The sequence below is a fragment of the Lipophrys pholis genome, assembly GCF_963383615.2.
Source record: "Lipophrys pholis genome assembly, chromosome: 7".
NCBI classification, from domain to species: Eukaryota; Metazoa; Chordata; class Actinopteri; order Blenniiformes; family Blenniidae; genus Lipophrys; species Lipophrys pholis.
The window spans coordinates 11,611,186-11,899,543 of NC_137638.1; the positions used below are offsets into that span (position 1 = coordinate 11,611,186).

The 288,358-nt window shown below is 40.5% G+C and overlaps 10 protein-coding genes across 21 annotated transcripts; 3 read left to right on the top strand and 7 right to left on the bottom strand.

Moving 5' to 3' along the window:
* Positions 1–627: 627 nt before the first annotated feature.
* Positions 628–4,120, top strand: LOC308111827 (uncharacterized protein). The gene is made up of 2 exons (XM_080466876.1): positions 628–732; positions 1,376–4,120. The coding sequence occupies exon 2, from the start codon at positions 1,383–1,385 to the stop codon at positions 3,054–3,056; it is 1,674 nt and encodes a 557-aa protein (XP_080323002.1). The 5' UTR covers positions 628–732; positions 1,376–1,382; the 3' UTR covers positions 3,057–4,120.
* Positions 4,121–7,318: 3,198 nt separating this feature from the next.
* Positions 7,319–10,492, top strand: prnpb (prion protein b). The gene is made up of 2 exons (XM_080467881.1): positions 7,319–7,411; positions 8,681–10,492. Exon 2 carries the CDS (start codon positions 8,688–8,690, stop codon positions 9,849–9,851), a length of 1,164 nt encoding a protein of 387 aa, XP_080324007.1. The 5' UTR covers positions 7,319–7,411; positions 8,681–8,687; the 3' UTR covers positions 9,852–10,492.
* An 849-nt stretch (positions 10,493–11,341) lies between these two features.
* sprn2 (shadow of prion protein 2) lies at positions 11,342–14,834 on the bottom strand. Its single transcript, XM_080467188.1, has 2 exons — positions 14,678–14,834; positions 11,342–12,568 (listed from the first exon to the last, which is right to left on the bottom strand). Exon 2 carries the CDS (start codon positions 12,555–12,557, stop codon positions 12,027–12,029), a length of 531 nt encoding a protein of 176 aa, XP_080323314.1. The 5' UTR covers positions 12,558–12,568; positions 14,678–14,834; the 3' UTR covers positions 11,342–12,026.
* A 241-nt stretch (positions 14,835–15,075) lies between these two features.
* On the bottom strand, positions 15,076–28,052 carry rassf2b (Ras association domain family member 2b). Of its 3 annotated transcripts, none has more exons than XM_080467826.1 (11): positions 27,804–28,052; positions 23,688–23,734; positions 21,841–21,914; positions 20,836–20,911; positions 20,524–20,675; positions 19,674–19,789; positions 19,026–19,174; positions 18,751–18,904; positions 17,295–17,416; positions 17,092–17,189; positions 15,076–17,007 (listed from the first exon to the last, which is right to left on the bottom strand). In XM_080467826.1, exons 3-11 carry the CDS (start codon positions 21,891–21,893, stop codon positions 16,938–16,940), a joined length of 990 nt encoding a protein of 329 aa, XP_080323952.1. In that variant the 5' UTR covers positions 21,894–21,914; positions 23,688–23,734; positions 27,804–28,052; the 3' UTR covers positions 15,076–16,937. The 3 variants fall into 3 exon arrangements, with proteins under 3 accessions (XP_080323952.1, XP_080323953.1, XP_080323951.1); XM_080467827.1 differs by having other exon boundaries at positions 27,595–28,027; XM_080467825.1 differs by lacking the exon at positions 27,804–28,052 and having other exon boundaries at positions 23,688–23,899.
* Positions 28,053–34,755: 6,703 nt separating this feature from the next.
* On the bottom strand, positions 34,756–71,394 carry slc23a2 (solute carrier family 23 member 2). Of its 4 annotated transcripts, XM_080467734.1 has the most exons (16): positions 71,092–71,394; positions 58,935–58,983; positions 56,213–56,430; positions 53,486–53,584; positions 52,213–52,329; positions 50,943–51,100; positions 44,225–44,313; positions 43,908–43,975; positions 42,710–42,891; positions 41,836–41,956; positions 40,409–40,565; positions 39,652–39,799; positions 39,438–39,543; positions 38,749–39,016; positions 38,016–38,111; positions 34,756–37,453 (listed from the first exon to the last, which is right to left on the bottom strand). In XM_080467734.1, exons 2-16 carry the CDS (start codon positions 58,981–58,983, stop codon positions 37,176–37,178), a joined length of 2,154 nt encoding a protein of 717 aa, XP_080323860.1. In that variant the 5' UTR covers positions 71,092–71,394; the 3' UTR covers positions 34,756–37,175. The 4 variants fall into 4 exon arrangements, with proteins under 4 accessions (XP_080323860.1, XP_080323863.1, XP_080323861.1 ...); XM_080467737.1 differs by lacking the exon at positions 58,935–58,983 and having other exon boundaries at positions 56,213–56,427; positions 71,096–71,351; XM_080467735.1 differs by lacking the exon at positions 58,935–58,983 and having other exon boundaries at positions 56,213–56,427; positions 71,092–71,351.
* Positions 71,395–71,691: 297 nt separating this feature from the next.
* kcnip3b (Kv channel interacting protein 3b, calsenilin) lies at positions 71,692–139,250 on the bottom strand. 6 transcript variants are annotated; one of them, XM_080468445.1, is made up of 9 exons: positions 139,000–139,250; positions 131,390–131,482; positions 104,830–105,004; positions 78,384–78,508; positions 78,199–78,268; positions 76,403–76,581; positions 73,997–74,101; positions 73,823–73,885; positions 72,298–73,331 (listed from the first exon to the last, which is right to left on the bottom strand). In XM_080468445.1, exons 2-9 carry the CDS (start codon positions 131,459–131,461, stop codon positions 73,284–73,286), a joined length of 837 nt encoding a protein of 278 aa, XP_080324571.1. In that variant the 5' UTR covers positions 131,462–131,482; positions 139,000–139,250; the 3' UTR covers positions 72,298–73,283. The 6 variants fall into 6 exon arrangements, with proteins under 6 accessions (XP_080324572.1, XP_080324571.1, XP_080324570.1 ...); XM_080468444.1 differs by lacking the exon at positions 139,000–139,250 and adding an exon at positions 137,418–137,534; XM_080468446.1 differs by lacking the exons at positions 131,390–131,482; positions 139,000–139,250 and adding an exon at positions 119,738–119,857 and having other exon boundaries at positions 71,692–73,331.
* A 693-nt stretch (positions 139,251–139,943) lies between these two features.
* pcna (proliferating cell nuclear antigen) lies at positions 139,944–142,607 on the bottom strand. The gene is made up of 6 exons (XM_080468381.1): positions 142,199–142,607; positions 141,275–141,372; positions 141,120–141,187; positions 140,833–141,027; positions 140,513–140,636; positions 139,944–140,429 (listed from the first exon to the last, which is right to left on the bottom strand). Exons 1-6 carry the CDS (start codon positions 142,417–142,419, stop codon positions 140,353–140,355), a joined length of 783 nt encoding a protein of 260 aa, XP_080324507.1. The 5' UTR covers positions 142,420–142,607; the 3' UTR covers positions 139,944–140,352.
* A 981-nt stretch (positions 142,608–143,588) lies between these two features.
* LOC308112163 (putative aminopeptidase W07G4.4) lies at positions 143,589–150,740 on the bottom strand. Its single transcript, XM_080467446.1, has 16 exons — positions 150,549–150,740; positions 149,775–149,816; positions 149,581–149,671; positions 149,192–149,340; positions 149,007–149,115; positions 147,748–147,875; positions 147,556–147,655; positions 147,359–147,434; positions 147,163–147,248; positions 146,355–146,459; positions 146,040–146,115; positions 145,818–145,936; positions 145,650–145,733; positions 145,507–145,564; positions 144,217–144,398; positions 143,589–144,124 (listed from the first exon to the last, which is right to left on the bottom strand). The coding sequence occupies exons 1-16, from the start codon at positions 150,557–150,559 to the stop codon at positions 143,987–143,989; spliced, it is 1,554 nt and encodes a 517-aa protein (XP_080323572.1). The 5' UTR covers positions 150,560–150,740; the 3' UTR covers positions 143,589–143,986.
* A 158-nt stretch (positions 150,741–150,898) lies between these two features.
* On the top strand, positions 150,899–158,446 carry fahd2a (fumarylacetoacetate hydrolase domain containing 2A). 2 transcript variants are annotated; one of them, XM_080467859.1, is made up of 8 exons: positions 150,899–151,101; positions 152,893–153,158; positions 153,413–153,629; positions 154,450–154,509; positions 154,595–154,757; positions 155,798–155,906; positions 156,999–157,086; positions 157,298–158,446. In XM_080467859.1, the coding sequence occupies exons 2-8, from the start codon at positions 152,893–152,895 to the stop codon at positions 157,358–157,360; spliced, it is 966 nt and encodes a 321-aa protein (XP_080323985.1). In that variant the 5' UTR covers positions 150,899–151,101; the 3' UTR covers positions 157,361–158,446. The 2 variants fall into 2 exon arrangements, with proteins under 2 accessions (XP_080323985.1, XP_080323986.1); XM_080467860.1 differs by having other exon boundaries at positions 151,058–151,216.
* A 1,260-nt stretch (positions 158,447–159,706) lies between these two features.
* gpat2 (glycerol-3-phosphate acyltransferase 2, mitochondrial) lies at positions 159,707–203,165 on the bottom strand (the record flags this gene model as incomplete). Its single annotated transcript, XM_080466544.1, has 22 exons — positions 159,707–159,823; positions 161,541–161,596; positions 161,948–162,016; positions 163,859–163,979; positions 175,697–175,819; positions 177,173–177,250; positions 177,774–177,958; positions 183,124–183,227; positions 183,336–183,496; positions 184,160–184,230; positions 184,351–184,481; positions 186,625–186,707; positions 187,345–187,443; positions 188,748–188,927; positions 191,630–191,729; positions 193,290–193,423; positions 195,251–195,350; positions 197,232–197,360; positions 197,805–197,915; positions 198,004–198,074; positions 200,364–200,468; positions 203,094–203,165. 22 exons carry the CDS (start codon positions 203,163–203,165, stop codon positions 159,707–159,709), a joined length of 2,400 nt encoding a protein of 799 aa, XP_080322670.1.
* Between the last annotated feature and the right edge of the window lie 85,193 nt (positions 203,166–288,358).

Sequence of the window (288,358 nt, forward strand, 5' to 3'; positions counted from 1 at the left end):
CAAACTACAGACATTTAAATGATTTTTTTTTTTCCACTGAACACGCATAATTTGTTTGTGGCCAGCAGATGGCGCCACCAGTCACATAACATTGTACTGAAAATTCAATGAACAAAATGTCACTGAGAGGCCCGAGGACCCGGCCTAAACTCATACAGGTTTACTGTTATATTTGCTCAATAATTAGAAGGGTCAGTCCTACAAACTTCCAATCAAAAACACTTTGAATGGTACTGTGTCATTTTGACAATCAGATATTTTTGAAATAATTCAAAGTTATTTCTATGAGATGTGTCAAAGTGGAAACACCTTTATGCTTAATAAGGAGCCATTTACAGAAATATATACTTCCAGTTTTTATGTGAAAATACCTGAATTGAAAACAGTGACAGACATGACTGTAAAAAGTGACGTGGCAGTTGCTATTATTGTCTTTTCGACAAGTTAAATGTTAATTCTGGCTCTGTGGGAATTGGATATCATTGCCTTCTCAATCATAATCACGTGGGCTGATAAAAATAACCTTTGTATATATCAGAATAGATGTTCCAGCCTGTGGCTGCTTTTTTTAAACTAGTGTTTATGTTGGGAGTGGGGTGGGTGGTGTTGGGAAAGGTGCTGGAATTTGACCCTCAAATGGGGGTAGGAGGAGATAAGAACGATAAGAGGAGCAGAGTTATTTTTTTTAAATTACTAGCCAAGCAAACAGCAGTGTTGTGGACGCAGCACAAGGTCAGTATGGGTCACCTGTGTGTTCTGTTTTGGAACCTTTAAATGAAAGTTTAGAGCTTTGAAAGTGATATTCAGCAACCAGCAGTGTCGAGGTAACATTGGACTGTCGGCACAGAGTCTATTTTAAGGTTGCCAGCTTTACTGGACCGAGCTGAGTGAGGCTGTGTGGAACGAAACCACATGAAGGCTGTAATGTATGCGAGCGTGTCTCGATGCAATCTATTACTTCAGTTTTATTCTCAGACAATTATCCCCAGATCCTCAATTTTTACGATATGCACTAAACAGTGTATATTGGCACAAAATGTTATAAGAGAGGAGGATTTTTAATGCACATGGAGAAACATCAATTCCAGGAGACCAATTCAGTTATACTGGAAAACAAATAATTACAGTGAAGAATTGTCAAAACAGCATTGAGGTTTTTATAGTTATTGTTATATGGACTCTGACAAGTAGCCATTGTCCACATGACCATAGTATGACCATTTTATCATGACTGATAGAACTACATCTACTTTTAGCTACTAGAGACTTATGCTGTAATTCATGACACTGTCAGAGTGACAACCTTCTAAATGGCAAAATGATAATATACGTTCACTGACTGAGTGCTTCTTTTCTCCCTGGCCCCCACCTACAGCATCAGGATGAGGGTGACTACGATAGCTATCCTGTGTCTGTTCCTTGTTGTGGTTGGTATCAACTTTTCGCAGGCTGGCATAAAGGGGAAGGTTGGTGGACTGACAAAACTTTTAAAGAAGCCATTCAAAAACAAGCCTAAAGAAACAAGCATTAAAAATTCTAAACAACCCATACAATCCAACCCAGTAGGTCATCCTCAACAACCAGGAAGTTACCCCAACCAAGGAGGGTACCCTCAACAACCAGGTCGTTACCCCAACCAAGGAGGGTACCCTCAACAACCAGGACGTTACCCTCAACAACCAGGAGGTTACCCCAACCAAGGAGGATACCCTCAACAACCAGGAGGTTACCCCAACCAAGGAGGATACCCTCAACAACCAGGAGGTTACCCCAACCAAGGAGGATACCCTCAACAACCAGGAGGTTACCCTCAACAACCAGGAAGTTACCCCAACCAAAGAGGATACCCTCAACAACCAGGAGGTCACCCCAACCAAGGAGGCTACCCTCAACAACCAGGAGGTCACCCTAACCAAGGAGGCTACCCTCAACAACCAGGAGGTTACCCTTACCCTGGCAGCTATCCTCAGCATCCAGGGTATCCTGGTAGGACCTATCCGGTTGGTGGATACCCAGCACAGGGCTCCCCATATGGAGAACGTTATGGGGGTCACCCAGGTGGTTACATAAACTACAACCCAAACAACAAAATCCTGAGTCCTCACTATGGTGGCAGCTTTGGTTATGGGGGCTATGGTGGTGGCGGTGGCTCTCCCTTTTCTCACTCTGTAAATGCAATGGGATACGCACCCTCTGATAAGTCCAGAGGTTTTGGGCGCACTGCAGTAATGGCAGCTGCTGGTGGGGCGATGGCAGGAATGGCCCTGGGATATGGGTTAGGAAGATTCCCTCGTCCTAATTTTCACTTTCAAAGCCCAGAAGAAGAGTATTATTACAATTACTACATGTTCAAGAAATATGGTACCCGGTCAACTGATGGTAATGATTACAGTAGAGATTACAGATTCAGTCAAAATGTTGAGACCTTTGATAAATACATGACAGCTTGCATGAAGAGAACAGACCTTCTGCCAGTAGAGAAGAAAAAGCAGCAAAATAAACCTGTTAGGACCACGACCATGCCAACAAAAGTCCCTCCTGTAAAAACGACTGCTGGCACAGTTACTGCGATCAGCAGCAATTCTACAAGTTCTTTACCTCCACCTTCACCGGTCCATGACAATAAAACAGGAGAGACTGTAGAGACTGGCTTCCTCGCTGTAAATAACACAACTACTGTTGCAACAGTCTCTGGACCTGGCAGCCGTTCAGCAAACAGCAACACCACTGCAGAGAAGGACCCTCCTTCAGTTCCACACCTTCAGGATAAGTCACCCTCACAGCTGTTTAACAATGCAGCGGCTGATGATGATGACGATACAGTCAGCATAGTAGAGATTGGCTACCCAGCACTGATCAAGCAGATGAAGATAAAAAGATGCACAGAGCTTTACGTCGTCTACGCTGAAAAGCAACTGAAGAAAAAGACAACGCCAACGCCAACACCCCGCAGTGGAGTGCGGGGACTACGGATCGGTTTGGGAGGACATTTATCTGTGGTCACCAGCATTGTACTAATTATACTGAGCATTAACATGCAGAACGTGCTGCACTGAGGCCTTCATCAGCAACAAGACTGATGAGGGAATAAAACACTGAGGAGCATAACAAAGATGGTTGTTGATTCAAAGTCCCTACAAAAAAATATTTTCAGAAAATGTGTATGGAAATACATCATATTCTGGTGCTATCATAAAATCTGTTAAGGTGGATAAACACATTTGATAGTGGTATGTAAATGCAGTTATTGGCCATGAAAATTGGTGTGAAAGCCCCGTTTACACAACAACGAATTTGAATGTATCCGCAAAACTATTCCCTCCTGCAGAGACTGCCAGAGGCGAAATAGCCTGTTCCTGCTCATCCAATTGTAAACAAACATGGCGGCCGCGAAGTGGTACGACTCGCGGTCTGCATTCTAGTTCTATCTTCCATATCGGTAGTTTTATAGTTGAGACTCACCCCTGATGGCATCCAATGCGTCATCAGTCCACGCGGATGTCGGGTGCGCTCCATTTTCTTCACTTTTATAGTGTTTTGTTCTCTGTACACACGTCTGTGTAGTTTCATTACAAAATCAAGCAACAGCGCCCTCCTGTGGCCCGGCATACTAACTACATCCGTGTCTCCGTGTCCGCTGCTGCAGTGTAAACACACTCCTTTTTTTTTTTTAACGAATTAGTTGTTGTCATTTGAAACGTTGTCGTGCAAACAAGGCCAAGGAGAAACTGAATATTGTAGTTAATACAAATAGTACAGCCAATAGTTACATATTGTGCACTACTGAACATATGCATTAGATTATAGTTCAACTGGTAAATGTATAACAAAACACATCCTTGGTGTAATTGAGTAATAGTAGCTTTTTATTGTTTGTTTTTTTGGACAATATGAATTGAGTGTGGCAGCGTCTTAGAGGTTAGCAGTTTGACGTCACAGCAAACAGAACTGGGTTTGATTGTGAGCCAAGGTTTTTCTTTTTTGCATGTTCTGCCTGTGTCTGCATGAACTGTCTCCACTACATTGGTAACTACATTACTGTGTGTGTGTGTCCTTTGACAATGCACTTGTGCTGCTCTTTTGGTGTACTATGATGTATAAATTGATTTCCTTGTCTCCATCCTTATTCCACTGAAATTATTTTTCTTCCTCTTTCCTATCCAGAGGAGATGTGCTGCGATTTATACTTTGGGACATCTGAGTTTTTATTTATATTTCTGTGATAATACAGCAACAAACCTATGATGTACTGATATTAATCTGTACTTATTTCCTGATTCTGACCACACTGACTGCTTCATGTGCATTAACCTACAATGGATTAGTATACATGAATGCATGTTTTTGTTTATAACAGCACGCAGTTTGCAATTGACAGCTTAATGTACCTCTTTAATAGTCAGTCTGCCTATATAGTTCAATGCATTTAGGAATATAGTCCACCAGTCATTTTTTCTGCCGACTTGATTTTGAGTTTAATATAATAGCCAACTGTGACATTTGTTATTAATTCCTATCCGGATACAAGTAACATGTTAAAATGTTTTTTTTCTTGTTCTCTTTGTAACACCTGTATAACAAATTATTGGATATTTTTGAATAGTGATATATTATCTTAATATTGCCCAAAATTGTACACTTAAAAATAAAGATTATATCCAGAACCCTTATAAAAACAATCAAACATACAGTCAATAAACTTGCGTGCGATATTCCTCATAATTGCTTTTAATAATAATAATAAAAATTAAAAAAACACCTAAGGTGGCTATTTTTTCTTTATTCTTCTGTACCTGCTTGTGGTTTCTTTTACGTACACCCGCTTTCTCTCCAAATATATACAGGCTTGGTTAACTTCAAAGACATATTTAGATGAAGTTCTGCTTCTTGGTGTGAGTGTGTGATGATGAGGTTTGGTCTATCAGCCCCGGCAGACTGTCCACACAGTCCTCCGCCTATGTTGGCTCTGAAAACTCCAGTCTGGATGAAGTGGGTGGAGAAGATGGATGGATGAATTTCAAGCACATGAAAACAGTTCATTGGTCGTCTCTTTCCACAGAAATATGATACCGCTCGAAAGTGGCTGAAAGCCTTTGTATTGACGGGAAATGACTAAGATCATTTTCTCCGCAGACCTCATGGATGGCTCCTGTGTTTTTCTAATAGATTTACTGTGGAAAGCCCTCAGAATGATTTGGATGACATTTTAAAATGCATATTGTTCATAGAAGTCCATAGTCTAAACAATTGATTCTCAAAGAAATTACTTGTTTATTTTTTCTCACTTCATGACTCTTGTCATTTTGTAGCAGTAAAAGGTACTGTCATGCCACATTCAACGTAACACATGGAGATGACTTGAAATTAAATAAAAATCATGCCATATTATTTCGTAATCAGACAAATGTAAACCTAAACTACAATATTCACAACCTCCAAGATATGTATGATAGACGTGGCCTGCTATCATTTCAAAAACTTAAAGAGAAATATTCTCTTCTTGGGTTCTTCTCGGTTTCTCTACCCCCAACTGAGATCAGCAGTTGGTGCTCATGGAGTCCCCTGGGACTCATCCCTACCCTCTCATCCATTAAGGACATGGCTTGAACCTAGATCATCCTATACTGGCTCACTTTCTAAAATGTACAATCACCTGGCCACAGAAAATGCCCAAACACTGGGGGTGATTGACTCCTGGAAGCGTGACTTCGAGGGACAGGATATTGAACTCGACTGGGATAAGATTTGGTCTAACATATTTATTTCATCCAAAAACCCAGCACATCAACTTTTACTCTATAAGTCTTTGTATAAATTTTATGCCACACCATACAGGCGTTTTAAAACATTATAGACAGCCCAAACTGCACTAAATGTAACCAGAATACTGTAGGTACTTACCTTCCTGTGTTTTGGGAATGCCCTCCAGGGGAAGATTTTGGTCTTTCCAATTCTCAAAGAGCCTGCTGGCTTATTATCTAATGATGAGTCGTCCCTCAGAGATAACACCAGGTTAGCACCTAGAAAATCATATTTGCAGGTTTAAATGAAGACAATTATCCATTCAAAGAATGGACAAAATCAGTTCAGGGATATCAGCCTCATAGAACAATCAAGACTCGGGCATCCTCTGTCGAGGCTTGGGATGCCCTCAGTAGTTCTCTCTCAGACCCACATGTTCTTACAAACCAACAACCCGGATTAAAGAACTTGATATTCCAACAATCCTCACTCAAGAGTCTACCCACCGCTTGTATATTAGTTGGTGTAGATTTGGGTTTGTCAAACTCTCATTTTTATTTTGTGTTACTCTGATTCTGTGTACATATGTTTGGTGCTTTTATCACTCACTGTAGTTTTATTTCTATTCTTTGTCTAAAATAACTCAGCAAGGCAGTGGTGGAACGTATATAGTTCTTTGTTTTGTTTTATTTGTTGTTACTGACTGAAATCCTTACTGACTGTATTTATTCTGTAAATTTCTCTCATGTAACAAAAACAATAAAAAAATGTATCACAAAAAAACAAACACACCAAATACAGACTTATGTCTTGATTTTACCTTGAGGATATTCCATTTTTTTTTACTGTAAAAGAATGAAATTGATGTTACTTGATGTGGGGTTACAATGCTAAAAGGGTCTTCTTGTTTTCAATCAAACACCTCAGTAAAGTAAGGTAAAAAACAAACAAGTATACTAACTGAACAATTAGAAATGTATTTCCCCTTTTCAGTCTATATATTAGAGACATGCCAAGGTTCAATTGAGGTGCCAGGATCTGCCTCTTTTGAAGGAAATGTTATATTTGTATGCTTTCAAGAAACAATGAATAAATATTATCATTGGAATATGGCTTTATCCTGAATATACTGTGTGTTTGTACTGATTATAAAGTATGATAATAGTGAGGGAAGGGAGACTCAGAGCAGGTTTAAAATAAATGACCCAGCAGAACAAAATGTCCAATAACTATCAGTGACTCAAATTCAATCTGATTTATACGATAATACCTTTATAACCTGCATCATGAGTCACATTGCAGAGCAACATTGCATTTAGATTTTCTAACCCAGCTGGAGGATTTTATTGTGCCTTTTCTTTAGTTTAAATTTTGTTTCATGTCTGGATGGAGGAGAGCCAGTGGCGTCAGAAGGACAGTGTGATTTTTCATGTGAATGCTGGCAGTGATCCCGGTTGGTGAGGTAAGAGGTAAGAGATCATTGATCAACAGGCTCGAGATGCTGGGAAGTGACTGAGTGAAAGGAAGCCTCGCCCTCCTCCTCTGGCTGCGTGATGTTCACGCCCCACCAACACCCAGGACACGAGCCTTTTTCTGAAAGATACAAACCCAGGGAGGAGATGTGCTCTGAGGACACTCCATCCGGAAGAAGAGACTGCAACTAGTCAAGGTGAGGCTGTGTGTGTGTTTAAACGATCTGCGCTTTGGTTAATTAGGGAATAACAGGCACGGCTGTTTGTTCTTCTTCTTCAGTTTCCAATGACACTGCAGTTCTGATCTGATTAAAGTGGCTGCAGCCACAGAGAGGCATGCTCTGTGTGCAGGAAGATTCTGCGCGTGTTTACCACTGGGCATCTGTAGATTTACCCCGTTTCACATCGGCATCACTCGAGAACGTTACTGGATGATGCATTTGGGAGTTGTGACATTGAACGCGCAGCTCTCGCGCCTCCACCCTCCGCCACGCCCTTTCAGCCACTTAGACGCTTGTTCTGTTTCTGCAGGAGGGAAACGGGCAGATTTTAAGATTTAAAGAGCACGATTTCCTCTTCCAGTAACCCCAAGTACAATTAGTAGAAGTTAAATAACATTGATTACTAGAAGAAACGTGTTGATCTTGTCTTTGGCATTATGTAAATCATCAGAGGTGGAAAAAAAAGTACTGAACATTAGTACCAGGATACAAACACTGTTACAGTCAATATTATACGCAAGTATAAGTACAAAGTGATTCTCTGAAATTCTACTCAAAGCAATAATTACTTTTTAGCACATTTACTTGGACTGACAATCAGTTAAAAGCTCCCAATTCATAGCTGAAGCACCTTATGAATGAATGAATGAATGAATGAATGAATGAATCTTTGTATCTTGCTCTGTGGACCAGTTTTTACACAGAATGCCCCACCAGCTGCAACTGGGAATTAAACCTGAGTCCCTCGCAACACTTTACTGAGGGGCGTCACCTAATTGCAGCATGTACATTTTTTATATATAAATATATTATTTTTTAAATACTTTGCCTCTGCACTTACTGAGAGTGGGGACTGTGGTACGACTCCAATGCTGTTGCTTGTTTTTAGCAATAGTTTTTGATAAACAAGCAGTGAGTCATAAAGAAGGGAAACGACTGTCCGAGTCTCTTATCGGAGTGAGTTTCCATACACCATCTAAGAGGCTCCATCAATATAGTAACAAAACCACATTAATACATATAAATGCATTTTATAATCACTTACTAAAAATATTGGCATATGTGTTACTCCATGGGTCGTATTGTGTTAAAATATACATGGACATCAGCAAAGGAGATTTTTAAAAGTACACTTTATTGAACTTAGTATAATGAATCAGTCTGATCTGCTTACATATCGTAACAGTTTTTCTCTGCTTTCTCACTCTGGCATGTTTCCTTTCCTCTTCCCCGCCGTCCCTTCAGGTTGAAGATGAAGCTGAACTCAATATCGGTGCTCTGCTTGCTCCTGCTTGTATTTCATATCCCCTTTTCACTGACAAAGGGAGGATCAAAATCAGGATCAAAAGGAGGGTGGGTTGGGTCTTCCTCTAAAACATCCTCCTCGACTAAACATGGAAAAGCCAATACCAATCACAAAAACAGTCACAGCAAACCTCAGAGTACAGCTCCCAAACAGTCAAGCAACAACCAACAAGGAACCAGAGTCATTTACCCGCATACGGCGGTGGTAATTCCTGGAAGATACAGCACTCCGGGGGGCTACCCGGGGGGATACATCAACCAGAACCCAAACAACAAAGTCCTGAGTCCGCACTATGGCGGTAGTTTTGGTTATGGGGGCCATCAGACTTGGGGGGGCTCTCCGTTCTCTAGCAGAATTTCAGAAATAGGTCTGTACCCCAGCTCTAGATCCAGAGGGTTTGGTCATCGTGCAGCGCAGGCTGCAGCTCAAGTGACTATAGCCAGGATGGCCCTGGGCTATGGCTTAGGAAGGTTCCCCCGCCCCCACTTCCACTTTCAGGACTCTCAGCAGGAGTGTCACTACAATCAGTACATGTACAGAAAATATGGCCCTCGGTCAAGTAACGTCAACGACGACAGCAGAGACTACGTTTACAGTCCGTCCTCTCAGGCCCAGACCTACGAAAGTTATATGAAGTCGTGCATGACGAGATCTGACCTTCTCCCCGCAAAGAGTAAAAAGCCACAAAACCAACCAGCTAAAACAAATGTGACTGAGGCCGTGTCCTCGGTTTCAGAGTTGGAGACAGTCACAAACACCAAGATGGGAGACAGCCTTAACAGCACAGCCACAGTAAACACTGAGACCTTCAAAGCCTCCAGTCTCCCTCCTCTGAATCAGTCCCAAGACGAGCCGGTCGGACCAGCTTCCCTGGTGGCCAGCAGCGCGGAGGACGATGACACAGTAAGCATCGTGGAGATCGGTTACCCAGCACTGATCGAGCAGGTGAAGGCAAGGATATGCTTGGAGCGGTATCTGGATTCCTCTGAGCAGTACTTGAAGACGCAGCATGGACGCGCTCAAGCGCTGAAGACTGAATTTCAGGGACTTTCAGCTGCGGTGATCGGAACCTTCCTGATGCTCCACAACAGCAACATGCTCCCAAATTAGATCATGAACTAGCTGCGATAATGAATGGGAGACGAAGAAGCAGAGGGACACTGTTTACAGTATGAAAAAAAAGAGAGTGAGTAGAAATGACGGTAGTCCTGTTCTCCTTGATCGACTGAGAAATGAACATGAACTGGAGTTTGCATGTCGCCCCTGAGCCTGAGTGAGTTTTCTCCGGGTAGTCCAGTTTCCTCTCACATTCCAGAAATCTTCACATGAGATTGATTGTTTACTGTTAATCGACTTGTAGCTGTGAATGTGTGTGTGTGTGTGTGGTTGTTTGTCTTTGTTTGCCGTGTGATGGACGAGCTTTCAGCGCCTGTCAGCGCCCCGAAACTGGGTAAAAGACAATACAAGATGGATCAATGGATGAAATTAGCTTTAATACTGAAACGCGTTGCTGGTGTGTGAATCCCCATTAAGCCATTTATATCCAGTCGTCAGCTTATGAGACGCTGAACTTTTGATTGTAATATCCGTCTCATGTATCATGTGTGCTTTTGATGTAATGATTTGTTCGGTTGATTTTTTTCACTTTTGTATCGGAACCTACTGGAAACAACATATTTATATCTGTATGTGTTTTTGACATGTCTGAAATGAATGAATTAAATAAATAACAAGTATGATTAATACCAAGGACATTTGCGTTTTATACTCTTGTCGGTATGAATGCGAGTGTCTCTCTCACCTGTTCAGGGTCTCCTGCCATTTGCTCGTCGTCAGCAGGAATCAGCTGCAACACTAAGTTGGGTAAAGTGGTGTTAAAAGTCGATCGATAAGAAAATATTTAAAACTCTCTAATGAAGTCTCGGTGAGAGCAACCACCTTTTAATTTCTTTATTAAAGTGTCACCGAGTTGCTCCTAATTCACAGTGTTGAACGTTGTTTGCCAAACACGTTTTCTCAGCAAATGATGTCGTACCAGAGTATCAAGTGTTGGTCGTTTCGTGCTTTGGGTCACGCGTGAGAGCAGATATCTTCACCAAACAAATGAACTGTGGCTGCATCCAACCTGGTGGGGAGTTAAAAATAAAACATTTTAATGGTTGATAATGGCAGCACTCCGGTGTTGTGGCGTAATCGAGAATTCTCCCGGTTCGAGTCTGGGATGAGCTTTAGGGGCCTTCTTGTGTGGAGTTTGCGTGTTTAATCTGTTATTTCCTCCCGCAGTCTTAAAACCAACTCCACCACCCGCACGGCCATAAATTAAAGATGTACAGAAGACTAATGGAGGGTTGGTAATGGCTTGGCTGTATAAATGACCTCCGGTGCCACCTCTCATTGTAGGAGACATTTATTGTGACGTTAAATATCAAAGGATGGCTGAACTTGAATGTTTGGTGATTTATGTCGTAACTTGAACGTTTTATAGACAAGTCCTGATTTCTCCTGACTTTGTGATCACATGACGGCAGTTTAAGATTCTCCAGGTTGCTCCTCTGATCCCTGTGAATGAAAGTATTAACTGAATAACATGATACATTTTTAATTTTCCATTAGTTTAATGCACACAAAAAAACAAAGAAATGACACAAATGCTTTTTTTTTTTTTTTTAAAGGTTTACTCATAATGAAAATCCAAACATAGAAGCCTGTTAATTATATATAACAAAAACCTACAAAAATATGTGAAGCATATATTTAAATTCAACAAGGCTGTTTGCATACAAAACTTGCATGAAGTCTAAATGATTACATGACAAAGAATTGCACTGAGAAATGGCTGAGTTGTGTTGTGTTTTCAGCTGCTCTTTAACTCCGACTGTTGAGGTAGACTTAACTACACGTCTAATTCAGTCTATTCAGATAGTTTTGGTCAAATGTTTCCAGAAAAACACTCACAGTTATTAACACCAGTAAAATCATGACCACTATTATTAAAAGTATAAAAAAATACAACAGGGTCTTCATAATATTACACTGAGACTCCAGGATACAGTCCAGATATCAGATTATCTCGCTAATCTTGAAAATTGTTTGGTGTGTTTTCTTCTTGTCCCGACTGAAGTACGGTGCCACATGGCTGTCCTCTTCCTGTCTTCATGGAGGGTCAAATAAGGGCCAAACGAAAAAAAAAATAAACTCTTTAAACTTATTTAGTCTTTAATTATAGTCCTCTTCTCAGTGAGGTCTTTGGCTATTTCTGGCCGGGGTTTATCTTTAGAAAGGTCTCTACAGGAGTGCCATCCAGTGGCCGAGGAGCAGAGACACCAGCGAGCCGATGACGACGATGATGCTGTTGTAGATGGGGCCACTGGAGGCCCCTGTGTAGTACTCCATGTCTCCGGAGCCCTCGGACTCGTAGCCAGGCCTGGGGCCATAGCCGCCGCCGCCACCGTACCGTGGGTAGCCATATCCTCCTCCATATCCTCCATATCCCCCATATCCTCCCCCGTAGCCGTATCCTCCACCATACCCAGGTCGGCTCAGGGCAGAACCGATCATAGCGCCTCCTATGGCTCCCGCAGCAGCTGCCCCGGCTACTTTACCTGCACTGGGGCCTCTGTTCTGGACCACCACAGGAGCCGGCCTGTAGGACTGACCACCCCAGCCACGGCCGGGGCTTCCTCCTCCTCGACCAAAGCCGCCGCCTCCTCGACCAAAGCCGCCACCTCCACGGCGGGCCTCAGTGCTGGGGAGCAGCGTGGCAAGAAGCAGCACACTGAGGGCTACTGCCAGGGGAAGCTTCTGCAGCTGCAACATGATTCTTTACTCTGTGGAAACACGGTTAAGGAAATAAGTTAGGACGAGTGGAAGTGGTTTACTGATTCATATTGACGTTAAAAGTACTAAAAAAAAACAGCAAATTGTTGTTATTGACAGTTGTGTGTGTGTGTATTTGTTACAAATACTTGGATTACTGTAATTAAGTTCCTCTCGGTTATGCCATCTATTCACACTTCGATACAAGCGACAGCAAATAATCTGCTTTGCCACATTAAAAACCATAAATCGCTCCTGAGTTCGCCTAACATTTGAAATAACGTCCAACCTTTAATTTGCTCCTTTGTAGCCACTAAGTTTAGTCTTTTAACAGACACATTTGTTTCTTAAACAAATTGCAACATTTTGCCACTGAAGGTGACTCTTTGAGTACTTATTGAGAAGAGTAGTTTTTTTTTTTTTTTTTTTTACTTTCTCCTGTGATTGAGTGTGGTGTGTGGTGCACATTTCTCGTACTCGTTTCACCTCTCGTAAAAAGTGCTGTTTTCTCTTAATGCCTGCGCTTGTAAGTATGAATGCCCTCGATCTGTACTTATGTAAGCATATTTGTTTTTGTCCCATCCCCGTTTATGACTGACGAGATGTTCTCGGTGCAGCTTTAGTTCGGGGGTATTTTTACGTTGTTGACAAATTAAGCGCAGCACAGATCATGGCTCTAAATCCAGCTTTGAGAAACACATCTTACACAAGCACCGAAGCACAATTTAACAGTGGCGCTGACCTGCCATCAGATAGTTTTCATAATCCCTAAAGATTTTTAATTGGGATCTGGCAGATACAGTTCGGGGTGGATCTGTGGACAAGGCCCGCTATGAGAAGAATTAAAGCAACTTTTTCTACCTCCAGCGGCAGCCAGGAGGAAATCCACACCACAAAGAGAAGAATGTGAAAGGAAACCACTTGCATGAAATAATAAAAAGGACTATAACTCTTAACTGGATACTGCAGGGATATATGGGATATACGAGTGCTCGACCGATGGATGGATATTAATACGTTATTAACAAAAATCTCACGTCCAACCAACAGAAATATTCATTTTTGTAATTAAGCACAAACTGAAGGTATTGTACCAGTGCTCAGTGTACCATTAACCCTGTTATTCGTGTACACATTCCAGGTACTTATTATTCATGTATATCGTCTGATAGCTTCAAAATCAAATTGCATCCGCCGAACAGAATGATACAGAGCTACTGCAGGAAGATTTTAAGCATCCGTCTGGGAAAAATCTAAGTACTACTCTCAAAAACAGACTGTTGATAAGCAGTGTTATGTAGCTTCGAATATATTCAAAATGAAACAAATCACATAGATTAAAAACGATAAATCCAATTTGATTTGGAAGAAATGTGCAGGTTATATAACCATGAAAACTTAACGTGACCTCAGTTTACAAAATAAAATCCTACGAGCTTGAAGTTCAAAAGTTTCTTCAAATTATGTAATGAAGATTATTATTGTACCAAAAACAAAAGTGTGATCGACTCATTATTTATTGGCACACTAATAAAACAGCGGGTCCCCTCTTCTTGCAATAAAAGACTTCTTCTTGTTTAAAATAACTTTTTATTTCATATGGCCATTATAACACATTTGCCATTTATTTTTAAGACGTGAATTAAAAACTTTAACTCTAGTGAACAGTCCAGTAAACACCGTGTCTTCCAGCAAGAGCTGAATGAGCTGTAAGCCACATGACTTAACTCACTGTGTCGTCAACAAAAGGTGCTCACTCTAATCTGTCTTCACCTACAAGATGACTGGAGCTATTATTACTCCAGGTCACTTGGCTAGAGAATAATCCAGAGACTCTCAGATTATGGTTACGACACCACAGGCACGCAAGAAAAAAAAAAAAAAAACATTTATTGATTTGTAGAAATAATTGTGCTTTCTTTAAAAAATAATAAAACAAACCCCTGTCTATTTGATTAAATGTTGCCCAACAAAATAAAGACAATTTTGAAAAAAAAAAAAAAAAAACTACTGAAGAAAATGCCAAAACAAATCATTATGCATATTGTAAGAAGTAATCAATTATTAAAAGGTGACTGTTCAAACAAGATATTTGGTTGTATAGAGAAAGAAACGCTCACCTGTTCAGTCGCCTTTCGGAAGGAAACGTGGTGGTTCAGGTGTCGGTTGGTCGGTGTGTGTGCAGCTCCGGCTCCTCTGATGCTCTGTGGGAAACTCTTGTTATCCTCCAGACAATCTCCGTCAGGTGGAGTGGATCACCGAGCCGCCTCCGGCGGCGATTGGCCAAGCCTGCTGTAAGCTGCCGTCCCGCCGACATCACACACAAATACGTGGGAACGTGGCTCTACAGAAGTGTTTCTAAATTGGTCTGAAATCATTCAACTGTCCACACACTGAATTAACCAGAACACTTAACGAGCTTTCCCAAAGCTGACTCACGGTTCCTCTCTTGAACTTTCTACCACAAGTAAGTCTTCAACACGCTCGCACGAAACAGACCACAGATAAACATTCAGATCTCTTTCCCAGACAAAAGTTTTATTAAATAACAATCATTGTATGAAACCTTCCAAAATTACAATTTCCACGTAGTGGCATGAGTTGGTAACACGTCATAGTTTCCTCATAACTTTATGAAAGACACACAATACAAAAGCGGGCAAGGTTTAAGAGCTACTAAAAATAGAGCGTGCACGCTCCGAGAGTCACGTACACGCGCGCACACACACACACACACACACACACACACATACACACACACACACTCCTTGTAGCTGCAGTCCATCGTGTGTTGTTAAGACTTCCAATGACGGTCAGATTAAACCCGACGGCGGTAAGTACGCAGACCGACGTATGCAAAGTGCTGTACAGGCGGAGGAAACCTGCCCGCTTTGAAAGGCTCATTCACACGTTCAAGACGTCCCCCGTTGAAAAGAATAATTCACAGTCTTCATGTCTGTGTTGTGCTTCTTATGTCATTTTTGCTTTATCCAAAGGGGGGAAAAAAAAAAAAACCAAAACACATTCAGAAACATTTTTTTTTGTTTTTACACCCAGCCTAATGTCCAACATTCACATGTCTTCTTTTTTTTTTGTCTTTTTCAGCATTAAAACCGTAACAGTGAGAAATTTGACGTTATTCTTCCGGTAAACCCGTTGGGAAAGCGAAGAATGCTTTTCTTCTTGATTACATCTCATGTCCACATCACTAATCGGCTTTTGTTTTATCCTCCATCACGTCACATCACCTTATGAAGTCCACTTTTAACGTCCGGACGGAGCTAACCGAGGACAAAGGCAGGGGACACCGTGGCGATTTCACCAGTCCGTCACAGAAAATGGACGATCGCGTGCGTGCATGTTTTTGAATCGTCAAGAGAAAACTCATGGAAACTGACCCAACCGACGCTCACAGATGAACACACTTATCGTTTCATTTTAACCTCTCGGAACGTGAGAAAGGATTCTACAGCAGCCAGCTGTCAAATATTGGCTCATGAAACAATTTGTGTTGCAAAAACCCAGTCAAATATTCAGTTTTTCCAGATCAAAACAACTCGGTGTGTTAAATAGCGAGCTTTATCAAGGCTGCCCGGTGCCTACCGTCACGTTTCCACAGATCCAGACGTGCTCTCTCTGTTTCCAGTCCGACTGGCAGTCTGCTGAAGCTACACGGCGACAATAAACACGCGACAAACGGGAAATGGAACATTTCTAAGAAATCTCAGCCTACATCTTTAACTGCATTCGAACATTCAGTCCGTTTTCCTGCAGCAAAAAAAAAAAAAACCCGGCCACACAACAATCCGATTAATTACATGAACAGACGTCCCTGCAGTCGCCTGCTACGCTGAAAAGGTAAAGACTCATGCTGCAGATTCTGATATTTAGAAGAGTGGACGAGTTGTTGCTGTGTGTGGTCTGATGTGGTTCGTTTGTGGCACTTCTCTTAAACCTATTTGATCAAAGTTTGTCTTGTGCTTGGATAATCACCGTTTCCACAGGCACTTCATTACAACATGACATTTGTGCTTGAAATTGATTTTTAAACAACATCCGGGGGAAGAACTGAGGAAATGGCTTATTTTCTTTCTTTCAGGTTCAAACTGAAAAACCTTGAAAAAGGTTGAAATGTCTCCGGAGCAGAGGAATGTCCACAGAAGAAAAAAAGAAAAAAGAATTGACTGGATCCAGGTGAGACCCTTCTGTAGGTGCGGTGACTTGTTTGTGAAAAGGATGGCAGAAGATCTCCGCGGAGGAGGACAGTCTCAGAAACACAAACCGTCTGCTGGTGTCGGCTGGTCGGGGGTCTCCTGCTGCGAGGACGTGGCGCTCTGGGAATGTTTGCTGTGATGGGAGCGAAGCCTCGCCGGGGGCAGATCACATACACGTCGCCCCCTCCGGGACGCAGCCGAGCTGCCTCTCAATTATACAGCGCAGGTAAGTATACCTGGAAGAAAGTCAAGCGTCATTTCATTAAAAAAAAAAGCTGCAACAGTCATCAAATTTTGTTTTGAACAAGTAATTTATATACCTTCTTTTCAGTTTCTGCACTTCTCTGTCCTCCTCCTCCTTCAGCTTGGTGATGAAACTCTGGAGGACGGGCATCTCAAACTTAATGTACTGCGCCACCTGGTGGAACAAATGACGATTCTCATGACAAAAGTGAACGGATTGTCAAAGACAAAGGAGATGCGACTCATTTTCTCCGTATTTCGGGACAAACAGTTTATTTACGTCGTATGTGACTTCTTCTCCCAGATCTTCTTCCATGAGGAAAACTTTGCAGACCTGCTCACACGGACCCTGCATCACTCTGAGCACCAGAGGATAGTCGGTCCGCTTCAGTTTCACACGCTCTGAAACACCAACACGTGCACACAGCTGTTAGAGGAAACACCTCCCTGCAATAAGCTGCCCTTGACTATGTTTTGGGGTGTGGAGAGTCAGCTTTCTTGCAGCTTCTGTTGGTGTTTGCACCAGCTGCTGTATATCAGCTCTCTCATGTTTCAACACAGATACTTAGAATGAAGTGAACTTCATTGAGTCGAACGCCCACATTTATTGGCTGAATCTAAAACAACGTCACCTTCATCGTCTGAATCGCTTCGTGGAAAATGTCACCGTCGAGACACAACCCATCTTTTGACTACGCTTCACTCCTGGATGTGACGGATAACTCCATCAGTGCTGGGTTGAAGTCATACTTTAGCATGTTTCAGTCAAACAACCCGCGCCACTTTCAGAGTTTAAGGAAAGAAACAAACTTCACCAAAAATACTACTGACACATCAAACTGTAAGTGCTTGTATCCAACGTCTGAGTGCCGATACTCTCAGATTCCACAATCAGATCTGCACGCCAGACAGTGAACGTACCACCAGTTGAGTGTAATTTTAATGCTGTTCCAGCTACGAAACATCAGGAAAAACGACTAATTTAAGCACAATAGCGTAACTGTGTAGGTTTACTGCAGTTTAACAGTTGATTACTCACTAAAATTCAGTGGAATTCATCTCTGGATGGTAGTTGATTGATAGTTTGTAAAATGTTTGTTACTGATTAAAGCCAACTAATTCAACTGTGAATGTAAAAATAAAATTCATTCTTGTACTAAAGAGATAAGGGAAGAGAAGACCTTTGCATAATTTATTACGGTTGCTAGTGTCTACCAAGAAGAATGAAAGCATGATCTGGTCTTATGGTTTTTCAGAAGTTGGACCGCTTTGGGGACAAAGGTCACCTTCCCGTCAGCCTCCCTCTTCGCCTTACAAACCGTTGTGACGCCATTTAAATACAGGGCAAAGGATGTGTGGCGGGTCCTGCTTTCTGCTCTACATGAAGTTAGAAAACACTCCTGTGACTCTCATTGCATGATCTGTGTCCTGCATGGAGACGGAATGAAACCAGCAGGTGAGTGGAACGTTACCAGGATGTTCACACTGATGCCAAAAGGTCATAACTTTCTGAAGACATGTTGGCGCTGATGTGTACTCCTGGACTATCTCGACTGCTTCCCCTTGAGCGGGTGTTGTGACTTCCTCTGCGAGCCGTCTCTGCCTGCTGGAGGAGGTCACCCTGATCTCCTTTGTTTTGGCTAAACTCAGTGAAGTGGAGTTAGAACACTTCTTCCTCCTGTCCACGCCCCTCCTCTTTCTGCAGCGGGCATCAGAACCGAATGACGCAAACTCACCTCCACTGGCATGGACGACGTAGAGCGCAAAGTCGTCCGGGCTGTTTTCAATCTTAAACTTGTTGAGGAGGACTCGCAGCACTTGCGGCGTGGTCATGCAGCTGTTGATCCGAACGTTGGTGACTGAACCATAGGCAGGGGTGAACACTGCCGTCTGACAAACACACAAAAAAAAACATTCAAACTTCAATGTAAACGTCAACAATTTTGAGGTATCCCTCAGTGGTTCTGTGATGCGGTGATGTGCTCAGAAAAACACTGAGGCCAGGTTTGACCTTGTGATTGTAGAAGTGGCCGTTGATGGAGAATCGATGACGTCTGATTTTCCTCTGGTCACTGGGAGACCGCCGCTGACCCCGCCGCAGGACCCCGGCGTCGCTCTTCGTCCTGAGAAGCTGAGCTGTGCTCTCGCTCTCGTTGTCGTCTGTCCAATCAACAAATAGTACACAAACTCAAAACTGTGACATTTATCCTGTTACAGTCTTTTATTATTGTTTGAGTGATGTTTTTTTTTTTTTTAAATGAGCATTTATTGATATAGTATAGCACTTTGAAATTTTAAATGTAAAGTCAACTCCAACTAAAATGTATTATTATCTATTGTTAATATGCTTTACAATTTTGAAATTACTGTGGTGGTATTAATCATAAAATATCATAAAATATGGTGGTATTATCATTCAGAAAACTGCTCAAAAAGCTCAGTTTCTTTGATTAATTTCTTTTTTAAGACGCCATAAAACCATAAAAGAAGACAGCATTAGAAAGTAACCATCTTGCACAACTTTAAACTAAAATGGTTTACGAACAATCTTTTTTTTTGTAACATTGAAGTTTTTATTTAACTACAGGTGACGAGTGAGACAAACAGGTAAGACGATGTTGAATGTGCAGCATATTCCCACAGCTGCAGTGTCTCTCACCTTCCGTCTCTTCTTCGGCCACGCCGTTGTCCTCTGGTTGGCTCGGCGGTGGCGTCACTTCCACTGTGGGCGGGCTCTGCTGTGTCGTCTGTTGACCGTCTGTGCTGTTGGGGGATCTTTAAAATGAGAAAATAAGAGACAGTAAAAGATAAGAAGGAGTTCAGTACTTTTATTTCTTTGAACGCAGGTCACATCTGCTTTGGTTCGATTCAACTGGAGACAGCTGTTCCTCTATCTGTGCTTCAAGCATGTCCTCAGCGTTTCCCTTCATATTTCAACGGATTGCATTTCTCTAACGATTCCCCACAATAAATGTTGAGGATGGTATTTATGAAACTCAGATTATTAAAATCTGTTAGTCAGAAGACTTTTGTTGTTGCTGAATGCTGCCATGAAGTGTTTTAGAATAGAATAGAGTGTTTGTTCGACCTGATGTCTGAGGAACAAGAAGACTCGTATCTGATGTGAGGGATCACAGCTGAAAACTTCAATTCTATTTTATGGACTTGGACTGATCTGCATTAGTCTAATGGTGGCCTGTTGAGCCGTCCGGAGTGTAACTTGGCTCTGGTCCAGCCTCTGCAACCACTCGTTGAAGAGGAGGTAAGAAAGATGTGGAAGAGCTCACAAAGCAAAATCCAAAACTCAGTAATATTCACTTTTGTGTTTTATTGGAGTAGAACTGTATTTTCATGGAGTCAAATCTGCAACAACATCGAGAAACCTCACTGACAATAAATCCCTTTGAAAGTATCAAAGACCCTCAAATTTCCCATCAGATAATCTGGAGTTAATCTATAACTGCCCTCTCTGACCTCACTCAGGGGTAACTCGATCTGTGCCGACCTACCCCTGACTGTCCAGATTGCAACCGGAGTGCCAAGACGTGGAGGAAGGAGGCGGTCGGATTCGCTCGTGGTCGTCCTGCATCTGAAGCCTGATTGGTCGCCGCAGGCCCCAAAAGATATTCAACAGACCCTCGACAATCAGCTCCCCCTCTTCCTGTTGGGAGGCAGCAGCTACGGTCAATGCACGTATATAAATACACACAATCAACCATTGCTCCTTTGGACAAGCGCCTAAGATGGACCGACTGAGAGGAGACGAGACGTTTAGGCTCAACATGGAGAATCAACACACAGAGGGACAGGCGTATACTCACCTCTCTGTGTCGCAGCTGTAGGTTCTGGCCCTCATAATAGAGGTTGTACGTTTTAAGATGCGACAGGACCGTTGTCCTAAAGACAGACAAGAAGCAATGTTAAAGAGTGTGTGCCTCACTGCTGACTGCTGACACCACATGGAAGATGTGACCTGTTTTACTGGTTTATGCTTTCATTCACACAAATTCATTTCAGCACATTTTGATACATTTAAAATGTTTGTGCCAAAAGTATTTCTCTTTTATAGTCTGGATTTGTTGTGTTCTCATCAAAGTGTTATATTTCTCCTACTGAACTGAACTCTGTGACTCCTCATCTCCGTGGGACAATTCTTTTACTAGTGTGACAAAACATTGGATTTTTTGTTAGACATTGTCTATTATCAAATATTGAAGTAGTTATCAATACATTTAAGTTGCACTACAGGCTTAAACATCAATATTTTCTCATGTGCTGTACATGTATAGTATATTCCAACATAGCATTCGACAGAATCATATCCCCACATGTATTTAAACACTATTCCATGAAATAAACTAGGCACAAAAGTGAGGAAATTTGAGTTTAGTAAGTGTTTTTTCTTTGTTGCGACAATGCTTTTTGGTAGTAAATGGCAAAACATTGGAAAGCCTACATATTGAACTTTGCTGCTCATCCCACAAATGCATGCTCCTTAACAATGTGGAACCTTTTAAAAGGGAAATGAATGGAGAAACAGAAGATTTACTGCAAGAAGCATTGTTACGTCGAAGAAATAATCCACAGAAACTTTGTGCTTAGTTTAGAGAGTATAGAACCATAATGTGTGTTGTTCCAAAACAACAACACAACATCGTGTCGGTATTTGGTTTCATAGTGCAGCGGTAGCCTTTAACGGGCTCTGCTCCTTTTAGTAAACCCAGTGTGTTGCTCTAACTTCTTTATTTCATAATCTCTTCTTCACGTTGACATACTAAAATAAAAAATAAAAATCTAAATATGTGAGAAAAGCCGTGAAGCCTTACTTGCTGATGAACCTGTTCAGTCCAACCTGAACGCCGTCCTGTATTTCATCCATTCTCAGTGGGCATGAGACGAGCTGCGACACAAACAAGCAGCACAGAGAGTTAGTGTTAGCCCGTCTGATTCAGTCTCATGACTCCTCATGACAGAGGCGAACAGACTGGAGGAGGACCGCCTGAAGACGACGGTGACTGCAGGAAGAGGAGGAGGAGAAACTCCACTACATAAACAACCCCAACAGCAGATTATATCTACTTTGCTGTCAACCACTAGTGAACTTGTGAAAAGGTAAAACAGCTGCATGGCTGCACTCTTTACTTCAACACCCACAGATCTTTTTTTTTTGGGGGGGAATATTTCCTCGGCTCCTTTTATTCTGTCTTTTTTAACATGTACACGGCCAGTTGCAGCCGTTCCAGATGGCGCTCTGCCATCAGCCTGTAGACTTTTTACTTCCTGTTCTCTGAATGAGAGGGTGTGAGGAGTGAGGTTGGCAGGAGGGAAGCCCCCCACCACACCCCCCCCCCCCCCCAGCCAGGAAAGAGGCAGACAGGTGCAGGACACATGGGCCACCCGCTGCTCCACATTATTTCAGCTGCTTAAACATTTATCACTGAGCAGGCCGCTGACAGAACGCCGTCAATGCCTTCATTTGTCTCATCACACGGCGTGCTGCCGCTTCGTCCCAAACGTTGATCTCAAAACGTCTGAAGAAGCAGCTGCGGTCAGCGGGGAGAACACAGTGAAATATCACAAATCATCTCCGCAGTCACGTGGTTAAGATTTATGTTTTGCGATCAATGCCTCTGCAGTTATCTGATTAATTGACATGAAATTAAATTTATTCTCCTCAGTGTGTTTTCTTAAACTCTCTTGATCTTGTGACTTTTCGCTGAATTGCTGAATCAGTTCAAAGCTGAACACATCGCATCCACGTCACAGGAGTCGACGTTCAGTAATAAACTGCAGCCGAAACTCAACGGTCTTACTCAAAATCTCGTTTTGTTTCATCAAGTCACACAATGCGTCTTAAATAACAACAGAGCATTTTCACCTGTCAAATTTGAATTTTTATCAGTTACATGAAAATAAAAAAACTTCATATGTTTATCTTGTATTTATCTAGATTTTGTTGCATGCTCAAAAACAGACTGAGATGTTCAGAGATCAACATGACGAATATTAAATCCTGCTAAACATCAAATTATTATCATTGCAGGTGGCCGATATAAAGCAGCTCAAAGCATCTTTCAGCATCCATACATCCTCACAAAGAAGAAAAGAATCTGTTCTGCCTTTTATGTATCTATATATTTTAGGTACAGCTACAGGCAACAACTATATGAGATTTATTTCCATGTCATATTAGTATTAGAAGAGTTTTGAGCCTTGATGATGCCATACAGAGAATATTGACGTGAGGATAAAGGAACGATTAGATAGTCTGTATTAGAGTCAAATCACAGGTGTGACATGAGCCTACTTTTTAGCTTCCTTTCCTGTACACACATCAGTTTCACGTAAGCTTCAGTGATATCACTTTAAATTTGACTTGACATCAGTTCTAATGACAACCAGGAGGTACCGACAGCAAGTAAGAAATAAATACTTGCATCAAAGCTCTTTGAAACAGTAAAGGAATGTTTCACTTTTCTAAAAAAGGGTCATGTACAGTTCATATTGCACAATTTTTAGTAAGGAAATACTGCTGATTAGTTTAATCTTCCCATAAAATCCTTTTTTACACATTATGCTCTTATATCACAAAATATCACGGTGCAGACGAAACAAAATTAGCTTCAAAGAACATTAAAAAAAAAAAAAAAAAAGTGTCATGAGACTTTCTTACCGTCGTGATGGCGGTGTGATGTCGTGTCAACACAAAGACGGAGCTGCCTGTGTGAAGGAGCAGCGACAGGTTAACATGTACAGTCAGGTAATAATAATCTAGTTACTCAGGGGTCCTTTCTAACGGCCCACGAGGGTCTCTTCCGCCGTGTGTGACAGCGAGGAGGCGAGGAAGAGTGGGGGTGTTTAAAGGAAGTGCTCCCCTTCCGCTATATCACTTCCTCCTTGACTCAGTCAGGCACAGAGGAAGCTGACACCGGCCCTCACACAGCCCAAAACTTCCTCAATTCAAGTGGCACAGACAAACTATCACGCCTTTCAAAAGTGAGTCGAAAACACAAACACGGCCACACGAGCGCGCGTTGGAAAAGTGATAAGACCTGCCTCACTTCATTATCAAACCGTGGGAGCAGAACACAAACAAACAGTGTAAACAAAAGATACAAGCTGCTTTACACACGGTGCTGACGGATAACACCAGGCTGTCAATCTCTGAAAGAAATGTGTTGGGTTATTGTGGACAGATTAAATATTAAACACCAATCAGCCCAGCCCCATGCCAAGGCCTATCAATATTTCATCAAGTCTATTAGCCCTGTCAAGCAGTCGAACGCTCATCATTGACCTACCAATGGAAAACATTAGTCTTTAATACGGTGGTGAAAGGCAGCTGTGCTCGGAGACTCATTAAGAGGGATGCCAGCGGCCTGAGAAGGACGCCTGACCGCCAAGTCAAAACAAGGCTCCAGTAATCTGTCAAGTCACAAAATCAACGTGAACTTCAAGTCAAAGCAATTGTCCTTCGGTAGCCAGAATTGCCCCTTCCCCCCTTTTCTACCTCAGGCTCTGGAGATTAAGAAAAAAAATCTAATCAAACAATTAACCTTTAAATTTGCTGCCAATGACATGAAAAGCATGTCTTTCAGTTTAATGTTTATTTTCCTCAGCTCAAGATCTCGTGGGACTTTCAGTGCAATACCTGACATCATTGTATTGAATTAAGAAAAATAATGAGCATGATTTGTTTTTTTCCTTGTTGTGAGGAACACGATATATTCATGTCAGGCTGGATACCTGGAATCACTACAGGATGGTATTACTTTGACCTCCAGCACCACTGTGAGGAACCTGGGAGTTATTTTTGACCAGGACTTATCCTTCAACCCCCACATGCCTTTTTTTTCACCTGCATAACATTTCAAAGATTAGGAATATGTTGACTCAGATGGACACTACTGAATTGATCCACACATTTGTTATTTCCAGAGTAGACTATTGTAACTCCATCTTATCAGGCTGTCAAAATAAGTGCTTAGGAAATCTTCGATTGATTCAAAATGCTGCGGCGAGAGTCCTGACAGGAACCAGCAGGAGAGATCACGTCACTCCAATATTACCTTCTCTTCAGTGGCTTCATGTCAAATCTACAATAACGCTCCTAACAACCATATCTTAAAGTACTGCCGGTGCCATATCACTTCAGAAGAAAACTTGGTTCTCAGAGTGCTGCTTTCTGGAGGTTCCTAGGTTTTGTAAAAGTAGAATGGAAGGAAGAGCCTTCAGCTTTCAGGCTCTTCTCATGTGGAACCGGCTCCCAGGTCCAGTTAGGTAGGCTGACACAGCCTCTAGTAGGTAAGGCTTAAGATTTTTTTCTATATAATAAAGCTTACAATGAGAGCTGGTTCGGGCCATTCTGGACCATTTTCTCGTGAAGCTGCTTTGGGTTAAGACTGCTGGAGGGCCCACAATGAGTTTCTTTCTCACTCACCACACTTCACCATTATGTGTCACTGACGTTTGTCTTTCGCCTGTCAGTCGGTGTTCTCTCTTCCTCGCGCTCTACTGAGTGGATCTCTGTCTGATGACTTGAATGGAGAATCTCTACTTCCTGACCCGAGCCAGGGTTTGAATCGCTCCCCACAATCTATGTGTTCTTTTTGTGAATCTGTGAATCATTCATATCGTTCAACATGTAATCTTCTACCTTGATTAAAGGTTGATAAACTGTTCACTCTGCATCAATGAGCAACTGAATAATTCACACGTCACGTCTTTCATAACCAGAACAGTCTCTGTGGATATTATTTGTATGACACTGCAGCCAAAAGCCTCATAAACACAGACCTACTGACCCACCGCTGACCCCGTCCTGTTTCAGATCACACAGCTGCTCTCTGACGGGACCTCGGTCCAAATGGAGAAGTCATTGACTGCCTGAATCCCCCAGGCCTCGTTACAACATCAGCCAATGCTCAGTCTCCCTCCATCTCATATCGTTGTGCCTCTTCTGCCTTCATTTGGTTCGGACCACATCACAGTGTTTGTCAGGGGCTTTCATATTGTTTCTGATTGACAAACTCTTCTCTCTCTGCCGTTTGTTTTTTCCCCCCTACTCTGCTTTCTCCTCACATCTTCTTCACACCACCCCCCTCCCATGAAAGACTACTCGCTTGACAGCAAGCTATTAAAACCGCAACTTCCTGCTTTCACCAGCTCTCTCTCTCTCTCTCTCTCTCTCTCTCTCTCTCTCTCTCTCTCTCTCTCTCTCTCTCTGTCTCTTTCATGGATACACACACATGCGTTGTTTTCCGTCTTCTTGGCCCGCTGAGTCTGAACCTCTTTTTTCAACATCTTTGGCCGACGCCATCAAAGAACCGCCCCAAACCTCCACCTCCTCCTCCAAACCCACCAACACTCCGGCCCCTGCCTCCACATTACCACCGCTCTGCCTCGCTATTGTCACTATTGTCATAGCAACACAGAAAACATCTGAGCTCCAGCAACTAGCCTGAAACACAGAGCCAAAAATAGTGTAGGAGTGTATTTTCTCTCTGCTGCTTCTTGTGAGGCCCGGTGTGGTTGTCAAAGACGTTGCAAGTCTGACTGCAAGTATGGCTTCCAGACTGTCTGGTGCAATCTAAGCTTTAATCGTCCTTTAGCCGACTGTTTGAACTAAAACCGGACTTTTATTTGCAATAATGAAAAAAACAGAATCATTGGCCTGGAGGTTAGAGAAGCAGACTTGGGATTGGATGTTGGCAGGTTGAAATCCAACTGCGGACAGGTCATCATTGTGAGTCCCCGAGCAGGACCTTTGACCCCCGCCGCTCCCCGGGCGCCGCACCGTGGCAGTACGCTGCTCCTGTATGGTTAAGGTTAGCTATGAATAGGATGGCTTGCCTGCAGAGATGCAATTTTCCAAAGGCAATCAATAAAATATGCTTTCTTTCTTTCTCCTTTGACAAATAGGAGTTAGTTTTGCATTCAAATGCGGTGTTCAGGTTCTTCTGCAGCTTCATGATGTCAGGATGTGAGTGTCTCACTTTGTCTGCCCTGTGATGGACCGGCAGCCTGTCCAGGGTGTCAGCCTGCTTTCACCCCTCGTCAGCTGGGATTGCCCCTTGTCAACTGGGATTGCCCCCCCCCCCCCAGACCCTGATTTAGATTAAATGCTACAGAAGATGGGGTAGATTCACTGTGCAACCTGAAAATCAACTGCAGCTGAACAGTTTTCAAAGTTAGTCTGGAGATGGAGCTGGAGGTGTAAATGATTTCAGGCCTGCTAATATTCCACTACAAGTAAACCCAGCCTTTGAACCTGAGTTATTAGCCAGAAATCATGCACCTTTTTTGGCAGCGGCTCTGTCTGGTGTGCCTTATGAGTGCTGAGAGGAATTTTAACTATTGTCTGTTATGTAACCTGCTTTACTAATACACGGCTCTGTGCTCTCCCTGGTAGAGACCACATGTAGAGAAACATTTTCTGCTCCAGCTGAGGTTTCAGGGCATCTTATTAGCTGTGCTGTCTGAGTATCATCAGTCGCAGGTCCATGCAAACACCACAAACACCTTGTAGACGAGTGTTTAGTCTGCGTGTCGCATTTGCTTTTTTAAAAAAAACTACTCACCGTGCCAGTTTAGTGTTTAAACAGTCCAAACATTCAGTCTATGAACGATTCCGTTTTTAAACTACACCCGCCGCGTATCGCCACATCTTCCCACAGACATCATCACGATCTGCTTCACTCAGCGACAGCGACCCTCCGTCTGGACGCAGCCCGCTCCCGGAGACCCTCGCTCCGCTCGGCTCGGCTCGGCTCGGCTCGGCTCGGCTCACCTTCCGCGGTTCTCCTCGGTCGTAGCTCCCCCGGCTGCTCTCCTCTTCTCCCCGGCGGCTCTCAGTCGGTTCACGGCGGTCTCCTCCGGTCCGCTCGCTCCTTCCAGACGGTGGAAACAATCCGCGTGCAGCCGTGCATCAGGAGCAGGAGGAGGAGGAGGAGGAGGAGAGTCAGCGCGAGGGGTCCATCTGTTATGACGAGGCTCGCAGCACAGCAGCGTCTCGCGGGGCCCCAGCCGGGAGCCAATCAGAGAGCGAGCCTTTGTTCGCGCCGCGTGCTGAGCTGAATGAAAACACGACAACAATAGGACAGACGTGCACGCGCACGACACCACTCATTGTACTTTATTTCTCACGGATTCACTGAAAGATTAAAAAATTAATAAAATAAATGTGAATAAAGGTGAAGGAAGTTCAAAGCCACGTGACAAAGTCCATCCCCATCTTTAACTTCACAGCACGTTCATTACTTAGATCTGTGAATGAAACAAAAAGAAAGAAACAAAGAGCTTTATTGAGCCCCTGAAAACTCTATTCTGTGCATCAGCCCGTGTTATGAACCTTTCCGCCAGGCTTATCTACTGAACAGCATGAACTGATGAAGCCACTCGGATGAGGAGTGACACGTCTTCCAAGACACATAGCCAAGTCTCGATTCTGACTTTATTCAATTTTCCCTGAGGTCCCTCCTTCCTGGGCCACAGTCGGTGTACAGTGGTTAGCTCTGGCATCACAGCGAGAATGTTGTGGGTACGGACCAGGCCTTTCTGTGTGGAGATTGCTTGTTCTCCCCATGCGTTCCTGGGTTTCCTCTGGGTCGTCCGATTTCCTCACAGTCATACATTTAAGGTTAATTGGAGACTTTAGATTGCCCCTCGGTGTGAATGTGAGCGTGTGTTTGCCCTGTGATGTACCAGCGACCCGTCCAGCATGTAGCCTGCCCTGGTCCATAGTCAGCTGGGATTGGCTCCAGCACCCTACGACCCTGAACAGGATGAAGAAGATGGATATGTATGGAAGATGCCTTGTACCTATGAATGAAAACATGTAATTTAACTACACATACTAGTAGCAGTGGACTGTCACTGGGGTCAAGCAGTCTTGCCCGGGGAGGAGAACCACAGTAGTAACCTTTCAGCAGTGAGATACAAACCTGCAAACTTCTAAACACAAGCTTGCATGTCTAACCTTCATGTCAGCACTGCACACCAGTTGTGGAAATATTTATTACAAAAATATTGTACAATTATATATGCAATTAATTGCTAATGCAGAAGTCACACCATAAATTGATTTTATGTTTCTTAATATGCTCAACATATGCTACAAAAATATATTAAAGTTCAAAAAGAATTAAAAGAAAAAATATAATTTTAACAAAAAGATCAAATCTCGATTGTACGCCCAATATTGATAAATGTTTAACTATTTACAGTGAAACGACAACAAGAAACTTAGAGAACCACAAAATAAAATATAATGTATAAAATAGAAAGGAACAAACAGTCTCAGGTAATCACATGCAACCATTTTTTTTTCTGATTCCATATTAAACGGCTTCTGTTTCGCTGGGGTCATACCCTTTGGCACAAAACATTTCATAGAGTGATTTTTCTTTAATTACTAATCTTGGTTATGGTGTGAATTTGTTCATAGGTATGGTCCTGATGGCCACCAAGCCCGAGGACGTGATTGGTTGATCGGTTCCGCTGGTTCTCCTGAAGTCAACAGAGTGGACTCAATCTGCATGAGCCAAGTGAGGAAGAAGACTCCCAACATCATTCAGGACCCCACCTTGTCAGCTTCTCTGTTTTGAGCCATCAAGACAGAAGAAGAGCTTCTTCCCCCAGAGTCCAGACTGTCCTGGACCAGAACCCCCACTAACCCGGTCACTTATCCACCCCTAAACCAGTCCAACACAGCTGGACTCAAAGACGACTACGATTCTATGTGCAATGTATGATTGGTCTTCTACAAAACATTCTATTAATATTACAAATTTCTATAATTCATTTATTGTTCTATACTGCTTCTGGAGCTTTCCGTGAACAGATTTGTGTGGCACATTAAAAAATACGCACTCTGCTCCATCACTTCACACCCAAGAACTGGATAGAAGATGAATGGAAGGATGGATGACAGATTTGGGTCATTTCTGTTTGTTGGATGGGACTAGAAGTAGGCTGCCGAACAGACCTGTCTCTTGTTTAAAAATGTATTTCACCTGGCAGGATACCTCTCCTGTATTTTTGTGGAAATTTGTATTTTTCAGGTTTCAAATGAGAATTTAATCTATTGATTCAACGGACTTCTGAATTTTAGCTCACTCTGTAGAAACAAGGTTTTGCCCAGAGAGACACTCGTTTTGTTTGCTCACAATTTTGTTTCTTCCCCTTAGCAGACGAAGCTCCGATTCTTCTTTTTGTCATTTGCATGAAATGTAATGGCAGACAATGGCTTATGGGAGTGTATTTGGGTCCAGCAGTGGGCTACGATGCAGAGTCATGACTGTGCTTGTACCTCACACAAACGTTACATGGTGACATTCACAAGGTGGAAGCCATTTCTCCACAATATTTTGACTTTATTTGCCAATTTTGTTTTTACTACTGATTGACTCTGCCTCTTTAAAATACCCATTATATTCAGTCATTGATTTGGTGCAGCAAATGTTTTGCTTATCATTCCTTTTTCTATTAAAAAAGCTTTCTGTCAGCATTTTGCTATTCCATTTTTTTGGATATAAATCACTGAACTTTCACCAGATTGAACAATTAGTCACTTAAAGGCGACTTGATTAAAGAGCTAATTTGGTTATTATTTAATCGATTCGCCTCTCCAGGGTGTGACCTTTATTTTAAAATTCTATTTTATTTTATAATTGACAATGGAACATTTTGGCATTGGTTTGACAATCGGATTAAAACTGCCCATGTTATGATGAAAATACTTTGACCTTTCCTTGACCTAGGCCTTGACCTTTGAACCAATCATTTTCAAAATTTAATTGAACCATCCTTAAATAAAGAAAAATCATGCCTGAAAATTTCCTGCAAATTGGGTCAATAGTTTTTTGTGAAAATTTGGTAACATACATACAAACCATTAAATATAGAATCATAACTAACGTTAGCGAAGGTTAAAAAAAAAAAAAAAAAAAATGCCATTTACAACTTTTTGTGTGAATTAGAATGGTATGTACAATTTTTACTATTTATTTATTTTCTAAATACATAAATGTCATTCCACTGTGATAATCCCATGTTCAGAAACAGTGCAGCATCTTCACACACTGGCGGTCTTAGTCTTAAAACGTGTAGTGATTTAACTCCCGAGTTCGCTGTGGTAGATGGTTGCCCAATAACAATCCTCTGTTCTGTGCATAAAATCGAATCTATGTCATACACTGACCACTTGTCTAATGCATGTACTAAATATATGTCTAAATATATACTTGTCTTCAACACAATCACTTGCTTGAGCTCCTGCAACCCTCATTTTAAAAAAGTAGTCAAGAAAATAAGTGTATGGATAGTTTGCATTTCATTTATGTCAATAAAAACACTAAGTAAATCAAGTATGAACAGATATACATCTAAAAACCTTAATTTAGTGGACTTTCTAGTAATCAACCAGATTACCAATGTATTTTATATTTTTTGAGTTGCCGTCAGAAACAAAGAAATCACCGTCCAGTCTGGTGAAACGAAAGAAGACAAAAGACTTGATTCATTCTGTAACATCTTATTAAATAGTTTTAGGAACAAAGAATAAAACAATTTGTTGCTACAATTAGTTTACACAATTTATCTTCCAGAATGTTTAGCAAACTTTCCTTCATTAAATATACATTTTTTTTTTTTAAAGTTTGTTTTTACACTTATTTAAAGTCTCTCGGATTGTTCTTTGATTTATACTGTTGATGTGTTAACTTGGACAGAAAGCAACGTTAGAGTAAAAAAATACAATATGAAAAGGTTCTAACAAACAAACAAACAAACAAACATAAATGACTCCACCAAAGCACAGATTTAAAATAGGATCAAAATGTATTTACTTTTTAAATAACGAGTACAACAAAAGGGTGCGCTTTCCAGCATGATTTAAGATTAAAAGGTATGATTAGATTTTTCTTTTTTACAAATATCTGCTTGCAAAAACATAAAAACAATGTATATATATATATATATGTATATATATATATATATATAAAAAAAAAAACATCCAAAAAAGATAAAACAATACACAGAAGTATATTCTTCAGGTGACACCCCCTTCAAAATAACTGAAAGGGATTTGATGTCTTTGTGTTTCACACCTTATGGCCACCTTTCTGAGAGCCATATGCTGGTTAGACTGATCCGAGGGATTCAAGGCAGAAAGAGCATGATTTGATTGTAACAGAACCAATTTTGCAATGACTTTTGGAGAAACCTGTATCTCTGTGTAAAGAAGTGTGTTAACAGCTGGGAGGTAAGAATTAAAATGAAGACGGGAGCAGCCTGTAGGCACCGAGACATCAAATGTTCTTCTTGAAGGTAAATGATCAGGCAGGTTGGCCGAGCTGCATAAACACCTGCAGACTCTTAACAAGGTGGCCAGTCGGCGTCTCCTCCTGCATCCACAAACATCAACCGTAAAAAATTCCCCGGGGGAGAAAACCAGGAACGCGTTCATGAGAGGACACCAGCATTTAGTCAGTGCAGGACTGAGGGTTCCAGCAGAGGGCGAGTGTGTGGAGAGAGACTGGATGGGATGGGAAAACAAACACCAGCATATGACGGGAAAACAAAGTGACGAGTTGTGCATATGAATGTCAGGTCTGCCTGCTATTTACCAACAACTTCACTTGAAGAAGGTGACTAACAGCCCTCTGTTCATCCAGGAGAGAAGACGTGAGGGTCTCCTGCTCCTGGAGCAAGTGGACAGCAAGGTTAAAAAACAAAAAGGAAAAAAAGAATCAGCTGGTGAACCATCGGCTCTCGGTGACTTCTCTAAACAAATGCCGCTTTTTATTTACAGCCGACAGTCCTGAGCATGGCCAACTTCCAGGTGGGGATGGTGAAGTTCTGGAATTCCAGTTTCTGCACTCATTCCTCATAGTTGTTTTTTTTTTTTCCTGGCTTCAGCAATGTTTATAATTTACTGTGCTGGAAATTGTAATATTTAGTAAAAACCAATGTTGAAATCCAACATCTTCACCTGCTGGCTAAATCCTGTGACCTTCAGGCACATAACAGCTGCATTGCAAACATTAGATATCACTTCCCTCCATATTGCATATCGATAGATCCAAGTGAAAATGTTGCAGCACATTATTTCCATTGAGGCCACAGAGTTAAAGCTCTGGGCAAACGGATGGTTGAGCAGTTGGGTTGCACGTTGCATGTGGGCTGAAACTGGTACATCAGTTGGTCCAATCTGGCTCGCAGAATGACCTTGCATGATGTTAATAAAAACAAAACAAAACAGGGAGCTGTACTCGAAATAACAACAGTAAAACGACCAACTTGAGCGGCAGGTGGCAGAGATGCATGCAGCTATGCAGCAGTGAACACGAGATACTTTATTGCTCACAACACAATCAGCGGGAAAGACCCGCTACGAAGATGTGCTGAAGGCCGCAGAAACTTTGCAGCCTAAGAAGTGACAGAGTTTAGTCAACACTCGAGATGTTGGAAACACACTGACAAGTTGAGAGCCACAAGATCTTTTGAAGAATTTAAAATGTTTGTGCCAGTTTTCGTCTTATTTCTATGTTATCATGCAGACATTGTGCTGCATGATAACATAGATCAATTTGGACTGTACGAGTTTCACACCCTCTAAATACTCAATTTCAATTTATTTGAATAGGACAGTGTATATTGATGAACAGACACCCAACGCTGTAAATATGCCAGATTCAGCCGAGAGCTCATTTCCATCTGCGAAAAACAATGGAAGATAAATTGCTCTTGCAGAAGAGTCTCCAGATTAACTGTGGTTTATCTGCACAATACTCCCTCTGCTGGCTTTACTCACGCTAATAAAAATGCTGCCATGGCCGACGAGCTCAGCTATCAAACTGCGGTATTTATCAAACATCCAAAACGTTTGTGATGTGCAGAATGTTAAAATCCTCTGTCAAGGCAGCAACAACAGAAACTCGAGTACAGCTGTGATGCAGCGTCGCTCACTGTTGGAGGAGCGCTGCAGATGGAGCACAAGTAGAGAAGCAGAGCTGAGAGCCAGTTTGTGAAAATATTGGGAGTTGAACCTTGGTTTTGTCCTGAGACAACAATTCATCATTCAAGACATACAATCAGACACCGACGCGCAAGCATTTAGTCATATTAGTTAGTTAAATAATTAGTATTATTAAGGTTCCAATTTAGTGAGCGGTCACTCACCTGGACCCGGATCTTATTGGCACCGTTACATGTGCAAACCGCACTGCTAGTAAAAAAGGCCCAGACTCAGAAATTTGACAAAACTTTTGTTATAAACAACAAATAGAAATGGAATGAAGTAGAAACAGCTTCTGTTCAACATGAAAAAGTAACTTGATATAAAGCTGCGGTCATCAGGCGAGTTTTTGAAAGCGCCGTCTCTCGCTGGGGCCGAGACTGCAAATCGCCACCACGCCGGTATTTACAGGGCATGACTGAGTAAACGAATGAATACACCTTCAACATTGTGCAAGAAACATTAGTCTGTTTATAGAAGTCTTTAAATAAGTTCCTACTCATAAATAAATAAATATCTCTAACAACAATGACAAATGGTGGGGGATTTTTTTTTTTCTTTTCTTTTTTAAAGTATCTCAGTAGCACAACAAATAGAAAATGCCGGTAAAGACAAGTTTTGGTTCACGGTATCAGAAATAAAACAAGAAGCTTGTTACAATTTTGGTTTCTTGAAAATCTCGTTGGTCTAAATATTGATTGGTTGTGCTAATTTTTGTCTCTACTAATTTCTTTTTTTTTTTTTTATATATATATATTTGCAAACTGGTCTTGAATCCGCTGATTATTTCGGTGAAAGCAGCGGAGGCACGCGGTGTGATTTGCTCTTCAGGGTCCAATAAGGCTGCCGACGCTTTAAAACTGCGTCCCTCCACCAGTCGTGCTGCCACATCCTGAACTACAACGCACATGAACAGTAACAGATATCAGCAGTTGACGAATGGCGGCGGGACGAGGGGGAGAGGCGACTGATGATGGGGGAGAAGGAAGAGGAATGTTAAGGGAAGTCAACACCATAGAAAAGTGTTACTTGATGCCTATAAAAGACATCAGCAGTGATGCTGACTGCTGATAATAAAACAATACGAAAACAAAAAAAAAAAAACAATATGGAGAACAAGACAGAGAAACCACCAGACGCCCTCTTACTATAGTCAGATAGTCGAACTGAAACAACCTTCACTATTCAGGATGAGTTTGCTGAACTCTCAGATGAAGGGGGGGGGGGGGGGGGGTTGGAGAGCAGCAGGTGAGGTCCTGTTAAAACACATATTACTGCAAAAAACTGAGCGTAAGTGACTATTAAAACCTGTGAAGGTCTGAGGTGTATGCGGTCCAGACATAAATAATATTTACTTCTGCTGTGGGTGACCTGGTTAAATTAGTATTTATGTACAAAGTGTCCATGACAAGGTTACATGTTTGTGTAACTGTGCACTGCTTTTGCAAATGTTTTATAATGTTAATGCCAAAATGTGCAAGTCGACAACTGCAAATAAAAAAAAATTATAAAAAAAAACGGGCATTTCTTATTTCAGGCCCTGTTTACACAACAATGTTTCACTTGACAACACCTAATCCGCAAAAAAAAAGCGGGGGCGTTTACACTGCAGCAGCAGACACACAGGCAACGATGTAGTTAGAATGCCAGGCCACTGGAAGGCGCTGTTGCTTGATTTTGTTACGGAACTACACAGACGTGTGCAGAGAACACTACACTATAAATGTGAGGAAAATGGAGAGAACCCGACATCCGCATGGACTGATGATGCATCGGATGCTATCAGGGGTGAGTCTCAACTATTAAACTACTGATCTGGACGATAAAACTGGAATATGGACCGCGAGTCGTACCACTACGCGGCCGCCATGTTTGTTTACAACTGAATGAGCAGGAGGAAGGGGGAGAGATATGCATGCGCAGTAGCAGGTTCTGTAGCCTCCGGGTCAGTCTCTGCAGGAGGGATTTGCCCCGTGAAAGAATCTTTCCACCTTGGGAGCCGGATTAAAAACTTTGCAGATACAGTGCATCCGCAAACTGGTGTCGTGTAAACGGACCCCCCAAAAGTGAAGAAAGTTTTGCGAATACACTCTAATTCGTTGTCGTGTAAACGGGGCCTCAGTTGCACTTTGAAAGAGAAATGAAACATGGGTGCATTTAGGAAAGTTTTTGTTTCGTTAGTAACTATTGCATAACACTGACAGTATTTACATGTAAACTGGTGGATTAGCAGTGTGTTTTGAATTGTTTTTGTTGCCCAGTCACATGGGAGATCTTGCTAAAATTAGCACTTGACTAGATTAAAACGGGAGGGCTGCGAAGTGCTTTGAGGTGGAGATGAGCAGATGTGATGAGGGTCTCTGAGGAGCGTTTGCTGAGGAAATTAGGGGAGCGAGCTGTGAAGCGACATTCTACTTTTAAAATCAAGAGGCAGATAGTGCAAAAACAAATCTCACAATCACTTTGCATGGCTAAGGGCACCTGACAAACTAGTCCCATCATTCTGCATGGCCCCCGTCATGCATTTGTAGCGCTGAAGCTAGTCCTGGTGAGGCTGCTGGCGTGTGTGTGTGTGTGCGTGTGTGTGTTTGATGTGGTTGCATAACAACTTGGGAGGCCAATGATTCATAACATGATCCTCAATTGACATAATCCAACTTACTGTGCTTTTAGTGGAATATGCACTTTGTTTTTTCTTTTTTTATATTAAATGACTCGGGGCAGTAGAAGGCAGCAGTGCTTTTGAGTCAGTGAACCATCAAACCAACAGCTTTGGTTTTCTGATGTCCATCTGTCTCCTTCGGGATTGAGGTGCAAGTCAATTGATGCAGGAACCCGTTTTATCTCTTGCTGCACACTGTACACACATGCACGCACACCAACTGACCTCCGCATGGTGACATCTTTTAGAGCATGCTGTGGCTTGCTACGGCATGCTGAGAATAGTGGGAAGTGGGAAAATACTGACACAAGGTAAAGAAAACACATACTGACAGAAAGGTGGATGGGGTGGGGCTTGGTGCATCACATTTTCCTCCACACCGTCCTGCGCTGCTTCTGTCCTCCACTCCCATCATACATCCCCGGTGTACCATCCCTTGCTCCCCAAAATCAGAAAGATTCACAGCCTCTCTGGGACCTTGGCTATACCCCACTCTCCCCGTTTGTTGTGCCCGCCTCCCCTCCCCCACCTCCGCCCTTTCCGGGATCCCCATGTCCCCTTCTGCATCTGCTGTCTTCCAATAGCCTCCCCCATGGGTAGCCTTTGAATGTGGGGCTGATGGGTAGGTACTTGAAGACCTGGTGTCTGCGGATAAAGTCCATTCCAAATGGCAGATCGTAAGATCTCATCGCTTCCAGCTCTGCAGCGTTGAGACCAGAACCGCGCTTCAGCTTCCTGATGCCCCGTTCCTCCGGGGAACCTTGGGATAAGAACAAGAATATTAAATCACTTGTTCTTTAGAGTTTACAATCAACAGTTCAAGATCAAGAAACATGTTCTTGACCAGGGGCCGGCAATCTTGATCCTTGTGAAGGCCACACAACTGGCAAACAGTGACGGCAGAATCGCGACAAAGCACTTCACCTAAAGTTGGAATCATTTGTCTCTAAATTAAGTTTAATATATTAACAGGGATGCATTGAATGACTTAAACCTTAAATTGCATTTAGTGATAACGTCAATGAAATTACTTTTCTTCTTCCAACACCTCTAAAATCTACAGCCTCCAATAGCTGGAGAGGTACAGCTGCTCATCTCTGATCTGTTTAACCTCACAACATTTAGGGAAACCATCAGAGCACCATCAGACATTAAGAAGTTCATCAATACTTCCATAAACTCTTCTTCCCTCGGCTCTTTTCCAATCAAGTGTACTTGCGCCAGTCACAGCCACATCATCTTACTCCTTGAAAATACTCCCAACTGTTCATTAACAGTACTTCGACACTGTTATTACTGAGAAAGAGAATTAAATATCTTACCAGGGATAGTATTGTCCAAAATGAAGGCCACCGATCCACCGACAAACATGGCAGTGGTGAGGAGCACGTTTAGTACTTGGTCAACTTCAACAATGCCTGAATAAGACAGAGAGACGGATTCACTCAATAATTACATTACATAGTCCTCAGGTTCAAAGGGAAAATGGTCCAGCCTGAACTCATGAATCTGTAACTGAAATAATCACAGCCTGGTTTGTGAGCTGGGGTAATTCCAACAATGACACCATCAAACTATGACATGTCAAGTGGGTTCATTCACAACAGTCTTTCTTATAGCTATCATTCTTAAACAATATACTTAAGAGTATGAACTCTAACATCTATGTTTAACAGCTTTGAGGTGGGAGAGAACTGGAAGTGGAGGCGGCGGCAGATGAGGCATCAAACTGATGTGTGGGCGTACTCGATCTTCAAACACAACAGTAGAAAACAATTTATGCCTAAACACCGTTAGAAAAAGACTTGTGGCTTCTGAAAAACCTCAACATTCCTCACCAAATCAAAAACATCTGTGCTCTCAAAGTTTAAAGTTTCTTGATAGTATATAATTAGAAATGCTCATAAAAAAGTTTAAGTTCTGTTGATCAACACGTGTAGTTGTCAATGTCAAATGACAATATGCTGCGTACATATAGACTAAACCTTTCTGATGACAACACTTCAAAATAACACTAACACCATTTTTGTATTTAAGTCTCTGTAGAGCATTTACCGGTAACCAGCGGGTTTTGTTTGAGGTAGCTTGGCAGCATCAGGCCGAAGAAGATGGAAAAGCCCAGGACGAAGAGGTTCCTGGAGGAGTTCAGGTCGACAAACTGCAGGTTGGACAGTCCCACTGCTGTGATCATACCAAACAGGGTGCAGAACAGAGCTCCCAGGACAGGGTCCGGCAGTGAGGCGAACAGGGCGCTGAATTTACCCACCAGCCCCAGCAGCAGCATCATGGCTGCACCGTACTGGATTACACGTCTGCTGCCCACCTGGACGAACAATCAAAGAGAAGAAGGAGTTCAGGGACACACCCGTTTTGAGACATTTTCACAGTGATTATGGAGGAGTGCTTTTTTAAAGTGGTGTGGCCTCCCTTTGAGGGCCGGATGACAGCGTTTCAGTGGGTGATTTTAGAGAGGAAATACAGACAAAAACAAACAGGGGAATATAAAAAAATCTGCTTTGAGTTTAGAGACGGGAGGACTGAACTAAACCTACCACACTTTGCTATCGTGACTGTAGACATTTTTAAGCCACTTTTTGATCAAAGTAATGGGAAAAATAAATACAGATTTAAATGCTTGAATTAAAACTAAATTGAAAGCAACACAAAGTTATCATAAGCTAAAACATCAGGTGAAATAGAGAAAAGAATGAGAGCAGCTGTGTGTATGTGTGAATGTGTACTACCTTTGTGATTCCAAGGACGCCTATATTTGGACTTGAGGAGGTGGAGCCATTTCCTGTCCCAAAAAGACCATCCAGCACACAGGAAAGACCTTCCATGAAGATCCCGCTGCAGACAGATTACAACAACCATATTAATATATCTAACAGACATTGAAATGTGCAGGTTAACCTTCATGAACAGCAACAAACAAGTCAGGGGATGAGTAAGAGTTACCGGTTGATGGCGTGGATGGGAGGAGGGGGGGCACATGAGAGGCGAGCGCAGGCGTAGTAGTCCCCAATCGACTCGATGATGCTGGACGCCACAGCGCTCATCATGCCGATCACACCGGCAGCTGTTACAGTAGGAAGGCCCCACTGGACTGCGGTAATAAAAACAGAGTGGACTTCACTTATATTGCGCCTTTCATGTGCGTGAGCAGCCCCAAAGCACTTTACATTGTTCATCACATTCACACACACACATTCACACACCAAATATTGTGTCTCAAAGGAGGGAAACAGTGACATTTAAACCAGTTAAGTTTACACTCCCCACACATCGCAGTTTACACTTCACTCAAATCTGTATGCTTTTTACAAACACACCGTCATTCCCAGGCTTCTCAATCTTTTTAAAAAGATTAAAAATGTTCGGTTTCTTTAACTCAACCCTCAGTTATCCAGTTAGATCTACTACACTTGCAAGTCTGAGGCCTGTGCAATTTAGAAAATAAATATAAAAGAAACTGTTAAACAATCAAATGAGCAGATCAAAGCAAAATTGTGAAGTTAAGATGAAAAGTGGTCACAATTGTGATGGGTCATATTCTGGGTGTTAAATGATTGTTTTCAGTATATTCTATTCAAAATGCCACATACACTTAAGATTATAATTTCTCTGAGTCACAATATGATGGTATAATGTGGAAAACCTGAGACAACTCCAACCGCTCAAGTCCATCTGACTGTTCCTCGTCAAACACACTTACAGGGATATGGGATTTTGAACCACGGAGCGGCTATCAGGATTCCTTGACGAGCATCTGTGCGGGCGTAGAAACCGTACTTTTCTTTCTCCGGCGGGAAAACATCCGTCACGGTAAAAATGAAACACAACAGCCAAGACACCAGGATGGCCATTATGATCTAAGTGCAGGAGGAAACAAAACAGTTATTAGACATTATCAGACTGAACTCACAGTAAGACTATCCCTGGTTTGATTCCAGGCTCAAGTTTAAGTTTAATTCAAGGATCAGGTGAATTGACGTCACTGAATTGTAGGGATGGATGAGGCCTCCCACAGGTTTTTTTCTGCCTTTTATTCAATCCTAAAGTGCCTGAAGGTGGGTGGATTTTTGAGTCCTGCATGGGAAAACCTCAGGTAAACCCTCTTTTTCCGTCTCATGTTTCAGTTGAATAACGCTGGTGAGGGCGGGGTAGGTTGAGGTTACGTGTAAAGCTGCAGATTGCGAGCCACATTTGATTATTCAAAACAAAGGAGGTCAGCCTGAAACGCCTCTTTTAAATAAATCTTGTATAACTATTGAAAGTTACTCAACATCTTTTTCACTACAAGGAAAACATTTAACACTTTTGGCCTTCCAGAGAAAGTAAATGATGTCTTGAACCGAGTTAAAAGTGGTGCCAGTTTCCAAGGTTACAACATCAAAAGCTTGTTAACATTTTAAGGTGCTCCAGGAGGCCCGTTTGTTAGACCGCAGTAAGTCAGACTGATTGGTTGTGTGAGTTAAGCTTTTCACCAGCAGAGGGTAGAAAAAGACTGATTTACACACTTCCCACTGTGAAACAAATGAGGTCAGCAGAATAACCTAAACCTTTATGGGATCACAACCCTTCTCTTCTAATGAAGCTTTCCTTCAAACAATTTCTCACCTGAAAGCAGAATGCGTTGTTAAAAATGTGGAACATGTTGATATACTTCTTTTTCTTGAAGAAATTTAATTCTTCAGGTCTTATAAAAAGATATTACTTTTTTCATATTGAACTCATAGTTCTTTGTACTTGAAGGAAAACATTCAGCGGTGTCCTTATTGATAATTCCTTATGCACCTGCCCAATGGAGATGAAACTGATGTGTATATGACACCTAAACTGATGTGGATCTTTATGTCACTAATAATACAGCAAACAAAACTCATATACACATGTTGCATACATAAGTTTCTTTCACATGCTACTTGTGCTGCTACAGCTGTTGAAACATGCCAATTCCAATGTGTGGGATCAAAAAAAACTTAACATACCGTGTCTTGTTCATTTTATGCTATGACAGATTGGACTTAATATTGTTCCACTGGATTTAATGCAATAAACCCACTCAATTCCATCTTATTCTATAAAAGTGTTCACTGGAAAAGGCAATAAACTGAGGTATGTATGCAGTTGTTTACTTACAGGAAACATTTTGAAGACCTGCAGCCGATAAGACGTCCAGCCTTTCTTGGCCTTATAAATCGGCAGAGGAAAGTGAACGTTTCTGGCATACTGAGAGAAGAGCAGCACCAAAAAGATAGTCCTGCAGACAGAAACAAGCCCTCTTTAGTTTGGTGGATCACAGAGAGATAATGGTGTTTTATTACATCAACTGTATATTCTCCTGCGACTGAGCTAATCCTGTACAAACACGTCCCATTTAGTTCCGTCTGTGTCTGGACCCCAGAGACTCAAGAGCCAATCAATTATCTTAAGTGCGTGAGAAATCCGTGGCAATTACTGGCACATATCCTCTGGCCACGTGAAGCAAGGGGAGAGGCCCTTTGGCGATTGCGTAAACAGCCATGACACAGCAGTAGCTGATGTCACTGCAGCTCAATATAACATCTATGATGCACATCTTCCACCATGAATCAGACATCTGTGGTTTAACGGCTCCAGTGATCCACAAGATGAAGAGGCGCTTCACTTTGCTTACAATGTTACTGTAAAGCCTGAAAGTAACCAAAACATAAAATGGTAATTTTTATTATGTTTTATTCTGAAAAATCGAGACTGTTGATTCAAACAGTGTCGGTGGTTTCCAATGGTTACAGTTGTTATGGCAGACAAAACTGCATCAAACCACAAACTTGCTTCTGCTGCATTACAGCTCTCTGCAGGTTCAGGATATGTTCAGTTCTTTACATTTAGCGATGCTAAAAATAACACTACTATCTGTTGTATAACAGCATGCTGAATAATAATCATGTGAATGTATATAACAAGGAACTTCAAGGTGTGTCACTCTGAAGAAACATGATTTGCATCTCTTTGTATAAGAGTGTGTACCTACAGCATAGCAATGCCCCAGTGTTTTCCCGCTCTTTCGCCTGCAGCCTGGAAACCAGACAACCCAATGAGGGCCACCGTGGGGGTGATGGTCAGAGGTCCAATGTACTTCAGCATCATCCCGGGCAGACCCAGCGCTCCGATGCACACCTCAACCAGGGAGGACACAATGATCGCACCTTGGATCTGACCCAGAAAATGAAAAGCAAAAAGGTCAACAAGATAATAGCAGTTTTTATAAATCAATAGTAGCAGACAAGTTGTGTTTACTTTGACTCAACATCATAAAGTCTAATGTAAATAAAAACAAGATGAAGTTGGTTGTTATTGAAAACCAATTTTTAAGAACACTTCAACTTTAGATAACCAAGTCAGTGGTCCCTGCACCGTTTCAATGGAGTGAACTTCAGAGGAAAGGTTTAATGAAAAGGGACACGGGGGCCTATTATGACTCAGGAAAAATGATTTGAGCCTACAAATGACACTGACATAAACATTTATGAAAGAGATGATTATCCCTCAGTTGCTTCTCAGATCATGAGAGAAAGAAATATTTTGCTTCATCTATGCACATAACCATCACACTGCGGATGAGCTTTGTACAAATTAATCTGCATCACCACTGAAGACACTGTACATGAACAGCCTCTTCTTTTCCCTTAAGATAAATAATCTGTTAAATCAGATGCGTGACTCCAGTAAAATAAGCCGTCTGCACCATGGGTTGATGGGACGGGATAACAGAATCACCAGCCTTCTCAGAGATAATCGTGTTTCCATGCGCTTTATTGGTCTGTGCATCTCTTTCCATCACCTTAGATCACCTGCGTGCTTCTCCGTTCAACAATCAGATTCAGTCTGATTAAGTTTTGTCTCTCTCGTGTGTCACATAAAAAAACACATTACTCCACTGGCTCCTCGCCAGTGGAAAAGGTTAATGCAAATTAAAGGCACTTGCCACACAAAACAAACCCTGCAGACATGCAGGAACAGATCTGCTTCTGTGAACGGAGTGCAACCACTGGCCACGCCCCCCTATTCTACATGCTTGTGTAAAGGCATTACATGAGGTGTTATTTAAGCTAGCTTGAATAACTCGTAAACTTTCTGGTCTGCTTTTCTCAGAAAAATGTTTTGCAATCCTCTCACATGTCTATACTCCCTCTTCTGCGACTTTTCCCGTTTGTGTTTCCCCGCCTCACCTCTCGTATCCTGGGGTGCCAGATGTGCTCAGTGTGGAGGAGCTCTGTACTGTTCACGATTGGGATCGCTGGTTGCAGGAAAAAGACGAGATGGCGGATCAGAAAATAAATAACACAAAATCAACTGTGGATATTAATTTTGAGCATGCAGATAAAACTAGATAATCCCATTTGGGGCCGTTTAAGTCACCATTGTCATTACGAGCGCTGAAACTTGAAGCATTCGTATATTTGGAGCAAAAGTCAACAATGACATGCTGTTTGCAGTACTTGGGGAAAGTTTTTCAGAGAAGGGTGAAAAGCAGAAAAAACCTTACCGGTGCTGTTACATTTCCATTTGTCCAGGGATAAGATGGCTCTGGCCGGTGCGAGGAAGGCAAAAGCGCTGGCCTGGAACAAAGGTAACCTAAAGACAAGAAAACATGATTTTTAGAAACAATTTTCAGAATTAGAAAATTTGACATGAACAAACTAAATCTTTAAAAAATGTCATTCAGAATTACATATTATTCACTGTGTCAGATGTTAGGTAATCAGACGGTCATGAGATCAGTTTTGGCCAAGCTGTGACGACAGTTCAACGAGGAAAAAAAGGCAACCAGGGAGACTGTATGGGCATTAAAGACCAAGAACAGAATAATACCAGTTGTGAACAATCTAATAAAACCCACAACTTTTAAGAAAAAGGAAGTGATCACTGTGACAAAAAGGAGTAGAAGAACATCTGTTAGTTTCAATCAAAGAGTTTCAGTATGTGAACAAATTTCCTAATCAACTCTGTCGAGGTGAAACATGTGATCACATGAAGATCTTGGTTCAAAATGATTGTTTAAAGGAGCACTGACATGGCATGTGCAGTGCAACTCGTCCCGTTCCAGCCCAACAGCTCCATATACATGCAGGAGTTCACCTTAAACTGAATTACCCATTTGTGTTAGTCCAACTTTCAAAATATCAATCATGTTTACAGCCACTTTGGAATAATGCAAGAATTAATTTTTGGTGTATTAGAAATGTATACAATTATTACAACTACTGTACAAAATATGTGTATAATCTCCATCATCTGCTTGTTTCCCCCAAAAAATGTATATCAAACTTTTATTTCAGCATAATGTTATCAAAGAAAAGGCGTCAATTTGACCTTATGTACTAAACTTGCATGTTCTTGGAGAACACAAAGTCACCGTGCAAACAAGAAAAACGGCTCAAGCAGCTTGAATGGATAATAAAGTCTAACGACAGCAGCTGCACACACACAAGATCGACCATGCACATGTGAATGCTCACATTACTTGGAACAACTTGACTCATCAAATCACTCACATCTCACTCCACATCTCTTCACTGCTGTATGCCAATGCATCAAGTACAGCGTCTCTACACAAAGTAAATGTGAAGTACTGTCAGGAGTAAATGGTTCAGGTCATTTATAATATGTAATGTACATTAAATCCTTGCTTGTTGAGAGGAACAAGTGACATAAATATTGTTTTGGGGCTTAATGATGACAATCTTTTTTTCTTCTACCTCATTCACTTCATAATGAAATACAAACTATTCTAAGATTTCCATTATACTAGACTGGATTAGTCAGATTGCTCTTCCTTAGCAAATATCCAGTGACTATGCCACTATTCTGTTACGTATTAAATTGTTGATCCTTTGGTTGGTTTCTGAGGTTTTCAAACTTTTTGGCTCAAATGCTACATTATAGATATTTTATTGGTCTTAGAGGACTTTAACAGTATTAACTGCACAAAAGAGATTAAACAAAATTGGCAGATAGACATCAATACATCAGAGAAGCAGCCAAGAGGCCGACGGTAACTCTGGAGGAGCTGCAGAGATCCACATCTCAGGTGAGAGAATCTATCCACAGGGCAGTTATCAGTTTGCACTCCTCAAATAGGACCATAGTTTTCCAGAAGCCATATTAAACAAACATCTGACCAGAGCACCGTCCACTACATGTTTGCTGAGATCAAAATTTTACTTTATGGACTAAATGCAAAACAATATGTTTGGTGGAAAATTTGATTGAATTTGATTTTTCAGTAGAAATGGAGTATTAGTGATGTTTTATTGTGAATTATTCAGTTAATCCTATGATGGTACAGGATAGGCACAAATAAGCCTAGAGGCTTCAGCCTATTCCTTTTTCGGTTGCTGTCTGTTTATTTTGTAAAAACATGATTTTGTTTTTATTTTTTATTTTTAACGAAAATAAAGCATTCATTCATTCATTCATTCATTCATAACTAGCACATCATCTTGAACACACAATTCCCACTGTGAAACATGGTGGTAGCAGCATCATGCTGTGGGGATGCTTTTATTCAGGAGGGATAGACAGGCTGGTCAGAGTTGATGGGAAGATGGATGGAACCAAATACATGGCAATCTTGAAGGAAAACCTGTTAGTCTGCACAAGACTTTAGATTTGGTAAAGGGTTCACCTTCCAGCAGGATGACGACCCAAAACATACAGGCAGAGGTACAATAGAAAGGTTTAAATTAAAGCGTATTCCTGTGTTAGAATGGCAAAATGGAGGTCCAGACGTCCAATTTATCCAATCCATTTGAAAATCAAAGGCAGAAATTGAAAATTGCTGTTCACAGAGGCTCTCCATTCAATGTGACTGAGCTTGACCTATTTTGCAAAGAAGAATGGGCAAAAAATAAATAAAAATCAGTCAGATGTGCAAACCTAGTAGAGACAGACCCCAAAGGATTTGTGGCTGTGATTGAAGGCAAAGGTGGCTCTACAAAGTATTGACTCTGGGTAAGAATACTTTTGCACACCACATGTTTCAGTGCTTTATTTGTAAATTAAAAAAATTAAATAAAATTATAAAGAAAAACTGGAAAACCATGTACCACTTTCCTTCCACTTCAGTTATGTAGCACGTTGTGATGGTCCATCACATACAATCCCAATCATTTCCCTTTGAGGTTGTAATGGGACAAAATGTGAACGAGTTCAAGGGGTAGTAATACATGGAAAGGTTAGTTGTTCTCATCTGATATTTGTGTCTCATTCTTCCTCGAAGAAATCAATTACAATACTAAAATCAAAAACGTTAAAATCAGAAAAAGCCCAGTGTGTGTGAAGTACCCTGAGGGATACCAGAAAAGATCTGGCCTTGGGGTCTAGTAGTGTGTATTGACATGAGGGTTAGGGCAGGTTAAGCTCACTTTAAAAGCATCCTCTCACACAAGCAGTAAGAAATATGAAAGCTGACAGAATTGGGGTTTGATGTCGGTTTTCAACATTAATCTGATTTCATGAAAAGGCTAAATTTACCAAGAAGGCAACACAGCAAACAAAAGATGCCTTCAGTTCACTGAGGTTTCCATTTACACAGCTTGAGATCACACAATAACATGTGACAGTTGCAGTGATCTAAGCAAAACAAACAATACAATACTAACATAACAGAACCAGAGCATTCACGCCCCAAAATGTCAAGAATGTAACTGAGAATAGATCACATTAATAATGGAAGAGGGTCATATTCCATGCTACTGACAGACAGATGTTGCGTATCAGTTCTCAGGCATAAATATGATCAAATGCCAAACTGCATATGAATAGATAGCTCTTTGTCATTCAAAAATACACACAACAGGTGCACACGTGAACAAAATTTCATTGCAAATGGCTAAGATAGCAACACTTATACAGTAATAAAGTGATATACATGCACATGCATCCTCTGAGCATCCCAGTCCATGTGACGTCTGGTATATTACATACAGTTCAGGTTCAAAGTACCAACTTGTATGTTTGATGAGTTTCATATTCCACCCAGTGCTTTGTGTGCAGACTGTAGTTGCTACTGATGGCCACTCTCAACTCGTTTTTTCTTTGCTTTTCTCCTCTCCCAATGTTGACTCTATTATGTGCCATTTCGGTCGATATAGTTTACGGAGAGATGAGGGATAAGAATTGTCTTGTCAGTCTTGTCTCATAGGAAAATAACTTGTTTGACTAAAGTGCCTCTCTCCGAGAACCCGAGGGCAGATTCTTCCGTGTCTTTGTTTCCGAGTATGAGGAAATATAATCCTATAATCTTGCCGTGAAAACAATAGCCCAGTCCTGCCCCCTATTTCTTATCTTAAAAATAAAGTTCCTGGTGGTTACAAATACGTGCCACAGCAAGCGTCAGATATAATCGAACAATCGGGTTATAGCCCAACGTTTGGGTCTCGTCCCAGTTTGACGTGCCTGGCCTATAGGAAGGTACCAAGAAAACAACCTCAGCTGGCTCCCTTCATTGTAGAGGAGCAGTGAGTCAATTTAGAATTTCTCTTGAATGGCTGAACTGAAGGAATGAAGCCTTCCATCCGGCAGAAAAAAAAAATCCTTTCAGTATTTTTGCCATGTGGCTGAATATCTGCACAGACCGGCCATGTTAAGCCTGAAAAGGTCCTACGTCTACACCAACCACCCATGAAGTCCAAAACAGGGAAGAGGTGCAATAAGCATGTGTAGCATATGTTTTCCAATACTCTAGGTTTCTTGGTCGTACATTTCTATAATACCGATTTCAATATAGATTTTAAATGCAGACTGATGTCATCAACAGTATCCGAGACCAAGCTTGAAATTGTAAATGCTCTTGATAGAAATTCAAAGTTACACTTCTAAAGATGTGGCAAAGTAGCTTTTAAATGACAGTGGCTACAAAACGGGAAGAGTAGAATCAAGCATTTTGGAGCTTGGGATACAGTCACATTTGGCCCTAAAACTCAGGAAATGCTGGAAACATTTCAAGAAAATGTGAATGTCCTGGAATATCATTTTATCCATGAGCAAAACAATCCTGCTTCATTAATCTGTAGATGGAAAAAGAAAATCTACATTATAATCTGTTTAACTCAAACGTCACCACCTGAGCATAAGATTGAGTATCCTTGGTGAGCCATCAGAGGGCAATCTCCTTACTAACAACTTAGTATGTTACATGACCCACCAGGGACCAGTAAAATGGGCTTGTTTAGGAGCAGAGGACAAGATGTTGATGTGAATGTTGAAATCCTCGTTAAAAAGTTAAATGTTTGTGCTGGCATGTGTGTGGTCACCATGAAATTAAGTAGATCCAAAATGTAAGTCACTTTTTGAGGAATTGGCAGACTTTCATGCGAGTAATAATGTTTACAGGAAATTGCCAAATGTGCCATTTTCTTTATGCGATTAAGAACGGTGATAAAAGGTGATCAAGCAAAGATGATGACTATTGTAAAGTATGACACATGAGGAGTGTAATCTGATAGCACTGGACAGCTGATCAGATACCATCATTCTCAACATGCATGATTTCCTTTATCTAATCTCTAAAATGACTTTTCTTTTAAACAGGAGCCTACTTTCCCCCCCCCACTACATGCAATTCAAGAATATGAATATAAAACAAGTTTCTCTGGTCTTTGTTCTAAAAGTTTGAATCAGACAAAAAAGAAAAGGCAGATAAGTCGATGTCTGCGCACTATTTTCACTGAGACGATGGTCCAAGCCCCTGAGGTGGTGTCACACAGACTAAGGACTGCACGTCTGCCTGAATGAGGGCATTTGGCCGAGCTGTGGTTCCCTGGTACTGATAACAGGACAATGAAACTGACCTGCCAAGATGGAAAGATTAAGTTTATTAAAAACAGAAAAGGTCCCATCTCTGAAATGCTGTACTTTAATGAAAGAAAAATATAATATTGCGCCAACTCATCCTGGCTTTCATCGAAATGGAATAATATCCATGGCAACAGAAAATATTGTGGATTTCTATTGATGAATTTCATGACTGTTTTGACCCTTGGAGCTGAATCAAGTGGTTGCATAAGTACACAATATTCTGTACCAGAAACCTTCATTTGCAAGTACAAACAAAAATCACAGTGAAGTGACCTGCAGATGAACTATACGCATACACAAGACGAGAGGAAATTAAAAAAAGAATAAAGAGGCGCCTTAGATAAGTCCATTAATAATACATTAGAATGCATTTTTCAATTGACACTTTGCTCCTGAACATCAAATTCAAATGAATTTATCTTCAAACTCTGTCCATCCATTCTTTAAAAACACAAGTGCTCCATGTCAAACACTTGGTTGTTGTGCCGGAGGATTGAGAAACATTCCTACAGGATGTAGCAAAGTTGTGGGAAACTGGGTCAGATGAGGTATTGCCGACATGAGCACATTGGCATGGCCGACAGCAGGGCTTCCCCTCCCGATCAACAGGCTGCTGACAAAGATGTGCCTGTGTGTTTTAATCGATTATAACCTCAGTGTTATTCACACTCTGTACCCAGGAGTGATGCAAGAGTTGAACCGAACGCAGCTCCCTTCACCAGACCATAGTTAAATCCCATTTCTGTTTGGATTGCAAAATCGCTTCAACCTTCAGTTCGGGAACTATGCGCTTTTCCTGAGTAGGTTATTTTTGTGTGTGCTTCCACACAAGGAAACAACCCCAGTCACATGAGCAAAACAAGGAACTTAAAATGTTCTTCACTCATCACATTATCAAAGGAAAAGTGGCAACAAGGCAACTGCTGCAGAATAAACCCCTTTCATACAAATGTGTGCATACTAAGTGGATCATTGTGAAGTTGTGAGGCTTCGATTGTAACACACACACACACACACACACACACACACACACACACAGACAGACAGACAGACAGACAGACAGACAGACAGACAGACAGACAGACAGACAGACAGACAGACAGACAGACAGACAGACAGACAGACAGACAGACAGACAGACACACACACACACACACACACACTTCAGAATGACATAGAGAGGAGATGCAGAGAAAGAGGAACTTCAAGGAGATGATGGCTCTTGTCTTAAAGTGGTACTTATGGAGGAGAAAAGTAAAGTGTAGGAAAATGGGGACTTGGAAATTCAGTAAAGACATAATGAAAAGTACATTTTACATAAACACAAAGGCTATAAAGGACTTTATTATTTGGATGCAGGCATGGATTTAATACTTCTTATGGGGCATTCCATGTGTATGTACCTGCAGCCCAGCGTGGTCTGCAGCAGGGTGGTGATGCCCACACAGAAGAAGATGGTCCCTATGAGTTGGCTTGTGGCCCACTGGTCAAAGCCAACACACATAGCATCGGCGAGGAGGAACGGCACGGCGATAGTTCCACTGAAGCATGTCAAGTAGTGCTGGAAAGAGAGGTGTCACAGAGTGAGTATTTACATGTACCTACGAGTTCAGTGTTTGCCATAACTTCATGATGATTTGGAGCAGAAGTGTCAACAGAAACAAACAGACAAATAAACGTGGCTGATTTTATAACCTCCTTGGCAGAGGCAAATATAATACGAATTGGGAACTGCATGAAAAGTGAACATTTTGTCTTAGGTTTTTAATCCAGAACAAAGTCAATATTTTGTCAGAAATGTATCTTGTGAGTTTGGCAGAAACATCATCCAGTCATTGGAAAAGTAAGTAAAACTGAAAGAACTGAGTCACTATGTTCTTACATTTCTTATTATTTTGTACTTTGTGAGCAGTAAAGAAAACTCTTCAGTTTGGCATTGCTGGTTAAAAATAAATTTCCCAAAAGAAAGGAAACAAAAGCATTATTTTTAGGAAGACGTTACCATAGCAGTTCAACCACAGATAATTGTATTTTTTGTTTTGCTAAAGAAACCTCATTTTGCAAAAAGAAAAGACATCTCATGACACGCGAGTATAGCCAGACAGACATAATTATCAGGGTGTGTGGAAAATACTCACCCACTCTAACCTTGCTGGCCTTTGCAACCTTCTGTGTGATTGAAACTCCTAAATCTACTGAAAGCTGGCTCGCTTGTGACCAACCCTTTATGAAAACAAGACGTCTTAAAAGCTAGTTTAAGAGCTCCACTGGAGCGATGTAGGTAAAAAGCCCCAAGATCTTTTGGGAATTTCAACTGTTAAAACCATTGTTCACTGAATTTAGAGATTTATTTCATTTACCTCAGCAAATGAAGCTCTTCTGACAAATGGTCAAAAAGCCAAAAGCCCTGTGTTGGTGTTGAACACAAACACACTGAGTCACAGGCTGAAGACATTAACCTACTGAACCACCAGCATGACGACAACTGTGAGCAAACCTCTATTTCTGTGCCTGAGAGTCAATATCTTAATGAATCCCCGGCACATGTGCATGAAAAATACTGCACGGAGACGACGCTCGTACCAAAATTCAGCGTGAGAGGCACGCACGCACTGATTCTACAGGGAATGTATGGGCATGCTTTTCCATTTCATTTGCAAAGTGTATATTTACCTGTAAGCCCAAAAACACACACAGGTACCAGGGCGGAGTGTCCTCAATTGTATAGATCATATCCATTCTCCTTGCATCTACACTGTCTGTGCTGTCGAGGGTCTCGGACATCGAGCTCTGCACACAGGGAACATAGAAAACATATTCATCCACAAATTCTATAGTGTTTACTTTGTACAGAAATAAGTCAAATTCTCATGAAACTAGAAGAGCAGGAATTTCTGAATGAAAAACCCCCAAAACAGTCTGATTAAAAAAAAAAAGTAGTAACTGAAGAATCACATTTGTTTGGAAAAAGCAGAACACAACAGTTAGTTCTCTATGCAAAAGAAAAAAAAGCACTGTCACAAGTGACAACAAGAGAGGAAGACAGAAATAATTAACTCTTACGAGACAGTTTCACAATTCCAATTGTTTTGCTCAATTTTTCAATGTTTAGAGCAAGCTGCTGCAGCGATGATTTTGCACTTCACTAGTTTTAACCACAAGGTAACAGACTTTTCAATCCTCTTCACATAAGCAATAGTATTCTCTATGTAAATTAAATAAACTGTCAGCTCATTTTCCCCCCGAAAAGGAACCGTAAACAAAACAAGTCTCATAGGTTTTAGATTTACTACTCAACCTAAAATATCTGACCCTTGCTTTAGTTTTAGACTTTTCAATGCCAGTCAAAGCTTTCTGAGATGCACCTGTACTATCAGTCATGATCAATTGATACGACGTTCTTAAGAATGAGTTTATCATTTTTCCGTTATGGGAAGGATTTTAACCTTTGAATGTTGTCTCATCAAGATCAAATGCCTGACATCTTTTAGATTGTATTGTATTCGATTTTTGGCATTCCATTGGTAGTTTATCTGGTTCCTGAAGAATTTATGCAGTAGATCTCGTCGGACAATTTGACTCTCACTGACACCAGCCTCAGTTCAAAAAGCTTTTAAATTCCATGAAACAGAGTGACATCTACTTCCCCAGTTGGAAATGCAAACCTACGGTAGCTTTCATGTTTGGCTGCTCTGTGAATAACAACCAGGTCGTTTGTTGTTGTACAACAATTACTACAATTGTGTCACGACTTTAAAGATATGGGGTAAAGTTGTTGATTAAAGAGACTACTCTGATGCTGTGTTTCAGAAATGACAGTGCTGAAACTTGAATCATGAACTTTACGCTGCAAGTTTACGCTTTATGAGCCATGTGACTGTGTCAGAAAGTTGTCAGCAAAACACATTCGGTTTGTGTTTCAGTTCTACAATGACCCTCTAGTTACCTTTTCGGCTGCTTGGTTTTCCTTGGAGTAAACGGCCATCAACTCTGTGTTCTCAGTGTCCTGGTCTCCATTTGCACCGCCAACACCATTCACCACCACCTAAACACACACGTACATAAATTAAGATAGTTATGTCAACGCTGGCCTTTTCACAAATGCAACACAAGTCCGAAATTGCAGCAGCTAGTAAACTATGGAAGTTCCTGGAAATCAGTGTAGGATGTTCAAAGCTTTGACATATAGATGGCTGGCTGATAAGGGCACTTTAAATTGATGAGGTGAAGGAGTGTGCATACCTGTTGTCCACGTGTAGTGATATATTTCACAACAGTAATAAAAGAAATGCAAAGCTTACAAGCATTCCTTTCTGAGAGCATGTGTTGTCATGTTACTAAGAGTCCTAGTATGCTCTCTGCATACTCATAAATACAGTACTGACACTTAATTCACTGTATTTTTTATCATGATGACTGAAAAACAAAACAAAGTGTAGATGTTGCTTGTGTGATTGATTCCCAGCCTGAAGTACAACGTGCAGAATGATGGAATGAAATGGGTATTGGCATGGAGCACGTCATGTGTCTGTCAGGACTTGGATGTCAGACCAGCAAAGTCCTCTGAGGATAAACTTTGAGAATTTCTACATGCATATACACACTACTCAGTCAATAATGTAAACTGATCTGGTGAAATAGTGAATACCATAGTGGGAAAAAGAAACAAACTGAAGGGAGATTGCCTCAATTTGTGCATGACTGAATGACTGCACAATCACTCAAAGAAAGCTTTGTCTTATTTTTTTTTTGTTGACAATTGGAAGAAAACTTCCACAGGAAACCTTGTCACAGCCGTGTGGAACATGTCCGAACTTTAAATTTCCATCTTCTATACCCGCTTCATCCAGTTCAGAGTGACTGATCTCAGCTGACAAAGAGCAAATAGTAGTGTAAACCCAAGTTGTCGTTTCACCACAGAGGAAACACAGAGTTGCTGACAATCTCACATCTGTGAGCAACTAAGAGTCACACGTTAACCTCATACATACGTGCAAAGTCAACTTACAAAGTCAGTCAACTGCAGAATCGAATCGGTGCTGTGAGGTAACAGTCCTCACCGTTACACAACTCTGGAGCTTAGTTTCTTTCAGTGGTTAAAACATGTTGGGAGCACTTCCTTAAATCTACATCAACTGTTTATTGTCCATGTAGGCGGACAGAAACCAAAGAAACCTCATTATAAGATCCATCTTTCTTATATGAAAAACGAGCAAGCAATTATCATTTAATCTATTCATAAAACACATATGCACCAAAGTGCTGCATAAAATAATAAATAAGATATAAAAGTGTAAAGTGCACAATTCACAGGTTATAAAATAGATAAAAGATACAGACAATACAGAAAAAAGATGGGTAATATATAAGGCATCAAAAGATAAGTAAAACTGCATAGGGTACAAAGACAATGGGTCACATGTTGTTGAAGGCCAAAGAGAAAAGGTGGGTAAAATACATTTCTTGGCAGCTAAGCCTAAATCAAACCACTAAAACCAAAACAACAACCTGAAAGACAGAGCTGAAGGCAGAGCAGACATGACAGAACACATTTAAGAATTGTTTATCATAAATGTTGGCTGAGATTAAAAGGAAGACTTCAATAACAAAATGTAATATGTTCATGCATGTTTGGAAGATGATTATCAAACGTTTATGTGAAAAGCATTTAATCCTGCATGTGAGTCATGCTGAGCTTGCTTTAGCTGCTTTGTATACACTTCGTGCAATTTTAAACTTTTTCTAGTTACGAAAGCAGCTCTGAATTGAAGTGTACACTTAGAGGTCAAGGTCTTCCATTTCACTCTTTTTCATTGAAGTGGCTTGTATGTACAACGTCACATAATATATAAATAATCAAATTACAGCCATAACAAACATTCATTTATTTCACAGTCAGAAAACGTTGTCATTTAAATCTGTTATTTGAAGTTTTCAAAAGTCTTTAAGGCCATTCAGTGTAGTTAGCACAGTGTTTGTCGTGCAGGAAGTAGATCTGAGATAAATTCTTATCCACTGTGCCGAGTTTGAATGTCTATCCCGTGCAGATTTTTTCCGGAGTCCTCCCACAATCCAAAGACACGCACTTCAGAATCAAAGGCGAATTTAAAATATTTTGTAGATGCGAATGCATGCGTTTGTCTTTCCGTGTTAGGACTGTGATGAACTGGTAACAGGTGCCCGACGTGTCCTGCTTTTTGCCCACTGTGAGCTGTTACAGACTGCAGCCCCCATGAAAAGGGTAAAAGGTGACCCTTTTAAAAAATCTTGTAATTTATACAGTTAATTTAGGAAAAACACTGTTGTTTATGTGGCACGTGTTGTGTGATTTATCAGTGGGCCTTGGACAAATTACAGCTCTTATCAAATTACCTATTGACCTACATAATGCAGCGGCCTAATGCCAGAAGGACAAACAAAGGAACTGTATAGACGGCGCTACAGCAGCAGCTCGCACCGAGTGACCATGAAAGTCAATGTGTGGCTTTCCGCTGAAATGCAATGTTAAAACATGACAGAGAGTCAAAGAAGGGAGGAGAGAAGAGCCGTTTCAACATAAGGCAGAGTACAAATATTGTCTTCAATATTTGTCCGTCACATCAACTTGTCTTATGCTTGTCTGTCTTTGTCTCACAAGCAGCATTTATGACAAAAGATGAACAAAGCTGCGTACCGGAATGGGGTAGAAGTCGGCACCGTGTTTGCTCTCCTCTTCATATTTCCCTCCTTCACTGCCACTGTCCATGGACTTGGAGGTGGTATTCTTTCCCACGCCCATCCTTGTGTCGTTGTCGTCCTCGTCTGCCCCTGTCCCCCCTTTATCTCTCTCTGGCGTAAACACTGTAGACGAATCCTTCAATCCAATCGCATTGTCCAGGACTGCCTCACCTGCTTGGGAAAAACAGACAGATACACAAAGATTAATGATTTACTCCGAGGGCCATGATTTTACTATGATGTTCTGACATCACAATGCCTGAGAAGCTGCCACCTGGAGTTAATGTTTTGTTTTTGTCAAAAATAACCACACAAGTAACTAGAAAATGTATAAAGTAAAAAAAAAAAAAAAAAAAAGATCCATCTGTGGGCTATGTCCACATAACTGCAAAGTCTTACATTATAATGTATGTTTTTTGTGAGGTTTGCCGATTCAGGACTAATTGGTTGCTTTGTAAATAATCAAAGCAACTTTTAGACAAGGCGATTTAAGTATTCGAAAGCTAAAACAATTCATCAATATTCTTTCTAACTGTCCAGCTGTGTCAGCCAGTGTTTAATGTACCACTTTTAGTGATACAATAAATCAATACACTTTTCCAAGTTGCACCAAGATAACAGACAAAAACGCCCCTGTAATCATTGCCAGTAATAATAGTCATTTTTAGCACGTTCCAACATTTTACAGACCGAAGCATTAAGAGAATGATCAAAAGGAGTAATACGCAAATAAGTCACTGATGGAAAAAGAATGATTGGGCTATAATCAAGTTATCTAAAAAGTAGAAATGTTGGGATGAACAATTTATACACTTCAGGTATTAATCCATGTTGCCATCAATTTACTGTCTGACAGACACATTCACAGACGATAGGGGAAAGACATGAGATTATTTTTGATAGAGAAGAGGAACAGAATAATCAGAGCGGAGAGATGGTGAAACAGGTGCAGATGCAGGAGGCAGAAAGAGCAGGATGCCAATTTGTTCCATTGTGCACAGTGCATGTATGATAATGTCTAATCCCACACAAAAGGAGTGTCTCTGTTATTGGTTTCACTAACCTTTAGGTTGGATCACAGCCACATACCTAATGCACTGAAAGAGATAAGCTGTTGAACTGTGATCTTTCTGACAATGAAACCAAAATGAGATGATTGATGACTGATTGGACAGGCTTGTAACACTGATGTATGTTTTGACTGTGTATGTTTGGTTAGCGTTGCCCAAAATGTCGTAGCTGAACAAGTGAGACAACTATCAAAACATCCCTCATAAAAGACAAAGTCTGGAAAGACAACAAGATACCAATGGTATAAAGACAACAAAGGAGCAGCTGCAAGACAACCTGTATTTTTTATTTATTTTTAAATCATATTCTTAACTGAACTCACAGCACAATGGTGGTTTAACAGCATGTTACTGCTGATGCTGAATGTTTTGTTACATTAGTAAGTATATGACTTTTAGACCAATAAATAGAACAGTCGCAAAAAACAACCTGTATTATCAGGCCGACTGTATAGTGTGTTACGATACTGATCTAAGACCCCCCCCCTCCTTTATTTTCTAAGAACTTTGTAAATGATGATGTAAAAATAAGTTTAGTAAATTAGTAATAATAAAACATAAGACATTTACAGACTTGTATTAAGATTTACTAAATATTTTATATCAAAAACATCTTATTAGAAGAAGAAGAGTTTGTTTTCTATTGCTCATCGATCTCAACAGATGTGAAACTAAGCTCATACATCTTAGAAATCTTAATGTTTAAAACTAAAAATGACTATTTGGTATGAGACAAATGTATGTGGCATCGGGGGGCAAAATGTGATTCAAGCTCTGTGAGCCCAGTGCCCCACGAGGCTTTATTGTAAAGTTGTTCTGTTGGTCAAAGCTCATTTAATACCTTCAAAATACACGTTACTTCACATTGGCACTTTCTGATAAACACTATTGTTGTCATGCACAACTGTCTTAGAAACTAGATGAAAAATCTATTTGCTTCAAATGTGCCTATTTCATATTGAGGAAGTTTTCACAGTTGATGCATAGTGATTTCTGTTTGAATATAAATATTAAAAAAAATATTTGCAGCTGTAATCTACTGTTTATCAAATGTTTGCAACAGAGAATGAAGAGATTAATTTATTTGCCTCAAGTTCCTTAAATGCGTGAATGAACCCTGCCAAAGCAGAGTGTATCTTGCCATTTACCATTCTGATCACAAATAAATGTCCAGATTCAATTACACAGGAAAAAAAATGCAATTACAAAGACGAATGGGGTCATTGTGGCTTTCTGATAGCCTTGGGCTTTAAAACATTGATATCTGGTTTAGATCTGGATGAATAACTTTGCTGCGTCATGTCATCCTCATTCTCCTTATTCATTTCCTGGTGGCTCTATTCTGTTCAGTGAGAAGAAAACTGCAGCCGCGTCCTACGAAGAAGTTTCACAGTTGGGTTTTCTACTGCTACATGCCTGTCAATGTCTTGTGAAATGTCAGCAGATGCCTTCCTGCCGTCAACCATTATGTCCTCTGTAGATCAAATAAATTTATCTGTCATTTTTCTGAATTTTAATAGATTCAGCCCCGACACCCCTCATAAAGATTATCTCCCACCCAGCCAGGACCCCTGCTTGCAGTGTAAGATGTTGGGATAGGTGTAATACCTAGTTGACACATCCCATCACTCCTGTCAAGCTGGGCGGCTGGGAGCATCTGTGTGGAAGGAGCAAGAAAGAAGGGGGAAAAGAGAAGGTGATAGATAGAGGGAGAGAGAGAGAGAGCGAGAGAGAGAGAGAGACCAAGAGAAAGACAGAGACGGGGAGGTGACACAGAGGAGAAGCACAGAGGGGTCAAGGATAAAAAGGAGGAGCAGGAGGAGGAGGAGGGAGGTGAGACATAAGTTAATTTGACAGGAAGCATTAAATCACAAGCACAAGTTATCAGTGAGACTGATGTGCCGATTATGATTTAGATCATCAGGTAAAAAATGTATTCAAGAAGGCAGGTTGAGTGAAGTGTAGCAGAAAAACATCCATCTGGCTCAAAGCTAGAATGACAGTGATTGGCGGAACAGTCTTTGGAGGAGAGGGTGGGGGTGGATTAGTTTAAGTTGAAGGTAATCGAGCCAAACAAGTTCTCAAGCCATTTTCATCAGCCTTCACCTGCCCTGTTAAGTTTAATTCAAGGCTGTACATCAACTGGCAAAAAAATAATCCAATAATCATAAATGTAGCTCTGCTGTCAACCTCCCTGGGTCTCACCTTTGTAGTTCTGACGACCATCTTATTAAAGAAGATAGTGACTCATCAAGTTAAGCTCTAATATGCGTACCATGGATTAAAGGAAATTCCACTTGGGGGAAAATAACTTGTCAGATGATCGGGCATTATTTTAAACAGGGAGTGGAACTACCTGAAGCTCATTAACTTTGATGAGTGACTTTAACCACTTCAAAGTTGACAGATGATTTGCATCCCTGAAAGGATGAGTAATTTTTTTAGATTTGAAGGTAATCCATGCCTCATTATCCACACCTTTATCCACGTCAGCCTTTATCTGTTGTTTAGTGCTGCACCGAGCAGCTGCACGGCATGAAAAGTTAAATAAATACTGGACTCTGAGCTGAATGAGACCTCGTCTGACTTTGTTCTCATGAACCTCACAGATATTAAGTGAAAAGCCAGACAAACAAATACAATTCATGTCAAATTTAACCACTGTGATAAAATAAAAAAATTACATGGTTAGTCAGTCTTTTATCCATCTAGTGGTTCTCAGACCACTGAATAGCCCACACAGGACATGAAAACAGACCAGATATTTGACCTCAGTGCTGCCCAGCCTGTGGCTTTCTGTGCTCTGTGAGCCAGCTGTGAGATGCAGAGTATGACAGGACGTATCCCAGAAGCCTCTGGGGGACGCCAGGTCTGATTAGGCATGTGCTAACACCAGGAGAGCTGTGTTACTGTAGCATGAAATCCTCAAATGCCCAGCTCCACTGTCGGCCAAGAGACAAAAGCACTCTGCTCGACCCATCCCCGTGTGTTCTGTCTGCTGGTGTTGACTGGGAATGCATCCATTCGCACACACAAGAAGACAGACAACCAGGAGAAAACAGAGACACATGGGGAAGTGGAGCGAGAGAGCGGACGTGAAATCGAGTTTACGTGATTACGTAAGAGTGGAGAAATCTGCTGTTTCATGGGTTGTACACATTATGTAAAACATACATAGATCGAACTAAAAGCAGGGAAAGAGTGGGGGTTTGCCTGGAACATGGAGCATCAGAGAAAAGAGAAAAAATAAGCGAACAAAGTGAAGGAGACGAGGAGGAACAAAGAAACTGCAGTGGTAATTTTAACTCCCACAATACACAGGCTGGTGGACATTTCCCGCCTGGATCTATAACCATGGTAACCTGATCTGTGGATCCTGTGCAGGCTTGTGCCGAGCTGTGTGGGATCTTGCCGGAGAACAACTTTCACACCAGATGTTTGAGTTGGTGGTTTCGCCGCAAGTTATGAATTCACCTGTGAATGAACGTACATGTGTTCGCACCGAGTCTAGACTCCAACATGCCTTCGGCAAGATTAGACTTCTATACACGAGGGCTCGGGGATCCCTTCGTTAATGCATAATGGTTAATAAATTAGTTTTATATACCTGAAAATGCAACTGAGCAGATCTGCTGGCAAACAGACTGTTAAAGTGAAAAAAATACTTGGATAGTGAAGATGCAACTAGAACGTTTTAGATTACTGTGGCAATGACACCTGATTTATTGTTGAATATACAGTTAATGAATTATAAACAAGTGCCTCATGCTGTAGATACAGTGACACAAAACTCATTAGTCAGTTTACAACAATACAAATTAATAAAGTAAAAAGCTGTATAAACAATAATGGAGAAGGTAGACAGGAAATGATTGTTAATTTTAAATAAAATAATCATTTAGGAATATTTTCAGATTAATTATGGCTTGCTTTTATTTGGATAGGCACTATTCTGATACAGGAACAATATGTAACTACAAATCATTTATGACATGGCCTGTCATAGTAACTGAAAAATACACAAAGAAAACAATGAGTAAACGCAATCTTCCCATATTCATGTGTAGGCATGTTTAACAAACCCTTTAGTAATATAGACTAATAAAGAATATAACGTAAGAAGCTCCCGGGTGGCGCAGCTTTGTGTACTGACGCTATAAGAGAAAGCATCATTACCTTTTCATGAAAATAAGGGACAGTAAATAACGCTCTTTGCAATTGTGTCTCTGATTAATAAACACATCCATCCTTGTTGGCGTGTTATACAGCAACAGGCACTATGACCTTAAGCATACACAGTAGCTTTCAGTTTGTAATTTTCTGTGTACAGTGGATATGTTAAAAACACAGTATTTCAAGTTCTTAGTTTTAAGATAAATGAATCAACCAGTTGCACTGGGAAAAGGGAATGTTATGTTGAAGCAAAGAACTGAAGGGACCAAACGATTTGTTTATGCAATTAATAAAAAGCACTACAAAAAACATTTTGCTGTCCTACTGTCTACTATTCTCTTCAATTTACCATTGTTAATTTAGAGGAAACTATAGTGACACCAGTTACCAAATACAGTTACTTTCCTAGTAAAGGGTTAAGAAAAAATTTAAACATCGAAGTTCCCTGCCAAAGCAATGTCACAATCCAATTGCTATGTAACCCAATCACAGACTTGACAGCCCAGTGAAATCCATGAGACAGTGGGGCCAGTGGACGATACCTTACATGACAGGGTACACGTGAGGAGTTCCGATTTCACCACGAGGGGTGAATGTTAGGCAGTAAAGTGGCCACAAGGTCGTGTTTACAGTGCTCAACTTCCTGTTAGTGCAGTGGAGTTGAGTGGTGATCAAACAGCACGACTCAAATGGCACATCCACGGAGACGGCAGCTGTTTCAGTGCAGGACAAAAGGGAAGACGCAGCAACCCAGTCCAGGCAGCGGACAACTAAAAGACCACTGGCTTTTATCTCAGACACCACAACTTTTTGCAGATTTTACTGGTTATCATATGGTGCTGCAGCAAAAACAACCGAAACAGTTTGCCACTGTCGAGGACAGATAAAAGTGCAGAGAGACAAATATCTTGTGTCATGAGGACATCTCGGTGTCTTGGAACCAAAGATAAAGTTTTCAAAGAACAGGAAAATAAACTCACAGAATTGTTTGACCAAAAGTTCACCGCCCAAAAGGTGGTGAACTTTTGTATACTAACTTACTAATACTGTCAGCCAGTGCCACTCCTGTACTGGTTTGAAGGCACTCGGAGATGAAGAGGAAATTATTCAAACCTTTAAACACAGATATTTGTTGTACCACATCAAGCAAATGCATACATTGAGCAGAGGCGCTTCTCCATTTGTTGTGTATCATCAGAACCTTTGTGACAATTGTGACCTGGACTGTCATGCAGAAGTCGACGCTACAACGACATCAGAAACACAATGTTTAAAAGACTAAAATAACGCAAGAAATGGAGCAAGAGTTTGACTGTTTTTGGAGCATGTCACTGTTTTTGGATTAAATGATAATCTTAATCAATATTTCTGTTAAGTTGATAGAAGAACTAGTTGCCACAAAGATCCCTGGTAACTATTAGCAGCGTCTCCATCCATGGATCCACGGGGGTGGCAGTCTGAGCACTGTCACCCAGATCCCATTGCACCGATTCAGAACCTTTCCTGCAGGTGGTGAGCCAGCAGGAAAGCAGCGTCTCTATTTACTCTTAATTTTACACCAATACTACAGTAAATACGAGTCATAAATCTTAATAAAGTTATCAAGGTGTACTAATTTTGGCATAACCTCAAAATATAACCATAGCAGCCCTCGGGTGATTTCTTATGCAACTAAATGCATGTTCATATATATATATATATATATATATATATATATATATATATATATATATGGTAAATAAATATTGGAGGTGTAATATGTCAAAATTAAGTGTGGGAGGGACTATTGCATCACTTGTGTGCTTTTTAACCACAGCAAACGAAGGGGTTGCAATAGGAAGACGTTTTGAACAGACCGTCAGTCAACCCACTAAAGGCCAGAACATACTCTCTGCGTCCGCAGAGTCCACTTTGGACCGTGTGACATCAAAATCGTCATCCAATTTTGTGACAGCGCGGACTGTGCGCTCCCGACTGCGCATGCACCAGCGTCTACTGGGCACTTGTCTGAGGAGATCCGCTGGTATCCCCATCCGTACAATTGCAATTTAAAAGAACATAAAAATAGCCAGACGGCTCAGAACTCCTGAAGTGAAATATAAACAACTTTAGGAAAAGAGGAGAATGCTGGCCACCAGAAGTGGACATTTTTTCGAGATCATTACATTATGTTATGGAACGTGTATCCATGGGAACTCAGAAATGCGCATCCATGCTCCACGTACAAATTTGAGCGGTCACAGTAAGTATGTTCCAGCCTTAAGTGAAAACAGTGCTTTAAAGATGACATTTCTTTCAGGTTGAACTGCATTTTACCGAGCACATGGAAACCATTTATGTAAAGTTTACAAAATTTTATTAGAAAATAAAGGACACATTAATGTGAAAACTACAGTCGCAACATCTACACTGACAGTTGTAATGACCTGCTGTGGTGACCCAAGTGAAGCAGCCGAATAGACTAAATAAATAAATAAATAAATAAAAATGCACACACACTGCTGCCCCAGTATTATAAGTTGATAATGCCACTATGAGCTCACAGGTTGTAGGGAGAATAGAGAGCTAAGCAACTTAGCGAAGCCACGCGTAGGGCCATTTTCCGCTCAGAATGGAAACAGTCGCTTTTATTAAAGCAAAAAACATGAAGGAAAACTTTGCAGTTACACAACAGTACAGACTGCACTCACATATGGCTCTTCAAGTCCAGAGTGGCTCCATGTAGCACAAAACAATGAGTAAATACATTTTTTATCTGATTTTCATTGTTTTTGTCTCAGACTGAGGTGACATATGTGACTTCTAAATAAAATCATAGTTTAGAAGTTTGTCAACAAAGAACTGCATCACATCCCAACATGTCACCAACTAAAATAACTTGAACAGCTGTAATGCATAAAAGAGATAATAATGCCTAAGTAGCTAAAATCTTTACATCGCTAACTGGCTAAAACTGTTGAATACAATTCCATTAATGCAACATAAAATACAGTTTTGGTAAATATAGCAAAGTTTATACAATGTGTGACTCGAGGCAAATACCTTTGGTTGGAAAGTCAGTTAAAATAGATCTTTTAGTTATAAAGGTCATAAATCTCAATGGAGACGCTGCTTTCCCGTGGGCTCACCACCCGCAGGAAAGGTTCTTAACCAGTGCAATGTGATCTGGGTGACAGTGCTCAGACCGCCACCCACGCGACCCGGAAACGGATAAGCGGGAGAAAATGGATGGATGGATGGATGGAAAAGCAAATAGACAAGAATTACTAAGTCACATTTAGATGAGGCAAACAGAGATGTGCAGTCTTCCCCTGCCTTCTCATCCTGTTGTTAAAGCAACACATACACCTACACAGCATGCCGTCAGCGCCACATGAATGGGTGTAGTTTCACACATTCGCTCCCAAAGTGGGTTTGTACTGTAACTGTACACTTTTCTTATAGGTCGCCGCACCTCCCACAGCCTCAGGCATTCTTTCTCATCAAGCCCAACAGCACTATAAACTAAAAGGTATCCATTGTTGCTTGAAGTTGATGAAATCCCTTAAGCCCGGCAGAGCCAGACTCCTGTGGCTGCACACAATGGGGGAACCAGTGGTGGAGACAGATTACCTCCCTCACACCGTGGTGCACTTTGATAATTATCAGCTGAAAAGGCCTAACCTGACACGTTCAAGCGCACATCAATTGTTTTTACAGCAAACAAAGTTACTCAGTTACATTATGACTGCATTATTTCAGAGAAAGTGTTTTTAATGGATTTCATTACAAAACCAACAGCAAGTTAGAGGTTTACACAATTACAATGTGCAAAACTAGGTTATAGTGAAGATACAGGTATGATGACACAGTATCTGAAGCTCCAGTTCAATGATCTTTCTACAGAATAATCTGGAAACTCCTTTTTGTTTTCAAGTGAAATCTGAGAAATAATCACCAAATGTCTTGGATTTGTTTTCACCTGAGGTTCGGTGGCTGCCGACTTAATGGATGATAACCATAGTTTCTTATAATCAAAGCAATCACTCAGCTATTTCTTGCTGCTTATTGAGGTTGGGTTTGAGCCACCAAAACTATTCATGCTAATAATATCAAATATTACTTGTTTGACCATAAAAAACGGGGTTTTCTGTAACTCAGTGCAATAATTAGAACTTATCATAACAAGTTTAATTTTCCAAATCAGTTCAATTACCCACATTTATTTATTTTTTCTGTGACAGATTCTAATGAATACTGATTTTATCATAGTTTCATGTGTTAAAATCAGTAGACACAAACGTGTTTTGTGTTCATGTGGTGTGACTGAGGACAGACCAAACAGGTAAGGCTCACAGACTAACGGAAGAAGCTTTAGATTGGAGGAGGACACAGACTGTCACCAAATGTGGGTTCTCACAGGCAGATCAGATAGTACTGTTAGCAGAGTGCACGAACTATACTTCTCAAATTGCAGCAAGGTCACACTACTACACAAGCCAGTACACTGAAGGTGAGCAGCAAGGGAAGTATAAAGCTAAAGCCAGCTGTAATATAAGAGCAGAGTTTACGGTGATCTACATGTGTGGACAGTCAGGTAACACCAGTCACCGAAACAAATAAACATACATGATTTAATTGTAATGCGGCTGCCCGCCACGAGTCAGAACTACAGCTCCATCAGACGACAGTCCCTATCCACAGAAGAGGTTTAAAACTGCACGTTGAAGCCTCACTTGCAGGCCAACTTTTGACAAGTTGATTCATTTTGGTTCAAATAGTCGACAGACACAGTGAGCACCCCTAGTTAACCCATGAAAGAAGTAGTAATTTTTCTATAAATAATTGTTATCAAAAGATACTTTTGAGTTATGACTGTTGTCGACTTCCTAATTGAACTTATGTTTGGTTATAGAAGATTTTTTTTCGCTCCGTCTTTTCTTTCTTCTTGCGACATTTATGTTCTTATTGCGCCCTTAAGGTGACTTTTCACACTGCAGAATGACTGCATTGAAATAAAACGGCATAAATTGAGTTCTCAATAGATGCAAACGTTAACTGATCTAAATTCAACTTTGCAGAATTTATTTCCCAGGTTACACAAGTTTAGATGAACGCTGTAAGCTGGACAGACTGGTCCAACCTTTCAGGCCTCAACAGATGAATGGGAAACTGTAATTCAAGTCTAATCCCCTTCAGCTTGTTGCTACCAGTTCATTCATCAGAAGCCATGCTGCCGATTACATTTTTATGAAACTTACAAATGACGTGGGTCGTTCATTTGTCCCAGTATTTTCAGAACTGCACTAATTGCCCTGAGGAAATGTCACGAGACAAACCCATTTCTAAAGCGAGGCACCAAATCTGGGCCACGGGTGAATCTTTGCTTCATCCTGACATTTACTCCACTACACTCATGATGCTCTTTGCTCAATTATTTTGACCACAAATTTTCCTCTACTGCTTCTTAGGAATATTTATCTACTGATTTTAAAGAATCCTGAACTAGAATTTATTTTTTTAATGCAAGAATGCAAAGTGTAGACACTTAGCCAATTGTAAAGAAAAATGCACAAAAACAATCTTTATTTTAAAAAAAGAAAAGTATTTAACAAAAGATTTTTTTTCTTTCTTGAAACCATAAGTAGTTCATATCTAAGATAATGATGAAGTGTTGCCTCAAAAATATATATAATTGGTGGATTTCTATGGATACAGAAAGGAGGGTGAGTATTAGTCATCATCATAGTACACAGGACTGATATTGCTGTGGTTAATAAATCATTAAAAAAACAACTACAATTTGTTTAGCAGCCATCATGCTAAACAAATGAAAAAGATCAGTATCATATTATGCAGTGTTAAACAATGGATTGTTATAAAAAAGTCAAAATAACATTATAAGCTAAAAATTGTGCAGCAAACTATAACCAGATGCAACAAAGAGTAAAATGTGACAATTCATTACTATATATCACAGTATATGAGTATAAGTTTTTGTTTTTAACATCAGAGCACTAAAATGTGATAGTAATATTCCATGAGGTCTCTGTGCAGATTTATGAATGAGTCTGATTGTCATAAAAAAGAAATCTAAATTAATGAATGAGTGAGTGAACAAGTACAACCAGCACAACCTCTGGAGCTGTGCCTTAATTGAAGAATTGTACTGCTTTTAGTATCGTTTGGCTCAAATAGATTTTCCATGGATCAATTTGGACCTGTGAAGACTTCCACAAAGGAAACCTGAGGATGTGCGTCAGGTCTGAGGTTATACAATGGCCTTTTAAGTCACACTCCCCAAAGTGAACAACAACACGCAGTTGAGGTCTTTACCATATTGTTGGAGTAATGATCATAAATACGCATATGCACTAGTTTGAAAATGCTCTGTTAGGATGAGGGAGGGGGGGGGGGGGGGGGGGGGGGGGAGCTACCATCTCCACAAAAGTACAATTGCTTTCAGTCAATAAATCAATAAATTTGGTTCTAGTGGTCTTTTCTGGCCACACACATGCCACTCAGACTCAGCGGGGAAAAGAAATCTTTAAAATGCTACTGAATGCTCATTTTGTTCTTTAACTCATTACACAAGACCAGATGTGATTCACCCAAACAAAGGTTTGCCTCTTTTTTTTTTTTTTAACCAATGCAGCTGCACATGGACAATCATTCACAGATCTGACAGACAAGCACACATAAAGATATATCTATATGAGGAAAGGCTGCTTAAAGAAAAAAGTAAGTTTTACACCAGACATATCCTTGAGAAAGAAACATCACTCGCCCACTGAGGAAGCTATAGAGGGGATATGATTGTGAAACAAATTACTTTGTCCTTATTGTGCAACAATACTATGTAATATTAGGCATTTTAATCCCAATTTAACTAAATTCCTTTTATCATACAGACACAAAAAAGAACTTTAAAGAGGGGCACAATATGTATATCCTTGCAATACAAACTGAGCAACAAATTTAAAACAATGTTATTTCTGGGTGTAACGCTACATGTCAACAATCTGCCACACACACACACCTTAACAGAATACAGTGGGAAGGCATAGCATGACCCAGCACTACAGTGTAATCCCAGTCACATGCTGCCTACAGCAAACAGGGCCAGGAATCCATTTCAGCGACCCAGTTCACCTCCGTCTGTGTGTGTGTGTGTGTGTGTGTGTGTGTGTTTTCTTGGCCAAGCTTGGTATCCTGTGAGGTGATCCTCTGCTCTGTATCTATCAGACAGGCTGACTCAGAAGCTTTAATCACAGTAAAGCAATAAGAGGAAATGATACAAGCAATGGTTGCAGTTTCATTTACGAGATAGATAAAACACCATCAATCATGTGATTTGTGCATCAAAGCGGGAGCACTATAATAGGGACGCAATGATCCACATTTTTTCACTTTCGATCCGATCCCGATACCTGAATTTGGATGTCTGCCGATACCGATACTATTCTGATACCAGAGCTCCGTTTGCTCTAATGTTGTTATTATCATTATTGTTGATATGAGGCTGTAATGAACTCCTCTCTACAGTAAAGTATTAAATGTAGGAATGTTTGCATGTCTGCTTCCAAAAGGCACCCCATGGATTGGAAATCTCAACAGGTTGGATTGGAAAGCTCCGATCCAGGGTTTACGTTGGTATCGGAACCCTATACTGATACTGGATCAGATTGGCCCCATCCCTACACTGTAACACACATGAAGAAGTGGTAATAAAGAACACTTGATCTATAAATTAATTGCGAAAGGCACTGCACTCTAGCTAAAGAATAAATCAAAGAATCGAAACATTAGTTGCACTCACAGTCTTGATGCAACATTTACTTTAGCTATTTAAATTGTGTGATCTTTGATAAAACAGACCAATACAAACAAGCAAAATGACCCAGTCAATCAAAGCTAACAAAACAAAACCTTGTCATTATGGCTGGACAAAAAAAATCGTCATCCATCGAAGGTTGAAATGGCACTGAAAATCCAAAAGGAGGCAGAAATTCACATGTCAATGTGGCAAAACAAGCAGCAGAAGATGGACAGTCTTCTTTACCGAGTAGCGGCTGAACAGCTTGTACAATGCTGTGATTTAAGCTCTTCTCCCCATATGGACCTGCAACTTCATGCTGAAAAGCACATTATGAAATCTGTTAATAGCCACGGGTTACATCTGAAGTAGTGACGCGTCTGCAAAAAGAAGAAAGCCGAGCAGCTGGGTCCACCAAGAGGCAGCGGATTAACTGAGGTGATGCTGAAAGAGGTACAATACAGAACCATACAGAGTAGAATTCAGCTCGAGTCCTCATCTATAGCTTTATTTATTAGTTTATTGCATTTCTCCATTTACAGTTTAACAACTGCTAACACCCAAATTCTTCATGTGTTTAACTAAACTCGGCTTGTGAGCTTTATTCTGTGCTCTAGGGCATGAATGACTGAACAATGTGTTGAAGCCTTATTAAAATAACTGGTGAATAGTGACTGGCACAAATCCTACCATTGCTGTGCCAAATCAGCATGGCAATATGATTAGTCAACATCAAGAATTTAGTCTGAATGTCTCATCAGACAGGTGCAAAACAAAACAAAAACTTGACAATGAAAAGGCTCAGGTGACACTGAGACACAGTAAAGAAGCTTAACAAGATATTTCATTGAATAAAGAAAGACAACACTACAGAAAAAATAATAGGGCAAATAGAACACAAAACAATGCTTCCAATAATTAATCACCGCAACTCAAATATAAACTTTGTAACTATGATTTGGGAATTTAACTACACATTAGCTTGAATGAGCTCTTCTTTTGTAAGTGTGGGGTTTATATTTAGTTACGGAACAAACGAATTCAGGCTTTAACGATGAGCGGCCATTATCATCTAGCATTGTCCTTACCTTTAACATGTGATCGTTTCAGGCGTGCGTGTGTGTGTGTTAGCGTGTGTGTGTGTGTTCTCACTGTGACAGATGCCCATGTGAACACACACGGCGCGCACACACGCACCTGCACAGCCACGTTTCCAGGACACCGCCATCACAAGAACCAATGAATCTCAACGACCAAATAACATGAAGTGTCCCGGCTACAGTGCTCGTTTCTAACCCTGGCTTTACCTTTTACGGGTCTTATTAATTTTTATGTTGATAAAAGACCTTTTGGTAATGCATGCTTATCCCCAGTCTGCAGTGTTTTTGCGTTTTAGAGTCACAATAAAGCAGTCATTATCTACAAGCGCGGAGGCATCTTGGATTTCCAGACCAAACAAATAGTTAATGCGGGAAAAGCATTGGTTTTTTTTTATCGCGACCATTTGTGGGTTTTTCTAGGGAAGAGGTAAACAGTAGAGGGATCAAGGCTGAGCTGACTCAATGGGCCTTGGTGCTCACGGCCACACCGGAGCATCAGCAGACACTCGCTCACGCCGGCACGCAAGTCCTTTAAGCTGCCCGCGAGACCTTCGCATCTCAGCGCGCGAGCCGTTGGACCGTCAGTGTCCGCATCCACAGAGCACCCGGGCCGGGACACGCGTGTTCACGGGTCCCGTTAACTACCGTTCACGCACCGAGGTGGTCGCGGTGTTAAAATGGCACGTTTTGGGCTCACCTGCCTGATGAAAGAGGAAACGGAGCCCACTTCCCTTCTCTCGGCTAGCGTTACGTCCACTGTCTCGTGCCCGTGGTTTGCTGTCTGAGGGGTGCGAGGCGGGAGCAGAAAAACGAGGACGGCTCGGACACACGGCGGCGGAGAAGGGAACGTCTTGAAACCCGGGCCCTCCGAGGCGAACTCTTTCTAGCCGAGCGAACGCGTTTTGTGGCTACTGCCAGACGCGATGCCCATGGAGGGATTTCGACTTTCATAAAGCCACGGGGGTTGACGTCCGTCACCACGCATGCGCACATTACCAGTGACGTCAGGTGCCTACCTCTCGCCCCGCCTGGGAGAGGCGGCTCGGCCAATCAGAGGCGGGCTGGTGCTCGCGTCACAGCCTCCCTCCCTGCGAAGATGTCAGGACAGGACCGCCGACCGTCCCTGTATTCATAACCTCACTTGCATAAGCGCTCTGTTTTTTTCCTCTGCTGTGCAGATGCCCATCCAGCACGCTCACTGTATCCCAAACAAATTAAAACAAAGTCTTTCATTGCGCCTTTTTCCATGTAGTTAAGCTTTGTTATTCACCACAGTGCCACCTGATGTTTGTTTCTTCATACTGCTTTTATTGGCCTCAAAACGACACATGTAATTCTTTCATAACCCAGATGGCAAAAGGTTTGGTAAGTGGGGATGAATCTGCAAGCAGTAATGAAAAGTATATTTACTCAGGCACTTTATCCACCTCTTTGTCCTCCCCAACATGTCGAGATGTTTTGGAATCATTGGCGTTTTCTCAAAAACAAATACATGTATTTTTTTTAAACCATATAATTCAAATAAATTAAGTTGACAATTAACAAGATATGAAAAACGGTAATTAAGGCTGTTAATGAGTTAACACTTTTTAAACAATTAATTGCACAAATCTTGTGAATTAATTATGATTGATCACACTTTTCCTTCACATTTACAATTGTCATTTTGAATTTTCAAAGCATGAATGTACAGTGAGTGGAAACCTAATTTATTGCTGTTCAGTCAGCATTTTACGATATGTGAATCATGCTAGTCAATACTGCTGTAATGATACATTTGCAATATATAGTGCAGCCCTACTGAGTGTTGTCATGTTTTCTTTTCAGCCAATTTTTGCTGCTTAACAGTTCATGCTTTGTGGTGAAATATTGTGATGGGACACATTATAAAGAGACAAATAGTAGCTGTTGACAGAAGTTTTAATAAACTGACATCACATATGTCCTACTGTACATAATACTGTAGCACTTTGAGTCAGCATGCTTGCAGATACTGGAGAAACAAGACAAAGCTGTAATTCAGCAGTATGACTCCTTTAGCATTTCTTTTGTTTATTCCCAGTACTGTACAGACTCATATTTCAAACCTGACCAGCTAAACAAAGCAGTCCAAAATACAAAAAAAGAGAAATATCTTAATAGTCCATTCAGTTTCTGTGAGTAACGCTTACTAAACATGATGATGATCTGAGTAACACAGTTTTATTAAACAAATATTCAGTTCTGGTCCTATTCCATCACTCAGTGCAACACATGAGACCATCACAATGCAGAATATAACTATTAATTATACATATATACATACCCTCTGATTTCCATCAGTGGTGTATCAAGTGCAGGTATCTACAGTGCCTTTTTCTCAGGCGCATATAATACATAGTCATAAAATTGTAGTGCAAGCAAATTTTACATCACATATTTCATGATAAACATGCTCTCTTTTTTTGTGTGTCAATGTGATATTTTAATACTTCATCTGGTGGTCTAAAACTCTCGAGGAGACTGACGGTTTGTGTGTATGTGGGTGTGAATATTTCTCGTGTTAAAGCTTGTATTCATGTAGGTTCAGGTCGATGGGTTATCTACATTCCTTGTTTGAAGGTTAAAGCACAAGGTGTTCTTGTGTTTCATCACTGCAGACACATTTACCCAGGAAGCTCAAAATTTTCTGAGTGCAGCAATCCATTTCATCCAGGAGCAGTTGCAAGATACAGCTAACAGGAGCATGGTGAGGGGGGAAAACGTATTCTCCTGTATCCACACAGTAGCTACATTATGTACCAGGATGTCTTTAGTTTAGAGTTTGAGGAAGGGGCGAGGTGCATTAGTGTGCTGTGTTTACATGGGAGTTGTGCTAATGCAGGAAAACAACTGAGAGTTCTTGCTTCCTTATATCACATTTTCAAACAGCTGCATGGAGTTCATGATGTTCTCGTCCTGGAAGAAAGGTAAAGGCAAGTATTAGGTCTGTAGCAGGTTTTTTCAAATACTCTTTCAAACATATTAAACATTTTTGACAGGTGGCCACAGAAACCTTACATTTTTTTTTAAACAAATTCAGGTGTAAAGAAATGAAATTAATATCTAATTTTCTCTCCACATGTGATGTCTATGTTGAAAAGGTTGAGGATAAAATGACAATTAAAGGCAAAGTTGAATGAAAAATGAAAGAAATATGTTTTTAATGAAAGGAAGTAGTGGTCTGAACGTAATCCAAGGGATGTGTGACGGTCCCCAGAAGCATGAGTGATGCTTTACTGTAACTGTGAAGGTGCATCATGTTTGTCAGTGAATGATTAGCCAGTGAAATCATTCACGCCGGCACAGAGACAAGGACCTCAACCTGCGTTATAGTGCATGTGATAGTGGGTGACTGAGTTCATTTTTGATTGTTCAGAACATTGTGTCTGGGTGAAGAAGTGAGTCACCTTCTGACAGGTCTCAATGAACTCTTCAATTGTAACGACACCATCTCGGTTTCTGTCCATTTTCTGGGCCAAGCAGAGAGAGGAAATATGACAGAGATGAAGTACACATCAGTCGGTGCACTTTCAGGCAGCATATACTTTACATATTTACTGTTTGAGTTGTTTTTTTAGAACCTGGAAGAACTTGTCGACGTGCTCAGAGGGGGCGTCGTCCCGGACACAGGGGTAGGTGTACCTCCCCATCATGTCATAGATTGACTTCATAATTGCCAGCATTTCCTAAATATGAGAAGAATAAAAAAGGAAGGAATAACTCATTCATAATCACATGACATGTGACTAAAAGTCATTTAACAAACACAGATCTGCCCTCAAACCAGCAAAGCGACTACGATGGTATGGAACTGCAGGACTGATAAATCAACTTTTGTCCAGACCATTTTTGACGATTAACTTAATTTTTTAACAACTCCAGTGCTCTTACTTGATCGAAATTGTTAATGAAGCTTAAACCTGAACAGTTAGGAAAGAAAAAGTCCGGTTTTGTCTCTCTTAAAACAGAATTTCAGTGTGAACAACTATTTGGCAAATATTGTTGCACAGAATTATTAGGCAACTGATATAAAACAAAAAAGTTTTCCCGTCTCACTTGTTTATATTCATCTGTTGAAGTGAAAATAATGAACAAACAACTGAAGATTTACAAATAAACAGGGACCAATAGAGCCACCGTTCTTTTCAATAACCATCACAAGCATTCCATCTATTAAGTCTGTTTGTTTCCGTTCACAGTCAACCACAGGCTCCCAGGCACTGTTCAGAGAGGTGGACTGTTTTCCTTCATGGTAAATCTCCTGTTTAAAAAGAGCCCACATGTTCTCAATGGGCTTTAAGTCAGATGTAGAAAGGGGCCACGTCACTTTCCTGTCATCTTTAAGGCCTTTTCTGTAAAGCCTTGCAGTGGAGGACTCTGATGCATGTGATGGATCATTGTCCAGCATAAAAATCATGGGCTTCTTGAAAGATGTAGGCTGTTTTTCTATATCGCGGCTTGAAGAAAGTGTCCTCTAAGAACTGATTTTAGATTTTAAGCGAGTCTTCAACCTGGAAATGTCCAACTAGCTCACCTGCCCATACTAGAACCCCATCTCCGCCTTGCTGGACCTTTGTGCCCATTACTGATCCAGCCAAGGACTCATCCATCTGGTTCGTCAAGATCAGGCTCATTTTATAAGTTCATAATAGCCTTGAAAAATCTGCCTTCAAATATCTCTTGGCCCAGTTTTGTTTTATGTTTGTTTTGTTTTTGTTTTATGTGTCTTCTTCAGTGGTTGAGGGATTTCAGCCTTCTTCACCTTGGCTATGTCTATGATTGTCACTGGATTGGAACATACACCCACATTAACCTCGGATGTCAGTTCTTACAGCCATTCATTTATTTAATTGTCTGGAACGGATTTGACTCAAAAGCCAAAAAATCCTAAAAGAGAAATGAAACAAAACTGCCGAAAACAAGCAGATTTCCGTGTGACCCAACATCAAAATGTTGACTCCACTTGATGTAAGTTGGGCAGCATAGCAGTGTATTGGTAAGCAATCGAGCCGTGGTAATGTTCATCCACTGGGGGTCTTTCTGTGTAAAGTATGCATGTTTTTCCCTGAGCTCTTTTCTCCTTTCCTCCCATAGTCCAAAAATGTTTGCGGTTAAATGTTGACTAAATAGGAGTGTGTGACTCTCCGTGTTTGTCCTATAATTGATTTATGACCCGGCCAGAGTTTACCTTGAACAATTTTGACTTAGAAATACTTATTTACAATATATAAAGTTTATAAAAAAAATATTGAAATAGATTCAATATTTCCTTTTGACTCAAAACAATTGAAAAGTGAGCCCAAAATCTGAATGGATGAAATTATTATTATTTGTGCAATTTATGACATACAAAATACAATTACATTCCAAATCTTGAGTGAAAGTGAAGGAATTTGTCAAGCATCTGGGTTAAATATGTGAAATAGATTCAGGAGTGCATAATGCTGCTATGGTGCAATGTAGCGCACCACTTGCCAACACAATTTCACAGTTGACACATCTAGTAATCCCCCTGTTTTGTTCTCAGGGTCAACATCATGTAATGCAAAACATCCAAACAGCATTCCTATGAGCTTGTGATTCGTAGCTGACTTCAAACCTGAGTGGCTGGATGCGCTATTACCGTTTTTGTGTTCAGACACTCCATTGTTATTGTGAATAAAAGTGCAAAGCCTGCACATAGTGTGTGTGTGTCGCCCTGTAATGACAGTCAGTGGGAAGAATGTGTTATAAAAACCAAATGCTACTGTAGTGTCAGTACATATAACTCTTGGGTAACCGATTACAGAGCTACCATGTTTTTAATCAGTAGTTGCAGTCATGCAACTACAACATGACTCATGACTCATGAGTCATGTTGGCCTCTTTAACATGCAAGTCAGTGTCAGTCTACACTCTCTTTACTGAATATAAAAAGAAGTGACATCTCTTTGTTTTCTTGTCACTTATTTGGAACGAAAGCTGCAGATCCCATAAAGAGCATGTACCTCTTTGGTGATGTAGCCGTCCTTATTTATGTCGTAGAGGTTGAAAGCCCAGTTGAGCTTCTCTGTGACTGAGCCTCTGAGCAACACTGACAGGCCAATGACAAAGTCCTCAAAGCGGATTGAACCATTTCTGTCGATGTCGAATGCATTGAATAGGAAGTGAGCGTAGGTCGTTGCATCTGCGGACAAGGGGACAGACAAATTCACAGCAGTGTTTTTATCAAAGCACCAATAAAAAAACAAATGAGGAAACATCTTTTTACCAGCTGTTACATTACCAGAAGTGACAAGTAAAGTATTTGTACTATGTGACTGTAATTATGTAGATCTTTAAGCAGTCTGTATTGCACCAGATGATTATTATTTCTTTTTTTATATTTTTTACTTTAACTCCCTACATTTGATGACATTTGTGCTCATCTCTTATCATATCTACACTTTGTATTCCTTACATCCCTTAAACAGGCTTTTGACGTGAGTAAACTATCCAACCCACGAGTTGGATAAAACAGGATAGAAGATGGATTATGGATATGAGTACATTTCAGAACTTGTACTTTTTAACTTTGCTTTCCTTTAGTCAGTACCTTTACTGTTACCAAAGTCTTTCATTATACAAGTAGCTAAGTCTGCTTGTAATTAGATAAAGCATGTGAGTATTTTTGCCATCTCTGTAAAACAAAGCAAGATTTCTCATACACAACCAATATTAAGCATCGCAATTGTAACACATTTCTTCCCAACTAAAACAATTTCTGTCAACTGAATTCCGTCAATGGTCAACCTATTTTATGCCTGATGTTTTGTAGAATGATTATAATCTAGTTTTTTTCTTAACCAGGTAAAATAATTTAAATGAGGAATACTAAGGAAATACTGTTGCAATGATGTCACTAATATCACAGTTGTCATAATAACACATGTGCTTTTGTTAAATTTAGCTGATTATAAACCAGTTTCAACAACACTTTTGATGAAGCATGACTATGTTTGTTTTAAGTAAATTCGGTTTGTATTTCATTTACATTTCATGTCATTTCAAAATATTACTTTATATTCAAAGCCCTCCATAGCCTCGCTCATCCATACTTCACTGACCTCCTCCATATCTCCACACCCAGCTGCCCTGTCAGATCTGCCTCCTCTCTCAGCCTCACTGTACCTGTACTCTTTCATGAGGGGACTCTTTTACAAGCATGCCGTTGCAACTTGTACCACATGGTTGCCTAGTTTTGATGCGGTGTCCAACAAGGATTCGAACCTGGGTCCCCCTACACTGAAGGTCAAGCTTTAACCCAATGATCCACCAGGGGCTACTCCAACGACTTTACTATTAACATACAAACAAATTAATTTACTTTTATGTTCCGCATTTACGTCACAAGTTTGATTTTGATGTCACATTTGTTAACTTGCTGAAAGTCCTATTATCTTCTTCTCCTGTCTTAAGACACAGGCTTTCTTCCTCATAAGAGGTGTGTATGTTGCTGCACCCTTTTTAAAGGGATTGCAAAATCACTGCAACTTGCATCATAAACTTTGCTAGTTTTTAAACCGAATGCCTTTTCCTGCCACAGCCTGTTTCGAACATGTTATCGTGTTCTTGTGACCAATAAAAATGACTATGAATTTCACTTTCTCACTACAGTAGCCACAATCAAGTGCTCTAATCCTATATATCTATTAACACTGTTCGAAGTTTAGACAAGGTGCATACTCCTCCTCCTCCATGGATATTCATTTCTGTAGTGTCCCTGACAAGAAAAGAAAGAAGTGAGATTGTTTTAATGTCTAACCTCCTTGGGGAAAGAACTGAGAATAGATGGTCTTGAATGTCTCCTCATCAACCAGTCCACTGGGACACTCCTGTTCAAGAAAGAAGGGAAAGAAAATAAAATGTACTGGAACATCACAGGTCTGGACGAAACACATCAATGGTGGCTTGAAGGGGCTCCTCAGCAGTGGCTGGAGCCAGACGTACGTTCTTAAAGCCTCGATACAGAGACTGAAGCTCCTTCCTGGTGAACTTGGTCTGAGCCTGCAGCTGGTCCAGCCCCTCCGGCTGGTGACGCACAGTCGACAGCTCCAAGTCACTGTCACTGCTGTCTGTGGGAGAAAGAGACAGAGAGACAAAGGGATGGATAGACAAACAGGAAGGGGGGGAGAAAGAAGGAAAGGAAGAGAAGTGATATCAAGAAGGAGAAATGGAGAGAAAGGGAGGGAGGAATGGGAGGACTTTGAGTGAAAGGGTGCAGGTCAACATTTGGGGAGAAGGGTGGGTTCGCACGTTTGACAGGAGGCATTTGACAAAGGGCAGGTAGGGAAAACGTGCGATTTCAAGAGAGGCTTCGAAAAAAAACCATGGAGGAGCAAAATGCAGGCAAAAGGGGGAATCTTTTTTTTTTTTTTAAAGAAGAGGACGGTACTTTCTTTATGGCGGAAATGTCACCAAATTTCAATTGATTTGAAGTGTCCGCTTTCAAAAATGTCATTACTGAAACATCTAATTTTGAGAAAATCAAAGACACTTTGTCCTCAAATCACAATTGACAAGTGTTGCAGCATGATTGGTCACAAGTTCACGCACACTAAGAGAAAGTACTGCACTACTGGGGGGGAAAAAAAGAAAACCTTTGAAAAAAGGAGGGAACTTTTCTCCACGTGAGCTGAATTTCTGCCGTCACATACTCACCATCTTTAGACAGAGACAACAGAGAAGGAGGGATGTTGACATTGAGATGGAAGAGAGTAAATGGAGAACAGTGAGAGAGTGACAGTAAGAAGAAGGAAAAAAAACAAAAAGAAAACAAGTCAAGTCAGATCAGACGCCGAGAGGCTTATTAGGACGGGTGCTGGGGACTCAGAGGAGAGGACTCACAACATTATTCTGAAAAAACATCCAGTAGAACAACACAACTCAAAACACCAAGAGGGGTTCGAAAGGTGTGATATAATAAGAGTTGTATGCAAATTCAGGCTGTTGTTTAAGGATTCATTTGGTGCCACAAAGGAGGAGACAGAGCTTCTATTCAATCATTGTATGATAAACAGGAAACAAAACTCCAACTTGAAAGTAATATAAACAGATTCCATTTTTAAGATATGTCGGTGTATTTATCCACTGAAAAAAGAGGAATAAATGTGACACTAAATGTGATAAATGCTGATGCTGAGATGCCACTGTTCTTGAGTTGTACCGGTTAAGCCACTTTTGATTGTGTTGAATTGCTTAATAGCTACAATAAACCAGTTTTGAAGAGAACAATGTAACCAAGGAGACAACCTCATAATAATGTTGGCAGTGGAAAAAGAAGAAGTCATATACAGCCTCCTCACTCAGGGAAATAATTAACTTAGTTAACAAACATAAGATACAAAAAATACACAAGCTAATTAATTTAAAGGTTTACTTACACTTGGTAATTTAAAAAAGAGCAACCCCCACCAATAACGCTTGAAGGTATGCCATAAAAGATAATTGTTTATCCTTTGAAATATATTCAGAATCAAAATTAGTTCAGTAGAATTTTGTCATCTTCTGATTATGAAGCAGAACACAGTCAAACAAAGAGGTATCAAGTTTATTTGTCAGAATATATTGCCTATTTTGCTGAGATTATTGCTTTCACTGAGTGTTTTTGTCTTAATTGGCCTGCATGTTAAGTGACTGTAGATGGCATTGTAGTAATTAGTGTGATATGAATGAAATTTGAATTGAATTGAATTGAATTAATTATAAAAGGCACTTGGCACTATCAGACAGAACTGTGTAAAAAAAATTAAAAAATCCCACGAGACTTCCATTCTGACGATTGATTGCACAGGAACATAGCTTTATATTAAAATCTACATAATTTTGATCCTCAGGCATGAGGACATAGCATAAGGCTATAAACACATTTTTGATTCAATGAACTGATTCAACTTCATCTAAAAACAAACCAGTGAAAAATATCCATACTAAAAACACCAGCCTGTATTTTATATTGTGTTGCTGCCACCGCCCAAGCGCTGTCAATCCTGACATGTGTATTCACGCACGGCTGAAAATAGCGAAAAACACAAGGACTTTTAGCTGCTATTCTAGCAACACTCACTAAACTTTACGATGCACAGCTGCTTTGATTCAGAAAAAAAGAACCAAGGACTAAACTTTCACTTCCAGATAACTCAATCTTGGTTAATGTCTTAAGCACTTCACAGCCACTTCTACTCCGCTTATAATGATCCGTCAGAGTCCAAATTAGGTCAAACATTTACAAGCATCTACGAGTGGTTGAAAGAAGAAAGAAAAGTTCCTCCAGCCTCCACGCTCCATGTCTCTCTTCATCCACAGAGCCCCTCTCGTGGGTTGCCTCACCGGTCTCAGTGATGTCGATCAGGCCCAGCAGGTGCATCAGCTTGAGAAACATGATCACCAGGCAGACGATGCCCACCGTCTGGAGTCCCTCCGTCTCCCATCTCACACTCATCTTCCCCTCTTCCTCTATCTTGATCCCTTTTCTTGTTCTATCTACATTCACATCACTGGACTTTCCACACACATTACATCCAATCCATCTCTCCCTTTCATGCGCTGTTCTCTTCCCGTCTCCGAAACAGTGTCACTCACTCATCGCTCTGTCACTTTTTTTTTCCTCTGCCAAATCTCTTACTCTATTTAGCTCCCCCCTTCTCCCTTTTTAATTGACTGCTTTTCTTTTCTGCCGTGCTCTGTCAAACACTAACGGATCTTTCAGCATGTTGTTTTTTTTTTCTCAGATAAGAGCAGAGTGTGATGATCCAGCTCCTTCATCAAGGTGAAGTAGTTCATATTAAAGCTGTGAAAATACCTCCACAGAGAGTGAGAGATGGAGTGAGACAGAAATCCTCCCAAATCTAGACCACCACATTAATCCACGGGAAATCCAATCAGATAGAGAGGATGCTCAAATACTCAGGAACCACAGGTTTAGGCTTTCGGGCACAAAGCTGCTGATAGTTTGGGTTCCTCCAATGAACAATATTCCTGTAGCTGCTGGCAAAACCCTCAAAAAAGGAAAACAAATGCCGAATGACAAATCATTAAAGCATATCCTAAACCCAACACAGTATAAATGACTGACATGCTACAATTTCCTCTTCTAAATCCTCTCACCATCCACGTTATTTCTTGCAATTAACCTGTGAACTCCTGAGGAGCGAGAAAAAGTGACGTTTTTTCCACATTTTGACACAAAAGAATAATTAGACTGAAGCAAACACGTGGAAGCAGTTTGGGAGAGCTCTGATTACCGCCAAGTAAGTAGAGTTTTTAAATCTTCTTTGCTTAATGCAAAGTATGAGAAGCAGTTTGCCTTTAAGGAACGAGACACCCACAGGTGTCCTGAATCTAATTTTTCCACTCAGCTCGGTGATCCACTTTCTAATTGTACCCCGGTCTCTCTTGGGGTCCTCAGTACAGATTTAATCTTGCATTAACTTTGTGCAGTGCTGTCACACACTTGTGTAATAAAGAGAAAGCGTGAGCACAGGCTCCCTCAGGCCCTGTCACACTTGTTCAAAACTCACTTTAGTGTCTGATGCCCTCTGCTGTTCACTAAAGTGACAACAGCAAGAGGAGCTGGAGCCTTAAGCACGGACACTAATATGCTGTTACATTATGGGGCCATATATTATCAGCCACTTATTCCATGACAAAGTTTTATTATATTTAATTTATTACACTATGAATCATGATTACAATATAAATTCCAACACTCCACTGTGGACAGTCATTGTTTTTATTATGATTCGTATGTAGACAATTGGCGAAGCTTAATGTGTTGGGTTTGTGTAACATTTTTAATATAGAGTTGTTATTAATCACCAAATTGCTGGCTAACCCTTTCAAATTTGTTTGTATATATCAAATAAACAATAGATTGAGGCATAAACACCTGGTTCATAAAGACAAATCACGCTGTCAGCACTGCTTTGATTTAGTTGAAGGTCAAAGATAATTACTGTACAGCTGCACCAAACAATCAGCGTAACCTCGGTTAACATTCAACAGTTACACTAAAGCCATTCATTAGTGGACAGAACACCCTTGAACAACTTTGATTTCTTTCTTATAATATTTATTTTGTGCAGCCAGTAAACCACAAAGTGATTGTTGTTTATCAAGACACGTTTTTCTTCAATCTTCAAACTTTTCGTCAATCCTGTATATCTGCAACACTATAGATTAAATACTTTTGACATTTATTTTACATTTCTATTATCTACTAGTTTTATGATAACAACATACACTTAGTTATTGTTTGTATTATTAAAGACATTTGTGAGGTGGACTAAGTGTCTCAGTGCTGTTAAACTGTATCTCTTATCTTTATCGATGAATCGACTTGTTCAATCAGACTCTCCTGTCGGAACGGTTGTATAATAGTGAATGATTAGTTGATGTACAGTCTACAAACACGATTTGGATTTCTTCCTTGAAGCGGCTAATAAAAAGTGTTTACCGATTTTTTTAATGGTTTATGCAGTGTAAGGTAGCTCTTTCAGTGGTGATTAAGAACAGCAATTACTTGAGTAAACAGCACAGTGGATAATTATCTCAGTTCACATAGTTTCTACCTGTCAAAACCTAACCAACCTGATAGAGAAATGCACCAGGCAAGTAAAGCAGCATTAGGTGAGGCCACCGCAAATGACTATGAAAGTAAATGTTACCTAAATCTAATTTAATCATTAATAGTGACTACTGTAGTGTGCTCGCAGCATGTTGAGACTTGGAAAGGAAAAAACAATCACATTCGTTAATGCTTCAGAGTTTTGAGGAAATTCTGGTTCTATTGCTTCATAGTGAAAATAATCACCTGTTTGAGAGGTTTTATGGGCTTTTTTGTGTTGAGTTTGCATGTTCTCTCTGTACTTATCTTTTGCCCCAGGGATCCAGTTTCCTCTCACAGTCCAAATATGTGTATAAATTTAACTGTTGAACAGGTGAAGTGGTGTTGTTTGCTCTGTGATGGTCTTTTGACCTGTCCAGGTTGTAACCCTCTCTTTACCCACAGTCGGCTGAGACTGGCTCCAGCAAAATGTGGACCTGGCCTGGATAGAGCGGTATAGACAAAGAATGAATGGATGAACTGTAAGAGAAAAGGGATGATGTTGAGAGGGTAGAATCCGAGCCCTAACAAATATCAAGATCAAATAAATATCAATTTCATTGTTATAATCTTGTGACACATGCTGGAAACAATGAGTGTTTTTGTGTTATGCGTCTTCATAACTATTTGAATTGTGAAGTTGTAAGGAGGACTGATGGTATAATTTAGAGTATAAATGCCAAGTGAGAAGATCCAAAACTGTCAAAAATGGAAATGAGCCAATGAGTGTCAGATGAACAAATTCCTGCCCCATCTTTATTTACACTGTACTGCCGAACAAGAGTCCAATGTGGAGTACAAATTACCACATACGGCTATCACACGGCCTCAAAAATAGGGCTGATATATCTGTAAAGACAAGGCTGCTTCTGACATTGATATCGTCCCAAAATAGTCCCGAGCTGGACTGAGCCCAGAATCGACATTGTCGAGCAGCAGAGTGAAGCAACCATCAAAGGCCAGCAGGTTTGTTTGGATCCGATCATTTATCTGGACTTTAGGCACGCACGCACGCACGCACGCACGCACGCACGCACACACACACACACTGTTTAACAAGTTTAACTCATAAACAAATAAATTCTCATATGTGACTCATCAATCTGATTCAGGTTTTGGGCTTTCTTTTCCAAATCATCTTTGTGTGCACATCTTAAACTCATGTTCTGGACGATTGTTGATAAACTGTCTCTCTGTGTATGTGTACATTTAACAAATCTCCAACACATCAAAAACTTTAGGAGAAGGATTTGAAATCAATTAATTTTAGATGATGTAATATTACTGCCATTCTTACTGTTTCAAATCAGAGTGTCGTAGTAGATTATGGTACATTTAATCCAAACCATTTATGATTTTCGATCATGCTCAGAGGAAAAACTAAAATAAACACAGAATACGAGGGGAGAAATCAGCAAGGAAAACACCAGATTGTTTCCATAACCTGATTTGTGAGCAGAATAATCCATGATAACGTTTGAAAAAGCTGCAACTCATCAACCACTTTTCAGTCAGTTTTACAGCATTTGGAAATAACATTAATAAACTAGCATAGTGAGAAAACTAACAGTGCTGAAAGAGAAAAAAGCACTGAAGTTAACAGTATTATTCTTAAAAAGTGTGTTACTGGGAAATATTAAATATCCAGGTTACTGGTTATTGACAAGTTTTTTTAAGGAGAATTTAAATGTAAATAATATTTTTTTTACTGTTGCCTGTGTGGGATTTATCTGGTTTCCTGCAACACTCTAAAAAAAAAGTAGGCTATTTTAGGCTAATTGGTCAATGGAAAATTGCCCATAGGTGAGAATGTGACTGACAACAGGTTGAATCAATCCGCATGGAGGAATGAATGGGCATCATTTCAGGAAATACATTGGGACTGACTAGAAGTAACTCATCTTCCAACAGTGTTTAGATCACATAAAAAAAATTACCAGATGAATACCCACAATACTCCACCCATATAATGAGGGAGTGTGTTTGTAAAACAGCCCAATGATCTTGGTAGTCTCTACAATCCAACATCCTTGACTGACAGTAAACACATCATGAAAAACAAAAACACAGATTGAGTCAGACTCCCTGCAGATTTGGATGCCATTTTTATCAAAGGTCAGAAAGCAAAGAGCACAACATGTGCACCTGTGGATTCTATAAAGTATGATGGCCTTTAGATATGAATACTCCCACTGAACACAGAAATAATATTACACCAGACAGTAAAATGAGATTAGTAGAAGACGATCTGGCCTCAGGTGAGATAATGACTCTGCGGTAAGCGAATGAGTCTCACTGGGAGGTGATGAAGGCAGCAAGGAATGAGGACGGAGACACATGATGGGAATTTTGGAGGCTACTGAGGAATGGCCAGTGTCCTTCAGGGTCCTGGAGGAGTACTCTGGGCTCCATTTTTAGGCGGCCTCAGAGAAAGCCTGTTCGATACTGCATGTATAATTGATGTGAAGTAATGCTAAACCGGGGTGTAGGCCCTGTCACAGAGGCAAGGCGGGGAGGTGGGTGGGGTGAGGTGGGGGTAGGGGGGTGCTAGTGGTGGAATTGAAGATTGGAGAGATTGAGGGGAGTGATAAATTATGAAAGGACATTACTGGTGTTTTTGTTGAATTTATTACTTATGAAGCCGAGCCATATGAGAAGCACTAATGTGCCGACTGGAGCCTTCCGGCTGTAATTGTCTTGGCACACTGACGGCAGGGCACTCTGACTGGCTGGCCTTCAGCCCAAAACCCTCATCAAAGGGAACTGCATCATTCAAACAGCAGTATCTGATGTCTCTTTTACAGTCCCAAATGTACACAGTCTATTGGGCCAACCACGCTTTATGGCATAACCCTTAGCAGGCAAAACAAAACTCCCCCTTAACCCTCCTCCTCCTCCTCCTCCTCTGATGATGATGATGATGATGATGATGATGATGATGGCATTACACAGATTTGCTGATAGTCCCAAACTAATAGTGTATTTATAGATGTTAAACAAACATTAATGGCGCTACACTTAGAGGGCATATACATTAAAGGGGGCAAGTGTTGCTTTTAACAGGGAATGGATAGGAATACACAGCAGAGAGAACAATGTGAAGGCCTCCTGAGCTTTGGAAAATCTTTTTTTTAAAGTGATGGAGTCATGTACGTAGTCTCAAGGACAATGTACAATATTTTCTGTAAACATGGTAACTAAGGTGTGATGGCCTTTGGACTTTAATAAACCATTAACATGTTACAAACAGAAGAGACATTTAATCTCACTTTTGTGTTTAACTCTGGCATGTTGATAGCTATCATTGTAACAGTAAATATACACAAAAGGATCATCATCTGAAACAAGTTTCGACTTTATATTTAAATGTTTCTTAGGTGAGTTAAAGTATTACCAGCAAAATGTTCATCAGTACCTAAAGATTGTCTCCATTAAAAGTGGAAAAATAAACTGCTATTGTTCATTTTCTTATTATTGGGTTGTTGTTGGTACATGTTCTTTCTACTCTGGTACTATTAAGCCTAATAATTTAACTGACAAACAATTGGTTTAGACTATCACACATTTATATAACTTTTTATTAAACCAATCATGTCATTATAATAGTTATTATTATTATTATAAAAACAATTTTAAACACACACACACTAGAGATCCACTAAAACTGTGCACACAAAATAAAGTCAGATATGATAATTAAACACAAAATGTAAAAAATATCAACATTTTATATCGAAAAACTATCGAAAATATTTCAGAAACTGAAAATCACTACATTTCTTCATTCAGCTGTATTTACTTCATTCATTTTGTAGTCAAGGGAGTTGAGTGTAGCCCCAAAACAAAATATATTCCTGTCTGTGACTCCTTATCTATTATGTGTTTGTTCGTATGCAGACAGTGGTTTTTATTTTTCTTACTTATTTCTTAAAATAGATCTTCACTTTTATCACTGAAATCCAAAACATCCTCAACATTAAATTGGGATTTACTAGATTTTTACTCCAGAAATTTCACAATTCTTCATGTTTTCTACGTTTCCCTGCTTCAACACAGCTGATTCAATGAATGGCTTATTATCAGTCTTTCTGCAGAGCGTCATGGTGGCTCATTTACTTAATTCAAGTTTGTTGAAGCAGGAAGACATTGAAAACACGCAAGGCTGTGGCCCTCCATGCAGTACCGGGAGTACCCACCTCAAATGTAGTAGAAACTTTTCTATGAACATAAAACTTTTGAATTGTATTCCCTAATCAGTATCTACAGTCATGGCCAAAAGCTTTGAAAATTATATAATTTATGTCTGTTTTATTGAGAGTTCAGGCACACTTTCAAAATAAATCTGAAAGAACATATGATGTAAACAAACGTAAGCATTTATACAACACTTACAATCCATCCAGTGGAGACTACTGTCTTATGATTTAACATCATAATAAAGTCTGCTGTCATAAAATAGAAAATCATACACTTTATTCTGCCTTGAACAATTGTGAATGTCTTTTTAACTGCATACAATTAAATCATAGTGTTGAAGATACATATTGTTTATATGGTGCTTAAAGTGCTACCTTGTTAATAGGCAAGTTGAAATCAACGTAGCTTTGTTTAGTAAGAGCAGCAGCAGTATGCAGGGCCTCAAGTGGGCCCTTACCTTCAAACGATGACATGGGCTCCAGGATGCCAAACTGTTTGAGGACTGCCATGAAAAGGATGATGACCACGCCGATGGCAAACAACTCCATGCCCTGGATACCCATGACTGCAGGATGGGGGGGGCCGGCTCAGAGCCAAGCCGGCACACAAAGGCCTGGCCCCCAGGGGGAGAGACGAAGGAAAGCCTGGGCCGGCCGGACTTGTGCCGGGCAAAGCGAGTCGACAACAGTGGCTTTCAACAGATTTGTGGCGAGAAGGAAGCAATCTGGCTGGTGGCTGCCTGCATGAGTTTGTTTCCAGGCCCAGGACACAGCATGAAAATCAGGCCGGCGAGCTGGATGGAGGCTGCTCTAATGTCAACACTGATGCTGAAGTGGAAAATATGTGGAAGCCGACATATATGGAAAACCTCCCTCTCTGGATCCATGAGGGAGAATGGGGGCTGTGTCACGAGTCATCTATCACGGAGCATTAAAGGAGATGTTTAGAGTCACTTTGCAGACTTTCTTCTTGTCCACAACTCTCAGCAGCAACGACACACCTTTGTGCTCTGCCTCTTTAATCCACTCAGCAACGATCAGTCCTCACGTCATAGCTGACACCAATAAATCACATCTTGGTTTCAGGTGAAAATGTCATTTGGGAAAACGTGGCATATCTTCAGTGTCCATTTTCATGACTTTGCTCCCATTAGCTGAGAGAAAGTCTGAGTGAATGCAACTAACCTATTGAACAAAATATGCGAGCGGTCAACACTAAATACCCAAGTCTTCTCATCTTCCACACCACAAAGTGGCAAAACAGCATTAGCAGTCATAAATAAATTAGCCCATTGTTTGCTGCAACCATACGAGCAATTTCTTAAACCTCAACTTGCAAACAGAAACAAAGAGAAAATGCTCAATCTGCAGGCTGAGGAAAATCGGACTTTCTGGTCTCAGCTGCATCTGGCAAAATCAGTCAAGGGAGAGAAAAAGAAAAAAGCTGAACAAAAATGTGGTAAAACAACTATAATCTGCCCAAACAAACAAGTTTACAAATGAGACCTCAGATGTTTGAAACCATCCAGCGAGCCTTTTCCGTTGCTGTGTCCCCATCGCAGCAGTCAGTAATCCTCATGTCAAGCACTGATATAATGTGATCACCCATAGTTCAGCTTTCCTGTCCCATCTTCTCTGTTAGTCCAAATTCAGATCCTGATATGGAAGAGAATGGCCCTGGATTGAAGGCACTTGCAGCAGCAGCAGCAGCAGCAGTAACGTCCAGGGACGGAGATCCTGAGAAGCTGTGGGGGAATAAAGCCTCCTCCCTCGGTGTCCACCTCCTCCGCACGTACTTTTCCACCACTCCCCTCTATCTCGCTCTCTGTCGCTTCCTCACTTCAGTTGTTGCTGCTTCCACTCTTAACTTTTTGCTCCCGCTGAGGTTCAATACCGAAGTGCCCTTTTCCACCTTCCACCTTCCTCCTCTCCTGTCCGTCTCATGGTCTCACTCTATACTCCTCTGCACTCCTGCTTTTGCTCCTTCTGATTTGCTTTTTCACACTGGAGCATTCCCCCTCCTCCTCCTCCTCTGTAACTCCACAACTTTGACCAACCACAGACTTCCTCTCTCCCTCTGCCGGGCTCCCTGTTTTCTCTTCAAACGGTTTCCTCTGTCTTTACTACATCAGGTCTTCCTCCTCTTCTTCTTCCAGTACACTCAGAGGCAGAATTGGAAATGTTTGAAAGGGTCCAGACTGCAGCAGTTTTAATATGGGAGGCATATTTATAAAATGAGTGAAATTGTGTTAAGACTTATATTTAGAAGCCCTGATAATAATAAACTGTGATGAAACAAATGTCAGACAACTTTCAGCTTTCTAGTACGACAGTATGTCAATTAATAGCTGCTACTGAAAGAGGCAGCTCTGTGTCTTTCGAGGTCGCTTTATAATCTTTTTCTGATCCGGCAGAGTCTTTTTGTTCTGTTTTGCTGTAATTTCATTTAGCACTCACTTTCATCTCAGGTGGTCTACATTTGAGAACACACAACACTTTTCTCTTAGTTAGCAGAAGGATTGGTAAAAAGGACACAGGGACACAACCAGGAGATTTTTATTATCACTTCTTGAAGCCCCGAATACTGTTTCGACATGTTTTGTATCCATTTTTAATGTTTTTAACAATGATTTTTGCATTTTTTTAAATGTTTTATGTACATAGCTTTGTGTTGCTATTTGCACTCATTGTAGACAGATTTTTTGTGTTATATTAAATTTGACATTTCCTTGTCTTTTTAATTAGTTGGAACCTTGTTTTTTTTTTTTTTATTACTTTTAAGTAGTTATTGCTGTAGTTTCCTCTTTGTGTCTTGTCTCATAATCATTTGAATGACTTTCAAATAAAAAAGATTACCAACAACTTTCTACAGAGACTCTGGTCTATGATTAATCGTCATAATACAAGGAAGGGCTGTGCAACATGTACAACTTCGTTAGCTCATACGGTTTGTCCAGGAGGGACAAAATATTTGGTCTTAAACACAAACGTATTGGTAGACAGAGATCAAATATCAGAGACAGCACGCCTCCCTCCACCCCATCTCCTTCTCAACTCCTGTGTTTTCATCTGCATGCCACGTACACCTCAATTATCACACACACATCACTACATTATCCTAATGATTCCTGGAACGTGTGCCACCGATTACACTGAGAATAATGAGTGTTAGTGGGTATAAATATGGTTGTGTGAGTGTGTTTAGCAGGACGGGAGAGGATAACTGATGACTCTGCAATCGCAAATGCATCAAGACAAGGTGTGTGCGTGTGTGTGTGTGTGTGTGTGTGTGTGTGTGTGTGTGTGTGTGTGTGTGTGTTTAATGCATTGACTGGGATGGAGATGGGAGACACAGATGGGAGGCCAGAGTGAGAGAGATCGATATCTCAGTGGCGAGGAGGTGCTCCCCCGCGTTCATCCTCCACTTTTTGTACTTTACTGAGAAAAAAAAACAATGGAGGTCAACCAAAAATATAAAATCCACAAATGTATCCAATAACCGAGTCTGCGGTGCAGTTTAAAGTGGATACGTCACCCTAAAGAAATACTCACATTTCAGTCATTATTTAGACTCTAAAAAAAGAAACTCATCACGCATGGAGGTGCCTGGGCATAATGCACATGCTGACGTCTTAACAGGCAATAACTGTTTGCATTTCAGGTCTATTTTGAGCATTTAAGTTATTTCTCTTGTATATTGACGCGGGTAAGTGTGTGTGTGTGTGTGTGTGTGTGTGTGTGTGTGTGTGTGTGTGTGTGTGTGTGTGTGTGTGTGTGTGTGTGTGTGTGTGTGTGTGTGTGTGCGCATGCCTCTGGCTGGACCATTAGGACACTAACAGGTTTTTAAAAGGTACACTGGGTGCTGACACAACAGTCAGTAAATAAGTAGAGAGGACCAAGGCGGTTTCCTCCCAGTCAGACACATCAGCAAATATCTTTGCAGAAAGAAACAGACTCTGTGATGATGTTTAAATCTCTTGAGCACCTTCGATGAGGTACGATCATGAGAAATGCTTAACAAATTCCATGAAACGTCCTCACAGTAATACAAAGTTCAGAAAGAAATATTAAGAGAAATTATTCTCCATCCATTATTTTTACTCATTCTTTCACTTGTACTTCAAAAAGTGTGAAATATACTTTGATATACATGAATGTTTTTAGGTAAATAAAAATAAAAATGTCCCCAATTCTAATGCCAAAAGGTAACTGGACTTTCTTAAGGTAATGTAGATGTTTCACCGTACATCAGTGAGGATTCATCAATTTTCTCAGAAACTGAAACAAGTCCAATGAACTTTTCAGACAAGAAGTGTTGAATGGGTGTTTCACAAAATGGTTTCTTAATGAAGGAGGAACAGAAAAAGCACCCCCAAAATCTCAAATGTTATACAAACAGGATGTCTTTTACAAAGATCTGTTCATACTGAATGAAAACCTAACATGAATGTTATATGTGCACTGACCTATGCAATATGGAGGAAGATGTTCAAAAGCATTTTCATGTGGCCAAATATTCAATGTGATGATTGATGACAGAAATGTTGTGATAAATAACTTTGAAAAAAAAAAAAAGCATTCAATTAGACGTGAAGCACAAGTTTGCAATAAAGTCAGTCTATATTGAGATGGACTAACTAACTAACTAAGTCACATCTGTTGTTTTGACAAAAACAGAGTGAAGGGTAACATGAACACAGAGCGATGAATGAGTGGACACAGGAAATATAAGAATGGACACATGAATGACGTGAGAGCCTACCTGAGCGATGGTACCTGGCTGCACTGTGGCCACAGTGAGAGAGGCAGCTGGGTCGAGAGAGGCGCCTCCGGGCCTCCACAGACAGAGCGGCCATCACAGCTCCCATAATGCAGCTGAACTACAACAAAGCTGACTAAGGTACTTTCTACAAGGCTGGAGGTCCAAAGAGGTCTAACAAGACGAGATCCAAACTTTTAAAGGGCTAAACGTGAAAGCTCAGTGGTGGAGATCAATGCTAACAGAATGCTTGAAAATTGCTGAGCTGCAAAGTTTTGAGTCTGAGTGCTGAAAGTGTCAGCTCCGCCTGACAGAAGGCAAACGAGCAGTGCCTGAACAGTCTGAATCTAACACAGACGATCTCCTGGCAGTGAGGAGGAGGCGACGGGTGAGATCTGTGCACGTGTGTGAGCATTTCACAGAGGCCACATTTGGAAATCTGTTTGACTTTGTGACACTACATCACAGCAAGAGATGAAGATAAAAAAAAAGAAAAAGAGGGAGGGATCAAACAGCACCACGGAGCCTTTGACCTTTCACATCACACACAGTGCACACCTCCACATTTCTGCTCTACTGTCTGTCTCAGTCTTATGCTCCTTTGATCGTTTAAACCGTGACTCGAATTCCTGTACACTGACAGCACAACACTTTATAAGGTACAATTACCAGTGCTGTAACAATTATGAAAGTCTTTCTGAGCGTTGTTAGTTTCATCAGATATGAAGACAGCTGTGGAGCTGCTGTCTCTCTGTCGCTCTCCCGTTAGCCATAGCTGTTAGGGGTTACCCTATGATGAGCTCTGGGTTTATATGAGGAGCTTTCTGTGTGTCTCGAATATTCTTGTATAGCAGGGGTGTTCAATCTCAGGCAATGTCATTGCATATTGGTAAAAATCAGTCACCATTATGAAAAAAAAAAAAGAGTCAAGGATTGAAAAGGAGATCCACAAACACGGCTGTGAAGGAGCTGCATGCGTATCTGATTGCGTTGCAGGCATGGCTATATTTTGTTGTAGTGTGGTGAGCATGGCACACTGATTAACAAGAGAAAAACAAACTGATACTTTATGTAATAAAGGTTGCAGACACCTGTTGTGTAGCGTCCGTCTTTAATATCACTCTGTCTCTAACTTAGTGTTTTGTACAGGTTGCCAGTCCATCACAGGGCTTACACACAGAAGATAACCTCACACAGCAATTCACCTAACGTGTTTTTGGACTGTGGGAGACAGAAAGAACCAGAGCTGCTGGAGAAATCCTATGCACACACAGAGGAAACATGAAACCCCAACATAGAGAAGGTCAAGAGCCTGGAATCAAACTGAGAGTATCCTGATACGGGTATGAACAACTATACTACCGAACAGCCTCTTGGATGTGATTTTTCTTTCTCTCTTGACTGATCATAAAAATTACCTTGTTACACAGTTTCACTGCAACCTTAACTCAAACCCAACAAACAAATCTTCCATCCTCAATCTTTGTCACAACTGTGTTTCACTGGCTCATTTAACATAAACAGAGAGGGAAAATATTACCACAGATACACTGACTGGTTTGTCTCGGGTGAGAAACTTATGTAACACAAAGGCGACATCCGACAGTGAGCAGCAGAGTAAAATGCCAAACACCAAAAAACTCTGTTAAACAGCAACAACAAAAGAAGTATAATGAAGGCAGGAGCTATTTTGCCGGTTCCAGTTTCTACCTGCATGAGGCTGAAGGGGCCAGAAGAGTCGACAGGATCAAGTCATTGTGCTCTGTGAAGTTAACCATGATGAGGATATTTTATGAGGAGTCGACGCAGGTGCATCGAGTTCAATTGACTTACTGTATGTGAGTTTACACATGTAGCATGAACAGTATGAAAGCTATTTACTGTTTCATTAACAAGAAAATAATATTATACAGTCCATCTAATGCTGGATAAAAGGCGGCAGAGTAAAATGCTCACAGCATTTGGTGCACAAGTTCAACTCATAATTATTCATCTAATCATTTGCATCTCAGCAAAGTCTGTTTCTTCTTTCTCAGCAGTTTGCATCCATAAAGTTGCATTACCGCACCCAGCAAAGGGTGGAAAAGGGACAAGTGAGGTGAAAATCTTTTACATGGCATTGTTGTTGTTGTTGTTGTTGTTGTGGTAATTGCAGTATATCACAAACTGGTGATTTACAGGGAAAGAGTCTTCTCATCACAGAAAATTATCCCTAAAATCTAAATATTCACTGAGGTAATGCCATGCTGATGCCAGAGGTCTGAAGAGAGTGTTGAGACTTGTTTCAGATGACAAAAAGGCAGCAGATACTCAAGTAGATATCCATTTCAACTACAGTATTCAGAGCATCTTTGGCTGACTCAATACGATACATTTATTTGATTCATTTCTCATGATTCCTATGTGGTAGTTCAGGTTCAGAGAGTCCATAGCATGGAGGCTTTTTACTGTAAATCCTGGAAATACAACTTAACTGGAGCTGTGCGACTTTCAATACTAACGCAAAAAATAATAAACAATGAAAGAACAGTGGTTTGCTCAGAGCAATGCCGAATTAAGGGATCTGATTTATATTGGACATCAAGTATTATATTTTAAAGTACAAGCAGAAATGTCACCCCTTAGGTATTGAGAGTTAAACTCACGCTATTAGATCTAAACACTCCACAGTCTGTGCTTCACAGTGAAAAGAAGATTTTGGTAAAATTGCAGACTCCAAATATAACATATCATGGTAACAGCAGAACCGTATGCCATAAATGACATATGGCAAGTTGAATTGTTTAGAAGCCTTTACAGGTAGTTTAATTTGGCGTACATGGATTTGTATAGTTGGGAAAAACTTTCCTCCCTCCTGCTTTGAATAAAGTCATGTGATTGGCATTGAATTAACTATTTAAAAAAAAAAAAAAGAAGCATGAAGGGCCCCACATAAGAAATCATAAGTTTTTGATGTAAATGCAGTAATTTATTAAGTAGTTGGTATATGTCTCAATCTCTAACATTAAACAAAATACGTGTAAAAAGAAATGTCTGTAACTTTTAACGAAGACCTTTAATTTACAGCAACCTAATAGACAGAAATCATCAGTATTTACAGCTGTTGTCAGGTTTGCTTGAAAAGTAATGTATCCATCTCCCTTACCGCTTTATTCTACGAAGAATCACAGGACAGTGGACATGATCCCAACTCACAATAAGATAAGACATGGTATACAAACTGAAGGCTACTAACTGAACTCAACTGCATGTTTTCAGACAGAGGGGAATCCCTATGCAGAACACACACACACAGGGAGAATATGCAAACTCCACACAGAAAGGCCCAAACCTGGACTCAAATATATTTAGTCTGAACAATCAGGGCATCTAAAAACCATTTCTTCTTATTTTGTTCTGAATCTATAACTTGGTGGTAAACACACTCTCCAGCACTCATGTAGTGTCAACTCTGTCCACCAGAGGACGCTGCTCACCTATAACACACAGTAGATAAACTTAGCTGCTCAATTTCATTCATGTACAAAACCAGAGGAATGAGAAGGAAATGAAACATGAGAGACCGGATCGGATTTATTTTTCTATGGCAATATTATGTACAAGCTTACTCAGCTGCAAATGATACTGTGATGAATGCAGTCTGCTGTGTCACATCATCAGTTTCTGCAGTCAATGAATCATCAATATAGAAAAACCCCACACAGAAATCTGAAAAGTAAAGACTGCAGCTCGATTCAGCTCTGTACATACATTCCATGTGATCTTGCTCACTGGGGAGAATCTGCACAGGGACCAAATAATTAAAACTTTACTTAATGTTGCACCAAGCATGGACACAAACTGCAGGCTCCACACTAAACAACATCCCAGATGCATACATTTGCTATTTGGATTCTGAAACTTTATACAAGGAAAGTATAGATCTGACAATGTTCATTTGGGAGAAAGATTGCACCTTCTTCTATGATTTTCCCTCTTCCTGCTATCGTTGCTTCACCCTTCAACCTCCTAATATGGTCCAATTAAAACCAAACCTCCGTAGCGCTTCCAAGTGAGATAATCTCCGTTTCAGAAAACCACTTGAGCAAGACAGATTCAAAGCCAACTTAAGTGGCATAATTAAAATCTGGGCTTCTGCCTCAAACCTATATTTTCTCCACGGTGCCTACCCTGCTTGGTTTTTATGATTTCTCTTTATCCAATACCCCAAATCTCTCTCCTTCCATTCATTCTTTTCATTCCAGCTGAAGATTGATTTATATTTGACTGTTGGATCAGCAGAGACCTGAACTGACTCAATCTTTTTATTAGGCTTTAAACTCAGATCTGTCAGGACAACAGGCTGATACAGAGAGGTTCAAGAAAGCAAGAGTCATAAAGAAGCAGTAGAGAACATCCATATATTTCTGTCCTGTCTTGTTCGCCCACTGATAGCAACGTGCATTCTGCTCTCCGAGGGGCTCTCACCAGTCTGTGCCATCTTTAGGAGAAACATGGTTCATCATGCAAGGGGAAAGCAGAGAACTTCATAAAATAGAAATATTTAAAGTGGAAGATAAGAAGAGAAATTATATTTCAGAATAAAGAGAACAGGAGTGATGACATGTAAGGAAGACAAAGTGCTGATTCAGCAGGCGGAGCCTAGGTAAAGCCACATGTTTCTGAACCAAAGGACAAAGGACGAGGACAGAGGATAGACATCTCTTACATCTAATCAATGATGAAAGGAGGGACATGAAGTCCAAGTTGAGACAGGGAGACTGGTAAAAAGAACAACTCAATAAGAAAAAATAAGTTTGGGAAAAGTCGCCACTGAACTGGCAAACGTCAACAAAAGCTGATTTTAGGAAATCAGGAATACTCAAATGTAAAGAAATGAGAAAACTACACCGCACTGCATTCTAAAACGTTATGATCTGTTTTTTAGGAGAAGAACTAGGCTCAGATATATACTGGAGAATTTACATGCACTAAGTCAGCTTACAGGATGAAACTGTCACATCACTCACCCTGCACATTGCTCACGTCCACAGATTGGAAGATCTGGGGTCTATTCTTTTTTTTTAAACAAAAAATAAATTTTGACAAATTACTGTGAAAATACATTTAATATAACATCCCAAATGTGAGTGGTTAATAAATCTGATTAATGCTCCTTATGAAGAGTAGTGTGACTTTTTTTTTAATTCATCATTTATATTTTGAATTAATCAACACATTGATATATCATGAGGAAGATAAGTTGTTGATGGTCCAGATGCAAACTGTTTTAATGACTTTATATGCAGAGATCCAATTTAGTGTCTTAATAACTGGACATTTCCCTCTGGGAGCAATAAAGTATTTCAGTTCTATTCTATTGCATTCAATTCTATTCTAAGAAAAAACTGAGATGTGAGGAAAGAAATTTAGATTATGAGGATAATAATAAATCAAACATTTAAAAGAGCTCCTGGCAGTGTGTTTAGATTAGATTTAGTTTTTTTCTTTTGTTCCAAATCATCACTGATTCAAAAGAGAATTTTGCATCATTATGTATACATTATTCAGATGCTGTTTAAATGTCTGACCTTAATTCCCGTTCCAGCTACAAATGTCAGATAGCTGTACTCAAACTTAGAAAGTCCACTCATTCCAGTGGAGTTCTATAGAGGACAGGAATCAAGTATCACGATAAAACATGGAAAAAACCTCTTAGAAGCTCAGGCTTGAATACTTGTGGTCAACATTGTCAACATTAAAGGAGACATATCATGCTTTTAAATCCTTCCTTTTTACATATAAATCATACAGTTGTGGTCTATATAAAGCGGAACTGCAATGCTTGGGTCTGAATTCCTCATTATTAGAGCTCCACAGGCCCCTTTCCTACCCCTTTTCTGATGTGCTTCTGAGAGCAACTCGTTTTGGGGCGGTCTCTTCATACCCCTCCTCCTCTCCAGGTTGCAGAGGTGACACTCGGTTCAACTCCACCCTGTTCGGCCATCTTTGTAGTTTGATAGAACAGATACAATTATCTAGCGGGGCAGAAACTTTATATTCACACATTATTTACAAAATGTCAACAACGGAAGATTTGTCCATCCAGCCATACATGTTGGAGCCAGAGTCGGACCCGGCGGAGCGAGATGAAAATGACGATGATGCACCTGAAGAACAACGTCTTCATATGGATGTAACGCAATGGTGTGTTACTATATTTACACTAACTTCTCCATCCATGCCCACTACTACAATACTGCCTGTATTACAACGACTATTTAACACAGAAATTACATTATAATCTAAAACGAGCACACAGCGCTAACATATGAAGACGGTGCAACTGCTAATGCTAACAAAACAATGACAGGGACGTCTTATCATCACACTTTTTAGCGTTATATACAGCTTACCGAAGTGCTCTGTTCGTCGTCTCCATAGATAGAAGGAACTGACCGCTCAATCAGACCAAGTCTTTCGGCAAATCCTTCTTTATACTGGCGGAGGTTGCTGAAGCAGTCGTCCTTAAAGTGTTTCGCGCACACAAAAATGACCTTACCCACAGATGTGGGTACATTTCTGTGAAAAATAAAACTCAACCAGGCACTTCGAAAAGGTTCTGATGCTGGGAGACGGTGTAACGAAGCTTGTGGGTTACTACATCCAACAACCGAACATTTCGACTTATCCTCTCGTAACTTCGGCACCCTTAGGTTGGACTACAAAATCGCAGCGAGAAACAAAAATGGCGGATTGCTCGAAGTGTCGATGTCCTAATTTGGCAGTTCCGCCGGGAATACTGTGACGTAATAGTTCAAAAAAACGTAATAGAGAATAGAAAAATCGAAACGGATCGCAAAATATGACCAAAACAGAATATAAAGATATCAACGGAGCACCTGAAGAGACTACTTTGAACTTTTCTGTACTTCTAAACACTCTAAATATACAACAACATGCATTTAAGGGCTAAAGAAGTGGATTTAGCATGATATGTCCCCTTTAAGGTTTCATTGAAACCGTGTACAAACAAAACAAGTAAATGATCCAAATGTTTTTGTGGATAAATTAAAAAAAAAGAAAGGATTGACAAGTTAAACTTTTTTTGTTGTTGTTCTTTGTAGGACAGAAAACAAAGAGGAAAATACCTTGAACCAGAGAGCCAGTGATGAAGCCAAAGAAGCAGCGCAGCAGCTTTGTGAATTCCTTCTCACACTGTGATCTGCACGCACTCATCCTTACCAACGTTGACCACCTGGGCCACAAAAGAGTTTTGAAAAAAAAAAAAAGAAGTCCTTGATAGAAAAACGAGTCAAAACATCTCCTGAAAATGGGAAACTTTTGAAAAACAGTTGCATAAAACAACGATTAAAAAAAGATCATATTGTACAGCTAATAAAAAATAAAAAAAGTTCCTTTGTTCTGATGGAATTGGTTTCTCTTTAGATAATGACTCTCTATACTGGTGTCCCAGTTTGCTTACAGGTGATGTTCACTCCCTCCTCCTCCTCCTCCTCCTCTTCTTCTCCCCTTCTCCACTTCAATAGAATCCGTCGTGAATCTCCTGACACACTGCGGCACGCAACAACCCCCGTCAACGCTCCTCCTGTTTCAGCTGTCATGAGTCCGCGGGGCTGCGTGGTCACCGCTCGTCCTCCCAAGTTCATCTCACTTTCTCTGACTGACAAAAGTCACGCAGACACACGCTGGAGTTCAACGAGGAAACAAAATCTCCAAACGTCACGTTTCTCCCTCCCTTCTTCATATCGCTTCCATATCTAATCCGACTCATATTGCACTTTTCATATTACAGTCAATGCCTCCTCTCCTATTCACCCTTCAGGTTCAAGCATATAGACATTATCTTCCCTCGTAAGGGAGTGAAAACTAGTGAAGTACAGATTAAACTCAGAAAATTCTTTGCTACTATGGAGAAAAAAAAAGTGTAGAAGAGAGTTTGATTAGAGTTCGATCCGCGTGTTCATAAATATATACGTAGTTGTTGTGTAATTTAAATCAGTGTAAACATGATCATATATGATCATATGTGTGTAGTATTAACAATAATCTCTGACGCCAATTTGCTTTGAGATTAGATGTTGTTCGTGAGTCTGAGACAAAATACAGTAAGTTTGAGGATCTTGGACCTCCCACAAACAAAATGTTTCAAGCTGTGACTGACATTGAGGCTTGAAACTTCAAACCCATTCGATGAACCCAAATCACCTGAAGAAGCAACAGGTTTCTTTCAAACATTCAACATCACTGGTTATGTTGACACCTCTCTTGTTTCAGGAGCCCTTCTGACCCTCTCAAAAGAGGACTCGAGACTCATCGGTCCTATCAACAAATAAAGAACCTGGGAGGACATCTTTGTCAAATTACTAAACTGGTTTAAATCCTACCGAAATGACAGGGACTACTTTGTGTCAGAAGGACATTTCCAGTTCAGGCTGAACAAAGTTGCGTGCGGAGTTCCACAGGGTTGAATCACTGACCAACTACTGTTTCCATGGACTCGGGATTTGGAGAAACAAAAAACATGTGTTCTCACAATCATGCAGCTTCTCATCGCTTCTTCACCAGGAGTGAGTGTATTGAACAGGTCTGCATTCCAGTGTGACAAATCTTTCTTCAGCTTAATAACGACACGACTGAAGTTGTCGTTTTTTTGAGCTAAACAGGAAAGAAAAGAAAATAAGTTGCTGCTCACCTTTCATCTGTGAGGTCAAAAAGCATCAAGAAACCATTTTGTGGGCATAGACTCTGACCAGCCATAGAAAGACACATCTTGAAGATGTGACTAGAGCAAGAATCAAAGAGCTACATACATTCATCTTTACTAAACTGGACTACTGTAATGCGGTTATTACTGGTTTTCATGAGTAAAAAAAAAAGTATCAGACAGCTCCATCTAACCTGCTGTAGCTCTCAAGTTACTGCACTGGTCTACAAGGCCAAAGACACAACTCTGACCTCCAGTTGTGTTACAAAGGACCCGGACTCCTCAGGTCATCTGGATCAAACCTGATTTCTGTCAGTAACAAACAGGCAAAGCTGCTTTTGGGCTTTATGCACAAGTCTACAGAGAACTGCAGGATGGATCTGACCTTTTAGTCCTTTCAAAATGAGACTGATCAATTTTGTGATCGATGCTCCCTTTTGTGAAAGCAATTCATTTTCTGTTGCACTTTAACTTAAGTTGTGGTATTCCATTGCATTATAGCATTCCTTTTGAGCTTATTTACTTTTGTAATCAAGCTTTCTTTGCTCCTATTCTACATTTATCTGAATATTTGTTTGTGCACAGCACTTTCATTCGCCTTGTTGCTGAAAACACTGAATACAATTCCATTGCCTCGCAGCAAACAAGCGGCATCTGGATACAAAATGTTGAGTTATGAGAACAGACTGGCAACAGCGTCTGACCATTGAAGGAGCACAGCATAAATTAAAACCACATTCAACATCTTTTCCAAAATCTCCTTTATATAAGGACATTACATAACATCCGGCTTTGAAATGCATTCAAATGGACAGATTTCAAAGATGACGAGCAATGTCAAAGAAGGGACACAAACAGATGCCACACAAAAAAGATTTGCAAACACAAAATCAGAAGATCAGGGCTGCAGCCAGGGAAACAATTTTCTGAGATTACGAGGCCCTTAATTCCTTCAAATCTTTCCCATCCTTCCAGGAAGTGCAAGCAAAGTCTTTATGATGTCCTGACGGTGAAGTTCGGGAGCATTTTTTTCGTTGTGCTATTTCAAAGTCAGCGTCATGCTATCAGGAATATAACTCAAGAGGATGCTTTATTCGTGTGTGTGCATGTGTGTGTGTCATAAATTCAGCCAAATGCATGTAAACCAACTGCAATAATCAGTTAATCAGATAAACGATGATACTTGTCATTAAACTACATAAACCCACAGGATCAACTGGTTCCCAGGAAAAGGAATTGGCCAACTGGATGATTATAAAGTGATTAACAGCCTGCAGCAGGCCAGAGTAACATCCTGGCCTGAACATGAAGCTGTTTTACTCTGTGTCTCATCTCTTTATCATCATTATCAAATATTTTCTTACCACAAACTATTAACTGTAGTGTGTCTTATCCAACGGTCTATAAAAATGCTCAAACAATGCTCAGTGTCTCAACCTCTTCACACCTAAAACAAGCCACCACTGCCCCCACCGCCCTCCTCAGTCCGATACATGCCTCTTTCTCTTTGCTGCTATTTTTAGATCCTGGCCATTATCGAGTGGAGGGTTTGCCCACTGCTGATGCTGAATCTCTGCTCCCTTGAAACCACAGAGATGTAATGGATCCCAACACAGCAAAAGTCTTTCCTTTATACCTTCTGTGACTTAAAATGCTGTTTTTTCTTTTCTTGTTTCTTTTTTTTAGGTAGAGCAAGCTCCTATTCATCCACACAAGAGGCTCTTACACCTGTTTTGCAGTAAAACCTAAACAATCACATTCAACTAATAAAACATTGGCTATTTGTTTTAGTGTGCATCAAGATCTGTGTCAAACTGGGTTCACAGCTATAAACATGCTGCTAACACCGAGTGGGTGCAATTTAGACATGGAAGTTATTACAGCTTTGGCTTCGATCAGATTTTCTTTTAAAACCTCTGAAGAACTACACATTTTTCATGTGACCAAAAAATCCCCGAAAATCCTTAAACTTGATGTGAAAACACATTTATCAGCATATCAACCCATTTTTAGTGGGAATAAAATCTGTTGAATTGCATGTTTAATGTTTAAAAATCCTTCAGTTCATGTGAGCAGCAGTTTGCTGCTGCCACGAGGGGCCACTGAAGCATCTGTGTGACACTGAGGAAAAAAAAAAGACACAGTAGTTGCCTGAGAGCAGGAGAGAATAGGAGACACGAACTTGATAGTGCGTGTGTGTGTGTGTGTGTGTGTGTGTGTGTGTGTGTGTGTGTGTGTGTGTGTGTGTGTGTGTGTGTGTGTGTGTGTGTGTGTGTGTGTGTGTGTGTGTGATGAACAGCACTGTGTGAGAAGTCACAATGACCGCTCTTATCAAACTGCTCACATTTCACTGACCTGCTAGGCTACAATTACACAGTATGTGAAGCTGAACTGACCTCAGACCTGACACACACACACACACACACACACACACACACACACACACACACACACACCCTCCCATGCACTCCTTTTTTCCAAGTTCAATGTGATAAAATCCAGCAGTTAAAAGAAAAATGGCCAACAGGAAGACGAAAAGGGTATAAAAGATCATGGTGTACACAGAGTCAAACGAAGGCAAGTTAAAAAAAAGAGTTAGTTTGACTTTTACCATGATGGAGACATTAGAAATGAATATAAAGAGCAAGGGAACAAGTTAACAATAGAATGGAGATAAGCAGTGAGGACTCTGACAAAAGCCACAGAATGACAAAAAAAAGACAAAGAGTTGATAGAAAATGTATTGGGGAGAGCAGGGGGACAAAGTGAGGAAAATGAGGCCATTATTAACACAAATTAGAAGGGAATTGAAATGGAAAGGCAGGAAAGGGGGCGATAAAAAGGCGTGCATGGAGGGAATTTAAAGGAAAAAGGGAGAAGTTGTGAAGGAAGAAAAGAAGAAGGAGCAGGCAAGGAGCAAGGAGATGAGGGAATAGCAAGAAAAAAAGATGTGACAGCAAATGGCAAGGAGAGGAATAGAGGTCATGAAGGGCGAGGACAGAAAGCTGATGGGGGTGGAGCAAAGCCTCTGAATGAAGGACAGTGACCATATTTACATTGCTTCTTGGTGTTAAGACGGGCCCGTTACTGCTCACTATATCCTCACCCAATTTATTTGAAGGATTTTATTTCATAAGACATCAGTAGAAATATAAGAGGCCAAAAGTAAACACTGCTCGGTGTCAAGCGGGCAGACTGAAACCTTTGATTTAAACACTTCAGCAAAACATCCGATGTGCACAGTCCCAGAACAACCACTGGGTGGAGCACTAAGACTCTCTGATGAACCTGAAATAGGAACTCAGGTCGGTCAACAACACAGCACTCAGCCCTTAGTTTCAGTGAAGTTTGTAACCTAATGTGCAATGTTTCTACAGAATCAGAGACAAATACTAATCAGCACAGCAAGCACGCTCCTTATGAATGACAATGGTCTGTTAAACACTAACACTTAAGGAGAGGTGGCCTGATCAAGGCATTCATTTAACAGGGAGTCTCATAGTTACTGTGTTCTCACAATTATATTGTAAAAATAAAAAGGATGCAGATCAAGTATTTATCCAAAACTTACCTTGCAATTTGCCAGCGTTTACGATCTACTTGATAATTTATAGTTTATTTCTTATAAACAGTCTTGCCGGTCAGCCGTCTCACCATTTAAATACCTGTCGGGGGCCCTTAAGCATTTTATTGGTACCTGATTATTACAAAGTGACTCTGTATATCACAAGATTGTAAAATTCTTATCTGAGTCCATTGAGTTTTTCCACTACAGCAGTGTGCATTTATACTCTTGCTTATTAAAAAGGGAGAAAGTGTCAGTCGGCAGTTAAAAAGCAGCACACAGGCAGAGAAGGGCTGCGTTTCCTCTCTGTGTAGGGAATAATAATGCTGAAATGAGGGTGGAGATTCATTTTATAAATGAGTGTATCCAGTTAAATGATCTCTTGGTACTTGACCCTGAGGTCAACTCCACGCCACAATCAGTGGGCTGCGCTCACAGGGACCCTGAAGGCCAGGAGAGGACCGTCAGTACAACTCAGCGATCAATTCACAGACTGTGGTGACACGTGTTGTGCCGTCACTTTCACTGACACTTCTCTCCCTCTCTCACACTCCCTCCGTCTCACCTTTGTCCTGTGGCTGCGTGCTCGCAATGATCCATTTCACCAGGCAGCACTTCATCAGAGCTTTCCGGGAGAAGCGTGGCTTCTGCCACTTCCCAGAATCCTTCACTCTGCCGGGCGCAGGCTCAACGCCGTTGGCGTCCCCCAGCAGGCTCCCATCGACCACCTTGCCATCCGCCTGGAGGGAGATAAGCAGGAAGGAGGACGAAGAGAGAGTACTGGTCAAAATGGAGATTAAACGAAGCAGGCGGAGATCTCTAAATTAAGCAGGAGATTAGCTTCTCATCTGGAAGTTTTTTCGGAACACCATAAAGAGGTTCAGGAAGAGGTCAGAACACAACGTCTCCAGGTTTTTCTTTTTAATGAGTTTGTGGAGGTGTGTTGGAGCTTTTACTTTGATGAAAACAGCCGCAGTGAAACAGGATACTGATCGGAGCGGTCACAGTAAATCAAAAGCAATAACCTGAAAGAAACCAAAATTCAAGTAGATCAACCGCATGATGGGAACTGCAGATGTGGAAAAGTGTCCTCCATCACATCGTCCATAATAGGACGCAGAGTCACTAAAGTAGGGCTGCATGATATCAGGTGAATGTGCAATTACATTGTTCATTTAATGTGAAACGTGATATTTCTGTGTCTAAAAGTCCACAATGGGTCCGTAATGTGTTCAGGCGGCTGTCATATGCCTTAGAGTTAGTACTGTTCAGCTGAGCAAAATCTAAAGTCAGAATCGCGTTGAGATAGTTTTTGAATTAAACATTAGCTGTTGAACTAAAATAGTTGGACTACTTCATAAATCACTTTCTCGTAAATGTGGTGAGTAATTAGATTTTAAGATAGATATCTTGTATCATGACAATCTGAGTGAGTTAGGTTTAATTTCTTTGAGTTGCATCACTTCAGAGGTAATAATGGAATTGGCTTCTATTTTAAGGATCTAATCCATCGACAATGTTTTGTCTGCGGTACAATATGCAGCTTTTGCCTGTTTTCAAATGCTCACTCCACATCCTGAGTTTGCACAAGCTGGCACACCATAATGAAGCTTTACTCGCCATACGGTCTTAAAAACGTTTGAAGAAGGCTGGATTACAACATTCTGGCTGCCAAACAGCAGCTCATAACAATCAGTCAGTGACAGAGACACAATAGAAAAACATACACTTCCATTTAAGGCTAACATAGAAAATGCCACAGGCAGCCCTGCTGTTATGTGTTTTTTCTATGTTTCATGTCTACTTCATGAATTTAGTCGTATTTAGATCTGGTTTGACTCCTGTTGTACGTCTTTACTGTGGACGATCAACTAAAAATAATAGTGTGAGTGACATCACAAGAAAACTGGGGTATTTAGAGACGATACTGTGTGTTATTGCTCCATCTGCCACGGAAAGATTGATTGGATCACCGAGTGCCTGCAAGCGCAAAATGAAATGTGATAACATTGGGTTGGATGAGTAGGTGGAGGAAGTCATCAAACATATGAGAGGAATTGGCGAAGACAAGAAAAACACAATATGGGAGAAGATCTGTCACAAAGTCAACGCTGTGGAAAAGAGAGATGACAAGACCAAAGAAGAAGCATACGGAAAGAGTCATTAACAACGCAAATGCTTTCAGGCACTGTAACTCATGTTAATGGAGCCCCTCTCTGGAGTTTGCGTGTTCTGATCGACACGCACACTATTCATGAAGCTAAACACAGTAAGCTGATTCTAAATGTTTTCCTGTGCCATTTTGAACCATTTCCCCCCCAGTTCATTGACAGAGCAGTTATGATTTGAGAAGAGTTCAGGTCTCTGATGCTTTTATTTTTTTTCAGGACAGGGAAAGTGTGAGCACAGAAACCACCTCAGTTCACCTTAAGGTGAGCGACAAGCCTGATTCACTTCATTTTCATATCATCATCCACCCCCTCTTCATCCCTGTGACTCTCACTGTGCAAGACCAATTCCATCCAAGTCATTTATATTCTCCTCCTTATATTCTCCCTTAAATATCCTCCTTCATCAGTGGTGATAAAGCTTTTTGCTCTAATACATCTTTCTGTTTCTTTCCATCATATCTCGCCTTCGTTTCAGTTTCTTATCCAGCGAGCACTGATTTGATCTGATGTGATCTGATTTAGGGAAAATGTCTTTTCTTTAAAACTCTCGAGAAGCCCCATTAAGCTGCTCCTGCTAGGCCAATGCAACACACACACACACACACACACACACACACACACACACACACACACACACACACACACACACACACACACACACACACACACACACACACACACACACACACACACACACACACACACACACACACACACACACACACACACACACACACACACACACACACACACACACACACACACAAAGATGAAAGAGGTGAAGACTGAACAAACAGATGCTCTGTTTATTCTGTTGGGAGGAGAGGAAAGGAAGGGATGACAGAGGGAGAAAAACGAAGGAGACGGGAGGAGGTAGCACACACACACACACACACACACACACACACACACACACACACACACACACACACACACACACACACACACACACACACACACACACACACACACACACACACACACACACACACACACACACGGTTTTAAACAGCTATTTGATCCCTTGGGAGTCTGACCATGCAAATCCCTTACTTTAAGGTTAGAGAGAGAGAATGAGAAAGGGAGAAGAGAAAGAGAGAGAGTAATAGAAAAGAGATGTGAGGAAAACAAGGTTTGCTCGTGTTCCTGGAAGAAGTGAAGTCAATTAGCATAATGAATCGCGGCCTATCAGAGAAGAAGAGCAAAGGACGGCCAGAGGACGGAGGGATTGAGGATGGGAAGATGAAGGAGGAGGTGGAGATATGAAAGCACTTTACTGGGGAATACATTTTCAAAGCTATTTTGAGACATCTTCTACATGAGCAGATGGACAAAAAGAGCTAAAGTTGAGAGAGGAAAGATGGCAAAGGATGAAGAAAGAAAACATCAGGAGCACACATCCACATTGATGGTTGGTTCAGAAGATACTGAATGACAACAGAACGAAATAACAAAAATTATTCTATTCATCCAAACGTCTGATTATTAATATATTAACTGTGGCAAAAAAAGAATAGTAATATGTTTTTAAAAGATTTGAGAGAAATGACTGGCCTCCTTGCAGAAGTAAATTAGATGGAAGAATAGTTTCCACTGTGGCTTTTTAGTGAAAGTCACAAATTGGGAAAAGGGCTGCGAGACAAACAGAGCAGACGTGCACAGGAGACGCAGTGTAAATAGAAGAAACATCGTGGCTGCATTAGTTGTTTATTCATGGACTACTGGACACATTTCCCAGCGGTATCTTCTGTTCCTTAACGCTTCAGCTCGCTCTGACCAGGGGCAGCACTTCCCTCATGTAATGTCTGCACGGCATCCTCTCAAACACATGAAACGAAACGCACACATCCCATAAGACGAAGCATATACTCATTACGCTCAAAGCAAGCACAGGGCAGCGTCGCGGCGCACATCACGATGCTCTGTCATAAATTATTAAATATCAGTCACTGCGCTGTTGGTTCAGTGAATATTGGTTTACATGAAGCGTAAACTGTGGCCTCATTACATGCTGTTACTCTATTACACCAACACCAACACACTGCAGATCGATCTACAAGGTTAAAAACAAGTTCACGACCTCTGAGCATGGAAGATAAAAACCAAACACAAATCACACACTTTTGCATAATCTGTGCATTGCAAGCAACTAGAAAACAGAAGGGCTTTAACTGTGTCCTCAACTTGGTTGCTGCAATCACTGGACAAGTGAAAACATGGCGACGTAGAGAGAACCATGCTGGGGCCAAATGGCAGCAAGAAGGAGCAGCACCTCCCGCTACTCTGCAGTCCACATACAGACAGAAACATCTCATTCTTCACGGAAATAAAACCCAAATACTAGAAGTTCAAGACACTCCGACCAAACTAAAAATCCAATATTTACTGTGGGGAAACACTGACATTGCCATGGAAGCAGCACAATATGTCAGCGCCTGAGGGAAAACCTGCAGAATAACAAGAGAAACTGAACTCAGCTCCATCCTATGATTCCTTTTCCCTGTTTTCTTTCTATTTCTATCAACTCAAATGAGTTTTCATCAGATATATCTTGATTTATTTTTGTTTCAGCAGTTGAGGTGCATGAATTCACACATTCAACAAGCATAAAACAACAACAACAAAAACATTAATGTGGAGCTTCTGCCCAAATATCCAATTTCCATTTGTAAACTATTTCTGAGACAGATTTATTGCTGTTATGCTACTGAATGCCTAAAATGTTAGATGAAAATTGTGTTTTCAATGTATTTTGTATCACAAAATAGGGACTCGAATCAAAACAATATAGTTACCAGGTGCAAAACAACAACAAAACAGGTTAAATCAAGTTAAATAATCTCTAACCAAGATTGTCTTTCTATCTGTATTATATAGATATAGTAAATAAAACATTGGTGTTTGATTGTTAATATTATTAGCAATAAAGGCTGCACCCAAAAAAATATTTTTATTGTTAAAACAGCCGCATGATGGTTTTCCTCTCATGAAGTAACCTCGGGATATTTCACAATTATAAGACAGAGTTCCAAATATCAGTTGGACAGACAAACAAAAACACTCAAAATTAATAAATAAACCAATAATTGTTAATTCTCTGACAAAATACCAACTGTTTGTTTCAGCTGTCAAGTAGGTAAGGAGGTAACTCAGACACCGTTCCATCTTTTTTTAAGATTTTACCTTCGACTTGGAGGTTTTACGAAAAGACCTGTTTAATGACGGCTAATTCAAAGTCAGTATTTACTGCTAATATAGTTGAAGCAGTAAAGACACATTAAGAATGATTAATACAACTTAATTTGTCAGTGCTTGTCCTTTGAAGCAATTAGTAATTGAGATCTTTCCAAACACAACAGCACAATTTTCATTTTGCCCATATTCGTGCCAGCAAATGTTAAATCTTGGATGACCTGCTCTGGGAGTACTTTTTTTTATGACGGCGATTATGACCATGTGACAGTGAAGCAAACTTTAGGGAGAAGAGATGATGAGAGGATGAGAGAAGCTCATGAATATATGAAAACACTGATGGAGAGAGAGGTGAAAGTGATGCGAAGGGAAGCGAGGGAGAGAGCAAGGTGAAATCTTGTAATGTTATATTAGTGGATGGGAGTTTCATTAATAACTTATAAGTGATTAGGCAGGCAGTGACAGAGTCTCACTCTGCTTTAAAGTAGCATATCAGATATGCTGCTCAGTGTGACTCAAACTGATGCACTGAGCACTGTTCGATGTGACTGCTCTGTCAAGGTCATAGAGCAGGAGACAGGCCAGACAAAAATTACTAATCTCCTTTTGTCAAATAGCATTGCCTGTCTGTGCATGACATCAGTGCCCATCTGTCAGTTTTGACAACAAAAAGGATTGTCTGTGTTTGTTACCTGCTGCATCACAGAACAGAGAGATATGAACAGACAGTTTTCATGTGCTTGAATTCATCCAGGATACTGTGTAGGACTTTGACACTGCGTGAACACAGGACACAGATCAGTGCACAATAACGGCTCTGCATAGTTCATTTTAACACACAAGTTGAAGTGTATTATTGTACTTGTCTGCTCGAGTCAAATATTTGGACAAGGTGTAAAAACTAACCACCTAACAACGCAATAATGTGGAAATCACTGAAATCACACATTCAATTGACAACAAAATAAAGACAACACATAACAAAAATGTGATCTGATATTAAAAAATACAGCCAATTTTAAGATTATAATAATACTAATTGTTGCTAAAGGGTCTGAGAGTTAAAAACTGTCACAATTATGATTGTTAACTGCACATCTGTGATGCAAGAATGAAAACAGCACTTCAATATACAGTCATGTCTACCAAGGAAGTCATCATTCAAATGAAGAAAATAATAAAAGGTAATGGTATTCAGGAAAAACTGCTTCTTGTGCTTTGCTGAGTTACTTTCATTCTGTTTATTGTTCATCACACGTAAAAATCCAAGAATGGAATTGATCCACATGAGTACAGCCACACATTGCAAAGTCCTCACTTGAAACTGAAGGTGAAGGCACACGCACACGCACACGCACACACACACACACACACACATTGAAAACAGCAGTATTTTCATTAGTGCTCACATTAATATTAATTGTTTCTCCTCAGTCTGGATGTCAGCAGAAATCTGCCCTCCATCGCTCTGTCACATCACCTCTTCATTCCTTCCAATTTATTCCACAGTCAATCACTCCTTCTCCATCTCTGCCCCATCTGCAGGAACAGCTCATCCGCACTATAATGTCACCTGTCACCGGGCTACACCTCAGGTGCAGCTGAGACACTAACTGGGATCCAAACTGATGGGAGGTGGATTAGGCCTCCGCCAGCCTGTGTATACGCACTGGAGAGAGAAAAGTGGCCAGCAGGCAGGAAGAGCAGAGTGGTGATAAAGACTGACAGCATCAAGGCAACAGTTCACTGAATCCTCAATAAGACTCTCACACACAACGCAGGATTTCCTGAAGAGTGAAAGGATCTCATGAGAACAACCCAGAGACTCACAGGGAGGTGCATCATTTTGTGCCGAGTGTGTTGCAGGAGTGGAGTCCCAAAAGGGTCTGAGTGGGGGCAAAACCCTTGCTCTGGGTTCGTTGGAGGCCCCACCTTTTTTCAATTTGGCCACAGTAGAGACCTTTGGTAGTGTTCTCTGCGATGCATTGCAAAGAAAGAAGAGGATTTGGCTTGCAACTTCCATTAGCACAACAAACAAATGTCCACTGAAACAATAAAGAAACAACAAAGACGCCTTCCATCCTCACCTGATCGCCCTCTCACTCCTACTCCCATACCGACTAGCTTCATCAACATCTCGGCCCAGCACAGGCAACGCAAATGTAAGGTTTGCAAGTTAATTAATACATTTACAATAATTTGTTGAGATCCATTTTCAATATTTGTGCCATTATTTCCATATTTGTGTTCTAATATTCTGATGTATGTACACGTTAAAATAGCTAATTAAGTTGGTTGAATTCATCTGAACTTTTAAGAAATGTTCATCTCAGTTAAAACCTTTCCAAATGTTTATTGGTCAGTGACTGATGACAGGCGGATGTAATCAGGAAGTGTGGTGTGAAGTGAAGAAGGAAGTGTGGATTGGAGTAAAGAGACTGCTCAAAACAATATCCGTCTCCATCCGTCTGCGTACTCCTTTTAAGAGTGAGCCGACCACCACACATCGAATCCTCATGTTACACAAACAATTACAAAAAGGTCATAACATCAAATAAGATTACAAGGCGCTACATGAAAATAAAAGGTTGTCTTGAGCAAATAGCTTGTTTATTTCAAGAGCTGCTGGGTACTTAAAACCCAAAACACGATTACTTATAAACATTTCACTGGTGTCTCCAGCTGCATCATGGGTAAAATACATTCCAGTAGCAGCTGGTTATCAAACCCCCGGGTCAGACTGGAGATTCGCTCTAAACCAGACAATAGTTCCAAAATCACAAAGAGTAAAATAAAGAGTATCTGAAGGTCAAGTTGAAATATCAACATTAAAACCCCAAATAAATAGTTTATTTGAAAAAGGCTAATCTAAGCACCAAATTTACTCATGACAATCAGACAGATGATAGACGGTTGAAAAACCTCTTCAACGCTCAGCAAAGGCAAATCAGGCCGAAAAAAAGGATGTAGATTTTGACACGGAGGTGTGATGTAATGAAAAAACACAGAGTTGAATTATAGGAAATGTAGGATGTGTAGATTTATCCGATGCTCACGGTTGGACCTATTTTTTTTTTTCATTTTCTCCACCAAGAGTTATTGAACTTTATTAAAAGGACATACAACATCTGGCTGACTTCATCATCTAAAATTAACAGTAAATGTGGTCTGGAGTGTTGAGCTCTGCTTTGGGCTCCACCAGATCACGTGAAAATAACCGTCTGTTAGTTTCTGGATTCTCTGTTAAAAACAAAATCTTGTATTTATTTTCCATTAGTGTGACGCTACAAAGGGTCTTTATAATTTCTTTAGCTGTAACAGCAGCTTCCATCTACTGGGAAACATCAGCGATGAGACCAATCAGGAGGGTCTAAATCAGCATTTATGAAGACGGAGTTAAGAGCAGCTTCTGTCAAACACTACAGACAAAACACATCTGGTTATATGTGGTAGCTTTACATTGGATTCCAACACATTATGGAGTGGCAAACAAAATGTTCCTACCAATCTGCCCAGTGTAAAAGAAAACTAGACAAGAAAAGGTGACTTTAATTTTCTAACCTATACACTGGGAATCATAAGAGTCGGGGACATAACCTTGACAGTAAACTGCAGAAATCATGCAGCCTGAAGGCCCTACATACTCCATAAGAACAAGAAGAAAGTTCGGCACTCAAGGATCTTGCCGAAAAAAATGTCATTTGTATTTACGCACTGCCGTCTGCTGCACACACACGTTAATGAGCGCGTAGCACGGTCAGAGTGACGTGATGCACCTCAACGCATCACTCAAGTCAGCTCCTGCAGTTTCTGAAAACGGTTGAAGCGAGAAATAAGCTGTGCAGTTGAAAAGTTAAAACACCTGCGGTGAGGGGGCGTGGCCTGTGAGTTCAACGGCGGTGAGTATGAACTGTCCTGCGGGCTCGCTGACGTCACAGCCACACTTTTCTTCTCGTTCCAATGGGAGTATGCGGGGCCCTCAAGAAGCAACAGTCTCCTGATAACGTCAGATGATGACAAACTGTAGCCATTGAAGCTCAAAGTGGAGTCATTTCTGAAAGTGAAAATAAATTAACTCAGTAACAAGCGGCATTTAAATTTACGTCTCAAGGATAACTATTGGCTTATTAAATGGATTGAGGAAACCGCTAGTTTGAAAGTAGCATAACATTGTTGTGAACTCACAAGACCTGAGGAGGTCGGGGTAAATAGTTGTGAAGAGAATTAAAACAAACAAACAAAAAATTATCTTTAGACTCAACGACTAATCGTCCATTTTAACTAATAGTTTGTTTTCTTGTTGCATTGACTTTGTTTTGTCTTTTATCAACTTAGGGCATTGTTATACAACTTTTTCTATCTGAGCTGAGGCTGTGTGGGCTGTAGTGTGTCCCTGCTGAGATCATATCGCCACTCAAACACGAGGCCATAGAGAGTCAGACAAATTGCCACAAGCCTTCACACCTACGGACAATTTTAGAGTCGTCTCTGAATCAAACCAGCTAATCTGTGGCTTGTCCAGAGAAGACCCACATGGGAAGAAAAAATAAACCCTCAAGCCCAGACAGCCTCTTTTTACTGTGATGCAACAGTGCAAACAAATCCATCCTCAGAAGACTTCTTAAATGGCACCTCCCTAAACAAATAACATCAATCATATTCTAACTGAAATATAGAACAGTGTCTCTGTCAAGACTTTGGCCATGTTAATTTTTAATATTAAACATCCTTTGTTTGGTTTTTGTTTCCATTTTTGAAATATGAAAAAAATTAAAATAAAAATCCCATTCGGTTTAAAAGAGACAATCAGTTCTTGACCTGCTGCAATGCAGATTTTTGTTTCTCTTTTAAACTCATTCATCCAACTGCTAAATCACTTTATCCAACTAAGAGTCACCCGGGTCGTACGACAAGCAAACTGGAAAAACCTCGGTGAAGATCCTCATTGCAGAGTGCAGACAGCTTTGAGCTCTGGCTTAAAAAAGTATCATAAAAAAAAAAAAGACCCCCAAAGCTTGAAACCAGGGATAGCCTAGTAATAAGAGAAGCGTGCTCACCACTAGTCTGAATAAATCATCTCAAAACCAACCGGTAAATTACAAGAGCTGTCAACTTGCACATATGCATTCAGATTGACTATAAGTATGTAAATAAGCTTGTCATTATGAGTTTTGTTTCAACCACCAACAGTTTGCTTGTATGTGTATGTTTTTTTTTAGATGGAAGATGTGTCGTCTCACAGCATGGGGGGTACACAGAAGATCAACAATCTGAACTGGAGATCAGGATAACAAGCAGCAAACACCAAGTTTGAAAAACAGACACATCAAATGTAAAAAAGATCAAAAACAGCACAACACAAGTGAAGGAAACAGCACACAACAAGTAATATGCATAAAAATGAGTAAAAAAAAACAAAAAAACAGTATAACTGAATAAAGAATTCCATGTTGAATGACTGTTGTGTTATTTATATGTTGTGGAAAAAAAAAATTAGTCAAATTGCAAGCATGAGCATAGTGGGTCCAATAAAACTGATCTGAAGTTTCTATAGAAAAGAAAAACAGAATAAAAACATTTGACAGCTGTAAAACAGCCTCACAGATGCTGTAAACTAATTAAAAACCACAAAAATTAGGCAACTTCTGTTTTATCTTTGTTGCATGAAATTGCAAACAGAACTATAATGATTATCCAAAGTTGATTGAAAAAACCCCTGAATTATTCATGTGTTCTTGTGAAAGCGGCTCAGTGCGACTCTCCACATGTCGTCAGTGGCATCATGAAGGAAATATATGCGAGCGGGCTGATGGTCGAGAGCTGATACTATTTGTGTCCTGACTGTTTGAGCCTCTCAGTATGGCTGTCAACGTGAATCAGGGTGTCTGTGGGAGGACGGCACATCCATACGGACAGCATGCTGCCTGTGCTCGTTCGTGTGTGTGTGTGTGTGTGTGTGTGTGTGTGTGTGTATGTGCGCGTGTGTTCATGCGAGTGTGAGCCAAAGTGTAAGAGCAAGTATTATATTGATGTGTAGAGAGTAGAGAAAGAATTAATACTCTGGGGAGCCTCCACGCAATAGAGAAGCCATGTTTCAATTATCAGCTCCACCTTCTCCCTCTGTAACGCACGCGCGCGCGCACACACACACACACACACACACACACACACACACACACACACACACACACACACACACACACACACACACACACACACACACACACACACACACACACACACACACACACACACACACACACACACACACACAGGGCAACCAGAATATTGATCGATAATAAAGATACCATGTATGACCTAATCAATGATTTATCCGTTGAAGCTGCATCTCTGTGCCTCTCTTTTTTTTCTTTTTTTTTTTACTCTCATGAGTAGAATCACATTTTCTTGGTCCATACAATCAGAAGAGTTTTCTGTGCTCGTTTAAGTGCAGCCATGAGCGTCTTTCTACATCGTGATATATATAATTTTGAAGAAAAATAAATAAATCTTAATTTGCACCAAATTGAAATGTCAAAATACTCCGATGATGAATTTAACTATTCTCTAAATCTGGGATAGAATTAAAATGATCAGATAAAAAGCTTGTATTATTCAGTTAATAGCAAGTTGTGTTGCTTTTCTCGCTGCAGTACTGAGATGAGGAGCTGTTATCTGTGTGAGGTGTGGAAGTTGGATCAGAAGTGTGTAGTGCCCATCCCTGTTCCCACTTTAAAGGATACAGTTACCAGACATATTCAATTATTTAATGAGTCTAAATCTACCAATCACACCACCTTTTTAACAGGTGGCTCTGTCAGATTCAATATCAGGTGCTGTGTGTGTGCGTGTGCGTGTGCGTGTGCGTGTGCGTGTGCGTGTGTGTGTGTGTGTGTGTGTGTGTGTGTGTGTATGTGTGTGTGATGCCGTCAGACTGTCTGGTGAAGGGTCACTGATCCGTTCAGTTTGACTGCTCTGATTGACGCGCTGCTCGGAGAAAACCTGCAACATTACACCGTCTCTGTTAAAGGAAAACTCCACCAGGAAGGGCTCAGGGAAGCATTTATCTTCAATACAGCCCTGAGAGGGATTTACCTTAAATAGTTCAGCTTTGGGCTGATTTTCCATAACATTAACCAACTTTTTCAAATCTGATAAGATAGTAGAAGCATGTTAATACTCTGCCGAATGCACGAGCATGTCCTCAGCAGAAGGTCAACAGCTTAAGTTGTTTTCAAAAGTGCCTTCTGGGGTTATATGGAGGCCTGCTTGTTACACAGTTCCTGAATAGTTGCATGTTTTACCTTAAATGGCCATAAATATTAGCTAAAGTATCACTAACTATTTACATCGGAGGAAAGCATAATTTATTTCTGTTTTTCTTAAAAACAATATTTGTTTCAACATCACAAAGTCATGAATAGATCACATTATGTTGATTATTTTCAAATGGTCAGTCAGTATCAAGGCACAGCGCAGATATTACAGCGAAAAGAAATCTCCTAAATAATGAGGGATCTGGACACATTTCAGTTATGAGAATTAACAAGAGCGTTTGTTAAATGATTATAAAAATTAACATACAACTCTAAAAATTAACATGAATTATGATACTACAGTTCAAATATACAAAATATATGGTTCTTGTAGAAAATAAAATAGACACATGTATTAAAGTCAAAGAATAAGCCTTGTAGATTTTTTTCAGTTCAGTATTCAGTATTCGTTAGGGACTCAGTAACTCTTTTATTTTTAATTCTTGTTGTTCATATAGACCACTATTTCTAAAACATGCCCTCAAAAGGTCCCTGTGCTCTGGTGTTCGCAGTCGGAGGCTCCTTTTAGGCGAACAGGGAAATCAACTATGATTGATGTTGAATTTCCACTAATCAGAACAATTTCTTTGGCGCCTTAAATAAAACCCCAGCTTAGTTGAAAATAGACTTAATGTTTCATCAGTGTTTGTAAAATCAAAGGCAAAGTCTAATCATATCCCTACTTTCAGGGCTCAAGCTTAAGCCCCCCCCCCCCCCCCCCCCCCCCCCCATTTACTTGCTAGATCATATTAAGACAAAAAGTCAGTGTCTCGTCTGAAAGAGCAGGAAGACAGCTGGGCAAGACGAAATCTTGTTTCTTTCATCTTTATGCAACACAATCAGTCAAGAGAAATTTATGTCATCCTCATTCAGCTTCTTTAGTCTCTAGGGATGAGTAGATGAGGTGAGATCACTCCATCAAGTAAATGGAATTCCTCTCAGAAGAAACTTGAGAAACTGTCAGACTGATGAGACACAATGATTTCACATGTAAGAAGATGTCAGAGCGGACTCGGCTTTTATTTGTTCTGACCAGCACTCTGGTCCCACTAAAAAATGAGTCAGAACGAGGCAACAACAACTAAACCGTAACGACCATACAGTCATTCTTCACATAAAAGAAAACACAGTGAGTCACCTACTGAAATATCAGGCACCCAGTTGCTTCACAGCGTGATTTTATTCCAACACCTGAATGTCAAAACTGCAAGAGCGAGCGAGAGAGAGAGGAAAGTAGGAAATGTAAATGTTGAGACGGGGGTACCTGCAGTTGTTATCAACGGGTTCAAATAATGCTTTGTGCAGTGGTGGAACATATTTGCCAGAATTAAACAAGTCTTCCTACGCTTTACATTGCTATATTTTTTACTAGTATGTTGAGACATAAAGTAGATTTTTTTTTTTGCATTTTAGGACTAAAATTCAAATCAGACAGTGAAGAAATAATTCACTTAAAATAACCGTGACAACCCTTTTTATAGCCATGGTTGACATTCTATGGAAGAAAAACCAGTCTGGATCATCACCATCAAGCACAGGGTGAGTCAAATAGCCAAGAGAAAAGAGTTTAATACCAGAGAACAAAATGCAGCCATGCACACACTGCATGCAGCAGACCTCAGGCCCGGCACCTGATTATGTTTGTGTGATTGATTTAACAATTTACAGACTGACTGATTGATCTCTTCAGTGATTGATAATGAGCTTTCTCCATCTCCAACAACCTTCTGGTTTTACACCAGCCTCCAACCGGAACCCACCACGGAGACCTATGTGTGTGTGCTCCTGCAGATGTCAGCTATTCCTGAGCATGCAAATGTGAGTATTTACAAAGGGAGCATCTGTTCCTGTCTGACGTGATCAGAAATTCCTACATATCTTCCAACAACGGTTATTTTTGTGTTTGAAATTGAACAGCAGGTTCCAGCCTTCCCTCTCCAAATGAATGATGTGTGGCCAAGACCAAAAGAGCTGCTGCTCTTCCTAAAAGGGTCTGGTTTCTATCTGCACTAACAGGTTGTCTCTGTCTCCCAGTCCAGCGTGACAAACATTCACACAGCAGAAGCCCAGCCAGAGAGGGATCATAGTGGGAGCATTAATGAGCACTGCCTTGCGAGGCGCTGGGAGTGACTTTGTGGGAACTGAGCTTTCACTTTACAGTATTTGTTGTTGAAGTCCGAGCGGCTTAAATTGATTCACTCGCCGGGAGGGAAACATGCAGAAGCACAATTACAAACCCAATCCGGTTCCTCTCGGTCTAACTGACGATTTGAGACAGACTGTGCGAATTTTACAGACTGTTTACACATCTCAAGTCACGCGTGAAATCGCAGGAGGAGATCCCCTCCTAATCAACACGCCACGAAAAAACTAAACACACACACACACACACACAAAGGTGCTGGGACTGAGGGAAAGTGACGGGGGAAGGCGTGATGCCCAATGACTCCTGCTGTCTGCGGGATTTCAGCTGAGCGCAAAGAGCGAAGCGCCTCATCCACATGCAGCCTTCAGCAGAGCTGCAATTACATAACTTCACTCTTAAAACTCAGGTTTCGGCAAAAAAAAAAAAAAAAAAGTACAGGCAAATGACACCCCCTGGGGTCGTGGGTGAATAATTAATGAAGGTAAAAATAACAAATGAGCCAACAAGTAGTCTCTGGATCAGATCTGGTGTGTTTGTTCAACTTCAGACGCGTTGTTGCTTTTGCCACCAGCGGAAATTCATTATTTCTGCCCGTCTGCTCGACGCACGGCCGATAGTCTAAAAAAGATGATAACATTCGTGTCTTACCTGCATGTTTTCCTATGTGGTAAGGGCGACAATGATGACTGCTTTCTGCGGAACGTGTCCTCTCTGCGCGGACCCTCAGTGTCGGACTGCCGCTTCACTGGATGCGAAGGAATGCGCGGCGCGGTGCGGCGCGCACGCTTCCACACACCGGGGAGGGGGGTGGGTGGGTGGGGGCGGAGAGAGAGGGGCGCAGCCACGGAGCAAATAACTACATCTGTTCATTCACATTTATATTGCACAGGTGTTACGAGGGTGGCTGTGTATGCATCCGCCTAAAACTGTATCTGCAGGAGGGAATCAGATCCTGAATTAAATGTGCGCTTTCACACGTTGGCACTCTTGCATTAAGACTCAATCTGTATAAACCCTATATGATAATCATCTTTTTTAATGTAGACGTTGCCTTTTGCTGTTTATTTTCTAGCATTCAAGCAATGTGCAAAACTGTAACTAACAGCTTCAATGACTCACAACATCATCTGCCAATGTTTTGTGTATCAGCTTTTCACAACAGTTAGCACACAGAAGAATCTAATTGGACAAGAGATATTCAATGATCACCCGTCTAAAGCACAAAAACACTGGGACATTTCAGAATATGTATCATTCAGCCTCTCTTGTGTTTCTTACCCATGTTTAACATAGGGTGACCCATAATTTGATTTCCCAAAACGGCCACTTTACTTCAATAAAAATATTAGATTCAAATATGCCTAATCTGTATGGATGTAAAATTCAGTTCAGCCTATAAAACAAACTTTCACTATAGCCAAAGACATTAGGACAGGCTTCTCAGAGGTTGCTCAACATGCTTCATCATGCCTGAAATAAAGCATCCATCATGGGGTGTGTTAGCCGATCCCACGGGCAAAGGCAGGATTCACCCTGGATAGGTCGTCAGTCCATCACAGGGCAAACACAGAGAGACAGCTGCACACACATCCACAACCATGGCCATATAGGTTCACCTTCTAATCTCACATGCTGATTTTAGACTGCAGGAGGAAACTGGGAGAAACAAAACCCATTGAGAACATGCAAATTCTACACATAAACATAACATAAACACTAAACATGACACCACTAAAATGATCTCTTCGACAATCAGTGGTGCAAAAATGATGAAACAGTCTTTACAAGATGATAATGAATGAAATAAGGCCTCTTCTGCATAGAAAATCAAAATATATCAAGAAAACAATAGCAGTTTTCAAGCCTTACTTGAACCAAACGTTGAAATTATAAAGTAATGTTCCAAAAAGCTTTTCTATATTCCTTTTTTTTTTTTATCTGTAAAAAAAAATCTGTCAGACAACTCCAGCTCATCCAGAATGCTGCAGCCAGAGTCCTCACCAACACAAAGAGGGTGGAGCACATTACACCCGTGCTCCAATCCCTGCACTGGCTGCCTGTGGGCCAAAGGATTGACTTTAAAATCGTACTCCTGGTCTATAAAGCTTTGAATGGTCTCGGGCCTAAATACATCTCAGATTTATTTGTAGAATATAAAACCTCCAGACCTCTGAGGTCCTCAGGAAGAGGTTTCCTCAGCGTTCCTCGAGTCAGAAACAAACAAGGTGAAGCAGCTTTTAGTTCCTACGCTCCCCACCTGTGGAACAAACTTCCTGAACACCTGAAGACTGCTGACACACTCACTTCTTTTAAATCAGGACTTAAAACATTCCTATATGCACAGGCTTTTGAATAAACAATAGACCCTACTTACTTAGAAACTAATCTTAATAAATCTCTTACCTTTTTATTATACATTATTTGTTTTAATGTATGTCTTTCATTTCTTCTAAAGCTTTAATGTATTTATTTATTCTGTATTTCTTTAATTTCTGTTATTTCTTGTAAAGCACTGTGAATTGCCTTGTGTTTGAACGGTGCTCTATAAATAAATTTGCCTTGCCTTTTTTTTAATAAATCCAGCTTTAATCTTGTTTTTCTTAATGTAATAATAACAATAAAGCAGTAGCCTCACAAATATACTAGATTAATAGACAAAATATATTTAATTCAAAACTTTTTGTTCCTGTGAGCTTTGTAGTCTCCATCACCTTCATCAGACCCCAAAACATCAGTGACGGTGTAACATTCTAAATGGACCTCTATAGAATATGAACCCCGAGAACCATTTTGCACTGGGGAATATAGACCCCCCAATAGAATATGGACCCCCCCCCTAATATTTGCACTGAAATGTTAATACATTATAACCACATGATTAAATGTGAACATAGACAACAAAATACAATAGTTAGTGAATAAAACTTTTATTAGAGGTTCACTATTATGGAGTAACAACAGATTCAAAATGCTCACACCTGTTCTTCAAGAACATGGCTTCGCCTGATGGTGCCGAAAGAGATGGCACATCTGGGAGCGGGGAGTAACCCCTTGAAAATGAAACCTATGAGTGAGTTGTCCAGGTCCTCTAGCGCCAACATGAGATCAAACCTTTTAATTAGAATTTAAGTATCTTGAAAAGTTTTCTTACAAATCTTCTCAAACTTAATGACAACATTAATGGCCACTAGAGAATGGTAGTGATGTGTTCATTCTTTCTTCAGTTTATGTTGTTCATGCAATAAAGGACCAGTTTGAAAATGAAGATATTTCAAAAGACTTTCCTAGAATAGTGTGAAATCACAACTTAAGTTTACATGATGTATTTGATTACATACCAGAGTAACTAATCCCTATTGCAACTAAAGAATCAGTGATATATATCTTTGAAGATGTTGTTTATGTTAGAAATATTTGGATTGATCAATTTCCTGGTCAAGAACATTTCAAATGGAAAAAAGAAAAAACCAAACTCCCGTGATGAGCGCTGATATTCTCTGAGACCTCGACGAGATGGAAATGTGAAACTGAGGAGAATCAGGCAAAAAAAACAATCAAATGTTTATAAATATGTTTTTTTGAGAGGTGGGTTTGTGTAGGGGGTCCATTTCCTAGTCAAGAACATTTATCACAAGCGCATTTGTGTGTGTGTGTGTGTGTGTGTGTGTGTGTGTGTGTGTGTGTGTGTGTGTGTGTGTGTGTGTGGGTCATATTACGTAATGGAAAATGGACCCAGGGTCCATATTCTGCTGAAGGTCCATTTTCCAGGGGGTCCATATACAATACTACACCGGCTTTGCATACAATACACTCTATTTCCCACTTTTCAAGTCCAAGGTGGGAAATGTGAAAGTTTTCCTTCTGTTTCTTAGAAACACAGCACTTGTGCTTTGGCATTTCGTAGGCAGATTAGAAGGCGCCTCTCTGACAAGCCGATTGAGGATTTATTCCACACTCGCAAATGACCTGCCATCATCCTCCGATGTCTGTTCTGTCTGTTTGTGATCATAGCAGAGCATGTACAAGGCAGCTACACAACATTCACAGCAATAATGTTTTGTACTGACTCCCCATGAAATGGAATTCACAAATACTTGTTTGTTCCTGCAGCTGGGAACTAGTTTAGTTACCAGTTGGGTTTCTGGGACTCAGGCAGAGGATCCAATTGCACAACACAGCAGACAGACTCGATTGAAGCTATTTATTGTTGGTCCAGGGACAAGCAGGGTTCGGTAAACAGAACATTAGCCCACTGGGCAAGCAACACAGACAAAGTTAATCCAAGAACAACAAAAAACAAGGATAGGCTAAGATCAAGACACGGAGCTAGACGCAAACGTCTAATAGGCTTGAATGTACACTCCACTTTTATGAGATCAGGCACTGATGCTTGACAACAAGGCCTCACTCACAATCTCCAAAGAAGGTGCTCGATGAGGGAGAGGTCGGGGCTCTGTGCAGGCCAGTCGAGTTATTCCACACCAAACTTATCAAACCTTCACAGAGGCAGGGTCATTTGGATTTAACAAGGGCCTCCTTCAAACTGTTATAACAAAGTTGAAAGCGTAGCAATGTGCATGACAAGGGGACTGATTAAAACACCTGAATTCAGTAATTAATTAGTGTGGCCAGTTGCTTTTGGTCATAGATTATATACACACAGGACGTGAGAAGTAACAAACTGCAACTTAACCCACGTCAGGACTGAACAGAAGACTTCGACAAACACCTGAAATAAGAGGAGAGCACAGCCAATCATGAAACCTTAGCTGACACTTAACATGAAACAAAGGCAGGTCATCCCATCAATTCATCCTATTTTTTTTCAGTTTATATGACGATAAGTTATTAGTGCCTTTTCATTGCTCTATTCAGGACGTTATAACTATCATTTCAAAGCTCCTCGAAACAACAAGTCTGCTCCAGTGAAGTGGTGAGAGGTGGTGTCATTATTCATGACTCCTACTACAAGCAACTGGAAGATGGAAAAATCTAATTGGGTGCAGAGTGAGTTCGTTTTCTGACTTTCTGACTGAACTTCCAACTTTATCATTGAGAATCTCCCACTTTGAACATGTTCAGATGAAACTTTCCCACTGAACAGTTGTTTTTTCCATGAACGGTGGATTCAACTCCTTCTTGTCTCTCACCGATTTCAGCCTCTGGTACAGGCTTCAAGATTTCAACATGTCTAAAGCTTTATTGCATCAGATAGAGATTTTTCACAGCCCATGTAGCATTCATGATGTAGTTTGTACACACATATTAATTATTAATGGCTTAATGCACATTATTGTGTAGGTAAACAAGATGATTTCTCAGCACACATTATAAATTGTATATGTAAGTGGCATGAGCTATAACCTGAAAATGACAGATAGAATGGTATAAAACATGCATAGTAAACGTGTCTTGCAGTGGTCATTAATGCTTCATACGCACTTTAATAAGAGGCCACATGCGGCTTCTAAATGATATATTTCCATAAATGATTTTATGTATCTGCAGTTGCAGGCTCGATATTGTAATTATCACCATTTACGTTGTTGTAATAGCGTAAATTGCTATTTGAAGTATACTGATTCATGTTTGATCACTAACTCTTTTATAAGGAGAGCCTTATCAGAAAGTTGTGCCATGCTTTAAGCTTTATTGATCTTTTAATCTTGTCCTTTCAATTGGGTTTTGAGAATCAAGTCCTCAGAGTCCAAAGAGCTCTCTTTGTTCAGTTTTAGTTTAGTTTAGACAACATAATATGTAAATGCGCTGAGTGAGCCAGACAATATATGATTTTGAGATCGACGGCTCTGCTTTGATGCAGCATTTCAAAAAGAAGTGGTAGCAGTGCGGTTGTGTCACTCCTTCATCTGTTTCCTCCTCCATCACCACTGCAAGCCAATGTAAACGTGTCAAGTAAGAAGACGGAGCCCCTTCCTGCATGCAGACGGGATTGTCATGAGAGTTTTGGTACAGAAATGCAATTAAAGCCCTGCTAGTGAATCCATGTGTGCTTGGTGAGGAAGTGAATCAATTTAGGCGACCTTGGCTCACAGTGAAAGCAGCCCAGAGCACAGAGAGAGAGAGAGAGAGAGAGAGAGAGAGAGAGAGAGAGAGAGAGAGAGAGAGAGAGAGAGAGATGCTAAATAGCAATCAAGCCAGGTCAAGCATCCTCACACATCACGTTGATTGCATAATGAACAGCCAAGAAATGTAAATAGCCTGCAGGATGAATGAGGAAAGGCCATCTGTCTAATAAAACAGTTCCCTATTAGCCACCAAAGCTAAAAGTCATGTTTGCACATGTTTCCACAGGATCCCAACAGCGTGAATGAGAGATCATTTTGAGGAAATAACATATTCACATTATGTTTCACGGAGCCTGCTCTATGCTCACGGCTGAACCATGAATTTCAGGACGCTGAGTGAAACTTGTGGCACAATACAGTGTCGGCTTTTCTCTTGTGGCCGCTGACACACTGGACAAAAATCAATGCCTGCAACTTCCTGAACACACAAAGATTTATTTCTATGTTCCTCTAAGCACGTCCTCAGATCTATTTCTTTGTGCTTTGCTTGCTCAAAAGGTGTATGTTGATTGGCAATCTCAATTCAAAACAACAACGTTAAAATATATATCAAAAATGAAATCTCTGGAGATTTTCTTCACATACTCAGACTTAAACTCTAATTGAGATGAAAAAAACCCAATTGTTGGTTGTCCAGTTACGTCAGTTTGTTAGTCGCACTTTTCTGAAACTGTGTTAATTATACATTTGGATTAGATTCATTTGCAAAAACTGAAATGAGCACAAATTTTTCTGTGTCTGTCATTAAAAAGCACATTTAATAGTGAGGCTGCGGAGTAAAATTAAAATGGAGCTCGTGTTGTTGTGTTGTGCCTTGTGTCTGTGGCAGTAAATTCAGCAGAGCTGTAGCTGACGCTAAATTCTGGTGACATGTTGTAAAAATTTGAGTTTTTCAAATCTCACTGTGAAGTGGTTGATGAGGAAAACAACACCCAGCATTGTGTTTTAAAAGATGTCTCTTATCCACTGAGTCAAACCTTATTGGATGCGGATGTACAGTTGTTCAAATGACTGAATTCCCTGTGTTTATCACCCGTACTGGAGTTTCATGCTGCATTTTTTCACCCAACACATGAGCCATGATTCTTATCTTTATGGGTAAATCTGATTTGATTCAAAGCATGTCTCTAGTTGTGTAGAACACCGAATTCCATCTTGCAGTTTAAGTTAACTGGAGGTTTAAAGGCCTCAGGTCATCTAAATGAAGAAGCATGAAAAACCTAATCTACCATTGCTTTTAAGGTTGTTACAAAAGCTTATCTTTTGAACAAAGGTAAGGTTAATTCATAATTAGTTTACAAAAAAACAATCTTACCTAAATGTCCTCTCAGCCACAGCGTTTGGTCATTTCGGTAGATCTTTGATAAAAGATGTTTTTTCGGATTTGACCACTCAGTCCATTCATTGGAACAAATTTGGGGTTCAGTGTGTCTTGCTCAAGGACATTTCAACAGATAGGGGATTGAACCAACAACCTTCCAACTGAGCGAAAACCTGAACCTGCTAAAGAGCCATTGTCGCCTGTATTAAATGAAGGATAGTGCACCTTTTTCTAACCTTCATCACGTTTCTTGTCAACAAAGCCAACAGATGATGTTAAATTTCAAGGCACTTAATATTTATACTCAGAGAGTATTCATGTTACAAGCTGGAACCGGGGTCACATTACAACATGACATTATTGTTTGGGAGAAATTAAATGAACATCTATCCACTACCAAAACTACAAGCAGTTCTTTTTTTTTGTTTCACAAGGCCAAACACACCTGCGTACTCTGCTACAGCTCAGTTGGAAAAACAAGACCTCTGAATGGAAATATTTCCACGCTGTGAAAGTCTGAAGTCTGAAGGTCAGCGGCAACTGTTGTACTTGAAACTCTTATCTATTAGGTGACTTTTAACAAAGTGGATTTTCATAATCTCAAATCTGTCGGCTCTATCTGCACCTCCTCTCTACTTCATCTGTGACACGCTTGTTTACAAAACCCATGTGCGCGCACGCACACACACGCACACACACACACGCGCACACACACGCACACACACACACGCACACACACACGCACACGCACACACCTACTCTGGGCTTTGTACTACATTCAGGTTCAATAACTCATTCATTCACCACGCACGCACACACTTGATTTGTCTTCCTCGCAGTGAGAAAGGATAACAGCTTTCACAGAGAATGGCTCAGTAGGACAAACAATCAGTGCCTGGGTCAGCTCCACCTGAACTCCACCAGCTCACACACAATAAACATGATGGAAACAACTCTCAGGGATCGACAGCACCGCTCTGATCCCTGTTGGGGGGGCGGCTCGGGATATCTGATGGTTAAAATGAGCCGTTTGCTGCTGGTCCTCCCCAAAGTCTTTGCAGAAGAGAAGAGAATGTCTCAAGCATCCAGGAAACACCTTCTATGAGAGGAAGAACTGGTTTTGAAACAAAACCATGTGTGCCTACAACACAGAGTACAATACAGTGTGTCCAACAAAGTGGCATCATTACAAATTATTTTGGTGACATATCCAACCAACAATCTTCATCAATTTTATCCTTTTGAAGCAAAGCAATGTCAATTCAGGACTGTTCCTGTTTTTGTTTGATAGTTTGTGTTTCCCCTTCATGCACAGACATTTTCATTGAACATGTCCACAAATCACACGATAAAGTTTATCATGCTGGATATACAGAAAATGTTCACACAAAGGGACGTTCACTCATCAGATTTTGTCATGTTGTCATTTGCTCTGGACATACCCACACCTACAGTTGAGAATGTGATGAGGCAGCTGTCAAATAACAAGCATTTCATGTTACATGAAAGCTCATAAAGAGAAGAGAGAAGGCTAATGAGGAAATAGGAAGGCCTTCAGAGACAAATATAAAAGATAAAACCACTTACATCATCAGATAATGAACTTACACAACTTATTGCAACTTGCATGGTAGACTTGGCCACCTCTTACACCGGATGCCCTTCATGCTGCGACCAGGCTTGAAAGCCACACATTCAAGGGCGGGACTTCAGCTGATGTTTTACCAAAACATTCATACATTATATTGTGTATGACTTTCTCAAGTGGATCTTTGCTATGTTAAAAACAAACAAACAAACAAACAAACAAACAAACAAAAAAACAAAAAAACCCGGCATACTTGATTCAAAAGAATTATTTGATAACAAGAACAAGATTACACCAGAATAGTTGGGTGCATTAAAGTGAACTAAATAAAAGACGTAACTGTGTGATCCAGGACTCATCCCATCATGTCTCAGTGTTCATTCACTATAATCTTTCAGAGCTCGCCAACACAGATTCTTACTAAACTTAGAGTAGTCTCATTCATTGCTCCAATGATTCTCATCATTTTCACACTCATCAAACATTCAGAGCATCCTCTTACCCTCTGGCTGCTCTTTGAACCATTTCAAAAGTCATTTAATATTTTCCTCTCGCCAGTCTGACCTAAAATAAATAAATGAATAAAGTAAAAAAAACAAGTGTTGAAGCTGAATATTTGGTGTAGTGGGTTACATTCTCAGCTTTTTCTGTCGTTTGCATGTTCTTCCAGTGTGTGTGGTTTCTGCAGGTACTGTGTTTCTCCCACAGTCTAAAAACCTGAGTCTGAGGTTATCAAGTGACTATAAATTGTCCAGAGGTGAATATGTATGACTCTGTGTCTGTTTGCCTTGCGAGGAATTGGTGACCTTTCCAGTGTTTATCCTGCCTTTTCCCATAATTGGCAGAAATTGGCTCCAGTTTTTCACACTTTCTCTTTAATTAAAATCGTAAAGTGGTTTCCTGTCCCAAATGTTTTCAACAGTGGGTCCTGGAATTTAAAAAGTGACCCCCAAAAGAGAGTCTATCTCCACAGGGTGGAGTCTGTCTGGAAGGACTTCATGAAATTTGCATCCACTAAAGGTCATGCAGTGTTTTCAGTAATCTGTCTGCAGAGTTCCTTCAGAAACAAGTGTACTGAGAAAAAAGTCATCTGGTTAGAAGGCAAATGTTTTTTCTCCAAATGCTGATCTTTCTTCACTTGGACTCATTCACTTAGCATTTTGTTATTTGGCAATATGAAAGCACAGAACAACCTAAACTATTGGCACAGTGTTGTATATTTGAACCAATTTTGAGACACAACCATAAGTCGTATCAGTTTAGAGCATTTTAAGCGATCCATTTTCAGATGGAGGAACTCAAAGTGATAAATTTGGTCTAAATGAACATCATTCAAGCAGGCAACCTGAAATTCACATGGCAGAGCTGCAGCAGGGTGATACTACTGGGTTATTTCACCATATTAGTGCGACACAACTCAGCAGCTTTACTGGAAAACATGAACAATTTAGACAAGGTCAATTGACTTTTGGCTTTTATTGTTTAAATGAGGTTTAAATCAGAGGCTGATTGGTGACATTTTCATGTTATTTTGTGTTCTTCTTCCACATCAACGAGTTGATTTCCTCCCACAGCAGATTAGCCACGGATTCGATTTTCGTAACTGTAAACTAATGTGCACGGATCAACGCCGCGCCTGTCGGCTTAAACCCCATCACCATGGAGGCAGGGAGAGGTGGTGGATGGGGTTTGATCATCAAAGCACTGGAAAATCCTGTCTGCTGCAGGCTGAGATGGGGAGCGGAGATTCCCTGAGAAAGAGCCTCGCAGATGGAATGATACAGTCACTAATTTGGCTTCCACCTCTGGAAGGAAGAGAGGATCACACACACACACACACACACACACACGCAGCTCGAGAGTAATTTGCCCCTCAGAAGGATTTCATGTTTCTATGGAGAAGAATGTCTATTTTTAGGCGCGATATAAATAGATCTTTCTGTAGCTTCAACGCTTGCATTCATGTGAATATACCCAGCAGCCTCTCTGTATATGTTATCTTCTCATGCCTGTGGACTTCATTCTCATAAACAGATTCATGTGTGTGTGTGTGTGTGTGTGTGTGTGTGTGTATGAATGACAGTCAAAAACTTGAATGGTTTACTGGGGGGGAGAGAGGACAGCAGAATGCAATTTGTCTCTGTGACATTAGTGCTGAGCTGTGTGGTCTTGCAGCGCGCTGATGCTCAGGATGCGGGGACAGCGGAGAACAAGGGAGGAGTGCCTGAGTGTAACCAGCAAGAGGTTGTCACATTCATCAGTAGCATTTCCACGGAGGACAAATTAAATCATTAAAACCTTGGCATTCTAATCGTTGCACACAGGTACAATGTGGCGTGAACACGAAGCTCAGACAGTTTGGTAATGATTTAAGCTGCCGTCGCTAACAAGGGTCCTGCTGAGACACCCAGTTGATCTTTGTGCTTTCAGAAGTTGACACAAAGCAGCGGAGGGACATCGGCGACTTATTGTCGAGGCAAGATAGAGGTGAGACAGGACACAACTTTGTAGCCGTGGAAACAGTTGCTAAGTAGCAAAGTAAGGCATCCCTGGACTGAGGGGGACCGAGATGTGATTGTGATTGGGTGGAAGACGCAGGAAAAGAGAGCAGAGAGAGGAAGAAATCCTGTGAGTTTAAAAATCTTTAATAACTCAATGGAAATCAATCAGTTCTTTTTTTTTTCTTATCGTTTAATGAGGATTATTACTAAAATATAAATGCACCACAGCAGTTACTGTCACTTACCAGTAAAACTAAAATCTAGACCAATTGTTTGGAATTTTTGAAGAAAAATATATTTTAAGAACAAAAACAAGAGAAAAGCAAAAAAGAAGTAGAACCAAGAAAAGCAGTGGAATTATACTTGTTTGATACATAAATGTCCATTAAGACTTGATTTGATGAGTGTGGGGGACTCTTGTTTGTTTGATTGTGAAAGTTTATCCAGTTTATCCAGTGCAAAAATGAACGTTGTATTTCAAATTGAAATGTTTTTAATAAACAAAATAAAATCCAGATGGATGACTGCTTCTCACAAAAAGATGTACATTATAGCATTTAAGAATTGATGGTGATGCTGTGACACTTGAAGGAGTAAATGACCAGCAAATTATGAACTTTTTGAAGATTATATGAAAGATTGTTATCAGCGACCCAATTTTTCATCAATTTACTTTAATGAAGAAATAACTGTGACAGTTCTTAAGTCACATCATACAATTACACATAAATGTGAATAAATAACAACTTATTGTTTTTGCTGTTGATGCTTAATAACCACTATGTAAGGAAATATTTCTCCAACCTGCAGTGAAACACACTGGTGTGATTCCCAAACTGTAAGCATGCCGTTTCTCCTTCTTCCACTCGGCTCCATCTCATCTGCTCTCTTGCTGCTCTGAAACATGAGTGACAGAAAACAGGGACAAGAGGACATCACATTAATATGCTAATCCATGCGGGGACGACTTTAACACGTGGAGCATCGTATGAAATACATGTATGTGAACTGTGAGGCATGGCGTGCAAAATCAGAGCTGAGAGAGAAGCAAGAGGAGGAGGGTGATAGAGATGTGCTGCAGACTGGGAGTTATGACTGTGTGCATGAAAACCAAAGAGGGAGGTTTGTGCAGGGGGGGGATCCCCACATCCAGAAACCATGCACAACCCCCCCCCCCCCCCCCCCTATAAATCCATCCATCTTAAAACCTGAGAAACAGAAAACAATTGTTACTCTGAGAGAGTTAACAGACTGTCTGAAGCAGGTGGATCGCATTGTGAGTTTAACTGTATGACTTTGCAATGTTCTGTCCTGCTGGCTCAGTGCTGGCATCAATAATCCATGCAACTTGCTCTTGCGGTGGGACAGCAGAGCACCGAGGGCTTATGTAAGAGAATGTCACATCAGAGCGTTGGGATTGACCCTCCAGAACCCAACCTGACTGACAAGAGGCCAGAAAACCACACAAACATGTTAACAGAGGAGAAACATGCAGGCTTTTATCCGGTCAGCAGGCTGCGTGGCTGTACACCACACATGAACGTCAACTGGAAACAGACATACGCCGTAAGACTTTGACATCTTTAAACATGCCGGCCCGTTCCCTGTTGTTTGATAAGGTTGATGGTGTCTTCGAGTGATGTCACTGGCATCTCCTCAGCCTTGGTGACCCGAGGGACGAGTCAGAACAAGCTGCTTTCTCCCGTGTTTCAGTGAATGTCCCGCGTCAGTAGATTCCCCCTGCCTCGCAGAGAAAGACAGAGATAGACAGGCGGGGAGAACGTTTCATCCCATTCCCCTTATCTGCCAGGCCAAAATCCCCTGCCTCCGGAAAGCAATTTAAAGGCCAGGCGGAGACAGAAGAGAGAGCGAGGAGGAGCGATGCAGGAATGCAGCCTCATGATAAAACTGTTTCACTTGAATGAGGGTTATATCCCAAACCAGTGTACTACACTGAAAGTACATTCAAATAGAAAGCAATCAATTACTTTTATAAAACCTCCTCTTTTAGAACATTATTTCCACTAATCCAGCATGTCGTACTCTCACAATAATGTAGGATTAGAGTGTAAAACGTACATGTATGACAACTGAATGATCATTCAAAACAATAAAAACATGATTTTATGAATCAGTGAATATTTCTGTATTTTCATGGTGAGTTGTTAAGTGTGACTGTTTTGTTCATTTCAGTCAGAGATCAACATGAAGATCTAACCAGATGAACAGGACATAAACCTACAGGGCGAGAGACGCAGGTCCACTGCTCTGTAATGTCTCTGACTGGGTAGTTAGTGTCAGAGGGGAGTGAGCTGGTTACAGTACCACTGCCAGCGTCCAAAACCAACTTCTCCCTGCTGGAACCTGAGTCTTCTACCAGGCAGTACAATGTTCAGCCTGAAGGGAGTAAAAACCATTTTTAATTTGCATGTGAGATTACTTTTTGTTAGAAGATGCTCACAAAGACAGGCCACACAGTGGTGTAGTGACTATCACAAGTTCATCACAGTGAAAATGCCCCAGGTTTGATTGTGAGCTCAGGAGCCACGGTATCTTCCCAACGTCTCCTCTATGTTCATTGTTACTCTTAAGCTGACCCCAGGTGTGATTGTGTGTCTTTTGTGTCCTGTGATGGCCTTCACCCAGTGTCAGCTGAGATTGGTTCCAGTGCCTCACGGCAAAGAATTAGATCAAATGTACAGAAGATGGATGGATGATTATAAAGAGTTGCTCACTGTGTTTGAATAACGAAAGTAATTAATGCCAAGGGTGCAAAGAGTCACTTTCAATACTGTCTTTTGATTAAATAAATGTGTTTATCTTGTAACCTGCCTTTTCCCCATTGCCACTGGAATCGGATGAAGCACCTTGCGACCCTGAGTTGGATAAAGTGGTATAAAAGGTGGATGGATGGATAACATCTATATCCTGCACCACAATCACATAACAACTACGGGATTATTTAATTCAATACAATAAATATTTTGATGTTAGAATGAACCAGACCTTTGCTGAAAGGCAGCGACATTAACAATAATGTGCAGCTATAATTCTCTGTGTTTTATGATGCAGTTAAAGTTACATCTTGAAGAGTCCAACTGCTTTCAGATATCACCTTCAACATGCGGGCTTGGAAATGCCGGGGCCTCTGAGGCATCCGTGCCCAATTAACGGACGGACCACGAGAGAGGCACAGCGGCAGGTTCTGTCTCCAGGTCTGTCACTGGAAATCTCTGCAGGGAGACATTTTGGGAAACAGGCTTATCAGCTCTGTTGCTGAGAATGTGGTGATCAATACTCTTATGTCTGCACAGTGAGTAACATGAGGAACTGCAGCCGTCTGGCAGATTTCTCAGCACAAAGTTTAGAAACGAATGTAAACTGTCCGCCGAGCGCTGTCTAAACACACTCTGAAGCTCTTCAGCTTGCTGTCACTGTCACCATAAACCAGCATTTTGCAAAGACTATTTTGCGTTGAGCTGCTCGTTAACCAGTTAACCAACTAGTTCCAGCCTGTTTAGCCTTGTGGCTTGATACTACCAGATGGAGTAAAGAGTAACTCAAAGAAGAAGAGGGGTAGTAAGCAGCAAAACAAACAAAACAACACAACAAAAACGGTTGATCTGGGCAGCTCCCCGGCGGTGCATGCAGTCTGTCTGAGAGGCAAGTAAAAAGAAAAATCACTAAAAACACAAACCCACAAAAGGTACTAACCTAATTAGTCAACAGATCGTCCTCCTATTGTTTTGATTTGTGCAAATATTTACCATGTGTTGCTGCTATCAAATTTAAAATGAGCCAAAACGTTGTATGAAATGGTCAAATGTTGGATTTTCTTTCAATGGGCCAAAAAATTTGGTTTGTAAAACTTCAAAACCATTACATTGTGTTTGTATTTACATTTAACACAACACCCCAAGTTTTGGGGGATTTGGGCGAGGTTGCGAGCCTGTACATATCTGATGTGAGACATAGAATTCCAGGAGTGTCCTCATGAACAAACTAATGTCAAAACTTTACATTGGCGACACAGAGTCACGTGGTTATAGGGTTACACATCTTTCGCACAATCTGGACTACTGTAATACTTTTTGAAAATACAAAACAAAACAAAAGAAAAAACAGAAGCATACCACAAAAGTTATACCATCGATATATGTGAGAAAGGAACTGAGATACACTTTTTACGTGCAGCTCTGACTCAAAGATCCATCGTCTGACTGGCCCAGTTTTGTCGAAAGCAGCTCTGGCCATTAACTCAAAGTTACAGCTCTGACAGTATTATGAAGCACGGCTGATTCTGCAATTCAGAAGTGGAAACCCCAATCAGGTCGGAGCGTCACTGCTCCGCTCCAGGACATAATTAATCTTAACCTTGATGGCAGTGCCTAATTAAATATTGAGGCAGCTTAAATGGCTGCACTGTCACTTCGCATTATCAGTCACTTCTCCGGATGACAGTGCCTCGTCTTTCCTGTGCTCTGCGTCTGGAGACAAACACTTCTCGCCTTATCTGAAGCAGCGGCTCTATCTGGTGAGCCAGCAGCAGGCTTATTGTGCCGTACAAAATAAAACAGTGCAAGTGCAGCAGGCCTCGTCCGTCTCAGGAACGTTTCAGCACAGAGTGAACGGCAGCTGAAAGCTGGGGCGAAATTCTCCAACTCGTTTGGATACACAGGGTCATCGAAGTGCATTCATCAAACACAGCTGACGTACAGAAATCCATACAAAAAATAAAATCTGCTCATCCGGCTTCACGGTGCAGGCTCAGCCCTTTCAGCTGATGAATTGTCAGTTAAGAGAGGAGGCTGAGATTACAATGACAGGAAATCCACTGTCATTTTATAATCTACTCTTGTCTCGTCCACTGCTGTGTGATTCTGACACGACAGGTAGGAGCAGAGTCAGATATTCCAGTGACAGCGGGAAAAATGTCTCCTTTCAATATGAGGGAGTTCATTCAGTTTGTTCACTGACCTGCATGAGTTCAGACCCGGAGCTGTGAAGGTGCTCCACTCTAATAACGCGGCATTATGTCCGTGATGCACTGATGCAACTTCACTCTGAAACTGAGCCAGACAAAATGCCTCTTTATGAGGAAGAGAGGGGAAAAAAAAAAAAAAAAGCTCTTGCGGGGAAGGTTGGTGGCTTAGAATGAAAAAAGAAGTGACCAAATCTAAAGCATTATTTAGTCCAAAGACTGAGCACACACAGCCGGGCTCGCGAGGTGAGGTAACAAAACATGCCATCAGCACTTCCAGAGCACACCCATTAACACATATTTGTTTAATACAGGAAAGAAAAAATCTGAAAATTAAAACAAACAGTGAAAGTGACCTCAGCTTGTTGCCAGGCAACCATCGAGCAGCACAATCCTCCGTAAAATGTTGAATGATCCTTTTTACAGTTCGTTTTTCTATGCAGATCAAAGAATCAATACCGAACATGTTAATTAGTGAAGGTGACATGTGCTACATGGTTTATTGTCATCTTTATAGATACGGCAGGCCATAGCGTCCATAGCGTCCATAGCTAATGGCTTTAAATAAACAACAGCACTAAATCAGTCACAGAATGTCATGACTTTTTGTTTTTAATGATTCAAATGGTAATCCTTTAATATCAAATGGCATTAAAAATTTGAAAATGTGCCTTTCAAGTCGTGATACATCTGTACAGAAAATGCATTTGTGGGATGAGCAATAGAGCAGGGTTCCACCCATGAAAGACTTCAATAGCCTCTCTGCCAATGCCAAACAGCTCACTCTGCTGTTGCATTTTGTTTTATGCACTGGACGTCTGAAGTCTGAAGAAACCAGATTAAATGTGCATTTGAACATTTTTTTCATCTAACAAACAGGAGCTACGTCACCGAGTGTGGAGGAGCCATACAGAGACACAACCCCAACCTCACACACACCCAGTCACCCACACAGCCAGCTCTGCTGCTCATCCTACAAATGTACTTTTCTTACAAACTTTGCACCATATAAAAGGAGAATAAACTGGCTTTCTCAGATTATTATTGTCTTTTATAGGATGAGTGGAACTCCTACATTGGTACAGTGCAGCATGGAGGCAATCAGCATGCTTCACTGCTGAGACGTAACAGAAGTTCAGATTGGTGAGAGAGCATCGAAACTCATCTGAACTGTAAGTCGGGCCTCTGTTATCTTCGTCTGGACATCGGCCTGCAGACCGTTTTCAGGGTTGATGTCAGGCCAGCAGGTCTGAGGATGATGAAGGTCAGTGATACCACAGTTGGAAAGGCAGCTGAGAAGAGTTTTGGCCCTGCAGACAAAGTGGAAAGTAATCGCTTGGCTGTGGCTCAGTTGGTGGAGCGAGTCCCTTTCTAATCCTGAGGTTGGTGTTTGTATCACCCCCAGTCCAGGTGGGACCATATGCACTACTTTTGGGCCAGACGTGGAGCCCACGGTTTCTCCCCATGGTGTTCCAACACCTTGGGTCATTACTGGTTTGTGATTCTGTGAAAGATATGTAAATACAAAAGCTCATAGAAGGTATTGAGACGACTCAGGCAAAAAGAAAAGAAAAGAACTCTCTGAGTAAAGTCTATTCATCATTGACACCTGCCAGAAAAAGAAATCAGCTATTAAGCTTCAAGCAAAGAAGAAGAAAATCCATGAATATACCCGACAGGCCACTCTGCACTTGATAAAACACAAAGAAGCAACAGCAGCAGATGAAATGTTAAACCTCCTATGAGTTTGAAGCTTGGATTGGGAGCTTCTGGAAGACTGCTTTCCAAATCAGGAGAACATCACTTCCTCTCTTGTACTTTACGTTCTGACACCAGCCTCAGAATACTCACTCAGAATCTCCCCCAACGTCTTCAATCAGTTTAGTCCAAAGCCCTGCTTCTATTTCCCTTGACAGAGTTTATGCTTTTACTCAAGCTTTCTACGACCCTACTTCTATCCAGCACTCTGTGAGCCGCAGCCCTTCCACCGATGATCTCCTGTGGCTCCCCCTCCTCTTCTGAACAACTGCAATGTCAGCATTCTTCCCCATGGCTGCACTAATGTGTGCTGAAAATGACCCACACAGTAAATCCATCATATTTATGTCACATAACTACAGTCCCAATCAAACCTGACAAGGCTTATTCCAACATTTTAAAGACATTTTTTACAAATTTTATGCTGTTTCAAAGATTAGATTAGACTCTAACATATGAATATTTTTTACTTTTTCCATAATAGTGTCATTATCTGAGATGCTGGGCCATCAGAGGAAATGATAGTAATGTTGAGAATTAGATGTAAATGTGATGTTAACGACAAATAAAAAAAATAAAAAATCTAGAGCAAAGTTTAAATAGCAATAAAAAAAAGTATATTATATAATAAAGATAAAATACCATGGGAGAATATCCCCCCCCCCCCCACAGAGCTTTCCCAATGGGGAAAAGGAATCCCCTGACTCCCAAACTGCACCATCTGCCCTCGCTGAAGTTCTTTTCCTCAAAGTTGCAGCAGGAAACACGTTTCAGCCTAATCATGTTCCAGCAGGATAATGTAAAGTAGTGAGGAGAGTCAGACTGGAGCCAGATGTGTCTGCCCATCAGATTAAACCTCTGTGAGGATTAAACTGGTCTGACTCTAAAGCTCTGACTGCAACACACACACACACACACACACACACACACACACACACACACACACACACACACACACACACACACACACACACACACACACACACACACTGACCTGCTGTGACAGTATCAACCATTTATGACGGTGTCAGTGACGCAACTTCTGTGAAACAGCGCGAGGCGTCCAAATCCTCCCAAATACAGCCAAGGCACGAGCACGCAGGTTTGGACAGATTGAAGGAGGTAGGTGGTGTACAACTATGTTATTTAGCTTTTCAAACACACACAGACTAAAAAATGTCAAAATGTAAAATAACCCAAACTCACACGTGCGCGCACAGGTCAAAGTAATTGGCAATCAGAATTAGACTAAGGTTGTAAAAGTGCACCATCTTGTGGTCACTCCTGGTTATTACATGAAAAGCAGTTCTAGCGATCTTGTTGACTTGTTGAGTGCAGCACACACACACGGCAATCGCTCCCCAAAGACAATTACAGCTAATACACTGTTAAAAATTTTAAAGTAATATTTTGTATGTTTTTTCATTTTCAATGCATTTTTTTCTATCCTCGGTTTGGACACATACTATTGCTGAGATTCATATAATTTGTCTGTTGATCCAACTCATTTTCCATCATACAGTTTAAACCTGTTCAGGGCTGTGAGGTGCTGGAGCCAAGACCTGATAACTTAGAGCAAGTGCAGGACATGGACAGTCTGTCACAGGGCAAACACTGGGAGACAGAAAACAACACAAACTCACACTCACATTTAGCATCACCAAAATAAACTCACATGTATGTTTTTAGACCATGGCAGGAAACGGAAGTATCCAGAGAAAAACCAACACAGACAGTTGCATATTTGAGTCCAGACCTTCTGAGGCACGAGTGCTAACCACTGCGGCCTCAAACCATCTTAAACAAAATCCACTCAGCACCAGTGTTTTTAGGAAATTTCCCCCCATAGTTACACGTGTTGTGTTTATACACACACATACATAGTGTATCCTCTTGTGTGCAACTATCCTGTCTTTAATCATCTGTACAATGTGGAGCTGTTGCTGTGATGACCGACTTTCCACATGTGGGATTAATAGTCTGATCTAATCTAATGCCTGCTGCTTCAGCTGAGACAATTCCTGCACGTGCGTTCCCTAATCAGCCTTAGCTTGGCTCTGCTGCTAATGCCACTTCATAAGGAATCTTTCACTGCTGCATCACTAATCCCAGGTCTCATATGGCATTTGTAATCTGAATAAAACACTGCAATCCCAAGAATAAATTGGAAAGAAATTACTGTTGTTGCATAACAAGTTCACATTGAACTGATAAGGTCATTCTGTAATGTCAGGCTGCACTGGAACGGGTCATGTTAGATGCCACTTTGCACTTATGTGCATAAACATTTATCTTAAAGAGGGTGCCATAAGTTTATAAATATCATTTAATCTCGTCATCATCATTATCTCATTGACAATAAAGGCCACTCTGTTTGCACTGGTTGACAGCACAGCAGGGTGTTGGGAGGCAAAGGAATGATTAAGTTCCCCTGACTGAAAGCTTCGAATGAATAAAGATCAAGACACTTAATATATGTGGTCCTGTTAAATTGAATTTTCTCATTTAAACAGACATTTAACAAAGCCGATTCATTTCTAAACTGATGAGTGGTGAAAAGAAATGGTTCAGATGATGTACAAGGTGAAAATAAAAAAATAAAAAGCACAGAAACAGCACTTGGAAACAAATTGAATCATTTATTCTTTTACCGGATTGGTGAATTTAAAAAAACAAAAGAGAACATGGGATCATGCGAGAATCCACAGAGTATTTACAAGTGTGTTATCTACAAAAAGAACATATGGGATGTTTGAAACCTGCTTCCAGCCCAAACAGGAAGAAATAGAGACAGGGACTCAAAGCCTGAGTGAGCGCATGCTGAAACTTTGCATGTCTGAACTCATTTACAGAAGAATTCAGTCGGAGGATGGATACTGCAGCCGCGGACACATTAGACGTGAGGGGATGAGAAACCTCAGCTTAAAGCGACCGCTGACCACATCTCTTCTGCCCCCGACTCACTCAGGACGAGTCCCGGTCGCCTGCTCTTCTCCATTCTCCCTCTTCTGGAATGACAGTAATAAACCTAGGAAGTCTCCTCATCAATCTTCGGTGCCAAGTAATATTTGACGTGCCCCATGTCAGCGATCTTGTACTCAACCACTGTGAATAGAAAGAGGTGAAAGTGTGAGCGGTAAGCATGACACGACGTGGTCACTTAAGAAGATAACCAGTCCAGCTCCTACCGAGGGGGATGTCAGCAGACATGTTGAGGGTGACCGTCTTTGACAGCGGCGTGGCTTTAGTGAAGAAGTTCAGGTAGTTGAGGGCAAAGATCAGCTGGACGGGCTCATTCATCTCAATGGTGACCTGAAGACCAACAGGGATGAGGATGACACTTGTGCCCAAGTAAAATGTACTCAACACAGAACTGCAGTCAACATAACTGTGATAAAAGTAAAATTAATGTCAGAAGTTCCTCGTGTACAATTAAGAAGGATGAGTCCACACACCGACAGATTCACTGTTCGGTTCAACACGCTGCCGCGATTCGACTCGTACTCACAGCTTCCTCCTCTTTGTCCACGTTGCTGGTCTGGGACAGCTTGATGTTGCCTGTGCCCAGCTCTCCTGATGCGGAGAACTTGACTCCATCCTTTGCGCAGGAGATCATGACAGCGTCACCGATCTGGGACAGGTCTCGACAGATGCGGGCAAACTCCCCAGAGGGCATCTTCACCACACAACTGTACTCCTGCTCCTGTAGACAAACGCAAAGAAAGACGACAAAGTCAGGAACACTGTGCTGAGACAGGGGAACATCTTGAAAGGACATTCAAACTAATTACTTACTGGAATACCGAGTTGCTCCACATCCAGATCCATCAGCTTCATCTCATAATCCGACACTTTCTCCTGATCTACAAAGACAAACGTAGGGGTTCATGAATCAAACTGTTCATTGGGACACAATTCATAGTTGAATCGACTCGGTGACAAAAACTTACTGAGGGTCTCAAATACAAGAGCAAGTGTGTCTGCATTGTCTTCTGCTCTGAGAGTGATGATGTCCTCGTTTCCAGCACACTTTAGGATTTTTGACATGCTGGATGAAAGGAAACAAAAAGACTCTTACAACCCATAAACAGATCTGACGAGAATGAAAAACCTGAATGTAAATCTTGATCCCATCAATAGACAAATCATTGTTACACCAGAGGAGAGTGTGAACCCAGATAATCAAAGTCTGCTAAGCAGTAGTGGGTTTAAAGTAAATTAGACTAAGCTTTGTTAATGTAAAAAATTTTAAAACAAAAAAACTATTTTCATTATTTCCAATGAGTTATAACACCGTCAGCTTAAAAGGTCATTTAAATCACAAAGATAAATGTAATGTCACGCAGCTCATGTAAACACTTGTTTACTGTGCTGCTTTACCAGCTTTAGTATTTTAGTTTGTTAATGAATCGCTGTGGTCTTTCATGACAAAGGCAGAGAGGAGCATCCGGAAGTGGATGTTCCCGGGTTTAACATTTCCCGCCAACTCTCCACCAGTGAATTTGGCGCTCAAATGACGTAAACACGTAACGACGTAGCGGGCGGCGCTTCTGATGCGGCGCCAAAAGTTTAGTAAAAAGCCATATATCCCGGGTCCGCGAACCATTAAAGCTCAAATTTGAACATTTAATGAGCGAGACGTTCGTGTTCGGTACAGAATGAAGCATGTCAGTTAGCTGGTGAGGAGAGTCACCAGGACAGGGACATGCCCGGGCATTTCTCCCAAGATGGCTTCCCTCTCTTGCCAGCATCACTCAAGAGTTATAAAATCGCAGCTCTTCACTTTGTTTTCGTGGCAACTTTCCGATACAAAAGCTGCGAGCTGAAGAAAGTACTCTGTTCTGTCTGTACGGGTTAGTGACGCGCTACTGCACCTGCTCAGGTTGACCCCCATGGCCAGGTTCCTGTCGCAGCGGTACGAGTCGAAGCCGTCGTGCCGCAGGGTGAGCTGCACCAGGGAGACGTGGGAAGAGTCCATGCTCTGCAGCGAGATGCCGGACGAGCTGACGTCCCAGCAGGCCTCCGTGATCAGGTCCTTCAGCGCCTCCAGCACCTTCTTCAGGATGGAGCCCTGCACCAGGCGAGCCTCAAACATGGTGGCTGTAGATTTGTTTTGCTAAGCGTCTGTGCGATGAAGAAGACTTTGAGCTCCGAGCTGCGCTGGAACTTCAGGCTTTGTGTGACGGGATGTCGGAGCGCACGACGCAAAACGCCAACTTCACCGCAGCAGAGAAGTCTGTGCCGAATGCGCGCGCTGGCGTCTGTTTATAATAATTCTGCGTCATTGCGTCACTTCCGCCGTCGTGATGTTGACGTCCAAAGCCATAAAAATATGGGCACTGGAATCCGCCATGTTGGTGAGGTAACCTCAAGACTAACGACTCATAATCAAACACGAAGAATGACATATAAATGAAATTCTTCATTAAACAGAAACTGTAACGAGTACCGTCTTTCTGATGAGTTTTTGTCAAGATAACGTGTTTTAATTGTACTTTTTACTGACAAAGTGCATCGTTGCCTGAACCGGTGGCTTTAACTTGAATTTCTAAGTTTCCCAGATGTATCCAAATTGTTCCAGGTAGCTGATGCTATGATATTTGGTTTCCATTTTTTGCTAATTAAAGACGACATCTAACGCCATGGACAACAATGACCTTTCAATGTCTGGGAGAATACACTACTTGTACAGTATAAGATGTTCTCCTCACGAGTCTAACAAGCCAGCTCCAGTTAGATTTATCTCCCCAAATTATATGCAAAACTGTAAAATCACACCTTCACTTGAAATTTAAACCAAATCTGCTCCATGAAAGGGTAGATGCTCTGAATTACTTATCAAATCTAAACTGAGGATCAAATCAAGTTGTATTCAAGTCAATGGTGTCCATGATGGACATAAACAACCGTTATCTCTGTTGATAAAGACAATAATTAACAAGTTAACTATCCAGCAGGCACCTCAGAGTCAATGATACAGTTCGTAGCCAAACTGTTGTGGCCATTTTAGTGATGAACCTGAGTCCTGCCATGGTATGAGCATGATGATGGATAGAATGTTTTTCATTAAAGTAGTAAAACTTAGTCAACATACATCTTTATTTTGACCTTTTTTACCCAATACCCTTCTAGCACACCTATTTTTATCAATCTAGTTAATTTCCTTATTTATGTATGACTTACTCAAAAGGTTTCAAAGCAGTTGAAATAATTACACCTGATAATGTACGTCTCTTGTAAAAAAAATTAATTCCACGTGAGCGACATGATGAAAACCAATTTGTTTTTATTGATCAACTTGAAACTTAGTTTGGCTGACAGATGGAATCAAATCGCACAACACAAAATCTCTGGTCTTTTCCATGCACACACAGACACCCATATAAAAGAATGGTATTTTCAAATGGACATTTAATCCCCTGAGACAGACTGATTTAGGAAAAAGAGACTCAACTGACTTGATTAAGATGTGAAAAAAAGTTAAGAGTTCATAGAAAAGTTAAAGATGAGCAGTCCTACAGAGGAGCAGTCAGAGGTATTGGGGAATGTTGGACAGAACAGATTGTATTATGTGTTGTGGCAGGCATCTCATTAATATTTGGACGGTTACAACTTTGTGTCAGCTTGAAGTGCAGAGATTGTAGACTCTCAATAAGATCCATTTAGAAACCATCAAACAGGGTGTAGTTGGTTGCCATGGCGAGGATGGGGGCTCCCGTCGGGACACCGGGAAAAGGACCGCTGGAGCCAGCGATGTCGACGTGGGAGTACGGCAGAGGTGCACCAGAATCCACACCATGCTGTGATGAAAATCAAAAGGTACTAGTGAACCACTGCACTTCATTATCATTATTAGCACTCGGCACGGTGACTTGTGGAGACGAGTGAGCACCTTGTCAAGCCCGGAGGCCATGATGAGGAAGGCTGCAGGGGTCTGATGTCCTCGAGGCGTGGCGGAGGAAGGCAGGTTGTTGCACTGCAAAATATCCTCATACTCGGACTTGCCCTTGTGGAACTCGTAGTCCTCACGTCTGATAGTGGACACTTCAAACACATCGCCTAACACCTCTCCGGCTGCACAAGAGAAAGAAACAACATGTTAGAATAGAATAACCCTTCATATAGCAGGAGAAAGGGGTGGGGTGGGGGGTGGGGGGTGGGGGTCACATCAACCAGCAAGTGTGAATATTTTTGTTGACTTGGTGCATGTTGTGAATATTTAATTTTTTAGGTACTTGACACAGCTACAATAGCACCATCTGGTGGACACTCTTGATACTTAACTCCTATGTAACACGTATACGGACTCTGCTTACCCTGGACATCTCCTTCTCATATTATAAAACACAAAGGTAACGTCAGTTACTACTCCCTGATACGACACGATAAAGCCTCAATCATGGTGCTCACATGATTTAATCCAAACAAAACTTTGTTTTTGCAGGCTGCTACAGAACTAAGTGCTCTTTTTTTCCCAAGTGGATGAAAGTGAATTTACCCATCGGGTAAATACACTGAAAGATGTCATATATAATGAATTTGCTCAATGTAGAATGAATATAAACTAAAGTTTTCAGCACAATGAGACAACATCCCAGAGATGCTGCTTGTATATCGACCAAAATTCCAGCCATTGCAGTCGCGCAGTACGCATTTGCAAGATAAGAGTCCCAAAGAAACAGCAGGTGAACAAAGAACATATAGTAAAAAGGATGAAAGTAAAAAAAAAAAAAAAAAAACAGGACAGAAAGGTGCTAAATTCATGAAACAACCACCCAATGTACAACAAAGGCATGACAGGGACTTTACAGAGGTTCCTTTAGTCTTCTAATCCAAATATATTAATGGAAGAGATAAGAAGACATGAATTACAAGATTAAATCTTAACAATGTTTCAATAAATAGACAATAAAGACAAAATAAAAACACTGATTATCAGTAAATCAACAATTAATTAACAGAGTAAAATCTCCTTAAATACTGATGCAGATAAATGGTTGTTTTGTTTTCCTACTGTAACAGCTTTGAGTCTGATTTTATTCAACACAGTCATCTGATAATGTTTTGATAAAAACCCTGACGGGTTTATATTAAACTCAGCTGTGTATAAGTAGAAGTATGAATTTAGACTCTTTAGAAGTAAAGAGATTTGCATTCAAATCTATTTGTATGGTTTTCTTACCTTTCTGCCACTGAGCAGCGTTCCCGTTGCGATGAGCCGGTCCGTTGTCCATGATGATCTGTGAGGACAAAGTCCAGACTGAGTTCATTGTCTGCAGTGGTCTCTGCTGTGCTGAGCTGCGTCCGTCAGTCTCTTATACTCACAGAGTAGTTTGGTCCCATGGCCCTGATGGCATGACCAGTCAGAGTGGCAATAGTGAACAACTGAGGGGAAGTCTCCCGGACCGCCTGCAGAGACAAGCACTACCGTCACACGGAGAGGACAGACACCAGGAACATGTGGTGAAGAGGAGAGTCTGACGATGTGCCGACCTTCTCTTTCATCTCACAGAGCAGGTCCACCATGACCATACGTCCCTCAGCATCAGTGTTTCCCACCCTCACCCTGCGACCAGCGCGGGACACCACAAGTTCATCCGCCACGTAACAATCTGAGAAAACACACAAACCCAGCCGGCTGAGAGCAGGAGCCAAAACAATGCTCACACTCTGAGGAGGATTGGAAACATGGACGGTGGCGTTCAACACACTGACCTGCGCCCACGCTGTTCCTCACCATGGCCATCGAGCCAATGACCTTCAGATGTTTCGGTTTCAGTTGGGCTAAGATCTAAAGCGGGAGTGTGAGATGAAGAGTTGAAACTTAAATACTCTGACAATTTATCACTTCGAGGAGCTTCAGAAGACACTTATTAGTATTTTCATTTTTTGCGCTTCAGAGAAGACGTCTTTGCTTCCATACATCTTTTCACTGGACACGACTCAGCAGTCAAAGGAGCTGAGTCATCCTGCGCAGATTTCTGAACATGGATTACTGAAGTGCAGAAAGAGGATGTGGAGGTTTTTCACCTGGAAGAATCCAGCCACTGCAGCAGCTCCACACTTGTCCCGGTGCATCCCGGCCATGAAGCCCCCGGCCTTAATGTCTGCTCCACCTGTGTCGTAGGTGATGCCCTGCAGACACCACACAACAAGCAAACTGCTGATCAAGTAGCACGTCTACACACAAAGGAGGCACTAATTCACCTATAAGAAAATCTTCATGTTCATTAGTGATTATATCTTGAAAAGGTAAACACCGACTGTGTAATTTAGCCGTGGTCAATAAATACACCTTCATGTAGAGAAGTAGCTTGGAGGACAGACACACTCACACACACACAGGACTCTCTAATATTGTCTAAATTCGTCACTATTTACCTAAAAAAAGAACATTTTGTTCATTACTAGATCTCCTATGCCTTTGACAGTGTTACCTACTGAGCTATCCATCCATGCATTTATTTTCTAAACCTGCTTTATCCACTGAATTGTCTCTTGGGTTGGTGCTTATCACACTTGACCGAGGGCAAAAGGAAGGAACACACACGTCCAGCTTGTAATCGAGTTACAGTGAACAATTAACCGAACAAGACACTGAGTCTTCAATAAATGTCACTGAAAGGCGACACTGCAAATGACCACGTCAACATGTATATACGAACCACAGGAAATAGTTGAAAGGCTTTTGCCGGGATACATTTACGCGGTGCCCCACTCAGCTGGGCAGTCACTACATGAACATGTTTGAATACGTGACTAATTTCCCTAAGAAAGAGAGGACTTAGTTCATTCACTGCCTGGGAATCAAAACCTGGTCTCCTCTACGAGAACACACCTTTCCCACCAACATGAGGGTCTTTTGGACGGGCCCCTCTCCACAGTACTGCAGCTTGATGACTCGAGCCTGATGGCGAGGAACACCTACAAGAGGAAAGCGTCACTGAGCAAGAACTCCGATGTCATTCAAACATCTAAATCTGTCAAGAGGCCCAAGTTAATAGCTGATACCCAGAAAAGACAGGTTATCTTACTGTTGGCACAGCGGTTGACTGCGGCCAGACATGGATACTCCTTCTCCAAGGTCTTCAGGTCACTCACCACTTCCACCTGTGAGTGAATGAAAACACATTTGTTCTGGCTTAAGAGTCCACTGCGCAGAAACGACAACTATTGTGGACAGGGACAGACTTTTTTTTTAATACAGAAACCGTGATGTGCACTATGTTACCGTCACACGGCTGTCCCTGAAGAGCTCCTGAACATAATCAGCCACACGAGGCGCTGCCATCCGCTCAGGGTCCGAGCCGCCAATGTCCCGATATGCCAGCCTGTGGACCATAAACAAGCTCAGCCAGTGACGGGGTGAACAACGTAAACCCAGAAATCTTAGCGGAGAACACGGTGAAAGTGTTTGACCCACCGCCCACTCTCCAGAGCATTAGCCAGCTCCACCAGCTTTGCTCCCTGAGCCTCCTGCGCTGCCCACAGGCCCAGCACACATGCCTTGAAGTCACTGGGTTTTACGTTCCCTTCTCTCACTTCAATGGGCTTTTGGGGGAAAACAAGATAAAGAGGAAGTGAGTTTTTACATTTGTAAAAAAAGAACAACAGGTTGGCTGCTGTGAGTTTCAATTTCAACTTTAAGTAGAAAAGACAATACAACAGTATGTCCATGAGAGACACAATAGAGACAGATTTGAGATGTATGATGATAGAATATGTAAACAATTCAATGGAGCAGAGTTTTAAATATCCAGACTTTTTGTATACAATGTGGATAAATGTGCAATAAAATTGTCCCCACAAAAAAGAGCCCCTGCCACTCATATTAAACTGTTCTAAATTGCTTTTCACAATTGCTGAAGCACAGGAACTTTCATCCAGGAGGCATGAAGTGTGCAAGTCTCTATGTGCAAAGTGTAATCTGCCACTGTCCCGCACAACTAGCATGCGTGCATCAGGAGCAGGACAGAAAATAAATACGCGTCATAATTCAGTGTGATATACAACCAGCAGGACCCAAGTTAGAATATGATTCTGTGGCCACATGGATGAACGCATCTATTTTTCCATATGGACTAAATGGCAGTCAGCAGCAGTCTGGGAGGCTCACTGTGGACAGACGGATTGAAGGAGATTTGATCTAAACACTGGTGCAGTAAATCAGAGCTGAGGGGTCAGCCTTCAGGATTACATTGAGAACACAGTCTTCCCTAAGACAATAAAGTTCTAAACTATTAGCAAATATAATCTGAACTGTGCTCCATCAGCCAGAATATACCTACATGTAAGGATGATAATGATTCTCAAACAAAAACGACATTTCCATTGTTTTAATCTCAGATGTATAAGCCGATATTAATGCATATTGAGCTTAGAGGATGTCTCTTCTGAGCAAACAGCTGCACCAGCTTCATCAGTTTCAACCCTTGGCTCCGGAAAATGTCAATCAAATCTCAATATTATGTATTCATACAGTGACTATCACTTGGATATTTAACATGCTGGAAGAAGAGAACAAAATGCGCAGCATTGCATGCTGGGAGTGTGGAAAGGCTGCGCAAAGTAACTTCTCTCAAAGGAGAAAAAAGTTAAATTAAAGTGAGGCCTGATGGAAAAAGTGACTGAAGATATCATGAATATTCCTTTGATTTTCAATACAAAAGAGCCGTTTCTCACCATGTAGAGAGCATGTAGGGCCCCAAGTGCAGCAACCAAGGTGCTGCTTTTGTAGTCTTTGTGTGGTGGGCACACCAGCAGGGGGCGCTTCATGCCCGCTTTCAAAGCCCTGAAATAAGAAATGAGTGAGGCAGGAAAATGATAAAAGGAAGCAAATCCAAAATGTTCATCTCCCATCAACTGACCGTTTGATGCCTTTCTCCGCTGCATCGCTGAAACGACGGACGTCGTCGTAGTCGCGGTTTACGGGGCCGGTGGCAGCAAACACCAGCCGGTTACCAGGGAGACCAGGGACCTTGAGGACCACCACTTCCTCCCCGAGGCCACTGTCCACCTATAGTCAACGCAGAAGCACAAGAGTAAAACAGATGAGTTATATCAAATGTTGTTGGTTTGGCGGCAGTAAAGCTGGTATTGGTCACTGCTTGTTTCAGAAGGACGATGGCCTCAGGTCTTTCACTGCTGCCACTCACAACCCTCATGTCAAAGCATGAAACACTGATCCCTCACATCCAAGTGTGATCTGTGTGTGTACAGAGACAAATCAAGCTGAGGAGGGACAATAGAGACGTACAGAGCTGTAGTCCTGCAGCGGGGCTTTGAGACACTCCAGCTCAGGGGGCAAGGTGTCATGGCCCTGGGTCACCAGGACGATGCCATCAAAGCTGGAGAAACAACCAAACAACCTCATCAGGTGACACTGCAGTCGGTTTTGAAACTAACATGCCAGCAAACCGATAAAGAAGAAGTGTTTCTGCTGATACTCACTTTTGGTTCCTGAGGTCGGTGGTGCACTCGATGGGCTGGACACTGCACAAAGACACAAACTGCCATGTCAGCATTTACAGACACAGTTAAGTCAGGATATCACCTACTGAGTGACGCAACTAAGAGTCCTCAGTTAGAGATAAAAGACTGGGTCAAAGTGTGAAAAACACTCAGACCATTGAGATCTCTTACATGGAGAAAACCTTCAGACTTCATTCTTCTCTGTGTATTTTGGCAGATGATGAGGTGGAACCAGAAAATCCATCTCTTCATCTTTCTGTTTTATGAGTTTGCAGTGAGAGTAAATCTGTCATTACTTTATAAAGTCTTATCTGGAAAGACCAGTTCCAGGGTTTTTGGGTATCATGTGACAAACAGAGGTGTAGTGAAAGTGAAATCAAAGCAAAAAAAATTAAAGGAAAAAAAAAAAGAAAAAAAAAAAAGCTGTGTGGCCCCCTTTAATGTAAAATGATGCCAGATATGGATGAAACACCGTGAAGCAACAAACTGGGTCACATTTCTTTCAGATATGCATGAAAGTAAGACATTCGGCGTATGGTTAAAACAAATAAACCAAAACGTCAAATATCCAGGAGGAATAAATGCATTTTGTGAGAGTTGTGTGAGCAGCAGTGGATTAAACAAAGCAGACAAAGCCGCACGGATTTCCCGTCATTTCATGCATAAATAAGCGGGCGTGCGAACACGAAGCAGAAATAAAAGCAGAGGATTAAAATAAAAACAGATTTAAAGAAAGGTGGCTGTGGATCTCACCTGGTGCACATTTTGTCCTCCTGCTCTGCTTTCTTCTTCAGGGTGAACGAGGCAGCTGAGCCGCCCTACAAGGTAACGTGACCGGTGGGTCACGTGACCCGTCCACTTACTACTTGTGTTGCCTTCAAAGACACAATCAGCTCGGAAACGCGGCACTCCAGCATTAAACTGCTCTGCTACCTCAAAATGAAGACAGTTTTAACTTCAATAAGTAGGTTTATGGGTCTGTCAATGAGGGACATCTATGTGACACGAGTCTGTTTGATAGTTTGAACAGGAAAAATAAAGATTTGTAATAATATGGTTATGCGCTTGAATGTTGCACGGGTATATGGGAATTGTAGTTCATTGAGCTGCTTCGACAAACATAAAAACGGCAGCATTAATATAAATGTATCATCGACATTACATTTAATATTCTCAGAAGTAAAGGTGTCGGCTACTCAATTAAATCCAGTTATTTGTTTTCGACTTGTCGGACCCTGCGGACTACAAATTCGCGACCGGAAGTAGTTCAAGTGTAGTCTTGCGTGCAGAGCTGGAAGCTGAAGAGGTGAGGTCTGCCTGGAGAGAGTTAACTTGTGAGGGTGCAAAGGGCGGCAAGAATCTGCAGGTTTTGGAGATGCCCTCGTGTTGTTACTGTCAGTTGCACGCCAGAGCTCCAGCAGGTAGGCGCGGTTTACCAGCAGCTGAACTGATCTCCATGTTTACTGATTTACAACCCTGTTACGTTATCAAGCCTCGAGTTAACCTGGTGATCCCTCAGGTAGACTGGTCAGGTGTCACCTGTAAAGTTTGCAAGCCTCTTCTCAAGAAACCTGTTTGAGCTGTGCTCACAATTCAGTGTTTTTATTGAGTATTAGTGGAAAAAAGAGTGAACTTAATTCATGTCTCCACAGCAGTGTCCCTCGTGCAGAGCTGTCAACGTCAAGTTGTACTTTAATTAATGGAACAACCATTTAAACAGCCATACAACTTGTAAATCTTACCTCAAAAAAAGAAATACGTTTTGCTTTTGACAGAACTGGGTTTCAACTAAAACTAATCATTTATTAATCTACTTTTGGGAATTCCTTTTCACCCCTGCATTGACCAATCTTATTTCTCAGATGTGGAGGTGCAGTGTTCCAGGGAGCTGATGAGGGTCAAGGGTCATGCCCAAAACCCACAATGGTAGCAAGGCAGCTGTGGGATTGAAACCTGCAAATTCCAGATCCCAAGTTCTCTAACCTCAACAGATTTATGTCCCCATAAGTTTGTACATTTCAGAGGAGCTTCTCTCTGGATATTTTCAAATCTGGTTTGTACAAACCCGGATGTAAAAAAAACGCTGCCTGAAATGTTTTGACAAACAATATGATTGATCAACTATCACAACTGTTAATAAGTGGTGAATGTTTGGGGAAAGAAAGTATTCGTAAACAAAGTAACTGATGACCAGGTCAGTCAGGAACAGAGAGATCACATGAAGACTAAACTTGTCAACTTGGCAGTACAGAGACATTCGGCTGGGAAATCTTTAACAGATGTGAAGAAACAAATGAGCAAATTTGAGATTGTCATTGAAAAAATGGGCTCATTCCACAGAATAGAACATGAGAGAAAATACGTCAATGGATCATGCGATCACTCAGTACTGACCCCATATATGCACAAACCTCCAGAGTAAACATTGCATGGAAGCAAACATGTACAGAGCTGGAAGTCTGTGCTGGGATTGAGACACTGGACACATCAGCTCACTCCTACACACTCATTTCATTACCTGTATGGTTACAGTACGCGATGACATGTTTCTGTGGCGTTGGTGTCGTGCTTCTGGGATCCTTATTGTGTCGTTGCTTAATTTTTGCCACTATTTACACGTCTGGCTTTTACTTTGATTGCTACTTTAGAAACAGTACATTGGAAGCCATAATAAAGTGGAGGAACTCTTACTCACATATTCTAGCACACGTAAAACATTTCCGGTACATGAAATGTAAAACTGTTTCCATCTTTTATGATTTATTCAAATTTTTATCCCGATCATTAGTTTAGGGTTCTCTCACTTCTGTGAGAGTGTCATGTTCGGGTTGTACCCAGCATTCATCTGGGATCAGCTGTAGCCGTCTGTGACCCAAACGTGGACAAAGTGGTACAGACGAGAAATTCCTTTGCATGTTGGTGAGAGTATGCGTGTCCTCCAGTGTTTGGCCTCACTTTACTGGTTTGACAAATCAGTCTTTACTTGAAGGCACTAGTTGAATAATACATTCAGCAAGTAGACATTCAAGATTAAATTTGTAACGTCTGATTTATAGTTCCTCTCACCTGTTTATATTTCTTTCTCTGACTTGTACAGATGCGACTTCCTCTCCGCTCCTTCAGCATCTTCAGGAGTTTAATCTGTCGGAGGCAAACTGCAGACGCACACAGGCGAGGTCTAAGTGGTGCAGCCATGCGTCTGGTGCAGTTTCGTTGCCACGGTGACGGCGAGGGCATCAGGGTAGGAGTGGAGCTGGGCGAGGGGCTCAACTTTGTTGATCTGAAGGCGTTTGACCCCTCGGCTCCCTCGACAATGAAGGAGCTGCTGGAGCTGGGAGATAAGGGGCTGGAGTATGCACGGAGGTATGGAGACTTTCTGACAGCCGCTTGGACCGTGATGAAATATTGTGTTGGCTCTTCTCCTTAAAAGGACTCTTTAATCTGTCAACATCCTCCTCAGCTACCCTGCGTCTCTAGCCACCGTCTTCCTCATCTTCACCATTAAATTTATAAACCATCTCTAGTTTCACAACAAGCTGAATCCATTTAAAAAAAAAAAAATTGCTTTCCACCTACACCACCATTTGTTTCACCTGCACTGCTTTCCCACTCCTCAGAGCCTTGGCGTCGGGTCAGTGTGTGGTGGACCGAGCAGACGTCCACCTGCTGCCTCCTGTGTTGGCCCCGGAGAAGGTGGTGTGTGTTGGTATGAACTACCGGGACCACTGCCTGGAGCAGAACGCTCCCATTCCCAAAGAACCCATCATCTTTAGTAAGTTCTCCAGCGCCATCACGGGACCGTACGATGAAATCCGTCTGCCGTCAGAGAGCCAGGTGAGAGCCAACGCTGCGTTTTAAAGAAGTTTCATTTATTGGTGAACCCAAACCAGTCGTGACATTTATCAATTTATATAGAGCTTTTCCACTTCTAGAGCAGTATAAAAAGCACTTAATGTTAATAGTCACATTCAAACCAATGGAGGCGGCTGCCAGTCAAAGTGCTCAGTCCATCCACTGGGAGAAATACGGGGTTCGGTGTCTTCTTGCTCAAGGACACTTGGACAGATGGGGCTTCAAACCTGCCACCTTCCGATTGAAAGATGATCTTTCTTGAAGTCTGGAATCAAAAGAGGAATACTGCTTTTCAGACCCTCGTCTCCACTCAAACAGGACACGACATGCAAAAAAAAAAAAAAAAAATACAAATAGTTTGAACTTACACTGTATTTAAGGCCCATCCATCCATCCATCCATCATTTCATCTAACTCAGGATTCCTGGAGGGCTGGAGTCGATCTCAGCTCCAGCCTGGACAGGTCACCAGGCAGACATTGCAGCTATAGATAATTTCACTCATCTGGACTAGAAAGTGGATTCTCATTGTGAGGTGCTAACCACTACCTCGCCATGCAGCCTGTATTTGAAGTCAGCATGACACAACAAGTAATGCATCTTATTTCAAAGAAATGTCCTTGAGACTTTTCAGTGTAGGACAATAATGACCACCAGCAGCCCACAAAATTCCAGCCTTTATGTGAATGCATGTGGGCTGTTTGCCATTGTATATACAATGCTCAGTGAAAATGACAGCGGTTTGGAGTTGAAGCTCACGTCTGCCGCTTCCTGATGCTCTTTCATCTTTTGTGCGACTGGAGGAGGTGGACTGGGAGGTGGAGCTGGCCTTTGTGATTGGACGCAGAGGAAAACACATTAAGGTCAGTGCACGGCGTCACCTGCCATGACACTGCGATACAGCGTCTATTGTCTGGCCCCCATTTTTCCATTCCATTTGTCACGCAGGAGGAGGACGCTCTTTCTTACGTGGCTGGGTTCACTGTGGCCAATGATGTCAGCGCGCGTGACTGGCAGATGAAGCGTAATGGGAAGCAGTGGCTACTGGGAAAAACGTTTGACAGCTTCTGTCCTCTGGGCCCTGCGTTGGTAACCCGCGAAGCTGTGAAAGGTGAGACCGAGCGCCAGCAGCCACGGCAAGACATAAAGAAAGAGCCGTTTTGTACGTCACCAGCTACACTGAGTTTTACAGTTGAGTGGAAAGTCTCTGTAGCTGATGGGAGTCAACGACCTGTGTGTAATAAAAAAAACAGCCTGGTTGTACTTGTGACAGAGAAAATTAAAAATGACTGAGGGTTACATCAATGGGCTTTATGAGAAAGTTTCCTGGCTACAAACTGGATTTATACACTGAAGACGTTAAGAACGACTGTGAAATATTATGTTGTGACTGACTCAAGACATGAACTCTACGTAACTCATGCTTGTTTAGTTGTATGCTAGATTTGGAAACTTTCACAGCTTTATTTATCAGTCTGGCCAGTAACGGCGGCAAGCTTCTCCAAACAAACCTTTATGGCATTGCTCTCTGAATGATGGACTGTAAAACAATTTTGATTTGTCATTCGGTAGACGCCTCTTAATCTCAAAACTACAGATGTCGATCAGCCTCCAAAGTTAAAGCAATAGTTTGTCAAGTAGCTGTCACACATTTGCAGTGTATTTAATACAAATATTCAACAGTACAGCATGCATAAGATGATGGATATATTATTTAAAAACTTTTTTTTAACATAATGGTCCTTTTACCATTTTTTTAAGAATTAAAATGTGTTCATACGTGCATCTTTGATACAGTATTGGTCCATTTAACAACCTTTGAAATACTTAGAATATTTCAGATATTTACATGCATGTGCAGATTATATGCTCTGTAACGTTTTACATCAGAAAACATGTATTGTGCTTTACTCTTTTTGGATGTCGGCTATGTGAAAACATTTTAAACAAGAATAGATTTCTACCTGCTTAATTGTTTTTATAAAGTGGCTTTCAAAAGCTAAAAGGTTGGAGACTCTGGCTTTGAGGTTTCTTCTTTACTCTATTGCTGTTCGAATGTCTGCAGCTTTGTCCATACACATATATATTTCATAGCAGGGTTATTTAGGTTTGAAGTCACATGTGAGCCGTCACGTTTCGTGTGTTTTCCAGATCCTCACAACCTGGACGTACGATGTGTGGTTAACGGAGACACCGTCCAGAGCAGCAACACCAATCAGATGATCTTTAAGACGGCTGCGCTGGTCGCATGGGTGTCAAAGTGAGTCCAATCAGTCTTTACTAACCGTGCAGACGACGTGTGTGTCAAAGAACTTTTGTGGCGTGAGTCCACATTTGCATAAAAACACCCAGAACTTTGTTCCTCCTCAGTAACTTGAGCTGACAGCGCAGAGCTTCCATTTAAGAAATTATGCAAATCAAGTCATGTAAGAAGAATTCACAAGTAGTAACACTCTGTGAGCAAATTACCTCGGCCCCTCAGACTCGCCGCTGAAAAGACATGCTTCAGTGAAGATGACTTCCTCCAGAAGGTGCAGCCTTCAGCCCGCTGACCAAGAAGAGCTTCTCTACTCCACGGATATTTTTCCTGATGATTTAGGCCTCCTTCAGTCACCACATAGCTGATAACATCTGTTATTTAATGGTGGAAACCCAGGGCACATTTGTACTCCAGCTGTCTTGTAGAGAGAGAGAGAGAGAGAGAGAGAGAGACACATTTTAACCCTGAGGCAGAAATACACCAAGTCCCAGATAAAAGACGAGGAATCGTGACAATATGTAAGATGGCCTTTTTCTCCATTGCAGCTCAAGATTTCCTGAAACAGTCCTCCGACAGTTTAGTTATACCACAGTCCGACTGTCACTATGACCTACAACTACTCGCACACAACGGAAAAGCAGAAAATACAGCACGATCAGCACTACGGCTGAACTCAAAAGGATACTTTGAGATTTGAGACATTTCCATCGTAATGGTTTTCCTCAGTTGGCATCCAAACAAAGATTTTCCCTTGAGCTGTTGAAGATCATCATCTAGATTATTAGTTAACTAGTTATCTCCTGAAGGGGTCTGTGGGGTATAAAATTAACATTATCTTGTCATCTGTTACCTTCGAATCGGTGGAGTGACATCGTGCAGTAAAACCTAAGCGTCTTCAATAAGTTTATGAAGTCTGCGTCACACAGCACAACAAAATAGTGTAACATATTTCTGAGACAGCTGACATGTTATAGACTGTGAGAGGAAGAAGAACATGCAAATTCAACAAGGTATTTTTGTTTTTGGTATATCAAAAAAGAAAATCCTGTTCTTTCTGCACCTCACCTTTGTTTTCGGGTCGTCTCCTGTCAGGTTTGTGACGCTAACTCCAGGAGACGTCTTCCTGACAGGCACTCCTCCAGGAGTGGGGGTATTCAGAACGCCGCCCGTCTTTCTCAAGGTGATTTCATGCGTCACTCTGACAAAAATTAAAATATGTAGAGCTGCGAGTGCACATGTTATGTCTGTAGTTTTACTTTTACTTCAGCCAGAGGAGAGAATGATATATTTTATTCTTCAGAGTTAAAGGCAATGGTGTCGCTGGTAGCAGTGCTTTGTGGTGATATGAATGTAGATTTTAATGAAGTGTTAAAACTGTGCTTTCCTTTCAGAGAGGAGATGTTGTGGAGTGCCAAATAGACCAATTAGGCTCTATAATCAACAGAGTGGTCTAAATCCAGAGAACGCTCCATGAAGGAACATCAGCCATTAAATAATCTACACTGATTGGTTTGATGTTCATGAAAATCACTTTTTCTGGTGGCAGAATGTGCAAAAGCAGCAGGAAATATCTGAAGATGGATGTATAGTTCTTCAATGATTGTGAAGAAGGAGAAACGTGATTGTGTTTACTACAAGAGACTGTAATTATGTGACTCAGCCTCGGTTCGAGAGTCACCGTCGTCACCAGCTATAAAAAAAACATCCATCAGCAACCGCCCACCCTGCGACACCGCCGCAACCGTGAACCTCCTGACTTCTTTAAACAAGAAACATATTTCTAATTATATTAAACATTCAGCTTGATAAATTGTACAGTATACTTTCCCCTCAGACAATTCAGAGAGCAAATTTCTCATAACAAGAAAGCAGATTTCCAGGGATTAAATGTTAATACGTTAAAATATGCAGCCTTCACACCGTTTCTTATATTGCCTGGGAGAAACCTCTCAATAATTACTTTGATCCAGACGCTGATTCATGGACCTGCTTCATTTTTCTTTTTGCCAAAATCACAGGGGTCTGTTTTATTCCCCTTCGTGATAGAGTAAATGTACCCGTTTGCATTTTGCAGCCTTGTGATGAGGGGAACCAGATAATTAGGTTTGACCTCTGAGTCACTTCCAATTTGTGAAATGCTCACATTCAAAAAGAGGCGGATGAATGCCGCACATTATGGAGCCCGAAGCAGTTCACATTTATCCCCCAACAGATGCTGTCTCAGGGGAGTAATTTGTTATTATTTTTTGTTGCCTTGCTAAAGGGAACTCAACCTCCACAATAAAACAACTAAAACGGCAACAACTCATAAATCACGTTTCTTCTGAAGATGCAATGATTGTCCTTAATGTATAGAGAGCAGAAATAAATTTAAGTGATGATGTGTGACAACAATTCTTTCAGTTTCTGTTGATACCAATTGAAACCAAAGCTGACATCACCTGATGTTTTTAGCATAGAACAGCTTCACACATTACTCTGTGGGATCTTGGTACATTGTGTTCTCAATGCAAATAAAATGCAATATTAAAAAATTATTTCCTGTGAATTGTACTGTACATTTTATTTGTATGTAAAAGTTACTGCTTAGCACTATTGTATTTGTCCCACCTGAATACATATTCTCACTTTATGATTATTGGTAGGGCTGTTTTAGTCTATTTTGGTTTTATCCAACTTGGGCTCACAGGGGACGAGTGGATTCCAGCTGAAGGCATGTTATACCCTGGACAGGCGTTCAGTTTATCACAGGCCAAACATGGAGACAGTCACAGCTAAAGGCAATTTATAGTCACCAATTAACCTCGTATGCACGTTTTTGGACATTTTTGGGAGGAAACCACCACACCCCCCGGGAGAACGGGCAAACACAGGAAAGCTCCCAGAGCAGAGGATATTCTCACTTGAATAACCACACCACTACCCTATGGACCTGGTGCTTCCACCACTTTCTACATTAAAGGTTAGTTTTCTCCAGAATCCGTATGTGGTATGGATTTGTGCTGAAGGTTGAGGCTGGTGTGGCGTTCTCTCTGGCTTCAGCAGTGACTTCAGTTCAACACTGGATGGCAGTAGTGTCGTGGCTGTTGGGAGCTGAGGAGCTGCAGCTACTTCCAGTGCTGGACCTCAGGAGTGAGAAACTACTGCACTGATGCTGGACTCCTCAAATATTCCGCTGTAAACGCAGAAATAATAAGAGATGCCAAAGAGAGCTCCAGGTCTCGATCAAAGTGAGGCACATCGATTTGTTTCTGCTCCTTGCTGTCAAAAGGTCTACGTCAAACAGTCTGACACTCCCCGGGTCTGACTCAGCACGGGATGATCTAAATTCAGGAGGAGAACTGTGCAGCGTGATGAGCTGTGTGAAGGAAGCTGTAAAGGATTTAAGTTTGTGTCCATGAAATTCACTCTGTGCATGAGGTGAATTTATGAAATAGTTGTTTATTTTCAGTATGAACTCTGAACAAACATCAAATTAAAGCATTTTCTGGCAAACAGCCTCCATCCCAACGCGAACACAAGTGGCAGCGTCATCCTACGACGACTCCTCACAGCTGATTGCAGGGACTTCATAATCCGCGCCTCCCGCGGCTTTATGCTAATGCTATTACTAAAGATAAACCTAAAATCAATGCCTCATCATTGAAAAGTCAAAATGCAATTAACCTAAAGACACGAGCGCCGTGGCCCGGCGTGCGTCTTCCTGAACAGTGAACATAAGCTAACAGAGGATGAGGTCAGACGCCACAAAAACACACAGCCATGGTGAAGCCTTGAGTCACGCTGCCCGGTTAAACACATTAATTGTAGAGGTACTGGGAGATGAAGCGGTGCAGCCTCTGCCTGTTTTCTGACAACTGGAACAAAGAACTAACACTCAAGAAGACGCCTTCCCTCTGACGCTCCTCCGAAAGGACCTGAATTGAAAATAATGAACACAAACAAAGCGACGTTAGGATGCTCGCAAGCACAATGCTTTATTATTCGCTATCCTTTATTTATGTGGGTGCAGCTTTTTGTTATCTTTAGTCGTGCGCTTTCAGCACAAGGCCAAATAAAGAACAGTGAAGCAATAAAAGAGATAAAAACTAAATCTTTCAAAACAAGAACTCCGAAATGAAGACGGAAAAACAAAGTAGCTGATAAACCACGTCGGCGATTACCACGAAGCAAGGTCTGAAATAATGAGGCCAATTTAGGAGACAAATTAAGGGCCATAATAACCTCTATTTGGTTTCACAGCCAGATAAAACAAGTTTACTCTTGGGTTTGACCTGCAGGTTATTATACCTTCTTGATATCAGGAAATGGAGCCTGGAGTCAGATCCTAAAAACAAGCACTATGATGGATGTTTCTGGCAGATAACCTTGATAATAAACTTAATAATTGCCTCATGAGATGTTTGCAGATATATGGGTCAATCATGCTCTATTTTTGAAGGCAGTGATTCCCAACCCAGAGACGAAGAGGCTGAGACTGTCGACTGAACTGGAAGGCTGAGGGAGATGCCAATGGAGGGAATTTGAACAGAAAAATTGATTTCTATACGTGTAGATGAAAATTCTGCATAACTGCAGTTAAATTTGAAGTCTACTTGGAATAGTTGTGTTTCTCCTCAGGTCTGAGGGTTTCTGCTGCTCCACGTTTGTTTGCAGAATCAGTGCAGATGGAGATAACAGATGCTCATATTCCAATGTGCAAGTCAGACCATTTGCTGCTTTTCTTTCTCGGAGAGCTTGAAAACTGCCTCGGCTTGACAACCCGCCACAATAAACACCAGGCTTTTATCTGCTCTCATCAAAGTTTCTGTTTAATCCTCAGTTCATTCTGCCACAGTGGAGTGTTTTCATATCAGGTCATCTCCCAACCCACAGGAACAAGAGCAATCTGCCACAGAGGAACCCTGAAAAATGACTTTCCTTTCTTGAGTCTCCTGAGAACACAATCATAACCGTTTGGTTCCACATAGAAACAAAACCTTCTTTTACTAGTGTGATACTTTTCATTTGTAATATCTGGTAAGTCGGTATAAATAGGTTGCAAACTTTTAGACTTATTTATTTTCACTACACCGTATCTTATTTATCTTTTTGATTTTTCTCTATTCCACTCTATTCCACCCCTAGATGTTCCTCACTGCTGTGCCCCCACCTGAAATTCACAGGTGCTTTATAGTGAGAAGCCTGCCGCATACTTCAAAACCCGCTCTCATACACAATCAAATTTAGGGGTTTAGGACAATTTATATACATTTAACCAATGTTTGCAACTCCATCTTAAACAAATCTGCTTACTATGAAGCAAAATGAGAGACCGCTTCAGAGCTGAGAGACCTTGACCTGCCTCTGCTTCTTGTGTGCTTGCTCCAGTGAGTGCTCTTGATAAACTATATATATATATATATATATGTCTCCAACATGATTGGATACGAGCATCTCCATTCAGGGGGAGATTCCTTTTTCCCCTGTTCATCTTGAGCTTGAGACTCAACGATATAGATTTAACACACAGGCGGTGATTTGACAGACGATTCAGATAAATGTATGCTGAACTTTTTCCTGTCGGGCTGTACTAAAACCTTTGGTCTTGATCTCAGTTCAGACAGATTTAGAGAGACACGGAGACTCACTCACCCCGAGGTCTATTAGTGTTCGAACAGCGGTGTGTGCCGCCTCCTCTGAGCAGCTCTCTGTGAGGTACAGCACAAAGGGACACATGAATCAAAAGAACAGTCAGATATCCAATCCAGAAAAAAACAGAGCAAAGCCTGTGCAAAAGGGACTGTAATCTTTATGCTGTGTGTTTTTGTGGAGTGGCGTTTGGGTGCTTTCTGATTGTCTCGTGCGTTTTCCCAACAAGAGGGAAGCATGTGATGGGAGTGAGGAAGCTGCTCTACATTTCCTCTCTGCTCGCGGAAGGCTTTGGAACAATACACATCTGATCAGGGGGAAAGACAAGGTGACAAGCTTTTAAAGTTACGGCAACAGAGGAATGGAAGAGCCGTGTGTGTTTTCGGCGGAGGATGTCAGGCTGAGCTCACCGTAGTGCTGCTTCTTCTTATTTGCTGTGTCACACAGATGGGAGTGTATCTGGGCCACAAACTTGGCTTCTGCATCAGGAAAGACATGAAAATGGAGGCAATTACAGCAGCAGAGCAAAGTGAGGACACTCTGCTAAGATAGTGTGTGGAGTCTGTGATCTGGTGACGCGCTATTAAAGTGTGTTTTTCTTTTTTTGTGGCTGGTGGGCGGTTCAGCAGGTCAGCGCAAATCGCTTTAGGGTCAAAGATAAATATTAGAGACACGAGGACTACAATCACCTCTCATTTGAATTCAATAGCTCCTCTCGTGCCTGGAGATTAAAAAAAGAACATCAAGTCCAAAACTTTTATTTATTTCTACAGCTTTTAAAAATGCATATATGTAATCTCATGGAAAGTTACCACGGGACAAAGCCGTGCAAGTCACAGCCAGTGCCATAAGTATTTGAACATTGTCACAATTTTCAGCATTTTTCCTCTGATCACCATCACAATCGATGTGAAATGAAACTAGATGTGCTTTAAGAGGCGCCACACAGCATTAGCGTGCAATGTTTAGGGCTCATTTCAAGTAGCACTTATATTTGGAATGACATCAACTATTAATAGCTCAGAAATGCCAACAGACCAGGAAAACTTAGGCTACGTTCACACTGCAGGTCTTGATGCTCAATTCAGATTTTTTGCTGGTATCGAATTTTTTTGTGTTATTATTCACATTACATTTTGAAAGTGACCTCCATCATAATACTATATGAACGTGATCAGACCCGACGGTTTCGGGCCCCAGAGCGCAAGCGCAGAAGACGCTATTGACAGAAGTAAAAATTGATGGTAACCAGCCATAAAAATTTGCCTAAATCTCAGCCTGTGTAGAAATCATGTTAAAACCGTAAAACTATTATATGTGTGATAAAGAACACGCCATAAGCACACAAACGCACAAAATCAACAAAAGTTAGAAGGTAAGAGAATTTGGCTCCCCAATTGGTTGATACTCGTCATATCTGGCAACACTGGTCAGCCCGTGTAGATCCATTTTCAAGTGGTCGGTAAATACGAGCCGACAAAATCTAGACAAAATAACGAGGGAAAAAAGGAGATTGAGGGAAAAAAAAAGAGCACGGCTTTTAACATTTTGGCGGAGCAAAAAAATCAGAATTGGGTCGCAATTCCATGCAGACTGAATGAGCCCTTACTGAAATGATTGTAAATCGCACAACACCTGACCATGAAACTATTGATCCTGTTACTTTTGCTTCCTTAAAAAATAAAAGATGTGTTGTAATTCCTACACTGGATACCTAATCTTGTACGTATAACTTATAAAAAGGGGCGGTTGGCCTGGAGCAGGGGCGTTCAAACCCGGTCCTTGAGGACCGGTGTCCTGCTTGGTTTAGGTCTCTCTCAGTTGCAACACCTGATTACACCTGATTGCAGTGAGGGGTTTGTTATTGGGCTTTTTCACAAGCTTGATGATATCATCATCATTAGATTCAGTTAAGTTGAAGCAGGGAGAGCGCTAAAACATGCAGGACGGTGGCTCTTGCGGACCGTAGCGGGACACTTCTGGCCTAGAGGTTTAGCACTGTGGGTCCCTGAGCAAGGCCTTTAACCCAGAGCAGCTCCCAGAATGTATAGATCAGGTTAACGACGAACGGATGGGTTAAATGCAGAGAAATAAGAAGTATTCTTACAAAAGAGCTAAAAATATCCACTTAAAGTACACCTGGGTTATCTCATGTCAAATCTTTTGAGGTGCTTAGAGCTGAAAGCCTCTGAATATTAGGAATATTACTGGATGATGAATGCATAGGTCGATGATTTTTTTGATCCTGAGGGAAATCCAAGTCTTCAGTGCTACACACTGAGTAAATGTGACAAATATGCTGTGAAGAAGAAAAGACGAACCAGCCAGAGGTGTGTCCATGTGGTCCAGCGCCAGGGTGGTCCACCGGAGCGCCCTCAGGTGCCCAGCCAGCATACTACACAGGAAGAAGAGCATCTCCGGACACCGACTTGGCTGGCTTATCTGGAAAAGCAGACAGAGACTCAAGCAGGGAGGTTTCAGAGAAGGCGAGAGCTGGACGGGGGCGGGGGGCTGCAGGACTGAAAGAGCATTTTCCACAACAACGAACACAGAGCTGAAGCTTTTTGTCAGGAGAATAAAATACCTCTGTGCCGGCGGCTGTACAATGCTCAAAGTCTGAGAAGTTTGTAGGCTGACAACACTGAGGCTTCAACACTTATGAGAGCATACTTTCAAGAAAGAGGCCTTAGTTCAAAATGTTCAAACCGGTGCCAGGTAAAGCCTGAGAACACAATGCCGTTGCCAGATTTTATCCGCGTATCAAGTCTTTGCAGGTGGCGGGTGAGTGTCTACTGTGGGAATATGACTGCAGATGAAGTGTATCTAAAAACTGCTGCAGCTGGTGGTATGTGACACAACTGAGAAGAACTACTACAGAAAGTGTATTCTGAGTGCACTTCATTTAGTGTGAAGGTGAGAAGTAAAAAAACTACCAATGACAGGAGGAGAGCCAGAGCCTTGAATGTCGCTCTGAAGCACAAATTAGTCAGTTAGGGGTTTTAAAGTGTGGCAGTAGAACAGGGCTGTCAAACTCATTTTAGTTTAGGGGTCGCATATAGCCCAGTGCAATATCTCAATGGGGCCGGAGCAGCAAAACGAAAACTACATAAGCTATAAATTACAACTCAGAATAGTTCTCTTGGTTTAACGTATGAAGAAATAAGGAATGGCTATTTTGCTTGAATTGGGAAGTTAATGTCTTCTTGGTACTTATTATACTAGGCAAGATCTTCCTACGAGCCAGGATGAATCCTCTGATTTATTGGCTTTGGCCCACAGACTATATGTTTGACAGCTCTGGTATTGATTCATGTTGTCAACAAAAACTGCAGCTCCAGAAAACAATAACCCCAAAACAAACAAAAAAACCAAAACACAACCCAACAGTAACCAGATAGAAGTGAGAAGTCTGAGTAGCCACGTTTGAGTCCACTGGAGTTCAACTCTTTCATCGTCGTCTCAGCTGGGTTTGGATTGGTGAACGTGGATTAGTCTCCAGCACTTGACCATGCTGTTTCTTGGGCAAACTGCTCTAATGGAGCCCGGAGGTGTGTTCCGGCTCATTGTGCTACTGAAAAACTAACGACAGTGGCACTACAGAGCAAACCGGATGGAGTGGTGTGTCTCTGCATGATGTTGTGGTTGATCCATGCTGGTTAAATGATACCTTGAATTTGGAGTGAACCTCTGACAGTGTCGCCATCAAAGCATCACGTTTTCACCTTTGGCTTCACAATGGAAAACACATGCTTCCCTTCAACTCCTTGGCGGATCATAAAGACACAGCAGCTGCGACCAAATGTCTCATATTTGGACCAGGTTCCCTGTGCCTGAGCACCTCTCTTTTTATTCCCTTTCCCCTGTAGTGATTTCTTTGCAGCTACAATAAAGGTCTGACTCACTGGGTCTTGTTGACATGCATTGGCTGACTGATCTCTGGGAAGCAGTGATACCGGCTCTAATCTGAGGTGCTTTTAGGTGGCAATTTCAGCAGCTGTAATGAACTTACCCTCTTGCAGGAGGGGTAATTCTTTTGTCTTTCTTTTCCCGGAGCAGTTGGCTTCCTTGGAAATCAGCTTCCTAAGAGTTTGATGGCAACGCTCGGAAAAAAAACTTTTCAGAACTGACTGACCTGTTTCATCTCATTCTTAACATGTATGTGTACAATAGTAGAATAAGACAATTAAATACATACAAACAAACCAACAAGTCCAGCAAGCAAATGTGCTGCTGCACTTGACTGTTATTCATTCATTTGTGCACCAAGCATCAATGTACCAGAGTCTGAGTCTGAGCCATGAGACAAGATGGTAAACTGTAAGGTCATTTTACCCCAGACAATCATTGCAATGAGAGGCTTGTATTCATGCTGTTGTGTTTTGGATCTATGGAACTATAAATGGATTGTTAATCTGCGTTATGAGCACAGCCGGCAGATTATTGAAAAAAACATTTGAAACCTGCATTCTGAACTTTAATGATCAAAAATTATTAAGAGCTTAAATTGGTGGATTTTGTGCTTTCAGACAAATAAATCATAACTGAAAGTACAGCTAACTCTTTGGGACGGCGTGTATGACTTAATATGCTGAAACGAAACTCAAAGTGCATCAGTGAGCCTTAGATCAATAATGCTTTTGAGACTGACAAAGAATGATCAAACTGAGTTAACTACGCCTATTATAACATATGCACGGGGAGTAACTTACAGTATTTGGCAGTCACATACTGTTCAGGGACGTCAAACTCACTTGAATTGAGGCACCTCATACAGTCGTATTTCATCTTAACTGGGCTTGATCAAAATGAGAATAAAACGTGTCGAACCTCAAAGTTTTCCTTCAGTTTTTGTGTGTAAAAAAAAACGAGACCTTCTTGAAACTGTTCATATTTTATGCGCAAAATGCGTTTTGAAAAACTTTCTTGGGAAAGTTTCCACAGTCTGAAATTCTACCTATGTTGCTACACTAAGTTTCTCTTCAGATTATTGTGGAATCTTATCAGCCTTGGATTATTCACCCACCCTGGTGTCATCAGTCCAGCCCCATTCAGCAGTAACAGCAGATAATCGACGAATCTCTGCCTATTCTCAGATCTCCATCTGTTTGAGTGGATATTTAAATAATCCACTTCATCTCATCGTTAAGTGAATAAAAAGATTAAAAACGGGCTGATGAGCTTTCATACTGTGCAGCACAGACCAAAACCTTGAGAACACATTGAGCTCTTTGTTTCAGGCTTGACCAAAAATACAATTATTTTTAAACAATTGTTTACCTTCACAAATCAGTATTACAAAGTTTGGACCTGCAATATAATATCAGACATTCTAAAACATTTAAAATGCCTTTAGACACAAAACTATCTGGTTCTCAAGGCAAAATATTTAGAGTTTGCCAAGTCTTCCCTGTTACCCGAATACCAGGACAGGCATAAGCTTGTGAAATAAGTCAGAATTACAATTCAAACTGTCATGAAAACAAACCACATCAACTTCTTTTTTGTTTCTCATATTTCTTCTTATTTTGAGGCCTTGTGAAGGCCAATTAAGCTCTTTCACACTAGAAAGAGAAGGACATTCCATTATGGAGCGTGTTGAATTAGTGACGTTATGAAAAGGACGGACTTTTACAATACAAAAGACGCCGTTCTGTAAAACAATGTTGCGTGCCCTGAAGTGAAAACTGAAAACCGCAAACACACAAAGGAGGGTGAACGCATACATTTGGCTACTTGATTTAGACTGGATAACTAAATAGTTCCCAATTAAAGAAGGACTTTCATTTGATTCAGAAACTGGAAATCATCTTTGCCATAAAGACTCTGTCAATAGTTTCATCTGATAATAAAACAGGCCATGAAATTGGGGTTCATAATACTACATTATAAATAGTTTAAGAGCATGTGTGGGACCGTTACAGTCTCGTAATTTGAAAATACAGCACAGCAGAATTTATATTATACAGTGCAGATGGTACTGTAAAAATGTTCTGTCCTATCTAGTCATCGCATCGCCACTTTAATATGTTAATTCTCTCTGGGGTTGAATGCTTTGGCCAGTACAGAATACAAAACAGTCTGCAGCAGGTAATGAAGGTTTTGCATTTCTTATCTCAACAAATTCATCCTCATATAATAAAGCTCCTCAGCGTATTCAGTGTCCGTGCTCCTTGCAGTGACTTCTTTACAAAATATGTGGGTTTTTTTTTTTTTGCTTAGCTTGACTTTTTTACAATGAGCTCATTCAATCTGTCAGTGAACAGCTACCATTTAGTGGTTGAGGTTAATTTAATTTTGTGTTTTAACAATTGTTTTGTGAAAGTGTGACACTTAAAAAGCATTAATGCACAGCACAACTTTCCAGACGAGGCCGCGATGGTCAAAACAACAATTATTAATTGAGCTGCATGAGCAGTGAAAACAACAACAACAACAAGCAGTGCAGCAGCTCCTGCATAAACACGGCCAGAGAGGAAAATATACAGATTGAATGTGCAAGAAGAAGGTGCACTTGAAGGCACAATATTTAGACAATCCAAACAAAAAATAGCTGAATCACAATGTTAGAAGAAAAAAATAAAGAGGCATGTAAAGATACCGAAACATGTCAATGATTAAAAATCACTCACATTGTTAAGCTGTTATTTTTCCTTGGTTCAATTATTTTACATTTACTGAGCTATGGGGACTATCTTTTTTTATTTTGCTCATTGGCATGTACTATTTACAATTAACAAATACTCTAGAAAATGAAAAAAATACAAAAAAAAAAAAAAGCATTTGGAGAAAAACACGATTGAGAACAGAATGAAGCTTTTAACACTCAACTGTTTTTTTAGTGAATCTCTTGAGCCGACACAACAATCTCTTTCTTTAGAATTAGTCATTATAGTTACTTATTTTAGATTACTGCCAGGCTGCTTGGTGAAGTGATCACAGCAAACTGAAGCCAGTCAGTAAGGGAGGAGGTCTGGGAGCAGGCTGCATTGTTTGGTACGGAGGTGTTTGGTGTCCTCGTTCAGCACCCGAAGCTGAGGGCAGCAGAGGCACACTGCGTGGACCGAGTTAACAGAAGCGGTCTGAATCGGTAAAGCTGTGTAAACAGTAGGTGCAGCTCTACCTCAGTGGACAGAGCTGAACTCAAAATGAGGGTTTTATTCTGGTGTGGGTGGTCAGGGTTTTACTGGAATCCTTCAGCATAGGAACAGATTTTGAAGGATTTTCTTTTTGTTTAAAAGCTGGTCAGAGTTACTGTCGCCCTTAAATTTTATAAGATATGCATTCACAAATACGTAAAACCCCCCAAAATATGCCAGAGATTTTAATGTCCACATTATAAAAAGTATCCCCACTTAATTTAGTTGCACCCACTTAATCAATCAGTTGTGCAGTGATTTGTGTGGGTTTATGGAACCGGCTGCCCAACAAACGCTTCCAATGGGGAATTTCAATGTTTTCCTCAAGTCTGCATGTGTTTTCCAACAGAACCTGCCCATAATCCAAAAACATGATGTTTTTATGTTTCGATGAATGGTTGTATGGACTTTTTACAGTGTGTATCACCTGAGATGAAATGTAGAGCTCTCCATGTACCACCACTCTGACAAGCATGTACATGGAGTAGAGGTAAATAACCCGATCAGCAGTTCACAAAGAAGACATGTTTACTCCTGATATGACCTTGATATTGTTCATAAATATTTTGTGCCAACCACAGCCAAAGCAGTAACGTTATAACAAGCACTTTCTCTCATCCTAAAAAGATGAAGCACTTCTTTTTTTCTCATGAATAAAGTAGGCAAGGATATTAATAATAATAATAATAATAATACCTGTTTTTCATTCAGTCACACGTACGCTCACAGGCAAACTAAAGTGTTCAGCTTTTTCCAAAGCTTTTTTGAAAGTTCAAAATGTGAATAACATATTTCCTAACAACAACAACAACAATAATACTACTACTACTACAACTAATAATAATATTAATAATAATTTATAGTAATAACATTTTATAATAATATTTTGATAATAATATTAGACATTTTTAGGTCAACTTTATACTAAACGTTACCTATTACCTTCCTCCATGTACCATGTGGAAAATCAATGGGTAGATTAAGAGGCAACTCAGCGTGAGTAATTGTGATTGTGTGTCTTTTTGTTCTGGCCCTATGATGTACTGGCACCATAGACAGGGACAGGATATGGGGTTGGATGGGATGGGTCCAGCCAACAGACTTTGGATAAGGCAACTATAGAAGAGTGGAGGATAATTAGATGATTTGGCAGCATAAAAAGTTACCGGTGTGTTTTTTCACACTGATGTAGAAAACAGGGCAGTTTGAGAGCATCAGAAAAACAACTGCAGAGACTGCATAGAAATCATGATATAACCAAATGAGACCTGGAGCTAAAAAGAAACTCAATGAGAAGGTGAGTTTGGTGTTAATGCTGCACAAAATAACATCACAGAAGAATATAAGACAGTATTCAGGCACCATGAATACCGTGGTGGATGTTCTATAATGCTGCGAGGCTGCTTTAATCCCTCTAGCACTGGAGGCAATGAACATATCAAAGGGATGATGAAATCTGAAGGTTACTTCTTTGGAGAGAAATGTGTTGGCGAATGTTAGAAAACTGAGTTTGAGGGGAATCTCTTGGATCTTTTGAGCAGGACAACGAGGGCAAAGTTCACATCCAATAGCAACAAAGGGAATGCTTAGAAAGTAAAGGGTGGTCGACTTGAAAGTGGCCTGCAAAGAGTGCACAACTAAATGCAACCCAAAACTTTTTGAGAGCAAAAGTCGGTCTCTGCAGAAAGGATTTCTGTAAACGTCAGCGAGCTGATGTGCACCACAGAGAAAGTGCAGCAAGGCACCAGCAGCAGACAGAAGCAAGAAGCAGTAGGTATAAGAGACGTTTGAAGAGTGTATTTATTGTCAAAGGTCCTTCAACCAAGAATTTGTCAAATGTGGCGATAAAGGGCAAGTTTTACATTTGGACTTTTCATGTTAATCACAAAAAAAGTTAAACATTTTTTGTATATTATTATGAGTAGACACAACTGCATTTAAAATTCTGCATTTAATCATTTATAGGGCCACCCGCATTGAACAAGGCAACTTTGAAAGTGCCATTTATTGATAAAAAATTTGGTGCAGGGAAAAACACAACAAAAATGTCATGATTTATTACTAAAATGGCCAGCAATGGCCTACAGAAAAGTGGCCATGGGATTGGAGACTCGCAAGTTGGAATCCCACTCCCAAATGGTTACTGCTGTGGCTCTTTGAGAAAGGCCCTTAACTCCATTTTGTAAATAAAAATGAGATGCACTAATGGAGTAAGAAGTGATTTTCGAAGGCAGACGCAAAAAAAGCATCAGTGTTTATGTGAATTCATGAAAATTATGCCATGTTCTGTCATTTACACAAACTCTACAAATCCTACACAAGTTGCTCAGATTTCAATTTGTGACAACTTATTTTTCATGTCTTTTGTGATCGTTATTAGTTCGTTGGTAGACATGAATAAGTTACCATTACATAGTTACCTGCTTGATAAAGGTTTCAAAATTATAGACTTAACATAATCTTTTTTTTTTTTTTCTCTTTTTTCTTTTCCCTTGTCCTGTTCGGCAGCTTGGGCCAACAATATGATGTGATTGAGAGCCTTCGGAGTCAGAACAGTTTTTGGTCTTGCAACAGGGAGAGACCTGGAGTCTCCTCCTGTTGCCTTCTCCGTCAGAAGTTGGCATGGCTGCCGTACACGACCGGGGGGGAACGCACAAAGAGAGAGAGAAGAGAAGAGAGAGAAGAAAGTCGAGGGGGGAGGGGTGATGGGGGAGGGGGGAGGGGGGAGGGGGGAAGGGGATAACATACAATGTCCTTGTTGTGCTACATATATTATTTGCAATAATCACACTCATCCAAATACTTTCCAACTGTTATTAGATTGAACCAGCCTGAGCAGCTCTATCTAGACAGTAAGATGATTTTCTAGATTAACCAGCCTGAGCAGCTCTATCTAAACAGTAAGATGATTTCCTAGATTAAACCAGCCTGAGCAGCTCTATCTAGACAGTAACGTGAAGCAGGAACATGAAATAACAAAGAGGCAACAACAAAAGAGGAACATGATTTTTAAAGTTTGAGCAAATGATGACAGACAACAAGCAACTTCAGAAGCACCTTTCGTGAGGAGTGAAAGTGTGTGTGTGTGTGTGTGTGTGCGTGTATGTGTGTGTGAGTGCGTGTGGCTTGTCCACTGGGTGTGGCCGGAACTGTTGTGGGGGGACCCGTGGTGACACCCCGGGGTCCGAGGCCACCGCGCCCGGACACCGCCACCCCGGCAGACAGAAGCCCCCCAGGCCCGGGGAGACCCCAGCGAACCACCCCAGAGAGCCCCGCCCCCGCCCAAAAAGCACCCGACGGAGAATGCAGAGAGGAATCCCCCCCCAGGCAAGAGGGGCCCACAAGAGAAGGACAAAGGGCACAGGGCCCCAGGCCCCGACCCAAGCCGCCAAACCGAGAAAAGGCCGGAGCAGGGCCCCCGGGCCGAGCGGGCCGAGAGCCCCCCCAACCCCGGCGGCGAGTCCCACCGCACCCCCGGGAACAGGCCCACCCACCGCCCCCCCCAACCCGGCAAGGCAGAGACGGCCCCAGCCGCCGCGCCCCGGACCAGCCCCGCCCCCAGACCCAGGAAAGCGAAGTCCGGCGCAGGCCCCGGTCGGAGAACAGTCAACTCTACACCCCCAGGAGCCTCATATTCCACCCGCCCCATAACCCCTCCCCCCGGGTCTTGATTGGGAAACCCAACCCATGACCCACCCCGCACACACACACACACACACACACACGGAACGGGGGGGGGGAGTGATGACTCTCGCACCCTCAGGCCGCCGGCCGGGCCCCCTCCCGGCCACCGCGGTATCCCAACCTCCACCAATCCAACAGCAAGTGGAGAAGGAGCACCGCACCCCAGCCCCCCCACAAGCGCCACGCCCGAGGGAGCGCGCCCCCCGCACTCCAGCCGCACTCACCCCGGGCCGGGGCGGGACCCCAGCGGGAGGTGCTGGGGGGAGCCACGTCTCCCGCCCTTCCCCTGCCCTATATGTGTGTTGGATGTATGTAAGGGTGGGCAGACGCAAAAAAGCATCAGTGTTTATGTGAATTCATGAAAATTATGCCATGTTCTGTCATTTACACAAACTCTACAAATCCTACACAAGTTGCTCAGATTTCAATTTGTGACAACTTATTTTTCATGTCTTTTGTGATCGTTATTAGTTCGTTGGTAGACATGAATAAGTTACCATTACATAGTTACCTGCTTGATAAAAGTTTCAAAATTATAGACTTAACATAATCTTAAAATAATCAGCGATGACAGTATTTCATGAAAGATTATTTTTTATTTTTTTGGTAAATGAAACAGGAACTCAACAATTAATTATACGTGCCTTTTTAAAGCCCTAAACCAGCACAATGGACAAGAGAGAAACAGGCTGCCTAGTGAACCTAATGCTTCTACTCCAAAGGTTGTTAATCAAGTGTTTCAGGCTTCAAAGGCTTTGTTGCACAAGTGGGAGGTTAGATATTGACTCAAAACAAATGGCACAACCTACAATTATGCGATCACATTATCCAACACCCCTCCAATAAATAGAAGCTGAGGCACAGCAGGTAGAACTGGACGTATAGCCAGTTAGCGGTTCATTTTCAGACTCCCGGGTCCACATGTCAAAGTGTCCTTGAACAAAACCCCCAATTACCCACCAAGGTTGAGCCCTCACTTAACATGAAAGATTGTAGTGTGTGTGTGTGTGTGTGTGTGTGTGTGTGTGTGTGTGTGTGTGTGTGTGTGTGTGTGTGTGTGTGTGTGTGTGTGTGTGTGTGTGTGTGTGTGCGTCACTTCTTTTGAGGGGACAATAGTTATGGTTCAGGTAAGCTCCCATGAAATGAGAAAGTGATTGTAATCGTGTCTGAAATGACGGGAGCAAAGCAGTGTGTGCGTTTCCATTGTACGTGTTTGTGTGTGACCACGTGAGCCAATGAGTGGGAGGCAAATTGTAAAGCGCTTCGGATAAAAGCCTCGTATAACAGCAGTCCATTTACGAGTCCATATCCCGAAATGTTCTAATGTGAACCAAAAAAACGGAATAAAAAATCTCAATGGCTCCAACATCCGACATCATTATTATTGGAGAGGTTGAGGTGTGAGCTGTGTGTGCACTACTTCTGTTTTTCATGTGTATGTCAAGTTTCCCCGAAACACTGTCACCATTGATGGCAGTGATACCCATTTCTGTGTGGAGCACTGCTCATGTGATGCTTGAAATAAATCCATGGAAACCTGACGTACACTGACCTTGAGCTCACAACCTCAACAAATACACAAGATTTAATCAGCACACCAACACTGTTTTTTTTTTTTTCCCCTGCATGCATCTAAATGCCAACAGAGGTGAGTGAACTGTGAGCTGCAGGGAATATAATTCTGAAAGTGGGCAGCAAAATACCAGTGAGGATTGTGGGTTCAGAGTTCTTGTATGAGACTTGGATATGCACCAAATGTATTTCTGGGCTGCCTACTGTAAGACGTAGGTCAATGGCAGAAATGACTGGATGCTACAAACTGTAAAAAGACTTCTGATTCACATTCAGAGACGAGGTCAAACCCAACAATAGATTTATGAAAAAAAGGGGTTGAATATATTCAACATTTTGGCTTTGGATGCAGGAAATGCATTCATTACACTCATTTAACACAATGCTGGGTGTCGATATGACTGCTTGTTGGCTGGACTGCAACAGCCGGCAAGCTTTATAAATGCAAATGCCTGTCATTGACTGAACGAGTGACTGGGAAATTACATCCCTGCTAAATAGTGCAATTTTCTGTATCTTTCAAAATTTAAAACCCCCAACTTCAAATTAAAAACGCTCTAAATGTTCATTCTGTGGCAATGTGACAATGGAAAAATATGTTCTTAAAGTTGTTAACTTCTGTCTATTGGCCTGTTGTTCAGTTATTTGATGATTTGTGCCAAACAGTAATCAAAAAATATTTAAATATGAAATCCTTTCCTTTTCCAGTAAAATGGTGTTCAATTTCAGATTACTCATCCTGCTCTGATTCTGCAGATGCAGTTTCACAGGTGTTTCCTGCACCATCAGCAGACCTCGATGTGGAAAAGGTTCAAACTGATGGAGTGATTGACGCCAATCAAATGTCAATCAAAATGGAAATACACACAGAAATCACAAAGGTATCGCACATGGTTTCATCGTCCATATTTCGCGTTTAACCTATTATGACCCAGAGGCCATAGTTAAAATATAGAGGATCAACATTTGTCCGACAAGGTCTTTAGGTTCCTTATTTTACATTTAACACTTGCAAGTCTGAAATTAATCCCCCCAAAGAATTGGATTGCTGAGAAGCATAAAGTGTCACAATTCAAATGGTTGAGGCTATTTCAGAAAACTGACTCCCACATATACGTACACCTGCTTCTTACAGAGCAAAACAGATGCCTCTTAGACTTTCTGTTATTCACCAAAAAATCACTACAAGCTTTGCTGTCTTCTACAGTGAAAAGGACAAAACCCTTGGAGACAAAAAGTTTGTCGTTCTCAGTGAAAAACTCATTGGACGTTTGCAGCAGAACATCTGCATTTTGACATGTCGGGAATGAAAAAAAGGTGTTTAATTGATGGTGATCTCTGCAGCTGAGCGTCTCTCTCCACATCAGCGTGCTGTGAGTGTCGCTCTTCCTCAGCGTGGAAGGACTCCCGAGACTTTCACCTCAAAGTCACTTTGCAGTGTTTATCGTTGAAGCAACGGCACCCCAGCTGATGTTTGGTCCCTTTGAAAGGAAGTTGGCAGGGTTGTGTTGCTTTTGAAAAATCACATGCCACGGTCACGACAGTCGGACATCTTTTAAAGCCGACACGGACTCCTAATTGGCATTCGAGATACATCGACTCATCTGTGTAGGTGCTTTTGTAATGGAGATTTAGTTACTTCAAAGTTATCGTCATGTGGTGTTTCTGGTATTGTTTTTGTACGTGCCCGGTCTCGTGTGGGCTTCACCACCACTGAACATTTGTGGTATCGCACAAACTGAGGGCTGCTGCAGAGCACTGCCGTACCTTGTATGTGTACAGGTTTTGCTCCTCGGAGTCAGTGTCGCTGTTGTAAGGGTCGTCGGAGGTGGTCCAGGTCAGAGCTCCCTCCCTCTTCCAGAAATCACAAATGGGCAGATCTTTGGGAATCTTAATGAGAAGGAGGGTAGAGCGGATAGAGGCATTTTATAGAACAAATACAAACGAATCTCAAACATCTCATGACAAATTTAAATATCATTTAGATGATAAAAATACATATAAGCTTTGTGACCCATCATTATCAATACTATTAAACCAGTGATTTTACTCAACAGCGCTAAGTTTGGAAAAGCAAAAAAACAAAGAAAACACTATTATTTATGCCATATATAAAGTAGTGTTGTTAATAACTAATCATTACAAAGTTAGTTTAATTTTCCTCTCCATATAAAGAAATGAAAGAGACAGGATTGCATTAACCACTGTCCTTGACACCTCTAGAACAGCTGCCAGATCTAGGTCGTATGCCTCCACCAAAATTAAACTAACATTAACACATGTCCACACCTTAAAAACAAGGTAGAAAATAAATAGTAAATATTTAGGGGGGAAAAAAAAAGAGTAGGATTTATACAGTTCTGAGTTCTCAAGTTGGATTGTTCAACAATTACATTTTTCAGACTGGGAGGTACTAAAACAACTATTTAGGGAAAATGAATCTGATTCAATCTTGATTTACTCTCAATGAGATGAAGAAGTGGATTAATTTTATGGAGAATCCTGAGCTTTCCACCTTCCTCTGCAGTGATCATTCTACACTGTGTGGTTTCATCCACTTCTTATAAGGACCTGTTTAGAAAGGAGATGTAACACTTATCTTTTTCATAAACAGCAATGACAGGATTTATCTCATGTTATTGTTGTGGAGTTAAAGTGACTATATATCTACTACTCTGACAACATCTGGCACCACTGTCACAAGTAGTTGCACACTCAATACTGCGAGTTGATGTGTGGATATTTGCTATAATAATAACTAAATGGCAATAATCTTTGATCTCACAACACACTAATTCACTAATTATTTCTTTGCAGAGACTCCCAGGGATGTCGAATAACATTTCTATACCTGGGTATTCCTAAATTACAAAGTTCAATCAGTTCATGTGCAAGAGAGTCCAAAGACATCCATTTAAGGTATTCAGAAGACATTATGTTAATCATAATAGATGGAAAACCCAAAACACAATCAGTTCTAAGTCAGGGTAGAGCAAGTTGCCCTGAGTTGCATTAGACTGTCAAGGTGTATCCAATAAGGAAAGTAAGTGCATCAAAAGTAAACTAGTTAAAATCAATGGAAAAAAAAATGTGTTGAAAAGCGTTTAGGGTAATATTAAAAATGTATGTGTAGATGAAAAGCAGACCAGATCAACTTGAGTTTTGAATAATGAAACAAACTTTAGGCAATGATATTTTCCAAAAAGCAGGACTTTGTGCACAAGTGTAGGAAAAGGTTCTTACTTCCTCCATGATCAGTATGCCACAGTGTACCAGACTGTCTATGGCATCTTGAGCAAAACTCTCGGACGATTGACAAGGCTGCAGAGAGAAGAGAGATAGGATGGCTGAGCTCAGTAGTGAAGCAAGGTTAAAGGCCCCAACAGCTTTCAGCCTGTCACATATCTGAGAGCATAAGATGTGGAGTGGAGATGTAGCACAGATCATAGGAGGAAAGTGAGTGGTGGCCAGCAGTGGCGTGAGAGCAGGAGAGAAAGTTTTTTTTTTTTTTTAAAGAGAAGAATGGGGTGAGAAACATAGCAGCGAAGCCGAAAAGAGAAGAAAGAACAGCTGCTGAAATGAAAGGTGGACAAACATAAAGGGGAAAAACATTTCTTAGCCCTTGAAGTCAGTCTGATGGAGCACATAGATCCACTATCACACTCATAACAACACATACGATCCACACACACGCAGTCCACACATATAATCCCAAGCCTCTCTCTGGCTGCGGTAGAGGCAGCAGAGCAAGATGAATGGCTGTTAAGCTCCATTAAACATCCATTGAATGAGACACACACTGTGCGAGTGCGTGTGTGTGTGTCTGATTTTAATTCAAACTCACTGGCATGAAGCCCGGAGGCAGGAGATGGCAGAGCTGCAAGGCTCTCTCCGTCAGCTTGGACTGGCAGAGCGCCACATCAAACTCCATGTCACCTTTGACCTCCTCTCCCTCCGCGCCGTCACTCCTCACATGGCTGCCGATGCCTCTGAAAGCCACCTCGCACAGCAGTGCTGACACCGCACATGCTGAGAACAAAAGCACCCATAAAAAACATATTGTTGTTTGCTCTACTTCTTAAGAGTACATGTAAGAGGCCAAAATACATGTTTGCCTTTTTCTGAAGTAACGCAGGTTTCTGTCTTGATTTCAAAGCAAATCTTCTGTCAAATAACTTATTTTTTATGGTAAAGATCTTTGGTTCTGTTAAATCAACAGGTTTTATTATTTTTTTTTTGGTTATCATTTTGTCTTGTTGTTCACGATATACCGAATTTTCCGGACTATTGAGCAGACCTGCATATAAGCCGCACTGGCAAAATTTAAAAAGAAAAAAATAAAATAAAATAAAAGATATACATATATTGGCCGCACTTAGCTATATTATCAATTCCTGCAAATCTGTCTTTAATGAATGCTGGAAATTCCTGCACACAGCACTGTGTGTGTGTGTGTGTGTGTGTGTGTGTGTGTGTGTGTGTGTGTGTGTGTGTGTGCGTGCGTGCGTGCGTGCGTGCGTGCGTGCGTGCGTGCGTGCGTGCGTGCGTGCGTGCGTGCGTGCGTGCGTGCCTGTCGTCCGCCTGCTGCGGAGAAGCCCGCACAGTCAGAGACAAAGAGAGAGAGAGAAATACACAATCACCAAGAGTTTTATCTCTGTTGATAAAGTATTTTATCGGTTATTTGCTGATTGTGATTCTGAGGAGGAAGATTTCTCAGCCACGGAGTCCAGCTGGGCGGCTTTACGTGATGCACCTGAATGCATCACTCACAGCCGTCAGCTGCTGAAATTGACAGCTGTTGTACAAAAACTCATGACTAAATGTTAAAGGGGAGAAGATGTTTAAAAAAAAAGAAGAGCTTACATTTTAACATGGCTGTTTGTGAAGCAGTGGCTGCCTCCTCTGAACACGAGATGTGTGAATGTGAAGTTGAGCCCATTTTTCAACTGATCTCACGTCATCCTGCCTCTGCAGCATTTTATTGCAGATATGCATCACATTTAGGACCACATATGAAAGTGGCACATAGGCCAAAATCACACTGCTTCATATATCTTTTTTTGTTTTTTACAATAGTCATATTTTTTCATATCAGATACACGGCACTTTAATATGTGGTCTGAAATCAGATGTATGTATCTTGTGTTTTTCCCATGCAACCTCAATAACATTTCATCTGACTTTTCCATCATTGAAATGATACAGGCATCACAATTCTGCACTGGAGGAGGCAAAAAGCATCAAGATCACATTTACAGAATGGGTGAAATTCTGCATCTACACATATCTCCTGTACAGCGATAGCAGCCGCCACTCCATACGTAGCCATTGTGAAGATGTGTGCTCTAAATCGTCTTCTTCCCATCGCCAATTGGTCACAATCTTGTTGGCTCCAGTGGCACAACATGCTCAAAATTGATAAACAGGCTGACACGTACAACCGCCACATTTAGTGCAAAAATTCTCTTTCAATGAAGACATGAATTTTATTTTTGAAAGAAACATGATAAAAAACACATGGGATTGAACCACAAATATCGACTGTTTAAAATATGTAGATTAAACAATAACCATGTCAAACTTCTCAGATGGTTCCTTGTTACATAGAGGTCTAAATAAAGTCTACATCCTGGAGTGTCCTCAGCCTATTCCTCAAACAGATCTCCTAAGTCACTAGTGTTGTTTTAGCTTTAAATACTGTCGATCTTCCAGCATGTTCTTTTGGTTTTGGATTTGTTGCTGTTGTGTGGCAGAATTTGACAAAAGACGTAGCTGTATACACGCCGAATAAAGGAAGACCCAGATATTTCCTGGAAAAGATTACATCATGTTTTCTACTATAATCTGGGTCAGTTCAGGGTTGTAAACTATTTACAATGGAGTCTGATGTTAATCAAATTTTTATCAGAATGTGAACAGCCATGTGAAAAAAATCCTGAAGCCGTGTAGTGTGAACAAAGTTTTAGCTGTTGGGATGTGAGCCACGATTTCCACTTATTATACAGGTTTTATGTCTTGATATACACTTTTAATCCATATCATTTATGTGCTGGTGGGAAAGTGGCGTTACCACTCCAAGTCTCTACAAAGAGCAGCAGCCTTCACAAACAACAAATACCTGACCCAGAGGACACATTTAAACAAGTTATTATGGCTGCTCAGGAGTGGTGCCTTCAGGTACTGTTGAATTAGATTTAGTTCAATAAGACAACAAAATATCATTACCACGATATACAGTGGCTGCTGTAACTTATTTCCACCACTCGAGGTTAGCAACCATTTATGAATACATTACACAAAGGCTTTCAGCACTACAAAGCCCACTGCCCACAGGTTTAGCTCCCTATACAATCAAAACAAGTCATGCAAGGGAAAAATGAATCATGCATACAAGTAGTTTCCTGTACTTCAAAACAGATTATTTTTACTTCCACCAACAATGTTGAAATGGGGCTACATTATCAATGGGGTCACCCTCCGCCTGTCCGCATGGAGACTAAATTTAGTTGAGCAACCAGCGGAGAATACAAAACATGTGACCAAGGTTTCCTGCCGGTACAGTAACAGTGTTCACACTGATCAGCCAGAACATTAAAACGCTGTCAGGTGAAGACAGTAAAAAATAATATCATTAGACCTCCAAGTGAAAAAGTATGTATATAGTCACTTTTTAGTGCAGGGTTCCACGATTCCGGGCCTCAGGGGCCGGTGTCCTGCATGTTTTAGGTTTCTCCCAGTTGGAGCACACCTCAATGCAATAAGGGCCTCGTTACTTGGCTTTTTTACAAGCTTGACGATGACATCAACATCAGATTGAAGTGTGCTGAAGCTGGGAGAGCGCTAAATCGTGCACGACACCGGCCCTTGAGGCCCGGAATTGGGGAGCCCTGCTTTAGTGGATGAATAAAACAATGACACCAATTTGCTGAATTGCCAAGATGTGAAGACTCTATGAGACCATCTTTCAAACAGCAGGTTTTGTTCGTGGCTCTGGTGGTGATAAACAGGTGAATTGGTGACAGGGTTCTCTGACCAAAGTTGTGTGGATCAAAGGTGTTTATTATGTTGTGTTATCCAGTTCCACAGAGGATCTACTGCATTGCAAAAAGCCAAAAACACCAGAGCAGGCTGTGATAAAAACAGATTATCACAGCTTGTTGTGGCTGATTGATGTCTGTCACACATGTTTATTATGTTGTGTTTCCAATCTGACTGTCAGAGAAGAGTTTGGCACTATTCAATTTTGGAAACTCATAATGATGAATTATGTTTAACTGCTATATTCACCTTATCTCTTCAGCACAAGAGATGTTACTTGGTGATGTACATTTGGTAGAAAGTGAACATTTTGCTTAGGAAAAGTGGACTGAGTGAGTGTGACAAGGACAAAATTGGGATGGCCCGATGGCTGAGTCAGAGCATCTCCAAAACGGCAGCTCTTGTGGGGGTGTTTCTGGTCTGGTGGTCACTATCTATCAAAATTGATCCAAGGAAGAAAAAGTGTCACGTTTTTCTATGGAGGTCTCATCTCCAAACTTACAGAACTTAAAGAATCTGTTGTCAATAACACAGTGTTCTGCATTCAAATAAAAACTGTGGTATATACTCAATACAATAAAAACTTATTTCTAGAGCATCAATGTTGCGTTATGAATCTCGCTAACAATTGTAAATCAGCAAACTTAGTGGACTGAGTGAAAAAGGAATGTAATTTTTCTAACAACGTGGACATCTCAATATTATTTTAGTGAGTTAAAAAATAAAGTTGTGTACTTGAGAACATGTGTTGAAGGAATAACATTTCTGATGCTATTACCAGTTAAAAGTAGAAGAGGGAGTCAATAAAAAACTTAATAATTAATCACAACTCTGAATGCACAATTTGGGAACTTATAATTACCACATGAAAGCACCAATTCATTTCAAAGAAACTTAGTCCCCCCCCACAGACTCTTGACTGGACAGAGAGCCATCATTCGTAAATTGGTATAAAATCCCATTTGGGGCCCTCTTGTGTCTGTCCAATGGATTGTGTTAAAGAGCCGCTCAATAGATTGTGTGCAACCGTCACAACTCTAGTCACAATACTGGCTTGTGATGCTTTTCACTTCTGTAACAGTAGTGTACTAGAAGTTTACCAGGTGGCAGGTCATCTTGTTGCAAACAGAGTAAGTACTCAAAAAAAATTGGAAGACCTGTAGGAAATAATAGCACCAACTTTCAAAATTTTCAGTTTAAAGTGCAGAAGTAAAGAAAACTCATGGCCTTCCACAGCACTGCTACTTTTTGACACTGCAGCATGTGACCGTCTTGGAAAATGTTTTGCTCACATCCGAGCTGGAGTGTAATTTGGACAGTAAAAACACTTGGGTAAAGAATAACGATAAAACTGACAGCATGTCTGTGACAGAGGGCAACAAATTTTTTGGGCTATAAAATGTGACAAGTTGACTTGCCCAACTCTTAACAACTTAATCAATTTTTAGGTTGTTAATCATAAGATGTTTTTTCGCTTAGGCGTGACAGATCAAGGACACTATTCATGTGTGAGATTGTGTAATCAAAGTATCCAGTATGATTTTTGTAATGCAGTACTTTTTTGATTTGTTTTATTCATTGAAATTTGTGGGCTTGAAAAGAAGCATAAATTTGTCAAAATTGATTAATTTTATGAGTTCAGCGGGATGCTGTGATAAAGATACCAGACAGTTTTTGGTAAATACAAAGCTTCCAGTTGAAGGATTACCTCCCCATTCTAATCTTCTGCTACCTGATTTCCCACATGCCTGCCTTGTTCCTGGTGCAACGGGAGATTTTTCAGGTATTTGATTTCAGTGCATGAAGATCACACAAATAGATCCATCAGAAAATCACAGGACCCACATCCACTCACCAGCTTTATATGTGAAGTGCCACACATCATCTGTCCTTATGACACTTGTTTGTGAGAGTGGAGAAAAATCTGTCTTGCATGTGCAGTACCCGGACATTGACCAAATCATTATGAATACTAAGTTTTCGTCATTTAAAATGTCATATTTCAAACAAATTCTTCTGAGCAAGATGCCAACAGTTGGAGCAACTGCCAAGGCCTCCCACGAAAAAGAAGGTGCCTGGAGAACACAGGCTCTGATATTTAAGCTTAAGTGTCAGTGGTTATGCAAGTAACACTCAATGCATTCAAAGGCATTTACCTCCAACTGCTTCCAGGATGAACGTGTGCGTGACAGAGCGGGCCTGAAGCGAGAGATGAAGCGTGGCGGAAAGGGAAGGACGTGGAACAATGACAAGGTCTTTGCTAGAAGGAGAGAGACCAAAATAAGAGAAAAAACATTGATATCCCATAAAGATTGGATATATTGGTAAACAGGACAGCTTAACTGTCTTGTTTGTTCTGAGAATCTACCTAGATGGTGTTGCCGCTACGACGAGATGAGGCATGAGCAGAGAGAGGGAATGGTGGACGACCTCCACTAAACTCCCAGCAAAGCCAACGTCTTTCTTTCTTAAGAGGAGCTCCTCTGTGAGCCACACCACATCATGGCACAGCACAGACAGACTCACACCCTGTGGTGGAGAAGGACAGGGAGTAGGAGGGGGATGAAGACAATGATGAGGAGGAGAAGGAGAGGGTGGGGAAGAGGACCAGGTTGAGAAGGTGGTGGTGTTGTTTTTTTTTAAATAAAACAAGGAAATGGTGGAAGTCGAGGAAGAAGAGGTGGAGAAGAAAAAAGAGAACCTTAAAGACAAGGAAAAGGGGACCGAGGCAACAGGTTGAGGGAAAGAAGGAAAAGGAGGAGGTGGAGCAGAAGGAGAAAGTGGGAACAGGAGAACACGAGGGAAGACTAAGGTTCGGAGGAATATGGAAAGTTGAAGAGGAGCTGGTGGAAGATAAGTAGATGGAAGAAAAGATACTGAAGGAAGAGGTCTAGAAGAGGAGAAAGAAGAGAAAGAAGAAGAGGTCAAATTGGAAGAGGTTAAAGAGGTATAGGAACAGGCAGAGGAGGAAGACTTGGAAGCAGAGGTGGAGGAAGAAAAAGAAGAGGTGGAGAGGTTCAACTCCCACATCAGCATTAACCATCTGGTGGGTAGGAGTCACACTCTGCTACACCAACACCAAAATCATTTGTGTTTGGGAGTTTCTTGAAATTCATTGGATCCTTAGAGGAGCTGAGGCGGATTTTAACACTGAGGGAAGCTTCGAATGGAAAGACATGAGGGTGCCTGTACCTTACGGTGCCTGAACAACAGGAGACTTGACACAATACCGGTGGACATCACAGCCATGCAGGTGGTGGTAGCTGGACACAGAGAGAAACAAACACACCACTATAATGAGAAAATGAGGTGCAATTTTGCAAACCATTAAAACAACAGCTTAGAGAGAACAATTTGTCAGATGGATTTGATCCTGGCCTTACAGAAGATGAGGTGGAGGCTGATGGCAATGCAGAGGTTTCTCTCGTTCTCTTTTGTCTCTTCAACATCAGATGGAAAATGAAAAGATGGCTGAAGCCATGAAAATCTCCTTTGTCCAAACACACAGCTGATTCTTGACCAAAGAGTAAGAAGAGAGGACATCAGATGTTAGGATGGATTCAAACCTCTTAATTATGACAGTGACTCAATTTTCTTATACTAGCTTTAATTTTAAATCCTCAAAATAACCAGTACCCTAATTCAACTCAATTACAGTCACGTTTTTTTCTCAGAAGAAAAAAGAAGCTCAACTGAATGAACTTGCATTCGGACTCACTTTGTTTTAACTGTGAAAAAGAAAGTATGTAGTCAAGAATGAAAGTCAAAATGAGATGACATTTCTCAGCAAACTGTAAAGGGCTCACTTTCAGCGCCCCATTGTTCTACTGGTATTATATTTGCCAATAATCCCATCTTGTGATGGAAAATTCTGGATTTGATACATTTGAATCTGCAAATAAAACTTTAAACTGTGGCATGATTTCTCCCCCCCCAAAAAATTATTTTGTGTAAACTGGAAAGACTTTGAAGATGTCATTATCCACATTGTACAATTTCATCAAAAGATTCAGAGAATCAGCAGAAATCGGTGGGCTGGGGACAAGACCGAAGGTTAAAACTGGATGCTGGCGATCTTCGCCTCTCAGGCTGCACTGCATCAAAAGCAGACCTGATTCTTAACTAGATATCACTGCGTGGTCTTTGTGAACACAATTTACTTGGAAGTCCCCACATGCAAGTAAAGTAAGAATGACAAAGAGAAGAAGACGTAAATGAACATTATCCGGAAAAGCTTATTCTTCCTTTCTCTGGGTCGAAGCTCATTTAAAGTGATCCGATGCAAATTAGAAAACTGTTCTGTGGTTCCGCAACTTAGGGGCCATGACTGCAAAGGTGTGGCCTCTCTGAGCTCATGCTTAGTTTTTGGCACTCTCTGGAGTAGCTGAGTGAAAGTGGGGGAGTAAGATGTGCAAATAATTGCATTGTTTTTATTTACTTTTAACATGGCATCTCAACTTTTTTCGGAAGCGAGGTTGTAATTTTAAAGTAGACAAATGGTGTCAAAGAGTGCAAGGAAACCAGGCAATGTTAGACTTTTACCATTAGGATGTGTCGCAGTAAATTACTTAGGTTGCCAAGGGAATTGCTAAACAAACCCGGTGAATCAGTGAAAGAAACATTGTTTACTCTGCAAAAGACAGTATATGGCTTCATCTTCTTCCGGAAGACAGAATTCTGAAATAATTCAGTTTGCTGGATAGAAAAATTACTTGCAATTAAATAAATCAGGGGTTCAGTGGATGACTCAAAATAGTATTTCTCGCCACACATCCCAAGTGCATAAAATAGCAGGTGTATTAGAAATCAAGGTTGGTGTATTCAATTTTTTGAGCTGCTTATCTCAGACTATGCCGGCGTGATATGAATATTATTCATGCGTTTTAGCTCTGCGATTGTCTGTGACCGATATGCATTTGTGTGTGCGAGCGAGCGTGGTGAATCCAGCTTTGTCCACACGCAAGATTTACACAAAGTGACACAATTCATTTCCATCAAGGATGAATGAGCTGCGTCGGGCGTGCACACCTTTGAAAACAAGTGATTGCATGTGAGGACTACTTTAATTTTTCACTGCAGTGGTTTGCATGTTCTGGTATAGTTTGTATATGGGAACAAAAATGAGCTTCCAATGCTGGAACAAACGGAATAAGAGAGCATGTTAATGTAGACATGTAGAGAGAACTAAAACTGCTCACATGCTGATAACAATCAAATCTAACTACCACTCTCTACCTCTTTTCATCTATCACTTGCCATCACTCTCATTCAGGCTTTTATTTTTTTCTGCTTCCCTCTCTCTCCCTGGAGAATTAAACATATGACGGGAGAAGCCACTTTAGTCGTCAGAAGCCGTGCGGAGATTGAGCGAGGATGTTATTTTCTTTCTCTTATCTTTTTCTCTGGCAGACTGTGTAATGTTGATCGTAATTGGACCGAGTCTAAGAGGATGAAGACTCTCATCAGAGCTTGCATCATATCTGTGCCAGATTTAAGGTTTAGAGCAAAGTTCTTTAAAGTCGAGGGGAAAGTAACTTTTGAATTTCACAGACACAAGATAAAACACGATCTGCACAAGCAGCCATTGTGTTTCGGTCACATACAGGAAGGACTCGATCGCCCATGCACACAGGTATGTATACAGGTGTTTTGTTTACCTGTCGTTGAGGATAACAGGCAGCAACAGGTCCTGCAGAGGGAGCCATTCATCTACTTTGAACCTCCCTGACTGGCACATCTCCTACACACAAATACACAGAGGAGTAAAAGTATAATTCACACAGCCATGCACTCTTAAAGAGCTGAAGCACAGAGTCTCTAAATCATTTAACACTGATGTTCTACTTTACTGGGTTTGGAAAACAAATAAGGCAAAGTTGATTTTAATATTCTCATCATCGCCTTCAGCTCATCCCTCTGTCACTAATACCGTGTTATAGGATTTATATTATTCAGCAAAATCACTTTAAATAAGCATAAAAGTAATTTGCCATATATCTCCTTAGAGTAAGACTACAGTGTCCAAGCTGAGGAGTTGATAGAATAATGATAATCTTTGAGGCCTATAGTTTGTAATGTATTGATCTATATTGACTATATGAATAATATGGTTTTCAAATTCTTAACAGCATATGAATCTTTTAAGTAATGAATGAATTTTATAGATCACATTAATAAGCTGAGAGTAAAGATGCAGTTAAAACACAACAAATTCAACATTCCTCGTTATTCCTTCCAAACATTTAGATTGTAATGCTTATGACCCAAGATGAGGGTAGTAGACACATATACACGGCTTCATTTTAGGGTCATACACCAAAACGTGTTGGAGATGCTCCTGTAAATGACAAGCACATGTTTTATGAAAGGTGGGGCACCTTGAGGGAGAAGGGCTGAGCAAAGTGGACCCTCACACTCTCGCTGGGTTTGTTCCACACGGAGGACCTCAGCCACCGCAGCGCACCTTTAAAGCCAACCTGTGATGAGATGTAAAACACACGCAAACTCACATGAAAGTGTGAAGTAAAGAGTGCTACGCACAGCAAGTTAGCCATTTAATCATAATGAGGTCTCAGACATTCAAACAGCACTATCACTAATGAGCACCATCTATTATGAGCACGAATAACCAGTCGCTTCAGAGGGTGCAAGATCTGTGTGTACATTACTGTATGTGTGCTATGTTTGAATGACAGAACTAAATTAGGGGGCAAAGACCTTATTATTGCAATTAAACAAAACCTACACCCACTCTCCAGTATCATCTTAAAGTGCAGATAAGGGAGGGAGAATAATGGAGACTAATAGCCATCACTGCTGCCTGGAATAAATGATATGCAAACCAGAGCTAATCGGCCAACGCTGGCCAGTGAAATCTTGGAAAAGTTGTGAAAGGCATTCAAATGTAGATGCTTTTCTGCTAAACCGATAAATATAGGGTGGCTGAGCACCTTTTTGGGGGGGAGCGTGAAGCTTTTTTTGTCTATTTGCAGGATGTATAAAAAATTTGATATCAAAGAATGAGAAGCTTTTCTAAAATCTCAAGACAAATTCAAGACGAGTCCATTGCTTTCATTTTGAAGGAACCCACTTCTGTATATGTTGGGGGGAGCACATTTTTGGCTCCAGTACAATTTTGGGGAAAATCAGAGCTTGGAGAGGGGGTCCACAGCTTCTCTTGGGGACAATCTTTGGGGTAAAAAAGAATAAAAGTTGGGACTCAATCTGGAAGACACTAATATTTTAATCTAACTACCAGTTGAGCCTCACTCTATCGACTGCTCAACTGTATTAAAAAAAAAAAGAGACAAGGAAGTGAGCAGAGAGGTGAGAGGAGAACGAGATATGAACCTATGAGGCAGTGCACAGGGATCTCTTCAATGGGATGTTGCAATTTTTATATAAATTAAGAGCTACACAAAATTATGAGACACCTGTGTCATACAGTCGTTCACCTCCAGACTCCACTGAGCAGGCATTACTGAGGCGAAGGGCCACTTCAGCTGTTGGCTCCAGCTTTGATAGAGCTAAAACTCTGAGAGCTGAGGCAAAAGGGAATGCACTCACATCCAGGCAAAGAAAAAAAAATGAAAAAGATATGATCATGCTCAGAAAAGGTATTCTACTGTCCTTCGGACTTCTTGCTGCTGTTTGACCCCCCCAAAAGCTCTCTGGCACCACCTCGGAGGTAATCTAGCATTGTGTGTGTGTGTGTGTGTGTGTGTGTGTGTGTGTGTGTGTGTGTGTGGACATGAAAGTGTTAGAGTTCACGTGCGCCCACCTGAATGTTGGTGTTGGGCACACAGTCGTACGAGATGCCCACAGGAACCAGGCAGACATCAGGGACAGAGCCCTCTTTGATGAGGTGCCTGATGCGAGCCAGCCACAGGCCGCCTTGGCCAGACTCGGCTGACACACCAATACTTATCGCCTGGCCCTCATGTAGCAGCTCACGTACCAGCTGAGGGGGAAGAAAGATGGCAAAGTCAAGGGCTAAAAAGTCTTGGCATTAGGGGAGCGATTAACATATAATGCTGGCAACACATCTTTAAAATATACATGAGCAATATAGCAAAACAGACCTCGGAGAGAATACAAAGAGGAAGCAAACAAGAGCGCGGAGGGCAGCTGTGGGAGGATGAGTCAAAATGTAGGAAAGCAGGCAGGATAAAGAGCAGCAACAAAGAGAGGCACTCCATGACATTCAGAGACACTTCCCTTTGCCTGAAGAACTGTTGTTGCCCTTCCAGACAGAGAAAATTCAATTACCATTGAAAAGTAGCTAAGCAGGCCTACACTCAATAAACAATAAAGGTCTATTAACATTGAAATACAACCAATAAACAAGCCTGCTTTCTCACACAAAACCAATATGCTTCCTCAAATAAACGAGCGATAATAAAAAATAAAAAAATCCCTACTCACTGTGTAACACATAAACCACCAGGCTATGTTGCACTCTGGCAGCGGTATTGTATATCACATTATCAGACTCAGCAGTTTCTCTGAGCAGTTGAGCTCAGTATTGATCAAAATAAAGCCAGTAACTTCCACAAATGAAATATGTCTTTTAACAGCTGAACCACAAACAAGTCTCTTATCAGATACAGTGAGATATTAATGAGGAGCAGGTAATACTGATTGAAAACAGAAAAGAGCGGTAAAGAGCGCAATAATAGAAATGAAACAAAATTTAACAAGAGCAAAGGAGGAGAAATAGGAGAGAGCAGATGATGCATGACAATCGACTAAAATAAGGAGAAAACAAACAGAAACTAGTTCCCAATAAAAACCAAACAACCTGCTCAGACCTGCCAAGAGCAAACAATCAAACTAACCATCGCTCATCTCACTTCTCCGCCCTCTCTTCATTGCTTTGTCACTCTCGCCAACTCCAAAGCTGCAATCTCTGTCGCCAAACTCATGCCACTTGGTAATTTTGAGAATGAATAGAAAGTGGGATGAGGCTGGGAAATGAGGGGGAGTGGAGGGGAAAGGACAGGTTGTATTCTGGCCGAGGAGCTGCCCGCATTGACACTCGACCAGGAAGCGTGATGAAAAGAGTGGGGATGAATTGAACCGGATGCATGTACACCAAACAGACAAATTACTAGGATAGCCATCTTTAATTTATCCTGCAATTATATATAATTACCTGATGCAAGATGACATTTTTTTTTTATTCCAACAACAGGCTTTCTGACTGAGTGCCTGCTGTCTTTTTCTCTAGTAACCACTTTTTTCGGTTGTGCTTGCACAGATAATGAGGGGCTTGGACCAGTGTTTTCTGGCTGCTGGCTGAGAATATGGTACATACAACCTGAAATAGCTTTAGACTGTAGGACATGCAATGAACGGCCCAAGAGGATTCATAAACTGCAGCAATGTTAACCAATATGAATCAAAAAATTGTAGTTCAAAAATAAAGTCTGGCTTCAGTAAGCTTCACCCAGCACAGCTTTAATTCATCCTACGATCAGGGGTGTTTGTATGTTATGTGGGTTTTTGTTTTCCAGCAAGAATCTATAAACGTTAAATGTGAAATCCTTCCAGTCACAATGTTTTGTGTCAGACTCATGTGGGCAAAAGTCTGTCTCTTCCCAGAAAACAGGGTTTCTGCAGCCTCCAGCAAGTTTTCACAGACTCTCCCACATGGTGTGGTTTTGATGCTAATGCTACTTTGAGTTATCAATGTGGGCTACAAGCACAGCTGCCATGCGCAGTTCTCATGTTGCCTACTGTTATTATCTGCATTGTTATTTTTACTCTTTGCAAGGTCATCTTCATGTGGGCCTGCAGGAGAAATGCGAAACCTGGTAAACCCTCTGTGCAGCATGTCTTATATGTTATCCAGTTACTTGTGGATGGGCCTCAACCCATTCATGTGACTAAGGTGTCTGGGAGCAGCAGTGTAGGGTCGGGAAATACAAGCCCAATAGATGATTGTGATTGTGATTTAAAAAGTCAATGCTATAATGCTAGAGTATTTTCATTGTACAATTTAATATACTAAAATTAACATCCCAGAATCATTTGAGATGTTCCCTTAAATTGGTGTTAATCAACCTATTTCAATAAAGATAGATATATACATACATTTTAATATCAAAAAAAGTGCATTGAACAAAAGTCTGTTCTTCTGGCGCAGCTTTAAAAAAATACAATACAAAGACGTAAAACTAAAAACTGAATGGCCAATATGGTAAAAGTACTTTTCAAGAATTAATATTTAAACAGTGATGTACCTTCAGACTATGCAGAACATTTTTAATATAAAATGCATCTAATCTATTACATTATCAAACAACTTTGTAACCAAATATTCACGACAAACCAGTTTTTGTCAAAAACCAATACCATTAATAACTGTAGTTATTGAACCGAGAGACAACCAGAATGTGATTTTAGAAGCTTTCATTTAAAATTCTTATCAAATGCATTAAAGCTTAATTTTTAAAATTATGCAGGGATGTTTCATTTTAAATTAAATTCAAAATGAATGGCATTACCCTTTGCCGTCCTCCAAAGAGCCCCTGGGGCTTGTATCACCCTCATTTGAGAAACACTGGTGAATGACCAAATCAGTGGTGGCAGACAGAGCCTGAACTTCAATATCTTAGCCAACTGTACATGAGAAAAACCAAGAAAAGATGACGGACTCACTGAGGTCAAGACGGGTGAGTACAGATTGTCCTTCTCAGCATCCTGCTCGTTCAGCGCAGAAGGTGGCAAGAGGACGACACCGACCCTCTGCATGATGAATCTGTGTGGCAAACACATGCCTGGTCAAAATCTTAAGACCAGTTACAAAAATGCAAGAATTTGCATTTTGCACAGTCGGACCTTAAAAAGATTTTAGAGCCTCAAATTACAAAAAGAATAAATGGGAGCAAAAACATTTTAAGCAGGCAATATATTGAAAACAACAGTTTAACTGAAAAAGGCTGTTGGTCAGCTGATCAAAAGTTTTAGACCACAGCCTTTAAAAACCAAAATGCACAGTTTCACACTGCGAAGACCTCCTGATGCCAGAGGCAAAAAAGCTCACTGTGTTTGAACGTGGAAGGATTGTTGGGCTGAAAAGGCAAGGCCTCTCACAATGTGCTCAGGATGCTGAGGTTGGACACAGTGAGTCATTTTGAAATTTCAAAAAGATCCTGAGGGTTTAACAAAAAAGTCAAATGGTAGACGCAGAAAAATCGAGAGGATCCGATTGGCTGTCCATCAAGACACCTGACGATCCTCGACCCAAATTGAGGCCATTACTGGTGATGACTGCAGCCCAATAACCATCCGACGGCATCTGCCAGGGAAGGCTTTAAAAACAACAACAAAAAAACGCCTTCAAAGGCCATATCTCCTTTAGCACCACAAAATTGCCTTTTTGGACTTTGCAAGGGAGCACCAAACATAGAACTTTCAAAGATGGAAGAAATTGTTATTCTCTGACAAGAAATAATGTAACCTTGACGATCCTGATGGCATCTCTGTGTAACGACTGGGTTTTTCAACTGGACAATTCTGCGGTTCACTATGTCCGCCTGACGAAAGGCTTCTTCCAGGAGAATAACATCACTCTAGTGGACCATCCCACATGTTCCCCTGATCTAAATCCTATTGACAACAATTAGGGATGGATGGCAACTGAGGGTTTACAAAAATGGACATCATTTCCAGACAGTGGAAGCCTTTCATGAGGACATCTTCACCACTTGGATGAACGTTTACACTAACCTTCTGGAAACACTTGCAGCAAGCATGCCTAAACAAATTTTTCGAGTGATGAACAAGAATGGTGGATTTACTCATTTTCTGACAGTTTAATTTCTGTTTTGAAGGGGTTTTCTGTGTTGCTGTCTGAGCTGATGTCAAACTTTTGATCAGCTGATGAACAGCCTATTTCACTTAAATTGTTGTTTTCAGTATAGAGCTCAAATCGTTTTGTCTCTTGCTCCCATCTCTTCTATTTGCATATTGAAGATCTACTTACAACCTTTTTAAGATCCAACAGTGCAAAACGCCAATTCTGGGAATTTTGCAACTGGTCTTACGATTTAGATCAGGAGTGTACATGATACTTAAGGCATCAGTGTTGGATTTAAGAATGGCTGTATGTATTACCTCTGAGTGAGAATTAAAACATTATAGCCTTGTTAACAATAGTGAGGATTTAGTAAGCTTGTGTTGGGAAATAAAAAGGCATCTGCTTTATTCATAAGCAGAAAATACTATATGTTTATAATTACTTCAGCCCAACCAACTTGGCCAGCAGCTTGAATGTGTATCTGTGTGCTTGTGTTCGTTTGTATTTGTGTTTGTATACCTCAGGAAGGAGCTGCTAATCTGCAGAGGACAAAAAGTGTATGGCACTCTCAGATTGTGACAGAAGAGCACGAGAGGGATGAGTGCTGAGTCCATAGTACTCTGACGCACATGCACATAAACTAGAGGAGACCCCTGAATGGAAAAAACAGAAGAGAACAGAAGACGCTTTAGACAAACAGAATTCTTCACATTTTCTTGCATTATGGCAAACGAACGTGAACTGTGCAGAGGTCACGTAAAGACGGGAAAAAGAAGGTTTTTGTTTTGTTTTTTTACATTTAAGTCCTATTGTGACGACAAAGCCTGCAAGGCTTAGATTCGTATCACCCAAATGGAAAGTCAACCAAACACATGCTTATTTTTCAAAACAGCAAATATCTGACAATTCTCATTACTTTTACACCATGTTAAGCCAGATGCAACTTGAGATTAGACGTACATGTGGGTTATTTCTGCAAGGTTAAAAGCCACAGCATTATTCACTTGGTGGTTCTCCTTACTGAGCAGCATTTGATTTTTTTCTCTCTGTTTTATTACATGGAAGTGAAGAGCTCCTATTGCAGCTCAATTATATATTGGGTGAGCCTAAGGCAGAAACATAAAACATGATTGCACTTTTGCGCATATGATAGTGTCACTACAGCAAAAAAGGTTTCATAATAAAAGAGACTAAATATTACAATGTGAGTCACCCGAACATTGCAAGGTGCTCTATAGTCATGATGCAGATATATTTAATGCTTTTATTTAACATTTCTACCCCTTATGGTCTGAAAAGAATGAAATCATATTTTTGTTTATTATCTTGCCAATAATCAGAACACTTAGATTATATTATTTTGACCAAAGTGTCATACCGCGTGCATTTTGAAGCAATAAAACATTCCAGTCCTTCTTGAGACATTTATAGGTGAAATAAATGTAAGATTACACGATGAAAACAGAGAAGATGGAACATTTGACAGTAAAATGATTAAATCAGAAACTGAGCAGATTTTTCCAAGTCATTCAATGACCAATAATTACCCCAGATAGAGGACTCTGTTCTTCTAATGTGAAAGACATTGCAAGATGTTCAGAAAATAATGAAAATATATCTGGTGGTTTGTCCTTCAATTAAAACCTAAACATATTTTAGTGAGATCTAACTTGAGGACACCACACAGTGAATTCACTTTTAATAATTTTTTAACATTTGAACCAGTCTGATTTAGACCTCCCCCCCCTTTTGATTTATTCAGACAACCAAGTAAAAAGAGATTAATTAAGGACATCTGGCAAAGGAAGAAAATTACAGAATTAAAAGCAAAATTTTTAGTTTTTTGGAGATGTGTACAACCACGGCTGTGTGCGATCTCATTAGATGGCTGAGCACAGTCTAGTTTCACATCCTGAGAGTGAATGTGTGAGGAACCCCCCCCCCCCAAGAAGAGCTGACAACCTTTGGTTGAGCTGTTTCGCAGCCCTCATGCAAGTTAAAAAAGAAAAAGAAAAAGGAAAAAAAAAGGTGTTTTATCTACGAGCTTCTGCAAGCGTTCATAGACGCTTTCTCAAATAGAATCGTTCCTGTGCTGATAAATGTCTATTTGTCAGCAACGGAGAGTCTCCTGACCCAATTCTGCACTTGGTGGTGCTCCTGCTGCCCAGACGAGAACAGGACGGACCTACAGCAGGTGGTGAGGTGGAGCAAAACGTTATAAACCACCACCTCAGAGACACAGAGCAACCACAGAAAATGTCAGCTGCATTTTAAAAGAACCCACATTGGACATTATCAGTTGTCCCTCTTATACGCCGGTATAAACACAGTCTACTTAAGACATAAGGTGCAAAAACAATGTCATCACTTCATTTTGATTTACACTAATTTCTTTACTCTTTATCTTATTTTCTGACCTGCCTGATAGAGCTGTTGAATGTTTTCTTGTTTCCTAAACAATGACAGATTCTGACTTGTACCTCTTGTGCAGCGCCGTGTAAAGCCGACAGATGGTCGCGGTTAATTTGAATGTCGCCAAACAGGACAGCAAGCATCTTCAGCATCGCCCAGCCCACGAGCCTAGGCGGAAGACAATAGTGGGTGAGGAGGTATGTGGAAATAAGATAGGAGAGGAGAAAAATGATGATGAGAGATAAGGTGAAAAGGAGGACAATGTACACAGGGGAGTATTGGACCAAATGCGATGGGGTTAAAGGTAAGCAGCTGTCAATACTGTGATTAAATAAAAATGTAGGTTTAACAAAGAAAGTGAGGAGAGAGTTAAACTTGACATCACGTAAATTAGATAAATGAGAGTGAGACACTGTGGCGAAGAAAGGAGTTGAAGAGAAAGTGATGACACAGAGAAAGAAGCTAAACGAAAAGCGATAAAGAAAGGGGTGTGTGAGGGCGACAGCTATAGATGGGAACAAAGACCGGAGCGGTATATGAGTGAGAAAGAGACGGAAGGGGAGAGGAGGAGATTTTGAGGGGAGATTCCTCAAACTGCAAGAAAGCTAAAAGACTTAAAGGGTAAAAGAAGACGTTTCCACTCCAATTCACCAAACATTTACAGAATATCTATCTGGCTGCAGAGGCTGGCTCTCAAGAGCTGACAGAATCATAATATCCAACTTCATTTCGAATCCGACCCCCGTCTTTTCACAGCAAGCAATCCAAGCGTGCTGTATGTGCCCCCCTGCCCACTGACATGTTCACACCTCAGCAGCTGCCAGTCATTTTGAAGAGCATAATGCCTCTCAGTCATGCATCTTTCAGGAGATGCATCAATCTTATAAACATTCTCACAAACATCCTACTCGTCCAAAAGCATATGAGCCATATGAGCTATTTCTGTGTTTCCCTTCAAGTTGGTACCAGGTGGCACAAAGCAGCGTCCCCCTTTTAATAGCAGTTTCTGACTGGCGTACAATTAAGTCAACAAAAGACAAAGTTAAGTTTGGAGCGCCAAAGTTCTTGATCTCCATGTTAGTATTTTGTGCAGACTATTTTGGGTGACTGGTAATTGGGAGGACTGGAAAAGGCTTAGTGAGGCATGAAACTTCCCCAGTGAACAAAAAAACAAAAATTCTTAAATATCTAGACTGGGAAATATGTTTCTTGGGGCTTATGAGCCCAGAAACAATTTACATCTGCTCATGTTCAAATCCTAGGTCAATATTCAATGATTTTGGCTCTTATTCTTCTGCGTTGTTTTTTTCCATGCCCTACTCATAATATCTACAATCCCCTTGGTGACGGGCTTCTCCTCAATAATAAATACTACCAAAGCCAACAATGCAATTCAGCCAGCATCCAGTCTGTCAAATACATAAAAACAGATCCTGAATACCCACTTCATTGAAAAAAAGGGCTTAGTGAATTGTTTTCTGATAGCAATCCAGTGTTTCCAGTAAGCGGGTTACGTATAAGTTCAAATGACTCAGCAGGGTTTATGTTCATGGTAATTAAAAAAACAACAACATTCAATCAGTGGCTCATTAATGCGTTTGTTTTTGTTTTTTTATATAGTTTTTGGCCAGCCAGGAAGATGCCTGGTAAAGCTGAATGGATAGAATAGATCTTATGGCTTCAGCTATGCAAATAATACTAGGTGGTGAATTCAGTTCAATGTTAGCTTTGTGCTTTCAGTCTGAAAGAAATGCCCCCCCCCCAAAAAAAAATTTGCTGATAAAGAAAGTTAGAAAGATGTAACTTCTCGCCACAAGATAAATCTTTAGGGTCATTATGTAATCAAAAGCCTATGGAAACAAAATAATTGCTTCAGCAGCTCTAATTATCTGTGATAGTTTCAGTTTGTTTCTTGTTATTTCAAAATTAATAGGTCACACATTGCAGCTTCAAATCAATAAGTCAAAATATTTTCTCAGATGAACAGTCCTCTGAACTTCATCCTTTGCCCGCCGGCCCACACACCATACAGACACAATCAGCAACCACGCAAACCTTAAGAGGCCAGAGGAAATGCAGGTGTTGATGAGGGGGCGGAGCGAGGAGAGCTGACCCAACTGCTCGTGGTTATCTGCCCCCACGGGGTCTTTGAGCTGTGCTGTGAGCGCCTCCTTCACCCTGAAACACATGGTCACAGGACAACAGGGTTAAACACAGCACAAAGCCTCACTTGTGCTGTTCTTCCACAAACAACCCGCCTTCCAGTAAGACGACAACAACAGCAGCATCCTTGAGTGAGGAAGTTACATAAAGGTTAAACTCAATTACACAGGATGGAGTGAAAACAACAGATATACACTCCAGACTCTGTGACAGCGATAGGGAAAGTGTAAAGATGGTTCCAACTTTGTGCATTTCTCTTAATTCTCTCTGCACAGGCCCCAGGATAGCCTACATTTTCTGTATCTTGGTTTGTGCCACTTATCTCCACTCATCTTTACTCCGTCCCTCCCTGCAGAACTGCCGGAGCCCGTTTCATTTTCTGTATCTCTGCCTATCATTTATTTACTCTCCTCCTGAGTCTCTACTCTTGTCCTTGTTCCTCTTCATCCCTTCAGGTACCTGTTGCTCTGACAGACTCTCTCCCGTCTGTTGTGGACAGGACTCCCGTAAACCTTGCACCCATTTACGAACAGGACGCAGCACACCCTGCGCACCAGCCAGCCTCGATATCTGCAACAGAAGACATACAGTTCAGAGTAATATCCACCGGGGAGGGTGCTGCGACTAAATCATTGTTTTTGGAGTTCGCCATCATTACCTGGTTTGGTTCTCATTGAAACTCAGCAAGTTGTGGAAGTCAAAGATGGTGTTTTGGCCAAGGTTCTTGCTCTGAGCAATAAACAGAGAAAAACAAACCGATGACCCAAGTGACCAGGTTGGTGCTGTAAAACTCTACTCCGAGTGTTCACGTTCCAAATTCACACGGAAGAGTCCCTATATGGACTCTGCAAACCTTATTAACAGTGTTTTGTTTATATTGATTCAATCATGGAAAAAGAGAAAAGGGCTCAGTCTCAAGAATGTGGGACAGGTGCTTCACAGTTAACACAGCTCCAGAGCCAATCCAGAGGGAGCTAGGCTTGAAAGGAAGGGCGTAACGTCCAGTAATGTAATAATGGACAACAACGTAATGCCTTCTCATAATGTGAAAACGTTGGCCATTTTAAATGTAATAAAACCAATACTGCAATAGCTTGTCAGTAAAATAATAGTTAAAAACAAAAAGGAAAAAATCAGATACACGCATAGTATGCACCTTCAATGAATATGATCACTATGCCTTTCACTTTTTTTTTTTGATAAGCAAACCACACAAAAACTGCTAACCAAAAAATCTCTCCACCATTGATTTTTAAGAAATACAGTCCTATAATATTAACAGCAGTTAATCCATGTTCAAGTTATTTTTTTAATGCTACTTCAACAATCCAATAAAGAGAGAAGTTATGACATTTCTGGCACACTGTCATGACAATATTGCTTCAAATATTATATTACACTATTGGCAACTTATTCCATCATTTGATTTTATTAGATTTAAACTGTATTAAGAAAACACAATTCAATTCAAGCTTCGGTTTTTGTCTCAAGGTTTTGACATTTTGAACGCTTACAGAAAAACATTGTCTGAATTCTTTGAACAAAAGGCTGCATTCTAATATCAATAATGTGAGCATGATTTAAATCAACCAAATTATGATATTTGTTTTACTAATCTTCTGTTCATCCTTGAACATAATCCAGGAATACGACAAATGTTTGTCTTAAGGCCACACTTCCACTTTCAAAGTGAATGTGCTGGGATGGTAACAGGATAAAAGTAGTTCAGCTGAAAGTTCTTGGGGTCTTGGGGGCCATAAGTCCCCCTGAAGCTGAAGGATTCTAAGCCATTTCTCCCATTCTAAAGTCTTTTTAGCAGGATTTTGCACAAGAACAACATCATAAGACCTTGAACAAATCTTACATATTTGATGAAAAGATGAAGACTACTTACACAGTCTTTCTGACATTTGCTGAACAGTCCGATCATGAATGCTTACAATAAGTCACCATCTCTCTTCATGAAACAATGTTTCACTTTCACAATTCAACAGTTCATCTTCAATGATGTACACATTTTCGTAAGAGTTCTGGTTCGTTCACAGCAGTTTCTCAACACAGTAGTACGAGTCTAAATGATGAGAACAGTCAGTTACTATCTAAATAACAAGTATTTGTTTGGGTCAAAAGTTACAATTAATATTCAAATAATGCAAAGAAAATTGTGAAATCATGAAAAACATGAATATCTTTAATACATTCACTATCAAAGTATACATTAAGAATATATTTCTTTATTTAACTATTTTAGATTTAAGCTACCGAACTATAGTGGAGACTTAATAAAGATAAGTAGATACAATTCCAATTTACCAGTAACAATTGTGCTGTAAAGCTCTTTGAATCATTGTTCTAAATTTAGTTTTATTTTTAATATATTTTTACACTAAAACATCACTCGGATCGAACAAGCCACGCACAATGTCTTTCTGAGAGTGAAATCAAACGGCATTCTCATTGGTCGAAATCACTCATTCTCAGCACTGATCGCTGATCTGCTTACTAATTCTTAGTATAAGACACAATTCATTTCCTGTTGTTAGCGAGACAGAAGTGAAAAATTTAGTTTCGAAACAATTCGATGGGAATCTCACCTGATCCTCGATAATGGAAAAAAAAGATTAATTGGGTACCTCATCCCCCTATGACACCAATACGGATTTAGACGTTTCACAAAAATGACCAATTTGATATTTCAAATCAGTGACAATCTGCAGGTCAGTAGAAATTTGCCGTGTCTGAATGTGACAGGGGTGATTCCAGTTTGTGAAGAAGACAATGTGAGATGAGCTTTTCCACTTCAGTTCAAAATCATTAAAACTCACACGGGACATGATTTGATTCATTGTGTTACAGATTCCTGCAGCTCTGAGACAGATTGAATGGAAACACCTACCGCGCAATGCAAAGCCTGTGTCTTCAAAGCGAAGGATACTTGAGGGATATCAAAACAGTCCACCTTTCATATTTCATCAGTTTCATCTCGCCAGTTCTGTCTGTCTACCTGCCTTCACTCACCAGACTGTCCGGGGTGCACTGGTGGCAGCACTGGCCCACCACCGCTCTGAATGGGCCCAGACAGGGAATCATCAGCTTTTTCTTGATCGGCAATTTCCATGACAACTGATGGGGAGGAGAACAAAATGTCACACGCACACAGAGTTTACCAGTTCATTCAGGACAGGCAGATGAAACTAATGCGGTGTATTACAACAGTCCCAGAATGAATTCTACCCTCCTGAAGGTCAAATTGTTCAATTTTCATTCGACCCGTCACTTATTAGAGCAGTGTTGATGCAACTGTGTGCTCATTTTGGAGACTGTATTACATTACACCGAGCATGTTTTTCCATTTTCTTTCTGTCACAAATTATAAAAGGGAAGTGGGGACAGGCTGGTTCTGTCAAGACAATAAACAAATGAATCTGAAAGGGGTAATTCTTTTATTAAGTTTTGTGTTGATTTCTCAAAGGCATCTGTGCCTGTGCTGGTTTAACTTTGATTCCATGTCATCATGCACTTATTTGCAGTGCTGTAAAAATAATACAGATTTTATTTGAGGGCCCGTATCAGGCAGTGAGTGAAGATAAACAAACTGCTTATGCAATAAACGGGAGTGACAGCTCTCTGTATATTAATGAACTTGATTTGAAGTTGACCAGCGGCGAGTTGACTGCCGGTCATTTTCTTCACATTTGTACTATTGCATGAAAAAACTTCCTTTTGTGTCATATGACAGTAATTTTGTTGGGAAAGCATGTCGGCTCCGTTTCAAAGCAAACAGAATGAAAAGAAAATGGTTATAAGCACCATATTATGATAATAAACAGCAACACATTGATTATCATGCCGTGTGTGCGGTGTTAGGATTCAGACTGATTGCCCCCTTCAGACACAATGAGCTAATGAATCTCCTAAAATCAATAACACTTTCTCCCGGCTGAATGATGATGATGGATTCCAGAAAACAGAGCAGCTGACTGAGAAGCCAGGAAAGAGTCGATCTCAGGACAAAACATTACAGTAATCACAAAGCTTGCTTCGAACTATCGGTGATTTCTTAATCTTTTGGGGTGGGGGGTGGGGTGGGGGTGGGGGGGTAAAGACAAAAGGTTAAAGGAGGAAAAAAGTGAATAATACAAATGTGTTTGTACAGTCTTAGTACTGGCCTACATAGAAAAAAGTTGATTAGTGTAACAACACTCATTTCTTTGTTATTCAAAGAGGAGATGTTTCACTCTTTTGGTGGCATTTAGTTTGTAAATCCAAGCTTGTTTTTGTTTAAAGGTGAGATTACAAGCAGCAAACTTGATTATGCCCCGCTCACTCTGCACAGATCAGGTGAGGAGATCCATCATATCTGCACCTCGCCATGATCAGAAACTTGACAAACTCAAAAAGGTTAAAAAAAAAAAAAAAAGGCCACCTTAAGGGGTACTTTTTCACAAAATGTTTTGAGTAATTCAGCAGTGCTGTAGTTCAGTAAATACTTTTTTTTTTTTTTTAGGACTCCCATTAGTCTCAGTTCAATATTCCTCACTATCAAAAACAACTCACACAGCCTCCCCATAAAGAAATACAAAGCGGCTTTGGTTTTTATCAAAGTTACTTAATTTTAGAGTTTGCGTGGTGCATGAATCCCGTAGTGGTGTGTGAATCCTTCCTGGTGATGCATTCAGATGGTGAAGTAAAGTCTGATGACAAACTCATTCAGCTGCGACAAAGGACTGCATTCATTAGCTATGGTGTTTGGAAACTCGACGGGGAATACAAATAATTAAAGGAGTGATGCTTTCACAACAAAATGTGTGCATGCACTGTCACTTACAGCCACACGAGTCAGTCCCAGATCCCTCATAAAGGAAGCACATGACAAGATTATTTTTAATGACCAGTTTCACCCAGATCAACAAATGTTTCCACATTGATATTTGGTCTTAATTATTTGAAATTTTAAAGATGAATAGAGTTCATGTAAAATTGACAGTCAACATTATAACTTGTGTACCTTTGACACTTCTACTTCTGTATGTTGGATCCAGAGTTCTCCTGAACAAGGGCCCTTCATGTTTTTTTGTAGCTTCACTGTTCCAAGTGGATAATATCTGTCTCCACATTTGGTCCAAATTTATAATAATTTGGCTGTTTTGTGTCACTTCCTTACTCAACACAGATGTAGAGTGTGTTGTGTGCACAAATGCTGGAGCCACAATAATCGCATTAATAGAAGACGTGCCAGGTTAAAACAAACTGAATTTGTCTTTTAAGTAAGTAGGATGCAGTTATCGTAATTTTGTCCACCTTGCGGGTTATGTGTTTTCCCCAGGCCCTCCAGTCTCCTCCCACAGTTCAAAAAAAGTGTCCTTTATGTTAATTGGTATCTAAAATTGCCTGTAGGTGTGAATGTGAGTGTGCGTGACTGTCTCTTTGTGTTGGCCTGAGATAAACTCGTGACCTGTCCAGTGTACACTGCCTTCACCCTGAACACCATTTTCCTTTAATCATGCATTTAGGCACATTTTCCTCAGTGTCAGTATTCCTTTAAAAAAAATCAGCTGCCTTTCTGAGGGACCAATATGACTCACTGATGCATCATCTCCGATGATTTGGTAAACATCAAACAGAATTAAGCACAAGGGGGCTGTGCGTGTTCTCTCATGATTGTGAAGAACAAAGCGTCTGAGATTAGTGCACATGGGCTAAGTGGGAGATGGCAGTGAGAGAGAGTGATGCAGGAAGCGCTCTTACAGCAGGTCTCTTCTCTTGAACTGGTGGAAGGACCGCTTCTGTGTTTACCCCCTCACTCTTCTCCAGCACCATGGTGAGCTCGTCACCGGTTTGCACCAAAATCCTACCAAAAAAGGAGAGATTGATAGAGGAAAGAAAGATGAGCATACTACAGGATGCTGTTTTATAAACAGAACAATCTGCCTGTTAGCACATGCATGTGTAAAAATGAGCTGAGGTGTTCAGGGATTTAGGATAAATGACATATGTTAAAAAAACAACAACAAAAAAACTAAACAAAAGGTTTTTGTTTCCTAACAAATAAAACACTTTGACACATCTTCCCAAAGTCTCAGCGTATCACAAAATTCATTTTGTCCTATGGTGCTTTGTGACGATGTTGGCAGCACTCTTTCACTCAGTGCCCACAGCTACAATTTCACCCAAGTAACCAGCACTTTTTCCCCTTTCGACCATCACCAGTGTTTTCGTTTCCTCAGCTTCTCTTTCCCGTCTTTCAAGTAAATGGTACGCTGCCTCCTGAAGCTGGTTTTATTGTGGTTTTCTTTGTGTGGTTTCTTTTATTGGACTTGTGGCAAAACTTTGGTGTGAAAGTTTTGAACTTATTTCTGAATGTAGGTGGGAAAAGAACAAGGACAGAGCTGCTATTAGGTGGTTAGAGATGGAGAGGAACTCGAGGCTGCCCTTCGCAGCAGTGTACAGGTGGGGCAAACACTCACCGGTGGGTTAGAAATCATTAAAGGCAGGGTACAGAAGCCTCTGTTAAAAAACAACTGTTATGTAACTGATGGGGCTCCCTTGGCTGCAGTAATAAGGGCTGACAACATTGGTCAAAATGTAATGAAATCCATCTTAAACAGGTTATCTAATTCATAGCACTGGCTGCTCAAATGAGTAATCTGAAATCATGGTGGAATTAATGCAAATCCAGAAGTAGTTCAGACTCTCTGAAAGCTAAGTCAGCACAAAAACCACCATCCAGAGACCAATTCATTTTAGTTTGCATAAGGATTTGTTTCTTCCACAAACGGGATAAAGCCATGTCCTGCTGTCATCACCGCTCAGCTGATAAGTAAATCTTCCCGTGGTTACATTTGTCAGTTGCGCGAGTCTCATTAGGCTTCTTCGACAGACTTTTCCCTTTGCATCTCTGTCTCTCACTCTGTTGATCCCACTCTGCCCCATTAACTTTGCTAATTAAAACTTAAGCCTTCCCCATGGGGAGGTGCTCCATTTCAACTGGCTCGAGTTCGCACGTTCATTAATGAATCCTTAGGGATCGACGACATTGATAAGAAGTACCTGGTGCTCTGTGATGCGCCACAGTTGCGGTGGGCGATGGAAGAGACAAACGGGGAGAGACTGGTGTTAAACTATAAGTTACAAAGCTTAAGAGTCAGCAAAGGCTCTAATGGGGTTGCGTAAGCCACTCCAGTGGGAGTACATAGAAACAGCTAGAGACAGCAGTATGCCAAGACCATGTTGATGTGACACGACAAACAAGAGTTTCGAGTTTCTTCTATAGTTGTACCTGTCATTACAAAACATTTGAAGTCGCACTGTAAAGGGTAAAAGCACGACTGAACAGCCATTCAGATGTGGGCCATAGGTCTCTCCCATCAGAGCTCATATTTATGCTTGCTTCTACTTATTAAAAGTTAATTGATCAATTACAGTCTTTCATTAATATGCTGTAGTTTGCTAATGTAATAGCCCAACCCTAAGTGGGCCCATGATGAGAAATGATTAAAAATCAGAAGCCATTACTAGATGCCAGGTCAGATTAGAGTGAATATAATTTTAGAGCAGCAGTCTAAGTGGAGCTGGTTGGTGCATTCAAATCTTTTTCCAAAACCATTCAGCAATTAGTAGGGGCTTTAAATACGCTTAGTGCCTCTTTGAACGGGAACCACACAAAGACAACCAAGAATCTCAATTAGATCTGATATTTTCTTTCAGAAACCCAGTTTGTCCATAAACATGCAGGAGTAGTGGTACGGGATATTGCTTTGTTTCCTATGGAAAGTGAACACTGTGTACAAGATGAAAGTTAAAACTTAGAAAAAAACTTATACCGTAATTTCTGGACTATAAACCGCTACTTTTATTTTTACATGCTTATACAATGACGTGGCTAATTTATGGATTTTTACGGGTTAATGGGCTTCATGCCGCCAGATTCTACTTCCGCGTGTAGATACATGCTGTTTAGAGCGCCTCTGCTTCTCCAAAACTTTCGCTTAAAGCAATATTTCTGCTCTTCGTGACCTCGTCTTGTGCTGCTGTCGTTGCTGAAGCAACTGAATGATGCGTTCAGGTGCATCACGTAAAGGCGCCCTGCTGAACTCCGTGGCTGAGAAATCCCCCTCCCTCCTTGGGCTTCTCTGGGGCTAGAAGCATCAATTACATCCGTTCTCAGTTCACAAGAAACCAATTGAATATTTTGAAGACTGATGGAGAACATTCACTGCAACTCAGCATACTGCCTGTGACTGATCAACAGTCAACAAGCACATCTGCTGTCAAAGCAGGTTTAGTATGCAGTCTTGGATAAAACAGCATTTTTAGTCAGCTTGTATCAACAAGTGGCTCTTTGTTCTTGCTATTTTGAACACAAAAGTCAGCAAGTCACACTTTAAACATTACAGCTAACTACTTAGCCAAATGACCTGTCAATGAAATGCCAAGGCAACGCCAGGAAAGAGCACTAATCCCTGTTTGCACATTTTCACATCTCTAATAATTACAAAGAAAAAAACAAAGGGTAAACACTGCAGAATGGTCATATTTAACAGCAACAAATAAGTCTTCTGTATGCTGGTGCTGCAAAAATAATTCATAACTATTTAAACAAAATGATAATTATGAGTATTTAAATGCTAGAATAGAATGAAGATACAAATTTAATGATGCTGATCAATCTTGAGCAAACTCGCAGTGGAGAATCTGGTGCATCAGTCAGGAAGGGTCTAATAAAGCCACGCTGTTAAGATGTCTGCATCTGTGGCAAAAATCACTACCACATGACACACCACAAATAACATACAGAGGGATGTCGCAATAAAATTAATATTATCCATATGGTCCAAATGACAGTGTAAAGCAAGAGTTATCAAAAAGTCAATAAAAGCTTCAAATCAGGATAAGACACATATGTCAGATTTAATTTATATCAGGATAGTGTTTGTCATTTGTAACTAGTCTGCTGAAGCGTGATTCACAGTCCCCGAGATTACAATTATCTCAAGAGTCTGAAATGAACGATATTTGAATAACTCAACATGATAAGGACAAAGGAAATATTTGTTCTTAATGCAGGAAGAAGCTGAATAGGTTGGGGAGATGAATTCCACATGTGTGGTAGGTCAATGTAAGGGCAATTTGGTGAGCACAGAGCGTGCAAAACAGAAGCGTGATGCCTCATTTATAAAAGACGCTAACGGGGCAGGAAGGATTCAAGTCGTCGACCAGTGGATCAAGGGCAACTGACTATAACTGACTGAGCCTGGTTGTATTATAGAAAACCTTCTCTTTTGGCAGGACAGGTTTCACTTCTTTGAAAATGACATACAGTACATTTGCATTTTGCATGAGCAATGTTTAAGAAATACATGAGCATGGGAGAAACAGCCACCCGTGCTACTGAAGGCAGCAGATGAGCTGAGTCACCAGCTAATAAGCTCAGAATGATTAAGAGTGGAAACGACAGGAAACATGGGTAGTTACATGCATGTTGCTTTTAATCAATGCAAGACCTTCATATTGGAATGAATGGAGACCAGCAGGCACAGTTAGGATTAAAATGACTGGGACATGAAATAAAGATATTTAGTGTGAGAAGGTGAAATCTTCAGAACTGGACAAGAATCCATGGAAGTCTACAGAAGGAAGATTTGTTTTCTTCACAAGTCATTTCTGGCACTTATGTTTAAGCTCTATTTGCTATATGTAATGAACTGACAGTAAACATTAGATGTTTAATAAGTACGGTATAGTCCTTTGAGCTTAACAAATTAGGTACGGGGGTTAGTTGTAAGTTAGAAGCTCATGGCTTTAGGAATGGAACAATGGAAGAAGCTGCACTGACAACCAGTTTCCCTTGGAGCAAACTGAAGGAACTTGAGACAATGACGATCATTCCTAACAACTGAGGGGTGGCGGTTTTTTTCGAGGCTGAATAATGGCATATTATCACTGATACAATGTAACCCTGTTGTGTTGATAAAGATTGTCACATTAGTTCAAAAAAGGTGCTGCGGGAGTGCGTTTTTCTTTTTTCTTTTAATGAGCTTTGGAAAGTTTGAAACATAATGAAAGAGAAAAACAGTCGGATCATGTGAGAGGTATCATTTCCTGGTGCGAACGTCCCACATCTTAGAAAACTGCCTAGAGAAAAACAGCTTCTCCCGATGGACTCAAACCTCCTGACCTTAAATTATGAAGCAGAGTGTTTCAATAAAGTGTGACAGGAAGATGCTTCTGATTGTCTTGAGGCTGTGCATTCTTTTTAAACCTCAGAAATAGATGTGGGTGAAAACAAGCTGAAGAAGGGAGGTGTGAACACATCTACAATGAAACCGAACCTTTATGATAGAGGGGAAAATCCCAACAGTTCACCACACGGTAATAACTTCAGATTTTACGGAATATACTCATTTTGTAGAGTGAAAAACTTAATGTAAAAACTTGACATAAGACACAATCCTCCATCTATCGAGATTTTACATGAGATGTTTCAGATTCGGAATTGGTAAAATAGTTTTTTGCTTGATTTGTAGAACTCAAGACTCAATAAAAAACGCTCACAAAAAGTGTAACTCTGTAAGGTGATTGTGGTTTATCAAACGTGACATAAGTTTGACTTAAAACTAAACAAAAAAAACTTAAGAGATTGTACTCCTTAATGCACACTATTGTTATTGAATTATTAATAAAGAGGCCAACATAACAATATGAGAGGCATGCAATGAGAAATACCTGCAGTTAAAAATAAGCACTGAAGTCTAGATTGGTGAGAGAGGCTATTTATTACTAATGATTCGATGACGAGTGGGGATAACAGAAACCAACTTGGTCATACCACTGCACACCATTGAAAATTCATTTAAAACCAAGCAAGAGAGACATGCGAGAAGTAACCTGAATAGCTTGCTGACTCCCCAGATCAGCCGTTTCAGCTCCTGCACAACAGACCAGAAGCATACATCCGATCACAAACCTTCACAATGACCGTGACATGCAAGTGCTCCAGGTTCAGAAGGGTCAAGAGGCCGACGGCCTTGAAAGATGATTGATACTGTGATGCCCCTGGATACATGATAACTCGTATTCAATATATTGTGAAATGTCTTTTAGTTCAAAGTTTGTTTTTTTTAAGGAAAAAGATTGAAGCATGTGAAAGAGGGTAACAAAAAACAACAACAAAAGACAATAGAGTTGCAAATAATAAATATGCAAGCGATAATATGAGGTCATTATCATCAAACTACAAAAACGACAGCATCCATTATTTCTTTATAAGTTAAAAAAAAATTGCCATGTAACATAAGACTTCTGAGTTTTCTCCAATGTCAAATGATACATAAGGTCTTTTGACCCATTTTTAAAACGTTGGTGGGAGTTTTTCCTTCCATTTAAGCAGTAAAATTTGTCTGGCTAAAAGAGATTCAAAAGCTATCGTAGATCTTTTGCTTGGTGATTGATATGCATGTCTTGTGAAGCTTCTCGCGAGTCTGCGATAAGAGCACAAGGTTTTAATGATAATCCAGCAGTACCTGAAAATGTGTTTAAATACTGATTGCCAGACAGTGTTTATTCTTGGACGAGACCAAAACATGTGTGAAAGGGTGGCTGGCATTTGCCTACACCACTCACATTAAGGGTCGATGCTATGCATAAACATAGCTAACTTGCTTTAGACTAGTGAAGGTGATGAACGACCTTGCATTGGATAATTCTGTTTTGTTAATAGATTGAGGTGGAATGTATTCTGTCTACAGCTTTCTGCCTAATTTTGTCCCCAAGTCTCCTTCTAATTGACTCCTTAGCATGGTAAAGGATTCAAAATTATGTGAGTTTAACAAGAAATATATTGTCCCAATATTAGTTTGAGAGCAGGGATTAAGTTTCAGAATAGAATCCAAGAGAGAGCGGGGTGGTTGTGATGGGAAATGAATGGAAGATGCAAATATCTAAAGCAATGAGAGCGAGGAAAATTGAGTTTTTGCGAATGACATGCAATTGTTGTTGCTATATGAATAATTTGTTATAGTAATTCCTTTTAAAACCCAGATGTCAAAAGCTTCATCTATAATTGATTATCTGAACATGTGATTTGAAGAGGACGAGGAGGAATTTACAGAGCTTCCATACAAAAGATGTCAGTAGAGGTGTTGCTACTAAGCACCCAAGGTCACGAAAAGCAAAAAGAACATCATAAAGGAAAAGCAGCAGAAGAAAGTTAACTGCAAGTCTGCTCTGTACAAGTGGGATTGGAGTGGAATTTGGGGGAGAGGAGGAGAGACAATTATGTTCTGGTGTGGATTTTGACCTGCACTTAGAACCTTATCTGAAGAGGGAAAAAATAAATTAAAAAAGCCTTCGATGGATTATGCGGGACAAGGTTAGATGTGACAATCGAAAAAGTTTTCTATGACTTTTGGATATGACCTCCAGATAAGCGTTGTTGTCGCTGCAAAAAATGGAGGACGACTCCTTTTTTGCAGGATGACATTGAATGTTGTACCATCCAAGGAAGAAACACAAGAAATTGATGTGAAGCAGTAATAAATCAGTGTTTTGGGTTTGTGGCATAAATCTAAAGAAAAGCACACACACCTGAAAAAGAGGGCACATACTATAAGAGACATGGGACATGGGGGTGAAAACTGGGGGGAGAAATATGAGGGTATTCATCAATAACAGTAAATCCCCAAACGTTTTTAAAACTACCTGGTTGATATCGACTACTGCAGAGACTGGTCAAGCTGGTAAACCTAATCTTTTAATGAATGCAATGACAAATTATTTAATTTCCTCACTTTGTCACAAAGACAAAATCTATAAATCAGAAGACTGTGGTATTTTATGTGGCTCCAGATATCCAGGGTAGACCAGTGTGCAGAGGGGACACGGCGAGTGAGTAGAAATGTGTGAACAAAACAAAGGCTGGTTAAATGATTGAGTGTCAGTCCCCTTACTGGTCGGCGCCTGAAATATTAGTCAGTGTTCAGGCTTCTTAATTGTTATGCAGCTACCTGCTATTAGTTAAAGTGCAGTGCCTTCAGGTGTCAGGTGAGATATGTTCTCACAAGATAATTACCGTGTGTCAGAACTTTCTTGCAGAAAATGAAAACAAGGTTGCGTGTAGGCTCTGTCAGAAAAAGAGGTCTAATGGAACAATACACAACCACGAACGATTGGATACTAACCTGTAGATTATGGCTGTTGCTGCCAGTAATGATGGCTCGTCACACTCATGCTAATGTTTACTAGGAGTGACTTCTTTAATAAGTATAACTGAGCTGAATGTAAAGGCTTCAGGAATACAAAAATAAGTTAACCCACATTGTGAGAGTGAGCAGAAAAAACATTACAGTGAAATATGCAATAACGTAAATAATATGAAAGGAATATGGGACCTATTAAATAACATAATTGATAAATGATGCCTGACATGACCATCCTCAGTACTTAGTTGACAAAACTGGTAGAAAAGACAATATGTATGATATAGTTAATAACTGTAATGAAGATGTTGTGAATGTTGTGGACCAAACCTGGCTAAAGAAATCTCTTATCCATCTCCATCTCCAAGAATTTCATCCTCAGAAACAAACCAAAGCTCAATGTTCCTCACAGCAGTGGAAGAAAAAGAACTCACTGATATTGTACATAAATGTAAAGACAAAAAGATTCTAGTAACACTGACGTAAGAATTGTGAAAAAGGTCATTGAGGTAATTTCAAAAGCCCTCATGTTCATCTGCAACTTGTCTTTCCAGACTGATACGTTCCGAAACAAAATGAAAACAGCTAAAGTTGGGCCGCTGAATAAAAATGGGAATAGACACCACTTCACAAATTACAGGCCTGTTTCTTTACTAGTATTCAGTAACAGACTAGACAGATTTGTAGAAAATTAAAAATTACTGTCTGACAATCAATATGGTTTCAGATCAAACAGCACAACAGCATTGGCCTTAATGGAATCAATCGAAGAAATCCCAAATGATATAGATCACAATCTGTACACAAGTGGAATATTCATAGACCTAAAAAAAAGATTTTGATTTAATCAACCACAAGAAACTTGACTAAACTTGATGAAAGTTTTGGTTTAGTTCTTTGGGCTGAAGCAGGGGTGTAAACGTAGTGAGCAAACTGTGTGCTCCCAATTATCTATATTTTCAGGTCAACTCGCACCTTTGTAACAGGCTTCAAGGAGAATATCTGGGTGTCTGCAGGTTAATAATAAGCAAATGTTGAATATAATAATATCCCCAACTTCAGGTGAGTCTGTGAGTATTAATGAGTACAATAGAGAAAATAAATAATGCTTAGTAATAGCTTCTTTTTAGGCAAATTTCAAGAGTTGGGTTGTAGAGCCATCACCATTCACACCCAGTGTTTAGGAAGACTACTGAAGCACAATTTCTTTATCATTGTCAATAGTTTACTCTCAAAACACAACAAATGGATTAATTTAACTTTAAAAGGCACAACATTTTCTCCCAGGGTGAATATATCTCTGAATTTGTTTCACACAGGGCTGCAGAATTGAAGAGGTAGCTGGCAATTGGGCAGAGGGCCAATAAAATATCGCTGAAGTGATGAACAATTGGACAGGAAGGCAATTGCGACTTTGGATGGCTACTCAAAGCTCTATTAGTATGCAGCTCCAGATAGAAACGAAAAGGGCTTCAACGTTAGCAGTACCTTTATTATTTGTCCTGTATATCACTGTGGATCAAACCCATTAGTGATTGATTTTTGACAAGCGAGTGAGTACACTGGGTTTAAAAGTCAATCTGTAACACCGATAGCCGTGCTGAATGAGCTCAACCACTGAAAGGAAAACTGTAATCTGAGTATCACTTCACGAAGGAAGAGTTAAATAAATAAATGAAATCCTGGTGGTACATAATGCCTTGTGACAGTGCTAACAGCTTGTCTTTGACATGCAAATCGGCCATCTTAAACAAGCCAACGGGAATAAAAGATTCTGTTGAGCCGGCGGCATATCACAGGCACCTCGACGTGATGAGTTCTTATTTACAGTCTGCAAGTAAATCAGGCTATTCAAGAAGAATCCTGATGTGATAAACATACACAACTGCACACCTGAATGTGTCAGCTGTCTCACTGTTCGTCTGCACACCCATAGAAAATCAATCTGTGAATCAGTCGCTGTGCGTCATGGAGCCAGAGAGCTTCATTGATTTCCCAGAACAAAAGGAATTCTATAACTTTAGTCCCTGCTCCATTCCCCTGTTTAGCAATGTTTCCATTTTATTGTCAGTGGCACAGCACTTATAGAAAATCCTTATATAAATGTCCTGATGGGCAAGAACAAAATCAAAAGGGCTTAAAGTTATGCAACTGTAACTAAACACAAAACGATCTGATTAGAAACAACCTCTTTCAGTTTTATTGGAAAGCTATTTATGTGATCTTTAATTAGAAATGTTACACATGATACGGTTTATAACAGACTTACAGTGCAACATAACACAGGAAACCATTTACCTCATAATCTTTTTTTTCCTCAATAAAACAGACAGATCTTGCACTGCGTCAGTAATTATGTAATATCAAAAGCCACACTTTGGTAGGACACCATGGAAAACCTGAAAAGCAAATCCAAAATACTACACAGCATGACCTTGATGACAGAGTCTTCACAAACGACCTGAATGCAATAAAGCTATTCAGAAAAATCATTTTCAATATTAGTGTGTGAACAATAATAGTCACATTTGTAGTTTAAAATTTCTTTCAAGTGTCATCAGTGAAACATTGGTGTTAATCCTGCTGGTGCATAAGATTTTTTCCATTTTTTAAAAATGGCTACCTATCTTGTTTTCTGCAACGTGATTAATTACTTCAGTGAATCATTTCAGGATCATGTGGCCGTGTACAGTCTGAGAAGGACAAACATAACAACACCTCATTTGATGGTAGTGTTTTGCCTTTGAGAACACCAGCATGTACCATTTCACATGTCAGTCCAGGTCAGGCTGAGGCAGAGCTGTTTCAGAGGAGTGAAAGCTACTGGACAAGGCAGCTGGGGCAACTCATCTGGTCACAGGTGCAGTTAGTGGAAACACAGCCTCTTGCATTGTTATCAAACAACATCACAAGAGAGACTAAAGCCCCGTTCATACGCCAATGTTTGAAATGAAAATGGATTGTGTTTATGTCTTTGATTCAGAAAAAGTTTCATATGTACCCAATAACATTTTGAACAGGATGTCTGTTTACATGAAAACAACAGAGACCTTGAAAAAGATGTAGTTTTCATGTTAGGCCAGGAGTTGGTGCTGCTGTTTGTTATTGTAATGAAACCGCACATACATGTGCGCAGAGAAAAATATTCTAGGAATATTAACAATGGCATATTGACAGACGAGGAAGTTGGATCACTAGTACGGGTTACTCAACTGTAAAACTACCAAGTCTCAGGAGAAAATGGACTGGGAGTCATCCCACTTCGGAGGCAAACATTGTTGTTTATGTACATCTACTCGCATATATGCAGAAGAATCAATTACTACAGCTGAGGTGTGCATGCGCAGCAGCAGCCCATTCACACAGGCACGGAGCATTTTCAAAAAGTTCCACCTTGGGAACCGTTTTCAAAAAGTTGATAAGGGACTCCGAGCATTGTTGTTACATATGGTCACCTATAACGCAACTGAACAGCACAGCCTTGAGTGTGAATTTGCTACATGGGTTACACAAATGCTGTTTATTGGTTGATAACAGTAACAGTAAAAGTAGTTTTTAACACTTACAGCTGCATCTGGAAGACGTTTATCATTGTGTGACTGCATGGAAATGCAACACGCTATTATTGGGGGAAGTGAAGAGGCACAAACTGAAACGTTGTTGAGACCTGCCTGTCCCCCCTCGTGATTTCTACCTATGGTCAGTACTCAAAGTTTGCCTCTCTTTCCTGCTGTTGTATGATAGTGCAGTAGAGGGAGAAGCTAAAACCCGTGTCTCGAAAATAGCCTCCAGTACAATGCTGTTGGTAAACAGCTACATTTTCTTCACATGTTGTGCTAAGCCGCTGGCTTATAAAGGGCTGGTGGTGTTCTGTGGGGGGAAAACTGCAGAAAAATGAAATGGATGCCTCTATTTGTTTATTAAAATGCATTCACACTCTTCCTGGTACATTTCCAGTGGAGTTTAATCAGTCAAATAGCAGCCCGGGGCTCAATTAGCCAGAATAACTAAAATCACACTCGGAGTATGAAGGGAACCTTTTTTGCATTTTCCAATTATTCCACAATAACTGCAGCACATGCCAGTATGTCACTTGGGCATTTATAGATATGGGTGTATCATGAAAAGGACCAAAGTTGATATAGAGTGTTATTTTGACCGCACAAATGTACCATAACAGCTTAAATCATCAAAGAAGAGGCAGCTAAAATGGCGAACCTATAAAGCAACAACTTGGCTGTCCGAAGTGATTAAAATCACCAGAGCCAAGAGAAATTCAACAGGTCAAAGCTATTATTTACAAAAAATTTAATAAACTGTCCATTTTTCCATTTAGTAGCTTCTGTTTCAGTTTCTCCGTATTGCAAACCATCCTTGCTTTCACACTTCCTAAACCAATTGTGACTCCGGAGGTGGAACAAAACACTCTTTGAGTGCTACATACATTTCGTCTATCGTGACAGATCAATGCCCGCGCTGTGAAGAAAGCTTATTAGTTCTGCTCTCACCTATGCATATAATTTGGGTCTGATTTAAGAGCATTAAACAATATATAGGATTGAATATTTTTCTTACCTTTGGATGACCCCCACCCTCTCATCCATTCACAAAAGACAAGCCACAGACAGACTGATGAAAAGATGTGCATGCCAGATGTAGGGCCCCGGGGGAAGGAGGAGAAAATTGCAGTTACTTTTGATGTTCTTCCATAAAAACATTAAAGCGTACACACAATTTTACAAAATATGATTGAGATAAAACAGGAAGGGGGTGGTGGGTGGTGGGCAATAGACAGCCTTGGAAAAGTCGAGATCAGATTGTTTTCGACTAACAAGATCTGATGATAATTACACTGATCAACGTGCTTCTGACTAATAGAAACTGATGATAATTACACAGATCACTGAGCTGTTTCTGTCTGATACTGTCAAATATAAAGGTGCCTATCTTGCACTGGATTCACAAAAACAGAGGTCTAATTACATGTCATAAACTCATCATCTTTTCACATTCACACCTCCATATCGCTTCCTCTTCCTGCTTTGAAACCCATTTCCATCCCTTCCTGACAGGCATGATGCTTTATTTACTACTGTGGGACACAAGGCACCTGAGCCGACCTGCCAGACTGCAGCAGACCGAGGTAAATGCAGGAGGCAAAATACCTGCAGCTCTGCTTCTCCGAGACTCCCATTACACACAAATATGAGAAATGCAGGCCACACAAGCATGACAATCACACACATACATAAAGACAAATCTAAAAAGCTGCAATGGAATGATTCCTTAAAGCACAACCTACAAACATAATTATGCAATGATGCAAATTATGTCTTATGCAACTGGTCTATCTGGTAATTGTCTCTTGAAGCAAAAATATTGGGGGAGGGTTTGACAGCTCGAATGCAATAGCTGACACTAAGCTGCAGAAAACCGTGTTGCACTAAAATCAAACATTAAACTTCTCTAAAGACAACAATGATAATGAAGAATATATATTGGTTAGACCAACAACACTCCAACGATGACACCCATTTATCATTAAAGAAATTTCACATTGGCTACATTATATATTGGCTCGTCAGATGTCATCCTCTGTGGCAACTAAGCTGGGAGAAAGAGGAGATGCTTATTTAATTCAAACAGTGACAGCATGTTTTGTGCTATACACTGCAGTAAGTGAAAATCCTCTACACCTGCTCACAACTGATTTAGAGGAAATTCACTTTAGATGCATTTACATGGACCAACAGTAATCCGACTGAAGGTGATCCAATTAAATCAGCACTTTTCTGATTGAAAATGAGATCAATGCCAGTTTATGGAGTCCATATGAACCCCCAGGTGGTGTCCCACTACTGGATGTTAATGCACGTCTGTTATGTAAAGTCAACTCTGACAAATCACGCACAAAGAGGGCTGCTGACAAAAAGTCATTGGTCAATAGTAAAAAAAAAACACATTACAATTAATGGATAATTAGCCAATCAGGTGAAAATCAGTTGTGAACTTGTAAATGAACAATGTGGTTAATATAATCAATCATGAGTTCCCAAAACACTGTGTACAGAACAAACACAATTCATTTTGCAACTACAGGAACTAGAGTCAATAAATGGCACCAGTGTGCACTATTTTTCAGTGTTACTTATGGACTTCTTGCCCAATATTTCATTTTTCCTCTAGATGTTTTCAAGGACCCCAGTGTAAGTTAAAAAACCTGCCAACATGTCAAAATTACCCTGAATGAATTAAAGTGATATTGCTGGATGTAGAACATTTTAGGCATTTTGACGTGAGGTACCAACTTAAATGATTAAGTGACAGGCTGAGTCTATGCAGGTAGATTACCGCTGATCAATTATTCAGCTTTGTCAGAAAATAGCATTCCCCATATGCCTCCAGGTATCCATGAACTTTAGACTTTTATTTAGTGGATAGAAGTTTAAAGGTTAAAAATGTTCACCATGAAGGTATAAAAGTAAAGATGTCCAAAAACTCTGAATTGTCCAAAATATTGCGGGTTTGTTTTTCTCAAGTTTCATGTGGTGGATAAGATCTGAAAATATTTCCTAAAGCAAAAAAAAAGCACACAGCAGGTCTTTGAAATGATTTTGTAACCTGCGGGCAACTCGGTGGAATTAAGGTGGACACTTTGTCCTTTCATGATACCTTTGATACAATAACAGATTCACTGGTCAGACAGCCAACAGCATGATTTACTTAAGTCAGAGATGGGAAAGTCTGATCGCTGTGGGGTTTAAAAAAAAAAAAGAAAAAAAGGATTGCATCCTCACAGCAAAAAGGCCAAGTTGTGACTGAGCACATCAACTTCAAAGTATGTCTAAGACTTGCTTGTTTATTTATTTATTAAACATTTAAATTGATCAAAACAGCAAATGCAATTATTTTCAAGTTTTAAATCATTTCTTTCCTGGATCACCTGTGAAACCATTAGTTTTGGGGGGGGGGGTTAATATAAATTTTGGGAAATCAGCTCATGCGCCTTACAGAATGAGGGCAGGGTCCACATTTACCAAGCGGCTGTCAGGTGACCGTGTCTGCACTAGAGTTCAAGCAAGGTGCATCAGATTAAACTATGACATACAGTTAAATGAGTGGACACTTGAGCGTTGAGGTTCAGTAGAAAAGCAGGGACACATCTGATGTGTGGCCTTAGGGATGAATAATGATAGAGAGTGGTGGGCGATTATCTCCGCTAGAATTCATGGTCGTAGGAGTTATGGTGATGGTGTTAAAAAAATAAAAACAGAAGGCAATGTTAAACTGAGGTTGAAACTGACAAATACAAACCTGCAGAGGGCTCAAACACATCAGGGATACAAGCCATTTGTCCTGGTGGAAGAAAAAGGATCCCTTCTTGAAAGAGCAGCGGTGAAAGGACAAGGCAACAGAGTTTAGCAGGGAAAGGCCATTATAGTAGAGCAGCCATAAGATTTAAGAACTTTTTTATTCATTGTTTGTACATTGCTGGACACAACCTGCAATTGCTTTATCATGATGACAAAAACAGTCACAACTGTATACAGTGGGCAATCAAAACATATTTAAGTGCAGCTATAAATGTAGCGAAGGGAGTTAATTCAAGGTCAGTTTGGGTAAGTGGGTTTTTATAAGCGCTCACTGCCTATAAACATTGAGACTGCAACCGACCCATGTATGAGAGCAGCAGTGGGATATTGGTGGAACTGAGGGCATGAGTTGCCACATTGAAATGGTTGCCTGGTTTTAGTAGTTCTACAAGGCTAAGACTCTGATAATTAATTTTTAAATAGTTTTATGGGTTCCAGAGTAAATGGCTGCCAGAACACAACTAATACGAGTGTAATGATTCTTACACTGATACAAATACTGATATCATTTATTACATGCGACACTGTGCAACATCAATCTTATAAATGATTCATAGTGCCAGAGACAGATTGATTACTCCGTCCTTTCTGGCTACATTTCTATTGGTTGGTTGGTTAGTAGCAGGTGTTCATGCTGTGAGATGCAGTGTGACGAGGCCATCCTACAAAATCCTGACACTGTCAGAATAATCTCAGCCTACTTTTAAACTTGTACTGCTGTGCGGCATAAGACCTTTTTGAACTATGACAAGAAGACTTAAAGCATACGCTCAGAAACACTCAGCATGTTTTTGTTACGATTCTAGTTGGGATACTCACGGCTGAGTTTGAGACAAGTTTTGGTTGTTTAAGAATTGTTATTAGACACTTTTGCAAGGGATTGATGATTGTGATTTCTTCCCAAATATTATAAAGGGAAAAAAAAAAAAAAACCAAAAATTCAGCTTCACCTCAACACTTTTCTACAGCTGTGCCCATTTGATCTGGTGCTTCCCAGAAGAAGCATCAGGTTTTGCAAAACACCTGTAGTGAAAAGTGCCATCACTCAACTCATCATTTAGCAGAATTGCAATTTGGAGCTGATTTTACTGTATGAATGTTGCGCTGTTTAATTGCAAAACTTTTTTTTTTCTTCAGTCAGCAGGTTCAAGATTGCCTTTGCTGAATGAATAATACATTCACGACTAAGCCTCAAACTCCATAAAGCTCACTCTTCCAGATGGAGAAAACAAACATCTTTTGTTTGAGCTGGATAACACATCATAACAACCCAACTGAATGTGTGTCAAAATAAACTGTGAACCCTCTGGAATTTCTCAGTTTAATAATCATTAGGTCATAAAATCTGATCTGATATACAGTCACAAGTATATACAAACACAAAATCCTAATCCAACGCCACACAAATGGTAACACTTAATGTCTGAGTCAAAGAAATCAACATGCATGGTGCTGGTGGGGAGAAGCGAGTAAACTCTGAGGATAATAAATCGAACAAAAACTAATTGTAGGAAGGAGTTGGCAATGCCGGAGTGTCATATTCACAAAAAGCATCAGCTGATGTCAACTACGGATGCAAAACTCTGAAGGCTTTCGCACGAAATGTGCTAAATCAACATGTCTATTACAATACTTACTGTTTTAACGGATATGTTTAATAATGATCTCAGATATTATAATTGTGTGTAACACTCAAGTTAAACACTGCACGTTTTCTCACATGTGTGTCTTCAAAGTGGTTCAGGGGACACTGTAGCCAATTACTGCAGGAAACTACAAACTTCCAAACTCGAAATCTTGCCACTGTATATCAAACATGATAGAAACTGTTTTGGCTATCAAAGAGCTGCTGGGCATTGAGTGACTAAGCTATAACTAAATATAAACTAGTTACAAGGTTTCTCTGAAGTGGCGGCTCATTCAGTAATGGGAGACAATGTAATGTGATTAAAGCAGTGCTTGGATCCGCTGGCATGCACTAACTTTCAAAACAAATTTTTAAGTCAAACTAGGCTTTAAGTTCTACACCTCTCAATCTGAGGACGGTAGTCTTATATTTGACTTGAATCTGTTTTTGGTTAGTAATCAAGCAGTGAAGACCACCAAATGTATGCACAAATATACAAATATAACACAAATATCTATGTCACAAATATGATTTACTTTGGGGAAATCAATTGAATGGCACACAACAGCTTGTAACTCTATCCTAACATTAAGCCACTGAGGGGTGGTGTGATGTGGATGTGTATGCAGTCCTGCCACAAGCTTTATAAGCCTTCTGAGAAGAAGAAAAAAAGGAAAATAAAAAAAAAGGGGAATTTATTCAGGTCTCATGATCACAACAGCAGATAAATCTAATACAATCAAGGCTGAAGGCTCTCTGGTTATATGTCAGAGTGAGAGAGGGAGACATGTGAGGGTCATTAGGTGGGTTTCAGTAAGGAGCCTGTGGGTACAGAGAGGTGAATATTCTATGTGAATCTGCAATTCTTTCCTGTCTCCTCCCTGCTCCTTTCCCCTGCTTGGGGTGTGTGGTTTGAGTAATACAGTGGTGTCACTGTTTACCTATACCAAAACCAGCTGTGAGGCGAATCGTCAAAATAATGCATCAGTTATTGGAGTCTTATGAAAACAAGCCAGCACACACCCAACAAAATAATTTTTACTGCTAAGGGCAAAACAGAGAGAAGAAAAAAAAAAAGTCAGATTTTTGTTAACACTGAATAAAAAAGCTCATTTCAAACAGGAGCTTGATGTAGAAGTTCAGAGAATTTCAAAGAACTGTGTGCTTCTGTGAAAGCTTTGTTATGTTTGTTATTTGATGTAAAGAAAAATAACAATTTAGACTCAAAGACTAAATCACAAAATATGAAAGCTGGATGCAAGAAGGATCCAGCAGTTGATGCTGAGAATAAGTTAATTAAGCCAACCTGACTTGAGGGCTTGACGAAGCATTTCCTCCTTCAAAATAGTGTCACAAATAAATGAGTGATTCAGTAACAGGCACTGAAATATAGTAGTGCCACACCACACAGCAGGCCATATCTTCAATGAGTGAGGCAAGTTCTCAAACTGTCATCTTGTAACTGCACCGATGCCAAGACAAGAGGCACCATGAAGAGTCCGATTAACCCCCGCAGTCAATTGACTGAACACATTGTACTGAATAATTAACAGGTGCACGATGGCAAATGGAGTAGTACACATGAGATATGCATCACGAACCACAGAGAAGACTTAAAAATTCAACGCCCCAGTTCAATTCATGCGCAACGTAAAAAGGAAAGCTGCCTCAAATCTTCACACGCCATCTTCTCACGAAGTGTGCAACCTGCACAGAAACCCTGCTATTTTAATATGAGCGACTGACAAGAGCAATCAACAAAAAGCTACTTACAGCAGATTTATTTGTGAATGCAACTTAAGGCGTGCAACTATTCACTTTGATTACAGAAACATGGTACTTATGTAATCAACTTATCATAGAGAAACCTTTCAAATCCTTTGTTGCATCTCGAGGCTTTGATATAGCCATTTATAAGCAGCTGAAGAGAGAAAGCGTCATAATTCAAGGATTTAAGTTAGATCTGTGAACAGCTGCTGAGGCGAGTGGAGTTAGACGTATAACTGTTTTATAATCTCCCAACATTAACACCACTTAATCTGACCTGATTAATTTCACAACCCGACGCTGCAGTGTGAAGACAGGAAGAGCAGGGAGTGAAATCATGACTGCTCGCCAATTGTAGACCCACAATCACAGCCATTATGAGTTATGTTTGACACCTGATTTTACAGTTTTTGATTCAGTTGAGCCTGACAGGATGTGTGCCTAACAAACTCGTTATTTGGACTAAATTAGTCAAATAAACAGTGACTTTTGGTATTTATTGTGTCACGGCCACCGGATGAGTTTTCCAAAGTTGAGCTGCAAATAAGAACTTAATAAGGAGAAACAACGCAGAAAGTCCCATCTTTAACTGAATCCTTCAGAAACTTCTGAGAAAGTCATCTTCTCACAGCAAGGCAAGTCACAGTTGAGAATAAAGCAGAAAACCAGGGAAAATAGGAGTGAACACCGCAACATATTTAGAAAGGATTCATATCAACCTTCCAATGGCAGCAGGACTGGAGTCTTGTGGAGATAATCACTTTGGGCCAGTTTGAGGCTTCTCGCACATTCCTGTAACTGAGATGTGTGATCTGACCGTGATGGAAATCAGCAGAGTTTGCCATGGTTTCAAACAGCTGCACTCGAAGCAAGAGTGCAAAGTCCAGTGAGATTAGACACTTCATGCTTAAAAATTGGCACATTATTAATAGTCTCACCAGGAACATGTTTACAGTGTCGCACTCTTATTGTGAAAAGAGATTGAAAAAAAGAGAGAACAACCAAGAGAAGTTGCTTTGAAAAAGCCCTTCTTTAATTCAATCTTTGCTCAGCTGCCCAGTTGTGTGTGCGTGTGTGTGTGTGTGTGTGTGTGTGTGTGTGTGTGTGTGTGTGTGTGTGTGTGTGTGTGTGTGTGTGTGTGTGTGTGTGTGTGTGTGTGTGTGCGCGCGCACAAGTACGTGCCTGCGTGAAATCAAAGATTACCTCAAGGCAGGGGTTGCACAGAGACAGCTTACTCTTTAGCAACAACAATTTTCCAGATAGTGATGAAGTCTGTCATTACTTTGACAGATTACAACACTTATCCAAGCATATATTTCTTATACTTTGCATCTTATCAAATGGGTGCACAGGTGCACAAAAAGAGCTTCCATTTCCTTAAAAGGTACAATTATTGAGATGAAATGATAAGCAGAGATACAAAGATGGACAGAAGCCATCAGGAACTATGAATTCTGAAAACATTTACCAGCTCAAGCTGATGCCATCGAGTTCAAGTCCAGGGATGCAAAACAACAGTAAAACGGCATTGAACGAACACTAAAGAGTGCAGCAACATATAGTCTCAGTGGAGTAAAGGTCTGTAGGAAGAGGAAACCTGCTTCACAGAGTTTAGTCAGCTTTTGATTCATGAAATGTTGGCTGACTTCAAAAGTCTGGTTGAGGCGGTGCTGCTATGTCCGGTCTGTCGAATTCCCAGTGTTTCGTCATTTAGTGAGGACTGAAAAATGGCAAGAGAGGTCATCTGTGACTCACTTGCCACATCATCTTTAGTAGTTTATGCTATAAATAAAGAGAAAAATTAAAAATCTGCGGCCAAGGTTGAAAGACCAATGTCCACATTGAAAGGCCTCCTACTGGTAGGGCTGTACTAGTTTGCGATCCGATTAAACATTGGCAATCAAGGGAACAAACAGCGATTTCTTTTTCGAAGGAGGGGCTGCATTCTCTATTAGAGGATCATGCAACTGAGGCTCAATGAGCACTTTCCTGAAACATTTAACTCTTACACAAAGCTCAAAAGTGAAAGTCTAAATCATCAAGAGCTCTGGAATGAAATGTTTTGCACATGACTTTGCAGTGAAATAATGACGGCGATAGCAGCACATGAACAGCTGCAACAGCGATCAAGGTGCTGAATGGACCATTAGGTTGTACCGGATAGGCCAACTCTACCTACTACCATGCAATATTCATAAACAAATAAGGAATATTACAAATGATGGATTACACAAGAAGATGGCAAAATATTCATAACATTGTCAATAAAAGAAGGAACATAAACAGTCTAACAAGGTCTTGCTATTGTATCTTTTTTTAATTTAGTTTTATTTTCATAACTGGCAATTCCACTGGAGCAGCCTCATAACATCTGTAGTTAGTAGAAATTAAAAAAAAAAAAAAAATTATATATATTTATATATATATATATATATATATATATATATATATATATAAATATATATAATTTTTTTTTTTAATTTTTTATATAACAAAGCAACAAAAACACCACGATTTTAATCTTATACAGGCATGCCCAACTGTATATAAGGCCCTACTCCTTGAAAACACTGAGGCCAAGAAGTGAGCAACAATGGCAGCAAGGGATCGTTGGTGGAGCCGAGACTACGTTATTGTTAGTGAAATAGAAAAAAGTTTATGTAAAGTAAGTGCTTGCACTTTCCACTAAATAATGCATAGATTTGTATTTCTTAGTGTTACAGCAACAGGGGCATACCATAAAGGATGGTGAGGGGTCTGTTTGTCCGCCTGAAGTGGAATAGAGGAGTCATCAATTAACCCCAAATGCATGTTTTCAGACTGTGGTTCTCGGGGAAAAACACCCACACATGCACACACAGGAAGAACAAGCAGTCTTTGAACCAAACCTGCATAAATTGAGGGACATTCTCACTGTAAGTCGAGAGTATTAACTGTGCAAAACTACAAAATGTGACCATTCAAGTGTGAATATTGCAGAAACATTATTGCTGCAAACTTAAGTTGGGACAGAGGTTATAGTTTTGTCCATGTGAATGTATTGTATGTATGTATGTATGTATGTATGTATGTATGTATGTATGTATGTATGTATGTATGTATGTATGTATGTATGTATTTTCCCAAGATTTCGCAAACTTTTTATTAACTCCAATTGCATAAACAGTTTGGGGATTATTTGAAGGTATGCGAAGGTATGCGCTCTCGCGAGTGCCCATTCTTGTGAGGTATACTTATTCAGTCTTCTAATTTGAAGTCAATTGATTTCAGTAATTTTGAACCGTCAACTGCAAGATTCCCAACATTCTAATTCAAAACAATAATTCTCTTCCAGACCAGATAGACCAAAATTCTGTGACAAGATGACATCAGAACCAAGAAACAATGTGGCTAAAGCGACCTCAGACCCGAGCTAACCATTCAAAGCACTTACTTAAAGCAGGCAAACTATTTAAACTCCACACAGTAAAACCGTTTTGGAGAAGAAGTATTCAAAAGTATATTGTGTCTATTTTTATGACTTCTGCCTTGAAAAGCATTGCAAGTGAGCCTGGTGCTCCACACAGTACGTGTTGTGTTCAGCATGTGGGCACACTGCACATGTGCAGTCTGAGTGATTGTAAAAGCCATAAAGTGAATTATTTGGGTGTCAGATGTTCATGAACATCACCATAAAAGAACCATTATTCCTAAAAAAAGTAAAGAGGGTGAAAGTAATTTGCCTTCAGGGTGAGCGAATGAATGAATAAAAGTCACATACAGATTAAATGGTAGCTCATCTGATTAATGTGACTTTATCAAATAAATAAATAAAAGATAAGTGGGCAATTCACTTAAAGGACTTCACAGCTTTCTGAGCACTCCCATCTCACTTTTTATCAGTAAACAATTTAATTTGAACAAAAACTAGAATACAGCAAATGAAGGCTGTTCTGTCAAACTACATCAACTATGAAACCTCCCCAAAAAATATTGTTTGATGTTTGTTGTCCTATTCATCCAACAACTAGAGAATGATAAACTTGAGCAGTCTTTAGCTGTTTCAGTAACGTTCAATGTACAACTGAATAACAGAAATATAGTTAGGGGTACTCGCACTCTGTATCCCAGATACTGTCTTTATCGAGAGCGAGAGACATACCTTGTGTGGGTCACTGTTGTAATGAACAGCGTTATCTTCTCGGACCAGGCAGGATTACAGTGGGACACAAAGTCAAATTGGCCTGAATGTAGTAAGCAAAGCAGTATTAGGAGCAACAGCCATTGTTCCATGCAGGTTGGGAACCAAATGTTTGAGTTCAATGTGGTTCTCTAACCATAAATTCGCGACAGAAATTAGCACATCAAAGTTGACAAATGAAACATGTCAAATCAAGACTGTTGTACAAGCAATGTAAATAGTGCTTTGCTTGGCCTTGTGTGTACATGAAAAGGGAAGGAAGCAGTGTGTTGGTGTGTGTTTGGTGTAGATCACTGATCTGGGCTAAAAAGGGTGTTTGAGATGTCCAGAGCGGCTGTGACTGTCTTGTTGGAATGGGAGCAGAGACGTCTGTCTTCAGTTTTCACTGGAGTCCCAGAAAGGGTAAAGGTCATCGCACAGGAGGTTCACCTCCTGACAGTCCTCTGGCTAGTTTATGCTAATAGTAAAGACCGAACTGGTGAGCCGTTGCTGAGGGAGGTCTTCGTGGTCCCAAAGTGGGCCGTATGGTCAGTGATTGTGAGATACACAAAGATCTGGAGATTTACTTTTGTGACAATTATTATTTAATCGTAAACATGCCAGAGAAGGTAGATTAATATTTGGGTTTCGGGTTTTGCTCTTTGTACCAGATAAAAGAATTTAGGCAGTTTTACCCCTTGTACTTAAACGAAAGGTTAAATTCGTGGTTTTGCTCTTTGTGCCTAACGAAAGAATTCGGCAGTTTTACTCTTTGTACTTAACGAAATAAACTAAATTCCAACTATTAATTACAGGGTTTTATTTTCCTTGTACCCCTACGAAGGAATGGGAGCAGAGACGTCTGTCTTCTGCTTTGACTGGAGTCCCAGAAAGGATAAAGGTCATCGCATAGGAGGTTCACCTCCTGACAGTCTTCTGCTAGTTTATGCTCCTGGTAAAGCTTCATTATTTCTTTTAATGTATTTCTTTCATTTCTTTTAAACCTGTAATGTATTTCTTTTACTAATGTATTTCTTATGTCTTTGTACAGCTTTTCTGTATTCTTTTCATTTCTTTCATTTCTTTGTAAAGCACTGAGAATTGCCCTGTTTGAATGGTGCTCTATAAATAAATTTTGCCTTGCCTTGCCTTGCCTTGTTATCTGGTGCAGGACAACGGAGTCTCAATGTTAACTCAATGTTTAGCCTTGCTAGCTAACAGCAGGTTTTCCTTTTCCTCAGGGGAAGACATGTCCTTGGAAAAGAGTCTTGAGGAAGAGTGAAGCATGGATCCTTGTTTTGCTGGTTAGGTTGACCAGCACATGGGCATTGCTGCGGGATTCAGTGAAGTTTATAAGAACATCTTCTGCTGCAGCTGGGATTTTCACAGCGACTAACCTTGTAAAGCACCGAGACTGCTGAAGTGGTGAGATGTGCTTTCAAGGTAAAGTCCAATCAACCCAGACAACAAAACAATATAAACCTTGAGGATGAATTAAATTGGACCTTTGAAATTCACTCAGCACTAAACACTCTGACACATATTATCACATGATTTAATCAACCCCTTGTGATCATTTCTTTCTCTTGATGGATTTATGATACCAGCAGACTGTCTGACAGATGGACTGGCAAGTCATATCTGAAGCACTTTTGAAAGCATCAAACACATTTTCGGCATAAAAAAAATAAAAATAAAAAAAATAATTAAAAAAAAACCTACCTGAAACCTTTTGTTTCAGCATCATATGGCCTGCCTTTAATTCAGTTATTATCTCAACATTTTCTGCTTTATTAACACAATTTGACCGGCTTCCTGTGTGCAGAAGTGGTGCTTGAAGGCCTAAGGTCATCAGGGTGTAAAGATTCTCAGTTTCAGCACAGCTCATCATTCATGCCTTTTCCCATGGTACCCCAGCTAAAAGCTGATTTTTCTCAATCCCATCCAACCTGATGGGCCTTCAGCCCACCAGCTATATTTGTGAACCTGTCGGATATACACACAGCTGACATGGTCCTTTGTAACAACAAAGGAAATCAATACGCTTCTTCCTTGGGACTTATTGTGGAGTCCATCATCTCATGCGCTCTATGTGGGAACATCCTCTGTACTGTACTGTAAGGTGCTCTGGTGGAGGCGGGAGCTTGTGTTCTCATGAAATGCATTTGACCATTGACAAATCAACACAGAGCAAATCCTTGGACATCAGGGTCTCTAAGATTTTTGTAAAAATTGTAAAAATAAAGACCAAAAAAAAAGGAAGTGAGGTGTTTTATTACCTCCAAAGGTTTTTTGTGAAAATTCAATACTTTAACCTTACCCGTGGCAGCTTTTAATTAGCATTCCTCAGGTCAAATGCAAGTTTTCTGCAAGAGGATTTTTCTCCCAGTGCTGCATTTGAAACGACGATATTAGGTAATAGGTGTATTGCAGCTTTTGCTTCTTGAAAAATAAATATGCTTTCGTAATTAAAAGTGATGCGGGTATCAATTTAAACACTCACTAGGAAGCTTAGAAGTCAGCCAAGAGATTGGATAATTTCAAGGCTTTGTAGTATTAATAACCCACAACGCAACATGGCTTTGAAAAGGAGTAAAAGCTGGATTAAGGATACTCCATTGGGTTATAATTACCTATTAAAATGGTCTAAATTCTGTATGTGTTAATAAATTAATTGTCTGTGTCTCCATTGTGCTGGTGTTTTCATCAGCTGCTCTTTTTATGTTTGTTTTTTGTTTTTTTTATACAGTGGAGGCGTGAAGCAGTAGGTGGAAGCGGTCCACCAACATTTGGACCACAGCAGAGGACGAACAACAGTATCACTGTTCACTTGAAAGTTCTTCTTCCAGAAAAAATTACATCCTATAAGATGCAGGAAAGAATGAACAGTCTCTGCCAAGGCCTGAAATAATATCATGTGCAGGTATAATACTGGGCTGGCTACAGTGCAGAAGCAGATCTTACTGTATTTTGGGCTTTTTGTAGCTTCTGGTGGTAGTTGTGTGTGCATGTGCATGTGCGTGTGCATGTGCGTGTGCATGTGCGTGTGCATGTGCGTGTGCGTGTATCGATCGTCTTTTTCAGGCACTGGGAGCCCAGGCTGAAACTTCAGCTTTCCTTGTAATTCATCATCAGTTGCAATGTCGAGGGCAAAAAAGGTAGAAAAGTGAAAATGAGAAGAACCGGGTGAGAAGCAATGGGATTCTGAGACTTCAGTTTTCCTGTACATATCCTCCACATCTGAACAACTTGACACTTACTTTATCACACCATTCTGGTCTTGGCAGCTCACTGCATTTTTATTTATTTTTGGGTTCAACCTCACTGAAACTCTAATGAGGAGGTTGACAAGGGTTTTATAAGGGTAATGAACACCAGCCAGTGATGCAATTAATTAACCGATATTCTTATCATTGCTATACCACCAAGATGAACCCCAGAGAAATGCAGGCAAATCAAAGCTGAGAGGATATTCTGCAGAGTCAACAAATTACTCAACTGGTCACTTAAATCAGGTCGATGAGGAGTTTAATGACACACAGGAAACCATTACACACTCATAGCCGGTAATCTAGCTTATTAAAAGTGGCCCCAGCACAGACAACAACATGAATAATGTTATGTCTCTATCATCTGGCTTTTACTGAGAGATTTAGTAAGAAAAAAAAAAAAAAAACACGTGTTGCAATAAAAAGGAATGCAACAACATTTAGATGTAGTTCTGTGTTGGTTGTTTGGAGAAACTGCGCTCCTGTACTTGGAGGGAAAATAGCAGGAGTAAAGAAAGCAGAATTACATAAGACCCTTTTATGCAAAGTGGGTTTCGGCTGTAATGATGTAACTTGGTCAGTTAAAAACAAAGCTGCTCATCTCGTCTTCTACAGTTAATCAAACATATCTACAGGGCTAATGTTATGTCTGTAGTGAGGCATGATGGGTGCCCCATAAAGCTGTATGGTCCCATAATGTAGCTACAGTGGGACACATGCAGTACAAGAGCAGTACAGAAGCTTATTAGTGAATACACAACTGATCCCAAAATGCGAGCCCACATGGTCGCTCCACAGGTGTATGCATATTTTCTGCAAAAACACGACACCCTGAAGCCTTCACTGTGTTTTCAACTCGCACACTGAGACGTACCTCTGTCCCCCCCTCTCATTCCCTGCCTCCTCTCCACCAGCTGTGCAGATAAACATCCCAGCACTCAAGTGGAGAACAGAAACATCCCAAACAGCGGCCCGGGGTAAGAGCTCTCCTAATTACACTACAAAGCACTGCCATGGTTTTCTCCGTCTTATTGTCAACCTCGTCCCTACCAAACTGCCGCTGCGACTCCTCTCTGTCTCTCCTGCACCGCTGGATTCACTCCAAATTCTAACCAACATGACAAACAGCAAAAGAATAATTTCTCCTCATAAACTTCTGTAATATGAAACAAAGAGTTACAATCATCCAGAGCGACTCTCCTTCCTCGTCTCCATCCATCTTCTCCTTTTCCCATAATCTTGTCCCTGCTTTTTCCATCATCTGCTACCTTCCCTTTGATTACATTTTGCCCTCTTTGTCATCATTTGGTGCCGCATCAGGCCTATCATCTTCTGTCTGATAATAACTGTCGTCTTCTCTCTGTTTTTCCATCATCTCAAGTTTTCCCCTTAACATCACAGCAACTAGACGAGACAGTTGTTACCTTTTCCAGCATTTTCTTCCCAAAAGCAGACATGTGATTGAGGCTTTCAGTGCATATCAGTATTTTCATGGATCAGTTGATACAATATCTGACGGGTTGATTTATGTTTGCATGTCTTTGCCAGACAGGCAACGTACCGCGACCACTGCACATGCCACCGCAATTACATTTGAAAATGTAAGTCTCCTTCCAAACCAGACAAGATATCCTGCAAAATGGAATGCCTTGATTTTAATGTTATTTTGTATTTCAAATGACTGACAAGTCACTCAGACATCTATATTTTGTTGATCTAATGACTTTAGTGAATCCTTTATGCCTTGAGAGCCACATTACATATCTACCTCCTCATTAATATTTACCACTGTTCCTTCCCCACCACCAAAAGTAGCCCCCCACACACTTTTTTTCACTTCTGCTATCCTGCTCTTGCTCACTGAAAGAGAATCATCCTCCCACTCAACTCATTAGTGCAGCACAATATAGGTGAGCTGGCTACTGCAAATAATGACTCTACCGAGGACCTGCGCATGTCATGACACATTCTGCCTGGTTAAGTAACGGGATTTAAGATTGTGCGGAAAGCTGATGTTGTGAGGTACACTTACACTTTACATTCCTGATCGATAGAGATTGTATTCGGTGAGGCTATCTCAAGTAGAAAAAAGCGAAATGTCCAGTGACGCGTCAAAAGAGCAAAGATATGCGAGTGAGGGAGCCAGTAGAATGTGCACTCCATTGTGTTCGTATTCTGAGTCATTTTTAAAGTTTCACCTATGAAGGAGCAAAGCCAACACAAAGCTACAAACGCTCTGCTTTTATTGCTTTTGTTTAAAATCAGGCGTTGCTCAACAATATTGAGCAAAAATATTAGGTGTCTTTTGCTCAACAAAAAAAATTATCTTCTGAATTCAAAATAAATTCATGAACCATCTTTAAGGTTTCAGTTTCTTTGATTTCTCAAGGATTTATACACACGAACACACACGGAGACTGCTAAATCACTATAAAGTACTCTATAAGTACAATCCATTTATCATTCAACACACACACACACACACACACACACACACACACACACACACACACACACACACACACACACACACACACACACACACACACACACACACACACACACACACACACACACACACACACACACACACACACACACACACACACCACTATTTTGCAGGTGATTAATCGAGACTAGAGTTCACAAATTAATCAATAACGAAAGTGTTAGAACCTGAAAGTGATTAATGGTAATGCATTACATTTAGCTGAGGTGTACCCTCCTTAAAGATGCTTTTCAGGTCCGCTGTCCTGTGTTGCATCTCTCTGAGATCATAGATCAGCCTTACAAACCACTTTCATGCATCAGGAGAAAACTGCATAACAGGAAATGTCAGCTTGCTTTCAACTGTCATTAGTGTTTCTTCTATTCCACTGGTGGGGACACGAGTCCGACCAGCGCACAATGAAACAGCAAAGACCTACTCACACTTAAAAAGCACTAATACAGGCAAACACATGCACTCCAACATCTACGAAACAAGGATTGACCATTCACTCTGAAACCTCCAATGGTTCATAGCTTATTGATAGGAGGTTCGAAACCATGGAAACCACTCGATAGGCTTGGGTACCAGCCATCAACACTACCATTTCACATGTGTGTGAAACAAGGCAGAAAACTCAGAAGTCATGATGTCTCCTGTAATTGGGACTTTATGACTATGCAATATTAGCATACTCAGAGTTGCTTATTTCAACCCCTGAAAGGGGTTATACCAGCACTGTGGAGCAAATCTAGTCTGATCAAAAAACATTTTTTCACAAGATTGAATTCATGTTGGTATGAATGGCTTCAACGCAAAACATTTACCAACACGCATTTGACTCTCAAACCATCTTCATTCGTCACACACTACATGAAAAGGCCCCTAGCCTAATTATTTTCTTTAATGGAATTGATGGCAAAGGCATCCGTGTAATGTTTTGCTTTTTAACAGTCTTCATCCAACGCTTTTCTGGCACAGAAATGTGTTGAACCGCCACACAATCTTTACTTTGCTTTGCAAGGCTATTCCCTTCTGGATGCTCCAATCCTTCCCTGTGGCCGCTGGGATCAAAGTCCAAGACGGGGTCGACCCTGTCCGCAGAGCAGTTGGTACTAAGCAGAGTTGCTAAAAGTACAGACATGAGGAGTTTCGGTCATCAACATCGTGCACGGCTGAATGCAGCACATCTCTCCTCAAGGTAAAGTTCAGAAGGAGTCGTCCAACATGTGGTATCAGTGCAGGAGAACCTGCTCCTGGTACAGCTTTGGTCTTCAATGCCAACCTCAGTAAAACATTTGATTTCCTCCTGGAGCCTATGTTTTCTCACTGTGGGACTTTTTCACTTTCAAGATTAAGGAAAAATTATTTGTCTGTCTTCTGTGCAAATGTATTCACTTTTAAATCCAGAGAAGACACACTGTTCTGAGCATACATTTCTTTCTCTATGTGCTTTGTTCTGTAATAAAAAATAAAAAAAAACCCTCATCTCCATTCGTCTGTTTGTTATATTATTTTACTTATTCTTTCATATCGTCTCACTTTTTCTTAACTTTTTTTTTTTTTCATATCTCGTTCCTCCACTCACTCTCTCCGTCTCTTCTCCTGCCGTGCCGATTATTCCTCCTCCAGGAGCCAATCCAGCTGTGATTGATCCACTCATCTCTTCTGCATTAGTGCGCCCGAGGAACAAACCATAGCATTAACAACACCAATAAAACTGATGACGGTAATAAAGAACTACGCCGGCATTATCTGCGCTGCTGATATAAGTAATGGTGAGCAAGTTATCTTCGGATGGATCATCCCCCCCTCCGCAAACACAAACGATGCGAGCACACAGGCTCACAACTAAGAAAGTTAAATGTATTCAGGAGGGCAATTTATGTGACAATGGGGCCGTAACTTTTCTAAATTCATGAAGTTTCCTTATGGAGCCTACCAATCAAATTATCCTGAATTATTGCGGCTTTCCAACATCAGCAGGATTCCCAGCTTCCCTCTGCTCCACAAAAAGTGCTGACAGGCAAGAAAACTGTGGAACAGAACAAATGCTATTGAAGTGTGGTCAGATCCTCATGTCTCAGCAGATTGTCCTCATCTTACCACAATCAATATGGCCCGGACCATGGTCATGGTTAGCCCATCATCAATTAACTAAATCCCTTAAGCAGTGACAGCTAGAACTGTGATCTCAAGAGGAATGAATGTATATTAGATTACTGATTTGTGAATGTTTGCACTGGGTAATAAAAACAAGAAAGGTATCATGTTGGAAAAGGAAGTCAATATGTGGGTGTATTACTCATTATACATGCATTATAGCATAAAATATCCCATTTAGGATACACAATGGGAACTATATGCAAATTACTGCAAATTGTGAAAGGTGATTATACGGGAGATTTAATCACTTGATGACATTTCTGGTCTCAAGGTGGAGTTATGGTCAGCCCTCTCCTCTCCGGTTAGAATTTCAGGGTTTGAGTACATCTTCTATAATTTGTTATTTTCCAAACAAATTTATCTCTGACGCATAGTAATTGCAGCTATTTCACCAGCAGATCAAACAAAAAAAGTCAAAGGAATTGCTTGAAAATCGAGGTAAACCAGGGCTCCCCACTCATGCGTCCATAGCTAAACTTACCTGCCAACCTCTAAACTCATGCACATACTTACCAGAAATTACTACTTAACATGAGGCGGACTGACTTCCTGGTTATTCAATGTTACAGTGGGATCCGTAAAGAACAGAAAGGACTGTAGGAAGCCTCGTGCGTCTTTCTGTAAAGTTCTACAACCATTGGACTTATTACACTTAAAATTTTGTACAAGTGTTTAATGCATGGTTGGAATTACTTTTAATTCAATTTACATTCATGCATTTAGAAGAGTGTGTTTTAATAAAACATAAAAGATGATTGAATCTGCATATTTTCATTGTATAATGATTAAAAAAAACAAAAAAAGACAAAGAATAAGTCATGCCGGCAAATTGTCTCTCTAGAGAGCTGCTCTTATGAACTAAATTTCACAATCTTAACTTTTTTTCCATCTTTTTCCATCAGGTCAAACTGAGACAGAGTCAATGGCCTGGAAAAAAATGTATTCAAAATCATCTTTAATTGCTCCAACAATCAGAATTCTGAACAGACTGAAGAGAGGTCCCACAGTCTGACCTGTTTAACAATGCTCGGGTCAGTTGCTGTTTGAAAAGTAGGTGTGCTCTGAATACATTTTCAATTGTGGTCATTTGTTTGAAAAGCCTGGAAAAAAACTGTTAAGGACAATAGTCGTCCTTATTCCAATAATTTTTGAATCAAGAGAAACGATGGACTGTCAAACAACTGATTGTACCTCTATAACCAATACAATGCAATGATGTGCTGATTCTTTAAACAAAAGATCTCTTTTACATTATATCTTGGTTGATAATAAAATAAGTATCAATTAGAAAGTCTGCTCATTCCTTTTCTATCATGAATTTAGCTGAAAAAAAAAAACCCTGTGAGGTTTAGGTCATCCTTTTCACCCCTCGCCCTTCGAGTGTATTTTCAAATTTTCTGTACAACAACACACATTTTCACCAACAAATTAACAACACTTCCCTATGTGCAACTACAGTTTTGCCTAGTGAAAAAAATAACAGATGCTTGCTTCACAGCTAAAAGGTACAAATCCTTATAATCGGAAAATTCGAAATGACCAGCAGGCAAAGACGTTAAAAGCCCGTACAGTTTCTGTCTGTGTGGGTCTCCCTCTCCAAGACTGATAGTACAACACCTCCTACTGCTGCCCTGCAGGTAGACAGCCGCGGCTTTGCCGGCTCCTGGATTGATTTGACCAATAATTCCAGCAGCTGCTCATTTAGCCGAGACCAGAGACTGTGCTTCCCATCGGTCTTCCACTTTGTCACCTTCAGTCGTTCCCTCTCTAATTTCCTTCTACCATATTTGTTTGTGACTCAAAAGATATATTCCAAAGAATAAAAAACAGATGGATGTTAGTGACACTGATGAGGAGTGAGTGTACTGTCAATGTCCAAGACGACAATCAAAGAAGGGGAACTTCGAGTTGTTGTCATTCCCTGCCTACTTTATGCAAACAGATGCAATCTGAATGCAGACTGTTTCAGCATTCTTAACGAATGGTATCAAAATGCTTAATTCGGGACAGAGCGTTGATTTAATTAAAGCAGAATAATTCAAGCGTCGGTGTTCAATCTGCCACTAACTCAGACAGACTGGGATTATGTCATTTAGCACCCACTGTGATCTCATATTTAGAGAAAAACTAAAATAAAGACGCATTGTCTCATCCAGTCAGCATTCAAAGCAGAACAAAAACATCATCATATCTTTAGTTCTGCTTCACTATGGCTACATTCATGCTCCAGGCAAAAGGTTCAAATGCAACTTTTTTGTTCATCTGTGACACGTGCCACATTCTTTAATGACAGTCTGAACAGCACATGTTTACCCCAAAATCCTCCCAGGCCACTTTTCTGTCGTCCTACATTTTTTACTTCATGGCGTCACTATTCCGCCAGCTATAGGAGGAGAGATATCAGTGAGGTGTTTTATCAGTGAGTTTGTCCTTTCCATGTCACCTATGCTTACTCATGTGGAATTGTTGAAATTGTTGGGTTTATATCTAAAAAAAAATAAAAAATAGAAGTGCTCTGAAATGACTGCGTGATATTTGGTGAAAATTTCCACGTGTTTGATTTGTAACAAAGGGCAAACGTGTGGAATGAAGGGCCACATTTTTAAGGTAGGAAAGCCTCCTGGATCATATCTTCAGGGCTGCTATTCCTAATAAGCCATACGGAAATAGAGCGTGTTATGATACTTTAATTGTGTAAAGACTTCCTTTCTCCATAGAAATTCTCATGCAAAATACTGCAGCTGCATTGCTTCGTGCTCACCTGCAGTCAACTGTCTGTCTTCCAGTCTATGGTTGGAAGAGGCATGGCAGTATCACATTTAAACACAGGATGAAAAACCACATCCACTCACACCTTTTGTACAGAATTAGTAGTCACTGCTCTGCCAAAGGTCAGTGTGAAGGTGTGCGCTCTTATTTTACTCATTAACTCATTATTTGGCCATATTTGCATTGACTCAACGATTGTGAAATTGATACACACACAGCATGCTTGTGCAACATTCATATTAGACACAGTGGGCTGTATTTATTGTGGATGCAAGTGTGCAGAGTATTTGCATCTAAGAGTTAAAAGTGGATGCGATTGGCACACAAAGCGTAAATAAAAAGCATACATTTCTGAAAACAATAGCAGTGATTCCTCCTCCGTCTCCCTGTGCCAGATCTTTGTTGGCGTGTGCAAAGTTGAGTGTGATGATCTTCACATCATATGCTTCGATTTTGTTAACATCTTTTATTTGTGTTGCGTACAGGCTTATGCTGATTCATCTCACATTAATTTTGAAGCAGATGGAGGCCTGCTGTTCGATAAACGTCATTCCATTTGCTTAGTGCATACCAGCACACTCACTTCTGACTCGGGCTGCAGCTATCGCTTGTTTTACTATCGAGTATTCCATCAATTATTCTGGTGATTAATCAAGTAATCGAATATATTTTTCAAATTAATATTAAATTACTTCAGCTTAATTTAACAGTAATTAATTGCAGAGAAAATAGTCAAAGTCGGCTAAGCAAACAACCAATTCAGTTCGTCTTATAATTAAATGCTTTATTGGCGGATTTTGGTGGCACACACTGGCAGCTGTTTCTTTAAAGAAAGAAAAGAGTCCATGTAAGTGTCAATGGCATATTCTGGATTTTAAAAATGACAAAAAAAAACTTAAACAGGTGCAAAAATACAAAAAGTACAACAGATAGTCCACAGTAATTCCACAATACGTTTTAGGTAGGTATGAAGTGAGGCATAATAAAAAAATATTAGGTGTCTTTCTTCACACTGGTGTGTGTCTGTGTGTGTGCGCTCAACTCCTTCAGGGGGTCTGTGATTGCAATGAAGGAAAGTAAGCATAACAACATGCTCAGAACTAAGGCTTGCCCTGAAGTCCTCGGAATACACAGGAAGAACTTGGCAGTTTTTTGGCTCAGGTGCTGTGGCATGGAAGAAGTGCTGTTATGGAAAGCGAGCTCTGTTTTGCAGTACACGCATTGCCCATGTTTTGCTTTCGGTTTAATTGATAATGGACCTACACTTTCGAGAGTTTCTGATGTTTTCTCTGCTGGTTATTCTGTCCTCCCTGCCGCTCACCGTTTTCGTGTCGGTCCGTCGCCGTATTGGATTCCGCGCTCCGCACGCGCTTGACGGCATCAAAAGTGGAAGCAGGCGTGCTGTGCATGTATCGTGGAAATAGTAGCAAATTAAATAAAGCCTTGAACTACTCGAGGAATCGTTTCAGCCCGACCTCCAACCACACTTGCGTGGCGTTACGATGCCCTTAGAAACCATAGCGCTTATTGGGGAAGTATGTACGATATCAGACACTCACTTGTGCCTTAAGATTTTGGTTATTTATGTCCAAGGAGACCAACAAAAGATGATACAGTGACAATGTAATATCACAAGCTGTGTCAAATTGCATGAGCAGAGACAAAAAAAAAAAAAAAAAAAAAAAAACATGTTCTGTGATGTGCTGCTAATTTGGGCTCTCGTGTTTGTGGGCCACAAGAGGCCCAAGGATGATCATTTCCTCATGAGTGAAAATGGTGGCATGGAGACAGGGGATATAAGATCAAACAGCAGCCCCTGGTCCACTGAGAAGGTTCCTACTGCCGTCAGATATATTAATTATGAATTTGTTGCTTTCAGCTTCAGAGCCCCAGCTTTCCCTAGAGGCCATCGTGAAGTGGCCTTGATATGAACACATACACATTCAAGGAGATGTCCAGAGGCTAAAAGTAATATAAACACACACGCTATGAACCCCATCCAGTCAATACCTTAAGAGGTCAGAGTGGTATATTAGGCATATTGGTCTGCATCAGTTCAGATTCTTTAGTTGTTTCAGCAACATTGTTTAAATAGGAATAGCACTCCGCACACTCTTGGTAAGCTGTGACCAGGGGCAGATCGAGTGCTTTAAAGAATTCAAGTAAAACAAAAAAGTAACTTAAGTAAGAGTAATAAACGACATGGCTATAAGTGATTGATAATTGCAGAGTGGCCCTGCTAATGCTGCTAAATTAGGAGGCAAATTCAGATCAAATGAGACGTAACTTCTTGAACTTGAAAATAAACACATCTTAGCAACAGAATGCATTTGTTTTTTTTTGTTTTGCAAAACATTTCCTCAAATACATCATCACCAGATAAACCATTTCCTTATATTCCTGAAACCGTGTAAACAAGACAAAGTATAAAGTTTAACATCATTTCCAGTGATGACGGAAAGTATTATTTACTTCCTGTTATAACCATTTGCTAAAGTCATTTAAGTTCTTTTGTTTTTTCCTCATTAATGGACACACAACAGCCCATATGGACAGAAAAATACACAATTGTAGAATTTTTTTCCCCCAGATTTATTAAAGAAAAACTGAAATATCACATGGCCATAAGTATTCAGACGCTTTGCTGTGACACCTGTATATTTACCTCAGGTGCTGTCCATTTCTTCTGATCATCCTTGAGGTAATTCAACACCTTCATTAAAGTTCAGATGTGTTTAATTGTATTGATTGGACTTGAGTAGGAAAGGGACACGCCAGTCTATATAGGACCTTACAGTTCACAGTGCATGTCAGCAAATGAGAATCATGAGGTCGGAGAAACTACCTGAAGAGTTTAGAGATTTGAGAATTGTGGCCAGACGCCGATCTGGGGCCTCTTTTATAAACATTGCTTATGCACAAAACGGGACCCAAAAGAGGTGTGCCCCATTTCCCCACCAAACTGTGATATATAAAAATAACTGTGGCAGAAGAATATGCACACAGGTACGCCAACGTTAAACCTTGCACACGCTCATTTTGCAGACAGGGGAAACTGGTGACGCAGATGGTGATGTGGTGAATTGAAGCCAGATTCATCTCATACATTTATTGTCATCAAATATCAGACGAGCCGATCCACGTAATCATAAACAGCCGAGCCTGCAGTGGTATAGATGTATTCTATTAGTGAGCCATGGGGCCGACTACTGAAGTTGCAGCACTATGTTCATATGTCATCCTTTCATTTACAAATGATACAGAGCGGTGGATAGCACTGATTGAGTATCAATTGTGACAAGGTACGTAACAATCAGTCTAATTTCTGAGTAAGCATATAAGTAGCACGGCGACAGCCTTGCGTAATGCTGCACTATGACAGATGTCCTCCTCTTCACCCACTGCTTCCACTTCTAGAGTAACTGAGGACGCTACACAAAGTCCGCTGAGCCTTTTCACAAGTCCCTGTTGAAATATTTAATTTATACATTTAATAAACAGATAAAACTGTACTTTTTTGGTTTTCCCTGTGTCTCCTTCCCTCTCCGACACTATACTACGCAGGCTGACCGTCACAAGGACGGAGGCTGTCTTGGTGTCCAGCAGTGTGCTGAGGTGTGTCGTGGCCCCATGACGATGCCATGCCACTCTCCTCTTGGACTCCACCTCCAGACCATTTCTTCTTCACATCTGCAGTCACAGATCTCTCTGTGACACTCACACTGCTTACAGCGATGACGACGTGCTGCCAATCACTTGTATTTTCCTTTATTAGCGATTCCACTACTGTGACCACGAAGTAATACAATTTCCCTGTCCTCCACCTTCTCCTTGACTATTTGACTCTCCGTGAAATTCCTTTTCCTTGTCTGCTCTTCCATGATTGATTGTAAAATGCCATCGACTTATTTATTCAAAAATATTCATTAGGTTATTTTGCATTGACCATTCATGGTAGAATGTGGGTGTGTTGAGGGCGGGATATGAACTGCGCAACCTTCCAGGTGGACTGTGATCTATAAAGAGAGAAGTTCATAAAGGTGTGCACATGCACGGTTTTATAAATCCAATTTTTGGTGCACGCCATTTTAAGCTTTTAGATGCACGTACACTTTTAGAATGTATCCTACACAATGTTTTATAGATGAAGCCCCTGGCCAAGATAACACAAGAAGTTCTCCTTCACTTAAGGTTCCTAAGAGCACAGTGACTTCCATAATATTTAAATGACAGACTAACTCTTCCTAGAGCTGGCTGTCCAGCCAAAACTGAGCAATCAGGGAGAAGAGCCTTGGTAAGAGAGGAAAAGAAAAACACAAAGATTACTGTGGCTGAGCTCCAGAGATGCAGCCGGGGGATTCGAGAAAGTTCTAGAAAGTCAACCATCACTGCAGCCTTCCACCAAACGGTAATTTATGGCAGAGTGGCCCGACAGAAGCCTCTCATGAGTGCAAGGCACATGTAAGCCTGCATAGTTTGCCCCAAAAAAAAAAGAAAACACATGAAGAACTTCCAGACTTTTAGAAATAAGATTCTCTGGTTTGATGAGACTAAGATTGAACTTTTTGGCCTCGATTCTAAGGGGTATGTGTGGGGAAAAAAACCTGGTGCTGCTCATCACCTGCCCAATACAGTCCCAACAGTGAAGCACTGGGACTGTGGTGGTGGTGAGGTGGTGGTAGAGATGCAGGGACAGGACGACTGGTTGCAATTAAAGGAAAAATGAATCCGGCCAAGTAAAGAGATAGCATGGACAAAAACCTTTTCCAGAGTGCTCAGGACCTCAGACTGGGCCAAAAGTTCAGCCTCCAACAAAATAATGACCATAAGTGCATGACTAAAATAATGAAGGAGTGGCTCTGGAACAACTCTGTGACGGTTCTTGAATGGCTCAGTCAGAGTCCTGACTTAAACCCAATTGAACATCTCTAGATAAACCTGAAAATGGCCGTCCACTAACAAGCACAACTGGAGAGGAACTTCAAAGAAGAATGGCAGAGGATCCCCAAATTCAAGAGTGGAAAATTTGTTGCATCATTCCCAAGAAGACTCATGGCTGGTTTAGCTCAAAATAGTGCTTCGACTCACTACTGAGCAAAGGGTCTAAAGATGCATGACCATGTGATATTTCAGTTTTTGTTCTGGAATAGAACAGAAATGTCTACAATTCTGTGTTTTTCTGTCAATATGAGATGCTGTGTGCACAATAATAAGGACAAATTAGAGGGTCTGAATACGTTCTCATACCCACTGTACATACAGCAAGAGTAAATGTTAATGTCCAACAGTTGACTATCGTTTGTACATTTTCTAAACCGTGTTAGTAGGACCATACATTGGTTATGCATTCATGAAAATGAAACAGGCAGTTTATCCCTGAATACTGTGGCAATTTGTTATATAACATAATCTCAAACTGATAAGTGACTTATTGAGCAGCATTGCTTCTAATTGCCCCACAAAATGTCAAACGGCTGCTTTTCAGAGGAACTGACGATAAACATACCATTTACTGATTGAAGTGCAGATATTTTTTATTCGTTGAGGCTGTTTTGCTCTTTACATAATGACATTGAAAACACACAAAGAATTGCTATTTCTCAACCAAGGTTTTTAAGCCTATAATGCAGTGTTTTAAGATTTTTTTTCTGGAAAATTGATGTGCCTAAATAAACTACCAGCCTACAACAAATGTACTCTGTGCTGGAATGTGTGAAGTGAAAGTTGTGCTTGTTATTGATAGTATCAACAGTATAAGACATACATGTGGCCTGATGTCTGCGTAAGTACTTCATTATTTACTCCCTCCAGAAACAAGGACAGGACAGCCAGGATGTAGAGATGGATAATGCTGCTTTCCAGTTGTAATGTTGACCGATACTTCAATGAGACATAAAGCTCTGCTACACCGTTTTCTGTGGGTATCAAGTGAGCTTGTATTTGTTCTTCACTCCAGACAGGTTTGGTGACAGAAATACACAAACAAATAGTCCCCTCGAACAACAATGTGATAACCTGTGAATGCATTTAGTTATTGAGGGCTTTCTGAGAGTTATGTTACATTCTGGATGACATCAGGCTGTAAATGTGGGCCACAGTTTGTCCACAGTGTAAGAGACTCTGTGTTTTGAATGGGAAAGTAGGGCCCATTTCAGAAGTTCATCTACAGTAGTTCTACATCTGAAACTGAGGAGACCAAACTCTTTGCAGGGTGTTTTTTTTTTCAGCTTTACTCTGAATCCTCTGTGCTGAGGACATTTATCACACATATTTGTCAAGGCACTATGTGTACCGATAGGCTGGCGGGGTAGCAGCGGCGCTTCTATATGAGACTGCAGAAGTGTGAATGAGTGTAACAGAGTTCACAGGAGAAAGTGTTTAGGGTTCCACCCTGCAATAAATGTTACAGCAACTGTAAAAACTCATTGTCACAAGTGCAAGTCGTGTTTCAAGTTTTGCTGCTTTCTTCTGTACAAACTGTATTTATGAAAATGTCAAGCAGTCCAAGTGTGGGATTTGACTTGGCAACAGTGTCTAAACAGGCTGGAGTTTATTGAGGGGGCTCTCTTCTTTGCAAATCACGGATAAAAGTGGACCGTACATTCACACTGTTCATTCAAAAGATGTACGAGCGCAAGTAAATCGTAACTGTCAAAAAACTAAGGTTTTTAATATAGTGGTGCATACTGTAATGTAGCAGTGTGACATAAAAGTGTGTTGTACAGCACACCTAATAAGCTACAATAGCGTCCTCGTTTTGCCGTCTCGAGCTCTGTGTTATTCAAAGGTCAGCCCTGTCTGAATGGGTTTGCTATTTGTCAGTGATGCAAATTTGCTTGTCAAAGTTTACCAAGTTCAACTCAACGCAAATACGAGCACGAGGAGCCGGATTCTGCACAAGAGTTGAAAGACATTTGGAGTAAATAGAACGCATACACACAATACTGCGGAAACTCCGACATGGCTGTTTGCTTCATTTTAGCGCAGGTCGACTTGGGTGGGAAACACGCATTCATTACTGACACTTGCAGAGTAAAAAGTAACCACTGATAGGTGAGTGTAAAAGCCAGCAGCACTGCTTGAGTTACTTTGAATCGGCTAATGGTTTAAATATAGTGATTACAAAATCAATCGCTGCAGCTTGTTAATCGTCGTCGATTATGCGGTTAAAACTTACAATCAAGATGAAAAAGACTTTTTGTTGATTCTCCAATTGAGGCAAAGCTTGACTGTGGGGACACTTTGTCGAATTAAGAGTGCATTTCATTCTGAAACTATCCGACAGATTGGCTGTTAGGCTTTGTGAATATACAATCTGAAGTTTATACAACACCGACAACTGGCTGCTTTTCTGCTCAGCTGGTTTGGCAAATTAACTTCACTCCATGCTTTAGATCAATGGCTTACACATGGGTCACTTCTTGTCACCATCACAAGCATTCAGAGTTTGAAAATTAAGTTGGAACTTCTCTCACTAGAATTCAACATCCTTCCAACGAAGCCATCTGTACCGTGGTATAATTTCTGCAATGCGGAAAATCGTGGAACCAAGGTACGAGAACGAAAATGTAAATTCAGTCGTAAATGTAAAGTAGGCCTATAAAAGTACTTTTCTACTCGTGTCTGAACACTTTAAACCTGTGATTTATTTTCACATTGTGACTGTTGGGATAATACAAAACAGAGGCTCATAACGTTTGACTGAAGTTGTAAAAGAAGTGAAACTGATTCATTGACGTTTGTAAGAGTGCACTTTAAGTGTGCAAAATCACATTCAATTAGGAAATAAATATATATTGGGGGAAAAAACAACTAGACTTACAAATTGTCATCTTTTACGATAATGTTTTGAACTCACTAAATATGCAAAAAATTTAAATCATTAATATACAGTATCAGGTCACAGGAAATCTTGATGCAAAACAAAGTTTGTAAGTATCAGAATAAAACTGGCATCTCAACCGTCCACACTCAAGACTGCATTGTCTTTTGAGAAACGTGGACTTGTGCTTCAGTAAAGATGTTGGTGGCTCGATGCCACTGTTGGCTCGTTCTCCCCACATAAACAACACAGTGCCACAAGTGAACTGCAGCTTGTGCACGTGAACCCCATCAAAACATATATTCTTCCAAATACAGAGTTTAGCCAGCTGTGATTTAGCTTTCTTTAAAACACATTTGTTGGTCAAATGAATAAAGTTGCCTTGCCTTTTTTTGGTCACTTGATCTGTGTTTTCTGCTTCAACCATAACTCCACGTTTGACTTGTGAAGTTAGCAGTGACTGACAGGTGATGCCACGCACATTGCTGGATCGAACCATCATTTGACGATTAACCTCAATTTAAATTCAGCGTGTTAAGTCATGTAACACTAATTGAGTTCTGTATTGACACTATTTTACACACAGATATATTCAGTGGTGTGATAAAGTGTTTGCCCCCTTCGTGACTTCTTACTTTTTTGCATGTTTTTCACACAAATGTCACAGATCATCAAGCAAATTTAAACATTAGTCAAAGATAACACAAGTAAACACAAAATGCAGTTTATAAATGACGGGTTCTATTAATGCGGAAGAAAAAAAAATCCAAAGCCACATGCGCCTGTGTGAAAAAGTGTTTGCCCCCCAGCTCCTGTTTGAACGCAACTGTGGTTGATGACACCTGAGTTCAAGTTCTGTAGCCACACCCAGGCCTCACGACTGCACACCTGTTCTCAATCTAGAAATCACTTAAATAGTGATACTTGTGTTATCTTTGACTAATGTTTCAATCTGTTTGATGATCTGAAACATATAGGTGTGGAAAACATACAAAATAGTAAGAAATCAGGAAGGGAGCAAATCTTTTTCACACCACTTTATACCCCCCCCCCCCCCCCCCCCCCCCACACACACACACACACACACACACACACACACACACACACACACACACACACACAAAATCCTCTTGCAGCAGCAAAGCCAGAGCCACAACAGTAAGGACTCTTCCATAGCCAAAACTAACCAAACGAGTGCAAACACGTTGCTTAGTAACCATGTCTCCTCTTTCCACATTCAGCACTTGACTTGGCCTATTAGATGCTTTCGGAAAAAAAATCCTGTCAAACCCAGAGCCTCTGGTGTGCCAAACGTGTCAAAAAAGTGAAGAAACACAGCGCTGGATGTGTCAGCCATTTGAATACAAAAAAAAGTAAGTGGCACGTTGTAATTGCTGGTGTGCTGTGGTTCACTTTTCAAAAGGTAAAATTTGGTGAAGGACTAAAAACAGATCAAAATAAATCGGAAAAACAAATCTGCTCAATGCCCTCACCTTTTAAATTCCAAATGAAAAGTAACTTTTCTTTGTAGAGCACAGCAGCTCCACAAAGACAGTTTTCAACAAGTTATTTGTGTTGTACAAGAACCTTTGACAGACTCACCCAAACACATGGTTTGAAGTCACATTTTCAAGTAGACATAAGGGGCGAGTTATACACTTACAACAGTTATATGATGATCTACATAATAGTGAACAGATGTAAAGTCATTTTGTTGTTCACTTGTCAAGTTCGCCCAGGCAAAAATTGAGCACGACACAAAAATGTATCTTGGTTGAACTGTAAAATCCAACCAGTCCCTCAAATTAAATGTAACTAGATACAAGATTAATAATTAATTTGAGGGACTGGTACATTTGAATACATTCTTTATTGAATGTATTGGTGATAGTATACTCCTCTTGTATACATTTTCTTTTTCTTTTACCAATGTACCAGAACAATTCCTCGTTGATAAGTCGGCATGGGCACGACTATCCCTGAACACTAAAATTACAGAATGTTGTTAAACTAATTTTTTTTCTCTACTTCATTTGGACATTTAACCTTGTGGGGGAAAACTGGATCTATTTCAAGTCCATCTGTCCAACAGGGATAAATTATTCATGTTTTGAATAGTCAGGGAGCTTTCCCTCTGAGAGTGGAGAGCTATTCTTCCCATTTATATTGCGGTAAATAAGGTTCTGTCCACAGCACTGGACTTTGACCAGCATCACACACTATTCAATACTCCAGAGTGTGACTGACAGTGACCCAAAATTAGGAATATAATCATTTTCAAAAATGTTTTTATTTCATCCAAATCGGGCCAATTTATGGGAGATCTGGCGAGTCGTCCAGTGAAAGCAGACATTCATCAGAGAACAAGTTTTCACTCAATTAGATATAGTGTTTCTGCAGCTATTGTTTAGCAAGCTTCAGCGGAGGTACAGCAGTTCACACAGATAACAGCCAATCATCAGTGATGGGACTTTAACTATTCAGGATACAATGACGTCTTGCTCCATCCACCACTGCTATGCTTCACGTTTCTGTCTCACAGAGCACAATAATGTTCACAAGTGTTGTGAAAGCTCCTCCAATATATCATACGCACATGGCTGACTGAGCTCCTTAAAACTTGTACACATGGATTTCATTTTGTATGGAAATTTGAGCATAAAAAGAGTTTGACACCTCGGATGTATAGTCTCCCACTTCTTCCGCATGAGAGTTGTTACTGTGATTTGACGGGTCAGAAGCACTTTCACCACCAGTCTTTCCATCAATCAATTAAACCTCTGAAGGCTGGTTTGTGGGAAAGTTGCTGTTTTCAACAAGTAAATCACTTGTGTTGTATTTTATTGTATGGAAAGCGCTTTATAACTAAAGTGCAACTCATGCTGCTACATTATGATCCACAGGCGGTAAACCCGACTTAACAATCTGATTAATTTCAAAGTATCCCTTGTTAACAGATTAAATATATCCAGTTATTAAGGTTACGATGCAATAGTGCCAGCAAGTGAAAACTCTACAAACACTTGGTAAAACTATGGAGCTGAAGCATAAACAATATAACCTTCAGTGAGGCAGGCTGTGGAGGTCCCTTTTTTTTTTTTTCTGCTGTCAATATTGAGCAGCTCTAGTATAAATATTTTTTTTATTGTTTATCCATTTCAGAGCAAATAGGATTCCTGTGCAAATATTAGGTGATGAGCCACTGTCAAACTGTAATGACAACTAACCCCGCACAGTCATCAGCCCAACCACACTCTAAAGACCAGCTTGCATTTGTGTCTCTCTTCAACTGCAAGCAATAAATCCTTGAGATTTTTAACAAAAAAAAGCAAGTCCACAACTCATGCAATACGCCTTTTCTCTGATTAAACTACAGACCAATCCAAATGATCCCAACAGAGTAGCAGCACTGGTGTCAATTCCTTTAATTAGCTAGTCTTCACTTCAACTTCGACTTTTAATTCCCCTCAAAGTGCTGCACTGACTTTTGCACTGTGATACAGACAACATTTAGCCGCGGGCAACGTCTAAAGATCAAGAATAGCCTGGACTTTAATGTCAAAGACATGTGGAAAATACAAAGGCAGGAAACAACTACTTATTGAAGGTAAAGATGGATAAAAGATAAGCCCAGGTCCTTCGATAGACCATCCTTGGGTCTGATAGCCATTAGAGGTAAGTTCTGTTGACAACAGGCTGTTATTGATCCTGACAACACTTTATATACATCTATTTCATCCTGGCAAGTTCGTTACCAGAAATTCAGAATATTCCCAACATAATCTGACAAAATTAAGTTTGAAGCTTTTTTGTTGTGAGGAGCTGTCTTTTCATCGCCTTTCAACAAAATGTTAACGCAGCTGTCATAGTCCTTTCTTCAATTAAGGGGTAGTGCACTGAGTAGAAAATGTGAACCTTTCCTCCATCTCCGGGAAAGAAAAAAAAAAGAATAATAAACATACAGCAAGCATTTGCCTTTCTGAACAGAATAAAAATCTTCCTGTCAAACAATGCTGAGGTCAATATTTTATAACACGAGCACATCTCAAGTATGTGTATGTCCTCTTGAGTTATATATGGACATCCTGTGGATCCATGTTTTTTGTAGACAGAAAGAATGAAATAACAAAAAAAAGCTGCATATGCCAAATGGGGGGTAAAAACAGACAAGGGCTCATGTGGAATAGCACAGATGTCAGTGCTGCTTTCAACTTGCTCTGTTTAGTAGAGTCAGGAGTAAAGTAACTGAAAAGTAGTTGTTTTAGTAAAGTAATCAAATAGTGGTTACCTCCTGAATCTGGAGCTTAACAGAAAAATGCTCCAACAACAACAAAATGGGCTGCAGCTGGCAAATCTGTATTTTGTCATTATTTGAGAAGAAAGTGCAAGCAAATGGTGATCTGCTTCAATCTGTTCACGATAGTGTCATCTGATGCCGAATGCTTCGGGTGATCATTCACACTCTAAATACGTCGGTGATATTTGAATTTCAATTCTGAAAAGTTGCAAACTGGTTTTTATATGTAGACATGTTGCGTTTTAGGTAATGGCATTTTAACACCAAAAAGTCAGTTTTTTTTATTGCTAACGTTTCTCAATGAGATACACCAAGGCCAAGTCACAATTCCTCAAACTGGCTGACCTGTTCATTGCCATTGTTCCTGAATTCTCAACACAATCTTCAGGCTCCTTGGTCATGGCCGTGTTTCTATTGACAATCATTTTGCAGGCGTTGAGATGTTTTGGTGACAGGTAGATTTGCCAAATAATCTGTGGTTGACATGCATGCCGACCCATATTTGTTTTCAAACATCTGTTATGAGAAACAATCAAATGTTGAATAGTTATAATTGACATTGACAAGGTCTAGTTGCTCTCCTTTTTGATTGATGCACCAATAAAAAGATGTTTGTTATTTTAGTTCCTTGTTTAAGTTTGAGTTTCAGACACTTTGTTTCGGGTCAGCCAAATCTGTGTTACATGCTGGGATGACTCGAATCATCTCTCTGTTCATCAGGGACAGATTCACCAGCTCCCTCTGTTTCTGAAGTTGAGATTTTGTCTGCTTTGGTCTATTTTAAAATAAAATTTGGGCAGACTTTCTTTATGTACTGTGGCTTCCAAACCTGCTTCTTGCTTTGTTTTTTTTGTATGGTGGCCATAAACTGTGTTGTTTGACTCGGTAATCTAAATTTGTAATGAGCAGAGTTTGAGGAGATCAGAATAATCCACTTGTACATTTACGCTCCAAAACTGAGATTGCTGGCAGTGATAAATTGCAATGTCCCTTGTATTGGGTAGTTAATAAAATTGATTTTTGGATAAATCTCAGTCCTCTCTTCCATCAAACGACTCAATCATCTCCCGCACTGCGCTGCCCACCAAAGAGCCAAGTTATTCACTCTGTCAGACTGTTATTTTGCACATTGAAATAGTTATATTCTATTTTACAGCTACATCAGAGTCTGTTACGATGAGGAATTTTGCTTCTCAATTGTGTTTGTTTAACTTAGTTTAATTAACCTCTCCAGACTAATGACTTATGCCCACTGGAAGAATGACAGCTTTTTATTGCCCACTTTAAAATCACAGTTTATCATGAGACTCCCTGCGCTGCCATCAGACACATTTGTCAGACGTCACTTTAATTAAGAAAATAATGTCACCTTGTCTTTAGGCACACTAATGGGGTTTGTACTTCCTTTGAGTGAGACCACTGCTTTATTTGTGTGCTTTATCGTCAAATGTGCACTCAACAAAAACAGAACAGCCTGCTAGATTTTGGAATCCTTCATGAACAAACTCACAGAGCCTCTGAACCGCTTAATGCAACACTGCAGATAAACAAGATGCTCACATATAAACATACCACGGGTTCATTTATCATTGAAAATATTTAGAATTTCAGAAAGCACACATGTGCATTTCATAAACTAATGACATTTAAACTAACTTATATTGAAAGTTTTAATAAAACATTTAATACAATATAGCATCTTTGTATTTGACAAATGTCAACTTCAATGTACATCGTTCACTACAGACATCTACTTCCAGTGAGGAGTAAAACTTTTGAGAGCTGCTCAATCACTCCTACAAGATGTTTATTGGTCTCACGTCATTACACACAACCTGTGTCAGCCAAAGTTAAAATCGTAGCCTTCTCAGGGCGTGGTGTTAGCAGCGGCCCTCTCTGGTTCCTTATTATCCAAGTGCTGTTTGTTCTGCCATTCTTGTTTGCCACCAGAAAACTTTATTTAACATGTCATGTGACGATAGTAATCACATGCCAACTTATGAAGGACGAGCTGGAGCCACCTATCCAATATGTTTATAAAAGAAGACATTTTTCGAGTGGTAATTCACATTGAATGGACTGTAGAAAGTTGTTGAACCAAGCTGACTCAAGAAGTCAGAAAGAGTGGACTGAGGCAGGAGCATCAAGACTTTCCACACAGAAGAGTTCAGGAGATAATACACACAGTGTGTCAAAGGTCTCCAGAACAAGAAGAATAGAAAAACAACCGGGTCACTGGTCAGAGAACCAAAGTCATCAAAAGCATTGGAGTTTATTTTGAACTTTGTGTCACAGAATGGAGAGGAAAAGTGCAGAAGCTCAGAATCCAGGCTGCTGTAGGGTCAGTGTGAAGTGTCCACGGTCAGTGAGGGTATATGCTGCCATGCCATGGACTGCTGTTGCGCCACTGTGTTTCATCAAGCCCAAAGTCAGATTTTCAGAGATTTTTTTAGAACATTTTATGCATGAATCTCCTGGCAAGCTAAACAAAAGATGCTGATTTTCTTTTCCAGCAGAACTTTACACCAGCTCACTGCTGGAACTCTACAGGAATAGTTTTGCTGACTGCTGTATTACTGAGCCTAATTGGCCAACTATGTGGCCTGACCTGAGCCCCGTAGAAAATCTGTGGGGTATTGTCAAGAGGAACCTGGCTGACACACGAGCCTCAATACAAATGAGCTGAAGTTGCCATCAAAGCAACCTGAGTTCTCGTAACACCTCCGCAAGCGTATGAATACAGGAGTATGTGGGGTAAATATAGGTCAGGCGTGGGTGAATAAAGAAAAAAAATCAGATGTTTGGCTTTTTGATAATAAAAGTTCATTTTAGAATACTCCATCCATCCATCTTCTATCCGGCTTATCCTGTTCGGGGTCGCAGGGAGCCAATCCCAGCGTACTATGATCGAAGACTGGATACACCCTGGACTAGTCGACAATCTGTCACAGGGCAAACACATATAGACAGACAAACAACCACACACACTCGCATTCACACCTTGGGGCACTTTAGCGTCACTAATTAACCTCACATGCATGTTTTTGGACTGTGTAAGGAGACCGGAGTACACGGAGGAAACCCGCACACACAGGGAGAACATGCGAACTCCACACATAAATTCCCCGGGTGGTATTTGAACGCACAACCTTCTCACAGCGAGGCGAGAGCAGTAACCACTGTGTGGCCCCTAATGGAATACTCTATTTAAAAATATAGAATTTAACATTTCTATTAGCTATAACCTGTAACTACCAACTATTTTGAGATATTTGTTTAATTGCAGCATGAGAAATAAAGTGGATCAAATATAAGCAACAGATAGTGTGTCTGTGAATAACTGTTTAAAGATGTGAGTATTTGTGAGAGGAGCCAGAGCCTGAAGGGACAGACGCTGCCCCCCACCAAGTCACATCCAGCTGGGGCATGATGCCTTTCAAACAGCGGCCACCGACGCTGCATGCCACCGGACTCATGGGCTCAGCCTCCAAACTTGATAACAATGTCAAAAGTATTATTCTGCAGCTTTCATCAGCTGCCTGAGTGTTAATAGAAGCTGATATTTGTTCTACCGGGCACATCGTCTTTTGTTGGTACAAGTACAAGGTTGGACATTTAATCCCACAGCCTGATGCCAGACATGAAAGACTGTTTTACTTCACCTTTGTGACTTAGATGGCGTATTTAATTGCTTGGCTTACTACAAACAAATGGTGTTAAAAGTTTGGCCTACTATGCCAAAGTACTCAGGACACAGTCAAGAACAATTAGTTTATTACTTTTTAATTTGTAAGGATTTCTGTACATTTAGACCAAAGTTTCAACTCAAAATTTTGCCATACCTTTTTTTTAGATGGTTACTCCTTAATAAGTTTGCTGTCTATGCTGAAGACTTCTGCATTTCAAATTATCAGTTAATCAGGGACCAGGAAGCAATATTGTACACATATACTGTATTAACATCCTAACATTGTATGGCGAGACCACAGGGTGGTGTCCTGGTTAGCACTTTTGCCTCACAAAATCCCTGCAGTTCACGTCCAGACTTTCCTGTGGAAATTAGCAAAATAGTAAACATAGAAAGAAACCTTTCACCCCACAAAGCTGAAAATGGACTGCTTTAAAAGTAAATAAGACTTTTTTAGTATCTAGCTCAAAGTTTAACAAAGAAGAACAATTGAGATTTGTGGTGATTGTTGTTTAAGTTTCACATAAATTTGACATTTACATGTTTCTTATTTCACAAATTGTACAAAAAACCAAAGGTATCGGTCATTCTGCTCGTCAAAAAGTCTAAAATGGTTCATGTTGACTGGATCCTTATTTACATTGGTGGTGCATGGATGCCTGGTTTCAGGCGTCTGATCCCAGTAGTTCCTGAATATTTTTAAACAAACATCGGCATTTCAAAATGTGTGACGACCCTGGAGCAGACCCATAAAATGCAAGACGGATTACACATCCCACCAGTGTGGGAATGTCGCAGAATCCTCAAAGAAGGACTGCAAAACATGGCTGGAGACATCTGGGGCTCCCTGCTTGGCCTCCTGCCGGGGCAAGCTAGATTTGGTTAAGAAGCAATAAAGGGAAGCATAGCTAAGAATAAAAATGTCTGTAGATGTTAGTGCTGTCAAACATTTTTTTATGTTTAATCACAGCTGTGGATTCATTTCGATTCTTTGCAATTAGAGACTTTATGACACCAAAACATTTTTGAAATAGAGCAATAAAAGAAATAAGCGTATTTTCATGATAAAACATTTTTGCCATAATGACGCCATCTGCAAGTAAACAACTACAAAATACGAGTGAAATTAAGTCGTGATTCTCAATTACCGCCGAGCAAGCTTTCTGAACTGCGTCCATCTTGGCTGTGACGTCATAGGAGTAAGAGGTGAAGGCAGCCAGGCCTTTTTTTTCAAGAAGAAGACGAGTATGAAAGAGTGTTTGCGGGTGAGTTGGAGGCCAGACTGTACAGATCTGAGCCATATCTTGATGATCAGAACAACGGCACAGATTCAGACGAATCTGAAGACTTCCACGATCCAAAAACCCTGCACCATGACTTCATGCGCAAGACCCCCGACCCCCACCGAGCGCTGCGCTGTGTGGCTGCTGCCAATGGGTCCGTTTGGTGAAGAAATTTCCAATCTGAGGCTTAATGAGGGACGAATAAGAAATTAACTGTCGTCAATCTATCCCGTATATGGAATGTCAGCTAGAACGCAGCTACAGCATAGACATATGCTAGTAGATTGTTAATTATATGTGTAGAGACTCCAGTCTGCATGGTATAGTGAACAATCTAATAGACTATGTCTACGGCGTAGACGTACACATTATAGTAGCGGTCTACTATGATATGTCTATGTAGGCATATGCTATTAGATCCTTCTGCTTTGAATCTGTCCTCGTTTTGGTTCAACCCCAGTGACTTTTATAAAAGTTCAGAGGTGTGTCGGACCTCCACTCCCACACCTCATTTGCAAAAAGTTGGCAGGATTCTACATAATGCAAATGATTTCCGGGCAGCTGCAGAGTGACACGCTGCAACGCAGATTGAAACGCGCCGCTACTAGCAGGCACCACGGTGCATTGTCGGATTCTGTGCACACGTACCCCCATTGGGTTAGTCGCATTAAAACATTTTTTATCAGATTAACCATGATGGATTCATCCACTTTAACACATTAATTTTGACAGACCTAGTGGATATACTTCACAACAACCAAATCCATTCCAATAGCTACTTCCATCAAAGTAATATAGCAGTATTTTTGTATAAAAAGTAAATTCAGTGACATCTGAATACCGCCAAATGGATTATAAATCAATTAACATGTGGTTTAAATAGTGGTTCACCAACATTAACTTTTCACACATTCACAAGTTGTCGTAAACAAACGATCTGTATTTGATTCCTTATAATTCATTTGGCTGAATTCCATGTGAACTCAATTTATTCATTAGCTTCTGTGAGTTTACCATCCTGCCTGAGTGCTGAGCTAAGACAATCCTATTTTCAGAGCATTAACACCTTCGTGTCAGACAAAGCCTCCATAGATCCGAGGACCAGCAGAGTGGACCCCAGGAGTGACTGTACTCAATGTACTTCGAGCTGCTCGAGATCGGTACGATGCAGGGCTTATATAAAGTGATGACATAAAAAGATACCTTAAGAAAAAGAGATAGTATGCACCCCTGGGCTATATTGACTCACTTTTTATAGATCAGGCACAAGGCCTGAAGGTTTCATTCTTGTTCTCTTTTTTCTTGCTTTCCCACTTACATTCTCTCTCTCTGCTAAAGTCTTTAAGTGTGAGAGAGAGAGAGAGAGCGAGAGAGAGAGAGCGAGAGAGAGAGAGAGAGATTACTTTGATAATAGCAGTGTTTCACTCTGTGGACATCTGCTCGCTGCTACTGACAGGCTCCGCACTACACTATCTATGAGAGAGAGAGCGGAAGTTGTTTTAATTGTAGGCCTCCGACTTGTTTGAGGATTAATAACCATTCAGCTATTTAGTTGGTACAATCAATCTACGGCCTGAAGACAGATATAATATGACCGGCAAAGCCATAAATGAATTTTATGGAGAGCTTTGGTTTACAGCATAGCATTACATTGTGCTACTTCCTGTTTGGCAACTATCAGCTTGAATACATAGAAATAAAAGTGAACTAAGCCATTCCAAGAGTTTACATTCTAAAGTATACTTGTTTATTGACTGCTCTACTAGTTTATTTCATGTGATTGCACTCTAGAGTTCAGCATCCATCTTTGTGATGGCGCCATTAAACTACAGATATAGCCTAGATTTTAAGAACATTTTAACATAACACAATTTCTGTGCTAAATGTAAACTGTATAAAAGTTTGACATTTACACTGTTTTTAAATGTCATTCAAAGAAGAAATTCCACAAAAAAAAAATTCAAAAATACCACCACTGTAGTCATGATGCAAGCCGCCGTTTTCCCTCCAGCCTTCTTGAAAAATTCAACTCGAAGTATACCTGCTGCCTCTATCAAGATCAGCCATGGAGAGGCAGAGTTCTGAAATAGCCTGCATTATTCATGCAAAATAAATTAAATGGAATCAAATTTAAAAGCACATACAACCTAATGAATGATTTTCATTGCTCTTTTCTGTTCGACTACTAGTGGGAACAATACACTTTTATAGCTTCTACAGTATTCTAAATATTGTAATATGAATGCACAGTAAAGAGTTTGTAGAGATTTAAAATCCTGTCTTGCTTGCATTTATAACATTGCATTTAATATGGTCATGAGATTAACAATGTAAACTAAACTACTTGCTATTTCTTCCATAAGCTTGCCCCATTTGGAGGCAATCCTGTGAACTAAAGAGTCAATTTGGGATCACAGTTATTTAATATGATTAGTCACTGACAAAGTCAATTATAAATCATCGTCACCATCGCAAATATATAGACTTATTTTTTTTAGCTTCTCCTAAATGCGGATGGTGTCTTGAGACCAAATATAGTGCTTCACTCAATTTCACTATGCTCCTCTCATTTTGTGGCGTTATAAATCAAGCACCCCCCCCCCCCCCCCTTTTTTTTTTTACAGTGGTATGCTTTTGCCCCGGTCTTACAGCCCAAACTCACAGTCCTTTACTTCATTTTAATTGAATTGTGTTTAGGAAAATCCACAGTCAGGAAAAGATGAGGATTAAAAATAAAGAGTCTGTGAAGGACCTCTTATGACACTGTGGTGGCATGGTCAGCAATCTTTTATGCAGTGGTGCAGAATAGGACATAAGCAGGCTGAACGGACTGGTCAGGAAGGTCAGCTCTGTCCTGGGGAGACCTCCAGAGACAATTGAGGAGGTGGGTGAGGAGAGTCTTGGCAAAGAAGAGATCCATCATGGACAACATCCACGACACAGCGGGAGCTCAACCAGCCCCTTTAGACTGCTGCATCCATCCAAGGAGTACGACCACAAGTCATTGATTTCTGCTGCAATAAAACTGTGCATGTGACCTCTGAACTTGTCCTGAAGAAGAAAAAAATCAACTCAGCACTTTGAATTCAGCTCATGAAAAAGTGGAGCAAAAACCAAAGACCTCAGACTTTTTCTAGGCACACAAAGGCCTATATCTCTAAAACATTGCTCACAAATGCATCTAAACCTGAATTAATGAGCACAGAGCATGTTTTGAGATGGTCTGGACTGGCGTATAGGACAGTGTGTTCCAGTTCCTGCCACTGAAGAGGAGAGGACCAACATTCTACAGGAGGGGTTATCTTGGCAAGGAGAAGAGCTCACTAACACAGATCTAAGCAAATTTATTAACAATATTTTTGAGAAATAGACCTTTTGTGTGAATAGAAAAAGTCTTAAATCGTTGAGTTTAGCTCCTGAAATATGGGGGGAAAAGAATAAGTGTTGCGTTGATATTTCTGTTTAGCGTGCGAGTTTGACAAACCACTGCTTCATATAGAAAAAAAGAGCTGATCTTAAATTCCATATTACAGTCTCGGCTGTTGATTCTTCTATTATGAACATATTTGGGCAAGATTATATTGAAGAAAAAAAAAAAAAACACAAAAACAACAAAAAGGATTTTTAGAATGCCACAAACGGAGGATTTGATTCCAACCAGGAGAACCTTAATACATATTAATATTTCATGCCCTCTGTCACGAGAAACAAAGCCCTTAATTATAATATTACACCAAGCATACCTGCGCATCGTCTCTTTCTCCATTGAACATCATGTCTGTCACCGATACCAACAGGTTACGCTGCATTATTTTATCTGCAGTAGTAGTTTTGGTAAACCCCCGGCATTCACACTTCATCGTGCTTGACTTCAACGTTTCTAACCAACCACACCGAATACACCCACATTTCTGATTCTTGTCGTATCCGGTTTTCATCCTGCCCTGATCCCTAAACTGCCACCTTCACGTACAGTGTGTTGTATATATATTTCATGCTTTAACATCAATATTTAGTAGATGCTGAACCTCGCCACATCCCGGGCAGAGGGTCTACAATAGAGATGCTCTATATCTCTGCATCATGCTCCACAGCACCAAAGAGAATAGGAAGCAAAACAGCGAGGATGATAAATTCTGCATGAATCCATCGGCTCGCACTCACAACTCGTTACTCTCCTCTAAGGTCCGACACAGGGTGAGTTTGAGATTATTGCCAGATTTTTATGCTTTCAGTTTCTATGAAGCTGTGCTAAATCTAAACAGGTTTTCATCAATCAAACCTTGCTATACTCCTGAGAATATATATCCCAATGCGCTGCCTTCAAAGAAGTAATTTTAAAGGTCGTGTAACTTGACAAATCCTGACGACTTTGAGGTCTACAAACATATTCCCCCTCTGAGACACACTGCCGTCCTTAGTAGTATATTTTGCGTGTTGTTCAGTAGTGTAATTAAGCTGCAATGCAACAACCACGAAATTTAGGAATCATCGCGTTCTATTTGAAGTCCCATTTAAAACGCCTAAATGAATCCAGTTGGTTTACACCCTGTTGCACGGCACTAATAAGCTCTTCAGTACAAAAAAACATGAAAGAAAAGCGAGCGTCATGTTACAAGCATCAAAGAATCCTGCAAGTTCGAAGAAAGCCAGTGGTGTAGTCACCCAGTCAGCAGAGCTCATTTGTATACCAGCTGCAGCGCCCTGATTGGTGGATGCTGCATATTAATGCCCATTCTGGTAGTTATCATTCTGCACTGTCTGAGAGCTGGCAGTTCTGTGTGCCTTGGCTCTCTTGAGGTTCTAGCACGGGTGGACTATTTGCTACTGAAAGTGGCATGGTGACATTTATCAGCCAGGAACACTCGCAGGGAATCAGCCCCAATGTACCAGTCTGCTGAAAAGCATTCAGGCTTGCAAAGCAATGTAGATTCCAACATGAACATTAAGACCTGCAACTTTTATTTCTAGTATTTCAAGTGTCTGACAGATTTCTCACATCAATGAAAATTACACAAAAATAAGCCAAGTGCAACCATATAGTGTCAGTGGGTTTAAAAAAAAAAGAAGAGTTTTTTTAATTGTTCATATGTGAAATTCTGACTTTTAAATGTGCTGACTCGGGACTTATAGCTGTCTTTCTCACTCACGAACACATATGGTGTGAACTGACAAGCCAGATAAGCTTATCAACGCTGCTGGAGAGGGTCTCCAAACACATCAAATGTGCTGTGTTACACGTCTCCACCACACAGTAACAAACCACTTCTTCTTTCGTAAAAACATACGAGAGATAGACTGTTTTCCAATTCCATAAGTTAAGCATAGAGTATGCACACACCACAAAACAATCTGTCGACCATTTTCTAAGAATGACTGTATCCCAGTTCTTAATAAAGGGAGAGTTGTGACTTTCTCATTCACTCACAAGTCACTCATGTGACTTTCTCAAAGCAATGCTGCAGTTCTCTCATACTTCTGAAGAAAACAATTTTTTTTAAAATAAAACAGTCACCTTCCTGCCCCTGCGAGAGCTTAGTGGAAATGTTGGACTTAAAGCGCAGTGGAAACCATCTCTTTGTAGTTTTCATAATCTTGTACTTTGTGGTGGCAGTTCTGTTAGTTCGATAAATGTGTAGTGCCACTCTTCAGAGCACCAACTGCATTGGAACAATTTTATACATGCATTTCGGTGTGAGGCAGGGAAAATACATTTTCTGTACGTTTTTGTCTTTTCTTTATGGATAGATACAATTATTTCTATCACAAGGTTTTAATATTATTCTACTCCTCTTTTTTATAAAGCTATCATCATGTTAGTGTTTCACCATTTATTACTAAATCAAATCAAATATGCCCACAGAATCCTATGTAACATGAACTCCAGATTTCATCCACCTCACTTGCAGACAGTGAAATGAAAGAAAAGTCTGAAAAGATAGACACTCATCTAAAAAAAAAACATTGCGTTTTGATGTCTATTAAGTTTATTATGGAGCTGCTTCTCTAATTGGCATTCTTGGATTTTACTTCCGTTTCATGTTTCGGTTTAATCTGAAGCCAGGCATCACCTTCATATCACAGATGTACCTTTACTTTGGCCACCTCATGACTGGTGATTGCACCAGAGCAAAAGTTAAACTGCTGTTAACTTTTCAGTCACACAATCGTGTAGTTTTGTTGAAGCCCTCTGGAGATCTTTTTTATTCATTTCACAGAGTTAATGCAATGCTAAACACGGCCTTACATGTCATGGATGTTACATTTTTGTCTCGGCCCTCTGATGTGCCCAGCTTGCACAAATCATCTTGTAAATATAAACACTTCAGAATTGCAGTCACATCAGCTCTTGCATAGCCGAGAATCCAAATTAAGTAGGTTAAGAATCAGCCTTAGTTAGAAAGGAAAAAAACTATGTGGATACAAGAAATTGGTCAGAATAAAGATGACCCCTAGTCTAAGACTAAAAGTCATATTTGGGAAAAGGTTTGCAGAAGAATTCTTGATATTATAAGGGCTTTATTGGTTTTTTTTCATTATTGGTATTTTCAAATCTTGGAAAAAAGAACATGGCACGTGCAAAAGCACACAAATGCAGATAAATGCTTATTGGTGTCTCTTTGCCCATGTGCCAGCTGTTTGCTGGTTAAACACATGTTTATATACAGGCTATTTCAAAGGCAACCCGCGGGTCACTTCCAGCTCATTGGTTGAATAATCTGGCCGCTGATGGGTTTATTCCAAAAAACCAAACCATGCAGCGTTTGGATACTTGTAGCGAACAAGAACAACTCAAAAACATCACAACACGATGACACTGTGGCCACTTTAAAAAAAAAGATGAAAAGTCAACAATAAAAAAATGGGAGTGGACCAAAAAATATGTGTTTTTTGAAACCAAAGTGTGTTCTCTTTGAAAAGTGTAGTCTCATTACAAAAGAGAACAACCTGCAGAGGCACCTAAAACTTAATGTGTTTTTGGACAAACTTGATCGCCAGCAAGAAACAATTTAACTAAAAAAATAAAAATTATAAAGAAAACTAGGAGGAGAGCCATGTTGTTTTCATCAGGTATAATTAGGTTCTTTAAGTGTCCAGTTTTTTGGGTTTGTGTGTATAAACATCCTAGCCACGTTTTGGAGAAAGTGTTAAGTATTAAACATGATTTTAAGAAAATGAAATCTGCTAAGTAGCTCGGACCCCCAAAGGAACAGCCGCCAGGTTGCATGCATGCATGCATCTTATTCCAACTTCTCAAAGCTACCTTTTAAATGCACTCGCACAGCCTCAGTCAAACAAGGGTGCCAATTTGTGCCACAAGTTTTCAACCCCAAAAAATTCTCCTCTCTGCTGCCCAATTTGCAGAGCAGAATTGAAGCTCTCACCCTTTTTGATTGTCTGCTATCACGGGCAGTTTAACTGTTCATGAAGGCAATAAAGGAAAACCACTCATAGAGAAATTCACTAATCTATTGCACTCATGCTGTAGTAGCAGGGGAAGTCAAAGTGGAGGATGTTATTCATATTTCCTGTCCCTCTTTTAAGTCCAGGAATTAGGAATGCATTGTTCCACATTTCTTTACTCCCGATCCAGACCCCTGAATTTGGACATCTGTCGATACCGATACTATTCGAATACCAGAGCTCTGTTTGCTTTAATATCATTATTCTCATTATTGTTGATATGAGGCTGTATTAAACTCTCCTCTACAGGCAAGTACGAAATGTACAAATGTATGCATGTATTCTCTCAAAAGGCAACTTGAGGTTAGTATAAGGTCAGAAAAGGAAGCAGTACAAACTAGTTTTGTTCAATTTGGACAATGTGGGGGTCTGCGTGACGTCATCATCTCATAATAAACTTGTTATATCTTTATAGCCTCAGAATCACTTCATTAATCCCTGGAGAAATTCGTCAGCAACGCAGCACAAACTGCAATTTTTCCAGCACTAACGCCGCACAAATGATTATGACTTATTTCCAGGGAGTTTTGCGTGGGATAGGACGCAGCTTCACGGAGGTGTGAATCGCTACAGCGGAGGAGCGAGTTGTTCATTGTTTTGATGCCGCCGTGCGGCAGCAGAGCGACCGCCTTACAGTACAACGGCTTTGCAAACATCCACGTTGATGTGTTGCTTTGCGGTGTTTTGAGCATAAAATACATCCAAACAGTGGACATGTCATGAAAAGTTGGATAGCCACAATGCTGCTATTGTGGAACTGTGGAATGGATTTCCTGGTTACACAATGTGTCAAGTAAAAACACATCGTTTTTGAGCTTTCGGTCAGAAAGGTTTTGCGTTTACACGGCAACGATGTCCGTTTACATGGCAATGACAGAAACGCTGAAAACGATGCTTTCAATTTGTGCCATTAGTGGGCGCTGTTGGTAGGTTTTTGTAATGAAACGGTATGCACAGAGAACAATACACTATAAACACTAGCAATGCGATTATGCGGACATTCGTATGGACAGACAATTAAGCTGGATTGCTATTACAGGTGGCTCAACTATAAAACTACCATGTCCAAGGAGAATATGGACTGGGAGTTCGCTATTGTTGTTCATCTACTCACGCATGTGCAGAAGAATTATTTACTATGGCTTCAGTGCTCTTGAGCAGTAGCAGCGTTTCCACCGTCTACACAGAGATGGAGCCCGAGAGTTTCCAGAAAGTTGCGTGTCCGCTAATATACACAACGGAGTCTGAGCATTTTCAAAAAGTTCCACCGTTGGAACACATTTCACAAAACGTTGCACTTTGTGCTCTGAGCACCATTGTTGTGTAAACGGACACACAAAATTAAACAAAAGTTTAGCATTTTCATTGTTGTTTAAATGGGGCCTAAGACATTTGGCTGGTAAACTTTTATTAAGAAGTGTGTGATATAATAAAAATAAATACTGGTACATACCATTGGGGACCGCTAGATGAAGCTTAATGACAACAGGATGCTGCTACAGTACCACAACAGCACAAGCAAATTGTCGCAGGAGTTTGGAGAGACTGAGAAACTTGTGATCGACTGGAGAAAAGCACACAAACTGCAGCCTTCATTAAAAAAACAAAGAATGGTAATCGCAAGCTAAAAGCATCACAACCAGAGCAGGAGGAATACATTCACAGATGGATTCTCAAACACCAGCTGCTGGCCGAGGCTTATCGATAGTGTAGTTATGTCTATGTACTGAACAAATGCAAATTATATATGCTTTCTTCCTCTTCTTGTTGACAGATGTGACTTGTAGTCTGGGAATATCACGGACACAGTACAGATTTCCAAATCAAGTGTGCTGAGACTCTTTAGCACACAGATTGCACACGTTAAGGACATGGATACTAGAAATCATGTTTATGGAGAAATGAATTTATTGACGCAAAATTAACATTATAAAGGGGCTTTGGAATCCCATGTCATTATTTGATACAAGAAGCATCTCATTGTTTTCAATAAATGAATCCTCAAATAATGTTTATTTATTACTTTTTATTAACTGATGTCCAAAATTAAATACCACAAGGAACATGTGGCTCGCAGTTACATTTGTTTGTCAGAATACGATCCTTCTGCGTCAGTGTGCCGGGAGCTGAAAGGAACTTCCTCGAGTGTACTGAGAAAAGTTCTGCATTGGGAGTGTAAAAATAAAGGATGATTGACTGTGTACAACGTATAATGAATTTTCTGCAATCAATCAAAATTAAAGCATGACAGTCCCTGCCCAAGTAACTGAATTTTAAGTCTTTGCATGTAAACAGCTGATCCAAAACAAAATCTGAACCAGGTGAAGACTCCAAACCAGGACACTGCAGTCCACCAGAACACAATCAATGATGCACTCCAACTACCCACAGAAAAGCCTGTTTTGACAATACCAGGGCATTGTACGACGGAGGAAAACCTCTTCACAGCAACACTCATTAAAAATCTCTTTTATGTGTTTTTTGGGGGATCATTCTATTCATTGGTCACGACTCACAAAAAGTTATTAGTGGGAAACATAAAACAGAGAGTGGGTGGACTCTGTCACTTAACCCATGGGGTGGGCATCCTTGTATCATCCTGTCCCGTTCGATCCCTCCTCTTTCTCTCTGGTAAATGGAATTTTGCATGCATTTGTGCCCTCTAAAACTTGACCCCTGTTCATTGTTTTATCTTAGTCCATTTAATGTATTAAAGGGCAAACGCATACAATTTACTCTTGATGAAAAACATGAGCTGCCAGAGCAATGGAAGCCAGCGTAGAGTGGGTTTTACAAACAACCCCATTTAACTCACTTTGAATAAGCATCTGTTTCTATGAACTTTCATTCCATTTATTCGGAGACCTTTGATCTGCCCAGTACTGATAAAAAAAGATCAAATTAAAGCAAGTGAACAAACGGTTGTTTACCTTTCCTATAAACAAAGCAGTTTGTTACACAGTTATGTACTATGAAGTACTCTGTCCTGCAAAAATCAACGCATCTGCAGGCTGCGGATGAATTTTGTTTTCATTGACTACAGAAAACACTTTTCAAATCTGAACATCATGTTCTTGTTCAGTTGAGTGGTGGGAGTAACAATAATATCATATCCGTAATGGTCGTCCTCCTGAGGCACCAAAAACAATTAAGATGACAGGTTAATGTCTTCATACTGTTTTATGCCAGCTGCTTCAAACCTTTACTGTAACAAATGAAGGGGCAAGGAAAAGTGAATTGAACGGAGCATTGCTGACCATTTCAAAAGCCCAACATGGTTTGTGGGGGGAGAAAAGTACATCTAAACGATAAACACATTGTTCAAATACTTTAACTTGCCTTGTTTACAACTGATATAAGTTCAGCCTCTCTGTTTTCCTCCACAGCTGAAAACACATGATAAATAAGTCAAAGCGTGTGGAATGCTTTGGGTTGTTTACTGAACTAAACTCACCATAAAATTCGGTGTATTAAGTGGAAGCTGCCAGAGACTGTTTTAGCCGTGTCAGCTTATGGCTTTTTATTAAGCTGTCATTTGGTTGTTTGGCTGTAACATCTGAGTAAATGCTACCGAGCACGCTCTATTTTAAGACCTCCTGTTGTAAGCCCAGAGTCTTATTGACTGGGCGCCTCTGTCGCCTAAAGCCGTTTGACAGTTGTCAACACTGGTGTGCTGTCAGATGTTAATATGCCACAAAATCAATATGTCAATCATTAATTTCACAGTTCTTTTTAGGGACGCCATTCCAAGCGAGGGGCACGTGCTGCCCTGTATTAGTAGAAAAAACAAACAAACAAATAAAACAGAAAGAAATCCTCTTTTGTTTTTTACAAATGACTTGTCTTTGTCCTTGTATCAAAGCAGATGTATAAAAAATAATTCTAATCTTGTTCGGGGCATAAAAGAACAGGCATAAAATATATATCTTTTAAATCCTTGTCACAGCTTTCCCTTACGTTAGTCCAGAGAGGGCGGCATAATGGCACGCAGCTCCTTCTGTAGCACCTGTGCTGACAAGTGCGCCTTCACACCTGTGAAAGGTGATCGGATTTGCGAGGAGGACGTGACGCCTGGAAGGCTCACAGTACTCGTCATCCCCAGGATTAGGTGCTTTGCAGTTTTTTGTTTTTGATCCAGTGGCAATTAGTAGTAAGGGAGTCTTGAGAGGTAAACGCTCCAGGCAACCCTGCCGATGACTGTAATTCAACTGGAAATGATGACCATGTCTAATCAAGAATTTCTCCTGGCTGTATTTACCCTGTGTTTCTTTCTTCCTGGTTGCTGGCGTTATGAGCACATTGACCTCATTTGACTCGACCACAAAACCCTGTAAGTGAGTTAATGCTGCAAGCAGGTCGCAATAGCAATGTGTGGCACTAGACCTCTTAGAAATCCTATCTGCTGTTGGGACAGACGACTTCTAGCTGGAGTTCAGCAGGATATCTTTTGAGGTAAAGAGAGTTGAGTTTAGTACTCTGCCAAGTCAATTAAAACAGATTTGAGAGCCTTTAACGCTGTCCTTCTGTCAGCTGCACATGTGTCTTCATCTGATGACTGTTGACAGCAGCACAGAATTTTATCATACATTTGGATGCACGGCGCCACTCCATCAACTCCATCTGCAAACAAATGACCTTCTAATACACCTCACATAATATCACAATTATTTCTGTTAGGACTTTTTAATGGTGTTGTTGGTGTATGTTGCTATTTTATCATTTCATTTCATTAGTTTTTACTTCCTCGTCAACTTTCCCAGCAGAACGTGGTGCAAATAATAATAAAAAAGAAAGTCTGTTTATACTCTGTTTAATCCCAAATCGATTCAGGACCAGCCTGGAGAACAGGCTTCATATTGTGCTGCTCTGTGGTATTGTTAACTCAACATTAAATACTTCACTTCTGCACAGTATGATTGAAATTAAACTACTACTACTGAAAGCATGTATTTGCAAATGAAAATGTCTTTTTGACTGAGGATGTTAATTATAGGAGACATTGTGGCATTTCACAATGATGACCTTTTCATTTGGTATGTGTAGAGGTTGTATGTGCTGTGGGAGATTTTTTGTTTTATTCCCCAAATGAAAAATCATTTCCGTTTGTTCCACTTCATTAGAACATACTTCCCACACAAGAAAAATAAAGCTCCATCTAATTGCTTATCATGAGTATTTTAATATTTCAAAAGGAAAAGATTAAGTCTTACCCTATTACATCCACACCAATTGCTTAACAATGCACTGTATATATAGACATAACAATATGGTGGCATTTCATTACTTAGAGCTACACAATTATACATCTCAATACACCTTCATTAAGGGATTATTTGTATGTTTAGGTGAACACAATTTGGCATGTAAAACTAATTTATTGCTTAAAACTCCAAGAACTTTTTGGGGGGAATTTTTGATCCCCATTTTTGTTTGCTTGCTTTTTAAAAATGTATCATATGGATGTATAAATACAAAGGCTTGTTTATCATGTTTTTAACATGTTTTGTAGCTTCTTCTTTTTTTTCTTAGAAATGATTATGTTCAGGGTCCAATATTCAGTTCACACTAGAAACCAGACTGTATGGAACATAGAAACATTTTCTGACATACACTTTAAGTCCCCCAGTTATCAGTACTGGAAAATATAACCAACAGCTATTTAATCCCTTGTGTCATTACGATTGCTATTTTAGAAACTAGAATTCATGTTTCCATCTTACGATTTGGATGGGGTCACTCTATAATTAGCGTCATCTTATACTCAGATATTGTAGACGTCTCTGTTAAGAGTATGTTTGTGGAATGATGTCCTGATAAACTATGAAAAGAGTGAGGCGTACATGCCACATACAATTATAAATAAGTCCATAGATAAAGAAAACAAGAAGAAACTTGGTGTCTCTCCCCCTGTCACCATCCAGCCATAAGACACAAGATTATCATAAATAAAACCTCATTCTATTGAGCCTAAACTGTTACAATTCATTCACAAAAACAAAAGGTTTCATTCGACCATCACAATCACTGACCAATCCAGGCCGATAATGAGGATCTAATGAGCCTGCATCATTCCGTAAAACACAAATATGTTGCTAATAACTCATAATGTACCAACCTGGTGAGTGGATTTTGTTGACGGTTTTAATGGTTTCATTTTCTGCCTGTCGCACATCATCACAGTCATTCAGGAAAAGGCTCAATCTGTCTCTCCCCCTTCCAGTCCAGAAACTCTAATATGCCAAGGGATTTGGCCAGCAGAAAAATATGAAGTTTTCTGCTGAGTAATAGAAATTCAGATTATAATGACTACTGTGTAATGACTCAGACTGAACTTTCAGTGACCTACCATCAACAGTAAAAATGTGGAGGGGACTTCCAAAAGATCCAGATGTTGATATCAGATTATAAGACATTACATTATTAACTTCTGCAAGGACATGTCTAAAAGTTAAAAAAAAACTTTATGATGTTGACACAAAATACATAATTGGTTTGAGAAATGGTTTCAGATTGAACTATAGCCTGTTTTGCTGCTCAGTGAGCCTGCTGCCGAGTGAAAGATTTGGCAGATCCCAAGGCAGACAGCTGAGAAAGTGCTTTTTACCACATTGTGACTGCAACAGCAACAGTGAGTCTAACAATGACACCAGTTGAGGTGGAGGTGAACCGCAACATATGAACAAACAGCAGTGTAGTGAACAGCTGGAAATAGACACTGGATTTAGGGTAAAAGAACAATTGTTTTAGACAAAGTAAAGAAACTTGGGGGTGGGGTGGTACACAACAGAAATGATACTTGATGAGAGTTTCCATCCGGATTCGATGGAAGGAAGCTGTGCGATGCTGTCAGCTTGTTAACCCTTAAAGCCAACAGAGAACATATTCTCGGAAAATGCCTTGAGACTAGTACATTTCCTCCAATAAATAACAAGGGAGAGGGGTTATTAGTCTCCAGCTAGGCCAAGTCGACTTGAAGCATTTTAAATGCATAGCAGTGCAATTACAATGCCCATAACTCTTCTACAGAGTCAAGACTACATCAGGATAAACTATATCGTCATAACACAAGAACATGAAGTGAACATTTAACCACATTCAATTTCTTTTCAAAACTATGACCCATATCTGTGAGAATGCTTTCATAGCATGAAGCATTAAGTTTCACAGATTTCTGATCAAACCACAGAATAAAGAGAAACGCTCTCAGAATAGGAGAGTTTCTAATTAAAGCAGAACTACGTGGGTTGTGGTGCCTCTATGTTAAAGCTGAGCGATGAAATTAAGTGAAAATAAAGTCAGACCACAATGTGAGACGTTGCAATTTGCTGATCACAAAGGGTGTGATCTGAGCATTGGGTGGGTTCGGGTTAGGGTTAGGGTTAGGCTATGATACCACTGGACTCCGAACTCCTCGGATATCCCGTCTCTACTTGGAAAAACTGAAGCTGAATCTTAAGTGCTAACACCAAACTCCCCATGTTGAAATTGCATTTGTTGTTTTTGAAGTGATTTGAAAAAGGACTAGGCCGCAGAGATGGTTAGCACTATCACCTCACAGCAAGCATACCCCTGGTATAATTCTGGACATGTCCATGCTTTGGTGTGGAGTCTGCATGTTCTCCCCGTGTGTTAGCTTATTCAAAACAAAGTTTGTCTTTTCACACCCGAATGCTGATGTGCTAATGAAAACCGGCGTTATTGACCAAGCAGGCATGCGGCTAACAGAAAGGGGGAGAGAAAACTGGGAACAGGCTAAGGAAGAGAAAGAGCACCTCATGTGCCAGAGAGTCCAGATGGGAAACAAGGTAATTAGCAAAAAGAGAGAGAAGAGGCACCAGCTCCGACTGAGACTTTCATTCTTATAGGTAGGTGTGTGTGTGTGTGTGTGTGTGTGTGTGTGTGTGTGTGTGTGTGTGTGTGTGTGTGTGTGTGTGTGTGTGTGTGTGTGCGTGTGCGTGTGCGTGTGCGTGTGCGTGTGCGTGTGCGTGTGCGTGTGCGTGCCACCCTGCCCAGGAGTCACAAAACACAGCAACAGACAGGATCCAACAGAGAACAAGAGAAAGTCACACACATCAAACAAACTGTCAGGCTTTAGACAAGAGTCGGAGGGGACCATTTCACCGAGCAATTAATTAGGACAGGAGGGAAATGGTAATAGCCTGGTGTCAATACATCCATTTAAACCATCAGCATCTATTGTTTCAAGGTGGATTGTTGAGTTAATTTATGAATGCTCCGCCAAAGTATGGCTTCATATGTATCTTAGTACTGACGTGTCCTGGGATGGTCTTCAGCATTTGCTGCCCATGCGGTAAAAATAACTTAATGTCCTATTATAAGCATTTGCCTTTGTACTTTTGTGGAAAGAACACATCAGTGCATGTATAACACCAGGCAGCCCAACAGCCTTTCAATGAATACAATGTCTGTGATGCTTATGTGATTTTTTGTCAAACACAATGTCCACTGAGTGTTGGTATGGCTTTAATTCAAAACTATTGTAATATTCAATACAATACAAAAGCATTTATCATATTAGTATTAGATATGTGAATGAGTGAGGCGCTTGCACTTTTTAAAATAACTGTATAAAAACCCTTTTTAATACATCATTCTGATTTTTATTGTGTTGCACTTTAACAAGCCCATATAAAGCAGCTCAATGGAAGAATCACACCATCCACAGGTTTGTAGATAATGGGCTAAACTGGATATAAAAATAGTTTACAATGTGTGTGTATTTGTTTAACATAACAAGCTCGTCATAAAATGTAATGCAGCCTCTCAAAAGTTCTAAACACAAGCCGAACATTAAAAGCTCCTCAGTGGTGATATTTGCAGACAGCATTGTACTGCATGACCGTAGTATCCACTCGGCGCTATACTGGCTCACGCAGCAAATGTTCATTTTATTACAGAAGCCCACGCTGGTTAATTCAAACAGCTTTGTGGACCTTTCTGGGGTTTGGAAACAACGCTGCCCATTTTAATTACTTAATCAGACAGGTGATTTGCTTAATTATGTATTCTGAGTTTGGGGAGTTGTTTAATTGTTGTGAGAGTGCAGGTTAACAGTGGTGCTTTTCAGCTTTCAGCAGAGAGGAATACGGACAAAAGACAGTCTTAAATTGAAAGTGGCACAAAGAGATAAATGAAGACATTCTTTGTCAAACACTAAAAGTATCCAAATGCCCTCACCACTTCCACACTGTACTACAGCCCACCTCTTATGCTTCAATCACCCTGACTCACTTTCTTTTCCATTAATGTAGAAAGCTACAGCACACTGACTGATGCCCACACCTACACTCATCTCAGTGATGATGACACTACTCTCAATGTCACTGCAAAGAGCTTGAAGGTAAAAAGACTGTGGATTTCAGCGAGTGTGGCAAAGCACCATTTATTTAAAGTAGAAAGCAACAGGAAAAGACGAAGGGGTAAAAACTGACAATATGATCTCCTTTCCACCAGAAAGGCCAAATGAGAGCATCTGTGACCTCTGAAAGGGTTGAACTGTTACCTAATGATTAATGCACATCTTCCCATGAATCTGTCCAGCTTCTCCTTCTTGGAACATTTCTCCTGCTTTTTTAAAAAGGTGAAAATGTTCAATCTTTCAAACATTTACGACCTTATTCCAAGAGGGCCATTGTGACGATGGCACGCAACAATTTACACTGTTGGGATCCAACAAATGCAATGTAAGCTACATTTTTTTATTGCTTCAATTTAAGCCATAATTGAAGGCAAGAATATGTGAAAACCCAACTTTTTGAAAAAATTTGAAGGAACTTGTTCAAATATATAGTGCCTTATTGGAGCTGCCTCTCCTGAACCCACATGACAGAGGTTTGAAATACATTCTTGGCTTACTTTCTGCACCCAGAGCATCGGATAGCTTAATAGGAGAAATTGCCACTTTAATTCAAGTTTCGTTTATAGACCAAACAATACTCAAACTATAAACAGTAGAAATGAATGGTTACTCATCAGAAAGCTAAAGGCATTAATTAATAATCGCTAAACAAAGTTTGGCTGAACAGGAATTAACCGAATGATCATGTGCTTCTGTCACTTTGCCCATTTTGCTGATTTATTTCTAGTTGGTATCCTGGAGAGAGTTTTAACTACTCTGTTCAAAAGATTAACACCAAGCGGTGGTTTTCTTCCATTGTCTTTGGTCATTTTGTGCTTCTGCTTTTGATTTCAGGTCTGTTACTGCCAGATATATTCAATTTATTTGATTCAACATAACTTAATAATTTGTCAATGCAAGATTTTTATTTTTCCTTTTGAATAACCACATCTAATATGCCTTTCGTATAGAACATCCTGTCGGGCTTGGTCTCCTTTGTGCAGCTTCCATAAAAGATAAAGCCTCTGCCTAGTTTCCACAGAGCTCCAGGAACATGTTTGAATTGCGTTGGTGAAAACACGAGCGATGTCTAGAATAGCCACGAACCTCCATTGCGGTTTTCTAAATTCACTTTTGCCGTTCTTGTACAAAGTAGAGCTGCAGCCTTATCTTTTGTTAAGCTGCTTCCTCTGTCATGCTATATGGATGAATACCCATGTTAGACGAAATACTATAAATTGTACATGACACCTACTGCATTATTTCAATTATTGCTACTAGAAGGAGCCATTGAATAGCCATAAAAGAGCAACAAGATTTTGATGTACAACCCATATTGCAAAAATGTTTAAACATTTACTAAATGTAAATAAAAGAATGTTGCAATGATTTCTGAAACGTGTGGAATACTATACACGTTTTGGAAATCATTGCAACATTTTTTATTTATTAATTTTTTTTATTTATAACTGATATTTTATGAAAATATCAGCAAGACTAATTAAAAAAGTTGGAAGAGGACCAGGTTTACTCTTGTGTTGCATTTGCGCATCTGGAAATGGTCTGGAAATGTCTGAAAATCGAGAAAACAAGCTGTTGGCGATGTGGGACACAAATGCCGCAATCTTGTTGGATGCAGGATTTTAGCTGATTAAAAATCCCGGAACGTCGTTCTCACGCTTTTTCCAGGATGCGCCAAATGTTATCAATTAGTGAAAGATCTGGGATACAGTTCAGTTCAGCCCACTTTGGACACTTGCTATGGTGGCTGTATGATGTGCGTTAGGAACATCTTGTTGAAATGAGAAGGACCTACATAAAAAAGGTTCAATCTTGTTGCTCTAATCCAATAGTGGGGGGAAACTTTCATTATTTGTGTCTTAAAGCGCTTAACGATAAAGAAGCCTCCAGTCACTAGGTGGCAGCAATCTTTAAACTAATCAACAGGCTCCCTGTTCAACTTAATAGAAGAAGTACACAGGCACAGGCAGGTGATGGTAACTAACATAAAAATACCAGGGAATACAACAAAGCTTACGGTACATAGTCCTTGGGTTTACATTCAATGTGGTCAGAAATGAGGAAAGATCAGTGTGTGTGTTTTATGCTCAAAAGCTCTGGCGGTGAACAGAACGAAACCAAACAGATTAACACTGCACCTGGAGACCTGACACCCCAGTTATTGCAATAAGACACTGGAATTTTTTCATCGAAAACTCCATGAGTATCGGCAGCCGGCCAGCCATTTGGTGAGCGCGGCATCAGCAAATAAAAAAGCACTGTACGCCTCATTCAAAGTTGCCCACCATATCGCAAACGTGCAAAACGTCTCAAACAATAGCAGAGGAGCTAGTACTCCCAGCAGCATGGGACGTGGTCACAATCACACTCGGTGGGAAAAGTGCTGAGATGCTGAATACTGACCATCTTTCAAGACACAGATTGGGGCAGTCTATTTGACATTTCAAACGACCTCCTAGAACAACACCATAAAACATCTAATGGCCACTGACAGCAATAGATGCTGTTTATTTCGTATGTCCATTTTGACATGTCAGGGTCACTATGTGATGACCTGCTCTTTTGTAAATATGTAAGAACACGGGCAATAGCTGATGAGCTCTTTGAGCTCCTGAATGGATATGTGAATGAGCACAGATTGAAGTGGAAGAAGTCAGTGTATGCAGTGATGGGGTGCACACAAGGGACGGGCTGCGACCCCTCATCAGGAGGGCCTCACCAATGTCAAATGGACTGACCATGCCATACACATTGTTGTACATATTTTAATGCTTTAATATTTACATTTACCTCTGCTGTTTTATATTTTCTATCATTGTGTAGGGCTGGGCAAAAAATGTATTTAATCGATTAATCGAATTTGTAGCGTAAAAAAATCAAGGGTTTTTTTTGTCATTTTTCGCATTCTGTTCTACCATTCCTTGTGGGTTTCCGTAGTTGCTGGTGTACTTTTGTTTAAACCCGGGTTAAAGTTTGAATTTGTTGATTGACAGAGCCTCATTTACATATTTTGGGATTATTAATACGCAACATAACAGCAATAAAGTTGCACTTTTGACAATATATCTGATGTCTGTAGTAACTTTTAAGTGCATTGAGACAGAAAGAAAATTGAAAATTGAATCTCGAATTTTTCTTTAAATTTTCTTATTTATTTATTTTTTTTTTTTAAATGACCCAGCCCTACCATTTTGTGTATTTTTTTTACTGCTGTCACTGAGGTTGCTGTCACAACATTTCACTGCAGAAAACACTGTGTTTCAACATTGCTACAGTGTGACAATAAAGGACTATTCTATTCTATTCTATTAAATGAAGGCCACTAAAAGCACAATCAATCACCAAGCAATCTTCTGTGCGGTGAGGTGAGGAGCATCAAGCTGTGCTATTTCACAGTGAAGCACAGTGGCTGTTGGGAGGCAAAGTTTTGTCACAAGCATATGAGCTGGTCTCCCTCAGTGATGTATCTGGCAAGCTAATTGAACTAAATCTACAGCTTCAAGTCAGAGACAAACACCTCCCTGACCTTCACTCGGAAGTTGGAGACGTGTGGCAAGGGACTTACTACTCCATTTGAGAACATCAGTGAGTATGCTGGACTTAATGATTGTGACGTGACTACAGTGATTCCATGTTGGAAGCAGCACATCTCATCAGTAAACAGATTCTTCAAAGAACTTTCCTGGTGACAACTCAATGTATGACTGGGTGAGGGATCCATTCAGTGCAACTGCTTCTGTTGAATTGAGCTCCGCAGGAGAGGACCAGCTGATGGACGTATTCTGACTGCACCTCAAGGCTGAGGTTTACATCACAGAAACCGAGTGTGTTCTGGCTGGGTGTGGAAAAGGAGTATGCACTCATCAAACACAAAGCTGTGAACATACTACCCATTTCAACGTCCTGCCTTTGAGATGAGCTTTTCCACTGTTGCTGCACTAAAAACAAAGTACAGATACCAGTTTAACAATGAGTGAGTGAAGAGTAGCAATGTCAACTTTAAAATCCAAATTTGAGAGGATGTGTAGAGTGAAAATGGCTCACCGCAGCCACCAAATGCACCGAGCAGACTCAATTCATTCCAAAATATTTGCACAGTCATTTTTGTTGTTGTTCTAGGAGATTTACTGTGCATCTGGTAGTGTTGACAAATTGTATTGAAGTTGAATGTGTCCCTATAAAACAGAAAAACGCAGTGAAATACATTCAAAAGAATTGTGAATGTTAATTGTACCTCAGTTAACAAATAAATAAATAAAAAAGCTCAAATGGATTTCACATGGTTTCGAATGTTTCAAGACTTTTTATATTGTCTTCTGGATAGACCATATGTTCAGGACCAGTAAATGCAAACATAATGCACTTTTCATCCCTTCTGACAATCTAAAATAAAACCAATATTATTGCAAATTTTGCACAAAAAAACATTGTTAAAAAGTCAAATACCTTTTGGAAAAAGAATAAGTTGATAAAGCTGACAAGTGATCAATGTTTACAGTTCAGAAAAAGTTTTGAATGTTACTCAGCATTTCCTCTGGAATCGTTTTCAGCAGCGGGGGCAGGCTCTATGGGGGGTTAGCAGTTGAAACCTGTCCGTGTACACTGATTCGTCTGCTCTTTTTGGGATAGTTATCTGTTGTTTACCTTAATACTTCCGAGCAGGCCAGGTGACAGTTTTGCTGGGAGCAAAGGACGAGTCATCCATGCCCCCGCACCTCCTCTCCTCTCCTCGGGCCAAATAAAATCTTCTTTTGTTTTGGGATTTTGACACTAGCAGGAAATAAATTAATATGTACCATTGTATTTAAGGCTGCTGCAGGTGTGATGTTTAGACATAACTCCAAATGGCATGAGCTGATTTTTTATTTTTTTTTCCAATCTATAGAATTCAGTGCACTATTCCTCTACTTCACAGAAGAAGAGTATTATGGTGCTAAATAAGGCTGTTAAACACTATCCAGTCCCTACCAATTTCCCCCCGTCTGGTATGGTAGGTGAAAAATGGTAAATAATGTGTGAAGTAACCACCAAGCTGAAATGGGTCCACACTTGGACTTGAACATGGATCTTACAGTAGCGTTGCTTTTAGCCATTTTGTACTGGACCAACTCTTCTTCAGACAATTCCTTTCCATTCAAGTCTACCTTACGTGATAAACACCACCATGTGGAGTCCTTAAGTGCTGACACTGGGACAATGGCAGCTGGCAAGGGAATCTGGCAGGGTTTAAAGCGCCTTTTTATATGAATGAAAGTATTGTTATTAGGCACCAGTGTGTCGATACTCGTATCGCATGAGGAAAGATGATGATACATTGCTGTATCAATATTTTGTCCCACCCCTACTCCTGAGGCCAAGCAATGATATTGAGAAGAGATTATTTTGAGGGGCAGTGTTGGCCTAGTGTTTAAAGAAGTGGACATTGACTTATTGCTTCAAGCTGTGCCACTTGAGGGCACAAAGATCTTGAGCACCCAGTTTTGTCCTTCAACGCCTTTCTTTTACAAACAGATTTCTCCTGATGCATCATCCTTTGGTGCCATTATCTATTAGTAGACAGTGGCATCTTCACAGTCTTAGCAATTTTCAGTTTATTGGTCATTGGTGAATTTCTCCCCTTAATTGCATCAAAGACACAGTGCCTCTTTGAAATATTGCTTGTATACTCCGACATATTACTGACCAGGTGCCAGTTGTTTCCAGTTTCCAGCATTGTTTTTATTTTTGTCCAATTCCTTTTCTCGTCATTTGCTGCCCTTGTTTTAACTTTTGAGAATTGTTGAATCCAATTCAAAGTTTCAACATCTGATTCCTTGTCTATGATTAAACGGATATAAATTGTTCTTTTATTGGTTTTGCAAATCCTTGCAATCTATTTTAATTTCCATATAACATGGAATTGGGGTTGAAAGTGGCTTTGTATAACGGTGGGTGAAGTCAAGAAGGCAAAGTTGAGGAAAGACTGTAGACTCGGGTGCCACCGACTCTATCTGGAAACCCATCAGATATTGGAGCCGCTAACAAAATAATCATTTCTGCAATCACTTAATTGAAACCTTTAACCAACATCTACCATCGACAATGTTCGAACAGGAAAAAGGGGAATTGTCATTTGTATAATGTGTATTATTTATTATTTGTATCTGTAATAAAGTTGCACATTATGTTTTACCAGATTGGTAGTACTTCAGTTAGTGTGACTTTAAAAGAAAGACCTTCTGTGTCTGACTTGTTAAATCTGACTGAAGACAAGTTGTTATAATTTGGATTTGAAGATCCTTTCTGCTCATTTGTATGGTTCCTCTTGAGGAATTATCATAAGTAGGACACTGAGCAAACATAGTGCTGCTCTTTTAAAATAGGTTAGTGTTTTATTGATTAAAAAATTTACTTTTTATTAAAACCTATAACACTGTTTTCTAGAACAAAGAGGTGTCCCAGTGTGAGGATCATGTGGGTTGGTGAGCTCATGATGCGTCAATGTAGTGACATTTTGATTTTTTTCTCTGCGGGAGAATAAATGAGTCCAAGATAAATGACCATGGCAGGATAAAGGTGACGGAAGACAAGAGGAAAACAAAAGAGGAGGATGAAGAGCAAAGCAGGAACATACAAAGTCCTGCTGTGACAGGGAGAGATAAATAAAGGGAGAAAAGTCTTCATCGACCCAGCAGGGGTAAAAAGAAAATCTGGGGGGGACCACAAAGATTTCCCGTCCTTTCAAATGAAACAGAAGCAGCCCAGTCCAGTACTGTGGGATCTTGGGACCCCACAAGCAAGACCTTTCAACTCTGCAGAGCAACAGACCAGCGGGGACCACAGAAAGAAAAGAAAGCAGCATAATGTCACAGTATCGCATCATTGGGTACAGTGAGCTCATCAAATATCTACTCAAAGCCACTTTGCCGTAAATTGCAAGTGAAGTGAAAATGAGAATGGATGAAGAGCAGATTGAGACAGCATTTTCCATCGCTTGGGACAGATTATGTGCGTTGTGGGAGAATATACACTTACTCAGACCGTTCTGAGAAATCCTGATGGGTAGATGCATTAATCGTGGCCGAAAAAGGAGAGAAGAGTGAGACAAGATTTCCGAAGTGAGAGTAAAAGAAGAAGATAAATGACTCAGAGAAGATAGAACAACATTAAACAGGCTGAAGGAGAGACAGAAAAGCACACAGGGAAGATGGGAGGAGTGGAGGATGAAGATAAATGCGATAGGGTGGTGGGAGGAAACACAGGCAAGGGAGAAAGAGCTGTTTCTAGTTCAAACAAACTGATGCATTACAAGATCTGAGGTGACCACAACGTTTACTCAAAACAGAAAAGTGGAATGAAGAAATATAGCGATAGGGAGGTATGAGCAACGGCGTTAAAGGGGGAAGAAATAGACCGAAAACGATGGACAGTTAAAGCTGACATTTGTGATAGCTGTGGAGGATTGACAAAGAGTGAGAAAGTCATTGAGGAAAGAATGAAAAAAGGAGGAAAAGAGAAGGATTTGAGAGCAGGAGAAAAGCATGTTATTTTGAAGACGGGGAAAGAAATAAGACAAGCAGGAAGGCAGAACGGTCGGTAATGTGAATTCATGGAGGCAGCTGATGGACAGCTGAATGTCAGCTTGGCTGTCATTTTTGTAAACAGCAATGCTGCGTGTTCTCATTTCATCACATCGCTACGGCTGGGAGACAAAACAAGCCAGCAATAGGGAGGGAGCTGACAGACGAGCGCCGGAGTGCACCTGACTGAATTAAAGACGGCACAGGAGCGACTGAGTCACACACATTTGAGGTCAGACTGATTACAAACATCACACATTCAAAATGGCAGAATCTCGGAGGCCAACAGGCAGAGTGGGAACACATTTTTGTCACCAGGAGACGCACAATGTCAATTTTCTGTACTCTTTGACTTCCAAACAGTCAAGACTGACTTGTACAAATAAACAGTTCCATGCACAAGTAGATTGACAGCCACAACAATGGCAGCGTCCATAGTGGCATGACTCTCAGTCCATATTCTCCTGGGGCTTGGCTGTTTTGTAGCAAGAGACACCTGGAATTAGGGATATGTACCTTTCACATTTAAACGGTCCAGTACCAATACCCGGTACCTGGGAATCGATACTGGTACTCAGCGGTACCAATTCCAGTACTTTTGTGTGTGTTTATGTGGTAATAAATGTTCATTTATATGTTAATAAACAATTTAACATATTTATAAATATAGAAACTTTAACAAATATATCAAAACAACATCCAACTGTTTGTATTGTAATATCGCAGTTGTTTCACAGATTTCTGCAGCGTTTTGTCTTAATAATGCACAAATTAAAACCCAGCTCCATGTCCTATGCCTTTCCACCTCGGGACACATTGTGTGATGGGGGTCCATGCAGGGCAAGTACGTTTAAAACAAATGAGCAATCTCTTCACCTTTGAGAAACAACTAGTTCTGAACCAGGAGCTTCCTCAGATTAGCAGTATTCCCAATGCGGGCCTTGTACTTCGCCTCACAAATATTGCAGCGAGCTTAATCTGCCTCGCATTTTGAAAAGCAGAGCCTCTCGAGTGCTTTCTATCAGCCATGCTTGCTCTGCTGACTGATCTTACATGAATCGGTACTTGGTGGTACTAACAGAATTCAGTTGATGCGTATAAAAGTACCCATCCCTGGAAGAGCAAAACAACTTGGTTGTCTGTACAAATGTCCGTGTACTTGCCATTGTTGATGTTAATAGCGTAATGTTCTCTGCACGCATGTGTGTGGTTTCATTACAAAACCAACAAACAGTGCCAGCGACTGTTACATGTCAATAACATTGTTTTCAACATTTCTGCAATTTCTTTGTAAACGCACATTGTTTTCAAAACTTTGGCGTGTAAATGCAAAACTTTTCTGAAACAAAAACGCAGAAATGTCATAAATGGCGACATTTACGTAGTGGTATATTCACCCACCATGCATATTGACTTGTAATATGTGTACGGATTTTTTTTTTTCCTGACACAGCCTAAATGCTACCTTCTGTAGACTGTCTAAATAAATGGTGCTCAAACTTCTTACAGTATGTACCACCTCAGAAAATGTTGAGATCTCAAAGTACCACCACTATGACCAACCTGAACATCCAGTAGGTGAGGCTTCCAAGATTAGCCATGGAAAGTTCACAAAGAAAGCATTGATCTTTTTTTTTCTTTTTTTTTTTAAACCAGCCGTAGCCACTCTGTACAAAGCAGCAGCATAACAGGCACTTATACTCACCCTAACAAGCTGCAGTGCTTCTGTTTCCCAATAATACAACCAGCCAGAAGATTGACAGTGGCAGCCAATTTTCATGCATATCAACACACTGTAGGTTGATGGTGCTATGTGTTCAGTATCTTCAAAAAAAAAGAAAAAGAAAATACATTATGCACACTCTAATGATGCAGTGGGTGGATATAGAGACAAAAATAAGGAAAACTGAAATGCACATTAAAGAGAAAATCCATATTCAAAATAAGCATTTCAGGTTTAAGTTTTGTTTAAGGTGACAATATTTTGATTTATTTTTATTTTTTTAAAGACTACGTTTGTCCCAGCTTTGAAGTATTTTAATACGTTTACTCAAAGGTGAGTTATAATTTTCATTTATTAAAAACGTGTCTCTCATTCAGGCATGTTTCTTTGAGCTTACTCAGCATTCATGTATATGCCTAAAATAATCCCTCTTACATGATGCATGGTACAAAAATAACTTGTAAACCTCGGGAATGAACAATGATAATGCGTATTCTGTATAGAAAGTCCAGAAAAATAACAGCTCATTTTTACAATAAATAAAAACCACAGACTATTGCTTCAGATCACTCTGCTTTAGAAAATGCTTCAACAAAACATCTCAGATGGTGTTTCACTATAACAAACAAAAAACTGCCTCTCATACTAAATAATAGTTGAAAAAAAAATGCATTTTAGTAAATTGGTAAGTTTATGTTCAGTTCCTCTGAAAAGCAGCACTTTGACATTTTGTGGGCAGATTGCAGGCAATGCTGCTCTGACGTCTCTGTCGGATATTATATTATCTGTAACAATTTGTGTGCTTAGTGGAGCCGTGGACAAGCCAGCCTCATGGGGATTATGTGTCACACAACAAATGACTCTACTTTTTTGCCAGTCAATTTAAATAAACGTCCTTGAAAAAAGAATGAAAACAGGACATATTTTATTACTACATCACCAAAATATGGGCATCCTGACACGGTGTTCAGAAAACTTTACTAATTGTAATGCAGTATTCAAGATGTATATGTTCTCTTTCTCAATGTAAAGAAGTAAATAAGTTGCACGGTAGGTTTATACTGTAGGTTTATACGACGCGGTCAGTGATGTTTAGTAAGGAAAAAGTCTGGCGAGTATGTATGGGGGGGAAAACTGATTAAAAGGTTGATAAATAATAATTTGAAAAATTCTTGTGTCTTTAGATTGACATGTCTTATTTTGCTAAGATGCATTTACTTATAATTTCAAGAAGTTATATTGTTTTTTTGTAAATTTGCATCCTAATTCAATGTGGACAAAATTAGTCAGCAATTACTCACAACAAGAGTAGATTTTTAAAATCCAAATACTTTTACTCTTACTCGAGTAATTTTTGGGGATGCCTACTCCCCATTTCTAAGTACAACAATGCTAAAGTATCAATGCTTTTACTTGAGTAAAAGCACTCTGAGCAATGATCATTTATAGGGATGTCCCGATCCGATCGGTAGATATCGGATCGGGGCCGATATTAGTGATTTGTGAGTGATCGGGGATCGGCAAATCCAGCCGATCACCCCGCCGATCTAAAAAAAACTAACAAAAACCCCCCCCCCCCAAAAAAAACCACGGTCATCAACGTCACCTAATAACCACAACGATCACGGACTACAAGCTCCGGTCGAGCTGCAGAAGCTAGAAGCAGGCGGAGCGGGGCCATAGACCTATAAAACTAGAGTTATATAGTGGTTTATGTGTTTATGTGCAGAAGTCTACTTCTAAATTTCTATGTGGTCTGTCTTCTTCTGCTTTCTTATTGTGTTTGGTGAGTCACAGCACCCCTAAAGGCCTGGCATGCGTACTACATGCCCTGAAGCCTCGTGTTGAGCCGTGTTCATAGTGAGGTGTGGACGGTTTTTGGGGAGAAGGCCAGGGAGGAAAAAGATCGTTTTTTCGTTGTGTGGATGTACCCTCAGTTTACAACAACTAAAGAGAAAGAGAAGAATTTTGATTCAATAAGTGAGTTTTACAATAATTTCTATCTAAACAAAGCTTCTGCCAATAGTGCTTTTAGCTTCAGACATCTGAGTTGCTCCAAAAATAGACTATTGAGTATATTTGCAATGGCAATGTGAGTATCGGATCGGGAAAGTATCGGTATCGGCCGATACTCAATTCTGAAAAATCGGATCGGTATCGGGGGCAAAAAAGTGTGATCGGGACATCCCTAATCATTTATCTCCAAAACAAGATGAGCTTCAAAATAGCTTAACTGTATAACTCGATAACAATACTTCCGTTTATTTAACTATTTTAAATCCCCCTATGGCCTACTGACCCCTTGAGTAATAATCCTTATGAAGAATTTTCTGTCAGCAGGCTGGAGACCGTACAGGAATGATGGTGCTCAGATAAGACTGACATGTGATGAGCATTGTTTATAGAAATAACTCATGATATAGACAAACTCCTGTTGAATGTCATCACAGACACAGAGAAGTACCTATTGTTTGAGCACATGTCATAAAACTTTTATGTCTTACACATGACTAAAGGGTACATATTTATATGCATTCAAGGATTTATAAGCAGATTTTTCCCATGTATAAACACTGGGCTTCTCTATCACATTAGTGTATCTCGGGCCTCCTGACTGCAGGGAATATCAGAGGAATCTATAGTTTGTCACCAGTTGGAAGAACTCTAAGCTGGATAGTCTGGGCTGTCTGGGCTTTTTGTGTAATCTGTTCAAGAACTATCCTCAATGTCTCAAACCCTAAAGCAGTTAGCTGTTATACACGTTCCAGGTCTGTGCATTGTGGTCATGGGATCTGCATCCAAGCACCGTGACAGTACTTCAAACTGGGAGATGGGCTTATCATCCAAGCCTGAGTGTTGACAAGCTCTGCTTTCACTGTGCAAGCACATTTCAAAATAAACTTCCTCTGTCGTAGAAACTCCGAATCCAAAAGGAGAAAACACAATGTTCAAAAACAAAAGTGTCACTGAAGTTTTCACGGTTACCAGAGTGTTTACGCAAACATAAGTATGTTATGTTTTCTCCCCTGTTGGAGACATTGCATTGACTTACATTGATTTCCAGCAAACTCAGCTGAGACCTGAGACCACAATGAGACCCTGAAATAAGAACCACAATTAAGGACTTTCCTGAAAGAGAACCATGTTTTTGTACTCCAGGTGACATGTGTTTCAGTGGTGCAGTTACTGTGGATAGGTTGATATTTACAGAGGTCTCTGGGGTAAAAGCTGATTTACTGCAAATGTACACAAATGTCTACAAACATCTGCCATGTATCTCATTTCTGTAAGGACTGTTTCACAAGCTACACACTGTAAAGAGAGATCAAGGCTATATTTGTCCAGGAATGTATTTACCCTGAGGTCATAAAGCAGCAGCCTGCTGGTTTCACCCTTTTCCTTCTTGCTTCCAACCTCTGCACCAGAGTGGGAGAAAACTGTGGGAGTGACCTTTGGTGAAGCAAAGCACTTCACTCCCTGTCTGAGTGTTTAAACGTTTTATGTTAAGGTCAAGTTTTTAAGACTCATATCAGCTGGACCCATTGGCACAGGACGGGAGAACTATGGGCTCTTGCTCTCTCAGAAAAAAAAATCTGAATCACTTGATTCCTGTGTTGCGATGCCATCGTTAATTCAATATGTACTATATATAATATGCACTACATATTTTACCATATCAACCTCTAGAGCTATGTACATAATAATTAGTTGAAGAAGATGCAAGTTTTTGAATAAAAAAAAAAATCCCATTAAATAAAAGATTAGCGGCTTTTGACTTGTTTTTTTTCCCCCCCAATTCTTGACTAACAACATTGATACCAACATGGAAAATTAGGTACCTGCACAATCAAAACTGTCAAAATAAACCCCAACACCAATCTCCACATTGAAAATGGTGAATCACTGACACATAAAGAAGCCTGACAGACTGACTCCAAGTACACCAGGCCGAGACAGACGAATCCCCACTGAGGTTTGGAGAGAGTAATTCATTTTACACTCCATCTGGCTGAACACAAAAGCTCCCTCTTTAGCTGAATAACCAATTAAGGTGCAACACGGCACCTTTAACTGCAACAGTGGAGCTTTGTTCCCCATTAGCAGTGTGAGAATCAAAAAACACATTCTGCCATTCTTCAAAGCTTTGAGGTGGAATCAAAAAGAGAAGATGAACAATGAAAACTGAAGAGCAAAAGGAGGGAACATAGTCTGAAAAAGGAGACAAGAGGAAAACTGGGGACTGAAATCTTTTTCCTTTAAAGGATAGTCCTCTGAAACAACTGTGACATTTCAAAAGGCCAGACTTCCTGAGAGGCATTGACTCTTCCTCCATTAGAGTAGGGCAGTCCATGATTACACATATCAATAACATCTGAGCACAGACCCTGTGCTTTATATAGGGCCATGTGCTGTATATGTTTATGTGGGGCTCCGTCTGTGTGTGTCTGCTTGTGTGTGCGGGGAAAGATCGAAGGATGCCAGTGATCTGGCCCCGGCGTCTCTTCTGCTCTCTTTAAGGATGTGCTGCTCAGTTAGTGGACATAACCAGATTAATGAGGACAAACAGGATGTGTCTTTGCAGGCATTTAGTGTTTCTGGGAAATCTAGCAATAACTGAACACACAAGAACAAGTGTTTGGGTGCGAGCAAACGAGCAGGCAATCTCACATTAAATACACAAGTAAAGTTGCTGAGAAGGTATTTAATTGTAATTTGTTTTGGCAGCTGATATTTGTGGGTCAGCTTTTGGGTACTATGTTCAGATGAGATTATCATCACTTTTTGACCCCCGCTTCCTCATCCACATCAAACAACTTCAGGCGAGGGTGTTTTCTGAGCAGATAAGTATGAAACAGAACACACAGGTAAAATGCTGTTGTTTTAACGGTTCCACTATTAAAGACCTTATTCTTACATTGTTTGCTACGTAAAAAAAATACAACGAAAACGATATATAAATATTCCATATTTCCAGCTTCTGTGCCTGCTGCATACAAGATGACTAATCAACCACAAATATTAAAAAAGACAAAGACTTCAGTATTTCTTGATGTCACACCTTTGTGTGGCGTTATATGCATTTTGCTACAGTATTTATGTTAACCACAACAATCAGTCCAAATGTAGAAATTATATCAGGGTTTTTTTCATATATAGTTTTCACTGCACATAATGAACACAATACTTTGTCTGTGACTTCATGTTATTAAAAGTGTGCAGCACGTTTTGCTTAGTCGGGAGGTATTCAAGGACAGTTTTGAGCGTTTTTTTGTTTTTTTTTCTCACAAATTTGGGCTGTCACTTTTTGAGTTTCAAACATTTGTTTGGACTTGAAGTTAAAAGTTCATGTTCCAGTCGTATTTACCTGTTTGAAATGGGTCTGTAGGTTCAGAAGATTTGATACGGTGTGTCTTGTGACTCAACAGAAGGCACTCTAACAATTCACTGTCATCCTGACCTATTTTCTGCTCTACTGACCGATTAGTGAACGAAACTAATGTTGACATGCTGCTTTGCTACGAAAATAGAAGACTTCAGCGAGCAGAGCTGTCCTGAGTGGACAACCACAACACCAAAACAGCTGACAAGCAGTGTGGAGGCATTTTGGATTTTACACTGTGCAGGCAAAGTCACAGACAATGAATGATAAGGCTACTTGTCCACTTTGACACAGCCACTTTCTACATTCTTTAAAGGCCACAAACACATATAAGAAATTCATTCAGCTCAGCAATCAGTTTTGTGTTTTACCTTGCTATATTTTTATTTCTGAGATGTTGGAGCTCTCTCATGTTGTTTTATTTGAACTGTTGCTATTCAGCGAGGCTTTTCATTATCCTGTGTGCTCGATGTTCCCAGAATGATAGCACTCTGAGACCAAGTTTCACCATGAAAGTGCCACCCTCTTATTTATGTTTGTTATATCGAGAGCAAACGTCAGGACACTAAAAAGTTAATGTGGCTGTTCAGGAAATAATGCTGTCAAGTATAAATTCAGGACAGAACATCGATAAATTCACTGCAAGTCAGAAGAACAACTATCCTCCAAATATGTGCTGGAAATTCAATAGACCAAATCTCTCATTTGCAAAGTGAATCATTGATGAGACTGTAGAATGTTTCTAAATACAGAATGTGCCTGAATCCTAAAATCACTGAAATAGAGAGAATTAAATGGAGAATACTTTCAAATATAAAACATTTTCAAATTACTCATTTCAAATTTTTATGAACAACAGTCTTTTCACCAATATATTACATTTTTCAAATTACAAAAACTTTGCTTGACTGTTACATTTCATCTCAAGTGATGCTGCAGTGACGAAAAAAGAAAAGAAAAGAATCAGCATGCAGCAAATGTATTATGGATTTTTCTATGGTTTGTATTTCAGCACCGTATCGAATACTTTTCACTTCATATTTGGATGATCTTCACAGAGAACGGAAAAATTCAAAATGGAAAAAACACAATTCAGTATGTGGCCCCTCCAAAATGAGCTACCAGAGGTTTTAAAAGGGGCTTTTGAGGGATGACTGCCAAAGAATGTAAACTGTTTATCAAAGTGCACATGCAAAAGCAATACTAAGCTCAGAACATCTTGGGACAGAAACTGTGTTCACCTCCAACACATCATCTGTCTCTTTTTCTCAGTGTCACATGTTTACCCACCATGTTAACCTGGTGTGGGAAAGACGTGCCAGGTGGCATGACGAAAAGGAACCAAGTCCAGCTCCTCCTCCAACTCCTCCTCCTCCTCCTCCTCCTCCTCCTCCTCCTCCTCCTCATGCTGCTGCAGATGATGCAGCATAAGTGAGTGGGCATGTCCTTACTAATTAACTGGGCTGTGAACAGGTGTGCAAGTCACGGGCACAGACGGGAACCACCTAATGTGTTTACTTCCAACAAGGCATCCAACCATGGTACTGTGCTGCATGGAGAATCCGTGTCAGTATGCCCTCTGTAGTATGATGTTCAACAGTTCTTCGGGGCCCTGGGGAAATCTACAGACCACAGCAGAAGTGGAGAACAGAGGGAATGCATTAATCTGGACAACAAAGATTGGAAGAAACAATGGGAGGCGACAGAAGAAGGTGTAAAAACAGACCGGAGTACAGCTCTTCTCAATCCCTCACACAAAAAAATGCTTCTTTTTTTTCTTTTTTTTTTAAACTGCATTATTCTGATCATATTAATGTAAAGATGAATGAATATTTACCTTGTGTAATGTGATTTGTTCGGCTGAATCAATGATGCTCTTTTATAGTGTGTCTGCTACAGGCAAAATCCAAACAGTGACGTAGACAATTAGCCCAAGCGTTTCTGTTTAACTCTATTAAAGAGGGCAAGGGTGCCAGGCTGTCGAAGCTGAGTCACATGGCTGGGATGGGATACTGGTGGCCTAATGGGAAACATGTTGCTGCCACACAGTCTTTAATTACAGACAAAGTCCTCTGACAGGCCCTTGTGTGACCTGGTTAATTCTCCCGAGAAGGCACACACATGCATACACAATGAGACCGCACTCCGGCATAATACTTGACTGGAGAATGGAATCAATGTAATTAGATGACGATGGTGAACATGTGTCAAGACAATCTGTATTAATGATACAAAAATCTATCAAGCCCTGTGTACCTCAGTCCCTCAATCTTATGGTCATTCACTCCCCTCTTTCAAGTCTAATTTATGATTCAAAGAGAACCATTACCGCAGAGCCACAAGCAGCCTGGCACCGTCACAGAGGCTGCAAATATGCAGAGTTGTGCACAGCCTGACGATCAGAGTACACAGCAAGTGCCACAGACAACTAACAGGTCTGAGAGGGTGGCAGAGTTAGAAAATGTCACCTGATAACACACACGTGCCTAAAATTAATACAGAGGCACGCCGTCTGAAGCAGGATGACCCTGGTGTGTGTAACACTGCTGATACCTAAAGAGCTATAAACATGTTTTCTAAATATCAAAATTAAACATGGGATACAATGTAAACACTGGAAGGTGTCTGTCTCTCAAAAGAGAGTTGTTTTGTTTTTTTAATCTAATTTATGGAAAATTTTATTTTGAAAAATGGAAATATAGAAATTTTCAGATTCCGACAAAACAAAGATTTGGTCAGGGATTCCATTGTATTATATAAAAGATCCCTAACATAGCCTGAGAACTGTGACCCATTTCAACGCTTCAGATTGGCCCAGATCTGGTTGATCTTCACCTAAATTCCTTTGGATCTGGCTTTGTCATGGTCTGACTGCAACACAGCGTTTAGAAGATGAATGAGGGCAAAATGGAGGGTTTCAAAATGATTTGAAAAAGCAGTTCAGTGCTTGAGCTTTACAATAAATTATTTTCTTCCAATGGAATATTTGATGAAAACTCACTTCCAGTTGCCAATCACTGAAAACATGCCAACAATTTCTGATTACATTTTTTATTTGAAAAGTTAAAGAGGTTACTTGTTGAAGATACGGAAAGAGACTTGCACATTAATAACTAAAATATCACCATTAACAACAGTTTAAGCTTGCAAACAGTCATTATTTGAATAGAATACATGAAATACATGAAAAAACATGAGGGGAAAAAACCCTGCTTTGGAGCAGTGGCTGCAGGTGACGATCGCTTTCTTACACAATTTACAATTTCAACCTTTCTTATTAGTATTTGTAGAACACAACATGCCACTAAAAACATCACCTTATTTCAAATGTCATTATCATACACCAGGGCCTCTGACTTAGCTTTGCGGCTCATCCTGAACTCATGCAAAGCAGAAATTGCACCCCACTTGTTATGAAGTCGCCTATTATTGAGGAGGTAATGCCACTGGAGCATTAACACTCCAGGACCGGCAGCACAACAGTAATCTCACTTCTTTATGTTCAGTCAACATATTTGTTGACTATAAACATATTTGTTAGCTGTGAACTAAAAATCATCACGACACTCATCCGTGCCCAGGGCATAAAAAGCAATTTAGAAGT

Bases quoted from the DNA above. Each gene is read 5' to 3' on its own strand.
- LOC308111827 (XM_080466876.1), top strand. From the start codon at position 1,383: ATGAGGGTGACTACGATAGCTATCCTGTGTCTGTTCCTTGTTGTGGTT.
- prnpb (XM_080467881.1), top strand. From the start codon at position 8,688: ATGAAGCTGAACTCAATATCGGTGCTCTGCTTGCTCCTGCTTGTATTT.
- sprn2 (XM_080467188.1), bottom strand. From the start codon at position 12,557: ATGTTGCAGCTGCAGAAGCTTCCCCTGGCAGTAGCCCTCAGTGTGCTG.
- rassf2b (XM_080467826.1), bottom strand. From the start codon at position 21,893: ATGGATGAAATACAGGACGGCGTTCAGGTTGGACTGAACAGGTTCATC. The intron at 20,912-21,840 runs GTAAGGCTTCAC...GTCTGTCTTTAG, and splicing joins CTGAACAGGTTCATCAGCAA to GACAACGGTCCTGTCGCATC. The intron at 17,417-18,750 runs GTGAGTTTGCGT...TTGGTGTTTCAG, and splicing joins CGTCGTCCATGCCAGTGGAG to AGCGTGTGAAACTGAAGCGG.
- slc23a2 (XM_080467734.1), bottom strand. From the start codon at position 58,983: ATGCTCCCAGCCGCCCAGCTTGACAGGAGTGATGGGATGTGTCAACTA. The intron at 52,330-53,485 runs GTAACTAGAGGG...CCCTGTGTGCAG, and splicing joins AAAACCAAGCAGCCGAAAAG to AGCTCGATGTCCGAGACCCT. The intron at 39,544-39,651 runs GTAACTCTTACT...ATCTGTCTGCAG, and splicing joins CCCATCCACGCCATCAACCG to CGGGATCTTCATGGAAGGTC.
- kcnip3b (XM_080468445.1), bottom strand. From the start codon at position 131,461: ATGGAGCCGAGTGGAAGAAGGAGAAACGGCATGCTTACAGTTTGGGAA. The intron at 105,005-131,389 runs GTTGGAGAAATA...ATCTCCCTCCAG, and splicing joins ACCAGTGTGTTTCACTGCAG to GCGGATGGCAAGGTGGTCGA. The intron at 78,509-104,829 runs GTGAGACGGAGG...TTTCTCCCACAG, and splicing joins CACGCAGCCACAGGACAAAG to ACAGCAGTGACAGTGACTTG.
- pcna (XM_080468381.1), bottom strand. From the start codon at position 142,419: ATGTTTGAGGCTCGCCTGGTGCAGGGCTCCATCCTGAAGAAGGTGCTG. The intron at 141,373-142,198 runs GTGCAGTAGCGC...CCTTTCATCCAG, and splicing joins ATGGGGGTCAACCTGAGCAG to CATGTCAAAAATCCTAAAGT. The intron at 140,430-140,512 runs GTAGGAGCTGGA...TTCTATTCACAG, and splicing joins GTCTGCTGACATCCCCCTCG to TGGTTGAGTACAAGATCGCT.
- LOC308112163 (XM_080467446.1), bottom strand. The intron at 149,116-149,191 runs GTCAGTTGATGG...TTCTTATTTCAG, and splicing joins GCGGAGAAAGGCATCAAACG to GGCTTTGAAAGCGGGCATGA. The intron at 147,876-149,006 runs GTGAGAAACGGC...TTCCCCCAAAAG, and splicing joins CCCTACATGCTCTCTACATG to CCCATTGAAGTGAGAGAAGG.
- fahd2a (XM_080467859.1), top strand. From the start codon at position 152,893: ATGCGACTTCCTCTCCGCTCCTTCAGCATCTTCAGGAGTTTAATCTGT. The intron at 154,510-154,594 runs GTCAGTGCACGG...TTTGTCACGCAG, and splicing joins GCAGAGGAAAACACATTAAG to GAGGAGGACGCTCTTTCTTA. The intron at 157,087-157,297 runs GTGATTTCATGC...CTTTCCTTTCAG, and splicing joins CGCCGCCCGTCTTTCTCAAG to AGAGGAGATGTTGTGGAGTG.